Source organism: Dromaius novaehollandiae, chromosome 2, assembly GCF_036370855.1.
Source record: "Dromaius novaehollandiae isolate bDroNov1 chromosome 2, bDroNov1.hap1, whole genome shotgun sequence".
Taxonomy (NCBI): Eukaryota; Metazoa; Chordata; class Aves; order Casuariiformes; family Dromaiidae; genus Dromaius; species Dromaius novaehollandiae.
The window spans coordinates 100,999,995-101,248,506 of NC_088099.1; the positions used below are offsets into that span (position 1 = coordinate 100,999,995).

At 43.5% G+C, this 248,512-nt stretch overlaps 6 protein-coding genes and 4 long non-coding RNA genes across 27 annotated transcripts; 4 read left to right on the forward strand and 6 right to left on the reverse strand.

Annotated features, from left to right (window-relative positions):
* Positions 1 to 323: 323 nt before the first annotated feature.
* Positions 324 to 33,853, reverse strand: SYCP2L (synaptonemal complex protein 2 like). Of its 2 annotated transcripts, XM_064507051.1 has the most exons (34): positions 33,759 to 33,853; positions 32,814 to 32,951; positions 31,281 to 32,713; positions 29,910 to 29,934; positions 28,418 to 28,503; positions 28,192 to 28,280; positions 27,891 to 27,925; positions 27,034 to 27,176; positions 26,596 to 26,648; positions 26,183 to 26,228; positions 25,479 to 25,571; positions 25,330 to 25,390; positions 23,831 to 23,979; positions 23,077 to 23,137; positions 20,412 to 20,524; positions 19,888 to 19,960; positions 19,680 to 19,725; positions 18,989 to 19,034; positions 17,915 to 17,976; positions 15,819 to 15,867; positions 14,633 to 14,688; positions 13,892 to 13,949; positions 12,956 to 13,112; positions 12,069 to 12,118; positions 10,961 to 11,057; positions 9,645 to 9,730; positions 9,421 to 9,484; positions 8,017 to 8,148; positions 7,190 to 7,311; positions 6,216 to 6,310; positions 5,260 to 5,359; positions 5,102 to 5,160; positions 4,509 to 4,578; positions 324 to 2,370 (listed from the first exon to the last, which is right to left on the reverse strand). In XM_064507051.1, exons 3-34 carry the CDS (start codon positions 31,458 to 31,460, stop codon positions 2,314 to 2,316), a joined length of 2,613 nt encoding a protein of 870 aa, XP_064363121.1. In that variant the 5' UTR covers positions 31,461 to 32,713; positions 32,814 to 32,951; positions 33,759 to 33,853; the 3' UTR covers positions 324 to 2,313. The 2 variants fall into 2 exon arrangements, with proteins under 2 accessions (XP_064363121.1, XP_064363120.1); XM_064507050.1 differs by lacking the exons at positions 29,910 to 29,934; positions 31,281 to 32,713; positions 32,814 to 32,951; positions 33,759 to 33,853 and having other exon boundaries at positions 27,034 to 28,248; positions 28,418 to 28,481.
* Positions 33,854 to 35,149: 1,296 nt separating this feature from the next.
* GCM2 (glial cells missing transcription factor 2) lies at positions 35,150 to 40,426 on the forward strand. The gene is made up of 5 exons (XM_026114895.2): positions 35,150 to 35,191; positions 36,725 to 36,977; positions 37,372 to 37,484; positions 39,074 to 39,199; positions 39,422 to 40,426. Exons 1-5 carry the CDS (start codon positions 35,150 to 35,152, stop codon positions 40,301 to 40,303), a joined length of 1,416 nt encoding a protein of 471 aa, XP_025970680.1. The 3' UTR covers positions 40,304 to 40,426.
* A 12,798-nt stretch (positions 40,427 to 53,224) lies between these two features.
* Positions 53,225 to 86,315, forward strand: MAK (male germ cell associated kinase). 7 transcript variants are annotated; one of them, XM_026114872.2, is made up of 15 exons: positions 53,225 to 53,418; positions 59,000 to 59,336; positions 61,151 to 61,205; positions 62,024 to 62,145; positions 63,202 to 63,281; positions 65,098 to 65,230; positions 65,326 to 65,497; positions 69,161 to 69,328; positions 71,201 to 71,521; positions 72,726 to 72,916; positions 74,120 to 74,250; positions 75,878 to 76,009; positions 77,930 to 78,004; positions 81,333 to 81,461; positions 84,760 to 86,315. In XM_026114872.2, exons 2-15 carry the CDS (start codon positions 59,236 to 59,238, stop codon positions 84,912 to 84,914), a joined length of 1,965 nt encoding a protein of 654 aa, XP_025970657.1. In that variant the 5' UTR covers positions 53,225 to 53,418; positions 59,000 to 59,235; the 3' UTR covers positions 84,915 to 86,315. The 7 variants fall into 7 exon arrangements, with proteins under 7 accessions (XP_025970657.1, XP_025970658.1, XP_025970659.1 ...); XM_026114873.2 differs by having other exon boundaries at positions 81,351 to 81,461; XM_026114874.2 differs by lacking the exon at positions 77,930 to 78,004.
* Positions 70,578 to 75,883, reverse strand: LOC112992028 (uncharacterized). The gene is made up of 2 exons (XR_003261429.2): positions 75,151 to 75,883; positions 70,578 to 74,247 (listed from the first exon to the last, which is right to left on the reverse strand). It is a non-coding gene; the product is annotated as an uncharacterized LOC112992028 (long non-coding RNA).
* A 2,639-nt stretch (positions 86,316 to 88,954) lies between the features above and the next one.
* Positions 88,955 to 93,650, reverse strand: LOC112992056 (transmembrane protein 14C-like). Its single transcript, XM_064507054.1, has 5 exons — positions 93,432 to 93,650; positions 93,099 to 93,178; positions 92,217 to 92,314; positions 89,993 to 90,077; positions 88,955 to 89,789 (listed from the first exon to the last, which is right to left on the reverse strand). The coding sequence occupies exons 1-5, from the start codon at positions 93,633 to 93,635 to the stop codon at positions 89,732 to 89,734; spliced, it is 525 nt and encodes a 174-aa protein (XP_064363124.1). The 5' UTR covers positions 93,636 to 93,650; the 3' UTR covers positions 88,955 to 89,731.
* A 6,753-nt stretch (positions 93,651 to 100,403) lies between these two features.
* On the reverse strand, positions 100,404 to 124,436 carry GCNT2 (glucosaminyl (N-acetyl) transferase 2 (I blood group)). 2 transcript variants are annotated; one of them, XM_026114828.2, is made up of 4 exons: positions 124,313 to 124,436; positions 119,713 to 120,861; positions 104,309 to 104,401; positions 100,404 to 102,871 (listed from the first exon to the last, which is right to left on the reverse strand). In XM_026114828.2, exons 2-4 carry the CDS (start codon positions 120,632 to 120,634, stop codon positions 102,681 to 102,683), a joined length of 1,206 nt encoding a protein of 401 aa, XP_025970613.1. In that variant the 5' UTR covers positions 120,635 to 120,861; positions 124,313 to 124,436; the 3' UTR covers positions 100,404 to 102,680. The 2 variants fall into 2 exon arrangements, with proteins under 2 accessions (XP_025970613.1, XP_064363126.1); XM_064507056.1 differs by lacking the exons at positions 119,713 to 120,861; positions 124,313 to 124,436 and adding an exon at positions 110,092 to 110,960.
* Positions 124,437 to 137,965: 13,529 nt separating this feature from the next.
* LOC135327333 (uncharacterized) lies at positions 137,966 to 139,540 on the reverse strand. The gene is made up of 2 exons (XR_010387445.1): positions 139,168 to 139,540; positions 137,966 to 138,552 (listed from the first exon to the last, which is right to left on the reverse strand). It is a non-coding gene; the product is annotated as an uncharacterized LOC135327333 (long non-coding RNA).
* Positions 139,541 to 141,530: 1,990 nt separating this feature from the next.
* On the forward strand, positions 141,531 to 161,489 carry TFAP2A (transcription factor AP-2 alpha). 5 transcript variants are annotated; one of them, XM_026114862.2, is made up of 8 exons: positions 146,305 to 146,422; positions 146,876 to 147,341; positions 148,518 to 148,952; positions 151,741 to 151,792; positions 153,791 to 154,022; positions 155,227 to 155,345; positions 157,659 to 157,800; positions 159,390 to 161,489. In XM_026114862.2, exons 2-8 carry the CDS (start codon positions 147,315 to 147,317, stop codon positions 159,676 to 159,678), a joined length of 1,296 nt encoding a protein of 431 aa, XP_025970647.1. In that variant the 5' UTR covers positions 146,305 to 146,422; positions 146,876 to 147,314; the 3' UTR covers positions 159,679 to 161,489. The 5 variants fall into 5 exon arrangements, with proteins under 5 accessions (XP_025970646.1, XP_025970645.1, XP_064363127.1 ...); XM_026114861.2 differs by lacking the exons at positions 146,305 to 146,422; positions 146,876 to 147,341 and adding an exon at positions 141,531 to 141,682; XM_026114860.2 differs by lacking the exons at positions 146,305 to 146,422; positions 146,876 to 147,341 and adding an exon at positions 144,124 to 144,270.
* Positions 142,175 to 144,039, reverse strand: LOC135327542 (uncharacterized). Its single transcript, XR_010387838.1, has 2 exons — positions 143,991 to 144,039; positions 142,175 to 142,334 (listed from the first exon to the last, which is right to left on the reverse strand). It is a non-coding gene; the product is annotated as an uncharacterized LOC135327542 (long non-coding RNA).
* Positions 161,490 to 184,343: 22,854 nt separating the features above from the next.
* LOC112991992 (uncharacterized) lies at positions 184,344 to 200,310 on the forward strand. 6 transcript variants are annotated; one of them, XR_010387840.1, is made up of 5 exons: positions 184,344 to 187,577; positions 187,697 to 188,022; positions 195,303 to 195,359; positions 195,458 to 195,544; positions 195,742 to 200,310. It is a non-coding gene; the product is annotated as an uncharacterized LOC112991992 (long non-coding RNA). The 6 variants fall into 6 exon arrangements; XR_010387843.1 differs by having other exon boundaries at positions 184,344 to 186,895; positions 187,478 to 188,022; XR_010387842.1 differs by having other exon boundaries at positions 184,344 to 185,102; positions 185,190 to 188,022.
* Positions 200,311 to 248,512: the final 48,202 nt, after the last annotated feature.

Consider the following 248,512-nt stretch of genomic DNA (forward strand, 5'->3'; position numbering starts at 1 on the left):
CCAAGGAGATGACTCCTTAGACCAGAGAGGGTTGCCATGGTTCACTCTCCATTTCAAACTTCTCCTTTGGGCAAGAAGCTTGTTGGAGATGCAGATGAGCAAGACAAATCCAGTCATGGCAACATCTGCTCTGCTGTGGAGTTGACACATGCCCCAAGGACTCAGGTTATAAACATGGCCTCAGTGGCTTGGCACATTTCAGTACACAAGAAGAGCTGCTGTGTAGGAAGCTCCCCTCACTGCTTTTGTCTGCTTTACATCAAGCACCTTATTACACCTGGTTACATCTGTTGTGCTTGGTTTTTTTTTTTTTTTTTGGGGGGGGGGTGGGGGGGGAAGAAATATAGGCTGTGGTATTTGCTCAGGAGCTTTTGGAAGGCTGGTCCTAGTACTTACGGCTGGGAGCAATATATACACAAAGTGCCCTCTTACATATACTAATGTGAGCTCTGGGTTACAAGAGCAAGCAATAGAGCAGTTCAAGCCCTTACCATACTCGTAGGCACTGGGTCTCACACTATGACTCAGGTAGTAAAACCCTCAAATGGTTATCAGTTCTGGACCTGATACAGGCAGGCAATATGAAGAGATGCTCTGATCACCCAGACTGATGCCTACTTTGATTAAAGATGTTGCTGATCAGTGATAGCATAATACCACACCAATGGGACACAAAGCATGCTGAAAACTCCATTACCAGCCTGCAAAAATATACACAAGTGGCACACCTTTACCATGCATAAGCAGAGCTGGTTTTGGATATTAAAGTTTCACCTGGAGAGAGGGGGGAAAAAAAAAACAGCTGTGCTGGCTGAGTTTAACTAGATTCAAATGGCTAGTGGAAAGACTTTGAGCAGCAATGGGAAGATGCATTACAGTTAGGTCACGATGGCCAACCCTCAAAGAAATGAACACAGGTTACTGGATATGAAACTGCAGCTTCAATCTTCCATGTGTAAGTAGCAGAGAGCAGACTAACTTGTCTGGAGCTTTGGGAAAGGTGAAGATGAAGAGGTCTTTCCTTTTTAATCAACGAAGAACAAAAAAGCCTACCAGCCCTTGATGTAGATGAAGGTGGAGTCCCTTACTTGTGCCAGCTCCAGTCAGGGCTACTTAAATTATCAAGGAAAAAGCGTGATCTGCAGAAAGTGATTAAGTCATGACAACAGATTTTTTGCTGTTCTCTGTTCTGACACTACATGTCTTTGTGAGCAGAAACAGTTTCAGCTCCCCAAAAGATACTCCGGGGTGAAATAAACACTGGCAAAACTGGGCTTTTGTTATGAAAGTACATTGTGTAGAGGGAATTATTCCTTTGATTCCAACCCGCACAATAATTTGAGGTCTGTTTTGTAAGATAAGTGGATAAAAACAGAGCACTTGGAAATGTGCCATGTTCCCACAAATTCATGAAGATGCACTAGCACACAGTGAGACTGCCACAGCACTAAAGATGGTCTGTGAAGAGCAACTGTAATTCAGAGAACTCTCTTCTAACAGAGGTTGATATTAAATAGCACTGTTTATCTTCTGCTCATTTTCAAGGAACCTTTGATGCTTATCTAACCCTAATATTGTTCACTGTACTTTGAGCTCTCCTTGAAGCCACCAGTTTCAGAAACAATTTCTCCAGCTTTGCTTGCTGTTTTCTCTGTAGTGCTCCAAGTTTCTTGCCCTCCATCGCCTTCACTGCATTTTGCCACCAGGCACCCATTTGACACAAACAGGCTGATATCCAGTAGCTCCCTCTGCTTGTGCTTTGATTTCTGCAATGCAGAACAGAGCAGCTCAGATTTCAAACCAGCAGTTCCCAGGTTGCATGCACACAACCCCAGCAGCACAGCCCGCCCAAGGTACAAAGGACTCTAAGAAGTACTTTTCACAGGCTTGCAATGTACATCAACTCAGAAGACAAGGAGCTTGTTATCCTATGCAAACAATGTTTTACTTACAATCAATCACTCAATGCTTTTACAATTCATAAAGGCACTGATGGACTAGTCAAAGAAAGCTACTATGAATCAATGTGTTGGCTAAACCATGTTTAGTTTCCCACCCACCCCCCTTTTTTTTTTTTTTTTTTTTTTTTGCTGGTATTTAGTAGACCTATCTTCCAATTTGCAGGAAGGTCAAAACTGGACCACTCTGGCAGCACATAGTTTTTAACAACAAAAAAGGCTTAATGGCATTTTCCCTCCATTTTTCTTTCCCTCTAAAATATAATAACATATCCTCCACAGGACCCAAAGTTCTTCTCTCGGCCACATAAGACATTCGAATGCTGTTTAGAGCTTTTATGAATTCAGGGACTGATTAGTCAGAAGGAACAATGAACACGTTTTCTGCTGCCTTCTCCACTGGGCGTTCATACTGTAAGGGAGAAAAAGAGGTAACAAACATTTCAAAAGTTTATACAAATGCTTATGTTTTATAAGAGAAGAAACTGGAGAGAGCCTAGAAACACATTTAGATTCAGTTATTAATTCTCAACTACTGAGCCAGGCACAGGGTGCTGCAGGATGAGCAGCTCCTGTGGGATAACTGCTCCTTCCTCAGGCTTCTACACCTTCGAGGTGCGTTTCAGCAGCACCTATGGCAAGGGAAAGACCTATATCTCCGAGCAGTCCTGTGCTCATAATTCAAACTGTTTCCTATGGAAAGGCTCAGGATTCCAGCTCCAACACATAAGTGAAAGAAGCCCTTGATTTTCAGCATCTTTTCTAAAATTCCAGGCCTGATCTACACATCTTAAGTGACTGCAAACACGGCTGTTCCTTTGACACAGGGAACTTTGTTCAGCTCTTCATGCAGCACAGACATGTGACATCTCAAATCATGATAACCCACTGGTCTTATTTCAGGAATGTCATGGCCTCCAACACCATCCCATCTACATATAAAAGCTGGAAGAGCAGCAGTAGCAAAAATATGTGTGCATGTATGTGTGTTGGGGTGCAGAAGATAGAAACTAAACAATCACTGAACTCAGTTAACAGGGTATTCAGTTTAATCTATTGATTAAATGTTTAAGGCATGAGTTAAAGATTAGACTCTGAAGAGTTTAAGAGCTTATATAGAATATTTAACTGGGATCCAAGGCAAATGGATAAATTCAGCATCTAATAATAAATTTTCTGTCTACTACAGTAATGGGAATGCAGTTTTTGCTGTAGATTTTTTTTATGCATGTAAAATGAAATGATTTGGTGCTTTGATGTTCTTCCAGATTTTAGAAATCAAAGTAGGAAGCATCAAAGCTAGAAGATGACAGATCCAAAAAGCGAGCAAGACAAAGCATCCAACATGCTGCTAAATCATGGAGCTCCTAGCTGCAAGTTGTTGTGGATGCATAGCTCCAAAGGAAAAATGGACAAAGCGACAGAAGAGAACTGCATTGAGGGTCACTACCTACACAGAAAACAGACTCCAGATAAGGGAATCCAAGAGATATGAACTCAGGAAGTGATGGGAGAGTTGTCAGGAGAAGTATTACTAAATGATGGTTCTCATTCTTATCTCTTCCCTTAGGCATCTGCTTTTTGACAGCTTTCCCTAATGGTTCCCTGATTAATCCCATTCCTGAAAATATTAAAGAACCTTCTCTGTGGAAGTTGGTGCTAAATAAAAAAGAGTCAGCAAGAAAACAAAAAGTTATGGAAGACAACAAAAAGGGGATGAAAAAGGAGGGCCAGAGAAATTGCGGGGGTAAAAAGCAAAGCCCCAGCAGCTGCTCCCAAAGGCAACATACACTGCCCAGCAGAGCTCTGCTGGTCAAAATTACAGGATAAGAGAAACAGCAGATCCCATAGCAGCTGGGCTCTGCCACCCCCATCAACCTCCTCCTCCTGGTGCTGTAGATGGCCAGTTTGGCCAGGGGAGTTGAAGAAGTCCCACAGCTTGGCAGCACCTCAGATGAGGCAGGTATAGATACAGAGGTATGAGGAAAAGCACAGCCAGGAAAGTTCTCAGTCACAAGTTCTGGAAAAGCTGGCAGAAGGGCTGCAGCCTGACACACTCAGTGCACTTGTGCACCAGCATCAACTCTTACTGCAGAGGGAGACCTGTTTGGGAGCCTGGGAACCATGAACACGCCATGACCCCTTCTCCGTGGAGGGCTTCCAGCTCATGCTGCTGCTGGGTCATGAGAATATGAAAGAGAGAAATAGGAAGGGCTGAGCTGCTCCTTTCACCCCACCTTGAACAGGAGAAGGAAGGGATGGTGACACCACCACAGTCTGGGGCTTGTTTCAGAACAAACCCCACTTTCTTGATGCATTAGGACAAGAAGGTCTCATGAGGAACTGGCCCACAGATCAATGATGCAAAATGCTGCAGCAGTACAGAAAAGCCCATTGTGGTTATATTCCATCTACCAGTAGTGGACCTCAGCCAGCTGGTGAAAGATTTATCCTCCCAGGACTTCAGTTACCATCTTCTCACTTCCAATACTTATCAGTCACATCACAGCTCAGAAAGCCCACCCAAAGCTGCTGGTGCACTGCACATACCGTTGTATTCTGGATAGTTTCAACAAAACTCTTTGCTGTTTCACCCAGGGCTGAGTCAACAGACTGAATTCTGGAAGAAAGGTAAGTTTACCTAGTTTGCCTTTGGAGTATTAGTACTTACTGACGAGATTTAAGCAAATTGAGAGATTTACCAAAAAAAAGAGCCTGAGGATTCCCCTTTTTGCAGCTCAGTTGCTCTTTGCCTAGCATTTATACCAACAGTATCCCTTCTATAAGAAAGGATCTATTCATCTTCTCCCCCACAATATACAGATGCGACCAGAGGATGCATCTTGTTCCAGACCGTGGTACGGGTCCCTTGAGGTACACACTCATTCTGCACAGTTTCCCACGCAAAGAAGTCCCTCCTTGCTTCCTAGTCCCAATTCGAAACCCTAATGAGACTGGAAAGGCTCTGTTAATGAACACAGAGTAGAGATGCCATGATGGCATCAAAATACTTCAAGTATTCTTCAAGTACTCTTCTTGAATAATGCTTCATGTATACAAGTACGAGTACAATTAGTGTAACTAGTGCCCTACTTTACCGTTAGAGGACTTGTGAGTATACAAGATGGCTGGCAGACACATACCGTTGCTTTTGCTGGTTGCAGAAAGAATTCAGTTTGAGGGCCTGTGCATTCCAGAAGTCCTAAAATAATTAAACAAAAATAAAAGAAGTCCCCCAAAATCCCACCATTACTTTAGAAGGGGAACCTCCATGGACTGTCACAAGAGAAGTCATACACACCACTGCATCCTTCTCCAGGTTTGCTAAGACTTGAGTTTCCTTCTCAAGACTGGCAAGCTCTTCAACAACAATCTTTTGGAAGGTTTCCAGCTTATTCAGCCTAATGATGAAAAACAGAAACCAGTTTCACATTTTAACATGCAATAGCGCAAGGCAGCTGACAACCTTGCATTCTGCTTTCAGTACCAAACCTGCCTTTCTAGGGAAGCAAACATCTTTGTTGAACTACACCGGGAAGTTTTGTTCAAGTATTTCAGAGAGCATAAGAAGAGCTGTACCAAACTGAAGGTGTGTTTAGCTAAATATCCTTTCTCAAATAGTAGCCAGTAACCAAGGCCTAGGACAGAGTAGAGGAACAGGGTTCTCTATTATAATTGATTTTTTTATTTAGCTCCTATCATGGAAATCTGACAACCCAGGAAGGAAGAAGACCTGTTGAAGGAAGACGCCCCACCGGATCAGCGCCTGTTAAGTGCACTAGCTGACATTTATTCAATGCACATGGAAACAATCTGTAGAAATGGGCCCATAACAAAGCTTGAAACATCAACAATACCCCTTACATTTACTTCCTGTTTCCTCCCACTTCATTAAGTAAACCAAAATGTAATTTCCTTTTTACGCTCTAAAATATTTAGTAACAGAAGCTACCAAGTATAACAAGAGGATTTTTAACAAATTTGGGAACACTGATAACTACCAGAAAACAGTCTAAAGACTGCTTCATCATCCACTCTTAACTCAAGCTTACTTTGCACTAATCCATTCCACCTCCCCTTAGAAGAAAACCAGGATAAGTCACAGGAGTGGTGCTTCCGAAACTCCTACTTTGAAAGGGAAAAGAGACACACAGGAGCTATTTTGCCTTAGAGACCACAATAAGCACAGTAATTTACATATCATTCCGAAACTCATGTGGAGCTGAGGGTGTTTTCAGCAAATAGCAGCTGGCTTACCTGCACTCATGTATCTGATTTAATAAGGCCGACACATTCTTCTCAGAAGTCCTCAGCGCATTCTGCGCACAAGTCTCCATCCTTTTGTACCTGGACTAACCACAGTACATGCTGTCAGGGAAGGGCAACAGCCCAACCCAGAAACTAAAAATCTTGTTTGCAAAGTGTTTCCCTGGAACACCCCCCCCACACACACAGACTGCCTTTCAGTTTAGCTGCAACCAGTTTAAGTCAAATTTAAATTGAAGCGAGATACCTGGCCACATTAGTCACAAGAGATCTTTACATAGTCTGTGTGACGAAGTCAGGGCTAAGTCATCCCAACCAGCAAATCAATGAGCTTCACCTATATTCTGACACATCGTTAACAATTGCACAAAACCGAGTCTTTATTAGCATCACTTCAAATCAGTATTAATGCAAGCTGTGTACATTTTAATCATAACAGATTTCCGTTGTAAATGCAACCACCTCCAGCCACGATTCAAGGATTAAAGCCACACTTACTGTGAACACCTAATGCTAATTAAAAAAAAATGCTTGCACAATGCTGCTGATCCAGTATAAGTCTGCTCTGCCAGGTCTCCCCTTAGGTCCCCAGTTTAGATACGCTATCACTATGCTGGGTGATATTTCAATAAGCTTTGATCCATTCCCTCTGATGAAAGTATTTAAAGTGCCTATGCAAGTCTGAGTTTCCGACATATAAATAAGATCCACTAACAAAAAGCAAGAACCTAATTAAAACTTCATTTACATGTCATTCCTTGCCTTTCCTATAACACTTCAGAGAACATACGAGTTTTGCTGAATACCTAGAAGAGCTGCAGGCTAACAGACCGTGCAGCCAAAACTCTGCTCTTGGGCATAAAATATAGATAGAATATTTATACTAATTTCTCCTGCCAATTAAATGGTAATTTCCTTTCGTATGAGAAAACGCTGCACCCCAAATCACAAAGAGTGTACATTACCCAGAACAGTTTCTTTAGTTGGCTGGTAAAGCTTTCAAATGCAGTAATAACCCCTGAATCACTGACATCTTCGCTCAGTATCTTGGAAAAAAACATGTCATCCATTTCATCCATTTTCTGGCCTATAAGAAAGTATAATCCCAATTAGTATCTTGCTGGAGGACTTTTCAAAATATAAATACATATACTATTATAGCAAGATGTAACCAGCAACATTTGCTAAAGAGCTGGAATTTGAGGACTGTTCTTCTAGAATTCACAGGAACAAGAACGATACTGCCTCAAAAGACTTGTTAGAAAGCAGGATGGAAGAACAAACATGACACCAACCAAACATCAAGAGCAAGGTATTTACAAATAACAAGGCAATAGTGCATGAGCACACACAAACACACAGAAGCCAGGCCAAATTTCTGCTTTTTTTTCCTCCCTCTAACTATTCATTGTGAAGCAAGCCTAACCCGCTTTCTGAGTTGGCAGTGTCTTGCAGTTACTTTGTCCATTTGAACACTTTTTCTTTGATAGCTCCAGACAATCACTGTTCAGAAAGACTAGAAAATGCTATCACTGCTTAGAAGCTTGACAAGTGCATCTTGTGGTCAAGGAGCCCAAATTTCCTTGTTCACATCCCTAAGTGCATTGCTTTCAATGACAGCATCACACAAGATGCATTTTCTGCCACAATAGCGTTTTTGGAGACTATACCCTGCAAGGGGTATCTGTTTTCAGCCTTCCACATGACTATGATTTTTATCACCAAAAGAAAAAAAAACAAAAAAACATGAAGATATTTAAGTACTTCACCTTAACTGCCAGCCTAACTTTACCTGTTTTGGTCTCCTTTTCTTCCTCTATTGAATTAAAAAGTCTCCTTGGTTTATAGGAAGTGTCAGAGGACAAGTGACTTGTTTCCCAACTGGAAAGTTTAGGCCTTTTCAAGACAGTGCCAGCTAACATATCTAAGAAGAGAAAAGATGTTTCAGGACACATTGGGTTTTTTTGCATGAGGTACATGGCATTACCTACCAGCTCCTCAAGCAAAAACCGCCACAGAGCTGCCAATATAGCAGAAGAGCAGGCACCTTCACTTGAGGGTCCAGCAACACACTTTTACACGAAAGGGCACAAGACTTCCCCAGCAAGTCTCCTCCCTTGCAAGGGCAGGCCACTTCATTGCCTAGTGCCATGCCAATAGCTGGAAAGCCACCATATCTCCAACTTAAAGACAGTTTGGTCCTTGGCCTCCTCTTCTCACCAGAAGACTCTTACCTGGCTTCTTCCCCCTTGTGTTTTCCAGCCCAAGTTTCACAACCTGTTTCTGCCCAGTGATAAATTTAAAGTCATAGTGTTTTTCTTCCCCAAAATTAAGCCAAAGCATCGGTACTGTGAAGCATTCTGCAAATGCTCAGTGGTTAATAGACCTATATCTGGAACACGAATGTAGCCACCTCACAAGAAAGGGAATGCTTTTGGGTGAGCCCAGAGCTTTAGTAACTCAATGCATGGACATAATAACAACTTTAAAACAGCGTCTCTCAGAACTAGACCAGGAGCAAGAATATTAGTGTGAACACAATGCACAAGAAGCCCACTGCTGTTCGCTTTCTGTGAAGCTCAGTTGTTTCCAGTCACAAAAAGGTTATACTGCAGTTTTGAGTTAGTTTGTGCAAATTCAGTTTTCAAAAAAAAAAAAAAAAAAAAAAAAAAAAAGTCCACACTCTTAGAAGCCACTTACTTCAAAAGCCTACAGCAGTCAAAAGCACCAGTGCATATTGCCATTTACCAAATGCTTATACGATGGTCCATCTCTGTATTCTCAGATATAAAAGCAACAACTTTCACAACTTCTTTATATTTAAACTTCACTGCACTTTCAAGTCATTACGAATCAGTCTGAGGGTTTCTTCTTTCACCCATTTCACATGTTTACTCTTCGGATCACTAGTTTGTAAAATCCCACCTCTTGATAGCTAAATCCTCTGTCCCTCTGTGATCAAGGACAGGATTTAAGACTGTTAGCAATGAATTTAAGAAGGTATATAAAAATATCATACCACATACACTGCCACAATATATAAAACATAAATATGGAAGTTATTGCTTATGTCAAAATATCCTTTAAGCATTTCAGAAAGCTAAATGCCCACTTGTCTTTGAAAGAAAAAGACAGCTCAGTCAACATCCCTTTCTGCCTTTTTAACATCTCTTCCACATTATTGAGACTAATGTACCTGAGTTCTTACGCTTAAACATTTCTTCTTCTCTTGAAGATTTGCCAGATGCATTAGGAAACTTCTAAGGAGAAAGGAGAGAAAAATAAAATAAAAAGAGAGAGGTAACCCTTTCACAGCTTGTATGCAACATATCTAAGTCAGACAATGCACTGCTTCTGGTTTTTAGATGAGAAGTAGCCTGACCACAGGTTTGAAAGCATTTGAAGTACTACATATCGCACCTGTGTTGGCTTCTCTTCAATATTGGAATAGTCCTCAGCAGAGGCGCTAAATACTGGATCCCCTTCTAGCTCCGTGTGTGTTTCATCTGCATGAGAGATCATCCAAACAATGCAGGCAATAGCTTTGAAAGCTGTATTGATTAAAACACTAAAACACTGAGTTCAATTAAATACCAAGAAGAGGAAAGAAAAAAGGAAAGGAAAAGAACACGATCTTTTCTATCTCTTTACACATATAAAGGGAAAAGACTGTCTCAAACTCAACCCAAAGGCTTTTTTGACTGCCCTTTAAAAATCATTCCTTCACCTCCCATTGTTGCTGCAATATTTAAGTCTGCAATACTGCATTTAATGCTACCTCAGAAGAAAGAAACGGGAGCAGAGAAAATGGACCACTACAACATAGTTCAGAGTAGTGTAATACCCAGGAAGTCAAAAGCAAAAGAATAAACAACCTCGGAGTAAAAACCCACACTCCAGAGCAAGAAGATAGGCCACTTAATTGATGGTGAAATAGTTTTCTGTGCTACAGGCTTTTCCTAACTAAGTTATACTGCAAATCCCCAGCCCAGAGATTGACATATCATAATGTATTGGGACATACATCATAACATCACTCACAACAGGTTTGCGTAGCTTCCAACTGGCTGAGGAAGCATAGATAGTACTGTGGAAGTTTGTAATAGTGTAAGTACTATATGCATTGTCACTCACACTGCAGCTTTAGATATACTATAAAAAGATTGACTATTAACATTGCAGAAAGGAGAGAAGAATCCTTTCAACCAAACCACAGTCTGCATCTGCATTCAGTAACTGCTTTGCAATGCAAAAAGAAAATTCCAATTTCTAGTAGGCATCCCACACATTTAAAAAAAAGAGAGAGAGAGGAAAAAAAAAGAAACAAAACACACTGTAGATATTAAAGACACTAATGCTAATGCTCTGAGGGATCTTTTTGTTTCCAAGGCACCAAAACTGGAGCTTTGGGTGTGGATATCAGATTAGCCTGGCCAGGGAAGGTAGCATGGCTGTGAACAGAAGGAAGCCCCCCAGGCAGGGCACTGACAAGTCACCCTTCCCCATGAGGCTGCACGATTTAGGCACCAGATTGCACAGCCCTCACACCCCAGCTAATGGTCTGCCTTTTCAAGATACTTTATCCAGAAACATTACCCAGCTTCATAGCCATTACAAGAACTAGCACATGGCAGACTGTTTATGAAGAAGGTGTGATGGAAAAAGGCAAGTTTAAGAACAAAAATGCCACCAAAACAACTTGTCTAATACATTGAACAAGAATCAAAGAGAAATACCAGCAACTTCCACAGCAGGTAAATCATCTCCCTTGGCCTTGGCTGTGCCTTTTTTCTTCAGCGTTTCCTTCTGAGCTCTTGGCCTTGGAACTTCCAACTAAAACAAAACCAAGTCCAAGTATGAATTTTATTTAAGGATTTTTTATTGAAACATATTTTAAAAATTTTACTGAAACAGAGACTTTTGTGAAGTATGCCTAACACACATGGATGGCAGTCTCCAATGCTGAAGGAGATTTCTTCCCTGAAATTAGATGGATACCAAAATATTCCCCTTTAGCCACTGAGTTATATAGTGGACAAAATTCTTCATAAAGCCTTTTCTTCCCTTTCTTGACTAAAATGCTTAGGGGGAAAAAGCTTTTAGTACAGCTGACAGATTTTCCAAGCTTTCTGTATTCATGTGGAAATCACTTCATGGCATACAACATACAGTGCTTACCAGCTGGGCACTTGGAAAGTTTGGTATTGTTAAACTGTATTTTCCTTTGTTCAATGTATGGTCTGCTTATTTCTCCTCCCCCCAGTATAATTCATGGTTAGCTTTCTGGAAATGGAGAAGTTCAGAGCATGAGCCAGGGGACACGTAGGACTCTGACAATACAAGACCTGAAAATTGCCACCAGGACATACAGGGAAGAACATGAGGCTTCTCAAGGCACCGGCTGGCAGGACAGGCATAGAGGAGAGGGTAGGGACACAGCATGGTAGGACCGACTTGATATTTGAATAGGCTGCTCTAACTCTTTGGCAGGTATCGACAGCCAAGCTTGTGACTGTTGGAATTACACTCACATCACGTAAAGTATATGTCACACAAAGCACACCAGGTCCTGCCCAGTATGTTACAGAGATATATAAGAATCGTTTAAGCACAATTTGCTTAGGGCTCGTGCACAGTTGTTTCTATAATGTTCCCCACGTTCTCCTAAGACCTCATTTCTCCAGCATCTAGTAGACCAGTACATTCTCAACAACATTTAGTTGGTTAAAACATCCGAGAAGAAAGATAACATCAATTTATTTAATTTCAAATCATTTGTACATGTGTGCTTTGCATATGTAATGCTCTGAATTCTAAAGCACAGTAAATATTACAGGTCCTTACTTTCTTTGTCTGGTAATCGCTGCCACTACTTGCAGAAGACACTGGAAGTACTGCAAGGAGAAAAGTTTTCCTGGTTACTGACAATGTAATTGTGTGCTTTATCCACTTAAGAGTTTGCACCATGGCTGAGAGTAACTTAGTTTATTCTTGCAAATGCACAGAAAACCAAATTTAAAAACTTCACAATGTGTGCTGATCTCCAACAATTCCTTCTTACAAAGCTCCCAAATGATGCAGTACTGAGCAATACTAAGACTCACTGAGTCCAGAGCAGTTCCCCAAAAAATGCAGGCATGGCAGCTCATCTGACAGCCCCTAAGCCCCAGCCAGGGAGCGTGGGGTGGCACAGCAGTGAGAGCAAGTTTTTGCAGAACGCTGTATAAAGCATAATTTCTCCCTCACCTTTCTTTTGCTTTTTAACCCCGACGGGGACCCACCAGGAAGGCTCATCCTCCACATGAGACAGAGAGAGATCCCAACTCTTTTAGGTCACTCAAATTAGAGGCCCCAGCAGCCACTGAGTGCGGCCACCAAGGAGGCTCACTGCCAGCTCTGAGCAAGGCATGCTCTCACACTTCCCCATGGCTGGTTTTCTGAACCACTGAGAGGATGAGCATCCGTCAGAGCTTGAACAGGGAAATGGGTAGCCTTGGTCTACAGTTTGCGCAGCTGCTAAAGATTTATTCCCTGTACCAACTATGCTTCAGAAGGGATGGGAAAGCGAAGGGGGGTGGCTGCAGCTCAGCCCATCCCACTGGGATCGGGGCTCCCCCAATCTCCTCCTCAAGCCACGCAAAACCCAGCAGCAGCTATTTCCTTACCTGCCCTTTCACACCTCTGTCACACAGCATGTTGCGCACAGTGAAGTGCCTACAGACTAACCTTACCTTTTAATTTACTTCTGACCCTAGGCCTTTTTCGGGTGTAATCAACGGATCTTGGCACCGACCGCTTCTGAGAGTCAAGGATCCAGCTTTTTTCACTCTGGCCAGTGCTTGCATTTTCACTGTTACTTTCAGAGAAAAGATGTTTCCTGTAATCAGACTAAAGACATTATTAAGAGTGAGCCCTGCTCAGTCAGTCAGTTGGTTCTCTCCTTTAATCCAGGAAGCCCTCCAGCCTTTCCCCTCCCTTTACTAGCAAATTATTCCCTTTCTCCCTTCCATATCCAAAGCATTTTAAGCCACGAAATCTGCTAAAACAGCAACTAAACAGTTAACTGTCAAACCAGCAGGGTAGAAACAGTAAGAGGTGGGCACTTGCCCTTTGCCAGTGTGGTGTTTAGTGTCTTCCTTCCTCATCTCCCCCCTCCTACTGCTCTGGATAAAAGAGCTTTCAGCAGAAAAAAGGAAAAAAAACCTAAAATGCCTGAGCTGCAGCTAACTGCACAGCTAGAAAAAAAGAAACCAGACATTCACTTGCTGCTCTGGCAGCCTCAGCACCCCCCGAGCACTACTTTCAGTGACAACAAGTAGCCCATTTTCAGACTCAGGAGCGGGGACAGATGCTTTAGACAGCTCCCGGCTTGTTTTAAGTGTCATTTGCCCATTGCCACCCCATTGCCCCCAAGGAGGGCTTCCCACCAGCACTGAACATGTGTGGCCAGTTTGCACGCCAATGTCTTCACAGCCCCTTGCCAGCACATGGGTCCGCGGACGCACCAAAAACATGTGTATGGCTCAGCAGGGACCAGTGACCAGCAGAGATATGAGCCCACACTGAAAAAGCTTAAATTTTAGACTGTTTGAAGACGTTACAGCTCATCCCCACCCACATGCATGGCCACCATGCACTTTAGGGACAGTAAAGCATGCACAACCTACCTGCCTTCTCTCGAGTTTGCTCGAGTCCCGAGTCTTATTTTCGGTTTCCCGACCCCTGCTAAATAACCCATAAAGACACAAGATAAGTTAGGCTACCACAAGATCCAATAATTCATCGCAGTTGTATAGGAGGTGTTAAAAGAAAGACAGTGGTTTAGAAGAGATACAGCCGAATAGCAGCAGAAAGTGTCTTTGAGAGATCAGCAGGATGGCCAATTATTATCATGCAGTAATTAGCCACATTTTTCTTTGGTTGGTTTTTGAAAGTAATAATCCAAGAATACCCGAAGTTTAGCAACAACAACAACAAAGTCGGGCTACCTACTTAGAAGTGGCAAATCCCTGGCAGCTTTACTGTAACTAGAGATGGCAAAGGAAATGCAAAGTATCTGAGCATTTTTCAAAAGTCAAATCAACTGTATATATATGTATATAGGTGCACCTATACATATATATACACACACACACACACACGTGCATATATATGTAGGCATTTTTTGGAAATCAGGTCTTACTATTGTCAAACCAGACAAGTCATTTTTCTCTCCAGTGACTCTTATATTCTCAGATACAACTTCAGTATTGATAATATCTACAGCTACTGTGACAACTAAGCCAGGAACTATTTTATTAGAAGCATCACATAGCCTTCTTGATCCTAACTTAAAATAGCTTAACTAAGGTAATGGATTCTTAAATCTGGTCAGGAGATTCATAAATGATGTATGTACGATTCTGTACCTCTGATTTTGTGAGGAAGGTTTCCGTCCAAGGACCTTTCCTTTGGCTTCAGCAATCTAGAACAGAAGCACATCTTTTCTTAAAGTTCAGCTACCCCACAAAATAATCTACAAAATTAAAATGCATAAGGACTCAGAAGGGCTGGAAGAGGAGTGGATTACAAGCAGCCTGGCATGGAAATTCTCCTTTTTAATCGAAAGGGATTCGTTGATTGAAAGAGCATTGTAAGTGACAATTGACAAACATTTGTCTTCTTAAACAGCGCTACTTTTCCTTCCCCTTTCTTTATGAATAACGCTCAAGAGAAACCTCATTTTAGCAATGATAACACCACTAGTGCTAGCACGCTTTAGATATACTATGACACATGTAGGCAGATTATGGACAGGGCCATTTAAAGACTACTAAGCATGCCACGAAGCAGGGTTTTGTGCTGACACCCAGTGGCAGTACTGAGGACTGGGCAGTGCCCAGCTCTACAGCAGAAGTCTGGAGTGACCAGTTCAGCACCCACCATCTCTTAATTAGGAGCAATCGGTGCTTCCTACAACACCAGGGAGGAGGCTGAAAGTTGAAGGGTTTGTATGGCAGAGCCACCTTAGAAACCAGTTTTTGGCTTCCTGGGAAAGCCTGCAGTGGTCAGAGTCTCAAAGCAGGCACAGCTGTGAATTTGTTGGAGTCTCCAACAGTTTGCAAATGTCAGTCAAGCAGCGTTAACAACAAAACATTTGCGACAACCAACTTGAACCAGCAATTCCCAACATACAAAGTGTGTCTGGAAACAGATTTGGGGTCCTCTGTTTCAGCACAACATGGAGGGCGCTCAGCACTGCTCTTTCAGTATTCAGTAAAAAGAAAACAGATGTCGGCCTCCAGTTGCGAAGATATCCCACAGCCTCATTTGAGCAACAGCTCAAATTCCTATTGCAACCAGCTTTATCATACCACACCCACCACAAAATTCAAGAAGTTATCAGCATTTTTTTTTCCCGAGAAAAAAATGTCTTTATACACATTACAGAAATAAACCTCAGATTATAGGTTATTTGTTTGACTTTTGTTACAGCAACACATCCAACCTTATTGCATTTCTGCAGTAAGAAATATAGCCTGCTCCAAGCTATTGCTGTCAGCTGCTGATCCGGGACCCTAGCACAGCTCAAGACAAGTTCTGCCTCAGCTTTACCTTTTCATGGCTTGCAGAGTCCGAGTTTTCAAAGTCATAGGAATCCTTCCTGCAAGAAGGCAGCATATGTGAGACAGTGGCATACCATCATGAACAGGCAATCTACAGAACTTCACTGAGAGCACTGGGTGGGGGGGAGGGGGAATACTATTTTCAGTATTTATAAACTCTGTTATACAGCAAACACAAAGATTTTATATGCCTTTTCAGCTTAAGCTGAAAAACCAGCACCTTGAACTTGTTCCTTTCCTACTTAGTCTCTATTATTGTCTTACTTCATTCTCACACCTTATTTCAATTGTAATTCTTTATTTTCAGACAGTCAGAAGACAACCAAGTCAGCTTATGTATGATTATGTAGCAGACAAATCAGTAATAACAGAATGTGGTGGGAAGGAATCATGAATGCATTGAAAGATAACTTCAGAAGTATTTAAAAAGAAAATTCCATTTAATTCACTTCTGAAAAGTTATAGGATTCAATGGTTGCTCTCTAATCACTTCTCTATATGCAAACAGATTTTGTTTTCATGCCTTTCAAAGTTTAAAATAAAAATTATCCCAATTTCTTTCTCCAAATCCCAACTATTTTAAAAATACTACAAACTAGTGCTCAGGATACTTTATACTCTCCTTTTCTTACTAGTAGAGGAAAAATAAAGAACTAGACTCCTTTCTCATTAGTTCTCTAAAGGAAAGAAGAAATGCGCATTTTAGATGAAACACTAGAGGGAGCAGAATGATTGAGCTAAGACATCCTTCTCCATCTCTAACCTCTACTCTGCCACTCCTGCTTTACAGTGTACTTGCCGTAACTTGAGTTATTTGATCTGAAGACACAGAACTTGTAGTGATGATGTTCTACATCAATTTTTTCATTCTCATCCACAACCAATCCAAATTTAATTAAAAAAAAAAGTCAGTAGACTAAACTAAGATACCCAGGAAAACACTGAAGTATTTAAAATTCAAAGCTTTATCCCCACCAGATATGGCTGCGTCTTGCAAGATGACCTCCAACTTGCTTTGGAAAGCAACCACTATTACTTCTTCCACAGCAAGTAGCGATGGACTTCTTACTACATTAAAACAACAACCTTTAAAGGGAGAGGTGAGCCTTAGCTTTAATTTTTTGTCCTACATTTGTGTGGTTTCAGATTAAAGCCTGCATTGACAGAGGCACAGCTCCTGAAAACTGGAGTGTCTGAGCAGTACACAGGTTGTGAGACGATAGTCACGTCTGGAAGACAACACCAATGTCCTTCCCTTGCGCATGGTCCTGGTGCCTAGCATTGTCACCCCTTGCTGTCGCTGTGGCACGGTCCAGGCAACTTAAATGGACAAAGCTGCTTCAGACCACTGCCAGCAGCTGGGGTGGCTGTAATCCTTAGCATAGGGGTCACTTGCTTTCCTTCCCAGAGGGAATAAATCAAGCTGCGCACACTGCTTCACTGATAGAGAGCATAGGGAGAGCACAGGATGGGGCGTGACATGCAGGGCCAGGACAAGCTTCCAGCCCCAGGGATGGCATAAATCCCTCCAAAACTCTTGAATACCTCTGCCCGCAGCGCCACCAACTTGAAAGTGTGAGCAGACACCAGTTGGGGTAGGATAGGGCAACAGATGGAGAAAGCCCAGCCTGGAAGTCTAGGACACACAACACCAAAGGGCTGAGGCAACATCAGAACAGCTCAGATATCTGCAGCTCAAGCTGGTACTCATAGCTCTGCATGGCCACGGTCCTCTCATCCTCTGGAGAGTCAAGGAAAATAGAAAGGCTAACGGGACATAGTATCACAGAAGTAAGGGCATTTTTGGCAGACTGGAATTAGCTTCTCAAGTCTTAATCACTGTGGGGACCCAAAGGTCCCCAGTAAGACAAGTTACAAATTTTATCAAAACAACAAGCAGCTGGCTATAGCTATGGTGTTCAGACAGCTCACACTGTCAGCACTTTTTCCTTCCCCCTGCATTAAAGCTAGAAATAGTCTTAAAAAAAAAAAAAAAAAAAAAAAAAAAAAAAAAAAAAAAAAAAAAAAAAAAAAAAAAAAAAAGTGCACCAAACCCCACATGTGCTCAAGCCATCTATGTCATACCTGGCTTCAGTCTTCTGCTTGACCAAACTTGATTTTCTGTTTCTCTTTTCCCAAGCATCATCCTTCAAAAGGAGAAAGGAGTTCCTGGATCTCAAATTATGATATGCTAAGTAATGTTATTGTCCTAGAGCATGCTAAAAACAGAGATAAGGAATATCAGGAAATATTTGGTCTTTTAATCACAACCACCACCTGGCTATAACTATTTCCTGTAGCTCTTTCCTACCGCAAAGTATGGGAGTCCTGGAGCTAAAATGAGGGGAGAAGGAAGGATACAGAAGAAAGGCAGTTTAAAAGCATTGAATTCATTGTGCAGTGAGCACTGGTTATGTGGCCTTTGAACTGTCTAGGGAAAAAATCTAAACCTAGTACCTGGAAACATAAACCAAGGTATGAGTCTGATATCTGATTTTGGAGATAAGCTGAGTAGCCACCCCAAATTACATTCATTGCTTCAAGAGTGTGTGTTCTGCCCAGATTATTTTTGTACCTGAACAGAGATCTCAGGGATTTCCAAGTGCTCAAGCTGTCTAAAGAGAGAAACGCAGCTAGAGATGGCTCTCAGTTACTCATGGATAGTTTACCCAGGTTGCAAGCTCCTGTGCCAGGGGCACAGAGAGAGATTTGGCCTGGGAGAACCATCAGAGCTCAAGTCAAAAACTGAATAAATATAATTGTGTGTTTCCAAGACCTGCTTCACTTCAGGAAACAACTCTGCTCTTGCAGATTGCACCCAAGTCTTGCAACATGCAAGCTTGTCCCATACAGAGCCAGCTGGTTACCTACACACTGTATTCCTGTATCCCGAGCACAGCACAGGTTTTATACTGATCAAATTCAGCTGTGCTTGAATTACTAGCTTTGGCCACACTGGACTGCAAGTGACAATCATTACCTGTGCAGCACACTCTTGAGGCCAAACAGCTCGTTACACCAGGTACTGCATTATGTGGGCTCAGGACACCACTCACACAGGACTGGGTCAACCCAGCCCAGCCGAGTCCTGCAACATCACAAGGGTGCCTGCTTCCTGCACCAGACCCTTTCCCTCAGGCAGCCCCAAGCCACACATACCTTCAGTTTCAATTCCTCTATGGGCTCTTCTTCTAGGGGCTTCTCACTAGGGACAACCAGACACATTAGATGAACGCATTGTTAAGGGCCTTTTGTTTAAACCCCAGATAGGCAGTTTATGGAGCATGAAGAGGAAAAGAACTTGCACTGGTAAGTCTACTAGCATCAAAGTGGCAACTTAAGAGGTACATAAAGAAAGCAGCTAACAAGTAGCTCTACAGGAGCCCAATTTAGTTAACTAAAAGAACTGCCATCACACATAGCTCTGAAGAAAGGTATAACTAATGCCAAGGTGGACCCAAATTCACATGATACTACACAAAAATCTTGACCATCATTTATGAACAGCCACATATGTGGGGAGCTCTGAGTACACTGCTGAAATTAGACTCTGTAATAGAGATGCGTGTTCATCTTTTGTTTGTATTAAATCACAGACAAGAAGGAAAGGTCACACCAAGCTAGCAGCTGAGTCTGTAACCAAGCATGACCGTTCTGTAACTCCGAAATGCTGAAACATCAGGCAAACCACCTTGCAAGTCAGCGTGGCAAAATGAATTTTTTTTTTTTATTATGTAATAATCAATAATGCATGTGACTTCCAGGATTGCTTTAAAACCCTGGGGTGGGGTAAGGGGAATAAGGGGAGAGGATGGAAAGAGTTGTACCTTTTTGTCTTCAAGACACTTACCTAGGCTTAGCTTTCATCTTTGGAGATGGAGTTTTGGATTTTTTTGCTGAGGGAGACAAGGAAACTACAGCTTCACCCTCTGGAGCTATTATTACACTCTTTGTCTGCTTTCTTTGGAAGGTCCACAAAAGCAGAGCCTTTACAGAGCTTCACCCAGGTAACACTTGAGTGGGTCAGACTTAAGGAACCAAAAGGAGCTGGGCCTGACCTGGGCCTGGGTTAGCATCCTCCAAGTCAGTCTGCTGGCTCACTGTAATCATGGTGACAGAGGTAACCGTTTTCTGCTTGGAGACATGAAATCATAAACAGAGCACGCATATGATCAGTGAGAAAAGTTTATGAACATGGAGAGAGATTTTCTGTGCTGGCCTGTGGCAGCAGCTGAACCACAGGTCTTTCATTAGCTATACCTACATATATATGTATATTTATTAAAAAAAAAAGTGTGTGTATATACAAAGTGACACTGTCAGCTTCTCATCAAAAGCATCCTACCATCCCCTGATAAGAGCACATTTTTTCCCCCTTTTTAAAAACAATTTTGCAAGATTGCAGCTCTGGAAGCAAGTATCTAGGAAGCTGACTTCCCACTGATCAAGAAGGAAGATGGTGTCAGATGTGGGTACAAATTAATTTTCTGAAAGAAGTTTTTAACTATACCTATTTAAAAAAGAAGAATAGGGGGGGAAAGGGGACACAAAGCCTTTATTTCACTGTACACAAAACACTTACGGTGTCCATCAACTGCTCACTGTGCTGAGAGACTATGATGTCCGAGAGGGAGTCTGTGTTTTCAGAGTTTGAAGGATTTCTCTTCCTCTGTAGATTATTGGACTCAGGTATTACTGTGGAGCAACAAGTTTAATGAGAATATCTCTGCTGTAATTGAATATGCAGACCTTTCCACTCTTAAGCACATACATAAAAGCAAAGCAGTACAACCTAAAAGGGACAAACATCTCATGATCATATTTAATAAAACTAAAACATGAAACATCTCTAAACTACCCAGTGCAGAATTGCAACACTAAATAAATGGCATCTTGAGCCTACCACTATGAAAGCCCCTCATAGTGTGTGTGAAGATGTATAAATTTATCATCCTGTTGCTACCTCAACTCTTCACTCCAGAAGGCATGAAACAGTCATTTATGTCTGACTAAAACAAAGGACCAACGGGACCTTCCACCATCTCTGGTTCCCTGAGCTGAGTCTCAGCTGGGCACTTCAAGAGGTGTTTCACTAGAAATGCATCACCTTCTGAACCTTCGTACTCCAGGACTGCTCCGAGTAGCAGTGCAGTCTTGTGCCTCTGCGTGTGCCTCATGGATGCAGACAAAGCAGAGCTTCTCCCTTCCATACTTTCTCCTGAGCTTCCAGAATCCGGAAGACTTCCATTATAGCTTGCTTTGGGTAATAATTTGGGGAAATGGGAACTACTGAACAAGTTACTTTCTCAGATACTGAAAGCTAGAAAACATTTAGTAACTGTTTAGGGTATTACATAGAATCACAGAATAGTTGGGGTTGCAGGGGACCTCTGGAGATCACCTGATCCAAGCCACAATCTACCTTGATATTCACCGAGAGTAATCTGAAACCCACTATAAGTAGAAGGAAGGCAAAAATTTGCTTTCATCACAGATACAGAAAGAATGCTACCTAATAAGAGTGCTCTTCAACTTGTACTTCCTTATCCAAGATGGTGAATGATAGCAGCAGAGAAAAAGCTGAGTTCATTACCTTAGAAAACATGGAAAGATCTCTTAAGCAAGTTACACCACTTATCTACACTAAAACATAGTTGCATTACAAGTGTTTGCAGTCAGTGTGTATGGAGAAGCCGTAGAATTTAACATCATTATGTGCTTGTTCACATTGACTGCAGATACCACATTAATATAGGTTTACCACTGTCTGAAGTAAACCCGTTTTCTAGCAGGGAAATGTACCAGCTTTCAAACAGAAGAAGAGGCCACTGTGCAAAAGAAAGCCACCTCCCAGATAGCTTGATACTGAAGTTGAGCTAAAGAAACATTTCCCTTTTAAGACAAATTTTGATTCCATCTCTTGCTTGCTTTTTGGCCTAAAGGAGTTTTTCCTCAAACTGCGGATCACAACCTTGATAGGGTGTCCAGAACAGAATAGAGGGAAAAGGAAGAAGAAAAGGAAGAAGTCCTTCACCTCAGACTATTGCTGGACTTGGACCTTCCTTTGCCTAAGGCCCAAGCATCACACCTGTACTTCAGACTTCACGTTCCCGCAACATTCATCATATTCAGATCAAACCAGGCTCCAAGCCTGCCATGCCAGCAGCTATCTACACACTGGATTATGTTCCCCAGGCCCTGCCTGAAGCAGTACTAACTAAATTCAGCAGAAAGATACTAGAGGAAGACATCCTGTGGCAGACTATCACAGGAAGCACAGGAAAGGACAACACCATATGATCTCCTCACAAATAATTCAACGTGTCCAATCCCTCCAACTGGCAGGGGGGTAGCCAGCCAGCCGAGGGAGGCGATTCCCTACTCTATTCAGCCCCCAAAGACTGTTGTCTCTCCATCACAGATGTCCTTGAAGTGCAGCTATGTGGCCACACATCGCTCTGTCCACATGAACAGACTGGAGATGAACATTTCAGCTCCGCAACCTGCACTTCAGCAGTGGCACCAGGGCTTTCCAGGAGTTCAGCTGGCTCAGCGCACTCCAGTCCCAGTATCCCACACATCCGCTCTCATAGCATGCTGTGGAGAAGCAACAAAACTACTTCCCTACAGGAAGCCTCGGTACCAGCCATGTCACCACAGACACAACTGTTCCTTGGGGGAGGACATGGTAAGCACCAAGATGCAAGCTTTGGTCTTTCAAAGGACTAGCGCTCTTTGTGAGGCTGCTGTCACGGACACATTGGAGCAGAGCATCACCTCCGTCCCACAGCCTCCCACGAGCATCCGCGTGGCACCCCCGCACTGGGAGCAACAGAGGGGGCAAGCAAGGAGGAGGAGAGCTGCAGAGGGACACACCCGCAGTGACTGTAGCTGGAGAAACTCTACCACACACTCTTTGTATTTCAGAGGGCAGCCAGCAACCAAGATTTGCCTTTCTAGGTTAGCCAGCAGTACGCTGATCCAGTCTTCCTGAGAGGGGCTCCCTGCCTGTGCAACCCTGCAGCCGATGGCCAACCTCCCTGGGCCAGGGGGACTCGGCACGCAACACTAAAGGCAGTTAAACTTACAAGATGGGGGTAGTAGAAGACCAAGGGGTGGTTTGAGGGTTTGTTTGTTTTTGCCCTCCTGCCCCCCTGTAAGTGTGCATAATGGCAAGCTGTTGAGTGAGAGTGAAGACACTCATTTTAAATCTGAGCAAGTTAAATTCCATATAAGAATAGCATTACCTGCTTCATTCTGCCTGGCTTGCTCTCCAGCATGGATGGGCTCCTCTTCAGCCACATTTATCTGTTGGTGTGAATTAATCTCGTATGAAAACGACCTTAGAAGGGCAGAATCTTTTATCCAGTAAAGCCAGCTACTTACTAACATAACTAACAGCTCTTAGCCACCAGCCACAAATCATCAGATGCTAGTTAACCATTTGGAAATCTCTCAGCTCCTGCAAGGATAAATGAGTGCCACGGTACTGCAACTACTCTCATGTAAATTTTTCTACAAATCCCATGGACCGCGGATGAATCACAAATATAAAAAAAATGCTTGAGCAGCTTTCCTTGTGTTTTTCCATTAGCTTGCGTCAGTTTGCTCATCCAGTACAATGTAATACTTTGAGTTAACGTACAAGTTATTTACATGTCAGGTTATGCAATTAAATATCATAGGTTTTATTCTTGCTGAGTTTTTGAGTTTTTGAAGTGGAAAATAATCATGCTGACCAAATCAATTAACAAAACAGCCTCACTCTTACAGCTCCAAAACCCTAAACTTGAGTCCAATGAACTTTCTTCTAAAGCCAAGAACTCCCTCTATGTGAGGCCAAAGCTAAGAGCTTCTATATGAACAGTCACAAACCCTCAAATGGGAAATGAGCATCTAACAAACAAAGCATAGATATAAAAAAAGCACTGAATGTTTTTGGCCTAGTGTATAATAAGTAAAATATAGTTTATAAAAAAAAACCTCATACAGAGAGCTTACCATCATTTTTTCATCTCCCAGGACTTTTCTGAGCACATCTAAGATCTCAAACTTGGCACTAAAGGATATTTTGATTTTTGTTGCTTCATTTTTGTTGAGAATAGCAGGAATCTTCATGTAAATTTTAACAGTTTTTCCTCCACCCTCCTCTGATTAAAAGACAAAAAAGCAGTTAAATCTGTCTTAGAGCAACGCATTCAGTCTATTATGTCAAAACCACTTGGGTAGGTTTTTGTTTGTTTGTTTGTTTGTTTTTTAAACTTGAAGGCAATCACTTGCACACTTTGCCTGTGCATTTCCAGTTACGCTGATCACCTACTTCTTCCTCATTAGGTTTAGATGATTACACTATTCCCTAGCCCATCCATAAACTAACCCCTCAACTTGCCCTGATAAAGCGGGCCCTTAAGGTTGCAACTTATCCCCTCCGCAGCAGGTTGCAGAGCCTCCATACTGCTGCAGTCTGTAGCATGCAGATTTCCTGTACTTTCTACAACACAACCAAGTCTTTCTTCCTAGTGGTTCCACCTGTCACCACCACAGAATGCAACGTGGAAGAAAGTCACCTACATGCACAGGAGCCTCATGAAGTCCAAAAAGCGTTCATTGCTTTGCCAGCCCAGCACACATTTAATTGTTATTTTGGTGCTGTTTTCCAAACACTGAAGCCATTCCTGGGGCATCACCCAGAAAATAAATCTTCATAGGGCCCAAAACAGCTAATATGGATCTTTTCTTGCACTGCTCTGTGCAAGCCAGTGCCTCACATACTGTGTGGCCACTGCTCAGCCATCATAAGAGGCCATCAATGAACCTGTTTTCAACATAATTGTATAACAAAATGGTACAAGGAAAGCTGGTGGTTAAGATCACTCACTTGTTACTACAAAAATGGTGCCATTTCCATTAGCACGTTGATTTATACTGCATTGCATAAAACTGAACTGGTACAAGTCCTTGGAGTTACGCTCCCAAGCTGATGGTACGCCGTGGAGTTCAGCGCATTAGAAAACAACTGCCCTCAGCAGCTGTGATGCTGCAGGACACCAGCAAGTTCAGGTGAAGACAAGACAGACTTTCTTTGGGGCTACAGAGGCTGCAGTTTCTCAGGCTGAGCCAATGCAACAACTTGCTGTCACTAACTGAAGGTGCTGGTGCACTCTCACCTCCTGCCACCTTTCCACTTTCCTCCGGTGCTGCCAGTGGCCTTAATCCCACTCCTCCTCTCCACACCCTCCGTGGAGATTACCAGATCCGAGCGTCTCCACCTCGCTAACACAGCGGGCGGCTACCCCCTTTTTCTTTTTGCCAGGGCTGGTGCACTAAATGGGCCCACTGGCAGGTACCACAAGCAGAGTTGGTGCAAGGCAAACATCAAAAGCACACGGCTGGGAGAAAGGAAGCCACCAGAGCTCTTTTTGGTGATGAGACTTGAAATCAGATCATTGCATCTTGTGAAACCAGAGCCGGACAGAAGGTAATGCCAGCTGTGGTCTTACCCTTCAGGCTGTAACTACTGACTGCTTCTTTTGACAGCCTCACGGAGTCCCACAGAGCACCCTATAAAAACAAGATAACCACAACAGAAGGTTTGAGCTAGCACCAGCTGCATGAGTCTAACCCAAGGCCAACCGGGCTTTGCTCCTACCTCACTACTGTCTACGTAGAAAGTCACACTCTGACTGCCGGCATTGAAATCAATCCAGAACTCCTCCAGCTTCTCATCCGAGGGCTTCTTCACCTGGGGGTGGGCACAAGAGTCACTGCTGCCGCTTCCAGAAGAAACTCGTTTGGGAATTGCTCTATCATTCCTTATCTTCTTTACAGCATTAAGTTGCAACAAGTTTCCCCATGTATACCACATAAAAATAAAAACTGGGCTCAAACTGTGTGTTGCCCACCTACTGCTGACCCAACCACACCAGCCGAGTCAGAACGTTACTCAGTCCACAGGAAGGAAATAATTAAAGCAAATGCTTGTACGCTTGGTTCAGGGAAGACTCTGCAAAGCCTTCCGTATTCTGTTGCCTGGGAGCAACTCTTCCAGAGCAGAGTTCCCCTGACTGTTTCTTTTTAAAGATCTCTCTTCCTTTACCACGAGGAGAAGGGCTGCTTCCATCGTTTGGCTGATACAGAAGGAAAACCAGCATCATTAAGTTAGGAGCTGGATTACATAACCAAGCAAACTTTCAAGCTAGAATAGAAAGTTTTATTTGCATTCAAGAAAATTAAGTCCTTTTATGAAAAGAAAAAGGAAGGGGGGGGGGGGAGTACCCATACACCACACAGAAATTAACCATATTAATGGTGGTAACACTGTAGGGGACGTGCCACAGTGGTAAGAAATATTACCTCATTCATGTCAGCAAAAGCAGATATGCAAGGAAATGAATAGACTCTGGAAAAAAAGCAAACTTTCACATGATACATTCAATATCAGTCAGAGTCTGAATTTATGAAAGCTAAAATTCTCAATATAGGTTACTAACCTTATTGTTCAAAAAGGTTAACAACTTTCTAGAGGTAAACTAGGCTTGGAGAAGCTTACAGAAAGTGTTGTTTTAGTCATTTAGTGATGCCTTGTTTTTGTTAATTATACTTTCAAAGAATCATCACTAAAAATTAAAAAAAGTTATTCACACACATGGTGTAAATTATTTTGTGGAAAATACAACCCAAGTCAGTCTACAGCCCTAGTTTTCCCTCTGTTTCTGTTTGATAGCAGTTATAACATTATTAATTTAGATTCTTGGTTCACAGCTTACCTTCTTTCATTCCCAAGCCTTTCATTTAGTTGATTAAGAAATCTTCTGCAGTCCTTCAAGACAAGTGACATCTTATCAAAAATGAGTTTATATTTCCTTTGCAAACACTTATTTTATTGGAGGTACATCTCTACTCCAGTTATAAGCTTTTAAATAGTCAGTACGATGCCAAAGGCCTCCAAACAGGAATCACAAAAAAACACAAATACATATATACACATCTGTATGCTTTAGAAGTAGAATATCTTAGAAAGAAGACATATGCCATTTTATATTTGCTAGGTTAAAAAATCCCCCTACCATCTCCAAATAAACTTCTTGCATTTATAAAATCAGTTCTGTAGGAACTTCTCACAAGGACATCCGGGCTGAACTCAAACAACACTAGCCCCTATGCAGCCTTGTCAAGTATGTTGTTATCAAAATAAAGACCCTTACCGTCTCAAATTCTCTATCCTTGATCTCTTTGAAAGCTTCAGCAAGATAATTATCTTCAAACCAGTGGTGAACAAGGTCATCCCTCCATTTTTTTGTCATTAGCCTACAAAGTGCTTCTGAAAGGGCAACCTGAAGGTCATAGTCTACATGGTAAGCATAAGAAAAGAGTAAATATCTGCCCCACCATAACAGAGAATTGGTATTGTTACTATTAATGTACTTAAAAAAAAAATCATATTAATCAGCTACCTTCCACTTCACCTAGGAAAATAACACTGTTTTAGTGGAGGGTAACAGCCAAGTGTTTCTCCCAAAAAGCAGAAGGCATGTACTTACTTCCCCTTATTCAACAGGTTGCAGAGCACTTTTAACTATGTCACTATGGTTAAGTCATTTTTCATGTATGACAGATGATATAACTACCCAGAAAGTATTATTGCTAGGAGAGGGGAAAGGAAAAAAAAACCCGTACCCCTAAGATTTGACTTAAGAGGCAATAAAGCCCTATTGACTGCAGTTTATCTCCATCATGGTCAAGTAGTTAAGCTTTACTTTAAAATGAATGGCAAGCATACTTTTTAAGAATATACATAAAGCTGATACAACTAACTTTCTATTCATATCACAGTTGAGCTTTTCTTATTAGTTAACACTCAATACTAAATGGAAAGAATTAATAGATTGTTATATCTAACAATTTTTAATGCAGACTTAGAGCATTATCTGATTTTCCTCCCAGAGAAATCAAGTATCTAAAAGGAAGTTATTTAAATTATAATTCATCTATAACAAATAAGCAAATAAAATGATGGTAGAGAACCCTAGCTTCATACAAATAACCACTGAGCACTTCTTACCACCAACCTCCAGAATACTTTTTGCAAGATCTTTCCTGAAAGAACATAATGCAATGAGTTAAAGAGGAAATAAAACACTAAAGCAATTTTTATTAATAGACTGGATAGAAACACCCACACTTCACAATAATGATCACGTGTAAAATACAACAGCACGGCCAGGGCTTCGTCCATGCCTGCGCAATCGAGCTGCGCTGCCCAGCGGAGCAAACGTTACAACCACGGAGAGCTGGAAAGCTGGTTGCTTCCAACAGCTAAACACTGTCTTCCCTGCAGCAAGTACAGGCCGGGGAGCGCTTACGTGAGCGAGCACATCTCTTCGGACAGGGGAAACTTCTTTCTCTCCTCTCGCGGTACGCTGTCGAGTATAGAGTTAAGAGTCCTCAAAGCCTTTTTACCCCCCCACAGAGAAAGGGGACAGAACGGGAAGGAAAAGAAGTCAGGAGGATATTTTTCATGTTTTTGTTTATTTACGCACACTTGCACGTGCACACATTTGTATTTTCTTTCCCTACTACGAATCCTACCTCCTGCCGCAGGGCGCAGCAAACATTTGCTTCTGTCACAAGATGCCCTAGTTCAGGTAGAAATAAATTCACCAGCTCTTTCTTCCCTAGAGAAAGGATTTAAAAAGGTTACAGCTAGCAATGAACTGGTCCATGTATAAAAGATAGCTGAAGCAACAATATTTTGCTGTTCAAGGAGTAAAAATATCCCAGTTGTGGATTCAGTTTTAATGTGGATTCAAACTCTAACAATAGCCTAATCCTATACAGAAAGGGGAATTGGTGACTTCTCTGTAAAAATAGCTCAAAATAAATTAACTGCTGACCTGGCACCTACTTACATAGATACAGAAGGGAGAAGCTACTCACTAACCACAGTAGATAAACCAGTAACATACAGATTTTTTTAAAAAAAAGTCAGCACTCCAACAAATACAGTGCAAGCTGCCACGGTTTTAGTCAGAGCACAGCTCTGCCTCTCTGCTTCGAGCAGAATAAGCTTCAGTGACAAATACGCTTAAGTTACCTGGCACACAACATAACCCCTCCTTTTTACATGACTTGTGAACCTAGATCTCTGGCCAAAACCACAGCTCTGCACAGGTCCTCGGCTCCTCCTGGGAGCGTCCGCTCGCCTAACCTAAGTGACAGGGCTGCAGCCACAGACAAAATCCTGACTCCAGAACGAACGCGGGAGGCCGCATCCCTGCGCCGAGGCGGAGCAGCTGAGGGAGCCGCCAGCTCAGCAGCAGAGAGCGTACAGGAGTGTCCTGGGCCCATTTCAATGCCCATTAATATTTTTTTCGCAGCTTCAACAAAGCACCAGTTGCAGCAAGCAGATGCAGTCACGGCCCTTCTTACTGCATGCAGAGTCCAGGGCGAGCACCCCACCACCAGACAACGGCATCTTGGATTGCAGCAAGTACTTCAATACACACAGGCAGATCTCCAAATCAGGTTAGCTTAAGTTGTAGCTATGTTTGCTGGCAATAACTTGATGCACTTGGCTCCGTGATAGACCAGGAGTACTCACTATGCTATTCTGTGGAGGTGGTTGCCCTTAGCAAGAAAATAACATCTGAAGCCACTACAGGGAGGTGTGCAAGAGCACAGTGTCTGAAGTCCTCTCAGAAGTATCACTTACTCTGAACAACATACTTAATGGTGGCAGTGTAAATAAGGTATCACAGCTAGACATCTTTAGCATATTTAAAACAAGCAACAGAAAACAAGCAAACAAACAGAAGAAAAAAAAACAGTGCAGGGAGAAAGAGGAGGTGGGGAGCAGGAGGGGGAGAAAAAGGGGACAGAGTTCATGCAGAATTAAGAAATTGCTCCTGATGCAGAAATTCAGGCAATTCAGGGATGGGGAGATATATATATATATATATATATATTTTATTTATATATATATATATATATTTTATTTATATATATATATATATATTATATATATATATATTTTATATATATATATATATATATATATACACACACACACACACACACTGACCTTCATTGCTGCACTTGCAAATCACCTAAAGAAAAAGGTAAATGAAGTCTTCATTAACAAAACAACCCCAAATGTAACAGCAGCCAAAGTGCTTAGGTGATTACGCCCCCACCATCGCACCTCCCTGATGCTAAAATAATGAAACATTACCGTACCCAAAGCAAAGCTGGCAGTGCCACACCATACAGGTGTGTCGCACACAGTGACCCCCCTCACGCAGGTTGGCCTTAAGCAGAGAACATAAAAGGAGTGAAGCAGCCCCTTCCCCCCAGGGATTTCGGTAGCACTCGGGCAGAGTGCCCTCACATCCCTCGGAAACCCACATTGCGGCATCGTTTCATTACTTTTATTATACATGTGGGCCTATGTAAAAATACGTTCACTTTTTTCACACTACAGTACTAGACTACACACTGACATCTGAAAAAGCATTAAAGCCCCTTGAGGAGCCTTTCTTATTTTTAAAATGTCATTCTCCACAGTAAAAGCACATGGAAAAGATGGGGCTGGAAGATAAAGGAATCAAATCTGGAGGAATAAGTAATCTTTAAAACATTTTGTATCATTTCAATTTATTTAGTAGATGAACAAGAAAATTCAGTTTGCTTAAATGCTTGAACTGACGTTCTCCTAAAAATTAAACTTGAGTCATGAAATCCTGATGAGTCACAAGCATTCAAGCAGATCCTGATGCACAGACTGACACATGGTTCCACTAAGCAGATATTTCGTTGGCTGTAGGCTCACGTACACATCCCAGAAAGCTTATAGCACTACAGACAATAAGATTTCTTAACAGCTTAGAGGGAAGAAGCTAAAAGCTTTCTTCCTATTGCAAATTTACCATCACTGGGCCTCCAGCACTTATTTCAAAATGAAATCCAAAGGACAACTATAAGCTCTTGGGATCATTCTTTAAACATTAACTAGCAGTTTTGAACTATGTAGGAGCAAATACCCAGAGCCATCTCAGCAGAAGTGTTTGCACCTAAGATGCAACTCAGCCTCTGAAACACCAGAATATAGTATTTGGGTTTTTAAGCAAGGGCTTCAATACAAAAGGTTTTGTTTACAAAATGCATCAGAACCTCTTGTGTGTTTTCTTGTAAAAGCAATCACTTTGCTCGGTGTCAGAAAATGAGAAAACACTGCAGCTCTGAGCAGCCCTGCAGCTACTTCTCCCAGGTGTATCACACCTTCGCTTACGCATAGCCTCATCTGTGCCAGCTGGGCCGCACTCCAGGCTAAATCCTCAATGTCATGGGGCCTGCATAGTGTTGTTTGTTTTTTTTTGAATAGAAAATTTTTTGTGAATGGTGGCTTTCTCATACAATAAAGGCAACTCTTGTCCTCCCCCATACATGTACATACCAATGCACAGTCAAAGAAGTCTTCAAGAAGTATCATCAAAAATCTGTTTTCATTTGGGTCTATGAGGATCACAAACGCTCTTGTTCTTTCAAACCAAGACACCATGTAAAAATTGAAATAATCAGTTAAAACTGAACAAGAAGTGTTAATAATCCTAAGTATACCTTCAGCAGGCCTCATGCACACATGAGATTTTTCAATCCCTGACCTTGGCAGTGCTGTACTGTGCCGAAGGCATTACAAGGCTCAAAGGCTGCCAGTGGCAGGTGAAACCCCCAACCCCTCACCCAGGTGGCAGCTCTTCTTCCTCTGCCTCCCCAGCCCGTCCTCGTCCTCCTCCTCCACCCCACTCTCCTGGCCCCCACCGCCTCTGCTGTGACAGGTTGTGCTGGTGTCATTGCCGTGGCTGGAGCTTTCTTGAGGAGATCAATTAAAAGTCCAAGAAAGTGTAAGAGATTTGTCAAGCTTTCACATAGTCTGGTTTATGAATGTGTTATTAGACACATATTCATAAATGTTACACGAAGTGGCTCAACACACCTACAGCTCATGACAGATCTGTGCTGCCAGGAGCTCCTGTACCCCACACCCTGCTCAGGTGGGGGGACTTTATTGCTGCTCCCTGCAGGGCAGTTTTGAGCAACAGCATCCCTGGAAAAGTGCATTTACAAAGTAGTGTTAACACCTAGGACTGAGGAGTCCTTGGCACAGTGCCACTAACAGAGAGCCCCTGCTAACTGTTCCTTCCTAGGTTAATCTGAGTATTATCCATCTCAGACACAAGTGCATTTCTCTACTACAACCAATATCAACTGAAATCAGTATAGTGCCAGCGAGAAGATAAAGTACAGTTACAGGTTAAATATACTTATTGCACCAGTTATCTGATAACAGACCCTCATAAGAGTATGTTAGCTTATAAAATTGCAGAAGCATACCAAACTTCCCATGAATTTTATTACTAAAACTGTATTTTTGCTGCAGCATGTAAAATAGATTTAGAAATTTTATGTTATTTCACAGTTGGGACTCATTTAAACTCATCCTCTCCTTGCTCCCATTAGCAGCTTAAAAAACCCACGAACATGAAGTTCGATGATAAGCGTAATCATGATGTTAGCTTTTGTACTGAAGGCAATGCAAAGAAAATATTTTTTTTTCCACTAAGCTTAAGACATACATTAAAAAGAGAGCGATTTTGTTTCTGCATGGCCAAAAAGTCATACTCTAGTGCTGCTCCCTTTGAGTATTTTCCCCCTGATACAAGCAACCTTAAAATTACATTAGTAACTCAAAGACTGTATTATACTCATCTTTTGCACCAGTCCTTGCTCAATAAATAAGCTTTCCCCTTCCTGAAGGTCACTTTTAAAGTAGAGCTGAATGCACCTCAACAGCACTGAAACATTCTGGAATTCATTCTTGTCCAGCTCCTGGAAAAATATATTTTGCCACGCTTCGTTAGTGCTGTTGTCCAATACGTGTATCATCACAAGGGGGTGTTAGATGGTTACGACGAATTATGGTACTCGCCTTTCTCAATGCTTTGTCAAGCTGGTTAAAGAGAGATTCGCTGTATTTTTGGAGAGGTTCAATTTCTTTCTCTTGAAGCAGTTCGTTTATTTTCTGAAATCCCTTCCCCTTAAAAGCGTCAGTTAGAAGTGACTCGAGCTGCAGGGAGGGGAAGCAAACAAACACTAGGGCAATCACACTGGAGATTAAAATAGGTGGGCATTCGATTTGTTGCAGCACATACCAGAAAAAGCTTGTAATACTATTTTAAAAAGTGTGAGGGTTTGAAAGCTTTTTGATTGTTTGGATTTTTTCATTTGTTTTTCTGCTTTTACTTTTTTTATTATATCTGAAGGTGAAGCACTGGTCTTAAACGCAAAGAGAGACTGGTGTTTACAGGGACCTCAGACCCGAGGTATTTTAAATGATTTTGATTAAAGAAACAAACCGACAGGATCAGAGGAGTTGTTTCTAATTCTTACCCTGTCCCACAACTCCTGCAAACATTTCTTCATATTTTTCTAAGGAAAAGATGACATTTTCCGTTTTACTTAAAACCTTACAATAAACTCTTAAAAATGCTAGGTCATGCCGTTTCTATTTAAGAATATACCTTTAAAAACGTACGCTTTTAAGAAAACACACCGCCATGGCCATAACCCTTAAGTCGGTTGCTCCAGGCTATTCCTATGGTTATACTGAAAGTTGAATATATTAGTTACTCGATACCATGATAGAAATAGAACCATACACGATCACGCATCAAAAATAGCTACTTGTAAGATAAAGCTAAACCTAGGGATTTATTGAACAAATATTTACATAGTCTTCCGCTCTGGCGGCCATGGCGTCATTCACCTCTCTCTTCCATTCTTCACTTCCTTCTTCTCTTGAAAGGAAAGCGGGGGGAAAAAACACAAACAAAAAGACTTTTTCCGCTCAAAAAAGCGAAGACCGTTTACTCACCCAGTCCCTGGGAAAGGGCTGGTTTTGCTCCCGCGTTTCCCAGCCGAGCTTTCGGGGTCCCCTCCGCGCTCCCCAACCGCGGGTTTCCGCGGACCCTCCGGCGAGGCCCCGAGAAGGGGGGAGGAGACTCCGCCGCGCTGCGCCCCCCGCCCGGCCCGGCCCCCAGCGCCCCCCACTGTCTCCCCACGGCCCATGGACCCCAGCGCAGCCCCATCCCGCTGCGGGAGCTGGGAAACACCAAATCCCCCAGGAATTACAGCATCGGGGGTGCAAAAATACAAGTAACACCGCACTGGCGGCAGAAAGTCAAACCGACAGCTCCCCACTAACAACAAAAAAAACTCGCTATGCATTATGCGTCATCTTAAAGAAATTATTTAAACTTTTAAACTACCGTTACCCTTTTTTTGCAGAACTAGCAAAATAGGCAGCCCTACCTCAGGCCCAGCGGAGGCTGCAGGGGAGGATCCCGGGGTGCAGCTCCGGACCCCGCAGCAGAAAATGGTCAGAAAGGTCTCACCTGTGCGACGGCATTTAATCAGCGCCCAGGTGATACCAGTTACCACCTCGGCCGAGCAGCGCCTGTAAAAAAGGAGCCCAGGGTATCTGTGGGGGTTGTGTCCTAGTCCTAGTCTGTGTCTGCTTACCATAAACGCTCACTTTTTTTGTAGGTTGTTTTTTATTTTACAAAGCTAAAGGCATAAAGAGAGCTGCTTTTTCACTAAGGTGAAGATCTGGGAAATTTTCAGAGGGGAATAAAAGTGGGGGTGAAGCAAGTGAGATGGCCTTTGGGAAGGGGGGCTCGTTTGAACCTTGCAGGAGCTTGGGGTATTTAGCGGCTCTGTCTCCTCAACGTTATAGGTTTTTACTTTTTTCGTTCTGTTTTTAAGAGCTAAAAGCTTTTTTTTTTTTCCTTCAGAAGGCGCACCGACTGCTTTCCGACAAAAACGTTACCTGTCGTTTTCCAGTGAAAGGAAATAACACTGATCCATAAAACGATATTGACTCTCGTCTATATTTTTAACGTTGTGTCACACAGCGTGTAGGGAGAACACGCTGAAAAACATGAACTATTTAATTCGTTTATGCCTAAACCTTTAGGGGCGAGTGCATTGAGGGAACAGCGCGGTATCTGCGCGCTTCCTTCGACTCCCTCGAAGGTCTCGTCAGTCTGCAGCCAGCCTTGAACCCGGCTTTGAAAGCACGCAGCAGCGACCCGACACCGGCGGAGCCCTGAGCGGCCGCGGGGCGGTGTGGCTCAAAGCCGCGCTTTGCCCCCGGTCTCGGGAGCCGGGGCCGTCGGGGCGGGACCGTCCCCCCCTGCGCCGCGGACACGGGGGCGCGCCCCGCCGGCATAAAAACGGGAGGCGCCGCCCGCTGCCGCTCGCGGCATGAAGCTCACCTGGGATATCAACGACCCCAAGCTGCCGCAGGTACCGGCGGGGGGACCCGGGGCGGGGGGACCCGGCCCGGCGGGGGGACCCGGCCCGGCGGGGGCCGCGTCCGCGCTGCCCATCTGCGCGCTGCCCTGCCCCCAGGCTTGGCCTGAAGGCGCCCGGCTCGGTCTCTTGCTTCTACTATGCAGAAAATTTTCGTAGGATGTGAGCGTTTTAGTCCAAGGGGGGGGAGGGGGGAAATCTTACCTCTGAACGAAGCAGCGCTTTCCAGCAGGTGGAAAGTACTTCTTTTTACAGCTGCTTTCATCCTCCACGGTTTGGAGCCTCAGCCTCACTTTCTGCAAAGTTCAGCCCTTGCCTTTCAAAATCTCTCACCTTTTAAATATAATTACAGAAGTCTTAAGGCTGTCTGATAGTTCTGACAGAATAACTCGTAATAAAAATATGGATTTGGTACACAGCTTTGGCCAGCTGTGTGGGGGCTCCCAAAACAATCTTCAACGCCGCTGTTTGACCAGTTTCTTTCTCCCTTGTTCCTCTTTCAAAGAAGCGTCAAAAGCAGCATGGCTTGACTATTTTCTGCTAATATATTTCAAGCTATCTGAATACTTCATCAGTTTGTTGATGTGCCTGGTTAATACTTTGTACTGCCAATGAACATTCTGTTGACTTTTAAGTGAGCCCTAAATGCATTTTTTCTGCATCTTTTCACATCTTTTTTTCATCTTAGAGTTTATTATTTAATTATTCAGAGACCAAGCACTTACAGGATGGCTTAATTCTGTAAATGCTGACAGTTTTACTGAGTCCACTGGGATTGTTCATGTATGTACACACACACATCAAATATGTAAGTGTTATAGGGAGTTTAAAATCTCAGTTGTTCTTTCTTTGTTCTGGTAATTACGTCTTGGTAAGGAACTCCAGAAAGCCAGAGATAACATCCCAAATTGGAAATTTCTTTCTCTTAACACCCCTGGTCATGCGGAGGAGGCACACTCGCAATGGTATGTTTTGTTTTGTGTTGGTTTGGTTTTTTGGCAGAAGGCTTTTTCAAGTCTTACTAGGTGCACTAAACTGTTATTTAGCTAAAACTTCTAGTTTTCAGTCTGCAGGTGCACAACCAGGAGTATTTAATAGCAAGTACAAGCAGGGCAGCACTAAACAGTCAGTAAGTCTGGTAACAAGCTCAGTCTGCTATAGCTGGGCAACCTTGCCAAAAAAAAGGCATCGGTGACAAGGGACTGTGTTACTACCGACCATGAAGCGCAAGAGGAAAGGATCACAGCTATCTTTTGGGCCATGGAAGCTCAAAATGCCTTTCCTCTTTTGCAGAACACTTCTGAATAAGTTATTTTTTAAATAAATTTGCTTTTTTCTTCCCCCCCCCGCTATTTCTGACTTTGCTGCCCTGGAAGATCATAAAGTCTCTTCTCCCATTAAATATTTTGAAATAGGACAAAACCACCAGGTTGCACTATCCTGATAACGCTCTTTTGTCCCCGATCTCCTCCCTTGCCCCTTCTCCCGCTTGCTCCCCGGCTCCCCCGCCCTTCCTCCCCTGCGCAGGAGCCCAAGCACTTCGACAGCTTCCAGGAATGGCCCGACGGCTACGTGCGGCTCGTCTACTCCAGCGAGGAGAAGAATGCGCAGCGGCACCTCAGCGGCTGGGCCATGCGCAACACCAACAACCACAACTGCCAGATCCTCAAGAAGTCCTGCCTGGGGGTGGTGGTGTGCGCCGGCCACTGCGCGCTGCCCGGTGGCGCCCGGCTCCAACTTCGCCCCGCCATATGCGACAAGGCTCGGCAGAAGCAGCAAAGTGAGGGACACCAAAGGGGGCCGCTTCTTGCAGATGGTCCTGAATGCTAAACCGAGACCAACCTCATTTCCTTGCATGGATCCCTTGCTTGTTTCCTTTCCGAGTGTAGCAACACCGACGGAGGCATGATCTTAAAGGGCGTGATGAGTAAATTTAGCTCCAAACTTCATCAACATCTGTCTGTAAATAGCTCAGGGGAGATGGACCTACAAGCCTTTCAGTCATTAGCATTTATATCACATATCATTGCTATGCTTCGTAGTCTATATTGCATTTGAATATCATGTTTTTGTCTGAATTTTGGTGAAGGGTTGATCATGTTGCTCTTGAGCTCAGTGGTCCTTTCAGGCAACACCTTCACTTTTAACCAGTGTTAATTTATATATATTTACAGAGAAAGCCTGTCCAAACTGTAACTCAGCCCTTGAGCTGATTCCTTGCCGAGGACACAGTGGCTATCCAGTCACCAACTTCTGGAGGCTTGATGGCAAAGCGATATTTTTCCAGGTAAAAAGCACTCCCCCCCCCCCCCTTTCACTGTTTTGTATAACAGAGTGATGGAGTTCTGATCCATGAGCGGATTCCTCTGTACTACAATAATGGAAATAATAAATAAAACAATGGCACTTGCCTTCCTTTCTTAATGCGGTACTTGAGGGCTAACTGTTTTCTAATGTCATTATAAACATCTAAAACTCTCTTGATTACAGTGTACAAATACAACCTAAAGTCTGTCCTGGACCTTGACACATTTCTGACAACTGAATTAAGGACCTAATATATATATTTTCAATTAAAAAGGGAGGTGGGGGAAGAGGAAAGCCAGACTTCAACTGAGCAAGTTCAAACGTGAAAGTTCCATTTCATCTGGAACTGACCTTTGAATTTTAAGATGATTTAGAAGCTTGCCAGAAAAGAAGAACTTAAAAAGCACAATTCTGAAATCTTATGTTGGTATTTCAATTTTTAGCAGCATCAGGACAAAATTTCACAAAAAGCTTCCATTTAATGAGATTACATGCTCTGCTGGATTTTTTTTTCTTTCCTGACCAGTCTCCAGGCTCTCTATTGTCCAGTGAGTAAAAGGAAGCAAACTGGACCCATTTCTGAATCCTCACTTGTTATCAAATATTTTCTTGTTATTATTCAGGCATTGTTTTACAGAAATGCAAAATCTAGAAAAGATATTTTAATCAAAATAGGTGATAAATCCTCATTTAAAAGTCAATTTCTATTGGGGAAATGAAAGCATTTTTAAAAGCAGTGTTAATTTTCCTAGCTTGCATTAGGAGCTATACTCAAGTCCACTCACACCTGGGAAAAAGTAATGAGCACATGTAGTATACAGTATTTTATCATACCTCAGCATAGTTTCGCCTACGTGTACCCATAGATCTGTCAGTAGTAGAGCCTCTGTGGATGGCTTCAAGAAGATAGTTATCGCTTATTAGCGTAAAGAACGTTTGTCATCTGGTAGTGTCTTTAAAGCCCATTTATGCTGTTTCAGTGGTGGCTATTACAAAGCAGAAGCGAGATCTTGGACTGCGGAGAACTGACCAAATTAAATTTATAATCCTTTTTTCTTGGTTCTAATCAGCTACTCCTGAATGTCACAGAAGTAAACAACGTCTTTTCTGCGTCATCACCCAGGCTTGCAGCTCTGCAGTCACCACTGACTTCTCCCTCACTTTCTATTCCTATATGCCTGCAAGTCACTTTTTTTTTTTTTTAATTTAAATCCTCTCTGTGCTTTAGTTTCTCCTCCCAGTCTACCTTTGCTCAACCATAGTCCATGCTGTGGCAGCTACTCATTTTACTCTTATTTTACTGCATTTTTTTCTTGAATCCTATGAGTAATCTTACCTTGTTCCACTTCACGCCTGATGCTGCCTCTGAAGCCCTAGGCACAGGGTGGGACCATGGGGGATCCTAATGTAGGCACAGTAGTCCGGTGCCTAAATTAAGACAGGATGAATCCAGCTCCTGGTAATCTCAGGAGGCCTATAAAATAGTAAACAGCACAAACACTGAAGTTTAGTTACAAGCTTAGGCGTGTGTTTAGATAAGGAAGCAATTCTTTGATAATCTTAATTTAGGCTAAAGGAGTCCACGACCACCCCAGGCCAGAGAGTAAACTGGAGGCAGAAGCAAGAAGAAGTGCAGTCAAGAAGCAAGTGTCCTCTTCTCACCATTCTCAGAAAAAGAGACCTCTAAATTCAGAGGTAAGTCAAGATTCTCAGTTAATTAAAAAGATGGCATAAGCATGTACCAGGGATCACAGAGCAAAACAAAGCTTTATGCCACACTGCGTCTGTTCATTCAGCTCGTGCCCAGGTGGGTAAGGGCGGGGGGGACTGAAATAAGCAATAACGCAACTATCAAGACATGTGCCCATGCAGTACCTATTCCCAAACCTCAGAGATCTATTTTCTTGTCCTTTTCAGGCAGGAAGATACCACGACAGCAGCGGTTATATCGGTAACATGCAGGATCTGTCCTGCCTGGAAGGCCCAGAAAGGGTCAGTATCATCGCAGATACCAACTTTTCAGTTCCAGCTCAGTCTTACCCCTCACTGCAAAATGCTGATCTCTATAAAGCTTCTTATGACTCAGTCAGCTGCCAAGAGGACCAGCTATCACCATACCAAAAGTGTCCTAATCCAAGGATCTACATGCCTCGGCCCTGCAGCTACGAGTTTGGAGTTCCTGCTTTCATAAGCTCCAGTTCTTATCCAGCATTTTACAAGGACGTGACAAGTACCCCCATTGACACTGACCCCATGAACCTGAGCGGATCTCAGTGTAGCTCTATGACCGCCCATGATAAGAGCTTCGATAATACTGGTAGACATTATGGACTGAAACCAGTTTGGGGGAGAGCTGGCAGCGGAGACAGCAGTGACTATGGACAGATCCAAACCAACATGAATCATCCTTACTACAGCGGGGAGTATCCGTGCAGATACGGTAACAGCGCCTCTCCCCTAGCGCCGCCATTACAAACTGTCATCACCACCACCACCAAAGTGTCCTACCAAGCCTATAAGCCACCAGTGGTGAAATACAGTGACAACCTCTGCGATGTGAAAAATCTTCAGAGCTATACCCATGTGGCAGAAAACGTCTCAGGCACTATCTATTCAGGGATGAAGATTCAGGAAGACTTTGGGATGATAAAGTCAGCATTGCTTTACCAGCATGACCCAGCTCCTGCAAAGTCCGAGTCAGCAGAGAGCATGGAGAGCTATCGGTATGGACAACTGCCGGGGAACAGCTATGCGGAGCATGAAGGACAGGCCTTGAGGTTTGAGAGCAGTGAATATTGAATAAACGTTGCCTAAATGGCATCAGAACGACCAAATCAAACTGGAGAGTACCTGCTCGTACTGACCGTGCGCATGCTACGGCTAGAGGCTGAGGAGACATGAGGAAATGGCACATTAGGACAACTTATCCTGGCAAGGTGCCTTTTATATATAACTAACTGGGCTTCTCTTAAGTGAGAAAAGAAAAACCTACACTGCAATCTCATCCTACTTTTTGATTCCCTGTATGAAGTGCACAGATTGCCCAGTCTTTCTGTGCAAGAAGAGAAGTGTAGATATAGCACCACTGGCATCAGGAACTGCTCCTTGCAGCACCTTACTTGGAGGGGACACAACTCGGTTGCCCGGAGGCTGACTTTCCCCCCAGCCCTCCGGGCTTCGGTCTGTATTTTTGACTCCCCACAAGCACACCTGGCAGTGTCCTCTTGGAAATGAAAAGCCACCAAAACAAGAGTTCAGAAAACAAAAGTTTCAAAGATGCCCAAGCTAAATAAAGAAAATGTAAGGACTTAAATACCCAAATTTTATAACCTAATTGAACTAATTTTTCAACTGGCAGGGAAGGAAAAGAAGCAAAGGCATATTGTTTTAATTAAATATTTTGAAATCGGTCTAGTACTCTGGAAGGGAACCCATCCCTAAACAACATAGCCTAACAGTAAGGCTGTGCAGAAGGAGTATTTTAGTCATGTTGGCAGGATGTTTTATCATTGTCGTTGTTATTATTTAGTTAACGAGTATCTTTAACTTTCTGAATGTTTTAAAAAAAATTGGGGGGAAATATCTTTTTTGTATATTTTTGCTATGTTTTGAGTAACAGCATGTTACTGTATGCTCTTAATAGATATGAACTCACAGGCAAAAGCAGAACAACATGTAAACTGGCATGAGTAGCTGGCTAGTGGGCTTCGACATACAGAACCTTGTAGCCTCGTAATGCTATGATTAAACCAGCAAACAAATTTTAACTGCAAAGCACAGTGTACAAATACCTGAGTCTTAAAGTACTTATTTTTGCTCTATTTTGTTTTTCCTTTCATATTTTTACAAAAACAATGCATATGGTCTGCTTCTTGAAGTTGAGCCCCCCAGTTAAAGTCATGGACATTCAGTCAATAGCCTCCTGTTTCAGGCGTGGGTTGTTCAGCCCATTAAAAAATCAAGCCACTTGAAGCTGGAGTTTACCAAAAGACTAAGTGAATTCAGCATCAATCTTACATTGACTTTTAGTGTATTTGCTGTCTACTTCACTTGGCTCTTTTTGAACTTCTATCAGGTATTTTAGATTACAGAAAAGAACAGATTCAGGTGAGCAATATAGTTTTGCAAATTAACCCATATCCCAACCTAAGAAAACAACAAGTTACCACCCAGAAAGACTGATCCAAAGTTTTAGAGTTTAAAAAGATGCAACATGATACCTGTTTGTAGAACTGATATTTCTCATTTCTACTCCAATGCATATTGAGTCATTTGTGGTGTAGAATAAAATTTAAGAGTTATGTCCTTCTAAGTTAAAGAAAAAAAACAAAAAATGAAAAAGAAGTATGCAAGGCCAAGCAAAAGGACTATAATGTCTGGGGAGAGATTTGCAGCACATTCCAAATCATAAAGAAAATTTTAAACAAAGATGTAAGTTGCTTCATTTTATATTGATTTTTAAGAAATTAGACCACTGCAATTCAAGCTTCATGCATGTTAAGACATAGGACAAACTGGGGAGGGAGGGGGTTGCGCTGTTAATATACTGGTACAAAAATGTCATTGTAGCTGTATGCTTCAACCATTATGCCATGCTCTTGAAACACAGCCTTTTAGGTAGAACTTTGTACACCAGTTGAGGAAAATGCAGCTAATTTTGTAAAGATGCTGCTTTTTTGGTATGAAGTGGACTTATTTCTAATAAACATGACAATTGTTTAAGCAAAGTAAAAAGATACAGTAGCAATTACTTTACCACATCATCTATAGCACTAGAACAAATAAAAATGCTCTGAAGGTTATTGCAGTCTTTCTCCACTTTGTTTCCTTTCATGCATGAGTGTCACGCTTGAGATATCTGTATATCACCTTTTTAGACAAAACATTGGATGGACAAAGCCTGGTGCTGTACATGGCTTTCTTTCCAAAATGTATAAATGTAAGGGCAATTCTAGCTTCTATAACAGAAAGCTGACATTGAATGTCTCTCTGTGGGTTTATATAGTTGCAGAATTGACTTTAAAAGCATGTTTCTCAAGCAAAGCAGCATCCTGAAAAAAAGATATGCTCCCTCTGGTCCCTAAGTAAGCAGCTTCTTCCCCATTAATCATCCCATTAAAGCTTGGTTTCTGGTCCTGCCTCAAGGGCATGAGAGGACCGCCTTGTCAGCCCACATCGTGCACTGCCGCACACATCTTCACCTAACAAATTCCAGTTGTTTTGGCAAAACCACAGATGGAAAAAAGGTGCTTTCAGACCTCAGCCACCTGTGGCTCTGGCTTCACATGAACTACAAGGGCCCTATGGAGGTGAAGTGCCATCTGTCCCCATACTCAGGCTGCCCCTTATATGTAAAAAGCAGGCTCTTAACAGCAAGGTTTAAAAGCCCAAGTATTGAATGGATCCCTCCCACAGACAAGAGGCAGCTTGGTATTATTTTTAAACACATGTACTTACCAGACCTATGGTAGCAATATGTCACATACTCAACTGGTGCAACAATACGTGGACATCGCTTTGTGGTCCCATCTACTCCTTCCTGCAGTCGTCAGTGAAGAGCTCCCCTTAGGGAGGACAGACGGCTCGCAGCTTAGCACACGAGCCCACACCCTCCGTGATGTGGATTCAAAGCGCTGGTGAGAGCCTGAGCAATTCATTTAGAGTTCATTCCTCTATTGTAAGCGAGTTATCTGACAACTGTTTAAATATGCTAAATACTACAAGGTGCTCAGATACTTGGCTGTCCTGGGCCTAATGAGCTCAGAGTTGCTGATTTCATAGTTTGGGGTGTAGAGTATCTTCTTTTAAAATAGAGGCAAGTTTTCCTCTGAGCTCTGCTGGTGGAAACCAGAGCTACTCTATAGACACAGATCATGTAATAGAGCAGAATATGACTTCTGAGCCTATTCCAGGAGTTTTCTTTGTGTCTTTTGAGGAGAAGCTATCTAACAGGACTGAGCTATTCCCATGCTTGAAAATGGATCTCACTGGTTGAATGAGACTATTTAACAGGACACAAGAAGCACATCTAGAGACGCAGCAGGTCTTCTAAAGGGCTGGTTGCCTTGCTGAGATGAATTACACTTTTGGGAATGCTTATGTAGTTCCTGTCATTATCAATACAGCCACATGCAAATGAAAAGGGAAGAACCAGGGCCTTTAGTGTTGGCATATTTCCTCCTAACAGGCAGGGTGAAAAACCCTGTTAAACCCTGTCTGCTTGAGAATGAGTGAGAATAGTGTACTGTGTTGTTCCATGTCTGGATAACTGCCTCCACTTTTCTAACTACATAAAGTAAATATCCACTTACCACATGTGAGCAAAGGGAGGGTGAACCACTTACTGTTTATATACAGTGCTGTGCTTAGGATTACGCAAAACGGAGCATGCCTATCAACATAACACCTCCATGGGCTTGCAAGAGTCCACATGCAACATGAAGATCAGTGGGATGATACCAGTGTGAATAAATATAATGCAGGAACATAGCTCATTTGGATCAAACTCATTCAAACAAATAGAAACCAAATCAAGTTTACACAACCTGTATTCACTTCAACATACCTGCTGTCACTTGTAATGTGGTTTGTGAGAAGCTGGTTTCTGGTACTTAGCCTGACATGTGAGCAAAGCATCAATACCCTTAAGGAGCACAAGCAAAGAGGATTCTTTCAACAGAAAATTAGTAGTGGATCTGTTCATGGTGTTGTGTAAAACAAGTAGGAAAGCAGGTGCACAAAGATGATCTTGGAGGTCCTTTTGCAAGATTTACAAACTTCACTGCTGCTCCTGGGTCTCTTTGTTCCAACCTGTCGCCTTTCCTGCAGTTTCCTGGTTCATAGCAAGAGCAAAGCACAGCACCTCTCATGTCTTTATGACAAAATGAGGTGTTAACTGACTGGGTTGCAGTGCTGGTCCTACAACTTTGTAGCATCTTGTAGTTTGGCATTAATACTGGCAATGCTGCCTGCGACCTTTCTGTCTTCATGCATGTGAAATGTTGGGGAGGGGCACAGAAAGCACCAAAAATCAACAGAAATAAGACACTCATAACAGAATTTAGACTTACAATTGCTGTGCCTTTGTAAAACTAACATTCAAGTTATTTAAATACCAGACCCTGGCTTGTGCCAGGTCTCTTATAAGTTACTGCATTTAGACCACAAGCACTCCAGAATCAACCAAAACCACTGTTCTAGGCACTTCCCAAACAGAGAATTAAGGCAGTTGTAGCCTACTTCTCTTCATGGTCTAACCTCTCTGGAGAAGTGATCATGATTTTATAAGACAGGCATACAGGACAGGCATAAGGCCATTGAGAACACTCACATGCTCAAGCACAGCAAGCGTGACATTAGTCCTGTAGCTCTGTAAGGAAGGCAGCAAGAGGGATATCTGCGGAAATTATGTGGCAACACTAGACGAGGGCAAGTTATGTGCACATAACAAAAAGCAGGGTATGCCACAGTGCTCCAAGTCTACTGAGAGCTCATGGCTGCCTGCAGAAATGGGTACTACCTTTGGATAAATGAAAGACTCAGAACAGCTCCTGCTCCTTTGTATTTGTTAGGTATCTAATTAAGCAGAAGAAACAAGAGGAACTTCCCATGACAAATAACTAGGACAAAAAACAGACTGTCTAGCATGGGGTCAGGGTTGAGTAACGTTACAATCAAAGTTTGCTGAGTCAGTTATGAGTACGCAGCAGTTCCAAACAGCAAAGACAATCAATGAACTATCTTTGCAGTATACAAGTTTGGAAAATAACTTCAAGGTCACCTCTTGAATGCAGCTCCTTTTGCCTTGGGGTCTTTTCAAAATATCAGAAAAGCAGTGACAGAAAAGTCTTTGCTTTAACAATAAAGTGCAGCTACCAAGTGTGTTGGGCATCGATCCTACAGCACCAGTGGAAACCTCTGAGCCTGTTCATTCAAATAGGGACAGGCATGCAAGAGCAGTCTGTCCAGTTGAGATTCTAGCACTGTTTTTTACCGATTTCCCAGCACTGTCTGCCTAGAGCAATCTCTTACCATTCCACACTCTGTTTTATTGGATTTATTACAAGCAGAGTAAAAACTGCATTCATGTTTCACTTTTAGATTAATTTTGAGAACTTTTTTCTTCAAGCAGAAGGGAACGCAGGAGCACCTTTGTGAAACAGCATGTAATTCCAGGCAATCTGGCTTACCTCAGCATCAAACTCAGCAATTAAATTATTCCCACTTAATTGTGTCCCACAGAGTTGTGCGAACTCCCTGTGAGCCTCATCCTGGCCCTGACCAAGCGGGACAGCCACCACAGTGCGAGGAGGATGCTTGTGTGAGGGAGGTGGACAACAAGGGCTCCTGGGACCTGTTTTTGCTCCCTTGTCCTGCGTGGTCTCTGGGCAGAGAGTCCACCCAGCCCGAGGATGACTCCAGGGAGGCAGCAGTATGATGGGGGATGCTCTGTGCGATATCGCTAACGGACTCCCATTTTTACATTTTTGATCCTTTAGCCCTAAGCTTCCTCAGTAATAGTCAGAAACAGAAGTTAAGCTTTCTAGCTTCTGAGCCTACAATCAACCTAGGAGATATGCCACCTTGTTAAAATGAAATGTTTAACAGGTGTAGTCTAAATCCTCCTTTGCTGATGAGAACACGAAACATTCAGCTGCAAGGTCTAATGTACTAGTTAAATGGACAACCAGCCAAGGTTTAAGAGAGCACATTCTGTGAGCTAGCTTGATGAGGAACAGATGGATGAGATGGGAAAGGACTGGTTGTCTTTTTAAACAGGTGAGAAGTAGATACAGAACTTGAAGTCAAAGTATGGTGACACACTGATCATAAGTAATCTTAGGTAACTTTTTAAAAAAAAAAATCAGTTCTTGGTACATACCTTTTTTTTTCTTTTTAAGCTTGAATTCAAAATCTTGTCCTGAGTAAGGATTTGACTTTGCTTTCACACCACTGTTGATGTAAAGTAGAGGTAAGCATAGGACAGCAGAATTATATGCCCCATAAAAGCCTGAAAGAATTGACCACCACTGTCAAATTGCAAAGCATCATTTAATCATAGTCTTTAAAAGCTGTCTAAAACAGAGGGTCCTACCCTACCTATAAAGACCAACCTATGACAAAGGTGACATGAGACTTTAGCTCTTATGCTAGGCTTGCGGACACCCAGAGCCTCTTTTCCAGTCAGAAAAGCATGTCATTAACTGTAAGTATATGCTTAAACCCCATCTAGGCCAATAATGTTCAAACACATCTTTATAGGTAAATACACAATTTGCTAAATATGATCAGCTTCTGTTGAATCACTGCTGGCATTCTCCCTGCATGGACTGGGTTGGTAATGGCACCTTCTCACTTAAGTCCCACTTTTGAACTTCATTTTACCTGGGAGGCACCTCTGATGTTTTTGTTTCAATAGAGAAAATGAGCATATTCTATTTCAGAAGAAAATAATGTTGTTTTCTTGTACTTTCATTTCATCAAACTGTTAGTGAATGGTTGAATCCTTTGGATTCCAGAAAACCGATTCCCATAGCTTCGTGTTCCACACAGTTGACCTGAGGTAGAACCAATTAATCTGTCAACAGGGCTTAAACGATCATGAAGTTACCGTACCAGTTAATGACAAACAGAGAAAAAAAAAGTGCAATTAAGACAGCTTCTCATTTTAGTTCAGTTTGCCTGAGCTGTCAGTTTGGTTAAGTTATGAGTCTGAACTTCTAAAATAATTTTATGCCTTTCCCTCCATAGTGCCACCAGTAGTTACAATGTTGAAAAGTTCTCCTTTTTTTGCCCCTCACCCTCAAAAACATTAAAAAATAAGAAGTTCATATAAAACTTGAGCTCAAAAGCTTAAAATGAGACTTCACTGTCAAAATTATTCTCCAGTTCATATACTAAATCTGTAATTTTTTTAACTATGCCTTCTCTACACTCCGGGAATATTTTGCTTACAAAGCAGAGGGAAGAAGCTTCATGATTATTTTTATTATAGAAAAATATGTATTTTAGAATAGATATAGCATACAGACTCTTTCCTCCATCAATATTAGCAACAGGCATTTTAATAAATTGCTTACAATAAATAATAAAAGAAAAATGCTAGAAAAATACTCTCAGACTTCATAACAGATTTCTGGGCAAATCCTAAGGGGGCAGCAGCTGAGCATGTGGTTTCATTTTATATACAATTATCATTATTAACAATAATACTAGTAGGCGCTCTCAAGATGATCTCACGTATTATGGTGCCACCTTCAGGAAATATTTTACATGGTTCTGTTGTCTTCAGGCACAGGGTTTTTTTGGGGGGGGGTTGTTTGTTTATTTTTACAGGACTGAGCATAAGAAACCATCTTATATACTGTCACTGCTTTCCCTAATGTTTCTCACTGCCTTCCATTTTAATAATCCTGCTCTATTACTATTGTTGTTGTATGCACTGAGAAAGATAAAAATGTATTAGATTATACACTTTGCTACCTGAAGCTCCTCTGTAGGTGACCAATCATTCAGGAATTCAAAGCAACTCTAGGAAAAAAACAATTAGTGAACAACAAAACTAATGCAATCCCATTTTCAGTGGTTAACTACTGTAGGCTCTCTGATAACACAGAAAAGATATTATTTTATATTATTTGGTAGCCTTCAGCCCCAATATCATCTCTCTCCTTTTTCTGGCCATCATGAGATTTGCAGCTTTGAAACCCTCTTCCTCTTTTTCAAATTTGTTCACATTAAGCTATTAGGGAGATGGATGGACCCACGTGCGTGTACAGCACAGTATGATCTCTTCCCTAAGGTCAGGGTAAAATTCAAGCAACTTCAGCAGAAACATCAGCTTTGCCTTTGAAGGAGCTATCCTGATTTACAACAGCTAAAGACGCCCAGTCGGTTGTTCAGAGCACTTGCTGCAAAGCTTTGCAGAAGCACCCTCGCCTGCCTCGGCTGGAGCCGCTCCATCCATCAAATTTTGAGGTCCACAGAAACAAATCATTCAGTACCAACAAATGCTTCCAGTGCACATGGACAAAGTACAGTGGATGGAAAAACAGCAGGTAAAAAACTCCCCATCCTAAGTACACACTAATGAACAGGCTCCAATGAAAGTGCTGCTTCGTGTACGACGTACTTAGCGGTCAGATGGGCAACTGGAAGTACTCCCTGGCTACCATCCCAGCCTTCGCCCGTGAAACATCCCCTGGCCTGCTGCTTTATGGGCACACGAAGCTAGACATGACAGACTAAGAGAAAGCAGGCAGCTCCTCCCTCCGGTACAGAACATCTTCCTGAAAATCCCCTCTTTGTACTGAACAGCACGTACTTGCCATTAGAAACATTGCTGCTCAGAGGCAAGGAACAGACGGATGCACAGGCTGTGCTCGGGTGCAGAGGATTCAGCCAGTGTTGATGCTCGATTATCTTTTCTAGTCTTTTAAATCAGGCCGTGGCTTGTCTGGACTGCAGGACAACACTGAATTTCAGCTCTGCTTCTGAGTCTGTTTTTGCTATGGTGGCTGAAATAGGAGTGCTTGCAGTAAAATGACTGGCATCACTTCAATTTCTTTGTTTGCACCTGATTTCAAAGATATCTTCTAATTCCTTTTTTCTATGACTTTAAAGAGGTCACACTGGGAGTGCTGCCCTCATATTGCGAGCTCTCAGAAATATCTGCCTTACAGCACTAACTCAGTAATTTTTTGGAGCAACTAAATAATAAGAAGCTTCTGTAATTGTGCTGAGGAAATCAAACCAAACTGCATGGCTCTCTCTGCTTTTCACACCTGTGTCTCTGATCAGCAAAGCACTTCTGCACTTCACTACAAATTTAAATTGTTTCCACTGGGGCTGTACAATCAAAACTAGGCACTAAGGTTTAGTGGCTGGTAGGCTCAGTTTAATAAGGTGCCTTGCAGATCTGCGCTTGTAACGGAGAACCTGATGGAAATGCATATTTCGGCCTCATCTGCAGCTTGGAAAATACCTATTCTAATCCAGCTGGGTGTCCCTTATGTAATATCAGATACCTTTGCCTGACGATAGCTGTTTTGTTTCTCTTTATCTTGGCCCACGCTCCCAAGGAATTTTCCCCAATCCCTTAGATTTACTCAGCTCTTAAAGCCACACACAATGGCAACAATACCTAAATGTTTAGAAACAATAAAAGCTGCAAAATGAGCACATGCTATTTTGACCTGACTCCCCTTTGTGCAGACTCTCAGTACTGTTCCTCTTGACTGACACCAAGCTATATCACCAGCTGCAGACTTCAACTAAGTTTTCCCACTATTTCCAAGTGAACAGTCGCTTCTGTATTTTTAACAGTTTCTTAACCATGTTGTTTGGATGCACGTACACTTCTTATTGTGATGGCCCGCAAAAGCCAACTGTGGACTCCAAAACATTAGGCAAGAACCTTAATTATCCAACCTTGCAGTCACGCAGAAAAGATAATCATTGTATCCTGGGTGAATAACGTCAAAGGACAGCCTCACTCGATACACAGGTAGCGTATTTCATCCAGTCCCTCTTCCTAAGCAAGTGAAAAAGTGAAACAGCACAGGCTGGTACTTGCCGCTGTCTCAAAGGTTAAAACAAATAGCATACAAACATCTGAGCTTTCTGTTGCTAGTTTGGTAGATTTATGGATGAAAGAAAATCTAAATAATCACCTCTTGAACAAGAAAGGCTGTCACAAGAAAAGATTGCATGGCAAATCATTCAAGTGCTCGCTCTGAAAGCTTGATTTTACAGGCATAAAGCAATCACTAAAATCAACAAAAGGCCACCACCATCAGGAGGAATAAACATCTTGGATGCTGCAGCTCCACAGAAAACAGCAGCAAAAGTGTTTCCAAAGTGGTTGTTTTTCATATTGTTTTGCACCATGCTCTTTGTGCCAAAAATACTGTAAAAATGGAAAGCAGCAAGAAAAAGCTCAAAGTTGTGTTACTGTGTTTGTGAAACACTAATCTCATATTGTGCTTTATATCTACTTGATGCCATTATTTTTGTCATATGGCACGTAACATCTGAGGGCAGAATAAAATTATCTTTAATATCATATTTAAAAAAAATTTACTAGATCTTCAGCTGAGGTAAATCAGTGTGGCTGCACTGAATTCAAATTATGCTCAAAACTATACTGATCTCTGCCCTGGGAAGATCTGATTAGGTAACCCCATTCATTTGTTCAGAAAAGGACTGCCTACTCTATGTATTTATTTTAAATTTCTGACAGACCTGAGTCATACATGGAAATTAGGGTTTGGTCATTTTTTTTCCCCCTCATACTCATTTCTGCATTTTCATGGATGGGTTTGTATATGCAAAAGGTATAGGGTGACTAAGCTGTCCAACCAGGCAGTCATAACCACTTTCTTCAGTCTTTGGAAGTTCTTGTCACCTGCGAGAAGTCTGCAGATCACTTTTAGTTTTATTAGCTGTATAATTAACGAATTCTGCGTCCATCGTATTTAGAGGAAAGAGGTGTATTTTTCCGAGCTCCCTCTGGAGGCAATTCAGAGCACCGTAGTTCAGGCTTCTGCTCCAAATCATCCTCTAAGGAAGCTTTTATTCATTATAAAAATGAATAAAAATGAATACACAGCTGTAAAGGTAATTATTACTATACAAAAAGTGGAAAATGTATCCCTTAGCTGTCATACTGTGCTTGACTGGTATTGCAAATAATTTTCTTGGAGAAGAGATTGTCAGCTTGTGCTGTTATATCACTTCTTAGTTACGTAAACAGCAGGTCACAATGAAATCACAATGACCAAGCACACTGCTGCATTTAGATGCGAATTACTCCTATTTTTACTTAAATTCATTCTGGTGATAAGATTTTACATCGACCTGATTTAAATCTCACCGAAGCCGGAAAGCTGCACATAAAAAACGAAAGGAGGCTGTGGGTGCTGCAGCCGCTGCTCAGCGCACCCCTCACCAGCCCCGCCGCCCATGCGAATTCGGAGCTCGCCAGAGCCGCGGCAGAGACAAACTCCTTCCTTTGCCTCCCACAGTCCAGCTATGAAATCCAGCTAAAAAACAGCTGAAGTAGTTTTCTTTTTTTTTATGACTTCATCAATAACTTATATAATAAAATGGAAGTGCTGTATCTTACGTTTTATGCCACATGATAATCTAATGTGATGTCTGTTTATTTTGGAAAAGAGCAGAAAGATTTGTCAGGGATGTTATTAACCGACCATGAAATATGATTTTAAGCAGTAGCTATCTCTTACAGCACTGAAGCTAAGTAAGATTAGTTTTGTGGGATTAAAGGGAGTCTCAAAGCTGCTTTTTCTTTGCACATGCCCCAGGAAAGCCTTTCGGCACCTCGAAGAGGGCTGCATTTATTTATATTCAGGAACTTCTTTTTTCCTTTCAGATTGCCGAGGTTAAACTTGTGCCCTAATCTGGAGGGAACAAGGTGCAAAGAAGAGTGGAAATTGCAGGGAGCGCTTGTGCCATCTTTTGGGATTACAGAGGAGACGGTTGTTTTCTGCTGGTGTCTCATCCTACCTCCACACTTGCAAATCCCGCTCGACTCGCTTGTGTCGCTGGTGCCACTGAGGTCACCGTTTCTGCGAGCGGCAGCCGGGAAGCCCCAGCTCTTCCACCCTCCTCCTGCGAGGCACCCGCATGCGCAGAGCCCACCGGTTTCCATTGCGGCTTCCAATGCACAAAAGCGCAGCCGGACACTGAGAGGCGACCAGCTGACAGCTCCTGCTAGCTCAGCACCAGGACGGCCTCGCCGTGCCAGCGCCCAGGCCAGCGCGCAAATGCCAGCGCCGAGCCTCGGGATGCTGCCGGCTGCAGACCGCAGTGCCTTGGATATCGCATTTAGCATCCTCCTGTCCTAACATCGGCAGCGGGTAACGTGCATCTGTACGTGTACACACACATACAGGTAATTATTCAGCAATGTGCCTGATAGGAGAAGCACACTCAGTAACGGAGCAAAAATACAGGGTCCACATGATGAGCATTAACAGCTCTTCTCAAATTCGGAAGCAGACTTTTATAGAGGGATTCTTTCCAAATTCTGGTCTCTATAAACCCAACTGCTGATCTGGAAATTGCCAGAGCAGATAAGGACACCAGGTGTAAGCATCTACTGCTAAAAGGCCAAAGCCCAGTTAAAAGCACTCAGGAATAAGCCAAAATCTCCATCTGGCCAGGTGAACACATCAACTTGGCTTCTCCAAATTTTAACTATCTTTCCTGAACAGAAATGCCTTTCTCAAATTTGTGCATGCCAGCTTTCAGGATGGAAGCCAAGGGGAAAACTGCTTCAGTCTTCTCCTCGCCCCTGGGCCTCCTTCCTTGCCTTCAGAGAGGTGGTCTTCACCGCTCTGCAGACGGCCACGGTACTGCTGCAAATTTCTCACAGCCCTTGCAGAACAGAAACATGGTGGACAAACACACTGCCAGCAACCATGCACGCACCACACCTGTGCAACACCCCTGCACCGGTCCCACCGCGCCCTTGCAGGCGTTCCCCCTGCACCTATGCGCGCGCGCACACACCCTTACCGACACCTCCACGCACTCACGCCCCAGCACACACAAGCTGCATGCGTGCACGCACACCGACGCAGTGCACACTGGGCACGTTCGCTCCTTGCACGCTCCCACCCCGGCCCCTGCAAGGCACTCGCGCCCCCCTGCTGCGTCACGTGGCCACGCCCCCGGGCGCGGGGCGGGGCCAGAGGGAGACCCCGCCCAGTCGCGCGCCCCCGCGCCGTCGCCTAGACGACGAGTCGCAGCGGCCTGGCGCGCGGCGGCGGTTGGCGGCGGCCGTTGGCGGTGGGATGCGCCGGGCCGGCCGCGGGCCCGGTGGCGGCGGCGGCGGCGGTGGCGGTGGCGGTGGCGGTGGCCGCCTGGCTGGCACCGCCCGGAGCGCCGCAGTGAGTGGGCGGCCGCGCTCCCCGGGAGCGGGGCGGAGCGGGGGCGGCGGGAGGGGTCCTCGAGGCCTGACCCCCAGCGGGGCTGCGCTGCCGGGGGTGGGGGGGCGGCCTGAGGGGCCGCGCGCGCGCGTGTGTGTCCGTGTCCCCGTGTCCGTGTCCGTCCGTCCAGCGGGGGCCCTGTGCCCCCCCCCCTTTATTTTTCTTTCCTCTGCAAAGGCCCGGTGAGGGAGTCGAGCCTCACCGCTATTGCCCCTGCTGCGCCGGTAAAGCCCCTCAGCCAGGCGCGAGCGAAGCCGGAGAGGTTTTCTCACAAAAACAGCTGTCGATTGAGGCTGGAAAAGGAGCAACCCCGGTTCTGTCATCTGTCCCTGAACAGGATCACCCCTTCCCCCACCCCCGCCCTTACTCTCATCTTAGATGAACGGAGTCAGGAGTGATTTTTCTTCGTGCATACCGGACCGTAGCCTGTGATCTTAGCGATGGGTGCGAGAGCAACAGCTCTGTTTATGTCAAATGTATAGTGTGTGGGGATGTGAGTCCTGTCCCCTTTGGCTCCAGTGAGACGGGACAAGGCCTTGATGGTCTTAAGTGTTCAATATTGATGAGACGAGGCTAATTTTTATTTATGAGAACCAAGGTGAGACTTGAAGGCGAAGCAATCTTGAGTTTCACATCTTGAATAAGTGAGAGGAGACTTGTGCTCCCCTTTCCAAGGATGGCATATATTAAGGGAGGTAACTGTGCACTCGAGAGATAACAAAAAGTCATCAGATAAAACTGAATTTGTTATGGAAATGGTGCTCTACTGAGCCAAAATGGATGCTTATTCAAATTTATAGTGATCTGGAGTGGGTCTGGAGATTTTGAAAATATTGGGTATTCTCTGTTCCTTCTGAACACCCTCGGAAGCTGGAGACTTGAAAGTCCTGAAGTGCTGCTCACTGAAACCAACATTACTGTTAAATTTTTGAGGGCATTGCTAGGAAAAGTGGTGACAATGTTGCTTGCACTGAATAGCAAAAAGTTACTGCTTAGGCATGTTGGAAAAATTAGTGTAGATCATTCTGGTCTGAAACCATATCTGGATGTTAACAAAAGGAGGAAAAATATTTCCAGCAAACTGGAATCCCTGCTTTTTGATAAGCTGCATTCTGAATGCCAGTTACAAACAAGTGAAATAATGTATTAAACCTCTAAAGAAAATTTGTTTTATTTATTTAAGGCAGTATATTTGAAAGTACAAATATCCTCCATGATATTATAAACTTGCTTGTAGTAGTGAGCAGCTACTTATAAATTATTACTTATAAATAACTGTTGGTCTTTGATGAAAGTAATGGATTTGTAGTCTAAGCTTGAGAACTGGACACACCTGCCTTGGAGCCTGATTACTATCAGCTTTAGTAATATAACATAGAGTCACTACAAAGAAGGTTCTTGTAACTTTTTTTTTTTTTTAACTTTTAAAATTTGCATCAGCATCCATCACTTACTGTGCAGTTCTGCCAGGTTTGATCATTGAGAATAGTACCATGCTCGATGAACAGTTCTGGCCATTTCAGCAGTTACTGTAGACAGGTTGGTGAAATTGGGTTATAAATATTTTGCTTATCTATTTTGGGAGTCTTTATCAGGTTATATATTCTAGTTTGTATTTTAATAGAAGGGTAGTTTATTTTTCTTTAACATTCAACTATAAAACATTTTCCATGGTAATGCATTATAAATGTGCAGCAGAAAAGCAGATGTTTTTGTTATTAATTATAATATTTTAAATTGTAATTCAGATATTTAAAATCAGTTAGGATTGATACTACTGCTTACAGAAATAACACCAGTAATGTTGTAAATCTGAAAATTTTCTTAAAATATTTAATAGTTGTTCAGATTCTCTGAGTTTACACAAACTGTTAAATTCTTTCACGTTACTGCATTTCACCCTCTATTTGTCCCCTGCTTTAATCCTTCCTTAATCCTGTGTGAAGAGATTATTGGCAATATGTCACTAAGAGTATAAACAAGCTGTTGTTTACAATAGGATTTCTCTTTTCAGTTTGATAGCCTAGCCTGTGATGGCATATTTACATTCTAGAGCTGCATATAGCTTGGGAAATATTATCATACAAGCTGTATGATGGCAAAGGCCACTTCAGAGGCCTACATTACCAAGAAAAGCTAGATTGCACCCTTGTTCTCTCAAGGTTGGTACAAAAGAGAAAGCCAAATGTCAAATTTTGAATAGAGCAGACCACAGGGAAAAATTTGCTAACCTAAGCTGGGTATGTGTGGCACAAAATATAAAGCGTGCGAATGTCTGTTGTAGTGAAGTATGAATCTCTAGGGCATTTGTTTATATTCTAAATCATTATATTCTGTAATTTCAACAGAGCAAAAGAAGCCTCTGTTCCTGTTATCATAGCAGCCTGATAAAAACAGATGTTTAGCAGTTTCGTTTATTCTGATATCAGTGGATGATGGTGGTTAGTCTTGCAAAAAATCCAGTTCTGTACTTCTTGGTCAGCAAAGCTTTGCCAACCTTCAGTATTTCTTATGGACTACCACATGCCATGTCATTGCTACAAAATTGACTGTTTAGTTGTCCACAGAACTATATTAATTTTTTCAGATATTTCTAGTATGAAGGATGAATTCTCTAAATAGAATTGGAATAATAGAAAAGTGGCAATAAAATTGGAGAAGAGCCTGGAGTCAAATGTGGTACCTGAAGTCATTTTTTTCCACTGTATTTAGTTAGTTTTCAGTTGATGATGTCTCACTAAGAGTTCCCTCGTGTGCCTTTCTAAGTGACCAAGACAACCCTTTCAAGGGAGTCATCAGCAAAAATGGCCTAGTGGTTGAATGTGTCATATGTATGATGATATATAAATGTTGGTGTCAAGATACATAGTTTTCACGTCTGATTTTATGCATTTCTATAGAGCAACTTTGACATTTCCATTTGACTACTGAAGGAATGTGCTGCCACTTCTGCACTTCTGTAGTTAAGTGTTTTCATACCCTAAAAAATTACAGCATACAACAGAAGGAATAGAACAAAATATATTACAGAACAGAAAAAATGCACATGTTTATTATGGCTACAATGTATTGCATCACACAGGAATTTTAGAGGGAAGAAGCACTTTATGTGATGCTGTTTCAAGTGCCCAAACTAAAATAATAGTGAGAATTGGATGGAAGGAATAATTGTAAAAGAACCTAATTATCTTAGAATCTTAAATTAACTTAAAAGCTGATATGACTTAGGCAACAAAATCAGAAGACTTAAAGGTCAAAACCTGAGGTTTGTGTCTATGTTTATTCCAGATGCAGAGTTTTCTGTCCTGGTTACTTTAGTTTACTATGTTAGCAAAAAGTTGGTTGTGAAATGTAGATACACTTGTGAGTTCTCTAAAGTTTTTTTTTTTAAAGTATTTAACTCCAGAAGTTCAGGTTAGAGCCATCTGTTGTAGGTGTTGCAGAAAAAGACCATGCAAACCATGTTTTAATCAATGTGCAGTTGTGTTTGTTGAAGCAGATAAGTGCAGACACGCAACTCCTGTTACGTTTAATTTTAGCTTGTATTACATGGAACTGTGGTTGCCTATTCATAAAATGCACACGCAGTATATCATTGCTCATGCTAGAGATGCTGTGTTTCAAAACGTATACTAGAATACCTTCAGAGAGTGAGGTTTTTTTAGTATCACTAACAATTGGTAAGCAACAAGATATCACTAGTTAGCATGTATTTTAACTTGAAAGAAACAGTTGATTGTCTGCTTATTACTATTACAAGTAGTCTTATTGAAGAAATGACATGATTCAAAGTAGTAAAGACCAGAGGCCATGCAGGCACTTTTGGGAATAAGATATAAAGCTGATTTCTGAGAAAGCCAATGACAGAAAATGTAAAGATATGAAATTCCAATATAACATCTGGCTTGTTGTTTTATTTGGCTATGATATTTACTTCTTGTTAAATCTGCTTTGTAAGATGTTATAGAATACACTATTAAACAGTGGTCTTACTTTACTGTAGAAATTTTTTTTTATGGCTAGATAAAAAGTTCTTTATATTTTTCATTGCCAAATTGGTTGTTGTGCAGTGCAAAGATTATAAATTGAGATTGTCCACTGAGTCATTTGTTACTGGAATCTTGGCAGGTATCATAAGATTCCACCCTGGTAACAGAAGCCACAGTGAATGAGGAGGTGCGCATTACTGCTTCTCCAAAGAAGCAGCATTTCAAGTAATAACAGCCTAGAAACATCAGTGTGTTGTCTAGGCAGATGTTTCTTTTACACAGCAGACTAGCCTACTCTGTGATGTTGTGTTCACAGTAGTAAAGGGACAGCTTTATTGTTAAATTTTACCAGGTCTATAGCAGTAAACTGAGATTTGTTAGCAGCTGAATTTGAGTGCCTTAATCTATTTGGACAGTTTTACCAGCCTGTAGCTAACACTGGCATGAGGATAAGAACTACAGAGTTTTGTTTATAGCTGAATTTTGCTTCTCCAGTAGAGGTAGTTTGAGGGTGGATGTCAGTTGAGTTAAGCATTCATCCAAATGTTCAGACAGCAGGGGCAAAAAGAGAGGTAATGATGGAATTAGGTTAGCAGTAGATGACTTCTCTGTATTGAAGCATCTAGGTTATGGTGAATAAATGATGTTCTGATTGATTGTTAAATTTTCCTAGGCCTACATAAGTGGATGAATATTGTGAGTTTGCATAATTGCCTGTTTTTCAATTACCTTAGATTTTGGTGACAGATAATATTATGTATAGCCAGAGTTAGGGTTTGAGTTTGGATTAGGATTCAAATTAAAGTTTAGATAAATAGAAGATGAAGGACCAACATTTCTTAATGTGCACTCTCTTCTAGGTGAAAATTCAGATTAAGGCTTCCGGGTCAATGCATGAGCCTTATACTTATCTCTATAAGCCTTTTAAAATTTAACAATAAATTTAACTCATCAGCCATTACTATGCCTAATCCTAACTGTGGCTATAGACTAAACTTCAGAGTAAGATATGCAAATAAGTTTATACATTGGAGAAGAATGCAGGGATTTACCTTGGGGAAGATGCACTCATTCTGCTTCACCTCCCTCCCTCACTAGCTTTAAAGATAGCTAACCTGCTTGCACTGCCAATTCAAAACACAGCATTCAGACCAGCAAGCACCAGCCCTACATTTTCATTTGCATGCTGTCCAAAAACTGGTTGCTTCTGTCTGTGATCCCAAACCTCAGCGCTGCCTTTATTGCAGATTAGGAACCTACTGCTGCCTGCAAACTCAGAATGAGGAGTTCTATCAAAGGACATCAGCCTTAAACGCACCTCTTCAGTTCTAGGAAATTATGACAGTAATCGTGACTTCCGGTCCCTGCTTACTCTAATCCTAGATCAGGCACCTTCTGTGGTTTGAAGGATTTAAAGGAAATTGTTTTATTGAAGTGTTGTAGCTAGAGAATACTTAGATATCTGGGAGGTATTATTGTTAGATACAAATAGTACAGTGTCTTTTACCTAAAATATTATAAAATTACATTTTTACCTATTTTTATTTTTTAAGGTTCTATATGAGAATGAGCATGTCCTCTTCTTTCTTAAACTTTATATCTGGATCTCAGAATAGCTATAATTTGGAGCAGACCAGTGAATATCCTGCTTAATTATGGGAAGACATTCATCAATGTAAAACAGTCTGGAAGAAGAAAATTTCTTTAAGAAAATAAAAGCACAGAATCTGTTAATAAAACAGAAGGCATTTAGTATTTCCAAAGCTTTTGGCTCTCCTGGTCTTACAAAATGAACCGTTATACAACCATGAAACAACTGGGCGACGGCACCTATGGCAGTGTGTTGATGGGGAAGAGCAACGAGTCAGGAGAACTTGTGGCTATCAAAAGGTATGTGTTACTCAGTGAACATACTTGGAGAAGCTTTATGATGTTGTTGTCTACCATCTGTATACAGGAACAAAGGACAGCTTGTTTTTTTCCAAGGAAATTAATGTAACAAAATTATTTTTTCTATTAAGATGCTTAACTAAGTGATCTTGCATCAGACTTCCAGCTAGGGTATCAATAGTGAGAGACATCAGTTTGCATGAGTTACTGATGCATCCTGACTTATAAAATTACATGCTGCTTTTGTTCAGTTAGAATGTGCTTCCTTCTAAAGTGTTGTTAGGCTAATGCCAATGGAAAAGCAAAATTGAATGTACAGTTGATATGTTAGGGAGATTGTATTTTGCCATAATATTTATATGGATTGTAAAAACAGGTAAGAACCCTCTTTATAGGTAGATTGGAACACCCTGACCCCAAAAACCTTCCTACGTATTATGCAAGTGTCAGGTATTACTACAGTGATAAGTACCAGGTAATAATCTGGTCAGGTAAATAAAGGATATCGTCTCCTTGGGTCTAACAAAGTTATGTTGTGCATAATCAACAGCATTGTCGTATTTGCCTGAAAAGATTATTACAAAACAACAAAAATTGCATTAGAGGAGTGGGGCTATTACCCTTTATTCCTACAGAATTGCAAAGAAAGAGACAAAACATAAGTAGAAGTACAGAAATTACATGTTGCTGGGATTTTTTTTTCCTTTTATGGATTTACTGTGGAAAGGTAATTGGAATATAACTGACTACCTTCTGCTCTGAGAATTGCAGAGTTTTGGGTTTCTCCGTACACAGCTAGTACTGTTACCTAAAGTTAATAAAATGAATCAAGACTCAAAAAAAAAATCTGTGATTATTTTTATGACTTGTAGGCAAAAGGAACAACATTTTCTGGAGAGTATTTTTCTAGTTTTTCAATGTCATGATTTCAGGGTTTGCAATGTTTTTGTGTGATTTTAAATTTGGAGTTTTGTGGGGGGCAGTTTAGGTGGGAGATATATTTATTTTAAAAGAAAATCTCAGTTTTAAATAGAGTCACTGTAGGAGGAAGAACTTTTCAGAAACATGAAACAACAGTAAACAACATGAAATTCACAACCAAATCCCAAGGTCTGAGCAATACCTAATATCCATGTTTGTATCTATGCAAGACTTGCAAATAAATGTTACACTGGCACACATAGCGGTTAGTTTAGAGACTCTCTATATATGTATGTATGCATATTCCTTGGAAGAATAAATAAATTTTTATTCTCTATTAAATACTTTAATTAAAAAAAGGTTTATAAAAACGACTGATCAAGTCAGATGGCTAATTATAGTGTTCAGCACTTAAAATACTCCTCAGATTTCAAAAATGTAATTATTCTTGTTTTCATAAAATCTGCAACTAAGGCACAAATAGGTGATTTTTCTTGTTTATGTTTTATTTTTCTTGTTCTATGTCCACATTTTTTGCACTGTGTCATTGTTGTTTCCCTTGTAATTAAGGGCACAGTTCAAATAATACAACAGGATTTTATGTCCCTGGTGTTTATAGAAATACCTTTTAGTATCATGGTCTGTCTGGCTAATTACATCTGTTAAAATATACCTGTCTGCAGTGATTAATCACTAAACGCTTAAATTTGTAGCAAATCCAAGAGTCGAATTTGTTTTATTTATGTTATTGGTGGGTGTTATAGTATGTGTGAATTTAAGTTCAAAATACAGCTAGTGCTGCACTTGCAAAATAGCGTGTTTGGGTCTTATTTTGTTCTAAAAGCATTCTGTACTATTTACTTAAAATATTTTGTTGTGGACTTCTATTTCAGAATGAAAAGAAAGTTCTATTCATGGGATGAATGTATGAATTTGAGAGAAGTCAAGGTAAAATCATGAACATACCCCATTTAATAAAATATCTGATCAGGTTTGCATGAAGGTAAAGGGCATTTACTATGTCCAAGCATAAGCTCAAACTCGAGCACAAATTTTTGAACCAGGGTGATAGGTTCCGCAGCCACCATGGTCTGCCAGCACTCTTAGAGTAGCTCCTGAGTTGTGGAATACCCCACCATCCTCAAGCAGTGGCCATGTCCTGTAGTAAAGCCCTGTATCTTTGATAGAGGATAATAAAATTGATAACCAGCCTTTCGTTGTGTTTTAGCAGCCTGTTCTTCATTACTGGTAGCTTATTAGATGTATATCCAGTTCTCATATCCTGTATTTGGGCCATTTGTAGAAAGCACTGGGAGTTTTGGCTAGCCAAGTGATAGGACCAGGCCTGACACTTGAAAATCTGGACTTAAATTTCAAGTCATCCCATATTTCAGGCATCTTATTCTCTGTACACACAAAACTGCCTGTCAGATGAGCTGGGTATCCATAATTTAGGTTTAATTTATTGGATGTTGCACATAATCAGCATTTCCAAAGAGAAAGTGTGTAAGAGAGAATCCTTGTTCATGAGAATTTCATAACAAAAAGACCACATCTTAAAAAAAAAAAAAAGCTAGGTTTTCTTACTCAATTCTGTAAGCAAGAGCTGTTATAGCTTCAGAAGTGTTTTTCATTGTAGGGACCTATACTTTTTTTGCGTGTTACTCTTCAACTCAGCTAGAAACTTTTATAGGTAAAAATTCAGCTCTGTTACGGAGCCAAACTCACTGTCAAATTTTCTGAATCCATATTTTGCTATATTACAGTCTCTGAAGAAGCTGAATCATGCCAATGTAATAAAACTGAAAGAAGTCATCCGAGAAAATGACCACCTTTACTTTGTGTTTGAATACATGAAGGAAAATCTCTATCAATTAATGAAGGACAGGTATATTTCTTTCATAGAACAGATAGTGTGCTATGGTGTTTTATTTTGTGACTTTTATGCTATCTTGAGGAACATGTTGGAATTTCTGTTTTAGGCTCTTATTGCAGCCCCACTGATGTGAACAGGAGCTGCTGTACCTGCATACTGAGGGTAGTATTTTGCAATTGCTCAATTTGTAATACTTCTGGGAATAATACTTTGTTCAATTGTTATGTGATAGATTGCATGCCTTCAGTGTGTATTGAGCCATGAGAGAAATTCTAAATACCATTATTTTTAGCCTTCACTTTAATTTACGAAGGACTAGGTAAATTCTGTTCATACTGCTTTTGTCCATGAATTTGGTTTAAGGTTAAGGTGGTCACCTGCATGTATGTGCATGCATACTGGTGAGAAAGACATATATGGACTGCCTGATGTTGCGATCTTGGATAAACTGTACATTGCAAGGTTTGCAAAGTGGACTTTGCAATAGGACTTGCCTTGTTGTTAATAATTTTTTCTTTCCTGAATTCTTTTGCCCTTAACATTTGTTCTCTTCAGGCTTTGGCGTGTGCCTAATTTCTCAATGAGCAATGCTCTGAGCTTCACGTCCTGTGAGAGCTGCTAGCAGTACCAGCACAGTGTTACCCTGCAGCTGAGAGGCATTGCTCTCAAACAGGATTCCCTTGAGGGTAAAATTGGATAGCACACCTACCGCAGTGCTATGCCATGCAGTCTTTTCCTTGCTCTGATATTGTGCATGCCACATACATCTGGTCAAGCACGCTGCAAGCCAGACAGCTGCATCTACAAATAGGGTCATGGACCTTTCTGCAGATAAATCCCTGTGCAGCACTGAAAGAGAGTGAGATTAAGGCCTAGCAGCAAGGGAGTTTTGAGACAAGAGCTAGTTGTGTCTGTCTTGCTTTGTGCGCAAGACTTGGCCAGTCTGTTTTCATCTGTTTGTGACGTAGTGTGCAAAGTGAAGAAAAGCATATATTTTGCCTTATAGGAAAAAATACATTTATACAATTTTTTTTAATTACATGAAGTTGTTAATCTGTTTCTTCACAGAAACAAGTTGTTCCCTGAGTCAGTCATCAGAAACATTATGTATCAGATATTACAAGGGCTAGCTTTTATCCATAAACACGGTAGGTTTAATACTAGAGTTTAACTCCTTTGCATTTTTTAAAAAAGAAGGTAATGCACAGTAATAACATATGAATAAAAAATCTGGCAAAGTCTATTAATAATCTCTAATAAAAATTATTCCCATCTACTTCAAGTATAGTGCATTTTTAAATCATACCTGAAGTTTTATCTTGCTTTTTATACCATCAGATGTTCCCATTTATTTTTGAAAGCATTGGAGTTCAACATTTCAAAAATTCATAGGGTGTTTAGCACTTTTTCTCCCTTAGATGCCAGATGAATAAACAAACTAAAGAAAATGTGCATGCTGTGCTATACTGTGCATTTCTCTCTCTTTCCTACAAAAGGATCTCTTTAAGGAGCATTGATACTTTTATGGATGGCAGTTTCTCCTGTCTTAAGATATTATAGTTAATATGGTGCCATAAGTGTACAAAAACATGAAAATAATTTGCTCACTAAGAAAATCCAAACAGTCTCTCTATCAAATACAATCTGGATACAAATATTTTAAGACATGAGGGTTTTTTTTTAACAATTACAAGCACCAACAGCTCATTATAAAGAAGAGGTGCTGTGTGCTTACAACAACAACAACAAAGTTTCATAGTATTTACAAAATTTTTAATTCTCATGTTCGATATCTGTCTGTAAACTGCATTCTGAAATACTGGTATTAAGCTCCTTTATATTTAAAAAAAAGTAGTATTTTGCTCTCCTGTTCAACTCATTTATTTTGTACTTGTCTTTCTTGCCACATTTTTATCCCTAAAACTTTTCATAAGAATAAAATATTCACTGAGAATGAATATGAAACAATGGTTGCAGTGATTTCTGATTAGTTTTCATGTACTGTGGCAAGGCCTGTTGATGGGTTTGCATGAATGACCAGTTTTGTTTCCTAGTATTATCCAACACCCATAAATTGGTGTTTCATGTCTTTCTGAGCAGGATCATATACTGTTCCCTGATTATTAGCATCCTCTTTTCCCTCCTCCTTTCTGTATAAAATAGATGAGAAAATTAGAACTTAGGAAAATCTATCATTTCTAAATTACATTTGGGAAAGACAGGTATGATAAATTTGAAAGATGACATTTTACTGTAGTAATTTCAGCTGATTGTTTACAGTTGTTGTCAGTTTCTGCATGCAGAAATCAAATGCTTTGTTGTAGTGAATGAATTTCAAATTGATTTATAACAAATAGTATTTTCTAGTTAAACAGCAGAATTGATTTCCTCAGTGATTTAACCTCTAAAGATGGTTTTAAAATTAAGAACTCCATATATATAGGCGCGTAAGCCAACACTAAGCATTAAAGAAACTTTGTTCCTGCATTACTAGTATTAGCATTCCAGAGCAGAATTTTGAACTCCTTTAAATGCTTCTATGTGCAAATTGCTCTCACAATGATAAACAAACTAGCTTAAATTCTTCAAGGAATTTTATAAACCAGATAATGGCGTCAGATGCTCCAATCTCCATTATACAAAGCTGATAAAACAGTTGTAGTTTTTGTCGACGATTTCATTCCGAAATTGGTTTGTTACTTGGTACTGCTGCAATAGCTAACTCATTTTCCTTAGCATGTTAATGACAGTTTTCATTTTTTAATTTAAAAATATGTGTTAATAACTATTGGAGAGGAAAATGTGTTTTGTTTGTTGTTTTTCCATTCTCTTATTTTGAATAAAAATGGATATAAAGTTTTCCAAAACATCCCAAAGTAAGTCTTGGATGGTGCTATTAGAGCTAGCTGTTTAAGAAGTGATAACACAATTATTTGTCATTCTGTTCTGTCTGGTCTTCTATAGGATTTTTTCATAGAGATATGAAGCCTGAAAACCTTCTATGTATGGGTCCAGAACTTGTGAAAATAGCTGATTTTGGTTTGGCTAGAGAGCTAAGATCTCAGCCACCATATACAGATTATGTTTCTACCAGGTGGTAAGTGTATTATGGCATTAATACATGATCTTAAGTATTTACCTCTCACTGCTTCCCATTTTGATTTCAGCTATAATTTCTTTCCATTCCCATAGGTACCGTGCTCCTGAAGTTTTGCTAAGATCATCAATTTATAGCTCTCCTATTGATATATGGGCAGTTGGCAGCATAATGGCTGAACTATACACACTAAGACCTCTTTTCCCAGGGACAAGTGAAGTAGATGAAATCTTCAAAATTTGCCAAGTATTAGGGACTCCAAAGAAGGTAAGACTTTTGGAACACTTCACATAATAATTAAAAAAAAATCAAATGAAATAAAGTGATTAGATAATGTTGAATTTATCTCACTTTCAGAACATACATATAAATTATTATTTTAGTAAGTTTCCTGCAGACTTAAGGTTTTCTCTTGCTCCAGTATTGTATGTGCCACATTCATCTGGTCAAGTACGCTACAGGCCAGCGAGCTGCACCTACAAACCCTTCTGCAGAAAAGTCCCTGTTAAGGTTTTCTCAGCTGTATTTCTTTTTCTAAACTTCTACTGAGGCATGTAATACTAGTCTTTTGTCGTATCTTAGTGTCTGATCTATATTGTACTATTATGTGCAACCTTGCTCTCCTCTGTAATGAAAGCTAGATAAAATTGTGTAACTTAATTATCTAAAGCCACACATCTTAGGAAAAAGCCCCCAGACTTCCTAGGATTTCATTTGCCACAGCTGATTTGTTTTCCTTTCATGAAACCATAAATCTTTTAGGCTGGCACCCAGAATTTGTAGTTTGTAGAAGTTACTGTAAGTAAGACAAGTTACACTTTTCAAGTTATATTTTTTAAAGCATGAAAGGAACATTCGAGCTTGAACATAAATCTCTCATTATATATTCTTAACAATAAAAAGTAGTGGAGAAAAATGTGTAGTATTTTATAGAGAAAAATAATTATTTTCAGTTATTTCCTGAAAGGCCTAAATACTATTTCAAATCTACAAGGGAGATTTGGGTATAAAAATATGAAAATGCATAGAAAGAGCGTATCAAAATGCATAGAATTATATTTACTTCAGTTAAAAAGTTGTTTAAACAAATAGATATATGAACAAGCAAGAAAAGAATTTGTTTTATGTAACCAATGTTTTCTACAAGTAAACATGAATTGTTTTTACACCAACTAAATACACTCAGCTCTTTGAATTATGTTATACAACATTACTTGTGTTGAATAGCTGACTAATTCAAATATGAACTAATCAGAATGCAACAACTATTGAGACATACAGAAACACATGCAGATGTTTGGTAGTTTTATCTCCTTATGACAATGCTAAGGCATTCCTCAAGGAGATCACTGCTTACGAAAACTACTTAAATTTTGTGATGCGAATTACCACAACAAATACTACATTTGTTACCGGTGAAGTATTTTTCTGCATTCTGAAAAAGCACAAGCAATTATGTTGAAAGACCGTTTCTGCAGATAAAGTTTCACAAATAGTATGTTTTTCAAATGTACCTTTTCATTCGTTCCATTGTATTGTAATAAGTAATTATCGGAATTATGCCCAGAAGGTGCCTTCATTATAGTTTGCCTTCCTGTTAGTTGTCTTAAGTACGTAATACCATGCCATATTAATGACTTTGCATGTTGAGTTTTTTTAATGACTATTGTGGCAGACAACTATTTTAAGTAGTGGCTTATAACAATGTTACAGATACATTTCTGTTATCCTGTTCAAGAATTGGCAGTGATGATGCACTAAGAGTATGCTAATTTAATGAAAAAGCTAACGAGAGTCTGAAAAGGAGAGCTTAATGAAATGCATTTTCCTTAACTGAAGGTTTGCAGTGGTGAAATAATTCCAGATATATCTTTTTGAAAAATTGAAATGCATTCTTCATTTTTCAATTGTACTGCTTTCACTCTATCCCTATGCTTCACCAGTTCAACACTTAGCTGTTGCTTCTCAGATCTAAATGGTCCTTTTTTCCTTACCTCTGGCAGACAAAATGTCACCAACTCCAGTAACAGAGGGAGAGGCAGTGGAGAAGGACAGTGTCTACCTCTGTTCATTTACATGAACAAATTCTTCTCTGTGGTGGAATAGCAAGTCACCTGAAATCTTGAGATTAATTTATTTTAATCAGACTTGGTTTATAGTTATAATCAGGTTCTGTGATTACCATAGATTATGTTAACGGAGCTAAAATTGTAAGTTGTTTAAGTATATAAGATGAGTAAAGGCAATATGATGTGTTAAGACCAAATTCTCTCAAATCAATCTAACTTACTCCTTTAGCAGTGTAACAAGCTTTGTGGATAGAGAAGCAATATCATACACTGACTTCAGTAAGGCTTCTGATGCTGTCCCTCATAACATTCTCATCTGCATATTAATGTGAACATACTGTAGGATAAGTGCATAACCATTTGGAAAAACTTATTCAGAGCGTAAGTCTCCATGGTTCACGCTCAGAATGAAAGAGAGATTGCATAGGGCTCAGAGTGGTTCTGGATCTGATACAAATTTTCAGTTGTACTAAAGGCCTTCTGATGGAATAGATTTTACTTTTTAAATTGGCAGATAGCAGGCTGAGGAGGACTGTGTAGGTTAAAAGACAGGATTAGAATGCAGAATTTCTTATAAAATCAGCAATGTAGCCTTTAAAAAAACGATATAGCAGTGTGTAGAGTGCTATACTTGGGCAAGAGTAGTCAGCTGCATAAGTATCTGGGGATAACTATCCAGGTAACACTTCTGTAGAAAATGATGTAGGAGCTATAATACATTGTACACTGACAATGTTTTGTTGCAAGAAAGACAAATTCCATACCAGCATGTAAGAAACAGGAGTACAGTCTGCTGACTTACGAACTAATCTTTCTGGTCCATTTGCTACATTGTGTTCAGTTATAAGTTCTGCCTTTCAAGAAAGAAAAATTGGAGTCCAGAGAAGAGCAAAAACTTAAAAAGTCATGACCCACGAATCAAATTGTTTGGGCTTCTTTAGTCTATACAAAGGAAGACTGGAGGAAAGAAGAAGAAATGCATCTTCTAGTGCATAAAAAGGCTGCTCTAGAGAGAAAAGAAATAGTCCTTCTCAGCATCCATGGATGATAGGACCTTAGCAATGGTCTTATATTGCTACAGGAAAGATTTATGTTTTCTAATCATGAGATGAATTAAGCTCTGGAATAGACTGTTTAAAGGGGTTGTGCAGTGGCAGGAAATAAAGAGGTTTTTGAGACAAATACCAGTCAGGAAGGGACAAAGGTGTGGACTAGATGATCTCTTGAGGTCTTTCCTAATCCTGTGTTTTTGTATCCAAGTAATGCAATTATCAAGCAATTTAGGGCTTCATGCTTTACTTCTTGAGAGTTAGATGCATTAAAAAAAAAAAGTTTTCATCTAGTGGTCATGTTTTTTCCTGTTGCAGTAGTGTCTAGTTGTGATTTAATCACTGAATTTCTTAATGGTGAAATCAAGGGTACCTGTTACAGGCTGCATCATGGTTACCCAAACATGGTATACTGGATGGAAAGGCCTCACCTCTGGTATTCCCATAAAGGACATATATTGAAGTCAGCTGTTTGAGCTTATTTCAGTGGTATGTGTTACTGCTCGGGTACCGCTGCACTTTCTCCTCCTTCGGATAGGATATGTCTAAGTGCAGTATCCACATGGACAGTTCCACCTGTACCTACAGGAGAGCTTGAGGAGGACTGCCTTTGGAGACTGATGCTGCATTTATAGGTGTCATAGCAATTGCAATGAAAAACAAGAGTGTCTGTTGTCCACTATTTAGGAAGGAGCTACACAGACCAAGCGTGACTCAGGTTCCAGAAAACTTAGTTTGATCTAGTACCTCTAAGATATATAGTCTTAGTATTTTGGGGGTTTTGGTACTAATTTTTCTTTCCTTTTAAACAGAGTGACTGGCCAGAAGGATACCACCTTGCTTCTGCCATGAACTTCCACTTCCCACAATGTGTCCCTATAAACCTAAAAACTCTCATCCCAAATGCAAGCAGTGAAGCAATACAGCTTATGAGTGATATGCTGAACTGGAATCCAAAGAAAAGACCTACAGCAAGTCAGGTCTGAGCCCCTGAGTGATTAAGTATAAGACAGCATTGTCTTGCATTGTTAAGATATTTTAGATAAGGAAACAAACTGATTGTAGCAACGCTGCAGGTCAGAGAAAAGTCTTTGCATTTTGAAGGCCTGGGTGGGCGTGAGACTGAGTAGTGAGGAGAAAACGTTCTACATGTAGCTCAGTCAACTCTATAAGCTCTTAAGGTATTTCTGCAATGTTGTCTTCTATATTGGCATGTTCTGAAACTATCTTTATACAGGACAGATTAAAATCTGCAAATCTACAAGTTTCCTGAATTGTTACTGTATGTCACTTCTGCATGTTTCATTTTCCTCCCCTCTCTGTAAGAAGGGGGATATTGAAAAATAAGCTTTTTTTTAATAAAGCTGTAGATAGAAAGCAGTATGGAAGAGCTAAGGATTATTTATACTGTGAGATATAACAAACTGCACTAAGTGATAAGGGACAAACTTTGTGAAGAACTTACCTATGGGTCACAAAGGTCACAGTTTTTATCTCAGTTAATAAAAATATAAAGTATATATATTGCCAAGTACCAAAGATGTGTATGTTCTGTTGACTGTGAGTATTCATACCTAATGCAATCCTATTTAGAAGGTATAAAAGGGGACTATAGTTGGGAAATACAAAAAACATATTGAAAGGTATCATAGGCAGATGTAATGTAAGTGATTCAGAAATGGTTAAGCAGATGGTACAGAGTAGAGCAACCATTTCTCTTCACTTTTATAAAGCACTTCTGTTGTTAAAGTCACTGAGGTCTAACTGTAGTCCCGTGCTATAGATCTCTGCTTTCATAAAGGGCCATGTGGCATACTGTGTAAATAACCAGGTTTTGCTCAAGTGAGTTGTCAAGGAAGCAGCTGCAGCCGTTGTGTAATTCATAGCCAAAAGGGAGAGTTTAATGCACATCCATGGAAATGTGTACAAAGGCAGCAACTCTCAAGTGCAGCTGAGGCAAACAATCTCTTGAGAACTCTAACAAAGAGTAGGATTCTACCCAGGAAGAGTAGCATAGTGTATTATTATGATATAAGACGATTTAGTGTGTTAGCATGGTATGTCTGTATTGTGCATCTAGTGGTGGGTATGAAAAGGTCAGAGGAAAAAAAAACAAGATATGCATTGGCAAGGAAATGGACGCTGTAGTTTCCTAATAAACACCAGGAAGGCACAGCAAACACAGTGAATATGCTTCAAAGCATGTTAAACAAAACAAGAGAAAGTTGGTAATATGAAAATGAAGGAGAAATTTTAATCATTAACAAATTCTAATTGCAAAACCCAGACATTAATATTGAAAGGCAACCATCACACTTCTGTTAAAAAGAAAAGTCAGGCTGTTCATTGAGTAACAAGGAAGAATCAGGAATCACCAAAAGACAGTTAGGTTTGGAAGCGTGCAGTAAAGCCCTGAGGATTTAATATTGTAGTGGAGATTACATCTTTGGATGGAAATATGTTACTACATGAATGCAGAAATCCTCTTTAACTGAGTAAGCTATTTGTTTATTCTAAATATTTCTAGATTGGCTATTTCCATAATATATAAGCATTAGCTGTTAAGTATGCATCCCAAAAATCAAAGCCTACAAAACCTAGAAGTAAAAGAGGAAAAAAGTACATGACTGCTCTAACTTGTACAAGTGTATTCATCTTACTGAATTATACGAGAAGAGCTTAACATACAAAACTGACAGCTTTCTGTACATACTGTTTACATATGATCTCATTATGCATACATCTTGCATCTGTGCTGTAGAACTTCCTCATACGCTTCAAAAACCTGCTTAGATCCTTGATGTGGTTACTGAAATTAACTTTTTGAAGTATAATTGTATCTTCTTTTCCAGGCTTTGAAGTACCCTTACTTTCAAGTTGGCCAAGTTCTAGGACCTCCTTCACAATATTTGGAGAAGCAAACTCCTCTTAAACCAGTACAGCCAACAGAGCCAAAGCCAACTCTACCCAAACTGGAAGCTGTAGCCAAGCTAGAACTTCTGTCTTCACCTGATGTACCTGACAAAACACAGCCACAGCCCCTGTTAAAGGCTGACCACTCACCTCTCCAGCAAATTCAGTTGCCTCAGAATACAGTTAACCAACAAATATCAAAACAGCAGCAGCCACAGACACAACCATTTTTTCCAGCTCTCATTAAAAACTCATCACCAGTAAGTTGTTTTCAGTAATAGCTAATTTAGACAGGTGATTCTATTACAAGCTCTTACTATATACAACCAGTACATCCCTTGAAAATTGTCATATTCCTTATTAGAGGAATTATGAATAGATAATTAGGGATTAATTAAAAATTATAACAAAACCAGACATTTATTAAAATTTTACAGCACATCAGAAGAACAGATTGCTTGTAACAACAATGTATGCTTATGTATAATACCCTTTACTGACATATATGGTAACACGGTTTTAACAGCTATCACTTATTAACCTTTGAGAAACAATTCACAAAATATTGGTAGTATACATTAAACAAATGGAAAGCTAGAAATTCCTTTGCCTCATGCAAGAAGATACCTGAGAAAGCTTAGAGGCTTTTTTAGGACATTAGTTCTCTTACTACTGCCTATTAGTGAATAGCTACAAAGTGAGGAGCACCTGTAAATCACAGGAAACTCACCACTTCTTTTAAATTCCTGAACTTGTCAGAATTTAAAAGAAAGATTTTTAGCAAGATGCATATTAAACTTTGGTTTGAAATCTTAAGAGTATCTAAAATGTTTTTGAAATAAAAATAGAAAGGTGCCCTTCATTTGGCTTTCCACTCATGCTCACTGAACTACAATATGAAGTATGTTAAAAATAACAGATATTCAGAAGATACTGGAAAGCAAACTACAGTCGGGTGAAAGAACAGCTTTATAATCTAATTGTTTGTTTGGCAGAAAATGTTAAGGAAAGGCCTAACTGACTTCTGAAAGATAGATATACCTACTTTGGGACCATAGCAATTGGCACTCCAAACCTTGAGCATGATTGCCCTGAAGGGTCTGCACCATGCTACCCCACTCCTGACAGTTTATCTTCCACAGTCAAGAACACAGGCTCTGTAGTTCTTGTAGGTTCTGTAGCAGTAGAGCCTCAGGGCTGAATTGGACCTGCAAATAGAACATTAGCTTCACATAGATTTGGGCAATTTAAGGTTGACAATCCAGCTGAGCTACACTCAAAATACCTCTCGATGTTGTTATATGTTTTGTATCAAAATAATTCTGAGACTCAAACCAAAATACACACAAAACACAAGGGAAAAAATTCTCAAAGTTCTTCATGTGTATTCAGGAAGTGAACTAGATGTAAAATACAAAGTTTGAGAACTGAATTGAAGCTTTTTTTTTTCCTTATTTAAAACAGAAACAAGCAGCTAGTAGCACTCAAAATGGTGCAGTAGGTCTTAAAAGCTGCAGGAGACGATGGGGTCAAGCTTTGGTAAAGGCTGTGGACAGCCGGGATGACTTGGATGACACCGAATTTGGAATGTCATATTCAAAGAATCCTAGCATTGCACTGTTAAAAGAAAAGAAAAACAAGGAATGTCTTTTTAGGTAAGTCCTGTAATTATAAAATCACAATTTTCATGGTTCACAGTGTCCAGTAGATTTATGCATTGATAAAACAAATCTGCTAAAACTTAAGTCAATGAAGCTCTGCAAGGATGCAAAGAGATATATGAGCAGACCAGATTTGGGTGTGGTCGTGACATAACAACAGTAATATCCAAGCTGAATCAAATTTATTTTCAGGCACTTAAGGTTTGGGTGTTTGTCTTGTTTTTAAGAAACGTGTGTTTTACTGAAACTAAGTTAACTTCATTTCCTCTGTCACCTAAGTTAGGGAAAGTTTTGCAACACTTACCCACATTTCCATTTATTCAGTAGGCCAATTCTTAAACTACCCAGTTTTTCCAAGGGAGTCTTACTTACTTTGCACTTGTTCACAGCATGAGGTAATGAGGAACGGTGGCATATGCTGCCTCGTGTACTACTTGGATTACACAGTTTTCTCTGCCTTAATTCTTTTTTCATTGGTTTTGAAAAAAAATCTTAATGTAAACATTCTTTCTTTAAGAGATTAAGTGAAATTCATAGAAGAAAAACTGCTCAAAATGCCTTCCCCCCTTCCTTTTTGAGGAGTGATCTCACCTTTGCTTTTTTAATTCTTCTGCCTAATCTTATTTTCCCACTGAGCTCATTTAACAAAAAGACTTCTTACTATGGTGATGTGACTTGCTATTTTGCATATGTACTTGCATTATTGCTTTTTTTTTTTTTTTTTAAGTCTTTAGTTGCTTTTTATTAAAATTTTGATTTAAAGTCAAATTTTCCATTCATATGGACAGTTCCACTTTCATTCATTTCAGTAACTACCTCAATGAGATACAATCCTGCTTTTTTGATAGAATTTTCATAAATTAAAATACATCTCAAGTTTCCTCCATTTCCTATTAACTGAGGAAGAATTTAGGGTATCTGTATGAATTGGAAAAACAGTTTAAGCATTCAAAGAACACCATGAACAGTCATTAAATAGTGTTGGATAGACTTTTTTTTTTTTTTTTTTTTTTTTTTTTTTTTTTAAGTGCCAGTCAAACTCATGATGTAGGAGATTTGGCTGTTACTTTCAGGGAATAAATTGTACTGGTGAAGGCAGGATGAGAGCAGAGCACTGTACTCTTCAGGCTAGCGTCAGCTTGTGGTATTCTGAGCTGAAGTTTTTGGTTACGTTGTCTGATCATTTTGATTTTTCAGTGTGCCAGATCCAAAGGCTTCATGTTGTATCCAGTCAGGAGATGAAAACAAGGTTCCAATGCGAAATGATTCTGGAATATCAAATACATCAGCAAAACAGTACTATCTGAGACAATCAAGATATCTACCTGGTAAGGACATAAGTATGTTAAGGAAAATAAGCCATGAACAATCTACATGCAGTGCAGTTAAACTTTAGATTTCACACTGGATAATTTTACTTTTCATAACCTGGCTAATCTTTCACGTGTTGGATTAAATGTTTTGCCAGACTATACCTCACCACAACTGATGCAGAAGGTCCTGGCTATGTAGAGGTGAAAGAGAGATCAGCACTGCTTGTACAGCATAATAGTTCACAGGTGCTCTTATGATCACTAGCATATAAAACACTCTCAGCGATATGAATCTAAGATCTCTTGGACACCTCAGAGTATATTCTGATTGACCATTAGAAGGTTATCTGAGGACTGAAGAAGCTACCTATAGCCCACAGTTCTCAGTCTTGCAATATCTGGAGGCTTGGGGTTTTATTGGACTTAAAGTTCTGAAAAGCACAGTTGCTCTTTTTGGTAGGAAGTGTTTAAAAACATTGTCCACTCACACTGGTAGGAATTCATACACATGCTTCTCTTCACAAGACAGTCACTTTCCTTAGGAATAAATAGATAACGTAGTCTAAATCTGAGTGATTTTCTGAGTTGAATAACATGAAATGATATAATTGCTAGGAATAAAAATGGGAAGAGGCAGAAGGAAAAGGGAACATATCCTTCAGTTATTACTCTGTAATAAAATGATTTCCTTGGTGCCTTACTTACTATCTTTTCTTTATGTGATGGTTTGTGCAATTACAGTAAGTGTATTATGACTTCTACTGTAATGCGCATATAAGGACTTAGCTGGTTCACAGAGGAGTTCCTGATTGCCAGGCAAGGTGTTTTATTACACATTTCCCAGAATGTATCACTAATTTCCCAGGAATTCATTAGGCCAGCTGTAAGTCACTTCTTGAATGTCAGAAAGGATACCCAGAGACTCAAGAGTCTAAGTCCACAAAAAGTGTTTCTCTATCTAAAAATAACACAAAGAGAAAGTTAATGTCCATTTCTTATCTTTTTCAAAAAACATACTTCTAATGCTTCTCTCTTTTTAGTAGCTTTTTTCAAAGACAAAGGCATAGTTATAAAAAATAATATCAGCATTTAATCCAATAATAGCTCTAAGGAGCATATTTGTTATTTATCAGTATTACTCTTAGTCTGTCACCACTAGATCTGGGAGCTGCTTTCATGCTGTGTAATCCCATTAACTCTTTTAATGTTCCTAACATGCTGAGGTGACAAGAACCTCCTTGTCCTACTTCTAAACTTAACCATTGAAGAAATAGTTTATTTTCAGCTTGGAGAAGCCCAGTTTTTGATAGGTGCATTTAATCTGTGTTAACTATTTGAAAGTGAAATTATCAGTAATGAGGTTATGGTCTTATATAAACCAAATGACTATACTAAATAGACTTTAAAAGCTGTTGTCTTGAAAGCCTGAAAAAATTGCTTTTAAATAAATGTCTCCTGTTTTCATGGTTGCATTGTGAAATCTGATCAATGGGCATTGTTCTTTGATTCCTATTAATGGTGTTTACATTATACCACAAATAATTCAGTGTTTTACTTTTTTAAAAATGTCAAATTTTCATTGTTTGAATTTTTATGTTTGGAGACTGATTTTTACAGTATTTGACATAATTTATTTTTTAAGGTGTAAACCCTAAGAGTGTCTCTTTAGTAGCAGCTAGTAAAGAAGGATCTTATGGAACCTGGAACAACCGGTTGTTTTCTAAACCGCTAGGACATGTTGGAGGAGGACTGTCTTTCAACAAAAATAATACAGGTAAAGGTGTAATTAAAAACAGTCACATTGTATCACATCATACTTTATGCAGTTAATTTAGTTAAGGCCTTCTGGTTTAACTTCTACTGTCAGGCTTATCCTCTGTGCCTCCTTTTTTTTTCCCCTCTATTTTCATTACATACTCTTAAAATAACAACATTTTCAAATGTAAGCTACTTATTTTGCTTTCAGAGCATAATGAAAATACAGACTAGTTGTTCTTATAAAGCTCAGACAAGTTTTGTCCATAATCCTCTTAGACCCATTATCATATCCAGTTAATCTAAGCAACTAGTTTGACCTCATTACTGCTTGATCAGTGTGACATGGGACACTGTAAAACAGCAGTCCCACATGTGAACACAAGATATTGGGTGATAAGCTCATGTAATAAAGTTATTGCCTAACATCTTAAGTGTTTCTTTTAACAATCTACAAATCTCATCTTAAATACTTTGCTGCATGAAAAAATCCATTATTTTCAGCAAGGAACTTGCAACAAGGTGCCTTTCAGTACTACTTTGTTGTGTGAAAAACACCACTATTGCCATTTTATAGGGTTAAAATTAAGACTCAACCAAGTTAAATGGCTTACCTGAGAGTTCCCAGTAAGAAAACATCAGACTCATGACTTTAAAACACACCCACCCCTCTATCTTCTGACCACAAAACTCTTACACTCTACATAGTCCTATCACATTTGATTGAGAGGTTACCTAATTAACAGCTTAGGACCTATTGCCCAGCTGGCACAAATTGCTCCAAATGCATTAATAGCAATAAAGCACCTAGCCTAACCTGCTTGTACAAGGCAAATTTTAGGAGACTTGCTTATATGTAGATGCTGTATGCCTTTTTAACAGAACTTTAGTAGCTACACTGCACTGTCATCAAACCTGCTTTTCCCTGTAAGCTATCAATTGCTCATCTGAAACTATGTAAAAGAAATTAGGAAGTGGAAATATTATAGCACCTGTTAGAATTTTGTTGGAATTGAAGCAACTTAAGTAGTCAGGATATGTACCTCTTTAGTTTCAGAAATACAATATCTGTATGCCTGAGATTTAATTAATTTGTTCATAAAATACTCTTGAAAAGCAATGAGGCACAAAAAGACTGGGGGGCTTAGTTTCCAAATGTATGCATCAAGAGGTTAGGCATCTACCTACTGAACTGGACTGAAAAGAAAATCAGCTGAATTCTAATGGTCAAAAATCCTGCTTTTGTCCATGTGGCTTACTTGGGCTATCTGCTAAAAAGTTTAAAGAAAAAAACAACACAAAACTGATTATTTTGGATGTTTGAAAATACTTAGCATTATTTCCATCAGTATCTTAAACTGGATGTGCTGATATTTCATATAGTGGGGAGGCAACAACGTTTAAGACAGATGCCCACAAAAGCAGGATAGCTGGGGCACAAATCAGGGAAATGCAGCATGTGTAAACTATATGTATTCATTTTTCATATTAATTGGATTGAAAGTTGACACTGCTGTTTACAGTTTATTTAACTAAATTTGGGTTAAGTGCCTACATTTTTTTCCTTACCCACAACATTGTCCTAAGATGAAATAAGTTAGCAACAAATACTTCTAAACACTTTCTTATGAAGAATTACAAGGTTATGATCAGTCAACTTGGCAGATATGCCTGAGTGCTTAAACTTGTGTGATTTATGTATTTGTGTGACTACAGTGTGACTGCATTGTTGGAAAATCACATTTTGGTTCCATTATTAGAAAGGACTTTGTAAAGTAACTAGTTAGAGAATAATACTTCCCACTTGTGAAAATGTGGTAGTGAAATTCTTGCTTCATTTTTTCCTCATTTCTATTACATCATCTAGCCAGATTCTTCACCCAGTTTTTCTAAAGTAGTCTTTCTGTCTTTTTCCTCCTTTCATCTTCCTTCTCTACAGAAGAGAACTTAATTATACCAATCGAAAAACTATCATGCAAAGAAAGGTTGAATGAAAAATTAGAGGATCCAAAAGGTAATTTATAGCAATTATAGCTTGGTTCTTTGCATCTTTCATATTTATGTTTTATATTTGCTTTTTAAAATTGCACTTAAAATAGACTTAATTGCAGATTCCAGATTGTTACATACTTCATTTTCAGATGTAATACTATTTTGTCAAACCTTACTCTTTTTAATGTGACTGCTTTAGACCAAGACTCTCTGGGCTGAAGGAATTAAGACAGAGGATCTACTTAAAAATGAGTTATGCTTTAGCAACTATCTTTCAGTGACATGTAGAAGCAGGGAAACAGATGAAGTCAATCTTACTTATCTCAGGGTAAAGCAGCATGGAAAACTGGTTCCACTTCGAATTTTATTCTTTAGAGTTGTCAGCTGGATGAACTCAAGTAAAACATCCTTTATTTTTCTTTTTATACTGACAAAACTGGAACACACTTCTCTATCTGTGTTGAAACCAAATAAGATCAGTTCTTGATTTTGGCCTTTTAAAGGAAATGGGATCTTCACCATTAACTTCACTGAGCACAGAATTAAACTGTTATTGAAGAGGTGCTCTTACAGCAAAGGGAGGGGGGTCATTTCCCCCCACATGCGGACCAACTTTTGAGGACTGTCCTAAATTACACCATTGCAATCCTTTGAAATGTGAGAGAAGAAATTGAGTACATGTGCTTATTAAATTCCGTTAAAGAATATCTGAGTGTTCCAGTAAGTGACTGACTTTGTTCTGAACCCTTGGTGCTTGTTCTGTTTTAAGGGCAGAGAATATTTTATGATTGTAATTATAAGCCACAGCATATAATTGCACTGTTGCTGGATAACGGTGAAGAACTGGTTCTAAAGGAGAAGCGTATGAACCTCTGCTGAAGGACTGTTTGTTCACAATAGCATTTGTGACTTGCACCATTGACTGAATTCTGATTCTCCATCTATTACTGTTTTCTATTACTGTATTACTATTACATCTATTACTGCTGATTTCACAGTGCTGTGATTGCATTGATTTCAGTGGAGTTACAGAGTTTCTAGGCAGCCTAGTTTGTATGTAAACGCACTGTTCACTGCAAGCATTGTAAAGCTGCTGGAAAGTTTCACCTCTCCCACAGTTTCTGGCACCTCAGGTGCATAACTTCCTTTGCGATATACCTCATTGCAACCATTCATCATTTTTTCTTAACTTGCTGCTCACCTCAAATGATTTAATGACTACATCCTTTATGAAGAATCAGGTATGTGCGAGGCAGGGGCTACTGCCTTAGCTTATGCTTGCTGACATCATGGCCATCAGTATCTGCCTGTACACATGCTGCCAGACCACCCTGATGCCTGATGGGGATTCTAGTGAGAAGCCCTTCTTTTGTACAGCAGTGGTCAGAGGTAAGGAATGATTTATGGCTTGCTCTGCAATAGATTTAAAATTTTTATTTGGAGTTATTCTTTTGTTTTGTATTGACATGCCTTTTTCTCTCCCTTGTTCCTATCCAGCAAAAGATCATTCCTTCAGTTTCTTCCAGACTGTTCCTCCTGGCTGCCCTCTTCTAATTCCTGCAGAAGGGCTCGCAAAGAACATTGGACATTGATCAGTAAGAGGAGACAAAAGATGGCTGAGCAATTTTTGACAGGCAGCTTTGCTGAGCTGTAGATAAGAAGCAGGCAGAAGTAGTCTTTTTGAGATTATATTAATAGAGGTCTGCCATGTTTTTATTCTCAGACCTCAGGACTACAAGGAATACTGCTGCGCTGTCAAAGGACACCGATGAACCACTCCCAGTGAAATAATTAGGTATGAGAATTGGGGGGAAGAGGAGAATGTATGTGTGGGTATGTACATGCACAGGCAGGTGAATGAACCACTAAAACTGTGTTGTTTTTGTTCTTCAGGCACACTTCTGAAAAGGAAGAAAAAAGATTAAGAAGTTACATTTTACTGGAATACTTCATTAAAGCTGTATTTTTCATTGGGACTTTTGTGTCATTCTTTATTGTACTGGGAACTGGTGTCAGACCAGATACAGGAAAGCCACATACAGACTTAGCTGTTCTCAGGATTGATACAAGTGGCAGTCTGGGGAGACTGGCAAAACTGAGTTCAGCTGAACACGTTTTATTAATGCTTCTGAAAAGGGAGGCATAGTATGACCCAATACAGCTGTAATTAGCTGAGGAGTCATTTGGGGTTTGTAGATAACCAATTTTACAGCTTATAGATCTACTGCTTTGGGTTCTGAAATTATCACGGGGTGGGGGGGTATTTGCGTGAAGAGAAGCATTTGGGGATTGTTCTGAAGCCACTGATTTAGGAAACAGAAAAACTTTGTCAAATCAGATATTATGTGTTTTACCAAAGCGACCATTGAAACCATCTTGAATGTTATTGTGATAAAAATGCTCTATTTGCTATAGATCAAATTAAAACAGCTGCGTATGGACTTGTAGTTCACAAATTTAATACTACTGAATGTGGAACCACACCAGAGAAAACAGTTTTCTTCTGGACATTGCACCAGCACACACAGTCTAACACTCTCCCAGTGATGACTGACATAGAATAAGAAATTTGCTTGGAGCAGGAACAGTCTAAATATTGTGAAAGAACCCTCCGCCATTTGACAGTAATTTCAGTACTATTTTTGTGTGTAAATACAGGATGTTTCTTGACTTCCAAATGGGGGTGATTATGTCAACCTGCCCAAGGTAGCACTGCTGTAAATAAAAATCTGGACCAAAACCAGGTACAGTAAAATTGTACATATGGTTCAAGAGAGAGGGGATCTGAGTGTGACTTTCATAGCAGGCCTTTAACTGTGGAACTAGCAAAGTCAACTCCAAGTGGTGCTCCACTTACCACAAGAGGAGTTTGGATCTATTTTTAGATAGATATAGGCCCAAAATGTGGAGTATGAGACTACTATTTACTACTGATTTTTGAATATTGAAGTACTTGAACCAGCTTCTAGTAAAGGAATTATCTGCAAGTAAAACGTAAGATACTGCTTTCTCTATAACTCAGTATAAACCTTTTTATGAGACCTGAGTTTAATGAAAGTACACATGAAATATTTACTCTGCTTTGCTGTTTTTACGCCTTCTAAATTGCAGCATCAGATGTACTGGAGCATAAACTTAGAAGCTTTGTTAGGTGCTTTAAAGGGTCCAACTAACATACAAAGCAAGGAACAAATATATGCTGCTTCTCAACAGATAACAGCTGGAGTTTTTGAAGAACACTCCTACTTAGTAGTCTTATGGTACTGTAAATATGTTTTGAAATGACTATAAAAAGCAGGCAAGGTTTTCTGAGTGCAGCTGAAAATATTTAAACTGTGTAACATCAACAGGAAATCCTGGCTTTGTAGGTAGTGCTGCTCACAACCCACCAGGAGGATATATGCCTTCTTTTCATAAAAAAGAAGTTGGATCAGCTGGACAACGGATACAGCTGGCCCCTTTTGGTGCATCTGCCTCAGGTAAGAAACATCCCTTCACCTGTCGTACACATTTGAAGCAAATAGAGATGTTTATTTCCCACACTTCCTAAGAGATTTATTAATCATCTTTAGGGAGGTTTTCCTCAAGCTTTGTAAGTAGTTATGTCTGAGACTTTATATAACATAAGCGAATTGAATGTAGGTATCTAGAGGCAATCCTGATACCCAAAGAAGTCGTTGTTACTATTGAGAAGAGAAAATAAAGGTGGAAACTTTTTGTTATTCTAGAAGGTTTGGACTGTTTGCTAAATTGGTTTTGATTAGCCAAGGGCTAAATAGAATTGTAAAACTATAACTCCACAATTTGATAGTAAATGATCATATAGATTTGATACAAATAAAAATGCATGATTTATGTAGCTAGTAAGAATTGGTACTGTCACCAATTAATACATATGCAAATAGATTAACTCAGGTTAGAAAACCATCTTGTATTTCAGCAGATTTATAGGAACTTTCTTGACAGTAACTGTTGTGTCTTGGAGCTGTCCTGTTTTGTGAGGCCATGTTAAATATAAATAAAGCATCAGGCAGAAATCTTAATGCAATATATGAGTCCATCATCAGTATAATCTCATCTAATACAATGGAGTGATGCTGATCCATGCTTACAACAGCCCCAACAATGTCAAAAAAGGCAAAGACCTTCCTCAAGTTATTTTAGTAAATTCACAAATAACCTGTAAGCAGTAAAGTAAAATGAATTGCTCTCTTATTTAATGGCCCCATCTGGTCTACAGCTTCTGTTGAGAGTCATGTAAGATGGTTTTTCATTGTGTCTTCACCTCGCTGTGTTGGCTATGCAAGTCTGTGGATACTGAGATGACATAACTCTTCCATCCTTAAAAGGTCACAAGAGACAGTGTTTTATGAAATGAAAGTTTCAAAGTTGCTACATTCTCATTTGGTTTTTATTTTCTATAATGTAAATGACCAATTCTGAATAGCTGTGATGTAGTAATGACATGGCCATGCATTACATTAGAAAAAAATTCTTGTTTATCAGTTGAAAGCAATGTGAAATCTATTTGAATGTAACTGTTACCTTCTCTCCTCTAAGATATGTATATTCTGAGTACTTTAATACGTTTCTGATCAAGAGATTAACAAAAGTGCTTAGGTTGAAGGAGAAACTAGTTTGTCAGTAAACCCTCCAAGGACATTTGTCTAGTTATTTCAGAGGATATAGTAAGGGTCTAAATGGTGAATTGTTTAATTAAATGGCCTATGGCAGACCAGTCTGGTATGGTCCTGCTTAAGAACTTTGCTTATTTTGCTGACTTGGTATTTTCAGTTGTCTGCTCCCTCTTAAGGAAATTGCAAGTGACTTGTGAGGAGGGAAGGAAGAAAGAGGCAGCGTGCATACAAAAAATATTCATAACTTTATGCATATACTGAGCATGGGTTGATCAGAAACCCACCAGGGAAGAAGACTGGAGCTGCACTTCATTATCTTACTGACTCACTGCTGGAAGAGCAGCTCTCGTTTTGATTTGTCACAATGTGTGGATCAAAAAGTTCACAGGGGGACAAAATTTGCAGCCATCTCTAGACTGCTGTGAATAGTGAGAATGAAAAGAAATTAATTATGGTGATCCAAAGGGAAATAAAATCATTGTTAATCTGTAATTAGAAGTGAAAAATGTGTAGTAAAAGTCAGAAAGGCTGGCAGATGGAAGTCAATTAAGAGACTATTTCATGCCCCCGAGAAGAGTGAGAATCCTATTGCTTAAAACCTTCATACTGAGCCTAAAAATGGCAAATTTGCATGGCTAGAGAGATAAAGATGAAGTAAATGGCAGATTTTGTCTGATATCTGTCCTTATTTGAATAGTAACATTTTTAGGTGACCCTTTGCTTTCTATTATCCAACTGTAAATTTCTATTGTTGTTGCCTTTTACTTTCTGAAATAAGCTATGCTCTGATTTGTTTTTGCTCTCTTCGTTTGTTCTATTAAGTATTTTAATGTCAGAATTTAAATAATGTAAAGAAGTATAAAAGGTAAATTTTTCTGAGGAAAATGCTATGCTGAGTCCTGAGAAAAGTGACCTTCCTCACCCAGAGAAAGCAGACGGGAATCATTTGCTGCTGAAATATCGGGAATGCCATCTTAAAATAAAAGGGAACAATATTAGTTTCCAAAGAGATGGAACCCTCAGTAGTTTCAGTTCCTTGTGATTCCCCCTTTTTAGATGCCTTGATCCTCAACTTTGCCAAACAGATTCTATTGTTGAAAAATACCAGAAAACACAGGTGGCTTTCATAAGAAACAGAAAAATATGTAGATGCAACAGAAGAATTATGTATTTTATACAGAACACTGATTTTTAAAGAAGTGTCAGTAATCTATAATAACAGAATGCTAAACTATGAAAGTAGGAATGGAAGGGGCAAGACATACTTTAGGAATGCTAAAAAAACCAACAAGAAAAACAGTAAGGTGTTGCAGAAGTCTGGATAACAGGGATCCCAAATGACTGACTTTAAAGGCCTGGGAAAATGGAAGAATTGGTGATGAACATGAAAAAGCAACAGCTCACACTACTGGAGCAGTGCAAATACTTAAGTTATAGCAAGCCTGAGAATGTAGTGAGTACCTGAAATGCAGGAAGAGGGAAAATCTGTGTAGGAAGGCCAGGAATGCAGTAGTGCACTACTACTAATGCTTATGAGACCAGGTGGATGCCAATATAAGGAAAACAGACTGAGGACTTACGAGAGATCCTATGAAATCAAGATAGAAGTGGGAAATTGAGAGGAAGAGGACTCACCAGCAGGTATACTAGGAGCTCTCTGCTAAGCAGGAGCAGAATAAAAGGCATAAAATCTCAAAAGGAACAAGAGGATCTCCAGAAGCTGTTCTTCAGTCTAGGCTGTTTGGGTCTTACCAAGTTTATCAACATTAGCATTAAATGCTGACTTTTTTCAAATATTTGAGATGAAGAGGAAAACACCTGGTTTCTGCAGCAGTATTGTGATAAGAGATATAGACTTGTGTACATTCATGTCAGCTTTTTCACTAAATTTCAGTCTGTGTTTTCAACAGGGATTGTTGCAAAACCCATGTCCGAGAGATGAAAATTACTAATAAGTTACAGAAACTTCTGGAAACACTAACCTTATCTGAAAGCAAGTATAGGCAGCATACCAGAGACCACAGTAAATCTGTTAGCATCCTGGAGTTTCACAAGTCATCTTTAAGCTCTCATTCTTCAATCTATGAATCAGTGAAATACTTTTAAACTGTAATTGATTCTGGGTTCTTGTTCCTTTCAGATTATTCTTGGAAAACCAAAGCTGTTCGTGCTCAGTTACCAGGTACTACTTACAATTCAGCAACAAAAACCATGAATATTTTAACTCGTCCACCAGCAATTCAGCCAGTACATGGAAGAACAGACTGGGTGGCCAAATATGGAGGGCACAGATAGAGAATGTCATCCTGCAGAGATGTTACATGAGCGTCAGTCGTCCTGCACTGGGAACCCAAAATGCCTATTTGCTCTAACTTTTCCTAAGCCTATGCAATATTAGAAAATAATAAAAGACCTTGTGTTCTATTGCCCATGGAAGAAAAATATATTTCACATAATATTATTTAAAATATTGGCTGTAAGGTAGGATTTCATAAAGTATTGTATAACATATCTTGCCAAAACTACTGAGTATTTAATGCAAATATTTCATTAACATTTTTCTATATATTCACATAGTATGAGTGTACTCTTAAAAACAACTTTTATGGTTGTTTGTCCTATGCAAGTCCTCCATTGGCAACTGCTGCTTTCTTGTATGCAAACAGCAAAAAAACAGGGCTAAACTAGAGGAAGCACCAAGCTTTCAGGAGATATGCTGCTTCCTTACTACAAAGGTGAGAGTGAAAGCACAGATTAGACTTGGAGAAGAACACAACGCTGTCAAACAAGGTTTTCAGAACTCGCCTGTACCTAAGAGTTATTTAGGGTTTATAATGTGAAAATGGTTGTAGCGATTGTGAGAACTTAATCCTTCTAGTAGGAGATAAGTAATCCACAGACAAATATGACATGAGAAAGGTCTAAAAACTTGGCTGATAATGATATAGCAGTACTGGAAAATAGCTGAACAAATATTGAATGCTACACTTACCTGGCCAAGTTACAATTAAGTTTAAAAATTGCATTCTACAGTTATAATTAAATCATGTCCACATTTGGTCAAAGATCTATGGAGGTTTACATCTCCTTTGTCAAAGGAGTGTCACAGTGAAGTTTTAAAGAGCCTGAGTCACTTTAGTCTAATAGTCACTTAAATTTAAGAGTCAATGAGCCAAAAAGGCATAAATGATCAATAAACCCCTGCTTCTGAATGCCTTTATTGGGTTATCATCAAACTGAACTACAGACTTCTTATAGAAGTCCAATAAACTATGTGAGAGAAGAATTCAGGCTGCTCTTCAAAGAGGTTGCTTTCTATCTTAAAGGTCAGCTTTGGTCTCTGAAAACACACACGGACTCTTAATAATGCAATACCTCAATGTTTATATGCTCATGCAACACATTTCCTGGCTTCTACGCTAAGTCTTAAAGTAATATCCTGCAAAGGACCTTGCATTGTACAATAAAGCATATTAAGATGGATATTTTAACAGGATATTTCTGTTAATAGTTGTATTTAGAATAGATGCTTTAGGTTTATTAGTTACACTAAACCTGCCATTTAAAAGTACAAAATGAGTACACGCTTTAAAGATGTAAAGCTGTTAATGATTACTTTAAGGGTTGTAAAAAGAAGAGTGTTTGTATAGCTTTTTTAACTGCATATAAAAACCTGAGTTCTTGCTGTTGACCTAATTTGCCATAATATACGGGTTATATAATTTACTGGAAGTTGATTTAGTCTGAAACAGTTGAACCAAGAAGTCTAGTATTTTGTTATGAAAATTGCACCTAAAGAAAATGTCACTTTAATACGAGATTAGATATATAGGGATATCTGGTCAGTAACGCACTAGAGACTTTAGTTCAATTGCCATTGGTCTAGCCTTAAGTATTTTTCGTTCCCTTAGTACTAATAAACGTCCTTGTGCTATTAAATGTATCTTATTTATTTTTAGAGTATCAGTAACTGGTTATGGCAATGAAGGACAACCTCAGACTTTCTAAAACCGTCCTGATTCATAAATGCACTGGCTTTATGATTAAAAATGAAAGAAAGAAAGAAAAATCACTCTTTGGAGTACAAGATGCCAGTGACTTACTTAAGATCACAGTCTGGTCAACGAATTAAGTAATAACCTCTGTCCATTGCTTCCTAAGTCACCTAGAGCAGAAAAATAAATAGATAATAGATAGATAATATTTGTTGCATTAAATATAGCTAGAAGAAACATGCTGTCCTTACCATGTGCTGAAGGATGTTGAAATTGCTTTGACCATCCACAACCAAAACAGATGACTCATCCATAATCAAAACATGACCAATATTGAGAAGTTTTTCTTGCTAATAGCTTCAGGACTAATTATAAGAGGCTAAAAGGCTTTGTACAGATGTTTTAACTCTGATTCATTGATACATATTGGATTCTTAAAGCAGAAATGCCACCTAATGCTTAAGAAATTTAGTTTATGCTGATTATGTTCCAAGGCGGCGGGGGGGGGGGGGGGGGGGTATGTAAAACTCAAGCTTTTCTCCCCTCCCTTTGTTTGAATTTCTGCTTCTCCAGAACATAAAAGCAGTAACAAGGAGTACTAGCAGCAGTTTTTAACTTCAAACTGTTACTTTCCAAGCCACATTAGAAGTTAAAACCAGCCACAGAATAATGAGACAAACTTACAATTCATGAAACAGCAGAGCAGCTTAACCCTGATCTAAGTTTAAAACCTTATTAGTCTAATTCCTTGCTTTCCATTGCCTTTATTTCACTGAGGGACAGCTGCAGCCTAAACTTGCAAATTACTGATTTGAGACCAGTATTACACAATTTGAAAACAGCTGTATCTTGGCTGTCTTCAGTTTATTGCAGGAGGCGTGTGTATGTTTGCATCTTACTTCCACAAAAGACAACTGGTCCAAAAGCAATATGAAGAGGTAAATAAGCCACACACCAGTTAAAGAGAGGTGTCTTAAATGCTGATGTGTGTGGCTTATTAACCTTTTCAAGCTGGAGCAAACACATTGAGACACCTGGCCACCAGCATCAGGTTCAAAGCCCAGAACTGAGCATTTACAAGGATGATTTATAAACAGAACATCTGCCCTCCTGTACCGCCTCCCCCTTGTTTCTACACAGGAAGGGGAAAAAGTACACCTGAAGCTGAACTCTCCAGTTCTCTGACTGCAGCCCCCCCGCTAAGGGATTTCACTGCCTGCACTCAAGACCAGCTCTAATACTCAGCTGTTTGGCCTGGGATCAGACTGCGGCAACAGAGCAGTGGGAACCAGGGGCCTGGCTCCCTGTGCTCTGCAGCTGCAGTGACACTGAGGGCCTCACCCAAGCTGCGCTGCAGCTATGCCCGTGCCTGCCCATGTCCCTGTTAATCCAGACCCCAACCCCCTAACTTGACTTCCTGGCATGACATCAGCCCTGCATCATCACTCTGACTTGCCTGGTAAATCACTGTGCTGGTGGCTAATCCTGGCTGCCATCACCAGACTTGTTCTGCGCTTCTTGCTGGGGTACTGCAGAACTGCCTCCTTCTCAGGGGTGTCGCTGCCCTGCCTGTTTTGCTCTGACATTCAGCTCTGGGTTCACCTTTCCCAATGCAGCAACCCACTCCTGCTGCTCCCTGACAGGCACTTTTTTCCCCACCAATGTCCCAAATCATCTCTTTACCACAGACACTGGAGAAAGATACAAGGAAGGAAAAAAAGTACATCACCGTCCTGCGGAGGTGCTAGCCCACTTGTTCAGAGAACTCTGAGCAATTGAGGCTCCAGGGTCTCACTGACTTAAGGGATCGATCCCATTGCTTCTGTCTCCCAGTACAAGTCACCAAACAAGAAAGGCTGAGGAAACTGAAGCTAAGGTTCTGTGCAGAGAGGCATGTACCTAAATGAGCCTAGAAAAGGGATATGTTACCATCCACTTGTAACTCCCGGGATTATTCCTGCATGGCAGGTTTACATTTAGGATACCTTCAGGCAACAGAGGAGTTGGGGAATCGCCTGAAGACAAAGACTCAGCAACCGAGCTCACTAGTGTTTAAATAAGCTTTCACAGAGAATTTTTCAAATCTGAAATAGATTACTCATCTTGGGAAAAAAAACATTAGATTTTAATGCAACACCAGCCTGAATATATTGTCTGTATGCATTTGTTCTTTTTTCCACTCCCTCCATTCATGAAATTTTTATATTATATAGTCAGAGAATGGACACTGATATAATCTATATAATTCATGTTCACAAATACACCCAGGTACTCTGCAGGGAAAGCACCATACTATCAACCCAAATGAAAAAGAAAACATAACTGTGTGGAATGCAAAAGTTTGTAATAATCATCTGTTGGTTTATTCAGAGTAACATTTTACTTCTCATGAAATGCAAGAGCTATGCTTACAACTCAGTATTATCTAATGAAGCATATTTTGATTTCTCTTATGAATAATAGTCTGTAAAAGTCAAATGAATGACATTTAGTTGGGCACTTTTGCTCACGATTGTAAGTAACAGGTTTACATTTGTTGCATTACCGTAGAACCTTAACACCCTGCTCCATGGTTGCGTTTTATGGGCCGAAGTTCTAACAAGCAGTGCTGAAAGAATGAAGTCCTTGACTGAGAGAATTCAAACTTGATGACAGAATAAATTGTAAGATAAATGGTGGGGGAAGAGGTAATAGAATGAGCACATTTGTTAACAGTAAATATTAATGATAAATTGGCAACTTCTCTATCCTTGTTTTAGAAGTATAACAGATTTCAGAATGACAAATCCAAATGTATATTCAAAGCTTGAATCCTGCAACTGTTTGCATGCAAGTGCTGAGAGGTCTTTGCCTACAGTCAGCTGCAGGACCAGGAACTAAACTAATACTATTCCCATATTTTCTTGCTTCATAATGCAGAAGATGTTGAGACAAATACCATTTTGGACAACATAAGGGCTCTCAACTTCTGTCCTTTAAAAACACAATCCACATGCATTAAGATATGAAAAATACAATCCACAGACAGCAGTGTCTTTTCCACTTTCGCATAGTACATTCAGGCAGTTGCATTTTCAGGCTTTTCAGTCATGTATCTTCAAGTGACTTGTTGCAGACTTACGGCTTAAGAGGCTTTTCCATGATCTGTAATCCTAGCCGTCCAACCATGAATAAACTGTGGAACAAAGTATTTGTTAAAAATCCCACAAAAAACAAGAAGGAAAAAGAAAACACTGACATGATTTCATTTAGCTGAACTCCAACATAAGATGTTATTTTTCACAGAACTTATCATGTAACATTTTTAGATAAATCCACATATAAATTAAATGAAAGGCTTATTCAAAAATATGGACTAAAACAAAGACATGTGACTACCTGGCAACAGCAATTAACCCAGGCATTGCTTTTCTGGAGTTGTAAAATCTCATTCCCATAACTGTAGCCAAAGTTCCAGATGCCACTGGAAGAAGAAAAGAAGAAAGTCCAGCCACAACTATTTCAGGGAAGTACAGCAGTATAGAAATTTCAGCACTACAACAGTGTTGGACATTTAGCAGTGCCAAGAAAAAAGGTAAACACCTACAGACAGGAATGCTTCCCTCCTCTCCACAAGAAAACATATGCAAACATTTTACTTTTTTTTTCCTTTGGTTAACCAGAAGAGCTGTTACAAGCTTTACAGCAACCTTGGTAAGCATGCACCACTACTCATTAGAAATGAGTAATTCTAGTCAGAATTAAGACCACTGTCTAACCACCCACAACCTCCAATTCTCTGGGCAAGTCACCAAGACTCTCCCTCAGCTTCTCCTTATTTGCAGAACAAGAATGATTATTTAATACAGACAGCCTCAAAAGTGCCAGAAAGGTAGGATGATGTCAAAAATCATGTGGGAGCCAAATATTATCATGTTTCCAGCTTTTCTGTGACCTTTGAACTAAAAGATGGAACTAAATTAAAACTTGCATTTTGACGTTATATTTGAACACTACATTCCTATATACATTCATTCTAAAGATGTTAACATCAAACATTAAGAGCCAACAGTAAATTTGGCCTATTTGAATTTTTTAATGGCTTAATACTGCAAGTTTAGAAATACAGTAACTCCATTTGAAAATATGAATTAGCAAATAGAAAGTAATCTGAAAGATCAAAGCAATCTGAAGGATCAAGCTGAAAAAGTGAAAACATTTTAAATATGACTCCAAATTATTTAAGTCTGGAAAAAAATCCCATCAATTTCACATAAAACTTCCACGACTGTTGTTTCTTTGAAGAAGAAAAGCAGGTAGAAGTGTTGCATGCCTTTTTCCAAAACTTCAGGTTTGTTTGCATCAGCTTTGGAAACAGGGCAGAAGATATTATAAAGGGATGTCAAGGGTTTTTTTCAGACTTCTAGCCTTGCTATACTGTGACTAATCTAAAGCTGAGCTGGAGCCACAACTGCAAGTCAAAGCAGAGAAGAGGAGGAATGGATGAATAGAGAATCATACTAGTCTAGGACACCACATTGCCTTGAAGAAGTCCGCTTTGTCTACACGAACCAAATCAGGATACATGGAAGCTGCTTATCTATCTATCAACACACTGCCTGAAACCTAGTGCAGGAGATACAGCCACTCCTACTACATACCAGACCAGAAGAGAGAACTCACAAACAAACTTGGTTTCATTTTGAGCTGTGTTTTACACTAGATTTCATATTGACAAGATGGTTTGGTCCTCTGCAGTCTTTGCCAGGGATCTCATAAAGCCCTTCAGCACATTATATGATCAAGTCCTATTGGTTTTAGATAGTTTTAAATCATTGTAATACTACAGTATCACAATTCTAGTAATAGTATTATGTAGCTACGGAACTAGGAGGAACCTCAGGAGATCATCTAGGCTAACCCAGTGCCCAAAGGTAAGATCAACTGCTGACAGATACAGGTCTAACCAGTTTAAAATTAGAGTCCTGTAGTGATGGAAATTCCCTGAAGTCTAGCTAATCTCTGCCAGTGTGTCATAATACTTTCCACTGTTATTTTATCCTCATGCTTCACCTGAAGGATTTTCTGCAAGCTGAACCTACAACTTCCTGTCCCATCTGTTAGAAGCACAAAGAACAGATCACTTTCTCCTTCATATACTTAGGACTATTTCTTCCACAGTGTATGATATGCTAAAACATATACTGCTCTGCTGAGATGCCTGTAGAAACCAATATTCCATAAAACCACATACTGCTATGTCTCAATGTTCTCATTATTGCAAACATGCTTATTACATGACCATAGATTAAAAATGCTCCTTCACAACCAAACACCTTTCACATGCATTCCATGTGCCTACATTAGTTTGACATGGTGCCTACTCTGGCAGTTGAGATACATATTTCTCTCTATCTGGCTTCCAGAGAGACAAACTAGGCTTTAAAATCAGGTATCGTATTCTTATGCAAATACTTCCTCACTACGGGCAGGAGGCTCTGCCACCATTTACAAGCATTCATATAAATAAAACAGCACAAGTTGGCTAAAACACACTAGAAAAAATACTACTATTTCTATGGCTACCAGTAATGTTCAGTACCTAAGTGCCAAGCAAACTTACCAAGAGAAAGCCAAACGTTCTTTGGATCTTTGGATTGCTGGTAAGCACCTAATCCTGCTAAACCACCAAAGAGAAGACCAGCAGCTAGAGATGGGACACTACCTTGAGTAAGTGAAAGAAAAAGTGTTTACTGAAAGACCATAAACCAAAGAAAAGCACTTTCAAGTGTCACATTTACTATAAAAAAACAAAAGTCTAAAGCAAAGCAAAGATACTGCTTGTTTTTTATTAATATGATACTTAACAGCATTTAATCAAACACCACTTACAAGTAACAAGAATTTAGCGTAATTTACAGGAATCACTTTCTGCAGTGTGTCAAGATCCAAGATCGTATGCTTGGATTTCTCGTAAATGCAAACTGAACTCTGACCTTCCTGATCAGCTTACATTGGAAATAACAAGTCAAGCCTTTAGAGGGCAGAATTGAAGCTCATGAGGTCAGTCAGACAACTAAACAGTCTTCCAGAAGTGCTTAGACATCTGTAGTGAAAATGGTCATATTACGACTAGACAGAAGGGATTACTGCACTATTACATGAGACCAGAACCTGGATATTAAGTCGAAAGTGATTTGGACCTGGAACTCACTAAACTTCATCACTTTCAATGACAGCTGAATGCTTTTATTAACAGGGATAAATACAGCACTCAAAACCAGTGCTGACACTTATGCCAACTTATCTCCTTCATTTAAAAGGCATTTTTAAAAAGAATAAAAAACTGCTTTCCCTTGGGCCTTAAGAATGATTTTTACCCTAATGCTACCAGTCACTTCCACTTTTCCTTGTTGCCCAAATTTATTTTCCCTTTACCACGGGTGACAGCAGACCCCGTTACCCAAGCCAACTCACGAGACTTAGCCGGGCGTTTCTTCAGCACCTACCTGCTTTGGCGTAGCCAATTACGCCACCAGAGGCGATCAGCGCCGCGTACCCGAAACCGAGCCAGTCATAATCCATCTGCGGGCAGCAAGAACCGAAAGCAGAGCAGGCTGCTCACCCCGGCCGGATCGAAGGCCGCCGCCACCACACGCAGCGCAGCCATGCCCGCCGCCCGCCACTACCCGACAGATATCCTCCCCCTTTGCCCCCCGCGAGCCGTTAGCGGACGGCCGTTGGCGACGGGGCCCGCACGCTCTTCCCCCCCCCCCCCCCCCGCGAGCCGTTAGCGGGCGAGCCGTTGGCGGGGGGCCTCGCGCGCCCCTGCACTGACCTTGGCGGCGGGCGCCGCTCGCCCCGCGGATCCCGGCGTGCCGCTGGGCGGGCGGGCGGCGCTGCTCAGCAGGCCGAGCAGCGCCTTCCGCGGAGTTCCCCGCAGCGCCCCCCCCCGCCGCCCACACGAAAGTCCTGTTTTTCTCGCGTCAGCGAAGCGTCTCGCGGCGTCGGCTTTCGGCTTTCGGCACAGGGGGCGCCGCATGTGCGTGCGAAGAGCGGGACGCGGGAGCGAGCAGCTTGGAGAAGGATGTTAGGAAATAAAATATCTGCCGGGTTTTTCTTGAAATAAAAGTCTTCATTGATGAATCCTAATTTGTTCCCTCAAGCGATTGCAATCCTTTCACTTTAACGTTTCCTCTTTAAACATGCTGCTAATTCTTTGATCACTTGCATTTACGGGCTTGTTTCTTTATCTGTTATAGCCTTTTTTATCTCCTTAAAATTGACTAGGGAATCTGTATCTTGATCATGGTTCCTTCCACTTGTTTTTCTGATGAAGTCTTAGAGATCACGGTGGCTTGGACAGTATCAGACCCATCCTTCAGGTCAAATACGTGGCAAGGGAGAAACAGAATGGTCTTAATCACCGAAGGTATTTACTGTGGCTAACCAATCCCATCAAGCAACTTTTGGAAAGCTTGCACTGTTATGCAAATCCCAAAGCAGGGCTTATGAATTCTCTAATAAGGGTATTTATATACCTTTGCTAAGGTGTCCTCTGTGTTTGGCTGGAAATTGGATAAAGTACTCTGTGTGCCTAATCTCAAAAGCCTTGAATGCAGAGATTTTGCATAGTTATTTAATTCCCTGAAGAAAATGTAATGCCAACATTCTGATTTTATTTCATACAGCCATTTACTCAGAGTTATCCAGGGTAGCAGAGTTTGTGAGAGAGTGCAGAGAAGAAAACATGAATAAAGTTAGAACACTATCTATATAAATATAGACAGATAAGAAGGGCTGGAATAGGCCAGGAACATGGTCCCAGAGCTTAATCTGATCCATAGCAAGGGGCCACAGTACTGTATGGTCTCCCCCAGAGTTACCAGCCCAGGACCAAAAGCAAGCAGAGTGTCTGCAGACAGTGTCTCTGCGTCCAGAGCAAGACTCATTTAGGATGATCCGAAATACTACAGTTACTGGGAGCTGACTACGTACTGCAAATTCCCACTTCCCAATGCAAGTTCTAACGCAAGTCCCAGGGGAGAACTGGTTACATTTCAGTCACTTCCCAGCTTCCTAGAAGTGTGTAACACATGTTTTTCAAATCCCAAGCACAAAAAAACTCAATTCATGATAACCTTGGACAGGTTATTCTGTGTAACGCAGATAGCAGTTGTATCTGGGGTGCACAACTATATGCTTGTGGGTATGGGCTAAATGGGGGATAGCAATGTTGGAGAAAAAAGATAAACAGGAAGCCCTTGACAAACAGGGGAAAGTAACATAAAATGAGGACTCTACATACAATTTTTGGTTTTTATTTGAAAATTGAGTCTTTCTACATGCTCTGATTGCAAACTCCATTTTGATTGCATCTCTAGACCAGTTTTCTGCTGTGTTTTTAGCTATATCTTGGACTACAATTTCAAGAACTAATGGCATAAGGTCATAAAACTCTCAACAGCCTTCATTCAAGCAACATGCTCTTAGATGGAAATTGCTGCTGCTTTGGGTACACCAGTTTTTCAAGTTTGAACTTTAACAGAACAGTAGCTAGACAATAAAACACTAGTTTGGGGACTTTGCTAGGGGTCTTACCTGGTGAGTATTACCAGGGAATTACCCACAAGAGAGAAAATGGTTAATAGAAGGAAAGGTCTCAAATCAATCCATCTGATTGAAGGAGCAATACTGAGGCATACAATCAGAAACTTTCTGATTAAGGGTAGAAACAGTGAATATCAAAAGAAGGAATGTAGATTCCCTGAAGATCTTGATGACCTAAGCTGTGAATGTAGATTCCCTGAAGATCTTGATGACCTAAGCTGTGAAACTATCCTGGAACAGTACTACTGTGTTTGCCTACTGGCTTTGCTATTGCATGCCCTTGAAAAGCTGACTTGTCAATCTAAGCAGATGTTTTTTCTTTCACCTGCAGACCTGCCAGAGCTTTTAAGAGACGATAAGCAGGAATTTGCCTTTGCTACTGTCATCTCACTGCTAATCTATTGCGAAATACTGGAAGGACTTACTTGGAACTGAGACTGCGCAGCCTCAGAGATGATGAACAGGAGATCTTCTCTGAGACCTTGCAGATACAAAAGGAGCCCAAAGGAGAGGCAGGCAGAGTCTGTCTGTCTATCAGGTTGGGGATGGAGACTCCCATGAAGGTGAAAGCTGGGGGCTTATGAGTTCTGGCACCAGGAGGATGGATCTGCAGGAGGACGGGGCTCCTGCCCCACTTGCACATCTTCATCTACAGAAGGGGGTCAGTGCTGGGGTTGCAGATGAGGGACTGGGAGCTGTGTCCAGCAAAGAACCTGAGCCAGCTGAGGCAGAGCCACATAGCAGCACCAGCAGTGAAAGGGAGACTCCCTGCTGGGACAGAGGTCCTCATCTGCTGACCTGACCTGTTGTCTAGGAAGGTTTGCTGCTTGCAGAGGGCTCAGATCTGTGATGCTGTGGAGAGACTGCCAAGGTTAATCTGGCCCTCACACTATTACCCCCCACTTCTTTTTCCACGTAGGCACCAACAATACTGCTAGGGCAGACCTAGAGCATGTCAAGAGTGACTACTTGGCTCTCAGGGTGATGGTCAAGGGCCTAGGGGCCCAGGTGGTGTCTCCTCAATCCTGCCAGTGAGGAGAAAGGGCTTGAGGAGAAATGGACAGATCCTGCAGGTCAACAACTGTTTGCACAGCTGGTGTAGCAACAGGGTTTTGGCCTTATGACCACAGGACCCTCTCTGAAGATCAAGCACTGCTAGGAAGAGGCAAGATCCACCTGACCAACTGGATCTTTGCCAACCAGCTGACCAACCTGGTGAGGAGAGCTTTAAATTAGGATCAATGGAAGAGAGAAAGAATGACCAACATTCAAGTGAGGATGGCAGACAAAGGGTTCAGGGTGATGTGGACAATAGAGACCTCAAAAATGATAAAAACAAGGCTGAAGCGGGTCCACCTCAAGCATATGTACACAAGAAAGTGCCTACAGGTCAACATTATGGGGGAAGCGCTCATACCCTTTCTGGAAAATAAGTATTCTTGTGTGCCTCTCTGAAGTGCCTGTACACTAATGAACATAGCATGGGAAACAAGCAGGAGGAATCAAAGGTCCATGTGCAGTTACAGGGCTATGATCTCATTGGGATGACCAAGATATGGTGGGATAGTTCATATCACTGGGGTGCTGCAATGGATGGATACAGGCTCTTTAGGAAGGAAGACTGGGACAGCAAGGAGGGGGAGTTGCCTTTTACATGAGAGAGTAGCGGGATTGCGTGGAGCTCTGCCTGGGGACAGGTGAGGGGCCAGCTGAGATCTTATGGGTCAGGGTTAGTGGGCAGAATAATACGGGTGATGTTGTAGTGGGTATCTGCTACAGATTGCCTGATCAGGAAGAAGGAGAAGATCAGGCCTTCAGACAGATGGAAGAAGCCTCAAAATTGCAGGCCCTGGTCCTCATGGGGGGCTTTAACCACCCTGGTATCTGCTGGAAGGACAGCACAGCAGGGCATAAGCAATCCAGGAGATTTCTGGAGTGCAGTAATGACAACTTCCTAACACAGGTGATCAAGGAGCTGATGAGCAGAGCTGCTCTGCTGTACATAATACTTATACATAAGGAAGGACTGGTCAGGGATGTGCAGGTCAGGGGCAGCCTTGGCTGCAGTGACCATGAGATGGTGGAGTTCAGGATTCTTCAAGGAGGAAGCAGGGCAGAAAGCAGGATCACAATCCTGGACTTCAGGAGAGCACACACTGGCTTCTTCAGTGACCTGCTTAGAAGAATACTCTGGGATACAGCCCTGGAGGGAACATGGGTACAGGAGAGCTGGTTATTTTTTAAGGATCACCTCCTCCAAGCTCAAGAACGGTCCATGCATGAAATCAAGTGAAGGCAGCAGAAGGTCTGCTCCTGCTTGGACAAACAAGGCACTCCTGACTAAACTTGGGTGTAAAAAGGAAGTGTACAAGAGACGGAAGGAAGGACAGATGATCCACGAGAAATACAGAGACACTGTCTGGGCAGGCATGAGGTTAGGAAAGCCAAACCCCATCTGGAGTTGAATCTGGCAAGCGATGTGAAGGGCAACAAGAAAGGCTTCTACAAGTCCATCAGCAGCAAAAGGGAAGGCTAGGGAAAATGTGGGTCCACTGCAGGGATTTGGTGACAAAGGACATGGAAAAGGTGCTTAGTGCTTTCTTCATCTGGGTCTTTGCTTAGTGCTTTCTTCATCTGGGTCTTTACTGGTAAGTCCAGCCTTCAGCAATCTCAGGTCCCTGAGACCAGAGGAAAAGTCCATAGCAATGCAGACTCACCCTTGGAGGAGCAAGATCAGGTTAGGGAACATTTAAACAAACTGGACATACACAAGCCTGTGGGACCTGAGGGAATGCCCACCATGAGTGCTGAGGGGAGCTGGCTGATGTCACTGTGAGGCCACTCTCAATTAGCTTTTAAAGGTCGTGGTGATTGGGGAAGGGTCCTGAGGACTGCAAGAAAGCAAATGTCACTCCTATCTTCAAGAAAAGGAAGAAGGATGATCCAGGGAAGTACGGGCTGGTCAGCCTCACCTTGATCCCTGGGAAGGTGATGGAGCAAATTATCCTGGAAAGCATTTCCAAATATATTAAGGACACGGAGGTAACTGACAGTAGTAGTCAAGGGAAATCACGCTCAACCAACCTGACAGCTTTCTATGATGAGACGACTGGCTCAGTGGGCGAAGGGAGAGCAGCAGATGTTGCTTATCTTGAGTTTAGTAAGGCTTTCAACACTGTCTCCTGTAACATCCTCATAGACAAACTGCTGAAGTACCGGCTAAACAGGTAGACAATGAGATGGACTGAAGGCTGGCTGAACTGCCAGGCACCCAGGGTTGTGATCAGGAGCATGAAGCCCCTCTGGAAGCCAGTCATTAGTGGTGTACCTCCAGGGTCAGTACTGCGGCCACCAGTAACATCCTCATTAAAGACCTGGATGATGGGACAGAGTGCACCCTCAGCAAGTTTGCAGGTGATACAAAACTGGGAGGAGTGGGCCACTGCTCTGGGACCTGAGCTCTGTGGCAAACCAGCAGTTTGCCCCAGGTTATCTGGAAAAGAAAGCTTATATTGAATGAATGACACTGTTATCAAAACCACATTTTTAATCCTGTTTAGCTTATCAGGTCTCCACATTCTCAGCTCATTCTCTCAAGTACTGTGTTTTCGTTTCCCTTGTTTTCCTCTTCCTGCCTCCTCTGCACTTAAATCCTCAAGTTTTCTCTATCTTTTCAATTGTCCTCCTGTCCCCATGCTCTCTAATACCCCTTGCTCTTAGCTCTTATCTTCTGAAGATCTTTTCTACTGCCCTTAATAATGGGGGTGTGCACAGAATAAGAATATGGATCACATTTACAGAAGTTTTCTCTCTTTTGTGGAGACAACTTGATTTGCATTTTTGTGCCATTAGATGCACTGCAAATATTGGCAGTTTAGGCATGTATGATTTGCAATGGTGCCTGAAGCATCTAACTGGTATAGTGCTAATAACTGTCTGTAAAAGCTTATTTACTTATTTACGGGGAAATACTGAAATTACTTCCATACCATAAGTGAAGTTAAAGGGATACCCTCATATGCCAGTTTTTTTTTTCTTTTTCCTTTCTTGTCACTATAGCCACTTAACTAGTTGCCCAGCTCTTAGTTCTGGGATTACCTCTGTCACCTCCTCTTTTGGGCTGGCACAAGTACTTCTTAGTCTCTTGGTAAAGTACTGGGGAATTGATGCAGCAAAAAAAGAAGACAAGCCTGGCAGGAGTACGAACAGGAGTGCTGAGAGATGGTTCCTGTTTTAAGCTGATTTATGCAGCACTGCTGCCAGACATCAAGCCATGACCTAGACCTAACATTTTCCCTCCTTCTCCCCTTCTCTCCACAAAATCCTGCTTGTGGACCTACTGCTAGGGAATTTAATTGTAGACCTCTAGACCAGAGGCCTGCAGTAGCATTTGTACAGATGCCTGATTTTCAGTAATAGGCTCAAAATACGAGATGAACATTATAAGGTACAACTGCGTATGTTGCTTTTTTTGGATAGACTGTGCCAATTGTGTTCCTAGTAATTCTTTCATAATTGCTGTAACCTGCACAAGCTGCCTGAAATTTTTGGTTGCTGTGTACACTTTCAGTGTTTCAGGCATACACAAAACATTTACCTCCTAGGGATAAGGAATCAAGAAGCAGCAAGGGATCCAGCAAGTTTTCTAAGCAAGTCAAACTGATTTCAATGAAAAGTCTGACATGCTTGTAAATCCTTCTAGAGTGCATATTCTTTGCATGCCCAGTACCTGTCAGTGCCAAAGTGTGTCACTAAACAGAACCAAAAACTTTGTTCCACTGTTTATAATGTTTGGGGGGGGGGGGGTATAGGTTTTTTTTCCCCCTTGCCATAATTCTAGAAAACAAGGAGGTACAGGCATGGGTTAGTCAGAGAACTGCTTCCATCTAGAGGTGCACTATTGTTGCTGAGCTAATCACTGTTCTTACTATTCTGCATGGGAATCCAACCCACCTTAACTTCATTCTTACCAGCTACCTTCTGCAATTTTTCATCACCCCCTATCTTTTACTGCTATTCTAAAGTACTGCTAATACTGTTAGGTCACATTGGTTTAGATGTATTTCTTGAGCGTGGCTGCAAAAGGTTGTTCTTTCCCTTTTTCTTCCCATGTCATTTAGCAGAAAGTGATTAACTGTAATGTTCCTTCTTTAAAAGAAGAGAATGATCTGTGTGTTGCCCCCCAAAATCAGTCACACAATGAAAATAAAATAATTTATTTCCAGAAAAACATAACATGGAGTAGCATTCATCAAAAAACCTAAGTCATGGCTGGACAGAAATGTAGGTCTCTCAATAAACTGTTCAGCTTTCATGTTTTTCTGGGATCTTACTTAAACCACTTGCTTAATTCATACAGGCTTAGGGTAAAATACTCCTTTATTTCTGTGGCTTCAGATTGCCAAGCTTATTGCTCTGCTATTCGGAGATATTTTGCCATTTATTTCTATCCTGTGTTTTTTAGAGTCTGAACAATGAAATGTGATCTTATCTTGTCCATACACTGTGCTACTTTAAATATTCACATGAAACTGTGAGAACACCTTTTATGTATTTGGAATATTTCAGTTTGGGGGATATTCAGCTTGACAGAACAACGGGGGCCTGGTTTCAGCTCTGTCTTAAATTGGACACCCTAAAACTCTCTCTTTAAACAAATGACTCTCTCTGGCATACTTTTCCCTTCAGCTGCCACCATGGCAGCAAGCTACTAAAACCCTCCTCTTTTTCTCCCCCTCCACAAAAGACTGAACAGGATTTCCACTACAGTTCTGCTCTGGAGATAAATTCTCAATCCTTTTGTGCTAGAACCTACATTATCAGATGTTGACAGTGATAAATGCAGAATAAATTGACCGTAGCAGATCTTGTCCATTCAACCCCTTCCCTGGAGGTTACCAACTATGCTTTGGGACAGCTGAATATGATGCATTGTCATTTCTGAACTGTTGCAGTTTGCAATCCAGTTTGTCAGAAGCAGCTGAAATTAGCAACGGCTTAATAAAGCTGGTGGTAAATTGCTGTTTTTCAGGAGCGACTCATTGAGTCATCTTCACTTGTTCTGGAGAGAGGCAGGATAACAGCAGATACTACCCCTAGATTCAGGCATCTCAATTTATACTGCCTCAGTGCTGCTGACCAGGTCATTCAACAGTGCTGCTAAAATGCCTCATAAATACAACCTATCAGAACTACAGGAAGAAGCATTCATAGTTTTGCTTCCCTGCTTTGTTTTTCAAAAGACAATGACATATCTGTAACTTTTGCCTTCTGTTTGCCACACTAAAATATTCACGGGCACCTAATTTGCTCTATGGCATGCCTAATATGCTGAGACTTTGTATGCATTGCAGGGTTATATATATTTTTTGTATGCTTTAGAGGGTTATATGGATTTGGAAAGGAAAATCTGCTCAGATATCTGATGCCCTCCCTCTAGTGGCTATTATTGGAAGATAAAAATAGGGCTGCGATGAAGTGAACCCCAAGGTTAAGTATGTGTACTAATCATTATATTAAGATCAAAGGAAATAAATTTGGGAAGAATACTAATGCTGTATCAAAATAGGAGACAGAATTACTGAGTTAATTTCAAAGCTCAGTTACTGCTCTTTCAGGCCTGAAAATACTTATCTTGCTACTCCCTTCCCTGCTCCCTCTCTCTCCCTCTCTGTCCTCAGATATGGTGATCTAAGGACACAGGTGGACCAAAGTCTGCATGAAGAGACTTTTTTTTTGTAGTTTTTCCAGCTCTTCTAGCTGGCCAAGTAAGCCAAATACACAAACCCTTGTTTTTCAGACATGGAAGACCTGAAAGCCTATCTGATTTCCTAACCATACCCATTAGTGTAATAAAAGATGCTGTTTTGATTTATAAACCTTGTCCTGACAGATATTTAAAGAAGAGCCAGGATCTGGAAGTGCAGTGTCTTTCTTCCATTTCCAGTACTTTCCTGCAGGTTCTCTGCATCAAATATCAGTATCTTTGACAAAACAGCATCTATATATGTATAGCCACACATTGTATTCCTGCTTTTAAGATCTTACTGGTTGTGACTTGTCATCTTTTTGCTCATCAATGTGCAGTACTTGTCTTATAGGTACAAGGAATTCCAGGGACGCATGATTCTATATATGTTTATATAGAAAAAGATAACAAAGACTCTGTAGCAAGACAACAGTTGGGGCTGGAAAACACTCTGTTAAAAATGGCAAAAATGCAAACAGAGCAGCTCCTGAAGAAGCTTTACCCTAGTCTCTCTTTTTGCATTTTTCACGTTTTCGTCTCCTGGTGTTAAATGGAAGGCTAGATTTGAAGGTGGTTTAAGACAAATTGACTCAAACTACAGGTACAGGACATCCTAAAGAAACCTGTCTGGTGAGTTTATGTTTCCAGCACAGCAGAAATTAGATTTCTGCTGCTATTCTCCTGACCACTTTTATTTACATTGTAACCTGTAGCCTGCCTTTTTCTTAACTAAAAATACCAGTTTGGTTCCACCTGAATCTCACTCTGGGACAAGGTTCTCTTTCGATGTCTCAGTTCCAGACACTCCACGGTAAGTGGGTATGTTCTGAGCTCAAACTTATTCGCAAACAAACAGGAGGAGTTAAAAAGCCACTTGAGGTCACCTGTTCCATATACACAAATGTCTCTGACATAATGGCCTGCCAAGAAAAAAAAAAAAAGCAATGTCAGAATCCATTTTTTTTCCCACAGGCACCCTCTACAATCCAAATTATTCTTTTTGAAAAATGTTATCTGCAAAGCCACTATAAATAATCTCCTACACAAATACACAGGCCAGAAAGCACATTGGATGTACAACAGGAATACCAATGAACACTGGGGTGAAATCAAGAAAGTTATTTAGGAATAGATAATGAGCAAAATTTCTGAATAGACAAGGCTGTAACACAATAGACAAGGGAATTTCCTTCTGCCAGTGAAGAGAAACTGATACTTTTACTTATACAGGGTCTTCCACTGAATACTTCTGGTTGATACTGGTGCAATTTCACTAATTTCAGTGTAGTTATGCTGGTGTGAAACTGCTGTTAATTTGAGCTGACTGAAATTCTCAAAAACCTTCTCCTCAGCACAAACTGTATCATATGAATTAAAAATTCTTGAAATAAAATTTGTATCTTTAGTATTTTGGTATTCCCTTTTCCTTCCCACTTTTATATTTCACAAGTAGTAGCATATAATGTACAGATCAGTGACCACAAGCACTCCACAGAGCAGATTATATATTGCTAATGTCCTGTCATGAAGCAATATGAAAAAGGAAAACTCAAAGTTCCAACAATTTGAAATTGTAAAACAAATATTCTAAAAGTAAGTGAGTTTTTTTTCAGAAATTGTCCTACAGTGAAGTTTTAACCTCTCATTCCAATTGAGAGGAAAAATCAACTTCAGGCTGTCAGAATGGCTTTGAGAATCAAGCTCACAACCACAACTCTATTTCAGCTTACCTGAAGGTGCTCTGCTGAAAAACTCCACAGTTACCTGTTGTTTTAGGACCCGTGCAGTCACCCCCATATTAGAGGACAACCACTCATGGAAAAGAAGGCCAGAGAGCAAACAGGAACAGCACTTCCATGAGCTGTGAGTTCCTTATGTTTCTTGTCCAACTGGAGTCAATGCCAGAGCTGAGAGCTGTGCTTTGTCCGAGCTCACAAGGAAGCGTGTCGTTTACATGGCTGTTGGCTCTAGAAGTTCTGAGTCCCAGGGCTATGAACACATGGGCTATTCCCATCCCCCTACAAGAAAATTCCCCAGGGCCTACAATTGTCAGCTAGCTCTTGTGAAACTTAAGTTGCCAAATATCCTCCCTTCCCAAGGCTGATAAATTCTATAATGTTTCTGATGAAGAAGGAACTGTTCCACCTTTCTCGCTGTTTATTTTATATGGCTATTATCATTCACTGCATAAGACTATGGAGGAGATGACTTCTTTTTCATGTCTTAGCCCCTATGAAGTGCTATTTAAAGACTGTCTTACATTATGATTAGAGGCTGTAAGACTAGAGGAAAAACAGTTAACTGTTTTTGACTGTATGAACAGGATGAAGTAATGGGGAAAAAAATGTACACATTACCATGACAACCTCCATGTTTCTCTTCCATATCAATCCACTTCACAGCTTTCAGGTCACCTTCCCACAATGCATTGGGCATGGAGCCAGGGACACCTGCAATTGGGTAACAGAGAAAATAAAATAATTAGTCCTTTTAACAGTTGTGTGTTCAGTCTTATGTCTGCTCTGTGGGACCTTTCTCTGCAGAACTGGGATGAAATACCTAGTAATACACAATTCAATAGATGCCAAGTATGTTTCTGGATGCTAACTTGTTCTGAAATTTCCTAGCTGAAAGCAGCTTTCATGATATAAACAAGATGATGGTCCAAGAGACCTAAATAATTTCATTTGCGAAATAAAATCCTTCCTTTGCAACAGCCTCAGTATGATAATGCATGCATATATGATAATTCATGATGCTTTCATAACCAGGACTGCCCTCCAAGTGCTCTTTGAACACTACACAACTGACACATAATACCTTCATATAAGGTAACAGTAAATACTTTCTTTTTTAAAAAAGAAAAAGAGATCAACAGAACAAATTCAAGCATGACATGGCTGGACGGAGCTGCTGAAACTGACTCATAGCCTATAGTGTTATATAATAGTATATGTAAGTCCAGACAGATCACAAGACTTGTCCAGATCATAGGCTGGTAGGAGGGCCTGTCCTCGTCCGTAAACAATGAAGTCCTGCTATAACCAGGAAAACATCTTTTTGAAGTCATAATGGCGTAGGGAAAATGATGAACATTCAGTATTTGGTATTTGCTGAAAAGTAAACAGGTGTTGCTCATGCAATCTGTGGGCAACTATTCCGAGTCAAGGGAATTTCATTATCTTCAAATAAGGGCAGTAACTGTAACAAACCATTGCCGATTGAAAACATGACGCCAATCATGTAGATACAGCAAGGAGAATCCCTGCAACTGATCTGTACTGCAATATTGTATTCAATTCAATGAAAGAACTTTGTTGAAGCACTTCTTAAAACTGTCTTCAGAATACAGCAAAAAAGGGAAAGGCAAGTTGCATAAAATAATAAAAGCTTTCTATAAACTTACTGCTTTCAGCAGATTTTGTATTTCTTACTGGCTCAAGTAGTTGTTTGAGAACAAAATAATGGTACAGACTTTGTAACTGCCAGCTGATGTACAAAACACTTTGCTATGAAAAGCTGAAAAGCACAAACTTCTCACTGAAGCACAAACACTTGTATATAATTTATTTCCATGTTTGAAAAGACTAAATATATTTTGTTCTTTCAGGCCCAGTAAATGATTATTATGACATTGCATCTGAGTTATCAAATAGCAGAACAGAAACGTTTGGGGAGCCGACATGCATGGCAGCAGATACAAAAATGCAGAAATTATTTCTTCTTTCTCGTAATGAAGCTGAGAACAAAGAAAAAAGACCAACTTGCTCAAATGCAAAGAATTCATTTAGTGTTATCATTGGTGACTCAAGGCTTTTAACAAATGTTAAAAGCAGGAGTGAAAGCACTAACAGGTGGTGGTGATCAGGGAGGAGAGGGTTTGAATTACCGTCTGTGTTCCCCGCACACCTCGATGGCTACTGTCTGTGTTCCCCGCACACCCCGACGGCACGAGAGGCTGGAGCAGAGGGGGTAACCTGCGGCACCTCGGTTACATGCTGCCCGCTCGCAGCTGAAGCGCAGATCTTACCCTAGAGCCCCATTCTCTGAAAGCCGCTCCGTAAGGGATGCTAAAGTCTGTGAATCTCATCACTCTCTACCGTATACAAAGGCAGTGTCTACTTAATGATAACAGTGTAAGGTGTCTAACAGTAACAACAGTATTAAGTATTACTACTGTTAAATACTAATAGCCACTGGTAATAGTCTGATCATATTTAAGGCAAAGGTTAAGTTATTTTAACAGCTAAACACGTCCAAGGTGAGGGGTTTTTTTTTCTCCAGATTTTGAATATGGGTATTTAAAATCTGCTATTCCTACTTCCTCCTGTTTTCCTTTTTAGGGAAGCAATTATATGAGTGGAAAGGGAGGGAATTATGAAGCCTTTTATGAAAATATCTTTTTGCTCAAGCTTCATAATTTTTGTATTATTATCAGTCATCTGTACCAACTCTGTATATGGGAAACAAAGGAATTTTTCTTGATTTACAATGAGATTAGAAATAAGTCTTCTACAGCTTTGACAAAATGCATAATAGCATTGATTTCGAGTTGCAGGGCCTGTGCAAAGACAGGGAACACAAGTCCTTCAAAGATGTTTTAAACTAAAATTAAAGAGATATTTGAATCCCTGGTTCTGACTTCTCTCTTTCTTCAATGCCAATTAACCCTCTTTCCAGTTTTCATAATTTCATTTAAAATGTGTATACATATATTTATTTTGCTAGTAAACAAGAATTCTAACAAGGCTAATTTACTAGCAGTCCTGTAAAGCGCAATTTCAGCTGGCTACTGCAGAACACTTGCAAAGCTAGAGGTGAAAAAACAGTAACTGAAATAGTGTGATCATCCTACATTTGATGTTTTCACCAAGTTAGAGATGAAGGCAAAAGAAGATTTTATTACTATTTTTTTTCTGTTCCCTTCCTGGATGGTAACAAACACAGTACCTCTACACCTACTGTAGCCTAACAACTACTTTGCTGGTGAGCTTAGAGTGAAGCACAGTGAAGAAGAAAAGAGAAGCATAAGACACTGTATAATGACAAGGGTTTGGGTTTTTTTTTTTTTTTTGAGAAATTTGATAGAAGAAGAATTAACTAACAGACTTTTTCTGTTTGCTTGATTTGTTTTGTGTTTTTAAGTACAGCGTCTCCCTCATAAATAAGAATGGTTAGTGACAAATTACTCAGACATGACTCTTCTATGAGAGGCAAAAAGATCGTAAGATCCAACAACAGAGCCACCATAGCATTTTGCCATAAACAGAAGTATGTGGCAGCAATAATCAGAGCTTCACAATCTTCTTATTCCCCTCTCTTTGTATATTGGGCCATTATCAAATAAAATAACATTCCAAAAAGAGTGATTCCATCCTAGGGGAGATTCAAAAACTGTTACTCTTTCAGAAAAAGCATTAAGCTAAGGATAACACTTTATAAAAGACAAAAAGAGGCAGTAATGGCAGGGGATAAACAATTTAAATGGTCTGGGGCATGCATTATCACTTCAAATTAAAAACCTGTTCACAACAGATGGCAGTAAACATGGTGTGAGGAAAAACCTGGAAAATGCTGACACTATGGAAAAGCAGAAAGAAGACCGACAAAACAGGAATGACCTCAGGATATCCACAAAAACAGTGGAAGGCACTGCCTTATAGGAATACAAAATTACTGACTTCACATTATTCACCATCTCTCAAATTAAGGAAACTAGGCAATTTCATAAATTAATCACAGTAGGGAAAAATGTAGCTCAGCACTAAAAAAAACCAAAACAAAACAAAACAAAATGGATTCACCACACTTTCCTTTAAGTATTTGTTTATTCTATTAGAACTTTATTGATTGGTTTCAGATTTGGAACTTGTTCTTAAGATCTGTTTTTACAAATATGGTTGGTCTGAAAAGTTATGCTGATGGTGAAAATAAAAATTGAGGCATGAGTTGCTCCACTTTTGTTAAGCTCTGATCTAACACTCCATTGAGATTAAACATGTTTTATCACTGAAAACATGGAGGGGAAGAGCAGCCTCACGGGCAGCAGCAATACTGAATACGATGCTGTAAACTAAAATACTGACAGCATATTGTTTGGCTCCTTTTCATTTAGCACAGGTAGGGAAATGTGGCCAGTATCTCCACAGTTTAATTGTTGGTTGCTGGAGGGAAAGTAAGGTGGAAGTGAAATGCTTCTGATTGCATGTAATTACAAAACAAAATCACACAACTGGGATCACCCTTATTTGTGACAATTTATTTTTCTGATTTTCAAAGTGCCCACAGCAAAGGAAGTGATTTTCAAATACACACCAGGGGAAGAAATTAAATTAAAGGCACTACTGTGGCTGGCCTGTCTTTCCAGTCAACTGTGGCTGTCTTCATAGCCGATCAGTGCAGTTCTGATGGCTGCAAAAAACTGCTTGGAAAGCAGGCACACTCCTTTCCTCGGAGCAGTGTCTCCTGCAGACGCAATACTAAATCCTAAGCACCCTTCATTCAAAGAAAAAGGTTTGGGGGCAGGTAAAATACGCTCTGATTCAGAATCTGGATCTCATCCACAGGACAACGGCAACACAATGTGCTTCTCAGCACATGCTAAACTCTCCCTTTTGTTTTTTAATTTTTTCATTGAAATTCCAATGACAGTTGATTTGCGTGTGCTGGCTCCAAGAGGGAGCCTCTTCCCCTGCCATCTTGCGTTGCTACCAGGTATTATCAAAACATCCCTGGCTTACATTAAACAAGACACTGTGTTTGCATTTCTCTAATGTATACATAAACTGACATTCAGATGGAAATGTTACCGCATAAAAGGCTGGCTGATTTGCTTTGAACTTTCAAGTCCCACACCTGTAATTCCAGGATCAAACCAATGCATCGGTTAAAGGCCAATTGACACAGACTAGTCTTCACTAGTCTTCTGAAGCAGTCTGCACTTCCTCATATGCATCTCTATTCAGGGAAGGGGACAATTTCTTTACAATTCTATGCCACTAAACTGATCCAAGCTTTCCTCCTGCACTTCATAAGCTGGTGTACAGAAAATTATACTTCATAAATCTGCCCAAAATGGTGTACAAGTCACCTTTGGGGTGGACAGGGACAGGTCTGTAAGACCTGTTGAAATCAGTGATAACTTTTGCTGGACTTTGAGACCAGATATTTATGTTTGGGAAACATGTTGGGCTGAGCAAATGCACACCCTGTCCTCTACAAGTGAAGGTATGCAGTCCAGCAGCACTCTGTGGTGTGAGATGGATTTGGAAATGCACAAATCCCTACAGTGGCTTTTGGAGTGATAAGATAATACAACAAGCAAACGTGTGGGACTAGGCAGACAGTATGGCTAAAAAGAATGTAAATCATTCTTCATGGTAGGGATCCTGCACTTCTTTCGTTTAAGGATGCCAGAGCTAATGCAGTGGGCTCAAGGGGAGGAACGCCGTAGCCCACTATCTGGAAACGGTGCTGTGCCTTTCATTTCTGTCTCACAGCATTTCAGAAAGAGCTCTTTGTCTTTTACAACATAATCCCCCTCAAAATTAAGAGCCACAGGAAAAATAGTATGGGGATTAAAAGTGACCAGATGACAGCTGTGGCTGTTACCAACTGCTCATGTAAAGCTTGGCTCTGCAGCATCACCACCATAACAAACCCTGCCACAGATGACGCAGACCCAATCCCTGGATCTTACAGGACAGGTTACTGCTCCTAAGCAGAAAGATCTGATTTCCCTGGATTCATCACCTTGCAAAACCCAAAGCACAGGAGATCTCTGATACCTCCCTGCCACTTAAGAGATGCTATTTCCACCAGAACACAGCTTGGCCAAGCAAATAAATCTCCGGGAAGGCAAATCCAAGGAGGCTTGGTACCTCTTCCTAGATTTGCAACTACTGTTGGCCAACAAGCGCTTCACCTGCCTGGGTGTTTCTCTGTAAAACAACACAAGTGATGACAAGAGCTACAGATGGAAACACCTCCATGGGGAGGTGAGCTGTGGCAACCATGACAATCAGCCCACACCATATAATGGCCAACTGATGTCATCTAACGAGACCTCTCTCTTGCCCTCCCCAAGGTGATGGACACCCGGGATGAAGACCCCAAGCACTCTCCAGACCCTGCAGCCTACCTGGGATCCTGTTGAGGGTCACCCAGAAGTGCTCGTCGGGGCTGTAAGCGTCCTCAGACCAGGCCAATAAATCAATGGCACGCTGGTCATGGAGCACAAACTCCACAAAGGGCCGGGTGACCGCGATATATGCAGAGCCGAAGTAGATGGTGAGGTTGTGAGGCGGGGGTGCCTTGCGCACCTGGGGGCTGACCATGCCCGAGATGTTGTGCCCAGTCTGCTCTCTGTGCACGTACTTGGTGCGCGCGGTGACGTGGGCTGGCGGCAGCACCCCGGGGGTGATGTTTTTGCCTCTGAAGCCCTTGAGGAACCGGACGATTTCCCAGTTGGTCTTCAAGGGGAAGTCCTGCCCGCAGGTGTTGAGCAGGTACTGCCAGGGCACGGCGGAGGCCAGCAGGTCTCTCATGCAGTTGAGGTCGGCCCGCAGGCGGGATATGCCACCGTAGACCACCCGCTCCCTCTTGGAGGCGAGGAACGCGTTGGGGAAGCAGTCCACCAGGCGCTGCACTGCTTGCTTAAAGGCGGCCGGCGCCTTCTGGTCCACGTGGACGCAGTAGATGTTTTGGGGCATGTACACCGCCCTGAAGAGCCGCTCAAAGGTCTCGAACTCCTTGTGCAGGGTCATGATGTAGGCGAGGGGGAAGGAGACCTCCTCCACCGAGAGGGCGCGCGTGATGTAGCGGCTGCGGGCCACGTACTCGCTGCAGGACGGTCCCGTCGGCGCTGGCAGCAGCCCCCAGCCCCAGGCGAAGGGGGCCTGGCCCACCAGCAGCCCGCGGCAGGCCCGCTCCAGCTCTGCGCCCTCGGCGGTGCCACCGGCCGCCGCCGGCCGCCAGCACCCGCGCCACCCCAGCAGCACGGAGGCGCCCAGAAGCCCCACGGCCAGCAGCAGGGCCGCCCGCAGGCGCCGCATGGCTACCACCGCGCCCCGCCGCCCGCCATCTGGCCGCGGGGAGGGGAGGTGTCGCGGCCGCCCCGCGGGGCGGGGAGGGGAGGGGAAGGGCCGCGGGAGGGAAGGGAAGCGAAGGAAAGGGAAGGGCCGGACCTGCCCGGCCGCCGCGCCGCCGCCCGGGGCTGCGCCTCGCCCGACGTGGGACAGCCGCGGGGCGCCCCTCGGCCCGACATGGCGGGCGGCCGCCGGGGTGCGCGGGCGGCGCCGCCATGCCACGTGCGCGGCACCCCAACGGCCCCAACGGCCCCGCAGAGGGTGTCCCGAGGCTGCCACAGAACTGTTAAAAAACTGGAAACACGGGGTAAAAAAAAAAAGGAAATGGGAAAGTTAGGAAACAAGGGAGGTTTTCCCAGCATCACTTCCCCGAGGACCTGCATCTTCCTCTGGGGCAGCCGGGTTAGGCACTGCGGCTGTGGGAGGCTGCCAGACTTGACACTTGGTCCTCTCTGGTTATATCGGAGCAGATGCCTGCTGCTTTTTTTTTAATCCTATTTCTTGCAGAGTTCAAGATAGCTTCAAAACCAGCTGAATGTTACAGAAGAATAATCCAGGACAGATTGTACCCCCCCCCCCCCGAAAAGAAAAACGAGAATGACAAACGATTCTTTAACTTGGACTACACAAATTCCTATAAACAGGTCAAGGTATTTGCCACCTCTGGAAAAGACCTGCTTTGTACACCACGTTTTGTATTCATGAAATACTATTTCGTGCCCACCTGCAGCTGCTCTAGGAGGAGGAAGGGGACAGATGCAGGTCCGGGGACCTGGCCGTCCCCCAGCAGCTGCAGGAGCTCAGCTCCCTTCTAGCTGGTCGAGAAACCATCCTTGTGGATGCAGTGCCATGGCCAGGCTTCCTCCCCGAACCTAACGTTGTCAGTCCACCTTCTCTTTTTTAGCCCTACCCAGGTTTTCTAATAGTAATTAGGTTTATTTGGTCAGCCTATTCGATTTTACAGAGCTGCGCTAGGGAGAAATCGAATAGTTAAACCCTTGATGTGACAAAAGAGACTAAAGAGCAAAGGTGGACAGGGTGAAAATGGTAACCTCTTAACCCTGCACAGCAACGAGGGCAGTGATTTGTCAGACTGTGCTCTGGAGACAAGATGCAAGAAGCATTTATCTAAAATCCTGACTTCTCTGTTCCCTTGTTTGTCCTGCAAGACAAGTTCTCACACCTGTCCATAGCAGGGAGGTAGTGGTAGAGATATGAGGAGTCTTCAGAAGAAGAGACTTTGTTTCAAAACGAGATGGAAACAATGGAGGAAAAAACACCTCCCTTTAAAAGCACACAACGGCTCAGTTTTGTATTTTTCACCATAAATGTTCATTTCAGTGGGGGATCTGAGTGCACGAAAAGTATGGATGGGGTGCGATGGCTAACTAAAATAAACTCAATATTGGCAAGTCTTAAAGCAGACCGCAAAACCTGTAGAGAAGGAAATAAAGATCAGAGGGAAAAAAGGAAGCTTATTTAAAACTATTTATTTCAAGACAGTGGTCTGAATTAAGGCAGGACATGCTTTCTCTTTGAGCAGTCAGGCTGTTGACAATTGTAAGGGAGCTGAACTACACCTCCTTTTTTAAATCATTTGAGGAATAATAAGGAAAGGATGTCAGCTCTGGTAACTGTAGCTCCATTTAGCAATATGACTGGAAGGGCTTTTTTGAGCTTTTATTGACCCATAAGCTAACCTTAGTGTCCTTGGCAGGAAGAGGGTTGCAGTCCTGCACTGGAGGAGATGGACTCTGCAGAGCTGTTCAGGAAATACCGTTTCCCTGAGTGGGAGTGAGCTGAACCTGCAGAGACACATAAGCGTCGGGGACAATAGAGCCATTCTGTAGGAACCAGGAATATCTACGCTTGCACTCTTTCCTGCATGGTTCAACTTAGTGCCGCCCCAGCTGCACAGACTGGCTGCTGGCTACAGGGTTTGTCCCTCAACCTGTGTAACACAACTTTAGGTGTGGTTAAAAGAGTTTTCAAGTGAATTTGTGCATAGATGAAAGGAGACAACATTTTCAGGTGGCTAATTGACGTTTCCCTCTAACAAAAACAAGCGCTGTAGGTCGCTCAGTATCTCCCAGCTAGGCTAAAATCTCCTTGGTTGCATGCATGAATTCTGATAGATGTTACCTGATGCTAGAATTAAAAAAAAAAAAAAGTCTTTAAATTGCACTCATCTGCTTTTGTTCTAACAGGAGTCATGCTGTTTGAAGCCTGTTACACTAGTGCGTAATAAATGTGAAGATAAATGAGAAGAGAATCAAGCACAGGAGTGCAAGTTCACTTATTAGTTGTGGCTTTTCAAAAAACCTTCTTGAAGACATATCCTTACACCATCATCAGTAAGTAGTGTTTTTGTACAAAGCAAAAAATAGCTACTGTTGCATGAAGCAAACAACTGGTATGAAGCAAATGACTGCTCCTATTGAAAGTGGTACTTAAATTGCAATGACTGCATATTGCATAAAGACAAAAGCGTATTTTAAGTCATATCGTTTGCAGGTGAATTGTAATCTCTGAGTGGTGGATAGAGGACAAAAGTAATTTTTCAGAAAATTCTGCCGTGCGGCAGGTGTATTTGTGTTTGCCACTACTGTATTGCCACACCTTCCCTTAGGCAGGTTTTGCAAATGAGGAAGATTTTGATTATTAGATTCCAACAGCTTTGCCGTCATAACACTTGATACTGGTCACAGGAAAGTCCCTGTTTTGTATACCTTATTTGCATGAAAAGTTCTTTTTCAATCAGGATGTCTCATTAAAATAATGGGGAATATGAACAAGTATTACTTATATGAGTAATGCTGCATACATAGGTACAAAATACTTTCTTCCAGAACATACTTTATTCAACTAGCTTTGCCTTTTGGAAACATTTTAAAAAGCTGCTGTCTTTCTGTCTATCTGTCTTTTGGAGGGTGGGCACTAACCTAAGGGAAAAGAAAATTTTGGTAGGAAAGCTCAACCACAATGGTGCATATTAGTATGATGTATGCATTGCAGAAAACATTATTCTAAGAATCTGTCTACAAATGACAGTGGAATGGAGAAGTATTGAAGTAGTTGTGAGTGGAAATAATTAAGTTGCTGCAGCAAGAAGCTCAGTGCAGGCTAAGTTGTCTGAAAAAGAATCCAGGTATTTTGTACAAACAAATATCCATGTAAAAAAAAAAAGTACGGAATTGTTGAGTGTAATTTATTAATGTGCTGACAGTGCTTCTCAGAATTTCCTGGTGTTACTCTTATATCTCTGACCCACAACCAAGGGATGTGAATGAAGTGTTCCTTGAGAGTCACTAGCTCTAATTTGAATATGAAGCTACTGCTTCAGATAAACTGCAGTGAATTTTTAAGAAAGAGAACTTCCATCTGTTTTGAAAGAGTACTAGCTTAACTCACAGCATTACCAGCCACATGTCTGGTGTTATATGAGACATACTGTATGCCAACTATCTTTCTTGTCTTTTTGTCTACTGTTCAGCTCTCAGCCAAGGGCTTGCCATGAGAATGGCACAGACATAGTTCAGAAGTTTGGGGGTAGTTAAAGACTCCGCTTGCAAACAAAATTATCTGTCAGTTTGACTCCTCCCTGATTCTGCACAGAAGGAATATTCATCCTTCATCCAGCTCAGAGAGGTGAGGTGAGTCTGAATCTTTGCACTTAGATAGACACAATATACAATTATGTAACAAGCTGGACGAATATTTGGAACAGAAGGCAGAAGGCAGAATGCAAAATCATCTTCCATGGCTTTCCAATTTCCATATCAGATTAGCAGCAACAGGAGAAAGAACCTCACTCAAAGATACCAGGTTGAGGTTGCTGGTGTCCCCAGATACCTATGTTCTCAGGCAGGCTGCCTGGAGGCGCTGAGACTCTCTTCAGTCTACCCACTCAGGTCAAGGAATGGTCAGGGCTTGTGTGCTATAGCACTTGCATGGAACACTGTGGGTTGTCCAGTAGTCAACTACTGGTATTCAAGCCGATGCAAAAGTTTGTCATATTTTGTGCCAGGCATTGACCTGGCATGCTGTGTACCCAGTGTTCCTTTAGGGCTAACACGTGAGTGTGTCCAAGTGTGTGTAATACCCTCTTTATCTGTGTAGAGGGTTAGACCCACTACAGGTACAGTATTGTGAATGTCATAAAATAAATCACAAATAATTCTTTGCTCTGTAAACAAGGTGGTACCACTTCTGCAAATCATCCCAAACAGTTGTGAAACTCTGTCAGTTCCTGCTCTCTACATACCAGATTCATTTGCTTTTAAGAGCTGTTTGTCAGGTGTAAAGAATATATTCAACTAAATACATTCATTCAACTTTCCTAACTTTCACTTCATTACCTGCCACTAAAAAAATAACCATCAGGTTTTGGAAAATATTAACTGTATTATAATAAATCAAGGAAAAGCTTTTTGGATACAATTTTGGCATTGTCTTCATGATTGCTTGCTGCACTTAGGTTAAAAATACAGAGCCTAATGCAACACTACTTTGCATGATTGTGCTATCATTTCTGTCTGTGACTAGCGGATATAAAATTCTCTCTTTCTTGTGTGCATTTTATGGTCCCTTCACAGAAGCATAAAGACTGCACATTCAGTTATGCCTTTTTACAAATGGGCAAATGGTGATAGTAGGTTCTAATCAACAAGATTCATTTTATGTTCAAAGAGGTTATTTTGTCTTTCATTAACGAAAAGAAACCCAGGCTCCTGGATTTTTTTGTAGCTCAGAGTGTTCTATCTTGTAAGCTCCTAATAGCAACAGAACCTGCCAAGGCAGGACGTGTGTAAATATTAGATCCTTTTCTCAAAGCACACAAAAGAAGGGGAAGCTCCAGTGGTGTCTGGAGAGCAAAGTGAACCTCAGTGTCACTGGGAGGATTTTGCCAGCTGCACTGCACCTTTTCAGGATCAAGCTGCCCTCAGCTGTCTGCATGAAGAGCTGCAAATGTGAGAAAGCTGAATTTGCTTTCAACTGTCCCTTTGGCATGGGGGATGAAAGGGCGGGGGGGCTGACATAGGCCAGGCAGAAGTAGGTCTCTCTGGGTTGGTATCTCACAGCCTCTCCACTGGCTGGAAATTTTCACCTGCATGAGGTGAGTGTAAGTCACTCACTTGTGGCTTGCCCAGAGCAAATGTCCTTCTATGTTTCAGGGAGGAGCAGGACAGTTACTTTTGCAAGGTCCGGAGAATCTCATGTTATCACTACTTGGGAACTGAAGCACATAGAACAGTTGTGAAAGACATTATTTGCTTTAGGTCTCCAACTTCAGGCAGCAGACTCTGATTTTTCTAAGTGCTTGGCATGTTGAAGTGGTCAAAACCATAAGGATGCCAAGGTGCCTAAGCACCTCCAAAAGCGTGTCCTTACTAGCTAGCCTTAATAAAATCCTGGAGCCAAAGCAGAAATCTGCATATTAGTAAACTCCTCCCCATTCCTCTTCACATTGATTGTTTTCTGTGCACATGCAGAGGTACCAAAGAGTTGGAACTGAATTTTCTGCAACCATTCAGCCAGAGCAGGATGACACTTCCAGGCCAGATGTCAGCCTGTGTATTTCAAAAGAGGCAACAGACTTCCTTTGCTGGGAGCAAAGGCAATGGGCTTTCATATTAGGCATTTTTCTTATTGGAGCAACTGGTCTTTAAATTCACATATATTGCATGTACATATTCCCATGTAAAATTGAAGAGAGAAGTAAATAAGCAGAGCTGTACTGTGTATAGAGGACACAGAGTCCTACATCCTGTGCTGCCTTTCATGAGGTGGAATTGTAAATGATGGTTTGAGCCAGGCTAATGGCTCACTGTCACTGAAAGGAGAAGGTCTGGCTTCTGTTTCTCCTCTCCCTCCCATTTCCCTCACCCCTTTGCCCATGTCTGCATGTTTCCCCCTCTGTTTTCTTTGTACTAGGTGAAGTGCTGGTCAGACTCTGCACTGGGCCAGTTCAATTCACTGACTCAGAATAAAAGTAGATTTTTCTTTCTTCTGGGCTAGTAAATTGAAGTGACAAAGCTCTTGACACAGGGCTGGTGCATGAAAGGCAGAAGGAAGGAATGGGCAGGAGGCAGGAGAAAAATTCCCATTTTGGTGGCAATGAACTTCTAGAGCTCAGCTGTCCTCTGCAACCTCACCCTTAGTAAACAAGCAGGACTGGTGCAGAAGGGACTATGCAACCTCCCTGCAAATGAGCCTGTTCTGAAAAAGCAGCTTAATGCTATGGACAAAGCATTAGATTAGGAAGCCGGTGCCAGTGCTCTAATTCTGATTTTGCCCATAGTCCATTTTATGATGTTGGGCATATCATTTTTCTTATCTCTGCCTGCTTCCTCTTCTGTGAACTGGAAATAATAACACTGATCTCCCTTGTAAAGCATGTTGGTATCTCTGAAGGAAAAGTGCTGGTGTTACTTCTCCCACCATTTATAGTCCTGCTTAAACAATGTGTAAGTTACTAGTGGGCCAGTGTGTGTGTGTATATATATGTATGTATATATATGTACATACATATCAATGTGCACCCTGAAGAATTGTCCCCTGAGATTGCATGAATCCCAGCAGAACTTCTAGAAGCCATGCTTATGCTGTGACCGTATTTCATAAAAGTAGGAACAGTATTTTGGCTTGGAATAGGATTCAGTATAGCTACATTAAGGGATTCAGTGGCATTAACTGTGAATGTATGCCTCTGTTATGGCTCCCAGAGTCTTCTTTTTGCTCTACATGAGCACAGAGGGGAAAGATGGAGCAGTGACTGTGCTGCTAGGCTGGGACTTGGGAGCTTTGGTTCCACTAACCTGCGCTGAGGTGTTGTACGCTTCTTGTGCAACCTTGGGGAAGTGATTTAGGGCTAGTCACTTCAAGCCTAAATACTTTGTAAATACTTTCCCTTAATTTCTCTGTGTTTCTCTTCCTTATCTGAAAAATGAGTTTCAAGATTCTTCTGTCACGTAGGAATCATGTGGGAGATAAGTGGCCTAAGCTAAATACCAAAGATAAGTTAAGACTGTTATCTGAAAATCAGCTAAATGGGACTTGAAAGTCAAGAGCCTTTTGAGGGCTAAGGACATCCTGGTCTTCATTTCATGGCTCTGGGTAATAAGCTTGTTATTTTCAGATTTGGGGACCAAACAACCTTTTCTTATTATTTATCTGAACTGAGGAGATCATGGCTGTCTTCAACTACAAATATGTGTTTGGATTAGTTCTTTTGCAGTATGTTGTACATCCAAACTGGTCCTTAAATGATCTCTGTTCTTGTCTGAAGGCCTCCAACTGTTCTAACAGCTAGATCACTGGCCAATGCTATTACATCCCTTTAATATGCATGAAAAGCAAAAAGGAAGTGTCTTGGTCAAACTTGCACAGAAAGTTTTTTTGAGAACCAGAAAATGAGTCCTAAGTTAATACCTCATGCACTAAAGGGAACTTCTCGCTGCAAGGGTCACTCAGTGCTCTGGATCTGACTCAGATACATTCAGGTGAGAGTCTGGCACCCTGTGCTGTGCTTAGTAGTTTGCATTCAAAGTTCTGGACAACAGCAGCCCCTAGAGTATGTCAAAGCTGCCTGGCCACTTCTGTCACACTACTGTGAGGGAAGGGAAAAGATGGAAGAGGAAGAAAACATATTTAATGTGGAAATGTTCCATCTTTTCCAAATTTCTCTTTCAGATGCAAAGAGAACAAGCACACAAAAGTGTTACGCCAGTGTACAAAACTGGAAAGCCGACAATGATGGAAAAAAAACAATGAAATACACAGTCTGTGTAAGCCAAAGAGTGCAGTAGAACAAATGGTGCCCATCTGAAGCTCTCTGACTCTGGAGAATATATCTGGTCCCAGGTTTATTGCTTCTGAGGCAATGGACTATGATAAAATCACAGCAACCAGCCTCTTGAAAAAGTCAGCTAACTACCAACTAATAGTAGATTATGATGATGATGATGATGATGGTTACACAATAAATATCTAATTCAGTAATCATTTGCTGTTATCTTGTGCATGCCAATTGTAAAGTGTAGTTATTGCAAAGCAAGAACTTCAGTTTTCGTTCTCCACAAATTACAACAGGGGAAGGATGAAAATTGTAAAGGCAAGAGAATAAATTTGTCCTTGCTTCCATTGCTCATATCTTTACTTTGGGCTGCCATGAAACTCCAGGGACTCAGGAACAGTAAGATCCTACCTGGTGCTTTTAAAAGCAATGTGAATTGTGGAGAAGTCCTGTGCACCTTCCAATCCTTCTCGCAGTCATATGAACAAGGTAAAACTATTTAGAAACACATCTTTCTCTTTCTTCCTTCCCTTTTTTTTATTTCAGATTTTTACAGGGCTTGGAACAGCTGAAAATTCCAAAGCTTTCAATGAGAACTAAGATCCTTTGGGCTTCTGGTCAGATGCAAAGAGTTAATGCCTATACCGCATGGCACAGAATGATATCTCCCTGAATGGTCAGAAAGGTGGACACGAAAGGCAAGTAAGCTTATTTTATAGATCAACCTGGTATATAAATTATGATCTGATTCACTTTTTTTGTCTAGGCTTTATCAAAATCAGCCTGAGATATGTGTGTGCGTGTATGTGCAGGTGCACATATGTGCATGTGTGTGTGAAGCTTATGTACCTATAGAAAGCAAAAATAAAGGTGGACTTACCTGGGATCCTATTGAGGGTCACCCAGAAGTGCTCGTCAGGGCTGTAGGTGTCCTCAGACCAGGCCAGTAAATCAATGGCACGCTGGTCATGGAGCACAAACTCCACAAAGGGCCGGGTGACCGCGATGTATGCAGAGCCGAAGTAGATGGTGAGGTTGTGAGGCGGGGGCGCTTTATGTATAAACGTCCACAGCATGAAAGAAAAGAAAGGATATAGTTGTTCCCTGTGCACGTACTTGGTGCGCGCAGTGACGTGGGCTGGCGGCAGCACCCCGGGGGTGATGTTTTTGCCTCTGAAGCCCTTGAGGAACTGGACGATTTCCCAGTTGGTCTTCAAGGGGAAGTCCTGCCCGCAGGTGTTGAGCAGGTACTGCCAGGGCACGGTGGAGGCCAGCAGGTCTCTCATGCAGTTGAGGTCGGCCCGCAGGCGGGATATGCCACCGTAGACCACCCGCTCCCTCTTGGAGGCGAGGAACGCGTTGGGGAAGCAGTCCACCAGGCGCTGCACTGCTTGCTTAAAGGCGGCCGGCGCCTTCTGGTCCACGTGGACGCAGTAGATGTTTTGGGGCATGTACACCGCCCTGAAGAGCCGCTCAAAGGTCTCGAACTCCTTGTGCAGGGTCATGATGTAGGCGAGGGGGAAGGAGACCTCCTCCACCGAGAGGGCGCGGGTGATGTAGTGATTCTGCATGATGTACTCTGTGCAATTGGATTTTCTGAATGATGTTTTCAAAGTGTTTTCCTTCAGAAAGAATGCCTTATCTTCATTAAGTGCTTTACAGGCTTCTGCTAAAGCTGAACTTACTGAGAGATTAAGTATCCTAAGAGATTTTTGTGCATGCAAATTAACAGTATAGAAAACAAATGGAAGTGAAACACTGAGAATCAGAACAGCGAAGAAGCAATGTCTGAGTGTATTCATTGCTACTTGAAAAAAAATCCCACCTGAAATACTGCAAAGAGGTCAGATCAGACACCACACAACAGCTTTCATTGCTGGCTGCATTTGCTTCTTGCTGGAGAGTACATGTGTCAGTCTGATGCATAATATACAGCTGTTGTCTTTTTAATACAGCTTCTTAGTCATCATTCATGTGAAAACAGCATAAGTAGCGAATGACTTGCAGATGAAGGCTACTGCACAGCACCCTAAAGATTAAACAGACAATACATATTACTGCATTGGCAAAAAACACCCAGCGCTATGTGTTTCACAGTGGCCCTGAATTAATTTGTGGTTATGTTCTAAACTGCTCCCTTCTTCCTTTCTCTTCCTGTGTGTGCACTGTGTGACAGGAAAACTTCATATTTACATCTTGTGTAATTCTATCTTTTTGTTCACTTGATGTCTCAGGGACCTTTTTTCTGAATCATTCAAATTTTTCAGTCATTGCTGTTTTGTAATTATGAAAGGTTGGTTCAGCACACCATGCTACCACATAAGGCCAACAACACTCACCTACAAAAGGCAGAAGATTCTTTTTTGTGTCAAGTTATATCAGAGCCATCAGGTTTTTGCAGAAATATTTTCCTCATTTGTAAATATGAAATCTGTTGTTGCTGTACAGCAAAACTGTTTCTGCTAAAAGATGAGTTGTGGTGAGCTCCTGGCTTACATCCATCACAAGGAACTGGTTAGCAAAACCCACTATTTAAACTACTTAAGCTAACCTTAGGCTCCCTAATGAGATATCCTCGTTTCTAAGAATTGTGCATGCATTTGATGTAGCAACATGCTTGGTTGATGACAGACTGTGGCATGGCTTTGCCTAAAACGAAATAGTTAGTAACTCTCTCTTCCAGGAGTCAAGCTGCCTTGGACCAATGTCTGGGAGAACTGTGAGTCTGTTAATATGGATCTCCTGCCATGAGACAGCATGTTTGAGGGAGTTAAGCTTTTTCCAACATCATGTCATTTTGCCCCAACATAAAGTAACACTGAGGCAGTATCCACTGATCTGCCAATACATGTTTTTATTGGGCACTCCAGCATGCTGTAAAGCAAACAAGAGAATACTTTCATCTACATCCTGGTTCATGCAGACGAGCTACTTCAGGCAGTGGCAGGTCTGGTGCTTTTCTCCCATCCTCATCCCAAACAGTCATCAGGAGACTTGGTTCAAAAAGACTGAAGGCTGCAGGCTGTGATTCCAGCCTGTCAGCCATAATCAGAAGATGCAATGAGGAGAGAGACGCTGAACAAACTTTGTAAATATTTGTGGCCAGATGGTCTGCCAAGATGGGCAGCAGTGCAGGACACGAGACAGACCTGCCTGTCAAGATTGCCCCATGATGTTAAGCAGGAGATTCTTCAAAGACAAGCAGCTCCACACTGGGAAGAGGTGAACAGCTTCTTAGCTGACACTTTCAAAAGCTCCAGGAAAAAGATCAGCTGGGACAAATAGGGATAGCTGTGGTCACACTGGGGTCCCTGTGCAGTCTTCACAAAAACACTGTCTTCATATGGAGTACGGAGGAGGGAGGACTGCTGCGATGGAGCCAGGGGGCTGGAACGCAGGTGTGCAAAGTCCCAGGGAGTAACAGCTACTCGCCTGACACTGCCGAGAAGTGATCTGGAAAATGTTGCCAAAACCCGACAATATAGTTTGTTAAAAGAGGATTTAAAGAGATGAGCTGACAACTGAGGCAAGAGCCTTTGAAACTGCCCAAATGCTCTTTATTTTAGGTACTATGTAGACCACTGCACAGCTAGGAAGACTTTTAAGAACTTAAAATGAAAAAACAAAACTATATCCAATGAGGCTATATAGTCTTAGAAGTTTGTGTTACTAGTTTAGTCTGTAACAAATAGAAAGCTATATTCAGAAAATGATAGGCCTGTTCATTATAGGAATGAAGTGCAAAGTTCCAGTGTTAAATTCAGCTTTTCTGTGGTTTTTTTTCCATGCACAGACATTGTTGCAACATCCTTGCAGCAATCCAGACTATCCATGATCCTCTGGTTATACTGGCTTCAGAGGAGGAGGAAACTTGCTTTGTGCTACTTTTTAAACCTGATGCCTAGATTCTCTGGCATGGGTATTGTTTAAAAATCTGAAAACATACATACAAAATGATTGCTATGGAACACCAAGCTCTCAAAAATTTTTTTTTTTTTAACTACTTCCACATTGTACTGATCTTTGTGAAATAAGATCTGGTATAATCCATGCTTTGGATTATAGGCAGAAATTGGAAAAAGAGCAGGGAAACAAAGAAATAGAGTCTGCAAGTCACATGGACCACCTTAACTGGAAGGATGCTTTCTGAGGTATTAGTAGATTGTCAGTTTTACAACCTTATCTGAAGCAAAGTTCAGATGCAGCCAACTCTAGATATAAATCTGAACCATAGTGTGGCAAATGTCAGTGAAGGAACGGTAGGGTGGCAGGAGACCTCATGTTGCCCTTGTCTTCTCCTGTTGCAGGTTACACTGGACCTCAGCATGTTTTGGGTGCAAAAAAATGTTGCTGGGCAAAAGATAGTAGAAGGTCAAATTTACCATGCTATTCAACTGAGGCTATATAAGAGGGGTATAAGCTGGCTGATCAACTGTAAAATACTGTGCTGGTAGCATGAAAACTACTGCTGAATAAGGTTTGCAGTGTGGCTTCTTTTTCTTCTCCCCTGGACCTTCATTGTGACCGTTCTTGTTTTAGCATTAGAGGAGCTTTGAGTATGGCCCACATAGTGGAAACACACTCCCCAGTAAGATTAGCAATTGAAATTGAATCTTAGGAATATAGTTAGTACTTAGCAAACAGCTCCTGGCCTTAATCAATATAGGTAATTGGTTTCAATTAATTTGTTAGCTAATTAAATTAAAAGACAAGATACACAGGATTTGCACATCTAGGTTCTTATTTGGCTTTGGCCAGTAGTGACAAATGTTATCAAATGCATTTCATGTCTGCTTGGAGTGACTTGGCATTTTCTATTCCATTGTTAGGACAAAACGATATCTATCATAACATTGCTTTGCACAACCCTCATACCAAAGCTGTCAGTTTGAATTGGCACTGTTGTTACAATCACAGCAGAGGCTGCTGCACATAAACACTTTCTCCTCAATGTAGTTTTTCTGGTTAGGAAGTGTAGGTAGCCACAGTTCCACATTTTGTGCCGAAGTAAAGGATCTCCCCATCCCTCAAACCTTCATGCACCAGCTGGAGTTGGGGAGCTGGGAGGGTTGTCAGCTCAAGTCCTCTGGTTGAAGGAGGGACTGCCAAACAGGCCAGGCTGGCTGGTGGCTGGCTTTCGCTGTAATGTGCGATGAAAATGCCTTGGTCTTGTGCTGCTCTTTAATGCTGCGCAGTGTGCACAGTCTCCAGAAAACTGTTCTCTTGGAGCAGACCTGCCTGGCACTGATCTTTTCTAACATGTGCCTTACTTATATGCCCCACCTGTCTTAGAAGGTATATGATCAATATATAACGCAGGGAAAGAGAAAGCAGAGTCTTAGCACAGGAGCAGTTAAAGTTTATTCCTATATATTCTCTTCTGTCCTCCCCTTTTTCTAGTTCACAGCAGTCCCTGCCACTCCTGCAGTGCCCAGCCAGCAAAAATTTGGCTATTCAAAGAGAAGAAAATATAAACGTACCTGAAAAAGGAGCTCCCAGGCACACACACTGACACTGAACAGTCGCAATGCACCCGCACTCACAGCAAATGGGAGGAGAGATGAAATGACACATCAAGGAAAATGCTAGCTCAGCTCACGTGGTACAGTAAAATCAGCAAGTAATCCAGCCAAACAGAATCAGTGAACACATATGTCTGCACAAACAGCAGAGGCCAGACAGTCTGCTATCTCATCTGTTTTTGTTTTGCTGTGCTCTCAAGTTTCAGCCATAGAGACTCTTACATTGCAGGGAATTCATTTTGTATCTGAATTTGCAGGGGACTTTTAGATTTAAAAAAAGGCAGGAATACGTAAGCCACCTAGTCTCCAGCAGAGCACTTTTGCAAAGCAGACTTACTAATGCTCCAAAGCAGAGTACTCCCTTGCTCACTTTGCTGAATAATCCCTGTGTTTCCAACAGGGGTGTGTACTTACCTTTGTGAAAACAACTCCTCCTCAGCTGCTCAAGAGCAACAGCACTGCATGCTCTCTCTTGCTCATTTATCCTCCTATATAGAGAAAGTAGGCCATAATTAAACATGTTCTAATAGAAGGCAGGCTAGCTCTGATGGAGAAGTTGGTTTTCTTTGGTTAAATATGACTGGATTTTATAAATGATATTTGTGTAATCTAGGCACAGAGAGAGATACATTTTCTTATTGCAGGTTAACGTACATCAGTGCACAAATGTACACATGCAACTATTATTTGCACTAGAGGCGTGCCCAAAGGTACCTCACACTGGATCTTGCAAACATGTGGGCACTTGCTTAAGTTTATGAACATGAACCCCAGGGGTTTCTGCCAGGGGGTGGAGCTATGCTGCTGGTCTGGCCCGCTGCTGGGTGTTCAGATTTTGTCTTCTGCTGAGCGCTGTCCCTTAAAGATACTGTCAGAACCCACTTTCCGTTCTAGTTCGGTGGGGAAAACTTAACTTCCTGATGTATGTATCTAACAGAAAGGAAAGGAAATGTGTGGAACAGGAACCAGAGGGAGAATGTGGTGTACCACATTTTGGTACCCGAACCTTAGTGAGGTGCCAAGTCAGAGCAGTTTCTCCTCCAGCACACTCTCTGCCAGGTCCCTGAGTGGCCAAGGGCTACCATCCTGCCACATTCCTGGTTCAAGGTGCCTTTGCAGCAACAGGAGTAAAACAACCCCATCTGCAGGCTGTGAGTGACCTGCTCTGCAGAGCAAGGCCAGCCAAAAGTGTTACCTGCTGGTATGGACGTCTGAGTATGCAAGAGAGATTGGCTAAATGGATCAGTCCTTATATTTTAAATGGGTCCAGTAAGCATTTAACATTACCTTGCTCCTTATTCTAGCAATATAACTTGTCTCTAGGTGTGCAATGAGCAGAGAGCCCTGAGAGGTCTAGAAAACATGTGAGCAGTGACTGAGAGTTATGATTATTTCTTCCCCCGTCCAAAAAGAAAAGGATATCTATGGAGAATCTTAAAATGTGTAAAAAAACAAACCCAGAAACAAATCCTGATGCAGATAGGAAGGGAGAGACACTGCATTCTCTGTGTTCTCTCTGGACAGGACAATAAGTAATGGACTTAGACAGCATCAGGAGAGGTGAAGATCAGCCACAAGGGAAGCTTTGTAGTGATAAACAGTTAAATGTGGATTAGATTGTCTGAGGAGGCTGGAATTTACCCCAGTGACAGTTTAGAAGAGCAAGTTAGGCATAGCTTTGTCAGAAGTTTTGTAGGTCATCCTTGTCCAGACCTGGAGCAGCAGATGACTTAATTGATTTCCTGGGTCTCTTCCAGCTCTATTTGCTATGATTATCTGTATTATAGTATCACCTAGCTTGGCTCTAGGGGGGCTAGGGGTCCTATTACACTTAGGAACTATATTAAAATAATAGTAATAACAAAAGGACTTTGTCATCATTTAGAAATACACTTCTCATCTCTGCTGATTTCCATTACATACTTTTTGGTAAGTTCAGGATAGTCCTGGAATGCTCTGGAAAGAAAAAGGACTTGTATGATACTTTTCACTCTAAACATGCAGAAAAATTATTTCATAAATGATAGATCTGTAGCTATTCACCTATTGACATGTGTTCCACCTCTCCTGTATTTTCACATCCTAAATGCAGATGAGTTTGATGTCTGTTCCATCTCTTTGCTTAGTTTTCTTTCAGTGAATTATTAGGAACCTCCTTCAGAGAGTTGTGGTAAGTATCTTTTGTCTTTAGAGAGTCTTTCTGGGTGGGACAGAGTTTTTATTAGGTTTAGGTAAAACAAAACCAGGACTTGTCTATAAGAAGTTCTCCCACATGCCCTTACTTCTCCAAGTCTTTTTATTTTAGAAGCTGCAAATTTTCTCATACCCAGAGTATGATCTTTGAGCTTTTGTTTGTTTGTTTGTTTGTTTCTTGGGTTTCTCTGTAGTTCAGATGTTCCCACTTTGTCTTTTCCCAAGAGCTCTGTGTAAGAAGTTGGCCGAGACCCTTTTCTTTATGCCCAAACATAAAGTTCTCAAGGGTACTTGCTACACGCATTACTGACTGTTGTAAATTGGTAACACAGAGAGCTATTGATCCAAGTACCTTTGATGCTGATTCAGAAAGACAGCCATTTGGGTCCCCGTGAGTCTGGTTGAGTCTCCTTCTCACACCAGCAGTTTGTGAGGAGTGGTGAGGTGCTCCCTCGTTTGTAGGTCTCCGGAGTCTCCAAAAGCACTTTTGGATGCAAAGTTTTGCCATCGTTCTGTGCACATTTTGTACTCTAGATCTGCTAAGGAAACAGCCTGTTAGACATCTGCTGCTGTTAGAGCTCATCAGGTTCTTGCCGAGTAGTAACAAGCCACTTGGTAATATAATCTGTGACTAGTGATAAACACTGGCTGCCCACGTCTGGAGGAAGTTGGCCAGTTCTACACAGCCTCATTTTTCTTTCCAGCAGTGGAAATTCTTCCCTTTGTGGCCCAAAATATATTGTTTTTCTTAGGGTTTGGCCTAAGGTTGTCAGCTTCCATATTACCATAGATTATATGAAATTGTCTCATTCTCCCTTCAGAGGTTTTACTGTATACTACCGTCTCCTCTTTGTATAACCACCTGTCTGGGAAAAGCAAACTGTGTTGGTGATCCATCTGCCTCACATTGTATAAGCCCCAAGCTAGCATTAAAAATTGCTGTTGTCCTGCTGTGAAAACAGTCTTTTTTTTTACCTATCCTTGCCATCTATACCGATTTATCAATATCATCCTTTTCAGAATCGGTCGTGCTTCAGGCTCTATCAAGATTTCACATCTGTTTCCATGGCTTTCTGCTGATTCTCTGCTTGAGCTCCTGCTTTACACCTTTACATGTGTACACCCATCCAAAACAGCACTCAGCCAAAGCCCCCAGCTCCCAGGTACTTCAAATTCCCAAGGACCTTTCCATTTGCTTTTATTTTGTGTGGAGGCTAGTGCCTGTGTTTTGGGTTGTCATTCTCCTGTTATCCAATAACATTTTATGGCTCTTTTATGGGAAAGTCAGTGGTGAAAATCACCAGTCACCATGAGGCTGAACCCGGACACTGATGAAATTACTGAAGCTGGGACAATCTAGTCTCCCCATGTTGGGTCACTGGAAGGTTATAAAGAGGCTAGAAAACTACTGGAAATGTCCTGTCTGCACAACATTGCATTCCTCAACTGCTACAGCCAGCTACCTTTTGCCAGGCCCTTTCTTCCTGAAATGGTAAGTTTCAAGCTGGCCAAAGGTGTCTTGACTTCCCCTGTTTTCTAGTAGTCACTCAGGTCACTGGTGGCCTCAGTGATCTATCTTACCGTTTCAGTCCAAGATTTTATTACTATGTTTCCCAGTTACTATACAAGCCTGGCAGCTGGTTCACCTGACATGAGTTTTCCCTTCATGACAGGTTATTTCACAGTGCTTTCTTGGATCTTCCTTTCGTAAAGTGCCTGGATCCCGTCTTAAAATGTAATTCCACTCTGTGGTCTCTGAATTCGGAAAGTGTCTTTATCTCTTTTGTTACAGCTTGGCTCAACAGAACAGCCAGTTTCTCTGTTTGGGAACTACTTACAACTTCTTGCCTGTTGCTCATGCTGATATTGCTGCTTGGCCCAAACTCCTAGCCTGCATTTAGGTTAACTTTTGCCATACTCCTTTTTATTTGCTAAGAATGTGTGCAAAGGCCTGTCCTCCCCCACATCTTGTAGGGCAAACAGAAGAAGACAGACTGTTTCACTCCTAAATCTCAGCTAGCTCCACCTCTTCACAGGCTCTGTCCAAGAGAAGGCTGGGCAAGTTCGTGAGAGAGAGAACCGTTGTTGAATACAGAGAAACCACAGCCATCTCAGGAAGACCCTCATCTGCAAATGGTCAGAGGCTGGGAGAATGTCAGGAAAAGTACCATATAGGCTTGCCCTGCCCTTTTGCTCAGGCCTCAGCTCCTGGCAACTGCTGGGTACACAATACTGGCTGGATGTTATGACCCGGGACAGCCCTCTTAGGTTCCTGATCCCCCTCGGAGGCACACAGACAGCTGCTTTTCTCACTGTCTGGTTCTTTTTGCATACATAAAGACAGCTCCAAACACAGTCCTCTTCCAGACCATTGGTTACCAGCGGATACTAAGGTTTCTGTATGAGTTCTGCATGAGTCAGGTCTTGCTCAAAACATTACATGCAGTCTATGTCTGGGCCATGACTTCTGTTGTTTCAGTGGTGACTCAATGGTACGGGACTTTGAATTGCTCTCAGCAGTTAGCCTGAACAGACTCCAACAAGCACATCCATCCGCGAGATCTGAGACTTCTTAGGTGCCAAACTTGCTGGTTCCAACATGAGGCCTGCATATTCTCTAATCAGTGCAGCAGCTCTTGAGTTACTTGGCTTCTCTGCTAGACGGTAATGGCTGAATTTAAGCACCTCTATTCACACAGTCCCATCTCAAAAATTTCAGACAGGCCATCTCACAGTGGAAGTAAGACTTTTTCCAGGGTCATTAGCTGTGGGATCTCCAGAGTTATAGCCACATTAATCATGAATTCCCCAAGAAACTGCCCTACCCCATTAAATATACTGGCATATTTTTTAATAAGGTCACCTGCCTTGTGTCAGCTGAGATGGAGTAATTCCCACTTTCATTACCAGTTTGATCAATTTAATATCCAGCCTGCTCTGGGACTGAACGCTAGTGATGCCGCTGTGTCTACAGTATGAAATTTGTGGCATTTTACGTTCCTATTCTATTGGGTCTATAATTGCACCATATCTCTTGGATGTCCCTCTGCTTTACCTTCTTTTGCACAGGTGGGTGCTTGCTCTCTCTTTCTTCAACTAGTCATGCTATTGTCACACTGATATGTTTCTCTTGGAGGAAAGACACATAGCCAGTTGGGGGAACTATGGCTGAAGGCACTGCAAATACTCACTTTCCACCAGGAACTTACTGTTTCCATGGAGGCAGCACGAGGGTGATCTAGAGTGACTAAATCTATGATTTAGAATGATAAATTCTGCTGCGGATAACTCTGGAGAAGACTCCTTCTCTCCGCTGCATTCACAGGGAGCCCAGAGAGGAGAGCAGTTACGCTGTGCAGAAGCAAGCCACCGTGAATAGTCCCCTTACACATGGCCATTGCTTCATTTTGTGTTTGGCTGCCTTGTTTTAAGTATCATACACTCCATCCTGCTTTCAGTTTTATCAACATTTGAGGTTGTGTATCAGCTGTTTGTGGCAAAACTGTCGCAGGCCACCATAGTGCACCCAAACCATTTGTCCTTGGCATTCAGCAGCCAGCACCTTCTGTCCTGCTGTGTTGGTTTCTGCTGTGTTTCAGCAGGGCCACAACGCAGGGCTGGCAGCTATAGCAGGGCTTGTGTAGTAACCTCTGTGCTGTCAAGTCTACCCAGCTTTTGCAAAAAGAAAATAGTCCCTTTGACTCTTCTTATATAATCACTTAAACCCAAGCAAATACATTTTTTTTCAGTTATAGTCATGAAAGACAACTGTCATCATTGGCTCCTTTGCACTGAGGGGAGACCCAGCTGACTCAGAGGGCTTCTCACTGGTCAGTATAAAATGGGAAGAAGACTAAGGCATAAAGATCAAGTGGGTGAGGTATTTCAAGGCCCAGACCATATGAATGCAAATATTGCAAGTTTTCTAGGAAAAAAACCATATTTTTGCAGATTATTTTTCCCAATAATGTTCTGCACTAGCTACTTAATGCTTGAGGTTTGTGGAGGGGGACATCCTGCCTACTAAAATCTCAGAAAAAAAAAAAAATCTGTGGCAAGCAAGTGCCAGATGAATGCATTAAAGAGACCATTTTATTGTAATTCAGGTCTCCAATCTATAGGGCAATAGTAAAGCACACCTCTGACCACCAAAGCATCGTGAATTTATACCAGGAAAAAACTCGCCTCCAAATACAAGCAGGATTTCAGATCTGGTGGCAGCCATTCAGTTAGCACGCTCTCTCCTGATTACATTATAAGTTCATTGTCTCCTCCACCATATCCTGATTAACAGCAAGCTGTTGCTACACAGAGATAACTGATAGAAATGTTACAAGCTATCAATAAATAATTGAGTCCATCCAACGATTATGTTGCTGTACAAGTTTAGACTAACCTGTGCAGCAGCTTTATCATTGGATATAATAACTAAACTAGTTAAGGTTACCCCTCCTACCTGCCTTTTCACTATAGTCGGGAATTGAGACTCTCCGGTGTCATTTGTCCTCTGTGCCACTGGATGGCAATGTTGACTAAAGTATCACCAAGTTTTCATTCCTGATGGCAGAAACTTGAATAAAGAGAATAATATTCTGAAATGCTCATACGCAGACTGGTCTTCAGTGGAGTAAGAATTAGTGAGTTCATCAAAGGTGTGGCCAGTATAGTATTTTTCCATAGAAAATGAGCCCCACTGTGATATTACACTATATGATGTTATTTTAAATCTCACTGAAAATGCAGGAATGCTGAACCTCTCCACTTACACACATGGTGATTTATCAGGACCCCCTCAGATCTGGAGAACTGAATCACCAAAAAGTAGTATTTGATGCTGCTATTCTAAATGTAGAAGTGGTTACCTACAGAAATGACTAGTAGTCATGCATTGGCGTGGCTTGCTAGAAATTGCCCAATTTTATACTTAAAAATGTACTTATACTTTGTAAAAATGACTTTGTAAGCATGGCATTGCTGGGCTCGGTGACTATTCAGCAAACTCGTTTGAATGTGCATAGACAGGGCTTGCTTGAACTACTGCATCAAAGAGAAATGCTGAAATGAGTAATTTGTGAATCATGGCTTATTTTCTGTTGTTAGCTCATCTGGAATCCCATGGTGATCAAACAGCCTTTTACAATCTGTTAATACATCGCTACTCCATGTGTTTAGCAACAGCTCAGTTCCAATAAATTGTAGGTAGCCACCCATTATAAAAAGGTAGTCTTTTTGGCTGTATGTAGGCTGGCTGGGACAAACATGGAGAAGAAAATGCATGTGAAATTTCCTGCTGTTCCAAGCACTCTTTTCCATGTTTTTTCCACTCTAATTTCATACCCACTTTCTGCCTCCTTGCTTGCAGGGCACAGTCCAGCCAGAAGACACTGTCTGCGACTGTGAGTGCTCCCATTTTCCAGGAGGCATGAGGGTAGCCTCTCCAGCAGGACCTGGGCTGCTTTGCAGGGGCAGGAGTGGAAGGAGGCGCAAAAGACCCACTGTTATCAGCAGTTTAAGGTAAGGCCCTGGCTTCCAAACTACTGGCTGTCCTCAGCAATGCTGGCTGTTCCTATGCTACGCCTTCAGCTCCATGGCTGGAGAGCTTGTGGGCCAGACAAACCCAGATTCAAGATCCGATTCAGGAACTGATCTGCTTAAGTTGCTATTATTTTTTTTTTCTTTTTTTTTTTAGCTGAAACAATCCAACTCTATAGAGCAGGTCTGCTGAGGAGGAAGGTGTTGACACAATGCTGAGGAGGAAGGTGTGAATCCCTTAAAGCTGCTATTGTCACTGAGCTCTCTGCAGTGTGAAACCACAGCCTGAGGTGCTGGGCTTTGCACTGGAGGGACTGAGGTTCAGGGAAAAAAAAAAATCCCTTTTGCCAGCTCTGTTATTGGAGTGAGCGGCTGGAGATAGAAACATCTTCAACTAGCACAGCAAGCTTCACCACAACCCGTCTGTCAATGCCCTAAGCCCTGTCTGCTTATATGAGAGTTACACAGCCATAAAGACCAAATACTCTCTGCCATCAGCCACTTAGGCTTCTTCTGTCACACATAATTGTAGCTTAAAGGTATTGAATAATTGTATTCATATTGGGCCTGATCCAGCCCCCAATAATAGTCTTAATAACGCTGTTCTTAACCAGCCACGTGAATCTCTTTCAGTCCCCGATATGGACTCAGTCATGCTGTAATTCAGTAGAGAAGGCCATTTGCTGTGTGGCTAATTTAGCTTAAAAACTAAAGACAGCCTATTTATGGGACTGGTTTTTGTTATTGCTTTAATCAACAGCCTGTGAATGGGACTGAGACAGCACATGATTAATGTAGGCAGTTTGGGCTTACTGCCCTTCTGAGTTGTAGTTGCTCTGTATTCCCTCACAAGTGGGATATATCCCCTGTTTGGCTAGCGGGCCCTGTTGTAGGGGAGAAATATGGAAGCCTTTCTACACTGGAAATCCATTTCACACAGTCATGGGGTTGTTTGACCTCACATTCACCCGCTCGATAAGCTACCAGCTTTTGCAATCAACCCTGGCCTTCCAGAAGGAAAAAAAAACACATATCCCTCCCATGAAAGAAAAGCCCAAAATGGAGGTAAGCAGAAGACACTCTCTCAAGACGGAGACCGACAAGACGGGAACAACACTGCCTGGGAGCAGGGTTCCCAGGAAAACTGGGGGACGCTTTCCTCCCAGGGTGGTTCCAGGTGAGCATGGCCCTATTAAAGCAGCTCAGTTTCTTCAGTGGAGCTGAAAGATTAAGAAGTGGCTTATTCACAAGTTTTGAAATACAACCCACAGTGTGTTGCGAGACTAGGCAGGGGCTAAGACATGCCTGTATCTGTGTGCGGCTGTAAAGTGGGCAGCAGAGCAGACGTCCTTACCTTGATAGCTTGAAACTAGACAAATACCCGGATTTAAGCAGCCTCCTCATCAGAGCTATTTTTATTTTTATTTTATTTTTAATTATTTCAGCAATGAGGTTCACAGGGGGTTGTGCAGGAGCAACGTGATACTGTGTGAGAGAAGGGGAAGGGTGGAAGTGGAGCAAGAAATCAAGAGTGAGGGAGGACGTGAGGATGCCTTCCCCTTATGTGGGGAACTTGTGGCCTTAGGGGGCAGATTTACCTGTGACAAGGGAGGCTGTCATGGAAGAGCTGGTGAAAGGAGTAATAAGCAGTCCAGGTGGGAAATAAAGCAAGTGCAACCACCCACCAATAAATATATACAGAGCGGGCCTGCATTTCCTACAGCCGGGGCCATCTGTCTAATAGCAGAGAAGGGTAAGGTAGGTGTTAGAAGAGGGCCTGTTTCAGGTTAGTGAGATTAAGTGCAAAGCAGGTGATGCTGACTGTTGGGGCAAGTGATAGCCTGTCTGCATTTGCATGCCATATTTTTCCAATGACACTTTGCAGAGTGTGAGTGTTTCCTGAATAGCCCCAAATAAACACTGCCCCCCTTAAATGTGCACATCCCTTACATGTTTTGAAATAACTACTGACAGCTAGAAGAGAGGAAAAGGAGCAAGGACTTAGGAGACTTGGTTCTGCAGACACCCTTTCTATCAGGACCTCCAACAAAATAAATCAAGCCAGAACTGAGACTGGTTTGGTTTTCTTCCTTTTTCTCCAGCTGTCCCACCAAGTCACTGTATCCTTAGGCAACTCAATTCTTTCCTTTGTGTCCCAGTTATTGCCAAGATATGGGGTAAATAATGACATCTACCTCACAGAAAATATTTATAGTTCCTGTTAGGATTTTCCTACATTTTCTGCTGAATTTCCTCTGCTTCTGCCTTAGCTTTTGAAGAACACTGGGGCTTATATTGCAGTCCTGACACAGACACATATCTCCCACAAGTACCGTATTGCCCGTCCAATATTTAAGTCAGATTTCCGCCCCCCCCCCAAACTCTAAGATACTTTTAATGTATCGTTTTTATTTGTTTTCCTTAAGGCTCTTTAAAATCTGCACTCGTGTATATTGGAATATACATAGATGTAGAAAAGACTAAGAGAAATGTCATGACTCCAGGAAATGGTGCTTTAAAAATGTTCGTCACTTTGTCACAAATCTTTGGATAAAGTTGCAAGAGCTGGCAATTTTGGAGCTTAAAAGAAGATATATAAATAAGTGGTGGGAAACTGCAGAGCTCAAACTAGGCTCGAGCTAGTCTGTGTCACTGCCTGGGCAGCACTGCTCAGGCTGTCTTTAGGGTGAATATCTCACGTGTTTCAGCACAAGGTTTCTAGTGCTAGGTTAAGGTAAGGAAAAGTCCCTGACTGTTTTGCCATTGAAATCGCCAGAAAGGAGACACACAGGGGCGCCAAAGGCTTAGGAAAAGAAACCTAGGCATGATTTTTATATATATATATATATATAGCTCTTTTCTGGGAAGCCTCCTCGCCATGTGAATTCAGGCAGAGGTAAACGCTGCGCTGAAGCAGGTTATCAGCCCTGGCGTGATTTCATTTGCAAATGCACTGGGGCTTCGCAATCTTGCCTATTGTAAACAGGATAGGTGGCTGCTTGCTGCTAATAACCCTGCTGCTCTTGCAAGAGGAGTCGTAATGAGTTCCCAGAGGAGGAACCTCGTGTGCTTAGATGTGGGAGATGTTACTCCCCTGGGAGACTGATGCATCATTTTGCCCTTCTTACCCAGCACTCCCCAGCATGGCTCTAACTCTGCGCACTTTCTTTCCCTGCTCTCTCCTTGGAGTTGACCTTTAGTGCCTAGGTGTAGCTCCAGGGTTTGCCAGGCGCAGCTTTCTCTTCACTTCCCAAATGGCTCATTTGTCCTAGACCCTCAGCACTAACCCCCCCAAATGATTTCCCCTCTGGGAACTTACTGGACTGGGTCTCTACAGAGTGCTGCCTTTTTGTACAAAGATGTAAATTTGGAAAAGCTCCATTGTATCGGTATGATGATATAACTTTTTGGAAACAATTAAGTTCAGTGTCAAGTAACTGTTGCCCTCCGGAAAATGATGATCTGGTGGTCCGAATCTGTCCGGTCTCTTTGTCTGCACAAGCTCAGTCAGGGCCTGGCATGTTCTGCAACAAGGCACAAAGGTCAAAATGCTCCGCATGGGTGTTATGTAGGTGTACATCAGCCATAACCTCACTCCTCCAACCTCACTCTCAGTTCCCTTTGACACAGGGAGGAGGCTAGCCTAAGAGTGATTACATTGGCTCCTGATTGCCATTAGATTATACACATAGCGGGTTGGTCTTCCTTCAACTGCTATATGGAAAGATTACACTAGATGGTCCAGTGCATGGCCTGTTGTTTCACTTACTTCCAGGGGTTTTATTCCAGAGTTGTCAGGAAGGCAGGTAATGCTGGTATAGAACACCACATACACACAACCGAATCTACAGACTAGCCTCATAATATAGGCTGCCACGGAGAAAGCATCCTGTTCACTGTTTTGTCTTGTTTTGCTCTCTGCCAAGTGATATATCTTAGTGACAAGTTACTCTAGCCGTGCAGCATTGCTTTTAATGCCATAAAGTGTCATGGGGTGTAAGCATGTGTTAGGACAATGGTTAGAGCTAATGTTAAAAGCTAAATGCATTGCAGCTGTATGCAAGCTGGTCTAGATTAAAGACAACAGCCTTGGAAGTTTCTTGTTAAAAAAGTCACTTAGAATTTTTTTGTGCAGATTAATATTGTTATGGACATTAGAGCCTCCAACAGTCATTTTCCAGTAATACAGCTTTTTGTAATTATTTGACACATTAAAATATATGCCTTGCAGACAGCAGTTCTAATGTTAGCATAGACATATCAAAGTAGATTTTATTAAACTCTGCTATGGAGAATACAGGGTTTTGTTTTAAAAATATATCTTGGAATTATTAAGGTGTTTTATTCAATGCACTGAAGAATGAAATTCCACTTCTAATGTATTATATCGTGTTTGGGTTGCTGCAACATCAAAGTGTCCTTAGAGAGTGAAGCCAAGAGTTGCAGACGTGGGTGCCTCAGTTTAGATATCGAAGAGCACAATTAGGCACCTGCCTGAAAATGTCCTGTTTTATAGAGGTTCTGATCACCTGCTGCTTGTCTTAATATCACTTTCCTGGCTAGAGGATGCACTGTCAGCAGCAATGGGAGGAGCAGATACTGGTCTAGTGGTTAGTTCAGTCAGAAATCTTGGTTTCCTTTCCTTGATCTTCAGCAAACCAGCTGTGAGACCTTGGGGAAATCCCTTATCTTCTCCTTGCATCAGGTTACTTATCTGTAAAGTAGATAAACGAATAACACTGCACCTCTCGAGGGTTTTTTGAAGCTTATTATACAATTGTAACTGCTTTGAGAGGGAAGTCATTATAAAAACAGCAGTGTTAATGTTATAACATGAAGGAGCCCCACTCTGCTCCATGAGAATTAGTAGAGCTCTGTTATTTCCTCTAGCAGAAGCAAGGATTTGGCCTATACTTGAATGACTTGCATTTGTTTTTCTACTTGAAGAGTAGCATATAGCTAAGAGATAGCATTACAAGGGAAGCTCATTCCTGTCTGTGTGTAAATATTTAGCAGCTGAACAGGCACTATTTAGCAGAGCACAGTTTTTGCTTGGGACCTGTGCGTCCCTCCACATTGTCTAAGGACATTAGCACAGACTCATTCAAGCTGCTACAGATGAGAAGATACACAGAAATTGCTGGATCAAAATCCTCTCCATATAAGCATACACATCTAGAATTTATTTTACTGAGCAATTAAATGTTTAAGATAAATATCCCTGGGAGAGCAGGGTTGTTTGAGGTTTTATGGCATATCTCATTAAGGGCTCAGTTCTGAAATCTTAATCCAAGCAAAACTCCCCATGTGGAGGCTTAACACTGCAGCAAAACTTTGTGTTTCGTATTCAGCTTGGTAGATATGTGTGGTTGTATCAATAGATTTGAGGGCAGGCTTTAAACAGGGGAGTGAAGCAAATGAAACTTTGCCTAAAGAAGAGGAGCCCTTCCTAGAACAATTTATTTACATTAGGAATAACTCTTTGATCAGACAGGTCATGGTGAGGGGGTCTTAGATAACCCCTTTGTTTCCAAAACACACTGTTTTCTGAATTTCATCTGCTAAGTTTGTTAATGAAAAATTAAAAGTAAATAAATGTCAGATAAACCTTATTCGTAATTATTTTGGAGTGGTATGATCGGTAAAACTGCAATCTACTCCAGCTACGAGATTTTTGGCAAAATGGTTGCCTGCAGTTCAACTGCAAAAGCTTTTTTGAAGGACATGTGAGTAGTAAGAATTGTCCAGAAAATAATCTGATTTTTAAGTCCAATCGACACCTGCAATTATTTTCTTAAAATTGCCTTTTTTTTCTGTTAAACAAATGAAAGGTGCGATAAAAAAGTGACCAGATCAGAATAAATAAATAAGCACATCTTGGCCAGGTTTCTTTTTCTAAAGACAAAAGGAGGTGGCTTTAGCATGCATTTATTGTGCTTTGCAAGAGAGAAATTCCTCACAAACACTTATATTTGAGAGCAAACAACTGTTCCCTGAGTAATCAAAAAGAAAAAAAAGCAAAAAAAAAAAAAAAAAAGCACAGAGTCTTAATGCCCCAGTGTTTTACCCATAGGTCTGCTCTTTTTAGGAGTTTGTTTTCTGGTGGTGGCAATGATGGTGCCTAGCACTATCATGCTTTGGAGGAAGGGGCGCTGGGTGAGCCGGCATGTACCTGTTGCGCTTCCCTGCGACGGCCGGCATAGGAGTTTGTGCCAGGCTCATGAAAGCACAGAGCCGCCCGCAGTAGATGCCTTGCACTGGCACCGCAGCGTTTGCTCAGCTTTAACTCTATTGATTACTTCCTGGTTTTGCTTATTTAGTTGCTTTAGTGTAGTTGGTTTAGCAAATAAATATTAAAGGGGGAGACGCGGTCCACGTGCTCCTTGGGAAAACATTGCTTTTCCTCCCAAAGAGAGTTTTCATGTCGCTTCCAAAAAGCTGCACCCGGATCTCCCCTGCTCCTCCACCTGGTACTGTAAAAAAAAAAAAAAAGTATTTATAAAGAGGTAATTTGCAGACTCATGAGCCCCCTGACACCACCCTCCCTGCGCAAAAGCTCCAGCACTTCACAGCGCCGGGCCGGTGCCCTGGGGGGGTTCTAGGCTGGGGCAGCACCGGCGTGTGCAGGGGGGGAAACCTGCGGCTGGGGGGGGAGGGTCCCGCTACGGCCGGGCGCGGGTCCCCGGTGCCGAGCATCCTCCTCCTCATCCTCCTCCCCGCCCGGGCGGGCCCCGCAGCGGAGCGGCCGCGGGGAGGGCGGGCGGGCGGGGGGGCCCGCAAGGTCCCGGTCCGCCGCGGGTACCGCCGGTGATCGCCTCCCCGTGGGAAACGGGCTCGGAGCGGAATAAACTCTCGCAGAGTAAATAGCCAAGGAAAAGGCACTTCGGGCAGGCCGGTCCCGGGTGGAAGCGGACGTTTTCCTTCTCCTCTCCCACTCTCCGTTTCTGCTCTCTTTCCGCACCACCCGCAGCAGCTGGGGTGGAGGGTCCGGCCGCGGTAGGCAGCCAGGCTGCTCCGTCCCGCGGAGATAAAAGCAGTAAACACGCCCCGAAATCAGCCGAAGAAAAATCTCCTAAAAACAGACGCACCTCCTCTTCGCCGGCACCAGCCTCCCAAAACTACCCGCAGCAAAGCGGTCCGCGGGGCGGCCTGTGCCTGCGCGCCCCTGGCTCTTCTGCTGCATCCTTTCCCGTTTCTCTCCGGTTTGTTTCACTCGCTGTCTCCTGCCGTGTTTCGCCCCTCTTCTCCCCGCGGCGGGCCGGGAAGGGAGGCGGTCGCCAGCGCTGCTGGGGCCGCGACGGGGCGGGCGGCGGCACCTGCCGGTGCGGGGCGCGGGGGCCGGCGGGGCCGCGACGGGGCAGGCGGTGAGGCCGAGGCAGAGCGACGCCGTCCTGAACCTCTCCTTTTCCCCTCTAACATCGTCGCCGGGAGGCGGGACGACTCGTCCGCGCCGGGAACTGAATTTGGGGAGAGGCTGGGGGAGAGGCCGGGGAGAGACGTCTTTCCCACCGTGCCGGGGAGCAACGACGGGGCAGGAGCGGCGGCTCTGCGGGCCCCACACCCGGAGCCGCTGGTTGGGCAGAGATTTCCCCCCCTCCACGGGCACCGGCCAGCCGCTCGGCTCCCCCTCCCCCCCCCAAAAAATATATATTGAAATAAAAAAGATGGCCAAATGCGATTTATGTGACGATGAGCCGGGGGAGCCCAGCCCGGAGTGTCCGCCCCGCAGGGCGGCGCTGGGTGAGGCAGGAGAAAGAAGAGAGCAACGGGGCAGGGGGCAATGCTGAGCATCCCGGGCCTGGAGCCCACCCTGCGAGGAGGCAAACCGTCCTGGCTGGAAAGGGCTCGGTGACACGGGTGTAGCCGAAACGGTGCCACCAGCAGCGGGGTAGGGGGGCGGGCAGGGCTTCGCCCCGTCCGGTGCTGGGCTGTGGCGCACGGGCAGGGACCCGCCGTGCCCATGAGACCAACCGAAGGGGAAGGGGCTCTGCGGCGACCCCCTCCAGTTCTGCTCGAGGAGATTTCCCTGCGAAATGCGCTGCCGGGCCGAAAACCAAAAAAAGAAAGGGGGAAAAGAAAAAAAAAACTGTACATGTCTTTGTTTTAGAAAGGACTGTTTTGCCCGGAGAGGGAGGCGAGAAGAGGTGAGTGGGAGACGTTTTCCCAGCCTGATCCTCTCTGGGGATCGGCGGGGGGGGAGCCGGTGCCTGCGAGTGCGGGGGGCTCCGGGCCGGGCCGGGGGCTGGGGAGCAGCGCTGGGCCTGAGGCGGGCAGGGGGTTCCCTCGTCATCCTTTTGGCCTCAGTCCGTACGCGATTTTTCGCGTCAGAAAACAAACGGCGATAAGGGGCAATTTGGACCCCTTTGGTGCCGGAATTGCTCTGTAAGCAGGCGGGTGGGTCCTGGCCCGGGGCAACGCAGGGAAACAGGGGGAGACTCCCAACTCGGGGACCTCAGGGTGCAGCTCAGACGGGGCGGGCGGGTGTTTCAGACCCCTGCGCCCCCGCACGCCGCGGTTCCCCTCCGGGCTGCTGCGGAGAGGATCCTGCAAGCGCCAGGGTCGGGAAACCCGAGCTAAAACCCGAAGCACGGTCACCAAACGCCACGGGCAGGGGAAAGCGAGCGCCCCCGCAGCCCCCGGGCCCTGCGCTACGCCGACTCCATGCCCTGCTCCTCGACGGCCTAAAAAAGACCTAAAAAAGACACTGATCCAAGGTCAGACCCATACTCCACCCCGCCAAACCGCCCGGCTACCGCCCTGCGGGGCTGCCTCTGTCGGTCTGGGGGGGGGGTCTGCCCCCGCCGCAGCTCACCGGGGCAGAGAGGGGCTGCGGGAGCTCGGGTGCTGCCCGGGGGAAATATCACCGGGGGTGAGGAGCGATGGAGACATGGAGAAGATCCCAACGGGAGGCTACCAGAAATGGGTCACCCAAGTTTAGCGGGAGCATTTCAGTAAAGGACAAGTTCAAATCGGATTAATCCTCCTTCCCGCAAAAATAAGTAAAAAACGCCCCGGGCCGCGTTTGGGGAAGGTCGGCTTCCCTTGATCGTTTTGTTTCCCCTAGACACCCCGCCACCGCCCGGCCACTTGGAGCACCTCCATATCCCACTTGTGCTAGTTTAGCCCCCACCCCCACCCCCCCGCCCGCAGGTCTCTGGGGCTGCTGTTGTTGGGGCTCCACCATTGCTATGATCGTTGTTGTAGCTCCGGCTGCAACTTGCCGCCGAAAAAAATCGGGGCGGGGGGAGAATTTCTGGGGGGGACCCGGCCCTCCTCCTGGCCGGCCGCAGCACCCGGGCTGCCCGAGCTGCCCTGTCGGGGCGCCGGGGGGGCCGCAAGCCCAGAGCCGGGGGGTCCCGCGGGGCCGGGCCGGGCCGGGCCGCCCCCCCGGGCCGGGGCAGCGCGCAGGTAGCGCGCAGGCGCGGGCGGGAGCCGCCGGCTCGGGCGGCCAGGTGAGACGGTGCGGGCGCAGGTGAGGCAGCGCCTGCCCGCGGGGAGGGAGCCCGGCGAGCGGTCGCAGCCGCAGTCCATGACCGGCAGCGAGCGGGGCACACGCGACCCGCACCCGGGATGTCCGTTCTTGCCAAAATGGGGGACTGGCAGGTAACGCGACCCTCCTCTTCTTTTTCTCTGTTTTTGTTCGGGGGGGAGGGAGCGGAGCCGAGCCGCGGCCGGGGCTGCCGGGGGCCGCCCCTCGCCGTGGCCTCGGTGCAACAGGTCGGCGGCGGCGCGGGGGGGTGCGCTGAGCTGCGCTGGTCTCGGCGGGTCTCTGCCCCGTCGGGGCTCACAAAGGGGCATGTGTGGGCCCACGGCCCGGCCGCCGGGCGGGCCCGATCCGGGCAGCTTGAAAGCCCCGAGGGGGCAGCGGGAGCGACCGAGGAAGACGGCCTGAAACGCACGGATCGAAGGAGCTGGAGCAGCAGGAGAGCCGCGGCAGAGGCTGCAGCCCGCCCGAGGGGTCCCGCAGCGCGGGCGACCCGCCGCGACCCTCCCGCCGGCCCGGGACCCCCGGCACCGCTGCCGCCTCCCGGGTTTCGCAGCCGCGCGGGCCGCAGCGCCGAGGTTTTGCCGGCTCTTGCAGCGGGAGGCGAATGGTCCTGCTAAAACAGCCGGGTCTTTAATACCGAAAACGACTTTTTTCTCGGTACGGCCCAGTGCAAGGCGGGAGCCCACCTCCTTCTTCTCAACTTTTCAAACGCCGCAATTAAGTCTTTCTCCGGGCTGCACTGATTTTTTTAGAGTAGCACTAAGTCGTCTGCAAAGAAGGAAGAAAATACGGTGAAAAATTATGCAGTTTTACAGTAAAAGCACCCGTCCTTTTATCAGGTCGGTGTGTAGAAGTGATCAAAAGGGAGGGCTTTCTTCTTCTTCTTTTCTTTTTTTCTGTGCTGAAGTGAACTCCTATGTAATCACACTTTCGGGCTCTCTCCCTTGAAATCTATCGCCCACTTTACCTCACGCCCCTTCCCTGCTTTTGCCCGTCTCCCGGCGGGGCCGAGACCGGGCGGCCCCCGCGGGCGCGCAGGCTCCGCGGGGCGTGCTGCGCGCCGCCTCCCCGCTTTTCCCGGCCGCGTTTCTGGGAGAAACCCGGGCCCCCCCGCTACGCCTGAGTCAGCCCAGCCTGGGGCAGCGGAGGGAAAAGAGGTCCCGGGGTGGGGGGCAAAAGCGGGGCCGGGGCAGGGCCAGCCCCGAGGGGGCCGGGCCCCTCGGCAGCCGCGGGCGCCCCCTCGGGCCGTGCCGCCGCCGCCGGCCCGGCTGCCGCAGGACGGCGCGAAGCCGCGATGGTCCCGCGCGTTGTGCCCATCCCCGCCGCCTCCTGCCTCCCCCCCACTGCATTAACCAGGCTTAATCCGCCAGCTCCGTTTGAACCTCAATGGGAGCAAAAACAACAGTTTACTCTTTTGCTACTTGCAGACAAAAGCGGTGGTCGAAAAGACCATCGGGGCTGGGGAGGGGCGGGGGAGAAGAAAGACAAAAGTGGCTTTTTTGTTGGTTTTTTTGAGGCGGGGGGAAGGGGTGCAGAGGAGTCAGCAGGCCCCACAGCCCGCAGGCTTTGGGCGCCCGGCGGGAGGTGCGTGCGCGGCGCTGCCCCGCTTTGGGGTGGGAAATTTTGCCGGGGGCCGGGGAGTTGCTGCGGCCTGCGCGGGGCTCCCGCTCCCCGCCGGGCCGTCGGGCAGGCACCCTGCAACACGGGGCACCCTGCGCCCCGTCGGATTTGGGATCCCGGCGGGCCCGGGCCCTGGGGCAGCGCCAGCGGCCGGCAGGCTCGGGCCCAACGGCGGCTCTGCCCGGCTGCTTAAACCAGCGTGGGATCGGCGGGGAAAATGAGAGAAAATGCAGCCTTTCGGTGGATGGAGCGAGGCTGGGCACCTGGAAAAATGGGAAAGGAGAAGGGTGGAAAGGAAACCCTGAAGGAGGGCGGAATGAAGGCTCATTTCGCTGCGCGCCGCTGAGCAGGCGAAGCGCTCCACCTCAGCAGCAGCCGAAGTTGTGTTACGGTCATCGCTGCGTCCCTCTGTTGAAGCGCTGGCGAAAGACTTTGTGGGTCCTGCTGCGCTCCCGTTACTGCGCACCGGGTTTCGCTGGGAGGTTTGGCCGGGCGCCTTTTTGAAGAACGACAGCCGGCAAAGCCGGGGGGAGCGCGACAGCCCGCCCGGGAGGACGCTCTGCCAACGGCCCCCAAAGCTCATCCCGCGCCCGGGGGCAGCAGCAGCCCCGCTGCAGCGAGACGCCAGCTCCGCTTCCCCCTCGTTAAACCCCGCGGAAGGAGGGGGAAAAAAAACAGCGGTGGCTCGATGGCCAGCCCCAAACTGCCCGGAGCTGGAGTGAGGGGCGCCCCTGTGCCCTCCCCCGCCGGGCCGGCTCCCCCAGCGTCTCGCAGGGAGCCCCGCTGCTCGTGGGGCCTTTATACCTGTGTCGGTCGCTGCAGGTTGTTGTGCTGGAGAGCAATTGGACTGTTGTTGATATGCTAATGAGGCGATTAGGCTGTTGGTAAAGAGCTGGAAAAGGGAAAAGTTTCTGCCATTAGAGGGAGATCTCAGAGCGCGCACAGGAGCTGGGCGAAGCCGCCGCCAGCCGCACGCCGCAGAGGCACCACTTTAGCGAAAGGCAGGGAGAAAAATCCTCTCTCGCGCCAATCCATGAAAATGCTTTGGAAACTGACGGATAATATCAAGTATGAGGAATGTGAGGTAAGAGCTTTCCCGGGCCGGGGCAGAGCCGCGGCCCGCCGGCCGGCAGCGGGAAGCTGCAGCATCCGTCGCTCTCTGAATTTCGTTTGGGAAAACTTCTGCTCCTTCGCCAGGCTCCTTGGCAGTCCTGCGGCTGGAAAGGGGCTGGGGTCCTTCCCCAGGAACTTCGGGGCTTGTGGAAAGCCGACGTGGTCGGAAGTGTATGAGGACAGAAAAACGGGACGGAGGATGCAGCAGCAGCCTTCTCTATAGGTAGATCCTGTATAGATAAGGCTCTGTAGGATGCTACACTCATCCATATGGATGGATGGATAGATGGATGGATGCCTGAATGAATGGACGGATGAATGAATGAAAGGGCAAGGAGACAAAGGGAAAAGAATTATTCTTACATGCTAGGTACTCGAGGCATCCCAATGGATTGGCTCAGGACCGATGCTTAAAATCAGCATTTTGGAGGTAGCTGCCGGTTTGGTAATACCGAGCTCTGCATTTTTTTCAGGGGTCAGTTGCTGAAGTGAAATCAGGGGGTTTGGAGCGATATTCCCCCAACCTCCTAATTTTCAGGGACTCGCTGTCACGGCTTTAAGCAGTGATATTTTCACACTCTCGAAAAAATTCAAAACTACCTAATTCGGCTTTGGAGCCGTTCAGCACCGGCTGCGTGCATGAGTGTGTGTATGCACATCCATATTTTTAGAGCGAGGCGAGTGTCTATTAATCTGACAAAAAGGAAAAGAAGAAAAGAAGAGCGAAGCCCAGGACAAATGCCTAGCCTCCAGCCAACGAATGCAGTTGTCCCACGCTTCGCCAAAGTTGCCCGTGCAGCGCATTGACACCCCGCAATAAAGGCTTCCACTTTGCAAATGAATGTATTTATTCGGTCGCAGTCCGTGCGGGGAGGCACCGCAGCCTCGGCGGCAGCCTTTCCCGCACGGCTCTGGGGAGAAGGGGGGCACGTCCCCGTCCGAAACGCCGCTGCTTTTTGTGATGCCGTGAGGGTAGGAAAGGGACCGAACACTCGTCAGACTCGCCGAGGACTAAAATATTTAGTATTTTAGTCCTGGATCGAGCAGTTCGGGGTAAAGCTGTTTCCCAGTGTGGGAGCTGAGCTCTGCGATCCAGCGGCTGTCGGATGCTTCCTTTCTAGGAATGAGGTGTCGGGGTATTTTATTTATTTATTTATTTATTTTTAAGGCGGAAAAAGAAAAGCCTCAGCTGGATTTAAGGAGAAAACAGTGTTTCGACCCGTTCCTCTCCCCGGGAGCGGTGTTGAGGTGCGCACGTGTGCGTAGATGGCTTTTGTTGCCGCCTGCTAATGGGACTTTGCACCGAGGCGCCGCAGACGCGGTGCGGCGGCCGCTGCGGCGGCTGTGGTGCGTGTGTGCGGTCTGCGCCGGGCTCCTGCTTGGAGCGGGTCTGAGCTGCGCGGTGACTCGCAGGGGAAGGAAAAGCGGAGGCTTTGCCCTGACAGGGATCAGGACCTGCTTAAGAGAAGAAAAAAGGGAGTAAAAAGGCCAGCAGCCCCCTGCTCCCCCTCACGGCCCGCGGAGCCGGGGCAGCGCGGCGGCGGGCAGTGGCGGAGCGGCGCGCAGCGCGGCGGGGCCGGTGGGGGAGCCGCCGGGAGCTGCACAGCCAGTCTGACGGGTTGCGCCGCAGCCCCGGCTTGTCCGGGCCGGGAGCAGCGCTCGCCTTTTCCGCTGCCCACCCCCCCCCCCGGCGCCGCCGCCCGCCCCGCCGCCTCCCCCCCCTTTCCCCGACCCCCGCGAGGGGCGGCGAGCGCCGGCCGCTGCTGCCCGCGCGCCCCGGCCGCCTGCCCCGGGCTGCCGCCGGCTAGAGGCGGCGGCAGCAGCGGAGGAGGAGGGGTAACGAGGGACGGGGAGGCACCCAAAAAAAAAGGCCCAACTTTCCCAGCCGATTTCCGGGACGCGGAGCGCGGAGGCGCTGCGGCTCGGCGGCGCGGGCAGCCGCGGGCGCGGGGCGCTGTCGAGGCATGGACGGGGCGGCGGCGGCGGCGGGGGGCGCCCCCGCGGAGCCCACCCCGCTCAAGGGCGGCGGCGCGGCCGAGGGCGGCCAGGGCCCGGCGGGGAGCCAGCAGCCGCTCTTCTCCGTGGCGTTTGAGGCCGGCTACGCGCAGCAGCACCAGCCCGAGGTGCGCCCCGCTCCGGACCGCCGCGCTGGGGAGGGCACGGGGGGAAGGGGCCGGGGGGGAGGGGGGAACCCTCTCCCCCTCCCCTCGCCCCGCCGCCCTCTCCCGGCTCCCACCCTCTCCCTCTCTCCGGATCTCTTTCTCTTTCACTTTTGCATGCCCTGCAACCTTTTAAAATGTTGCCCCTTCCCTGTGATTCGTCAGACGCAGCGGCATGTCCCCCCTCTCGCTCTCCCTCTCCCTCTCTCTCTCTCTCTCTCTCTCTCTCTCTCCCTTTTTGTGTCTCTCTCTCCCTCTCCCCCATCCCTGATTAGATACACTGATTCTTCATTCAATGGACGTCATTTAGAACAGGCTCTGCCTTGAGTTGCCTTCTCGCTTCACGCTCGATTTCCAGCCATTCTTCCCTTATTAAGTATTCGTGTAATATTAATAGTCATGAATATCTGCTATTAGGAGTCTCCAGGAAGGCAGCAGATCTGTTATTAGGAGCTCAAGTGAAGCAGCAGCTAAGTCAAAGGAGAAAAAGAAAGAAAGAGACAGAGGAAAAAAAAAAGGATTAAGAAACAAACACACACACGCTAAAAACAAAGCCAAAAAAAGCGCAAAACAAAAAACAGCCAAAAAAAAGCAACCAACTTTGACTCCTCAAAGCTCGCCTTTGCAACCTCAGATGAAGGGCAGCAGAAATCGGTGCAAGTGCTGATGGATTATCGTGGCGCGCCCGCGGTGCAGGAGCAGCCCCGGCGCCCCGGTCCCGCCGCCCGCGCCTAGCGCCGGGCTCCGGCCGCGCTCCCGCCCGCCGCCCGCCCGCGCCCGCGGGGGCTGTGCGCACCTCCGGTCACTTTCCTCTGCTTTTTTTCTGCCCTGACTTGTTACCCCCGACTCTTCGCAGATGTTAGTACACAGTTTTTCAGCTATGGTGAGTTGCTTCACGTTTCTCGCGGAGGGGTTTGGTGCGCTGGGTGTTGCTATTGTTGTCGGCGGTGGCGGTCGGGGTTTCGCACCCTGCTTTCTCTAGAGTGCTTTTTTCCCCTCTTTCCTTCATTTTTTTTTAATTCGGTGTTTTACCTTTTTTTTTGGTCTGCTTCAAGCGAACGGCAAAAGGCTTTGCTTGGACCCTGCCGCCTAGATTTCTTAGCCTTGCCACCTGCGAATGGGATATTTTCAGCTTTCCTGCCTGCCTTTTTCGGGATCCTGCCTCCTTCCCTCTCCCCCTTCTCCCCCTCCGCGGAGGCCATGCCTTTCCCCCGCACGTACCTGCGGGCCGCTCCGCCCGGGCGCCCCTCTGCTCGCCCGCAGCTGGCCGCGCCGCGCCCGGGCGTTTGGGGTCCACTCGCCCGTCGGCGCGGCGCTGCTCCGCTTGCCGCTGCCGCCGCCGCCGCCTCCTGTTTTTTGGGAATCGCCTGCCGGCGGGCAGCGGCGCTCGGCGGGGCGGCTGCTCGGCTCCCCCCGCGGCGAAGGGGGCCGCGGCCGGGCCGTCGCCCCGCAACGTTTGCAAAACTTGCGCCGGGAGCGGCGGGTTCGTTGGAGCCCGTTTCGGCGTCTTCTGGTAACAAAATGGCAGTGGTCTCCGCTTTTCCGCGTTTTTCCCTAGGATGTGTTAGCAGTAGCCTCGGAGACGATATTTGTCTTAGTTCCGCTCGGAGCCAGCGGGAGCATTTCGGGTCGTGGTGGAACGATTATTTTAATAATGCCCGCTTTAAAATGATGATGATTTCTGTTTTTCTTTTTTTTTTTTCTGCGGGTAATACCTGCTCTTGAAATTCCGGGGCACAAACCGTGGGCACGATCTGTTGGGAATCCACGCTGTATCGTCGCGATGGTTTACGATTATAAGTAGCCCTGTTATTATTATTATTATTGCTGTTGCTATTATCAGTATTATTACTGGAAAACAAGCCTTCCTCGCAATTTCGCGTCCAAAGCGACGGGAGGCACAGCGCTGCCCGCGGCCGCCTCGGAGCGGCCGGCCGGCCGAGCGTCGCCCCGCGAGGCGAGATTTGCAAGCCGATTTCGACGAGAAACGGTTTGATTTTATCTTTTTTTTCCCCTGTCTCCCCCCTCCCTCCCCCCCTCCGCCCCCCCCCCCCCCCAGGAGCGCCACGACAGTACCAGCAACGGGACGGCGCGGCTGCCGCAGCTGGGCACCGTGGGCCAGTCGCCCTACACCAGCGCGCCGCCGCTCTCGCACACCCCCAACGCCGACTTCCAGCCGCCCTACTTCCCCCCGCCCTACCAGCCCATCTACCCCCAGTCCCAGGACCCCTACTCCCACGTCAACGACCCCTACAGCCTCAACCCCCTGCACGCCCAGCCGCAGCCGCAGCACCCGGGCTGGCCGGGCCAGAGGCAGGGCCAGGAGCCGGCGCTGCTGCACACGCACCGCGCGCTGCCGCCGCAGCTCTCGGGGCTCGACCCGCGCCGCGACTACCGGCGCCACGAGGAGCTGCTGCACGGCCCGCACGGGCTGGGCGCCGCGCTGCCCGACCTGCCGCTGCACGCCATCCCCCACGCCATCGACGACGTGCCGGTAAGCGGGGGCCAGGCCGGCCCGCCCCGCCGCGGGGGGGCCCCAAAAGAGAAAAAAAATCATTTATTTATTTATCCGTTCTGCCCGCCCACCCCCTCGGGAGCCGAGCTTCGCGGGGGGAAAGGATAGGCGAAGCCCCCACCCAGAACAATAGGCCGGTGCGGCTCTTCCCCGCCAAAACAGGAATAAATCAAATTACTGTCATCGTTAACAATATCTTTCCTCCTCAATGACAATAAGCTGTTACGATTGGAAGGATGTATAATTTCACCACAGGGCCGGGCGTTTGGGGATTTCGCGCTGCCTTGGGAAAAACATTAGTCTGAAATGCGAGATCTCATTAAATGTCCTCCCAGGAAAACGTAAAGGGGGGGAGGGTAAAAAAAGTGGGTGAAAATGGCCTAAGAAGGAAAAATCAGTTCCCTGTGATTACGGAATTGGCATAGGGGATAACGACATAGAAAGTTGTAAGAGGATACAGGCAGATCCTCTCCTTCAAAGGAATTAATTGACAAATCGGAAGAGAGGTATATTAAAATGCTGCCTGATTCCTTCAGCAGCAGTGCAAAGGGATGACCTCATAAATCATTAGCTATAGGTTATCAAATTCGAGCCAGACCTGCTCCACCCTATATTAAATTAAATGTTGGGAGCCTATTGGGTGATGCATTATTTGGGGGATCTAATTCTGTTATCAATAAATACAGTTTAAAAAATGGTTTCTAATTAAGCATGACATTAGCACATGGGCTATTTACAAAGCACGCGGGGCTATTGTTCAGTTAGGAAAGTGGCCTTATGCAATGTGATTGGAACAACTGTTTGTAATCAAAGTTCATCTTTCTGGGTTTTTCCCTGAAAATAGAATTAGAACACGCCAATAAATTTATTAAAGCCCACAGAGATCGTGCTAAGGGACTAAAGCTGCTTTACTTGCACGAGGAAAGAGGAGGAGGGAACTGTGGTATCTGGATGTGATTTCTGCCGAAATGCCATCCCAAATTACAGGATCAAATATTACAACAATATATTCGCTGACAGTTTAATGATTACAGTTTCGTGTTGCAAGGATAATGTTCAGATGAACTTACCTATTTTGGGGGGTCATTTTGAAATCTTTTGCAAATTATACTTGGGGAAAATAGAGAATTTATTACAGCCCTCATCTGGCTAAATTAGCCACAGAAAATTGCTGGTTATGTTTAGCAGTTTTGCAATAAACGCATACGTTCCCCAAAGTGGAGGATTTAGTAAGCAATTCAGATCCGTTAAAACCAGGTCGATTCTTTTAACTCGGTATATAATAACATGGAGGCAACAGCAAGAATAAACTAATTTGTTGACTGCAAGCCCCTGATTGCTGTAGGAACATGACCTAAAATGTTCTCTTGAATTCTCCCTCACTGCAATTGTGCTCAGTTGTGGTGGGCTGACTGGGGAAGCCTCCTTTACAGATAGATATTTTAAGTACGAATCGTTTAGTTTGACTTTCAAGGATCTGCGAATTAATAGCATTGCTATACTTTGTGAAAACCAAATGCCATCTGGTTCAAATCCTTAAACCAGCCCGGCCAATTTTTTTTCTTCTGTAAAACTGAATCAGCAGGATGCATTAAGAAAAGCATAAAAACAAGGGAATGTATCTTTCAAGAGTATTTATTTAGTTGTGCAAAAAGAAAAAAAATATTTGAAATAAATTTGGGTCAGGGAAAGAGTCATTTCTGAATTTTCCCGATGCTGCAACAGTTAACCTTTAATGAAAACGACCGCTAAATATTTAAGAAAATCAAGTAGATGGTGAAAATTATTTAATCATAAATATCTCCGTGGGATTTTAAACTTAACAGTCCTCCCTGTATGGAATATGTGTAGAAATAACACAAATAAAAGTATTATGCCACACTACATTTACTTTATGGGTTTAGGGTGCATGCATAAAGGGATCATATTTCCCCATATAGTTAAAACACAAGAACTGCAGCAGTAGTCATTTCTGAACATTTCTCAATTTAATTATACTTAAATCCAGAAGCACTTTAGGCAAGTTACAAATGAGAGCATTGAGTATAATAAAACCTGTAATAAAGCAACTTAGTACCATCCACCCGGAATCATTGAGATCAGGCACAATTAACAGGAGCATAAATCCAAGACAGAATGGAAAATGTTAGAATCAGTATTATTGTTGGACAAAGACTAGAGGAGGAAGTAATAGTTTTTTAAATGGTAATGCCTGCGTTTTGTAACGATTGCGAAATTTTCTATCTCAGCAGCGCTGGTGTTAATTTGTAAACACAGCCAGACATTATATTGCCTGTCAGTTTTCCGAATTAGAAAACATGATTTCATTTGACTTTCTAATCACGTTTTGACTCCGGCGCGCAAAACCCATCTGCGAGCGCGGCAGCGCAACCTGCTAGTGGACAATAGCGGGAGCGCGGGGCGCTGCGCGGCCCTTGCGCGGAGCGGCGCGGAGCGGGCAGCGCCTGCGGCGCCTCCTTTGTGCTCTGCCCCCCGCGGCCGCGGCGCCGAGCCGGCAGCGGGGCCGGGGCACGGGCTGGGCCGGGGTGGGGGGTTAAATTGGTGGGGATTTGGGCCCCCCCCCCCTTGGAGGGAGAGGAGGGGAGGCGTGCGGGACTCTCCCTCGGGGGCCCCAAAATCCCCGCCGTGGTCCCTGCCCGGGGCGAGGGAGCAGAGCGGGGTGACTGCGGTGCCCCGGGCCAGGCCGGCCCCGCTCTGCTTCGGCCGCGGCCGCACGTTTACAGCCCTGCGTGTCCTTTTGTTGCAGCACGTCGAAGACCCCGGCATTAACATCCCGGATCAGACCGTCATTAAGAAAGGTAGGTGCTCACCCCGCGCCCGCTCCGCGTGTCGCCGCCGGCGAGGGGAGGCAGCGCGCTGCGCCCCGGCCCGGCCCGGTCCCGCACGTGGCGCCGCTGCGGGGAGCCCCACCGGCACCGGCCCGGCCCGCTGGGGCTGCCGCGGCGGCGCGTTTTTGTTGCGCTCGTCGCGGAAAGGCCCGCGGCGGAGCGGCGTCGGGGCCTGAGCGCGTTAGCGGCAGCTCGGTCTCGCGGTGCGGCCGGTGCGGCCGGCTGAGCGGCGGTGTTGGATCGTTGTTGGGGACCCGGGCTGCGCGGGGAGAGCGGTGCTCCTTGCTGCCCGGGTTTTCGTGTTTAAATCGCGCTGGTGATTAGATGGGCTGCTGGAGGGAAAGGGGCGAGCCGCTGGACACTGCCGAGGCTGTTCAGATTTGCTGGCTTTGTGTGTTTGCTGAACTTGAACGCTTTGAACCTGGTCCCCGAATCGGGCAAAACATTTACGGCGCGCTTTCGTTCAAGCCTGCTTTCACCTCTTTCTGCAGAGGACTGAAGGGCTGAGAAACACTGCACGGGGTGCTTTGCAAAGGAGGTTCTTGGTGTAACGGTGGAAAGTGATTGGTTTGCGTTTGGATCCGGTGTAGCGAGCCGTTGTCGGGAGTAAAACTCATTGGGCTGAGCGCTTAGCTAGTGCTCGCTCCGGAGAGTGCCACATCCGTGCTACACTGGCAGCACTGCTGTTTGGGTGCGCTGGACACCACCAGAGCGAGATGCTGTGTAAAGCTGTTCTCCTCTCTAACCCTTATCACTGTACAGTCAGATAGCTTAAAGTTTCGTGCCCCCTCCCCCGTCGGCGAAGCCTTTGTCACGTCAAATTAGATATGCAAGGGATAAATCTTAAGAGATGCTCTTTGCAAGTCGACATGATAATTGGCTCTTTTATTAGTAATCTCAAGAGTTCGTTTAACTCCTGTTGTATCTATTAGCCTTCCCAGAGCTGTTAATGTCACAAGTGATCTATCCGAAACGCGGAGCCCCCCGCACGACTGGACGCTGCCCACCAAGAGCGGCGCGGCAGGGCGGCAGCCCGCACGGCGGCGGCGCCGTGGAGCCCGTGCGCTGCCCGTCGCCTGCCTTCTCCAGCCGCAGCCCCAGCCGGCTCTCTTCGCTTGCCCGGGGAGGGGGCAGGGAGGAGGCGCTGTTTTGGGGAGCCCAGCAGCCCCAGGGTAGCTCCAAGCACCGCCCGGTGACCGCCCTCCCCAGCCGGGGGCTGCGGTTTGGCTCATCGGGGCTGGCTGTTACCGGGGGACGTCGCGCGGGCGCATCTGCTGTGATTTTTCACGGCAAAAGTTACCCGCTGAAAACATCGCGGCACACACTGAATGACACGAGTGTCTCGGGGGGGGGGGGTTATTAGTACCCGAACGCGTATTTCAGCGTTGCCTTTTGTACTGTATTAACGTGCAGCCCGCTGCTGGCTGTGCTTCCCCGTGAGTTACCTCCCCTCCGGTTGCGAGGCACTCGGCAACCTGTGACACCGTGCCGGGCCGGCCTTCCCGGTGCCGCCCGCACAGACCCCAGACCCACATACTGCCTGCCACGGACGTGCTTTACACACTTTGCTCCTGCGGCCGCGGGACCCGGGAGTCTCGGGCAGGGCGGCTGCGCCCGGCCCGGCCCGGGCAGGGGTGCCGAGCAGCGCGGCGGCCCCTGGCGCTCAGCGCCTCGATGCGTTTTTGCCCCGGGTCGAGGGGAGCCTGCTCGCCTGCCCTCCTCCTCCTGCCCGCAAACGGAGGGGCCCCCGCGGCCCTGCCCCGCAGCCCTCCGCCCCCGTGGCCCCGCCGGCCGCCCGCCCTGCCCCGCCTCCCCCCGCCGCCCCGCCGCAGCGCGGACTCAGAGCTGCCGCAGCGGCCGCGCCCCGCGGCGCGGGGCCCGTGCCCGCCGGCGGCGGCCGCTGCCTCCTCCTGCCCCCGCTCCCCGCCCGCTCCTCACCCTCACCTCCCTGCTCCTCCCTCCCTGCAGGCCCCGTGTCCCTCTCCAAGTCTAACAACAACGCCGTCTCCTCCATCCCCATCAACAAGGACACGCTCTTCGGCGGGGTGGTGAACCCCAACGAGGTCTTCTGCTCGGTGCCGGGCCGCCTCTCGCTGCTCAGCTCCACCTCCAAGTACAAGGTCACGGTGGCGGAAGTGCAGAGACGCCTCTCGCCGCCCGAGTGCCTCAACGCCTCCCTGCTGGGCGGAGTGCTCCGGAGGTGAGGGGCGGGGGAGCGGGGCGGAGCAGCTCAGCAGGCGGGGTGGTGCCCGCCGCCGCCGCACCGGCGCGGGCGGTGGGGGGACAGCCCACGCTGCGGGGGGCGCCCTGCTCCGCTCCGCTCGCCTAACGGACGCGGCCAACCGCCGCCTCACGCGGCCAGTCAGCGACCGCCCCTCCCCCCGCAACCGCCACCCCGTGAGGGCAGCGGGAGTCCCCCCCCGCCGCGCGCGCGGGACGCAGAGGGGGCGTGGGCGGTGCTCGGCCCTCAGGGGGCGGGGCGCGCGCGGCGGCTGCGGGGGGGGCTCTGTAACCGTGGCAACGCGAGGCCTTGTCTCTTCCCCCCCCCATCTCGGCTGCCCCCGCCTCAGGCGGTGCCAGACTCCGGGAGCATGCAGGGGGCTTGGAGAGGGCGGAGAGGGTTGTCTCCCGCTCCCCCCCCCATGAGCGAATGGGTCTGATAACGACAATTAAAGAAAAAAAAAAGAAAACAAATCGAAAAGTTTCAGCTCGCTGTTCAAATGACACACGCTCTTCCCGTAGGCGTCCCTACTTCTAGTCACCTAGGGGTTATAATCTAATCCAGACAATTAAAGAGCACTTGGATAGGGAATAAAATCCAGAATTAATTAACAAAACTTTCATTTCGAAGATTTGTCTTAACCCATCTCTGTCGAAAAGTAGTAGATAAGCTATTTAGAGATTAATCTCTTTGCCGAACACCGTGAAGTTCCATAATGGCAATGCAGGCTTTCGCCCTTCCGAATTAGTCTCCTAAATAATGCAATAGCTATCGCAAGATAGCTGGTTAAAAAAGTTCCCGTTGGGGCCGTAGTGCACTGGGAGTTCAGAAATGATCATTATTGTGATGGTTATTACACGGAGGTGCAAATGACTGCGTGGACACTAAAACTTTAGAAATCTGTGCTGGTTCGTGTGTTGATTTGTACCTTAGCAAACTTAAGCGTGAGGTCAGCCAAATACCCACAGATTAGCACAGGTACATTTTATACTCAGTTTTTCTTGCAGCAGTTTTTGCTCTTCGTTTCCCCCCTACCCCAACCGTCCCCTGAAAACCTTTTCCCAATGTCCCTCCCTGGGGAACGTGCTTTTCAAGCGTATTTTGGGGTGATTTGTAGAAGGGAACTGAAATACAGCCCGGTGCCCTATTGGTCTCGTTCTAAGTGGCTTTATGTGTGAAACAGGGCGAAGTCTAAAAATGGAGGGAGATCTTTGAGAGAAAAACTGGACAAAATAGGATTAAACCTGCCAGCTGGGAGACGCAAAGCTGCTAATGTTACCTTACTCACATCGCTAGTGGAGGGTAAGTGGCTCAACCCTCTGAGAGGGTTCACTTGGAAAATGCATGTGTTATTTTTGCCTAATGGGATAAGACTTCGTGTTTTTTTTCAAGTCGGTGCTCCGTATTTGAAATTTGAAAGGCATTATTTCGTTTAATCTTTGTGCCTCAGAAAAATGTTAATTTGTGTATTTTTGCCTTTTGTTTTAACCTGAAACGAACTTAAATGAATCCTGCAGACTCAGCATTGCATTCCGCCATTTATTTGCTTTTAAGTCTTTGAACTAGATGTTTGCAGGGTCCCATCTTGCTCCCTTATTCAAGTGAGTAATCCCTGCCCAGAGTAAATCGATTTCTTTGGAAGCAGCGTAGGAAGGATCCATGAGAATGAGGGTTACAGGCGCAGACCCAAAAATGTTATGTGACTCGAAAGTTACAGGGAAGAGAAATTATAATTCCTCTGGTATAGTGCTCCTTCCACCAGTGGACAATTAAGCAGTTTTAAATGACAAAAACTGCAGCTTTTTTTTTTTTCACTTTTTTTTTGTAGTCTGACTCCCCTCCCCAACGACATAAGAGTAAGTCATTTAAGATTTCTGACATCTGCATTTGAGAAATGCGTGACCATTACTTCCTCAATTAATTTGGGAATCCTTGACCTAAGCCATGAATTAATGGTGTCCTGAAAGCCTCAAAGTTGCACCCGCTCCACCACCCTTTTGGTTCTCATTTTCAGAACATGTGTTCCCTTCATTATATCATTCTCCCCTACTTTGCTCTGGCAAGAAAAGGTGCAACTTCTTTTAACACCTTCAGGTGTCCCATGTTTTCAGAGCTCAGATGTGGGAAGCTCAAAGAGTTTGCAAACTATTTTATTTTGAAACAGTTACTTTGTCACACTTACTGGCCCAAGGTAAACCCAGGTCCACTAAATATATCCTGCTCCTTTCTCTTTGTTTTCGGTTTTTGATTTGACAGCGTTTTAGAATGATTTAGTCCGCAAAGTGCTTTTAACCTCAAGTCAGGATGCGCAGGTTAGCTTAATTTTGGCTGCGTAGACGGGAATTTGTGGCTTTTCTTTGTTTTCACTTTGTGTTCTGCTAGAAATGCTAAACATTCAAAGAAACGGGGAGAGAAGTGCTGCACAAGGCCAGGCTTCATTTTTTTAACATTCAGATTATTAGCTGTACTATATTTGTACTGCGCGAAAATTACTTTGTCTTCATGTTTTGAAGAGGCTTTGCAATTGCATCAACACACTGTAGTAAAAAATCCAGAGGGAAAAACTTGTAAAAAGTCTAGATTTGGTAGATGCCTAGCATTTATTTGTGATGTTAATGAATATGGAGAACGTTTTATGGTAATCTGTTGTTCTGTTTGGCTTTCACATACAATGGCTCTAAAAGAATGATTTTTAAAAAACAAAACAGGCCGGCCTGATCTCCAGGTAACTCGGTAATGGTGGCTAATTTTTGGGGAGATGATAGTGTAAACATTGCTTGGTCTTTGAGTCCTGTAGCGATGAGGCAGTTTCTAGAGTACTGTTATTGTTTATGATCCGCTCCATTTTATGGAAACAAGCTCACTGGACTGAGGCTTTGAAGCTCTAATTGGCGCATGCGTTCTTCCGGAGCTGGAGCTAATGGCAGGAAGCCCTGCAGTAAAAACCAACTGGTTCAGGAAATTAAAACCAAAGATTTGAAAATCAACAAAACAGGCAGACTGGGTGGAATGACCCTAAAATTCTCATGGTTAATCGTTTGGGGGTGAACATATAATTATACGCGATCAAGTTAAATTTTAAACACTTAGCTGTTTAATGCGTTTTATTTAGAAGAGCTCTAGGAGTAATTATGATCAATATTAATCATTGATGCATTGCGAAAGAATATAGAGGCATGTACTTGAGGCAAAGAAATATCTCCTGAGTAAACAGCTTGGAATGAAGTGTGTGTATGGATGGGTGTGCATACATATTTACATGTGAATATAAGCGCACATTCTGGGTGGATAGAGCATGCCTGTCTAGAAGTATCTGTTAGTCGATAGGAACTTTAGAAAAATGCGTATGTGTGATTTCACTCGTAACAATTGTCTTGAGCATACGTTTTTGCCTGGCCCTAGTCTGCAGCGAAGAATATTCTTACAAGATGAGACGTGATTAGCATTTCTTGCAGTACCTTTTTAAAAGGAAAAAATGTCCAAGTCTTTTTAGAAGAAAAATCCAAGGAGAAAATAGCTTTTTTTTTTCCTTAATGGATTTTTTTTGCCTTCGTGCTATGTATATTGATCGGATGTATGTTTCTCTCCCACTCTCACCCACGCCTCCCTCTCCAGGAGAAGCGGTACATCTAGCTAGAGATTTTGGGTACGTTTGTGAGACAGAATTTCCTGCCAAAGCAGTAGCTGAATTTCTCAACCGACAACATTCCGATCCAAACGAGCAAGTCACAAGAAAAAACATGCTTCTAGCTACAAAGTAAGACATTTACCTTTCTGGCATGTTATTCAGTTGTGAGGGGAGGGGGGCAAACCTGCGTCTGGGGCTCATATTCTTGGTGTGTGTATTTGCCACATAGTCAGTGGCTAATGGCCTTGCAAATTGTAAGGGGTGTATCTGCCCTCCTGCTATAGGAGAACTGTATAGCCCAGCTTGGTTTCCCTCATGTCAGTTTATGCAGATTACCTTGAAAGTGGGTTGTGAAAATTGTGGGTGGGTATTTAGTTAAAGAAGAAACAATAATTCTTCAAAGCAGAACATTTTCTGGGCCTTTTCACTTAGCTTACCAATTTAGATAGGAGGGGAAGGTTTCCCATTGACAGTAAAAGAAAACTGGCACATTAAACTGATTTCAATTCATTAAAATCTGCAATGGTTCTTTCTTTCTAAGCAGCTCTGTTACTTAGTGAGTGTAGGGATATTAAAAATATATTTTAAATGGCAATCTGTACGCAGTTAAAATGCTAGTGGAGTTTATCATTGGTGGGGCTGTCTAGGCTTCCAGGTGGTGCGTGGAAAGAAAATGATTGTTTTGATATGTTTGCTGGAAATTAAAAGGGTTGTTTAGTAGCCCTTAATTACCAATGGAGGTGTCACCAAAGGGCACAGTGCCAGAGGGCGCAGGCAGAAGATGGGAGCCAGTTTATGGCTGGAAGACATTAACGTGGGTTTTAGAATACAAACCGTTTCAGCAGGCCTCCAAGCTCTTGCTATAAGGTGTGTTATTCCCCCAACCATTTGAGCAGCAAGTAAATGATAAAATGTAACTTCTGCACCATGCCCTGGTATCCTTTCTTTCCACCTCCCTCTAAGGAAATTTCCAGACCTCAGTTAGCATCACCATTCCCCTCTGTGGGAAGGTCCCTTTGGATTTGGAGATATAGATGTACACATAAAAATGTTTCGGAATACACTAATTTAAAACCTCGATTCCCCTCTCCACCTTCACTCTGTCTTTCTTCCTAACACACAGGTGTATTTTAGCCTTGTGGAGGAAGAGATCTGAGTCTCTCCAGTTCCAAAAAGAGATCTTCCAAAATGCGAATAAATGCCCAAACCTCCCTCTGGTTATTGCACCCCATCTATTCTCTTCCATATTGCGGGGGGACTTTGAACTGCTTATTGATTTTGTGTCAAAATCCTGCTCAGAAGAGCTGTGTGTATGTGTGTGGGGAAAGCAGGATGAGGGTCATCTGGGTAGGCAGAAGACATGTATGCCTGTGTGTGTGTGTGTGTGTGTGTGTGTGTGTGTGTGTGTTATTTGCCAGTGTGTTGGCTGGGGCGTGATGCTGTGCACAGTTGTGTGTGCACGCGAGGTGAAGGGAAGAGGTCTGTGCGTGCCTGTCAGGTGTGAGATTTAGGGGGAAGGATGTGTGGTGGGGAGGGAGAGGTGTCGGGGGGAACGTGTGTGTGCACTCAGGGGCAGCAGTCCCCTGATCCAGGGGCTTGTGTAATCTAGCAGGGAGCATGCACAGGCTTTGCAGCTGACAGTGATGGTTCATTTCTCTCCCTCTCTCTTCCCCTGCCTCCTTCCCTCTCTCTGTCTCTCTGCTCCATTTGTGCTGCAGACAGATCTGTAAAGAGTTCACCGACCTGCTGGCTCAGGACCGATCTCCCCTGGGGAACTCGCGGCCCAACCCCATTTTGGAGCCGGGCATCCAGAGCTGCCTGACCCACTTCAACCTCATCTCACACGGCTTCGGGAGCCCAGCGGTGTGCGCTGCAGTCACCGCCCTGCAGAACTATCTCACCGAGGCGCTCAAGGCCATGGACAAAATGTACCTCAGCAACAATCCCAATAGCCACACAGACAACAGCACCAAAAGCGGCGACAAAGAGGAGAAGCACCGAAAGTGAGGATCCCCCCCACTCCTCTCCCTTCCCCCATGTAGCCACCAATCCATGCAGCTCCCTCCTCCCTCTTCCCTGCACCCAGCACCCCAGGCTACAGCAACAGAATCAGTGTCCTTCTGCCCATCCTGACTCTGCAGGACTGCTCTGCCCTCTCCCCACACCCCATCCCAGCATCCACATTTCCATTTGCTCACGTTTAACTTGCCCCCCCACCTCCCCACCGTCGTTTTACCCCAGTTTGGAGCCTAAGAGAACAGAACAGGGGGATGGAGCCAGCAAAGAAAAAAGTTCTGTCTTGAGTTTGTGAACTTTTTTTTTAAATAAAACAAAAGGAGTAAAAAAACAAAAACAAAACAAAAAAGAAAAGGACCTTTTTTCTAAAAATATATAAAAAATAAAAAACAAAAAGAAATAAATAATACTTAAAAAATTCTATGAGCTTCAACGGACTGAATCACCACCTTCCCTTACATAAACTTCGGTTAAGATTGTAGCCATATTAAAAAAGAAAAAAGCTAAAAAAGTGCAACAACAGCAGCAACAACAAACAAACAAAAGCAAAAAGGACTGATGACATTTTATCAGTATTGTGAATAAACTTGAACACAAAACACAAGCAGTTCCATGTCATATCTTCAGTTGTAGAACTTTTTCCTGTCCAAGGTAAAGCGACCAACTTGAACTTTCTATTGCAACACGATTCACGGTTATTATATAAGGGAATCAGTGTTCATGTATGTATATATTTATTTATGTGTAATTTAATGGGAATTGTAAATATGGTGAGTCTGTTTTAAGCCTTTTTTATTTATCTGGTGATCTCGTTTACCTCTTGTTTAGTGGGTTTTAAATCTTCCCCTCTAAGTTCATCATGTGGTTCATGGTACTTATTTAGATATCAGAGGTTTTTTGGGGGTTTTTCTCTGGGATTCATCATTTTTAGCCCTGTTGTAGCATGTTAAAGGCGACAATGAAGCAGCTGAACAAATAAAAAAAAAACATGAATTTTTATATATAATTAGTATGACATTTAGTTTCTCATTGAAGAAAAAATTAAGTGGTGTTGGACCCTGGCAAGATTTTTAAACATGTTAGTGGTTTTACAACCCTTATGTGTTGTGGAAAATAAAATAATAAGTTATTTTCATCCACTGTCCTCTTGAAAGCACCATCAGAGCAATAAATTAATACTGTCTTTTAAATCAAGATTTAGCTTTTCTTTCCCTTTTTTCTCTTTTTTTCTTTTCCCCTTTCTTTTGTTTTTCTCCTTTTTTCTTTTTTTCCAAAGAACTTCAAACATTTGGGACCACCTGGTATCCTGTATTTCCACTGGCCATATTGGAAGCAGTTATAGTTGTATTGTATTGAGTTGTGCCGGCAGTAGTTTCCATGCCTGTCAATGTATCATAGTCCTTTGTTGCCCAGATAAATAAATATTTGATACGCTTTATGTCGATTTTTTTATTCAGTGGCTGTCTTTACCCAGGCGTATTTTTGTTCTTGGCAGTATTTTTTATTCAGTATGGTTACAGTAATTGAGTTTAACTCTCCCTTGACAATTGCTCCTTGCAATAAGCAGCTGAACCCATTGTTTCCCTCAAGTATAATAAAAACTTACTTTCAACTTGGAGTTCAGAGCAGGGTATCATTTAGATATTCCACTGAGTCTGTATTCAGACAAATGACACAATAAAGCACAATGTATTCTTTTGGATAAAAAATTGTCTGTACTACTAACAAAATGACACACTATCTTTTCTTTAACCAAAACATAATTTTATTTTAAAAATAAAGTTTTATTTTATTTATGTTGACCTCTAGGTTTTTATTTACATTTATATATAGTGTACAGAATTATAAGCCTATAATTTTGTACATGTAGTTGTCCTAATGGAGAGTGGAGAAAAACAGAAATATTATCTATCTCAAGAAGGACATTTTAAAAAGAATGAATCATTACCGAGCAAATGCTGAAAATCAGGTGCTATGAAAAAATGATATACTGGTGAATCAGAACCGGGTGCTCCCTCCCCCTCAAAAAAAAAAAAAAGAAAGCTCCATAGTCTCTGGCCAACAAAAGCATCTCATGCTTTTGAACTTTAGTAAAATCTTGCAGGAGACAGATTATTTCTGATTGATGGTTCGTGTTTTAGTGGAACTCGCAGATTGACATTTTGAGGTGGTTGTGTCCGTTTATAAGGAACTGGAATTTTTATCTTGAGTTTCTTCCTTCTTGTGGAAAGCAGTTGTAAAATAGGGAAGATTGCTTTAAAAATAGAGTGTACATCTTGTAGGTATGCTGTAAAAACATGCGAGGATTTTGGTTTTGAATCTGTTTTCTTTGGCCCAAGGGGCAGGTGAAGTCAGAATCATGCTGGATTATATTAAATCGTAGGAGAAGAGGCTAATGTGGTTTAGAATGTAAAGGCATTTTAAAGAGATGGTCTCCTTTAAGTGTTGATGATATTTTGGTGGTGGTGGCTGATTTCTCTCTCTCTCTCTCTCTCTCTCTCTCTCTCTCTATTGCTCAGGCAGAAATTGAGGAGGTTACAAGGAGGTGTTTACAATAAAGCTGCAAAGAGAATTAACATTTGCTTATATATTTTGACGTTTGGTAGGGCTGGTGAAGCAAAGCATTAGATAAAGCCCAAGATGTTTCATTTTGCTTTGGTAATCTACTTATGGAAGGCAGTTTAAAATCAATCTTGCCAAGCAGAAAGAGAGTTGGTGGAGTCTAAATTCTATTTTCGAAAGCCAGCCAGTTTATAAAAATGGTGGATACTTTTTTTCTTATAAATTGAAAGTGGATCTTCTGAATGCAAAGCTGCAATTGTTTTTAAAACAGTTATTTATTATTTCCAAGAGAGACTGGTTAACTGTAAAGTAGATGTAACAAAATAATGAGGTGAATGAACCCTAACTGTACATATTCTTGACATAAATGAAATGCACAGTATTGTAGCAGGTGAAGTGAAGCATTGTCTATCAGGGCTGTTTTTCTTGGCTGCATCTCAGATTGTGTGTGGGATCCTAACCTCAGGCACAATAGCATTCATAAACAGCAATACATTGCTGCTCTTTCTACAGCAACACATAAATACTCATTTTTAAACGAAAACAATCTTATTAAATACTATTCATTCATATCTGGATTTACAGATGCTTGTTACTTTTTGAAACCTGTACCCAATATAATCGTTTTATACTGGGCAATATATAAAGCAGTCTTATGCTAGAACATTATAAGGTCATAATAAATAATGTTTTAAAGATATAATTAGCTACTTTATGCTAGGAGAGCACATTTTAAGTATCCTCCTGCTGCATTAGCAAGCCACCAGAAAACAAAAATGAAATGACCTTGCATAGATTTCTTTATTATTACTACTATTTCTAAGGAAGGATTTTACAGGCAATAATGGAAATTAGACTAGCTTCAGTTTAGCCTCTTCTGCTGTGACCAATATGCAGTTACTAAAATGTGCTAATTACTCCTGCATTCTTTGGATGCATTTTTAACGTTGTGATCAATGCACAGCAGTAAAATTCTAGGTCATGCTTTTATATACTAACAAAAATGTGCTGCTGTTTCCCCCCCCCCCCCCCCCAGATTGGCTGAAATTAGGGAGAGTGGCTGAATGTTAGACCACTGCTGCCATGCTATGCTAATATCCACATGTGAACCAAAATGCAGCTCAGTGCTCTTTCACCACGAATAAGGAGAACCTTCCTCTTTGTACCATAATTTACCCCACCCTCCAAAAATCGAATATTAATATAATTTGAGATTTAACTGGTGGAACAGCCATCAGGACAGCAATGCCCCGCAGCTGAAATAATATTTAAAATAAAAGGGATTTGACATTTGAGAAGTCAGTGGCTTGAAATACCCAGTTGTACTTAGCTAATTCAGTCCTTAACCTCTGGTTTCAAATAAATCAATTACAGTCGATTCCACTTCAGTTCAGAAGTGCATGAGGTTTTTAGTTAATTGAATACATTTTATTCACTTGCTAGGAGTATTCATTTATCCAAACCCTTACATTTAAAGGTGATTCTTTTATTGTCCATGATAAATTTGACTGCATAATCCGATCAACTCCTTGTTTGTTTACTCGTGCTCCACCTCATATTTAAATTCCAGGCTGTAGGTTTCCCGCTCCCCCATCGCTCCGTACATATCTCAGCCCAAACCGGATTCCCAGGAGCGGCAGCCCTTGCATTAAAAAAGTGCAGCTACAACAGCAGCCGTCATTCTGACAAGGAGCACTGTGCAGAGCCCATCCCAGCTAGCGAGGGCAAAGTGATTTAAACAGCTCGATAATCAAACACGAGCGGTTAGCGGTGTGAAAAATAGATCGGATATCTGCTTCCATCCCGTGCACCTTTCCTGGAGCAAACAGCTGTGTCGCTGCTCTGCGCTCTGCAAGTGGCAGGAGCTGTTAACTCTTGGCGCGTTTTTGGACCGTGCTCGCTGTCTGCGGGAGAAGACGTTGAACGGAGGGCATTGAAACTGTATTGCTGATCTGCTTTAAGCAGATATTGATATATGCAGTACTTTATATGTGTTGTTTGCAGAATCCTGCTGGCATTGGTTTGCTGTTCTGGAAAGGAAAGGGGTTAATTAGCGTCATTATCAATCACTAATGCTCGTCTAACGTGTCCAAAGAATAATCAAGTTAGAGGACTGCATGAAGCTAACATCTGCTTCATTCCAGCTAAAGATTTTTCGCTATATCGTTCAATTATTGGAACTCCACACCAGTTTTGGGCTGTGTCAGGGCCATAAAACAGGGTCAGATGGTTAGGAATCTAGAATGGAGGGGAAACCGCAATATAAATAACAAATGGCTTCATTATTTGAGTTACAGGTGCAAGAATGGCCGTGCAAATGATCAGCGATTACTAGAATATACTCCTCCTTTTTATCTCCGCTAAGGAGGAAAGAAGAAATCAACCAAGCCTGGTTCTTAAATCAAATGATTGTTTTGCATAGATTGCAGCCTCTCCATTTGCAATATTTGGCTTAGTAACCTCGAACTCCAAAAAATAACTAGCTTAAAGCAAGCAATTGGAAGCAGAGAAAAAGTAAAAGCTTTTCATGAGCATTTGCTAGTGGAGTTTCACTGGCTTCAGAAAGGCTTCTTTAAAATAGCCTTGCTTCTCTTGTTCTAAGTGTAGTTTCTAGATTTTCTCGTGTGGAAAAGCTTGTATTTGGGTAGGGCAAATAGAAACAGTTTATGACAGAGGGGAATATTTGTGTCCTTAAACTGTTACTCCTCCGTTCTGAAGCATGGTGTTGTAGGTGTAATGGTGACAGCTCTGTGGTCTTGTTTTCCCTCTTAGCACCAGCGTAGTCGTGCCTCTGTGGCGTTGAGTTCACCTTTGGGGTCCCAAATTAAACTAAAGGGCCAAAAATTCTTCTCTAGCGTCGTCACAATGACGTCATTAGAGCATCTTCACTGAGCAAATGCAATGTGGAAGTCAGACTAAAACTGCCAAGAGAGCTTTCTGTAGGGTAGATTTTGCAGGGCAGGTACAAGCATCCAGGGCCTGTGGCTTCCCCGTGTAAGCGCACAAGTTTCTCCCTCTCTAAACCAGGGCCCTGAGGTTACTACGAGCTCCGTCACCATTATTAATCTGTAGTCACACGGCTCATTTGTACAGACATCTTCAAACAAAGGTAAGTAGAGGCAGTGGAAAAGCATATCCTAGGTAAAGAAAAAGAGCATTGTTTTTAGAGCAAGAAGGTGAAGGCAAGACTGTTGCGTGTGACATGTCAGCCCTTTCACCGTGTTATGGCTCGAGTGTGATGTGCACACACACAAATCCTAGTTTCTGTGGGACATCTACAGCAATCCCCATGAAGATCTTCCCTGTCCAGAGATGCTCCCAAACCACATTGCTGTTGTTGCCTGTGGTATGGTTAATTCCCTCTGTAATGCTCTATTGAAAGCAGATGCAGTGGCTCTGAATAGAGAGTTGTTTTCTAGCGGGAGTGTGGCCTGTTCGGGCAAACTCAGGGATGTCGCTTTCTTCTATACGATGTTTTGGGTTATGTTGCTACCCACTTGCTGGTTGTGTAAAACTTAAGCCTTTGCCCTGCTCTGGGTGCAGCCACCCCCCTCCCCTCTGTGTAAGATCCACCCTGGTCCCCACAGTTGAGGATAAAGATGTGGAGGTGGGCAATATTTGGGGCCTGCTTTTTGGCTGCAGAGGCAAAGCATTTCTTGGAGCTCTTAGGAGGAAGGGGAGAACCCAGTTCCCTTTCTCCCTCTTTTTCTCCCTCTCTCTCCTGCTGCTGTCCTCCCTCCCTCCAGCATGTCCTGCCTTGCCCTCTCCCTTGCTAGGCCTGGCTCTCCTCAGATGCCATGGACTTTCCTCTCCTGCCATGGAGGTCATCCTTTCGCCCTGCAAGTGGGGCGGCTTGCACCATGTCTGGGGAAGACCCCTCGCACTGCTGTGCGTCTCGGCGTGCCTGCTCCGGGCAAGGGGAGCCAGGGGCCGGGCCTAGGGGAAGGCAGGGGCTGCGCCGGGGCTGGGCGCTCCTCTGTGCCAGGCCCTACGACTTCGTGGTAAACCAGTGCTGGAGGGGTACTTGGCTTCCCCTGCCTCCTGCCAGCCCTCCCTGGCTCCAGAAGCCACTTGCTCCTAGCACGGGGTGGGCCGGGGGGATGATCGGCTGGTGGGCGTCCCACCGCTACAGAGGCAGGATGCAGGCTGGTGTTTTTGGGGTGGGAGCTGGCTGGTGACTGGGTCTTCCCCCCACCCCCATGCCTCCATGTGTGTGTGCGTGAGGGAGAGAAGGAGCAAGAGCTGCCCAGCCCCTGCAGCTGTCTCACTGGGAAGCACTGGGTTTTGTGGGGAGCTGGGGCAGGGAAGAGAAAACGGGAGGTGGATGCAGCATGGAATAAAATCCGAAGGAAAAGGGCCACCACACGTTTCGCTCTGGACCTCCAGGAGAGCCTGGGCAGGGTGCCGGTGGGGACACAGGGACAGCCCCGTCCCTCTCTGTGGCTGCTTTTGGGAAGTTTCCTGGGAAGGAGCTGGGGAAAGCGGACCCTCTGAGCAGACCCAGCTGCGGCTAAGACCCTCTTGGTGCCCAGCTGTTAATTTGTTCACATTGTCGTATCACGGGAGACTTTTCATCTAGGGCTCCTCTCTTTCTGTCTGTGCGTACAGAGATGTGTATGCGGCTGTACACGGAGGGGTGCGTATGTGTTTCTATCTTTACGGGCATGTGTGTGTGTATATCTATATCCATGGGTGTGTGTATTTCTCTCTCCATCCCCGAGACTTTTGGAGAGCCTGGGAGAAGAGGGGGTGGGGTGGGCTGTCTCCCAGATAGTTGATATTCCAGGTTCAGCCTCTTTCTCCGCTCTCATTCTCTAAACCCAGCCAGGGGGAGTGTCGCCCCAGGCCGAACATATGCTTCTTTCCATTGCACTAATCCACCTTCAGCGTGGAGGAATAATTGCTCGAGTGTCCATGGCTCCTCGGTGCTTTGTCCCTCGCTGGCTCCCATCAGCTTGGCACACGCCATTTCAATCAAATCCTTTCAGAGCCCTGACTCCTTTTATCACATCCCCGCGCTGGTGAGCGGAGGGGAGGGCTGGGCGCCTGCCGCCCTGCCAGCAGCGCCGCAGGGCCAGGCTGAGCTGGGCCGCGCTGGACCAGGCCCACGGGTGCAGGATAGGGGGGCTCAGGGCACCCCGGCCCTGCTTGGCTGTCACCCCGGGGACAACAGGGCCAGTGTGCTGCACCGCGAGGAGTTTGCTCCTTCTGCAAAGGTGTCTGAGTAATTTTGTTGTCGTTGCTGCTGGAAAAAAAAAAAGGAGGAAAAAAAAGCCCTGCCGCAGGGTGGCTGGGCTGCCCTCCCCGGTGTGGTTTCGAGGGGTAGCTCCGCCAGCCGGTCTGGCCAGCAAGGCTCGCTCGCCGCAGCGGGGATGCAGGCCAGAGGGCGACTCTTGCCTCTCCGCCCCCGGCCGCTGTGCTGCTGGTGACAGGGCACGTGGGCTGGGAATGAGTGGCCGGCTGACTCCCACAGCCTCGGTGACGGAGGGAGAAGTTGGATTTTGCAGAAAAGTTGGATTTTGCAGTCTTTTATTTATTTATTTTCCTCTCTTCACCTTCAGGCAAGGGGGTCGAGGGTGCTGCGAAGGGGGAGTTAAACATTCCTCCTAGGAGGCCTGGGCTGAGAGAGTGAAAGGAGAGCAAGGCAGCACCTTTAATCGAAGGAGATAAAAAAAAAAAGGATGAAAAAAGCTCTGCATGATCTTTAGGTCTTTGCAGGACCGTTCAGCTCTTTCTCACCTCTTCTTTCTCCCCTCACGCAGCAGCCGATGGGGGCCAGGCACCCACATCTCCGCCGCATCTGGGGCCCAAGTGGAGAAATTTGTGCAGGACGGCGGGGAGAACAGGCCCGGCAAGTGTGGCACAGCTCGGGGCGCACTGACATTTTCTCCTCACACATTTTCCCTGGGTTTGACTACAACATGGGTCTTTCCTGCCGCTGAGAAAAATTGCCTTTAAAAAGAAAAAAAATTCCCCTCTCCACTAGGTTTGGATTCAACCGCAACACCCACAGAAACTGCCTTATGAAAACCAGACTTTTCTATGAAAAGACTCTTCTGGCAGCAATTAGTCTGGCTTTCTTTAACAAAATTCTTTGTAATGTCATTCAGGGGGAAAAGAATCCCAGGATAATTGTGATTACCCAATAAAAAAAATAAATAAAGTAAAATAAAAATTAAAAAAGTTAGCATATTCATCTTTGCCCTGTAAAAAAAAAGTATAAATTGCCCATTGATCGAAAACTAAAGCCCACTACAATATCTTTCAGAGGATGGTCGCTTGCTGGAGATGGGCTTGTTCGGTTCATATGCGAAGGACATAAAAGGCGTTAATATATACACGTGTTACCCGCGATTTAATGGGCTTTGCGTGGGTCTCTCAGCCCGACCTTGGCTGGACTGCGAACTGGAGGGGCGGCGTGAGCAGCGACCGGGGCGGGGGGGCCGGCTCCCGCGGGAAGCACGTTTTGGGCTCCGCCGGGCTGCGCGGCTCGGGAGCAGCGCGGCGCCGCGCTGAAAATCGCGCAGCTTTTTCAAAGCGAGCCGAAGCCGCGCGCTGCGCGGGGCGAAGGGGCTGCAAGGCCCTTGGTCCCCCCGCGGGAGCCGCGCTCGCTCCCCGCCTCCCGCCCGCCTCCGGGACAAGGAGGAGGAGGAGGAAGGCTGGGTGTAGCTGCCTACCTGGAAGCCTGTCGCGGATGCCCAGGCAAAGCCGGTCCCTCCGCCTCATCCGCAGGTTTTTGCTACTTCCCAGCTTCCCCCCCCCCCCCATGCGCTGGTGAAAGGTTGCGTGTTCCAGCCCAGAGATTCAAACGTTAAATTGCTAAACCAGAATAGTAAAGGGGGGGGGGAGGAAAAAAGGCGTGTTTATATTTCAGATCTTTTAAAAGGTCGGCTTTAATTAGGTTAAATACAAGTAGTATTGGCCCAGAAACACATACTGCAGCAAGCTCGTTACAAGCCTAATTGCGAAGCAAAAAAAAAAAAAAAAAAAAAAAAGGCAAAAAAAGCAAAAAAAAAGAAAAGTGCGTGGGGAGAGAGGAAAAACCGTCATCTTTAGGCACGAATCGCCTCCCCCGGCGAGTGCGCGGCGCGGCCGCCCGGACGCTCACCTGAGAGCCGGCCTGGCCCGGCCCGGCCCGGCGGGGCGTGCGGGTGTGTGTCCGTCTGTCTGTTTTGCGGGGGGGATGTGGGTGTGGATCTGCTCTGAACTTGCGGGGACCCCGCGGCCCCACTCACCCTCCCGACGCTCCCCCGAGCTGCTCCTCCCTCACCCCCTTGGCAACACAGCTCGGGGGAGGAAGGGGGAGCCGTGTGCCCTGAATCACAGATTTCCAAGGCTTAGAAAGAAAAAGGTAAACCTGATGTCTGGCTCAATTAATAAACATGGCAATTTCACACCCAAAAGGAGGACATTATTCCGCGGGAGCGCCGCCGGCGCCTCACAAAGGGTCACGGCGCAGCTGGGCGAGCCCAGGGTTATTATGCAGCCTGGCGATAGGGTCCCGCTCGCCACCGCGGCTCCTACCTCGGGGCGACCAGCAGCCGCCGGCGGGCTTGTGCCACCTCGTGATAAAGGACTTACCCCATGTGTAAGGAAACGGAGCAGCTTTCAGAGGAGAGGTAATCGGCTTGCAGGCGCAGCCCCAGCCCCTCGGTGCCCCCCCCAATGTTATTTATTTATTTAGCGCAGCTCCCCTCCTCCCCCCGGCCCCGCGGAGCAGGAGCTGCACGGGTGCGCGGAGGGGCAGTTGTGGCTGATGGATCTCCGGTGTCGCGAATTGGGTCCAGAAGCTGCGAGGCGACATATTAACTGCGATCCCATAATCTCTTAATCACATTACATTTTAAGTGAGCACGTGTAATTTCACCCATCAATGATTTATTTAAGCATTGGAGCACAATTACTTGCCTCAGACACAAACACTGGCTGGGGCACTATTGTTTGCTAGAAATAAAACCTCCGGGCTGAGGGGCTCCAGGCGCACTCTCCTGCAGACAGGAGCTGCTGTGGCTGACCCACCTACCCCGGCACGGCTGGGGATGCATTTCCACCCTTTCGATTCCCTTTTTAAAAAAACATCCCTGCAGAGCACCTTAGCAATATCTGGTGTTGCTGCGATGAGAAGCGCGTTTAGCTGGCTCATCCCTGAGCGCTTTCTGCAGCCCGTGCTCAGGCGACATCGCCAGAAAAGTCAATTGGAGGGTTGCTTGCTTGAGCGGGATTTATCCCTTTTACATCGTTTTGACCGAAGCAGGTATAATTTATGGGGAGACCTGATCCTCACGTATGGGTAAGGTTATACAGTCTCATTCCGGGGTCCTACGTTACTGAAGAGGTAAATGCGAATCACCTATCACCGTGCAATTTTGAAAACTAGCCCGGACATTTTACCCGTCTGATTTTCACCAAGACGGCTCCGGCGTTAAAAAAGAAAAAAAAAAAATCAAGTGATGCCCTGTGTGTCAGCATTCCCGTTCCTCCTCTCCCGTCCTTCCTAACCTCGGGCTGAGCCAGGCACTTTCTCTCCGGCTGCTCCTCCAAAGTTGCCCGCAGAAGAGCAACCACCCGCTCCTGCAGGAGGGCGGGATTCGCTCTCCTTCTTTATTTAGCCTCGATATTAACAAAAACTTAGTGGCGGCAACAAAGGCGCGGGCGGCTGGGTCTGCGGGGTGACCCGGCCTCTTCCCCCGACGTTGGCTGTAGGGGGGACCCTCCCCCGCAGGGCGCTGCGGGTGTCTGCGCTGCGGGCGGGGCTGCGCCTGCGGGGGGAGGCGGGCGCCGCTCCGCACCAGCGCCGGGGCCCGCCCGGGCGGCAGCGCTGCTAATGTTACTACTATTATTATTATTACTATTTTCACTATTACTATTATTATCCCCCCCCCCCCGCCCCCGATGTTCAAAATCGCAGTCCCTCAAAACCTCCGCCTGCGGGGAGGAGGCAGAGCCACCTCGGGCAGAGCATCCCAGAGCCGCGCAGGGCTTTTTCTTTTCTTTTCTTTTCTTTTCTTTTCTTTTCTTTTCTTTTCTTTTCTTTTCTTTTCTTTTCTTTTCTTTTCTTTTCTTTTCTTTTCTTTTCTTTTCTTTTCTTTTCTTTTCTTTTCTTTTCTTTTCTGCGAGTTAGTCGCTGCCTTCCCGAAAACGGGCTGGGCGTTTTCCAAGGTTTTGTTCTACACGTGCCGGTATTTTTATTAAATCGTCGATACCAGAGAGAGAGAAAATCTTTGACTAAAGAGAGAGAGAGAGAGAGAGAGAGAGGAATAGACCTCCTCCCCTTTCATTAGCTTTTTCGCTGGAGCTGTTCTAGTCAGGCATTTGGCAGATTTAACGTTGCAAAGGAAACAAAGAAAAAAATGTAATTACATTTTTGGAAAACAAACAGTAATTACACGATACAATCGGTATAACAGTAAGTGAAACACAGCAGCGGGAGTTGGAAACAATATTCGAGCCATGGAGATGGGATCCGTCGCTGACTCAGCGTTTTCAAATACTCCAAATTATCCTTACATCGGATTTCTGTAGCGTAGTTCAGCTGATGCCTACTGGCTTTTAAATTAAAACATTTCTCGCTGATTAGGCACCTATTAGTGTCTAAAAAAAAAGGAGGAAGCAGGTTTCCCTCGGTACAAATAATTCTGGTGGAACGGGGATATTTCACGAGCCTTGCTTTTTATTTGTACCACAGAAGAGCTGCATTTGCTGGGGAAGATCCAGCGGCTCCTTTCGCTGCTCCCCTGTTATTTATGCCCGTAGCGGGGGAGGGAGGAGGGCGCAGAGGCCCCCTCGCACGGCGATTTTTCCGGCACCTGCCACCTGGAGAAGCGGTGGCTCTGCACGCCCCGGGGCTGCGGCCGCTCACCGCGGCGCCTTGCTCCAGCGCGCATCGGCGTCGACACACGCACCCCTCCGCTCCGACCTCTGCCCCTCCTGCTTCTGCCCCACCTTCACGCAAATATTTGGGATGATCTATAGGGCGGCAGAAAAGTTGTCTGTGTGTGTGTGTGTAATTTTTTTTTGTTAATTGACTCTATTTTGTTTGAACCGGGAGCCCTTAGGATTAATTGTAATGATAGGAATGGTTAAGATGGGAAGTCTCGGGGCTGGAAGGGTCTCTCTTTAGCTCAGAAGAAAACATTAAACATCCCCCAGAAATAATCGTGCTGAACATGGGTCTTATGTGGCTGGAAAAAGTCACAGAGCTGTTGGTGTAATGTGAAGCGTACAGGAAATCTAGGTTTTATTCAGTCAAACCTTCGTTCTGCTGCCCATTAACTGCCAAGCCAAAAAAACCTAACAAACAAATAAACAAACAAACAAAAGAAAAGAAGAGAAAAGTGAAAAAAAGAAAAAGACTTCGGGTGCCCCCAAATGCTGATTACCATCACTAAGGTGGGAGCAGCCGGAGAGGAAAGTTTCGAGTAGTGCTGCTGCCTCAGCCCCGATTCTGCTCTCGGGACTCCTGAATTCCCAGGGAAACAAGCACATTAACGACGACAACAGCAAACACGAAGCTCCTCATTGCCTGCTCCTTTGAAAACAAACAGGATCTATTTTTGGCCAGGAAACTCCAGACAGAAGTGGCAACTAAAGCTTTAAACCATTTGGAAATTCCTTTATGATTTAAAGAGAGAGCCAGGGGGCTTTCATCCCTCCCCTGCTATTGGTGGCGAGGGAGGGCAACAAAAGAGGGAAAATGCATTCTCCAACTAACTGGCGAAGCGTTTCATATGCATCAAAGGGAAAGAAAGAGCTAATCCGAAAATGACCACTTTAATGTACACAAAACGGTTGCAAACCCATGGCTACAGCAGCAGAACTGAGGGGGATTTTTAACTCTCCACCACAACAAAACCTTACACTTAATGTCATAATAACAGATATTAAACAAAGGGGAATGAAAGGATCTCACGCTGGTTTTTCTGCATTCTTGCGTCTAATTAAAAATATACAGAAGGAAGACATAGTTTGGGTCAAAATGGCATGAGAGCCGCCTTGTGCCAATGAAGGGTCTACAATTATCAGCTTAGAGGCCAGATCCTGGAGGTCTTATCTGCTCTCCAGCTCCCGGGGAGCCAAGGGCTGGCGCAGGGTCGAGGGTGGGAGGGGAGCGCGCCTGGCGGGGCTCCGGGGAGGTGGGAGAGGGGGAAGCTGCAGCGGTCTCTGCTGTCCAGCGCGGCGCATTTTCCTTGCCCCAAACAACAGCGGGACCTTACAAAGGGTGGCTTAAACAAATACAGCGGATCCCCACGAGCCTTTTCAAGCCTTTTTTCTTTTTTTTTTCCTTTTTTTTTCTTTTTCTTTTTTTTTTTTTTTTGCACAGCCCATCCATTCAAAGGGAACCGCGGTGTTTACCCAGTGTCAGACTGCGACTCCGCTTTTGTCGTCGGGGCCGTGCCATCACCGACGGCAAGGGGAAGCCTGCTGCGAGCAACAAGTGCCCTGCATGATAATACCTCCCCGGGGAGAAAACACAGCGCAGAAGGGACCTTCCCCAGAACTGGAGGCCAGGAGCTGTAGCCAGACAAATTCACATGCGAGATAAGGCACATGCATGCGATTAACCAGCTGAATAAGCCACTGAGGGCAGCAGCGGATTCCCCTCCCTTGCTGCCTTTCGGCAGAAGGGCAGATGCTCATGCAGAAGGTGTGACTCAGTCTAATCCAAGGGACCGGGCTCCGTATAGACATAACCAGGTGAAACATGATGGCCTGCACTCTAGAGTGTAAGAGGTTGCTCGTAGATGAGGCTCTTCCAAGCCATGATTCATGAATGACTTGGAGACTTTGTGATTTGGCTCCTTATCAGTCTCTATAGCAATGTTTGCCTGGTATTACTGTTAATTAACATTAGGCAAACTCTGCCTGTCCCCTGGTGCATACAGAGGACAGTCTCTTTTAGTACTTGTTTATTTTATCTCCAGAAGAGTCAGAGTTGGCCAGGCACTGAGAGGACAGGTCTGCTCTGAGGAGTCACCAGCATCACGGCTCTCCATGGACCCTCTTCCATCTTGGCAGGACACTTTCCCGATGCCAGTGGGGATGTCAGGCTGCAGCCAAGGTATTCCCATCTACCAGCGTAGGTGCAGATGGGAAGTCAAAGCTTCCCTCTGTGGTGAGGAAAGGAGGCGCGGGGGAGCTGCGATTCTCCCACCCCACAGCAATCACAGGTCTCCTCAGGAGCTGAGGAAACCTGAGCTCAGTTTCTCCTTACTCCAAACCCTCCCATCTTCTCTGATGGACCAGCTCAGAGTGCCTCGAAAGTATTGTATATGTGCTTCAGTGTACAAAGAAGTAGCGCAGAACACCCCCCTGCTTTTGCTCTCTGCAGTATGTGGGTGGCCTGAGAGATCCTTATTTCTCAGGTCGTTTCCATCAGGTGCAAAGTCTTCTCATAGCCTCCCTGAACAGGCCAGGGCCTGGTTATTTGTTCCTCATCCTCAGAGGCTTCAGTGGCCCAGATCTTCCTGTCCTGGAGTCCATGTGATGGGGAGAATAAGGTTCTCCCAGCTTCCCTGGGGAGGCCTGTCCAAACTGAGGATCTTTGCAAGAGGCCCAGGAAACCTTCCTCCATAACTGTAGGGTGTCCAGCCTGAGGGTGCATGTGCAGTGCAAATATCTTTTACCAGCACAGTGACTCCTACTAACAGCTGCCTCACAGGAGCTAAAGGTTAAGTATTAATTATTACTTGTAAATCCAAGAGGTCTTCTCCAGACAACAGAACTAATACTTTTGAGATTTTTTTTTTTACTGAGTTTTTGAAGAAAAGTTGTCAAACTGAGATTTCAGCTAACATCGCTCCTTGGCCTGTAAAATCATGAAAGGAGGGAAAATATTTGAGATTTCAGGGCCTGAGCTGCATCTCTTTGCCTTCCATTTTGTTTATGATTTTGGACTGCCACCTACGCTGTAGTGTTTGAAAAATTTATGTGCTGTTTTCTGTGAACACCTGCACAGAAATCCCGCTCCCCTTTGCAGGGACCACTCACAAGACTGGAGAGAGTCTGATGCTGTAGCTCATTTTCCTCTTGCAGATGTAGGCTTGTGCTGCTTGTTCCTGGAGTGGTCTAATCAGCGTGGCAAAGTGGAGTGGCCCCAAGCACAGAGCTGGCACCTCTGGCCGGTCCACCCAGGGTGGCTGAACCCCAGTTTTTGACATCCCGGGGTGCTCCTTAGCTGGCCTCTGGGATGGTCGCTGCTCAGCATCCCTCCGGGGCTGGCTATCTCTTGTACTGGTCTGGGTGAAGCTTTATTATCAGGTCTTATGGGGGAGCAGCCCTATTTTAGGGCTTCGACACTAGGTAGGACTCTAAGCCTCCCTTGCGCCCTGAGCCAGCTTTCCCTGTGGCAGCATGGCCAGGAGATGTAGGAAGCTGTGAGGATGCCCACAGCACCCTGAAGATAGGTTTTTATGTGAAGTCCACAGCTGGGAGGACTCATTTTGGAGAAGCTGAGCTTTATTTCCTTAGTTCCCTTTGTATGAAAAGGGGCTGCATGGTGTGGTGGTGTGGATGGAGTTCTCATTAGGATAAATACATTAAAAATAGCAATGGACAGATGGATTTTGAAAGCAAAACAATTCAGGGCAGCAGCAGTTTTATATACAGTTCATTCCTTGAGAGAAGGACTTAAATAGCTATCCTATTTTAAAAGTCAGTTGGACTCTGGAGATAAAAACAACAGTAGGAATATGAATCTAATAATAAAATTAACATCACCATTATCTTAAACAAAATCTTAAGTGAGAGCCAGAAGGAGCCTGACCATCTTTCCCAGGCTAATAAAATAATCTTCTGGTCAATTTTGCTCGTGTCGGATTAACATGATCTCTAATTGACATGCCTGTTGCAGTATAATTTTGAACTGCTTTACAGTTTGTTTGTAAAAATTTTGCCCTCATGTGAGTCTTCGTTTACACAGTCTTCACTTGGAAGTGCTGATTTTCTTAACCCAAATTATACAAGATGGTTGGTTAAGCCATAAAAGTAAATGCTGGTGTATTTAGGGCCAAAATGTTTTAACATTTCACTGCTGTTGGTGTGAATTCTCACTGCATGCTCTGCATGGGCACATTTTCAGTGGGGCTGCTCATGCACCTCTCGGCCAGGCTGTGATGGGGAGGGAGGCGATGGCTGTGGGGAGACTGGGAGCTAGACAGGCCCCTGGGGGACCTGCACCCTCTTCTGCACTTTCTGTAATATGGGATAGGTGGGAGGAGATGGGATCACAGACATCACATACATGCAGAAAGCTTTTTGTTTTCTGTTTAAGGAAAAGTCCTACAATACAATTGATTAGCAAGGGCTCCTGTACTAATATCATCCCCCACATATGGGCCTGTCTGATGTGGATCGAGTTACAGGAGATAACTTACAAGTTGTTGACCCTTCAGAGAGCTGAAATGCACCGTACCCCTTCTGTAATCCACAGCTTGTTCTTTGCATTTTCTAACTGTAAGAGGTACTGCGATTAAACTCACTTGCTTGTGCCCAGCTCTTTCACACTGAGAGCAATGGGAAACAGCTAGGTGTCTCTCTGCACTTTTAGGTGCTTCAGTGCTTTAAAAATCTGATCCTTGAGTGTCGACATCCCTATCTTAAAATCAGCCTGACTGACTCGGAAGCAGTTAGAAATTTTGCCACAAATACTCACTGGCCTGTTTCTAAGCACAGGTTAGAAAATGGAGACAAAAGGGATACTTTGAGACTACGCTATTCAAGCCTGCATTTGCCAGGGGAGCATCTAATAATGCCAGATGGAGAGCTGGATCCTGCAGATAATGATACATGGGATTGTCTGCACCTGATGGCTTGCATTAGGAAAGCTGCTCTCGCGCCTCAGCATTTGGAGGTCTGGACAAAGAGGTTAAGCAGCCGAGGCATCGTATCATCCCCTCATACCCTTCGTAATAGATTCTTTTGTTCTGGTTTTACTGTTAAAATTCACGAGCAGGAAAACTCGCAAGGAAAAGAAGTAAAACCCACAACTTACAAATAATGCCAAGGTGGAAACCGAAAGTGACAGGAAACTCCCATTTTAAGCTGGGCCTGTGTCCTGGATTCACCTGGTTAGGCAAGAAAGCAACCCTGTCACTTCAGATTCCCTGCTTGCTGTTGCACTGGCAGTGTCCAGGGTGGGAATGGCTGTGTGCAACTATTGCAGTGCTTCTCCGGTGTCAGTGTCACAGCTACTCCTCAGATGGGTCATTCGTTCCCAAACTCAGTGGTCTGTACCAAACTCAGCCTCTGAAATTCAGTGTGAGTCTCTCAGGTGGAATGCTTTCTGCTGGCTTTTTCCACAGCATCCTCTGAGGGATGGGAAGACCTGTAGCTCCTCAGGCATTGCCCTTCGTCCTGTCCCTAAGTGCCTCCTGCGAGCTCCCACTAAAGGACTCTGAACACAGCTGAGCAGCGTGATACGTCTTGGCATCCCTGCCTCGGCCGCTTCAAAATGTCCTTCCCTTGTTCATAGCAATCAGGACATTGCTGATGATGGTTCAGCAATGCCTCCCGGGCAAGCGAGGGCATGATCAGGCCCTCTTCTCCAAATTTTGTTCGAGCGAGTCAGATAAGTCAGCAAAGTCAGCTTGGCAAGGGGAGGCTTGGTGAGGCAGGGGAGAGCAGCGGCTGGCAGTGTTTCTGTGCCCCTCACAGCCCTGCTTGGTGAGAGTAAACCACTTCTGGAGCCATGTGTCTGCACGTCTCCACGCTGCTGGGGTGCAGGAAGGGTTTATTCCCAACAACCAGCACCTGAGAGCCTAATACTTAGAATAAAAGTCAGCCACACATCACCATGGCTATTGTTTCCTTCCCAGTGCATCTCCCAGGAAATTAGCTGGAGAAGGATCTCACCACCAAGAAACTTCTGCTTTTTGGTTTTGCCTAAAACTGGTTGTAGGGTAGGTGACACAAATATCTGTCCTCTTTTCATTAGGTTTATCTGTATCTGTTTGTCTGTATCAGTCTAGTGGTATATACCAGTGTCCGTCTTTCTAGGATTTGAACATCTCAGGGGATGAGATTGATAGGCTGTGAATTTAGTGAATTTCATGGGTCCCTTGTCCGTAAATATAGATCTGGCATTGCACCTAGGTGCACCTTCTGCAACAGAGCAGTTACAGTAATATGGAGATATACCAGTGCATTAATAACAGTACGATGAAACGCAGAAATGACTCCTTTGCCAACTACCACAAATTGGCTACCAGTGTAAGGAAGGGGTGTTATTTTAATGGCAAACAAAGAAAAAAGTAATTTCTCTTTTCACTGTTACTTGGTGTTGCAGTTAATCCACCCATTTTCAAAATGAATTGTGTTTAGATTCAGACTTTACAATCTCTGAAGTTAAGTACAGGACAGGAAATTGTACCAAATGAAGACGGAGGGAAAAAGGAAGATGTTTTCCATAATTTACTTTTGAGGTAGCAGAAAGCACACATATCCTATCGTCTCCTAAGGAAAAGACCCTCTAGCCAGCTATTTTGCATAGTGACCGGGCAGAGTCTTTAGACAGTAAATGTCCACTAAGATATCTGATCAACTCCAGGATGGCCTAGCACGTTCCTCCTCCTCCTCCTCATCTTGTTGGAATAATACACCTCAGACACAAGAGCTGATAAACTATAGTGGTGCCAGAGCTGATGAGGACAGAAGCAATGTTCCCTGGGAAACGTATGGCCCACAAACCCCACTCAGTCGGCTTACCCCTAAATTAGTGGTTCCTGTTTGGGATTTGGGCAGTTCCTGTTATCAGGAAAAGGCCAACCAGGGAGAGGAGCAGCCTTGAATGGAGGAAGCTTGAGCTGTTGCTGTTTTGCTCTTCATCAGAGCAATTCTGGCAGGAATGAAAGCTATATTAGCACTTCGCATTTACACCACACGACATCTTCATCTTGGGCTTGCAGGACAGTCAGATAACAAGTGCTGATGCTCCTCTTTTAGTAACAGGGGAATCAAAGCACTGGGTTATTAAGCGAGTTGTTCAAGGCCAAACATCATGCCCCACTCGGAGCTGGAGAGAGACATGCAAGTCTCTTGCCTCTCAAAGCCTGATGTTTGCCACTCTTTTCTGCTGCCCTCCTGTAGAGCAGTATAGGATTTCCAGTGCATTGGGGAAAATAGACACGATATAAACATTTAGAATAAAGGGAAGATATTAATATGTTTGCCCTAGAGTACGAATTTGCAGGAAGCAAACTACAAGCTCCTTGTCATTGCTTTTTTTAGATTATTGGGTGCAAAGAAGGGTTTGGCCTGCACCCATGTATAGAATCGTTAGCAAAATTTGATCAACTAAATTCCACTAACATGCCATTATTGTGTGCTTTTATTGCTGGTATCAGGAGGGTAGACTATAGTGATAAACTCACTGTTCAGGACAGGCAGAAGTCAAATATAAGGACATTGCAAATGCAAAAGATGAGAATACAGGTTTTCCATTCAATGTTAGTTGCTACTTGATGTGTGAAACTGTAGTGTCTAAATGGCAGGGGGTTGTTTCTTTTTCTTTGTTTGCTCTTTACAGAGGTGACCAAAATGAGATAGTAGAACACTCCCTATTTTATCCCAAGATCATGCAGAAGCAAATAGCAGTAAAAATATTCATGGAAACACGTACCCACTGCAAGACTTGCATTTACTGAAATTCATCAAGCACTGCTCACACGTTTCAGACGACACAGGTCTAGTCTGGCGGTCAGTGCACACATTGCCCTTTCAAGCACTGCGGGTGAAATGTCTCCTGTGCGCTCATGTGCCTTTTCCTCAGCCCGGCGCCTGTGCACGATGTCCAGCTGTCTCTGCCTTGGCCCCCGCCTTGCCCCAGCTGTGAGCTGCTGCTCAGGGCGCCCGTGACAACCTCCCAGCCCCACATAGTTCACCCAAAACTCTTTGCAGACCACGTAAAATCCTTGATCTGCGCAAGCTTGTCTGGCTCTTTCAGGAGCAACCACCACCGCAATTCCCTAGCCCCATGTGGTGCTTGGGCCACAGTAAATGCTTTGTAAACATGGGTATGAATTAAAACGCCTGTACAACCCAGGGGAAGAGCCACCTATATTTAGTGGCTCCTTTGGCGTAGCAGGCACCTCCGTCGTGCTCCTTTCCACTGCAGCCCGCCGCACTGCCGGGGTGACTTTCCCTCAGCCGCATGCAGCGGCACGGGGCAGTGAGCCAGCCCTGGCCTCGGCTACCCCCCCCTGCAACCGCATGCTAACCCAGTGGGCTCAAGGGGAAAAAAGTCAGGGCCAAAAGTTAACTTTGCAGCATTATCATAAAAAATACACATGCACAAGGGGCTATTCTCTCTGCTGTGTTTATGTGGCTCTCCTGTTAGCGCTAATAGCAGCTACGTTTGTGTGTCTCGCAGAGGGAACAAAACTCTTAGTCAATAATGTAGTGTTAAATTCTGGGTAAGACATGAAAGTGCCAGTAAAACCAGTGCTGTAAGATTACCTCTGGCAGCTCTAACTTGTGACCAAGCTATTTTTAATATCATAAAATCTGTTGCTCCCCTCTCATGAATAGGCATACTGTATTTTGCTCTTTCAAGTCAGAACATGCTTTTGTGAATTTCTTTCTCTCTTTCTTTCCCTTTCTTGGCTATCGCAATGCTTTCCCCATCCTCTCAGGAGGACAGTAAAAGCCAGAGTTCAAGGATTCAGGGAAATTAAGACACGCATATTTTAATTCACAATACAGACACTAGCACTGTTCTTTGAAGACAGGCTGGGATTTTGATGTATACCAACAAAAACAGTGTGCCTAGGCATTGTTGTACATATGGTACCTCCAAAATGTCATGTGCTTATTGATCTGGGACTTTGGCAATACCTAAGCATACGGAGAATATAAGAACCACGAGAAAAGGTCATGGGAACAGGAAAAGGCCCTTTTAGTTCCACCTTCCTGCTTTTTCATCCTCCTCCCCCATCCCCTCCTTCTCCAGTAACAAATCTAGGTGTCTGTGGAACTCATTTACATGCTTTGCTTCCACTGCCTCCTCCAGTAATTTATTCCATATGTTTATTGCCCTTTGTGCACAATAGTCCTGCCTGTGTCCCCTATTTGCTTATAATTTTCTAATTTTTCAGGTTCTACCTCCTGTTTTCTTGAATCTGTTTACCTGTGTGTGATCTCTGTGAAATTTCTGCTTAAAGCAAAGTTAACAGCAGCCACCAATGCTACTTGAAGCCTCAGCAAATCCGTGCTCTTAAACCAATGTCTTGTTTAGAGATACTACACTGAGACTGCAGACGGGATGGGACCTACTGGGAGATCCAATTAGTACGAACCCTGCTTCAGCGAGCCAACACTCCCCTTCTTCTCTGCTGTTTTGGGAGCCACAGCTTTCTAGAATGGGCCCATAAGGAAAGGAAATATCAAGACACCTTTCAGTACATGGCCTGGTTTAACAAAATGCTGAGCTGTGCACAGCTCCAACTCCACTGAAAAATGCTAGGAGCCTGACAGTGTAATTCTGAGACCTGAGATTGTTTTCAAAAATGTTAATTATGTTGTTTTCCAGAGAACTGTAGCACCTGCCACTGCTGCAGTTCTTTTTATGCCCTGACATTTGTCAATGAATTTTCATCTAAGGGCAGTGTTTAAGCTGCATCTTATGGATCCTCCTCCTGCAGATTTTTTGCACATATTGACGGAGACCCAGCAAGCATGATCCCAGCCACAAGACTTTCAAACGCTTGGGCATCTAGATCCTTCCTGTGAATGCTGCCTGAGCAGAACTTCTAGGATTTTCTATCAAACTGGTAGTTTTGTGTTTCTACACAAAAGCCAGTGCACCCAGAAATCCTAGACAGAAATATGGGTATCCTATGCGGCACATGACACTGAGCACTCTGCAGCAAATGTAACTTTGTGGGCCTGTGTAACGCAGTTAGCAATGCACGGGCTGTCCCGGAGGCTGGCCATCAGGCAGGTGCATGGTGGAGTGCGATATAGCTCTGTGGCTCTCATACCTGGCTGTGAAATGCTTCTACATAAAGCACCTCGACTTCTGCCTTGCACCCATTCCATCTTGTTGATTCTCAAGAGAAGCTGGACAATTGAATGGCTTGAACCTGCTCATCACAGATTTCCAAAGAGGTTGCAAAGGCAAGAATGGAGAGCTGCTGCCTCCTCATACTCCCTCTTGACCCCAAAGGCAGAGCAGCTGAGCCCTGAGGGATGTTCTCGCCCAGTGAGGGGACTGTGCTTCCATAACATTTTGATTGACCGGCAGTTTGGTAGCAATGGCTGGAGGTTACCTGGCCAGAGGCCTGAAGGAGCTTGGAGGTGAAAGGAAAGCACCGCTTGGGGAAGGAGACTTGGATCCAGAAGGAACAAAAGGAGGATGAAGGAAGACAAAGCAGAGGAAGAGGTGCCTGAGGTGCCTGTGTGCATACGAGAACCACCTGTGGGAGGTGAGGGAAGTCATTCAGCTGAAATGCCAGCCCTGTGGAAGTCCAGGGGAGCCTTCTCTTTCCCTTCAGTGAAGCCAGGGTCCCAATCTTTGCTCTAAAGGGCACCATCTAAATATAAACATAGAAATTTACATCTTAATCATACACACATTTTCTCACCTGATCTGGGAATGTATTTTCCTTGCTCATCGTAATCTGGCTTCCACTGAGAATAATCTCCACAGCATTACTGTGGTTTCTGGTTCAGAGGAACACATCTGTTTAATAGTCCCATTGCCTCTGATTTGATCTTAAATCCCTGTGAGGACAAAGAATGTGTTTTAAGATTACAGAGTAAGAATTTTGCATAGGCAAAATACCTTGGGGTCAAGCTTTGCCTTCTAATACATGGTGACAGTTCCCATCAGAGGCTGCAGGAGCAACATGTGTGCCTAGGACTTACCATTTGGGAGTCCTTTTTGTTAAAAGGGGTGATGAATGTAAAAGTACATATAACAGGTGTGTAAGACCCAGGGAGGAATGTACTTTCCTGAGTAGTGGAAAGGGGAGAGGTGTGGAGAGGGCTGCATTTAACTTTTGTGAAACCAGCTGGGAAGATCCTGGCTCCAGGTTGCCTAATATGGCAAGTCTTGGCCTGGGTGGGCCCCTGCAGCCAACTGCTCCTCAGAGGTGGTTTAAGCACCTGCGAGTGATGTCTAGGCATCGTGTCCTCCATTTTCTGGAGCAGAAGGGAGCCAAGACATCCTTTTTCTCCTGAACTGTGAGGATCTCCCTTGTGCCATCCCACCCTTCTCCCGGGCCAGCGGATACTGTGCAGGGGATACTTCAGGGCATTGGGGACCACCTCATGGGACACAGCCAGGCCTGGCCACTATTCATGCTATTGGCTCTCCTCCCTGGCATTGCCACTCATCACAAATGACCACATGCTAGGGTCACCTAAACACTATGGGGAATAGGCCAAATCAGCCTTCTCTTCTCTCTTCGCCCCATGATGATAGAACAATTTAAAAAACCATGATTCAAAAAGCTACGATTACCTTCTCAGTTTCCCCACAAAGTTTTTCTGATCTGCAAAGGGAAGAAATCCAATCTACTGTTTAGAAACTTGTCTGCAAACCCACCTTGGTGATTTTTCTTTTGTTTTATTTTACATGTCAAATTGAGGCTAAGATTTTCACTCTTCTGGTTTTTAACAGTTACTGATTTTACCACGTTTGGTTTGGCAGTTAAAAAAAAATCAACAGAAGGATTACAATTCAATGGCACAACACCCTAATCCTCAGGCAAATGATTTGTCCAAGCTTAATATGAAGTACTTAGGATGTATTGTTTGATGTAAACACTAGTTCTAATAAAACGGTGCCTGAGGTACAGTTCTTCAACTTGTAATACCCTATTTGTGTTGGCCTGTACACATTGGATTTGAAACCATTATGATAAAATATATCCTCTTTAGCCTGATAAAAAAAAATAAAAATCACAGTGTAGGGCCTACTCGCAAAGGAAGGACACAGAGTGTAGCAAGGAGTCTCCCGCGCCTGCTGCGAGCGATGCAGGGATCAATGAGAGTTACACCGTGGCATTCACAGGGTATGTCTAGGGCAGAACAGCAGCTCCTTCTGATTTATTTTTCCCTTCCAAGATGCATGCAGAGCAATCTCCCCATGGAAATCAACTCTCAGCAGACTGAAGAACGAACCATGCACAGGTGTTTGGGGCTGGAGCAGGCACGGTGGGACCGAAGTGGAGATCCCTTTGCTACTGGATTGCACCCTGAAGTTTCATTCCCCGGCATGGTGCATGGAGAGCGCGTGGTGAACCGGTAACGTGCTGACTGACAGGATCTGAGGAGGACCTGGAAAAACACGTCAGTCTGAATCCAATTTTGAGTATGATGGGGAAAGTGGCTTCTCTGGCCCATAGCTTGACACCGGTGTTTTGGATCCCGTCCATTCTACATGGCTTTGCTGGAGTCACCACATCTTTTTGAAATTATCTGTCTTTGGCACCACAGAGTATAAATATGCTTTGGCATGACCAAGGATTTTACTAAAATGTTCAATTTTTAAGGATCTGTTAGGGGAACTGGACAGCTAGATGGGGGGGGCAAGGACAAGCTGGGGAGAAATACAACGCGACTTGTATCTTGGAACAATCTCTGCATGGCAAGCCGCTTAAAAGCAAGCCAGCTTAACAACAGCAGGCAAAAAATGTTTGGTATGTTACGATGTTACATTCATCTTACTGCTCCATTAATACACGAGTGACAGAAAGTCACTTCCAGCCACCTCCCCTGCTGCTTGTAGTACCTGATTCCTGTGAAAGACTTTCGCAGAAATGACAGAAAACCCACTGTTCTGATAGCATTATGGCAGAGTATGACTCACCAATTATGGAATACGTTTTCCAAGTGAGTAAATACCAGCATTTTGGGTAAGTTTTCTCCTTCTAACTGAGCTATGACTTTTCAAAAATAATGATGTCTTTGTATTAATCTTTGATGTCTTTTTCACAAAATAGGCTAACAAGCGTAATGATAAATGGCACAATGATCCCCCTGTCCTGGAAACTCTCTGCAGTGAGAGAAAAGTGATTTAAAAGATAAGAGGAGGTGAGGAAAACCCCAGGAACTTGCCCTTGTGCAGGAAGGAGGGAAAAAAATAACAAACACAGATGCTAGAGACTAAGTGTACCTATTATTAGCGTGCACTTGCATTGGCTTGCTCCCTGTCAAACAATGTAAGTGAAGGATATGTTGGTCTAGAAGATACAGAGGTGGGCTTCACAGGAGTCTGCGCTAGAAATTCCCAAATCATTAAGAAAGCTCCTTCAGCAAAGTCTGCACTTTCTCCCCGTTGCTCCTTCCCCGGGGCACTGCCTGACTGGCAGTGCAGCTCCCTCGTGGTGCCCTCCCCTCTGTGCCTATGCGCTTGGGGGTCCTGCTGTTGTCCTTGTTCCCACCGCCCTGGGGTTTGCCTTCACCAGAGCTAGCTTTGAAGTGGAGAGTTGCTTTCATACCACCTGGAGAAACCTTTACCTTTGTGATCCCAAAGCACATGGATCAGCAAACAGGACTTTTTTTTACACTGCCAAAATACATCCTCCTGGTTTGGACTTGCCTTGACCGACTGAGAAGGGACCCTGGGCATCCCAGAGGACAATGCTGAGTCAGATCAACCCTACGCGGAGGCTGGAAGGGAGTAGTTTAACACTGCAGCCAGTATGATGCCACTGGAAAGCAATTACAGTGGTTCCCAACTAAGCTTTCTATCTGCAATGCAATTTATTTAAAGCTACAGATGTTGCTTTTGCTTTAACAATGATAATTTTGCCTCATAGGGACAACATTTGGGGCTTTTCTCTCCGCCAAACTTTCCAGTATTTCTAGCATTCCACATGCAGCAATGCGCAATTGTGGCTCTTTTCCTTACCGAGCTGTTTGCTCCCTCTAGCCCTGTCGAAACTGAAAATGAGTGTTACTCCGATTCGTCTTGAGGTCTGTGTGAGGCACCACTGAGGAGGAAGAGAGGGCTCTCATTTGACACGCAGGTTTCAGGTTTGACAGAAGAGGAATGGTACCGTACACCTTGCTTTGTAACGTTTCTGTTTTCCCCAAGGAAAAACAGCAACATTTGTTGTGTAACAAGAAAACATTCAGCTTTCTTGCTCAATGTCTTGAGTTAGCTCGTGGGACAAGCTAACGAAATTGGAGCACGATCAGATATTTCAGTTGCCGTGACTCAGTATCTACTGTCGCATGCATCAGGCCGTGGGAGACTGGGTAAGTTAACTGAGACTTTGTAGAGGGCACAGAAGAAAAAAGCGACCCATTTCTTTTGGGACTCCCTTCACCTGGCCACATGTTAAAAGAGAGCTGACCCATCTTAACTAAAATGTGTTTAATGGAAACAGTTCACAAAAGCAAAGGAAAAAGAAGGGATCTTTCCCCCTGCTTAGATAGACCCTTGCTGAAGCTGAACAGATTTCTGTTAGGGAGGAGCTGGTGAGCTGAAAAATGCAAATAGCATCCCTCCTCCCCTTTCTGGAATTTTGTTTCACAATCAGCTTTCCAATGGGGGGAAAAAAAAGTGTGTATGTGAAAACTCAAGAAAGAACAGCAACAACAGAAGATGAGTTTCTACTGTTTCCCCAGAAGATATCACTCAAGTCAAGACGGGTCCCTTAATTTTGCCCTCAGTTTTCAGTTTTGCATGTTGCAGCTACTGGTAAGAACGCCTTTTTGGAGGTCCTTTCTCTGATGAGGTAGCGTTTCCAATTAGCTGTTTTTAGGAGGAATAAAGTGAGGTATTTCGGGAAGGTGACTGGGCGCCAGGATTTCTCAAGCTGTGTGGAGACACCCTCCTCCAGCTCCGGCAGGGCGACAAAACCCGTTATTGCTGCCGGCTGGGGTCACCGCACCCACGGAGGAGTGGCGCCCGAACGCTCCCAAAGCCCCTCCGGGCAAAACCCTCACGGTTAGCCCCAAAAGTCTGCCTAGGCGGTATGGGTAACCGGCAGGCGCCGGTGGCCCTGTGTTGCAATGGACGTGTGTCTGTGGCCTTAGGTCCCACTCCTGCACCTGTCACTGACTCGCCGTGATCCGGGGCAGGTTGCAATCTCGCCCTGTATCAGCTTAGTCATTTTTAAAATGAGTATAGCAATGCTTAGCCCTAAACCTGGCAGGGAATTACTCACAGAACCTGAACAGATAGCAGCTGCCTTCCACTCTAGAAGCAGGGGCTGAAATTACACCCCGCAATTATAATGTAGTTAACCTGTGACTGCGCTTTGAATTTTTTTCCTTCAAGCTAATTATTACTAAAACTGTAAAGTTAACAGCATGATCAAGTTGTTTATCACTGTCCTGAGAGGAAATCATCATTTGATTGCACACTCTTCAGAACCCAGGTACCGTGCACGCCTTATATTTACACTACCATTAAGATAACATTATTATTAATACCGCTGATTTCCCTGAAATGTTGTTGATATTAATAATGTTTAATTCAAACTCCTCTGTTCCTTAGGAGGAATCAAAGCCCATATTTATTATTAAGCTTGCAAATGTTTAATAAGCAGCCTGTCCAAGCAAAATTACAGCCTTTGCAATGAGATGGCAATAGACCACGGGATCCTTGCCGGCTTGCCGAAGTTGAGAGAAGAAAAGCTCCAGCGGGTTCAGTGAGCTTTGGATCTGGCTCCCTGCCACTGTGAAGAGCCAGGAGGGAGCACATGGACAGTGGAAACAGATGCCGGCTCCGCAGACTTGCTGCCACTGCGGTTTCGGTAGCTGTAGGTGGCTGCCAGTGTAACTTGTGCCAGGCGGTAGTGACTGACAGGTGTCATGGCAAAGGTAGGTCCAAGCGAGGGACTGCCAACGAGAAATGGGGGCTTTGTGAACGCTAACGCTAATGCATGCACGGTCTGAAGGGATGAGGGGTGGGAAGGGGGAAAGAGAAGTGCACTGTCAGAGTCTGCGGTGATTGCAGGCACCCAAAAGACCAGCCCTGGCATACGAGCACTGTGATTGAAATGCGGCTATAGTGCGCTGACAGATGTGTTCCTGCTACATGCAGTCAGCGTCATGCATTTTCACGCTCAGCAGCAAACACTGCAGCGGGAAAACTAGGATTTGGTGCTATGAATAAAAGTTTGGCTTGATCCCTTAAAATATTTCTCATGGGCTATCCTTTTAATCTGCTCTTTGACAGTTTATTTTATCTGCATAGGTATAATGCTATTCTGGACCTGCACAAATTTCTTTACAATATTTTCCTCCTGCTTGGCTTTAACCACCAGAGCATTATTGGTGGTGCTTTAAGTTCCTGAGAAGAGAGAGCTGGATGTCTTCAAGAGGGTCACACTACGAGATGTTGCTCTTCATGCAGAAATCTTACATTATGATTTATCCCTCAGATCCCCTGAGAAACGGAGTACTCTCTCTCCCGCATCCCTCAATTTTTAAACTCCTTAGTCTGCAGAGAGAGGGATCTGTTTCCAGCTAAATAATCGTCATGCCAGAAAATTATGAAAACATTAATTTTTATTATATTTTTAATTCATAATTTTCAGCCTTTCTAAATGTAATGAACTTTTCCCTGAACAACTCCATTTGAAATCTCCTGTAATTGATAAGAGATTCCCCTTCCCCCATGTCATCAGATATGAAAACGTGCTTCTCTCTTCCTTGTTGTTAAAACCTGTCTGTTCTGCTCTCTGCAGCTATTTCTTGCCCTTGCTTCCTTGTACAGAAACCAGCTTTGCTTTCACAGCCATTTTTGTTCCAAAATGCCCAGCCTGAGTGCAGCATTCAGCGCAGGGTTTATTAACAAAATGCTCCTCTCCTGCCACTGTGCTGACTCCTTGCAAACCCAGCAGTGGGCAGAATATGATCAAGGAAGGTTACATCGATAGCTGCATCTTACCAGAAAACTTCCACATAATCAACAAGATTGCAGTTAGTAGCCTTAAGTCGGAGGGCACTTTAGAAACAGTATAGTCCTCTTGCTGCCTGCTGTTGATGTGGACCAAACTGGTCTTAACTGGACTCACCCTAATGATTAGAAACATCATCGATGATTAAAAAAAAAGTATTTTTTAAATAAAAATCACAGTATTTTTTTAATGTGTGGGAAAGAGCATACCATAGTATTGTTCTCAGCCCAATTGCCCCATTTCTTTGTTTGAATAGCTTCTGTGCACCTGAACCGCTGGCAGCGCAAGGACGAGCGGTCCCACCACCGTCCCCTGGCTCGGACTGCTAAGCCGCTGCTTACATGAGCAGCCCCTCCGAATCCACAGGGCCTTGCTCATGCGAGTAGCTGCTCTTGGCATGGGCAGAAGAGGCACGAGCAAGCTGGCCTCCCGCGCATGGCCCCAGCCATCTTCGTCAGTGCCGGACTTGCAGAAAGCCAGCAGCTGGCTCAGCCTCTTTGCTCGTGTCTGCTGGTTACGTTGTGCTCATTAGGAAAATATCGGCAGCGCAGAAGTTCGGGCGATATTTGCTGCAGCTCGCTTCCTTCAAAACTCCACAGATCCGGAGCAACTCACACAAGAGAGAGGGGAGAGCCTGTGCATGCCTGCGCGAGGGGGGGGGATCAAATGCTCTGAAACAAGAAACCTCTTGCCAGGATCTCTGGCTCTGGTTTGGGCTGAGCATGCAAGCATCAGATAAAAATACCCAGCCCAGTGGCCGGAGCATGGCGCAGTGCTCTCACCCGGGGCCGCACATGCCCATGCGCGGCGGCGCGCTCCGGCAGCAGTGGAGAGGGGCTGTGTTTGATGTATGAGCCTTGGCTTGCCATTGTGAGTCACCCCTGAAGTAGCTGTAGGCAAAACAAAAATCTTTTGTGATTAATTAGAAAAAACTGGACAATTATGAATTGACTGCATGCAGCCAGTGTATGGTAATATAAATAGTAATGAAGCTGGCTGGATGTGATGAACACACTGTGTTTATGTGCGATCGCAGAAGAAAGGATCTGATTTAGGTGGTGTCAGTTTAAATAACATAATTTCTGCTCTCTGACTCTTTGTTTGGTCTTTTACCTATGATTAGATCTGAAACTTTAAAACTGAGTTTTAGTTGTCTTATCTAAATGCCTGGTTGTTCTTTTGATGTCTGCCCGAAACATATGCTTCTCTTCAATGACCATCTAAAATTATTATGTTACGATGAATGGATAAGTCTAGTAGTGCTGTAAGTGGTATGCAGTTATCGTTGCTTCTTTGTTTTTGTCAATAGCCCTTCCACAGGGTCTGACAGACTCCCTGCAAAGGGATCTGAAGATTATTTGAATTCCCCAGGTTCTCTGTAGTTTTCAGATAGGGAGAAAAAAATCTATATGCAGATCTCTAAAGCACAACGGATAATTATATTCGCTATGTTCTACATCACTCTTCATTTAGCCGCTACCTAATTAAAGAATATATCGGTGCTAAGATTACATCATGCCTAGAATTTGCCTCCGATTTCAGGGGAGCAGCACACTTTGTGTGAATAATGTTCTTTTTCATTATGTGGAAAAGCTGTGTGGGCTTTAATTTGGGGGCAATCTGCCTGTTTATCCAGATCATCTGCGCTCGCTTTTGCAGTGCGAAAACAGTAAATTGTTCCCTGTGATAATTTCTGCCCGTAAGTGGATTATCAGATTGCTCTGCAGCTAAATTACGCGACAATAATGGCCGCGGATTAAATTATAACAAAGTAAACAAAACCCCAACGCATGCATAAAGCATCCTCCTGACCCTCGCATTTTGCTCTTTGCCAGGTAATTAACTCCCCCTTATCTAGCGTTATCCATATCCATGGCTCTCGCCACCCAGCGCTCGGGCTCTCCCGTGCTCACATTGTTCCCCATTATCATGCAAGCGGCGGAGCGGCGCACTAAACCCATTGACCATTCAATCAGTGCCGGGGCTGCTGCTGATAATTAAAAGTTCCCAACCTCTTGCCCTAAGGCCAGGCTAGAGCCAGTCAGAGAGGAGCCAGCTCCGGGCTGCTCGGGGACCAATCGATCAGCTGATTAACCCTTATTACGGGCCGGGCCCGGCTGATTGCATCTCCCGCGCAGGCAGCGCCGCTCGCCGTGGGGCTCCGCGCTCGGGGCCCTGCGGTACCGGCCCCAGGCTCGCCCGCTCCTGGGGGGAAGGTGCCGCTGGAGCCGCCTTGAAGCAGCGGCGAAGCCTGCGGCCGCTCGTCTCGCAAAAATAGTACGCCTGCACGCAGGCACGGATATTTACTGCCTTGTATTTACTACCTTGTAACGCTAGCCGTTGCCGTTTAGTTTTGTCTCCCCCCCCGGAAGATTTTAATTTTAGCGTTTTTTTACCCTTGAAAATATTTCTGGGGTAAAATCGCCTCTTGTACTTTTTTGTGTTTGCCTGTCAAGCATGCGTGTATACATATAGACATGCTTTTAAAGAGGGCTTGTGGAGTAGAGAGAGTCTGTTCTTCCAACTCAAGAAATACTTAGTGGTAGTGATGTACGCACAATCTGTTTTTAATTAGCGCTACAATCCTGTAACCAAAAAAAAAAAAAAAAGAAGAAAAAAGAAAAAGAAATACACCACCATAACATGAAGGCATGGCTCTTCTGCAGTTTGCTGCACTTTTATTGCCTTTGAGGCAAACAGCAGACATATGATTGGGCAGGTGTGAGAGACAAGACAATAATAAACATTTCTTCAAGATTACTAATGATCTTTCCATAGGTGCTGTTGACAGAAGAGAAAGATAAAATGCAAAACAGAATGAAAGGCTCAGGGTGGTATTAGCTGTTCTCAGATTGTATGCATTTTGGGGAAGAGGGTTTTTTGTTGTTGTTGTTGTTTTTTTAATGCTTTGGACCCAGCCTGAATTAATGGGGCACTGATTAAAGGCTTTGAGTACCACTGCAAACCTCTGCAAATAATCACCAGAGAACTGTAGGTGTTATGCAATGAAGTGTCCCGAGACCATGCCTGGATTTCTAGGATGACACTGCTGAGCCACATTTTTTTGCTGATACGTTAGCTCTAATTTTAATTCTGAGGAACTTCTGTGGTGGCCCAGGCTACTAACACGATGTCACAGTCTCACAAGGTCTTAATCATTCACATCTTTGAGAGTTCACAGAATAGTTGCCAAAGACTTTGGCTGAAGAATCACCTTGGGCAGCCTCAGGCCATATTCCTTTTGTGTTCCAGCTGGAAGTGTAAGGGGACAAGGGCAGCAGCAGGATTAGCCACATTATCTTTTCTCTCATCTCTACCAACTCATCTGTCCTGAAAGAAAACCTGGGTCTTTATCCTGCAAATCCTCCATGCACAAAATTTTCATTGCAGTCAATGATATCTGACTTAGCGATTGATTTTCTCATTATTGTTCCCATGTCCAATAATTTCCCTGTTCAGTGGCTTCCCCCACTCGGAGGCAGTGCACATCTGCATTGCAGCCAGGAACCTGACCTCAGTGCAAGTACTGCATGTTAGTTTTTACCTAGCTAGCCCAGGTGCCAGTAGCTGCTGGGGCATGGCAGCAAGGACTTCAGCTGCCAAGTGCCATGCTCCCACTGAGTCTGGAAGGCCTCTGTAAAGCACAGGACATTCTCCTTTCATTCCTCTTCATGCACTATATTCTGACTGCAGCAGCAGCAACCCCCATACTGTTCATTCTGTTTTTCTCAGTAGACTTCTTATGCAAACGCTATTGTGTTGTGCAAGGTTTCTGGCTTGGTCCTCCAGCTTTGGGTAGCCCAAAAGGCTACTCTGCACCCCCACTGGGATGCTATGCAGCCGCTCTCCCCGCAAGACTCCAGGCTAACCCTGTCCCTGTCTGCTCTTTGTTCCCTGAACAGCTCAAACCTTCAGAAAGCTCTAGGCAGATCATTCAAAGTGATTTACAATGCACTTGGTATTTTTCTAGGTGTAGCTGCGCAGGCCTCACGTCAGTTGGTGCCTCTCACATCCATGATGTGGTTAATAGGAACAACGCTCTCCCTGATCAGTGTCTGGATCGTGCTTACCGAAGAGCGGGCCAGATCTGATTGACTGATCTTGCCTTTTCGAGGTCCTTTAAGAAAAAAAAAAAACCATTGTGTTTTGCTTTTCACTATATCCTGTGTCATGGTATAAGGATGTCCTTTAAAATAATAACAGCTGAGAGCTATATTCTCCCATTAGCAATAGGTGGTCTTTGTTGCTGTCCCTTTCGTCTGGGAATGATGTAAGCTCTTTTTCAGGCCTTGAATCATTGTGCTGCATCTTCTAGTGTCTGAACTGATGCCTTTCACCCAGCACTTGGAGGGTGCCATGTATTATATCTTTGACAGAGAGCAGCTCTGCTAAATTTGTGCCCTGAACTCCTGCGCTAAACAAGGGACGCTAAGATTATATTCTTGCCACAAGGCAGGGGCCAGTATCTGTTCACTTCAGTGACTGCCATTAAACCTCTCCTTGGGAAAGAGGAAAAAAATTTGAATGCAAATATAACAAAACAGCAACAACCTCTTCCTTCTGTCTCCTGAACAGGCACCTCAAACAAATGTAAATACAGCCTGCATAGGGAGGAGGGTGGGGGAGAAGTCCAGAAACCCCTCGATGCCAAGAGGCTGTTCAGCATCACAGGTCTTGGGTTAGTAACCACTTTCTGAGCACCTCAATGACTTTCTCATCATGTGTTCAGTTCCTTGTCTCCAGCATCTGTTCAGTAGCACCTGGCACCTGCGATGCCTCCCCCTTTTTTTTTTGTTCTTGTTGTCAGTAGCAGGGTGGGCACGTGTCACTTCTGTCAGCACAGAAGCAATGCCAGCTGCTTTTGGATGTCCTCGAGGTACAGCCAGTAGCTCCAGGTCCTCCTGCAGGCCTCCCTGTAATGTAGGCTTCTCATGCTTGACTTTGGCACAGCCAAAATAGTTGTAACTATGTCAGGTTCCCAGTTACTTACTTGCTGAAATCTCCCATTCAGATAGTAGCTATTTGGCATCCTTGGATGTTTCTCTTGCCCTGGCATTACCTACTTCTGTAACTGTACCTCAGGATTAATTGTCTTTGCTCAAGAAGCTGGCAGGATGGTGGTTTGCCTTTTTTCTGCTTGCCCCAAAATGGTGAGTCTGATAAAGTGTTGTGAGGTGTGTTATGATATTCTAGCAATGACAAATATCAATCTCTTTAATCTGCCAAGACTTTTTGTTCTTTATCATTTGCCATCTGCCAGCTTGTCTGACACTGCACAGCTCAGGCTTGGCATGTTATTCCTGACTGATATATTTAAGAGAATTGGTCAGATGAACCGCTTATAATCTATGTTATTTTTTCCTAATTTAACTGGAAATGTACATGAAGCAAACTAGGATTTGTAATTTGTTAAATCATTGCCTGGTGATATCCTGTGCAACACCTTTTCAAAACACCCCAAGATGAACCAAAGCCAAAACAAGACAGCAAGTAAGAGGCAGGCACCTTGGTGACCTTTCTGGTTTAACTCAAATAGGTATCTGCCAATCATGCACCAAAAGTTTTCAGCAATACATGTTGTTTTCACTTATTCTTTTCTTTTCTGATTCTTCTCTATTTCTTACAGAATCACTTGGTTATCTTATCTCTGGTGGGTGAACTGCTATCTACAAATGAACATCTTTAGTTCTGTTTTTATGCCTCTCAGCTGAACACTAAAGGTTATGACCAAGATTTCTGACTGTTTTAGTATGACGTGATATTCTGTGCCTTTATCTTCTGTTCACCAAGGAATGATTTTTATTTGGAGGTACCTAGACCTTGTCTGTTGGCTGTGCATCTAGAACCACGCTTTCAAAATTGAGTCAGGTTGGGTCAAGTTCTGCATTTGTCCCAGCACAGATGAAAATTGGCTTTGTTTCAAATAGGGCATGAGGAAATGCATGGCTTCACATGGGTCTTTTGGAATCACTTGCTTCCCCAAAGTTTAGCACGAGCTCATTTTGCAATTTTCTTGATAATTTGTGCAGTTTGGGCAGAATTTGATATAATGGTGTCCTTGGTATGATTTCCAGTGTTTTATGGACTTACTCATTTTTACCACGGGTTATTTCTGCCCATATTCATGAATCAAAGAGATTCATCAGCATTTCTTTTCTTTTTTTCTTTTTTCTTTTTCTTTTTTTTTTTTTTAATCAGAGTGCAGTCCTGTTGTGCATTAGGCTGTGCCTTGAGTAAAAAAGCCTCAAAAAACAGGTGAGTTTCTACTAGGCTCCTCATTACCCTCAAGATGTTTCATTAGACATGTTTCTGTGACTCTTTCCCTTAATTCTCAGAAGCTTTTCTCTTGCCAGGCATCCTAGTGGCATTCCGAACTGTCCCAAAGACATGCTCTCGATAGAGCACTTAACTGAAGGCGATTAGAGGATGGATTTGCTTAGGTATGTTAACATGTCTGTGAATCTATGGGAGACTGCCTTGTTTTGGCATCTTTCCATTTTATAATCTGTAGTTTAATTGGATCCTGTCAAATGCCTTTTCCATTGAATATGTGCTCTGTAAATGTATGGCCTAATTTAGCTTTTCTTATTATTATTCTATGAGTTCCATACTCATATTTGTTCTCTTTCTTTTATAGTATGATCATTTTCTGCATCAAATCGAAGCATCATCCAAAATCCTATCAGCTCATCTGAAACCTCCAAGACCCGAGACATCACGTTTCAGTACTTAGGCTGAAAATTCCTTGTGTTAGCGATGGTCTGTATGTTATATAGATTAGAAGAGTAGAGATCTAGTCTCTAGGTATTACTCCAATGCAAATAATTGTAATTAACAGTTTGCCCATCTCCAAAGAAAACTACTTGCTCACATACTGTATGTACCAATAAGGGAAGGGAAGAAGCAGTGGTATGTCTTTCCTATAGTAAAGCAGACTGGCTAAAAACATTTGCTTGCATCCCATAGTGGAATTTATTGCAGTTTAGGCATGGTTTCCTTCACTGTTCTTTGCTAGTTCTGGATAGAAAGATGCAAAAGGTTTAGTGTGGTCCTTTTTTGCCAGAAATTTACTTTATTTGCTCTGGGAAGAGAGCAGGAACTAATCATGCCTCCAGCCTCCTAGTGTGGGGCAGGGTTAGAGACTGTGTTTTATCACATGATGGGAGTCAGGGACTCACGATGGCCAGGGCTCATGTTATGGGAGGGAGACAAGTAGTTCAGACGACTGCTCTTTCTGGATGACATCAGTAATTGGGTCATCCAAACTTCTTGCCATGGACTCCAGCCAAAAAGAGAGAAGTGGAGCCTTGATGTTTGCAATGGAAAATAACAGGACTTCCGCTGTACCCACTGGTTTTCAAAGTATTAAGGGCTAAGGTGTGGTGTGCTCAGCATAAGGAAGGATAAAGTGAAAAGCAGTAGGGATCAGTGTGCTGGGAAGTTAGAGATGCTCTACGGTCCTGCTTCATCTCACCTTAACATCCCTTTGACTTCAACAGAATCTAAACTATTTGTACATGATCTGAGAAATCAAGGTGGGCAGAAGTGCATACAGAGTCACAGGGATCATACTGCAGTCTGGGTCTGTACTACCAGGAGTGGGAGCATTTCTCAGTCCTTTGGCCAAGTGCACTCCCTTGCCCTGTTATGCCTTCAGACTGGAAGGACGACTAGTGCTCCAATAGAAATTACTCCAGGAAGTGACTTTTCTGAATTTGTTTGTAGTTTCTATAGCACTCAGAGTTAGCATTAGGACCATGCTTTGCCAGTGCCTTCACAGAGCAACAGGCAATTGAACGCAGTCTCTGGGAGCAATCTGGATGGTGCAATTCTTATATCCACTAAGCATAGTGCATAGTGTAAAGATACAAAAGAAACTCGGATATTTTCTTCATGCTTTCTGTCTACCTATGAATAGACCCATGCTGTAGGAAGTTGAAGAGAGGGAAAAAAAAGAAAAAAAAAGTCCAAAGCAGACTTTATACATCTTGAAGAATTGGGAAAGGGATATTCCTTCCCTAATGCATCATCTTTTCTTCCCGCATCACCTTTGCTGTAGCCTCCAAGAGTAAGGAGTGTCATGGTTGAGATATTGTAAAGATTTCTCCCTTTAAGAAGACAAGGTTATGAATTAGGGCACTTCTTCTGGGCCTTGAAGAAGCTGATTCTTCTCTCTGCTCGCCCCCAATCTCCTGGTGTGCCTCTGAGTGAGTCACTTTGACATTTTTCGAGGGCAGGACACGCCTAACTCCTACTATGTGCAAAATTTATGTTCTCAAAGACCTCACTGAGCTGCCACCTATCATGGAAACAAGCACCCAAGGATGCGTTGAGGAGTATAGCTGCTGCAGGTCAGACACCTCAGTGCACACCGGTGTTACGGGGCTCTGAGCAGCTGCTGAACTTGCCCATGGGGCTGCATAATTGCAGGGGTGGCGAGCCCCCATGTCAGGCCACTGCAGCTGTGCAACCAGCAGCCTCTGCAGAGAGGGCTGAGTGATCCTCTGGGAGCCTGCTGTGCAGGCAAAGCCTTCGTTAAGGCTCATGCATACCAAGACACCAGCTTTTGGGTACCCCTCTGGTGTGTACACCTGTAGGAACAAGTTGAATCCCTGAAGGTCCAACCAGCTCAGTGTGCTGTTATTAAGCACAACCAGAAATGGCTGTTTAGGGAAGGAGTATGGGAAATGGGGCAAATCTGGAGTGAACATTCACCTGCTCTACCCTCCCCTAATCATTGCCCTGCCCATCCTTGGGGACATTGAGTAGATGCCCTGGAGCAGGGCCATGGGGCTTGTCCCACGCAGGCTGGTGGCAGCTGCGTCTGTCGTCAGCTAGTCCCATAATTTGCATGATTTGTCCACTTCATTAGAAAGTGCCAGTGCCGTGTCTGAGGGGATTTGAACTTGCCTCAAGTTTTCTCCTTTTAAGTAGACTTTAGAGTGTTGTCGGGTGTGTGTGGGGGCCTCATCTGCTTTCTGTGACATGGCTTGGGCATAAGGCGAAGGGTTGCGAGGGGTCAATCAGTGGAAAGTCCTGAAACTTCTCAATGTCGTGATGCCTAATTTCATCTGTGGGTCTAGCCAGCAGCATCTCCATGCCTTGTTCTCATTTTGCAAAATGAGATTATGGTACTCCCCTAAGCTGGCACGAGTGTCATGAAAACAAACAAAAGATTGCAAAATGTTAATATTGCAGCAATGGAATGCATTTAAATACCTCAAGGAGATGGCCTGAGTGGTGTGTATACTCTGTCATGTCATGCTTTATTTTCCCTGGAAAAAATGGAGGACTCGAACTATTGTTTACAAATTGGCCGTCAGATTATTCACTTGTGTAGTGCTGTTAAATCCAAAAGTTATACCACAGGTGGATTTGGCCCCGTATTCTTTAACGAATTTGTTAATAAGGTCTAACAGGCTGTCTGTATTTTAGAATGCTCAGTTATTAGTCAGCAAATTAAGCTTACAGCCATGTCACCCATGTGGAAAACACACAGAAAAGTATATCTAAAAGAAACCATAAAGAACGTGAAAATCAATATTGTAGGGGTAATAGCCTGTTACTGGGAAAAGCTGGCTGTTTTTTGAAAACTAATTTCTTATTGTTTGCTTATCAGCTTAAGTAAACCCAGCTAAGTTGCCTCCGGTTTGGGGTGATAACACTGAAATCCATCAGGAAAAGTAAAGCTACAATTTTTATATTATTACTCAGTTTATTCCTCCCTTTATTCTATAGAGACATTGTAGCTTCATGAGTTTCCTCTTAACCCCAGTGAGGGTAATTTTGCCAGAGGGGCAGCCTCCAAGCTAGTGAACCCACCACTGTTAGACGCTGAGTTCCCTGCAGATATTGACTCCTTCCATTCCTGGTAGTAAAGTGCCATCTGCTTCTGTGGGAACGGAGGAATTTCTGTTCCCCTAAGGAATGGGGCCTCTGTTTCCAAAAAAACCCCTGCAAATGCAGACAGAAGAAGTAGATGAGGTCATTGTCTACATGTTACCACAGGAGGGTAGATGCTGACACTTTACCTTATCCCACTGAACTTTCTTTGCGATACAGTAGATTTTTAAAGCAGTGGGCGGTGTACGCTTGCTTCTGGTAAAACAGAAGAGACCAATATGTAGGGCTTTTACTGCCTCAATATCCCAAGGAAGTCAGAGTTAGCTCCAGTGCTTAAAAGTAAAATATGGTTATGGCTCTAAAATACAAGCTACATTTAACAACCATATACTGATTTTTTTTCCCTTGTAATTTTATTTCCGTGAACATTTCTGTTTTCTTAATTAGTAGCCTTTTAAAGAGAGATTTAACATTTTCATTATCAGAGGGTTTAACTTATGAAACAGCTGTATGGAGAGAGAGGGAGAGAGAGCTGAAGACAGAGATTGAGAGAAAAAAGATAGCATCGGTGAAAGAATTTCTATCTGTATTTCAAGGGAAAAATTGTGTGCACATGTGTGCGCACACGCACACACACATGCACACACACACACTGGCCCTGACGTTATAGCTAAGACAAAATAGCTGTGGCTAAGCGGGTGACAAAACTCAGCAATTTCCAATTGCACAGTCACTCTGTAACGGGAAGAACTGTTTACCCCATGTTCCTTATTAAACTGAAGTATTTTATTTAATGAGCATGACTCATGCAAGGTGTTCCCATAAATCATCAGCTGGTTTACAAACTCAATAACTAGGCTTCCTGCTATAACTAGGCTGTGCACACCTTAAATTATTAACATGCCAGGGCCTTAAGGCAGATCTTTGATGATGATGATATAAACACTGTGAGGACAAGGTGCTCTCTCAGCAAAAGATTATTGACTCTAATTACCATTTACCACAGGAAAAAGAAAAGAAAAGACAATAAAATATGATGGAGAATTTAAATCTCAGATTTAATTTTATGAGGAGTTTTAAACCCCCAAACTTTTTGTTGTTGTTGTCTTTTTGCTGCCGCCATTGTCAGCTGCTGCTGTTGCATGATACTCTATAGTTGGCTGATCTTGAAAGCATGACAGTTGTTAAGAAGAAAAGAAACAAAAAAATAAAGCATGAGAGAATGTTCGGTTGATGTTACGTACATTCTTTGAAATGGATGGAAAAAGGCCAGAGGGAACAGAAAATGATAATACATTGGAAAGAATCCCAGCCTTAATTGTTTTCATGTATGTAATGTAATAAAAAGGTTAAAGCACTAATATGCCTGACTACAGTCATTTAGTTTGTAAACCAGAACTGCAGGTCAGCCTTTAAAAAAGGAATAGTATACTCTTATTATATGCTTCAATTTTACTGAACCCTCATTATAAGAATGTTGGAAGTAATGGTCTAGAGATTGAAATACAGTTACAGGCGAGATTTATTTTTAATTCTGTTCAGGTAAAAGAGCAGAGACAGAACTGTGTACAATGCACGCTTTATTTCTGTGAGTGCAAATTTCATTATAGAGTGGCACAGTGAGGACGCAGAAGCCAGATTCAGTATAGTCACATCCTAACAGATGAAAATAAACCTTGCATTTCACTGCAAGAGGAAATGGCTTTCGTTTTAAAGGCATGTTTACAATGTTGTTGTTTTTTCAACCTAATTTTTGAATGTGTGTTTTTATTAATGTAAACAGCAACTTCTTACATTTTTAATGATCTTTCCATGCTGTCAGATCCCAAAGGTACTTGGCAGATGGTATGATGAAGGCTCACTTTATGCCCACTGCTGAAATAACCCATTTGGGGTTGGAATAAGGCTATCATGCTGCCTCATTATAATAATGGGACCACGTCTCTAATTTTGTCAGGAAGAACCCTCTCCTTCCCAGCTTCAATGTGCCAAAACCCTCCCATTTTTGAATTTTTATTTTTTTATCCATGGGTCATTTGTTGATGGAAACAATGGTATTTCTAAGTTCACTTCTCATTTGCCCCTGCTTTGGAGTTAGTAATGGACTTTGTGTGCATTGATTCTGTAAACTATATGTGGAAATGCAACTGAGGCCAAACTCTGCACAAAACTGGAAGCAATATGTTACTATTTCTCCTCAAAAAAAAAAAAAGATTGTGACTGCGATTTTGTGTTTCCCTGAAAAACTAGCCCCTCCATCAGAACCAACAGACCACAGCTGGAGTACTGGTTCAATACTGAGTCGTAGGGAAATGTGCTGCATAGTGAGCCACTAATACCACGTTCTGCAGTATTTAGGCTTTCCTCGGAGGTCCTCTATCCAAGCTCTGATCAGTCCCACTTCTACTTAACACATGATATATGGCACAATCGGAGCCAAAGGTTGTAAGCTACAGGCACTCATTGGGTGTTTTAGTGTAGAAAGCTTTTAAGTACTGGTGCTGCTACCATCTTCCTAGAAAGAGATGCTGCTCCCGGAAATACAGATGTATTTTCTTAGGAACATCTCACTGTTGCATGAGAGAAAGATTAGCCTACAATGCATGATACCTAGCAACAGTGCGTCCTTAGGTTTGTGCCTGCCATTTCATTTGGATGCTAGTATCCTGTATACGTATCATCCTGAGAAAAGGGAGTTTAATGTGGTGCTTTCACACTCTCTGAGGTTTAGTGTCTCAATGATGAATGGGAGATTTACATGAGCAGCTCTTGTTGATGTTATTGGGAATTAGGAAAGCTTCACAGAACACATTGTATGTGAAATATATCCAATTTAAAAAAGATATAGGTGCACGAACATGTGAGAGAGATTAAAAGAGAAAGTTAACTGAAACTGTTCACACGTAATAATGTAAAAAAAAAAAATCTTTCTCCCCACAACTCCATTAACAAGCGATATGGTTGATTTTAACTATACAAGTCAGAAAATTCTGAGTTTCCATAGAAACTCCAACTCTGTTCCCCTCTGTGCATGTATTTCTACCTTATTTTTACTCGTTCACAGATCATAAATACAGTTGTATAAAATATGTGGTTCTCCAGTAATAGAAATAAAAGTTCTCCACCTGTATTGTCTCGTGATCATGCTTTGGGCCTAACATGCAACTCTGCTTTTACACGTGACCAGGTTCATTCCAACAGAGTTACTATAGAGTGAAGCTGAAATGATGGAGCAGTGAATCTGGCCCCGCCCTTGCATTTATGGTGTCGTGCAATTTACCTCACACTGGGTCACGTTGTCTGCTCATGGTGTCTTGAGAAAGTCACAAAGTGATGAAAACAGGTTTTGGAATAGGAGCTATGTCAATCAGAGATGAAAAATAACCAACTAATTATGGCCTCAAACATAAAGAAGGCAGAGCTGGCTGCTGACGGGGCTGCCAAGGTTGCTCTAAGCAGAGAAGCAGGCCTACTGAGAGCACACAGAGACATGGAAGGGCAGCAGTTTTATGAAGATTGTTGAAGAAAAGCTGATTCCCAGGTGTATTATGAGCCTCTTGTGTTAGCAGTTTATTTACACAAGGAAAGAAAGGGTGAAAGCCGGATTCCCCCAGTGCGTTGCAGGCCTGCAGCAAAGGGCCTTGCACAGGCCTGCAGAGAGAACCACAGAACTCATTTCTGAGCTTCAGTGTCTCTGCTGCACTATCCCCTTCCTGCTGCCGCAGCTCTTTTGCCCGTGTTTCTTACGTTTTGTGTTCCTGGCTGGAGTTCTCCTCTTCTCCGGCTGCGGTGGAAAGAACACATCGCCTGTTTTCCCGTGTTCTTTGGCAGCATGTCATCTACTTTCCATGTTCGGCCCTGTGCAAGTCTCTCCATACAAACACGAATCTGCCAGGTCTCCCCAAAACGTGAGAATATTACCAGTTAGGGGAGTAATGGCATCTTCAGAAGGAAAGCTATTTACAGACTAAGACCAACAATGAGAAATAGCGGTGTGGTCATGTTCTGTCTCCATTCTCCACATTTCTCTGCCTTAGCAGATGGCAGTTGTTCTTCTGAGCATTGCTGAATGGCTGCAGCCCAGAGAGGAAAATTCAAAGTCAAAAGTAAAACTCTTGTTGTGCGAAACTCCTGTGTCACGTGTGAAGGACTTTACCATGTGCAGTAAGTGTGACGTGGTTTGCATTACTCAGTGCTCGCTATGATGAAGCCTATAGATGTATCTGTACTGCTTTTAGCAGCTGCTCTGGAGTTTGGGCTGGGCAGTAAAAGCAAGTGGCTCTACACGTGCACACTGACAGTAGGGGCAGAGCTCACCTGTGAACCAGTCATCACTGTCCTGGTGAGCTGATGGGTTTGCTCTGGGTGAGATGAAATTTTGAAACAAAGTGAGATTTTTAGTTCAAATCTTAAGTGCGAGTCCTGAGCTGTCACAGCAAGGCAGGCTAGCCGTTGTCATCACCTGTGTCCATAAATAGTGTGGAATGGCTCGACTGTAGTAAATGGACACCCTGACTTATCGAGCAATCGCTTCTGCAGCAGTCAAGCCATAAGGCTCAGCCCTGTTTCAGTGAGTGTGCAAGCAAAGGCTCTCACCACGTAGTGGGTTGCATTAGGGCCAGCCCAGAAATATTCACAACCACACCAGAAAGGAAAAGCATCATAAAGACATGTCATGTTATAGGCAGAAGAAATGGCACTACCGCTAAAAGCAGCGTAACCAGGGCAGTGATAGGGGTACAGCACTCGTTTCCACTTTTACATACAAATGCGCTCCAGCACTGCTTCTTTTTCTTTCACTGGTTTATAGTTTATAACCCAGATTCATATGTACTTATTAATTCTTGGGATTTATGTTTTTTCTTTGTGTAGAGGGTGGTTGATTGCTTTTCTGTAGCTGACTGACTTGGAAAGCATGACTGTTTGAAGCTGTTGAAAGTTTTGCAACATTAGAAGACCTGGACCTAGACACAGATCATCCAGCAGAACACGTGGATATGACAGGCTCAGTTTAGCCACAGGACTGGTAACTTTACCTACAAAGGTACACATTCTCAGCACTGTCTTGAGGAAGAGGGGAGAGGTTCTGGAAAGAGCCACACACACACATCTGCACTAACATCACCATCCCATCACGATAAATAATTCCGGGAAGCATGCCTCTCTTCTGGTGGGGTAAGAAAGAGACGTGTCTCCCCAGGTTCAGATCAACAGGCTCAGCATGCGCAATGGGATGCCCTGAACTTCCAAAAGATGTGTGCATTTGTGTAACTGAGAGTCACTGAGTCTTAAGATGGCTGAGCTCAGCTCCCAGCCTGCACCTGGCAGAAGTGTTTTGGGGTTTGTGTTCTAGCTCTTTCGTTAAACACATGTAATAAGCAGTGTCATAACTTGTAATACAGGAATGTACTGGAAAGTAACAATTTTAATGGCTTTCCTCCCTTTTGCTTCCCACCTAGTTAGATGTAACAGTGTTTTTTAAACAAAAAACAAGGAAAGGGGAATTATTAGGAGTTCTGGGTACACTGTACAGCTTGACTCTGTGTGTGGGAATGATATGGAAATTTTAATCTCTACTACTAGTTTGTTGCTGCTCTGGGAGGAAGTAACAACAAAAAAGTGCTGGTAAGTACTTGTTGAAATAATGGCCCCATCAAACCAGATGTTGGCCAGCTGAGCAGTCTTTTTCTATATGTTCATGTTCCCCTTGCTAATATTTGATTTCTTTGCAAAAATTAAAACTCACTTAGTGCCTGCCTACAAACTGGCCAGCTTCCAGATTATTAGGACATTTTAACACTCATATATTTTAAACAAAAGGCTCGAGAGCATTTGTTGTAACTTTTTTAAAAGGATATTTAGGAGAATAAAACAAAAATATCCAATCACGTTGGAGCTGGCTCATGGGCAGAATCCTACAGAGGAAGAAGTGTGTGTTATACCCAGATGTGTCATGTAAATCTATGGCTGTGGGGCCATCGCCTGTGGCATCATGCTCTGAGCTGGAGGTGCTCACTGGATTAGGTGTTAAGACATCATTGAAGACTGCTGACTTGCTACCAGTCTCATTCATTAAGTCTCTTTCAGTGAAGCATGCCAAGTGGTAAACAAGTCATGATAACTTGATTTTTCAGCCATTGCCAGTGAAACCAAATCCTTATGCAGTAGCACAGAGAACATTTTTACAATGAAGACTTCACAAGTCAAAATACACTGTTTCTGTGATGCTGGATTTCCCAGAGGTAAATATTGAATGAGTCATTAAGTTCCTGTACAGCAATATATTCATGTGGATTTAAATATGTTTACAAAGTGAGCCTTTCCCTTTGTCACAATTCTCTCCCTTTATGAGAAGTTCAGAGCCCTTCTCTGACAGCAAAGCTGCTGCATCAGGGAGATGAACTCAGCAAACATGGTGCAGCGTTTCCCACTATCCTCCAGAGGTTTTAGCCTGACTGTGTCACAAAATGTGTCACCAAATAGCAAGGAAAATTCCTCCAAGGAAGTATTATTTCCTTACAGGTATTTTCTGACTGGCATTATTATGGGATCTGGGTTCTGATTCATCACATATATTTACATGAGTGTGGCTTGTCAAAGTCAATGGAGCTACAATAGTTTAACTGTGGTGCATGGCCTCTGGCCTTGGGAGACAATCCTGAGATTTTGGGATCTGATTTTTTCCCAAAGTAGAGCACCCTCTGTTCAAAATACTGTGCCTGGAGACTCTGATAGCTCCACATTTCTGGAAATTAGGCCTCTTGGTGCCTCAAGCAAATCACTGAAACGTCAAGCATTTCTCCTCAGTTCTTCTGAACATTTTGGCGTATGCATTATTGGGCCCAGACCAAAGCCTGCACTGGGAAACTGTGCTAGAAGGGGAGAGAGGCTGTATTCAGATCTCATCTTGGGTCCTACCCAAGCAATGAGCTGATCTAGTCTTTTAAAATGAGAGCGTGTTGAGCTATTCACCAATGAAACGTTCAACCCCTTAACTGCAGTAGACTTCTCGAACGTTTCTATGTGAAAGCAAACTGCCCTTGTATTCTTCATGGCTGGGGACGATGGAGTGATTGCATCGAGTCCTGATGTGATAACCCTCTGCTTCTTAGAGGCTTTGTGTATAAAGTAGCACAGATTTCATACAGCGTGTGCTTTATTTTGAGCAGACTCCACATTATAATGCAGCAGTGTAACAGAACTCCTAGTTGACAAACGCTCTGGTGTAAATGATTTAATTTACTAGCTGAAGCATGAGTCTACGTATTATTGTACTGATCAGTCATTGCATACTAAAATCACTCATCCTTAATGTAATGATTTGGTATCCCTACAGAGAATTTGAGTCATCAGAAAGTCATTAGATACAGTAAAAAATGAAAATTACTATTACACAGCAGTAAACACTATTAACTGTTAGTTAAAACAGCATTTAATTTAGCAATGCAACAGTTTACAATTTTTTGCAGTTTACTTATTTCTCATGTAATTGTGACTACAAAACTAATGATTCCTGTGCCAATAACATGACAGAACTGGGGCGGGGGGGAGGGCCTATGACTATTCAGCTCAAAGTAGAATAACTACTTATTGTTACAACACATCATGTTAACCTTTATCTTAATGGTTCAGCCGTATGAAGTAGAAACTATAACTGACTAAAGAGGAGGAAAGGAAGACCAAGATAGTTTTTTAATCTGTGTAGGCACCAAACTGTTCCTCTGTGGCAGGGATGATATGTTATTTATTCTCCTGTAAGTTTGGAAATAAATGTAAAGGAAAGTAAAATGCAATAAACTTCTGTGTTCTGTTGTGGACTTCAAACTTAGAGGGTATGCTACATGGAGGTCTTTTATGGCTGATTTACATTGCTTCTAAGAAGTAAGATAATATTCTTAGCCAAAGCGGAGGCTCCTGAACACCTTTTGATGTGAACACACATTAAAACTCATCCTCTCACTAGGCCACTGTCATTGCTCTGTCTCATTTACCCTGATGCTTTGTGACCTCTTTCACTGCGCTTCTAGTATTATGAGACAGTTGCCACTTTGCTTTCTTTGAAAAGTACCAGAAAGGTGTGAAAATTAGGAGAGAGCTGCAAATAATGACAGTTTCTGAACAACCCTCTGAACAAACATGTTTTTTGGTGGCAAAGTCGTAAATAATCCCATGTCCATGATCTGAACGTGAAATGAAGAGGTCCGGTGGCCCTGGCACTTCGATTAATCAAACGGGACATTACGAGTGAGGCAGTGGTGGATTTCACTGCTAGCGACAAAGCTTTAACAAGCATTGTTCTGTGTTTACCTGTGAAATACAAGGTTCGTGCAGGTTTAATATCCTCTTGGTGCAGCTGAAATGACTGACGCTTCCACTGTGACTGTGTCCTCTCATGCCGATAGCTAAATGTTATGACATCTCTTTAAACATGGACTACTGTACAGCGAGCGTGACTTGCCTGGACAATGTGCAATGTATGTGAAGTGTGTAATGTTTACCAGGCTTTAACTCCATATTAAGGATAGGTCTAGTATATAGGTGGGGGTGTAAGCATATATTTGCTGAGGGACATATTTGGCCTGGTGTCAGTAGCAGCGGAAAACCTGATGGGTGTTTGCTTAGCAATAAAACACTTTGAAGTATTGGCTCTGTTTTTCACACGTGGATAACTGAGGTACGGTTTATCCAGGAAAACAATATTCATGTTTCTTTAGGTTCTGGCATATTGGTCCTGACGAATCTTGCTCTCGGGGTGTAAGATGTTGCTCCTCTGCTGGGGGGTGGTAGGGCTGGTGAAAGGGATCCCGTGGCTCAGCTGGCCCTCGCTGTTCACAGCCGGCACTTGTAGCTGAAGCTGCTCACCAGAGGGGATTCATATCCATTCAACCAGCAGTTAGCTGGCCTATTTAAGGGAAGGGGAATCTGAACCCAGGTGTGATTTCTAAAGCTAGCTCTGTCAGAACCCTTTAAATCATTTTTTTAAACTAATGTAATTAACCATTTGGTGAATGTGCTTTCCTTTGGTACGCCTTAGTCCATTTCACTTTTTTTTAAGTGGAATTAAAAGGGCATTTGTACTAGCTGATCACAACTTGTATAAAATCACACTTTTAACTGATACAGTTTCCTCTTGCAGACAAGGCCCAAGATAAAGTCCTCTCCTCCCCTCCCTTCCCTTCCCCTCCCTTCCCCTCCCTTCCCTTCCCTTCCCTTTCCTTCCCTTCCCTTCCCTTCCCTTCCCTTCCCTTCCCTTCCCTTCCCTTCCCTTCCCTTCCCTTCCCTTCCCTTCCCTTCCCTTCCCTTCCCTTCCCTTCCCTTCCCTTCTCTTCCCTTCCCTTCCCTTCCTCTCTTTCATTTTCCTTCATCATATGTGAAACTTGCAGCAAACCTCTGAGTAGAAACCGTATCTCCTAAGTCCAAGCTTAATTTAACTGCAAGGCTGTGGTTCCTTTCATGTTGTTTTTCTTTTGTCATACAGTCTTGTATAAATGTCAGGGGCCAGTTTTATTTCTGCCAGTATTTCTACCAATAATCAACACAGGTTGCATAATGGACTCTCTTCTGCTGTCCGGTAATTCGGGTGAAGCTGCTGGAATAACACCAGAGGTTAATCTAATCCATCACTTTGTGAATGCGTGTATATTCTTTGTGGGGTCTGTGTTTGTATAAGCCTGGGAAGTATTGATTAGATATGTAGAGGATCAAATATATGTGCCCAGACTTCACTGATTAGATAGAATTATAAGAATTCTCTCATTTTCATATGTCTGAATGAAGAATCAGCTGGAGGGGCATTTTTTGTTGGTATCATATGAAAGTCTGGTGATACTTTTCAGTTAGCAATAATTACATTACATCTGCTGTGTACATAACAGGAAACTAATTCTTATGAAGCTACAGTACATGAATATAGATTTTGAGTTTTGTATTGTTACATTTACTAACCACATAATTGCATATTTAGTCCTATTACAGTAGATCCTGAAATGTTATGGTGCAGGGTATAATTATATCACTTACTCTTGAAGGAACCCTCAAGATATAATATAAATAATAGGATTGCAGATTCATAGAAATTAGAGATGGGAAAAGAGCCTATTAGGTCATCTGCAACCCAGTGAGAAAAATTATAAGGGCTTGCTTGAGTGTATCTTATCATAGGCATTGCCCTTCTGCTAGAATTCCCCCAGATCTCTCCAGAATTGCTTCTTGCTGGCATGGCAGAGACTGCGAACCAGCGTTTCTGCACTGGTCAATAACGATGCAGATAAACTGGCAAAAGCAAACCATTTTCCATGGGTGGTGGAAAGTCTGCCCAGAAGTCCATACAGCAGTATCTTCTCTTCATCAGAGACATCTAACCTAAGGGCTACATTGGTCACTGGCAAAAGTGGGGACAAAGGCTGTATTATATGCCCTGGGGTACTCTCTATGCAGGACCTACACAGAGGTTTATGCTGGCTACCTTGTTCAGCTTGGTATTTAGATCCTGGTCTCTCCCTCCACTTATTTAATTAGACTAGTAATTATAAAGTGGCCACAAGTATTAACAGCAGCTCATATCTGAAATAGCTATCTCCCTTTCAACCCTTTTTCTTCCATAATGCCGAGAGATATAATGAATGAAAAGAGGGCCAATGTAGGAAATGAACTAATCTAGAAGTTGTTCAGGTCTCTCCTCATTTTGGTACCTCTTTCCATCACTTTATACTCTCTCCTTTCAGGCACAGCTCACTCTGTCCTTTGTTTTCTCACCTCTCTTTACTATTCTTTTTTTTCTTTTTCTCCCTTTACTTTTCTTTCTTAGAGAGGCTGGCTCTTCTTTTTCTTCCCTCCTTCTCCCTTTCCCACCTACAGAAGAGATCAGTCTCAACAAGAGAGTGTGTGGGCAGCACTACCTTCTGAAAATGCTCACCAACAGTGCCTTTAGAAGCAAGTAAAAAGGATATAATTGTAATTGGAGTTTTATAGCTTCAGTCTGCTTCACCTTCATTAGTTCTTACCACAGATATGTGAGGGAGAAAGTATTGCCGTCATCCCTCTGCCTCTTTTCCCAATGTTCCTAGACAGGCATTTGACATCCCATAACATGTTTTTCAGCCTCGTACTATTTTCATTACCTCTGCATTGCTGGTGGGTGCTTTACTTGTGTTCTTTCCTCTCTCCGGTAGGGATGAGTGTGTGCCCCGGAGGGCCTTGTGGCACCTGACCCAGTGGAAAGCAGTCATGTAATGACACAGCACCCCCCAGGTACATCTGCCGAGCTCTATGCCTCGGGGAACTAATCCTTTCCTGGACACGCAGCCAAGAGCTCACCATGGGCCGCGCTTTGGGGCAGCATCCTGCCCTTGCGGCCGCGTCCCTGCCTTCCTCCGCATGCTCGGGCGATGGGAGGCCAGGCCATGCCTCTCCTTCCTCGTCTTTTTTTGGGTCAGAGCCTGACTGGCTATAGATCAGCGGGCCTTCGTTTGCTGCAGGGGATCTCCGCTGGGGATCTGGCCCTTTTTTATTTTATTGTGAACCAGCAGTGCAGCATTCCTGAAGTATGACTGAAATGATGAGGCAATTAATTACAAAGCTGACTTAAATGCGTGCTCAGGTTTAAACAAGTTTACATCACTAACATTCCCCTTGTAATTGTTTTTAAAGCAGCAGAACCTTTTGTAGAGCAAAAAAGTCCAGGCAGACCTGGCTGTATGGACAAGTGTAGTAGGGGCAGGGTAAATCTGGAGTAGCGAGTTAGCTCCCTGTGACAGGGCCGCACAAGGGAAGATTTTGTGTTTTTCAGTTTGACATTAGTGGTTGCACTCTAAACTGGAAAGCCAGTTCTGGGGAGGAGGAGGTCCAGTTTGGTATGACGGCCTGGATGCAGCTCCTAGGAATCCTGACAGAACGATTATCATACCCATAACTGAGAATAACTGCAAAGACACTTTGGGAAGGCTATTGCTTCCTCACGTCTGCAAAGGTGAACAGCCAGATGGCTGTGATCCTCAACTGCTTCATGGAGTCAAAAATCTTGTTACCACCAATAATAGGTGACTACATGCAAACAACAGGGAAACATGCAAGTGCCCCTAACCTGTGGTAGCCACCCACTTTAATATCACTAGCCTTTTCACTACCAAAAAAAAAAAAAAAAAAAGGGCTTGTGTGATAGAGTCGGTTAATAGTAACCTTTTTCAAAGAAGGAGCAGAGGCAAAACATACTTGCCAGATAACAGGCATTGGGAAGTACAGGAGGCATGGGAAAAGACACCTTTTGAATTACTCTGTACTTTTGGAACTAGTATCTTTTGCTGCTAGGCTTTGGCCTTTCTAACCCATGCTGGACAAGGAATGGAGGCTTGTCTTTAATTAGTGCTTCTGTGGAACCTCTACAACCATAAGTCCTTATTAGCCAGTCAAAAATGGTCAGTTCACTGAGAGCTGCATGTCTGTATCAGAGCAGAATTAGGCCCCTTTAAAAGAAAAAAAAGGAAAAATTACTTTTTGTCGACATCTGCCATTAATGGGTTTCAGAGTCAGTGTGGAATAAACAGCATAGTTTCAGATATGCAGCTGTAACAAAGAACAAGCTAGGTCCATGCCATCCATTAAGACGAGAATGCACTGTAATTCTGATTCTAGGCTGTGTTTTTATTTAAACCCTATCCGTAAATGTATCAAATAAACACTAGTGGAAACTCATTTACATTCTAAAATCTATTAATTTAATCATACTCATTATATAACTCAACCAATAAATAGCAAGTAAAGCAAGCAGAGTGAAACAACAAAATGAGCTAACCAATGTAACTTAAATAATGACAAGCACTGCAATCTATAACAAAAAATCACACAAGTTAACACTTTAACAGCACTTGCCATTTCATCCAATAAATATACAATGGGCACCAGTCTATTAAGTTTTTCATACTTGGAGTGACAAAAGTGTGGGAAAAATAAAAACAAGTCCTTACGGGCAATATTCAACCATGCATGGAAAGGCTGGATAAAATCTTCCCTTTTCTTTATCTCCTGTGGGAGGAGGAACAAGAAGAGATACTGGGTAGAGAACATTCATGGAACAGTATGTGTTTTTCCAAGGGACAGAGGGATAGCAGAACCGTGGGGCCAGGGAATGGATCCAGATGGGAGGTATCAGCACCTTGATATGGAGGATGCTGAGCTGTTGTTGTGGTCCATGAGCCTGAAAGAGTAGCTGTTTCAAAGCTTCACAGCCCCCTCTGTGTGGTGAAACATCTTCTCTGCAGTGTTTTCAAACACAAATGTACAACTGTGAGATCTCATCCCAAAGAAAGGACAGCTTAGTGTTTGGGGCACAGGATTAGACATCAGGAAATCTGGGTTTTGCTCCTTTTACCTGACAAGTCCTTGCCTGGTGAGAGATGTCACCAAGCTAAAGCTTTTTGTAGGACCTAAACGCAGTTGCAGAGCTAGTGTTTTTCGTGGTACCACTCCAGAGAGCAATGGTGACTGTAACTACATGGCAAAGCAGGGCAACTGGTACTGGCCCTCTTGGTTGCTTGGCAGTGTCTGTAGGGAGAACATGGGTCGGATAGGAATTAAAAACCTGTCATCTTTTTCCAGTTGTAGAGATTTTACGATGATGGAGTGCCTTGCACGAAAGAGAGACAGGGGTTTATAGCTAACAGTTATATATTTTTAAGGATCATACCTCTCAAATACACCAGAGACTGCTCATTCTGTCCCTGCTTCCCAAAGCGGTGGTGGCCCCTTTGGCCTCTGCAGGCATCTCCCCATCCTTAAGCAGCAGCATCTACTCCATGTGCCAGTCATAGATAAGGCATGATCCATAGTGCCTCCATGGATAGTTAGGAAAAGGACCTTTTTCCCAAGGGTTGTACAGCCCTTGGACTCTTTTCCAGGGGATTGGTCATGGTTTAGAGAATTTCTCCTTATTATATCTCTCTGAGCCTCTTATCCCAATTTCCTTCTGTCTCCCAAAATCAAACAAGTCCTGAGTGCTATGACTCCTTCTTGAGGGAGATTTGTTGTTTTGGTGAGAACCATCCACTGGACAAGTGCTTGCATAGGTCAGTTCCTGAGTGGTAAAGCCTATAAAGGAGTTCGTTTAGAAGTTTTTTGATGCCCCTGGGAAACTCTAAGTCAAGACATCCTTGCAGAGGCAGTTCCAGGCCTATGCCTCTCCCAAGCCTTTTATTTTTAGAGACTTATTTCCAAGAACAGCAGACTTCTTTCTTGGGGCCATGTTTTTGAAGTGGTCCTATCTCAGCTTCTAAGTGTGAAACTATAATAACAACAACAACAACAACAACAACTAATGATGATGATAAGAGTAATACCTTTCACTTATATGTTTCTTACTGCTATGATTTGCATTACATCAGAAATGTACAACAGGGGCACTCTGCCAAGGAGATAACCAGTGTTGACCTGAAGAAATTATGCTCCAAGACATAAGCAGGCTCCAAATAAAAATATACATGCAAAATTATACACATTCACATATATGGAGTCAATCTGATTCATCCAAAGAGATGAAAGCAGTTGGCAAACAGCAATTAACTCTTTTTCATGCAATAGATAAGCATCACCCTTCTATATGATGGATGAGCACGACAAGCTAAATGACTTGCCCAAGGTTACACAATGCATCAGGGCAGAGCTTGGAAACAATATAAAGGAGTCCTGCTTCCCTGATCTAACCTTCCTCTTCTTGACTTTCATCTGAATTTTCAGTGTACAGAAAAGGCTTTCAAAATGTGTGTGCACGTGTGCGTACACACACACACACACCTGTAAATTTAGAAGATAAAAAAACATTAAGGTTGGACTCTGACTGCATAGGGTTAGTGAACTCCCCTTGAAGATTTCTAAGTTTTTCAAGGCCTCTTAGCTTACTTAGTTTAAAAGGTTGGAGCTGATGAGCATTTGATTTTGAGTAGCAAATTTTTTATTCCAACAGAAATTAGACCTGTGTCTCTCCTGAATATAAAATGGTCAGGCTTAGTGTCACTGGATTTTGGCTTTTGGTAAAAAGCAACAGCTACTGGCGGACTGTTAAGGGATGCTTTTCTTAACAGAAGAGCGAGTGTAACTAATCTAGCTCCTTCCCTTTTTTTGGTGTCTACCTGACAGGAAAGCATTCACTCTTAATCTCATAGCAGTAAATTATACAGAGTTCTCTCACTCCCATAATGTTATCTGCTCAAAGATCTCTAGGAGTATTACACACTAATTCAGTATGACAGCACTGCTATAAAGGTATATGAGGCTTCTCCACATTTTGCAGAGGAAAAAAATTATATAAAAAGATTTCAAGGCCTGCTTGTTAGCAGCAGTGCTCTATGAATGGTACATGTGGGTGTAAACAGCCAGGTATAAATATAATTGTCCACTTCCAGGGACAAATTGGAATATGCATATGTGCCAAACGATTGTACCCAGTCGTTCTGAAATTAAAAATCATACAATTAAGTGACTTGCCCAAGATCTCAAAGGAAATCTGTGGCAGAATCTGGAAAGTGTCTCACTCTTGTACTTGAGCCACAAAACCACTCTTCCCTTTGAACCTCCAATCAGTCTTTTCTTTGATTTAAGGTTGACTGAGATGAGCTGATTAAGTTTCCGTGTATCATCTGGAAGCTTCAGAACAGGCTTGTTTTGCTAGACATTCCCATCAGCCCCCATAGTTTCAGGCCTTTTGATTATAAAATGCTTTTTACGTTAGTCTTCATGGAAACTCCCTTTTTTTTTTGTTTTAATCATTTACAAGCTGGAGCCTTGCCAATTTATGTAACATGGTCTCATCCTACTCATTATTTCATCATATTCCTGCCAGATCTTTATTAAATCTATTTCTTCCCCCCTTTAGTAAAAAAGGGATGGGTGCCTGGGAACCTGGATATGCAAAATGAGTGGGAATTGAGATCTTTTTTTCTCTGGGCTTTTCTCCCTCTTTCTTTCTGGCCTCAGAAATGTCAGTGAGAGGGGTTATCATCCCCCAGTTTTGGGAGAGCAGTGCTTGTCAAGGTTAGGTAGATTATTACCCTGTAGTGAGGGGGCGGGATCTCATACTCCTAAACCGCACAGTTCCCACTAAGAGGGAGCCAAGACACAGACATTTAGATTATATTCACAGTTCTAGCATTCACTACATTGGTAAAATTTGCTGCATACAGTAATGGAGCAGGTTGTTAACTTTCCTAAATGCCTCCCTAGCTTTTTGTACCTGCGGTTCAGGTATTCTTGGGTCTTCCATCTCCTTTCATTGCTTTGGTACCTTCCTTTTCTTTCCTTCCCATCTCATCTCTTATTTCTAAGATATATGTCTTATTAACCGAAAGAACTATATAACCTCAGTGATCTTCCACAACCCACATTTATCCCTTTGAATGTCTTCAATATAATGTCTCTAGCATGCTGCTGAGAGCTATACTCAAGAAATACTCAAGGGACATAGTGGTTCCCTTGACTTGGCCTGGCAATCCAGGGAGCGAGTGCACTGGAAGCAGACACCACTGGCAAAAGCAGCTGAATCCCACTAGTAATATTTGGCCATGGTGGTTGTCTTTTTATGAGGATTTTTTTGAAGATCTCTGCTGTCTATTTAAAAAGACCCATCTTGTGAGGAAGTGGAGCAAGTCAGTTCAGCACTGTAAGCTGTGTTGCCCATGCTTGATAAAGCCACATATTTCTTCTTTTGGGGATTTTTTAGACTCAGCCCAGGCCGTTGAGAGACTTGAATGACTCCATCCTCCAGGGAGCTATTCCCGAACCCGATGATTTCCTACTGATCATGTCCTTGAGCAGATCACGGGTCCCAGTCTGTGCTGCTAACTGGCCCATCATTCTCTCCTTTCAGAGCCAAAGGCATGTGCCTGTCAGCAGTTCTTATAACTCCCTGCTGACAACTGCTTGCACGTGACTAGCTTAGTAACCTTTCCCAAAGATTTTTCTTGGTGGTGGCCTCTGTCCGTGCGAGGTGTCTGTGTGCCCCCATGCTGGCCTTGCATGGGCATGAACTGTTTCCCTTATTCCTGGGTTGAGAGGGTTGTGAAGTATTTTGCCTATATCTTGAACCATGAGCTGTTAGTTACACTAACCTGTGATTTTCTGTGCATATGAGGCTCCCCAAAATCCTCACTGATTTTCCTAGCCTTTCATTTGGGGTAACTATCAGCTCTTCATGGTTTGAAGAGAACGGGGGCTGCCCATACTTTAAACTTCCTGCTGTGTTGAAAATATTTTAACAAGGAACTTGCACAAACTTTTGTCCCTTACTTGATGGATACTGTTTTAGTGTTTAGATGGCTTTTAGCTACTTTATTAGTTAACCGTTGACTGTACATTGTACAAAATCTTCTTGAAAAACATATTGTGTGCATTTATAGCACAGCACAGTGTTGTACTTAGGTCACTTGAAATCTGCTGTCAGTTGAGACGAAGATCTTGGATCAGTGTTTCAGGGACATCCTCCTTGGGAGCCCCCCCCCAACCCTCACACAGGGCTTGCTTTAGCACATTTCAAGTACCAACATGACTGCGCTTCAGAAGTATTTTTATGAGCCTCAGGGGTAAGTCATCTCTGGCAGAGATGATTTAGCAGTATGCCTTTGAGAAGGTGAACTCCAGCAGAGGCAGGGAAATCACCCCAAACCTCTCACAAAGGTGGTGGCAGAATATTTAACAGAGATCCTGTGAGCTGCTTCTCGCTGCCTCCAGCAGCACTAGGGGATGCACATTGGGTCTCTATAGCCCATATCATACTGGATACTTGTAGAAGCAAAACAAAATATGTTGTGTGATAGAGGTAAGTGCCTGCCACTGCCTACTCAAAGCATCAAAAAAGTGGACACTTGAACTGCGTTCAGCAGGACAGGGCAAGCTCACATTTAGCTTAAATGGCAGGCTGGCAATGTGGAGGGAGCATAAAAAAATGTGAATGTGTTACTACCAGGGAAGGGAATGGAGCCATCTCAAAGACCTGCTTCAAGGAAGTGCTTGCTGGAGGCAGGAAATGGTGCTAAAAGGCCAGTGAAAGCTGGGAACAGAACCGCAAATAAAATACAACCGGGATACCCAATGGTCTCTAATTAAACACAGGTCCATTGGCTGTAGGAAGGGGGGTGAAGGTTGGCCTGCAGTGTTGTCAGAAACTGTACTCAAATCATCTTTAAACTGATATCATTTCAGGCTTGGCTTCTGTCTCAGTTTGGAAGTGGCTCAAGAAATCTGGGAATATTTTGGGATAGCAAAGGTACTGCTACTCTTCCTCAGTTTGTTTTTCACTTGCTTTCTACCTGGCTATATGGTAATTCTTCAATTTCTGCTCCAATATTGTCTACATTCAGGGAATTCCTTGCGCATCAAATGTGAATTTCTGAAGGTATGCAGCAAATTTATATAGGGAGTAACTTTTTTAGAAGTTGTGGTTATTGCAGGCTTGTTCATTACTTTGGCTCACACCTCTTAATAACAACTTTGCCTGTAGCTTCAGCATCTTCAAAGTACTTTGCAAATATGAATCCCAGTAATGAACCATGTGATGGAAATACCTTTCAATAATGACATTGTCTGGGAGGGGGAAATCATCAAGACTGGCCTCCTGGTTTATATTTGCAAAGATGGCTTTCACCATTGGAGCTCAGCTTTTGGATGCCAAGCTCACAGGTCAACTCTTAGGCTGCACTGAGCAATCACAGGAGCCCTTGATTTTACACCAGGATGCTGGATGCAGCGTCCCATTAAGAGCACAGCCCTTTTATTAAAGTTGAACAGCCCCTAAATAAGTTGAGCAGCCCCTAAATAAGGGCATTTTATGGGCTGTATTCAAATACTTAAGTCTATATAACTTAGCCAAGATTGTGCTGAGAGTCACTTATCCTTCCTCACATGGTTTTTTATGAGGAACTGTCAGCTGGTCCCAGGGGAGGACAGGACAGGATTGGGACTGTCAGAAACTGTGACCCCTTTGGGTGGAGAGGGCAGGAGAGCCCAGGGAAGGAGCATGGCCACCGCAGCACCCTGGAAGAGGAGTGGCAGCCACGCGGAGCAAGGCGGCTTTTCATAACCGGTTCTGGAGCAGCCAATTTATCCAAGTGAATCAAATCGCTTCCAGCTCAGCCTTCAGGGAGAAGTTGTTGTCTGTGCTGTGGGACACTTTGGAGAAAGACCTTGGTACCATGCAGTTAGGCATATTTTGCCTACAGACCCAGTCTGAATCCACGACTCTGGTTCATCCTGTCCCCTTTGCTGTAGCACCCCAAAGCCTGAGCTCTCAGCACAGCCTCAGGGATGCTTGCTCTTTGTCACGTGGTAGCCTGCAAAAACAGCATCTCTTAATATTAATACAAGTGTCACATTTGGTGACACAATATTTATGTCTTTGTTTCACAATAGGGCCATAGAGGTTTGCAGTGTCTTTCAGGAGGCTCCTGATCAGGTTGTGTTTGTGAGGTGCGCTCTGCAATGGAGCAGCACTCACACAAAACCAGTATGGCAGCTGGTGCTGGGGTTTCATGGACACGTAACAGCCCAAATGCCAAAAAGACAAGGAAAAAAAATCTATTTAAGTAATTTTTTCCTCTCTATAGGAACTTAGTCTGTCAGCAGCATAAACACTTGCAATCATGCACTTCCTAGGATGCATGTGCTATCGAAAAGGGAGGTGTTAATTGCTGTGCTAATTACAACATGATTGCTTTGCACTTGTTTTGCACTTGCAGGTGATTAAATTTTTAACGAAGCATATTACTTGGCACTGTTAGCACAGTTAACACATTTCTCTCTCGCTCGCTCGCTCTCTTTTTTTTTTATGCCTTGGGAGAAGTCCTGCGCCACAGACCCTTTGCTGGCTGCGATGTGCTGTTGTGCTTGGAACAAGCCTCTGTTTAGTCTGTCAGTAGCAGTACCCCAGCTTCCTGCTCAGGAAAGAGCAGCAGCCTGTTATCATCATGCTCAGCATGATGGTGCTGGCCAGATGCGAATGCAGAACCCACCAAGGTGTTAGCTAAAAATTAGGCAAGGCTGCTGATGCCAGTCTCCCAGATTTCATTTAAAAGCTACGCCAACTCGAGCCAGCAAGGCGGCAGCAGCAGAGGGTTTTGCAGGAAGGTAGAGAAATGACAGCAAGTTCCCTGTGATTTATTTCCACTTTACTGAGCGTGTTCCCAGCTGAACCGGAGCATGGGAAACTTGCATCTGTTCCATGGGCAGGCTTGTGCCTCTTTGAAAAGGCTGCAATTACACAGCCCAGGGAGGCTGCCAGACCACAGGAAAGCTGGGCAGACTGTTCTGGTGGGTTCATTGACAAGCTTAGACTGCTTTATAGTTCTGGCTGCTTTGTTTGTGACTTCTCCACAAATGTGTTGATTCTAACACACTTGGGCTCACTTATCCCAAGAGAACAATGACTGATTTTTGATGGATATTGTCCAACTGCAGGGGTTTCATTTGACCTGCTAAGCTTTGTGGGCCTTTGCCTGTAGTGACTTCTTCCCTATCTGATCTGTTATGGCAATGGGAGCTTTCCAAGGCTCTTTGGGTCAGGCTGTATGACTGGACTAGAGGGTTACTAGTATTGTATAAAAAAAAGTGCATGATCTCTGCAAAATGGTGAGAGGCCTGGAAAGGGCTCTGTGTGAGAAGAGACCATATGAGAAGGGTGCTCACCATTTCTGTTTGGAGATGATGTAAATAAAAGAAGAGAACCTGGGAGGATAATGAGGAATAATGAAAAGATCAGAAAAGATGATCTAATTGAACCACTTTCTTAATTCATGAGCAAGAGTCACTCAATGAAGAAAAACAAAAGGGAAAAAAATTTAAAACTGATAAAGAAATACTTTTTGGACAACACTTAATTAACTCTGGGAACTTACTGCCACAGACTATCACGGAGCCTGAGAGAGTAGCAGGATTCAAAATAGACTAGACATTTGTATGGAAAATGAGAACTACGCTAGACTAAATTAAAAAAATATACAAGGGGTACAAACTCTTGTGCTTCGTGACATTAGGAAATAGTTAACTGGGGGGAATTAAGAAAAAAACCTTCTCCTGTGGGCAGATTACCCCACGATCGTTCATTACGGGGTTTCTTGCACTTCTCTCTGAGGCAGCTGGTGTTGGCCACTGGCAGAGGTGGGACACTGAAAGTGGCAGAGCAGTTGCCTGACCCAGTGTGCGGCACTTCCTTTGTTCCCCTGCAGTACGCTCTGCATCGGGGTTTGATGACTGATACTTTTGACAAATAAAGAGAAGGAAATCAAAGAGCTTACAGCAAGACTCTGTAAACGCTTCAGATTGATGTAAATCTTTGCCTCACGCACACATTCAGTGACTTGATATGAACAAAGGAAAAAGTCACTGCTAGGATTGTTTATGTAACATGAATTAAGTAGGGCCTGGGAATACCTTCAGCATGAATTAGCTAAATTTACTCAGAGTAAATGTTTGCGAACCGTTTTTAGCAGCACGTGATGAATTTTGCCACATCCAGGCACGCCAAACATACCTCAACGAGGAGAGAAATCCTGAAGGATTTGGGACAGTATGTTCGGTCCCCGGTGAGCTGGAAAATAAGGCTGAGCAGTGGCACCCAGAGCGGCAGAGAGTGCTGTGCCCTGTAGCTGATTTGTCTTTGGTGTTAAGCGTTAAAATAAAATGCAGGCTTATAACTTGTTGTGAGGTGGTAGTGTTACCATACTGTCATGACTTGGCAATTTCAGTCTAGAAGTTCATGGACACTGACCCCACAACTAAATAGATAATGTAGATAGATTTGTCCATCGGCATTAATGGGGGCAAACTGAAGTACCTAAGCTTTTCTGCTGTATAATTGTTCATATATGGCTGTTAACATAATCAGAGGACTAACAGGCCAATGTGGAATAAAAATGACAACAGGAATATGTTTTCTGCAAAGCTGGAGAGTTTGTGTTAACAATTCAGGGCAGCGACAGGGCTCTCTTTAATGTTTCATGAATTTTTTGGCCCACAAATCGCAGCCCTTCAACCTTCCCACCGTTTCGTCCATGTGGCCCTGCAGGCAGATCCGTCAGGAACAAGCAGAAGACGAACAGCAGGAGGACACCCCGCTCGCCCCGGCCCTGCTCCGGCGGAGGTGGCGTGGCTCCCTCCCGCGGGGGGCTCAAAAGCCCTGGGCTCCCCGACATGAAGTGCTGCCGGTCATAAAGTCTTTTTGGGCCACCTCACGGGATTTTTGGCCCCCAGTGCACAGCAGGTGTCCAGCTCTGACAGGTTTAGCCCCTACAGGCCCAAAGCAGGCTCTGGGGAGCAAGGCCCTGGCTGCAGAGCCTGCTGGACTCCAGTAAAAAGTGTTTAATCGCAGATGAGCTTTTGCTTGATTTTCCTGTGCCAACTTTAGGAGATGTGAATTGATATCACTTTTAACTGGCAGGTTTCATTATCTGCAATTTCATTAAGAACAATATCTGCTGAAGGACCACTGACTGTTTTTTTTATTTTTTGCTTAATGGGTTCAATTATATCTGTAGCGAACCTTGCCATTTTTCCCCCACCAAACTTCATATTCTAGTCTATTATTCACTGTCTGTCTGGCCCCCATCGTGCTTTCACTGCAGATGTCATAACGGAAAAGAGATGAACAGGCAGCTCTTACTTCCCGATAAATTAATGTGCTGTAGTCTAATCCATATCCCAAATGATAAAGTTAACAACAGTTTGCAAGCCTGTCACATAATCTAAAAAATTCAGATGGATATTTTTCCCCCTCATGTGGGAGGAAAAAGCTGTTTCTGGGATGAGCAGTTATTAATATGTTCAAGCTACAGCAGAATGTCATGAAAATGGCACAATTAATTCATCCGCTGCTTCAATCCAGTGGCGAAGCAGTTTTCTTGGGAGCAGCCCCTCCGGCACGCTACAGGCCATGGAGCGGCTCTCAGTGCTCCTGCTGCATTTCCTCCCCTGGTTTGCTGCTTCCTCCGCTTGTTCCAGCTGGGCCCGGGCTCCCCTCAGCTGTCGGCCTTCCAGGGCGGATTTCCGCGGCGCTTTTTGGGGTCAGTCACCTGTGAATCTCCCACACTCCACAGCATGTGGTTACTGTAACGCGGAAACCCGGGCTCGCTGGAGCCTAATCAAAATCTGCCTTGCTGCTCCAGAAACGCAGCCTTCTGCAGCATCAGCAACATTCGTCCATTTTTAAGAGGCAAATTAATTTGTAGACCTGAATGGTAGATATCCCTAGACCCGCTGCTGCATGATATACAGCGAGAGGTACATTTCCTGGCATCTATCTCCTGTATGATTTCACTGGGGAAAATAGTACACAGAGCTTCTCCGTGAAAACCGAGTAACTTGGATGCACAGGGTGAGGAACAGGGGCCAGATCCTTGGCTGAGGGAAACTGGATTAGCTCCTTAAAAATTCAGGGAGCTAAGCCAGTTTACACCAGCTGATGATCAGGATCTCACTGCATAAATGCCTTTGGAGGCTAAATGTGCAAAAAGCGTTGTTTGGATAAGCACCCCGAAAAAGGGGAAATTATCCTAATTTCTTGATCTGTAATTCTTGCAAGAAGAACATTTCCTGTAAGACTTTCCCTCTGTCTTTCTCCAGTCATACCAGATACAGGTGGAAAAGGCTTTTATCCTAATACTTTTCAGTGATTTTAACCACAAAGCAGGTGGGCAAAGGAATGAAAGAAAAAGGAAAGGCAATAATGAAAACTTTGCAAACTTTTTGCACTCCAAAGTGATTAGTTGAGGTACAATGGCATGGAAGGGGAATGATGGACAGAGAAATCTTCATATCAAAGCCATTGTGTATTCTTGATTTCAGTGTTTTGTTTTGTTATTCTTGCCAGTTCTACTGATTATATTTTTTTCTGGTGGTAGGAGTGGCTGACATGAGATTTAGATCTGGAGTTTGCACTGCTGGTGTTCTACTGTGGTGCTGTCTTACTTCAAAGCGCAACCCCCTTTCGAAATCTGGGCTAAACACACTTTCCAGGTGCAAATGTGTGATGGGAAAGGAGAGAGGGGAGATGTTCAGAGATGGTGGATTAACTATAGTAACCGAGCTAGTGAGCTCAGAAAACTAGAATAAACTTAGACAATAGAGTGCTGCGAGCCTTATTCAAGAAGCTGGTTGAGTAGACAGTACATTTTTGAGTGTGTTGGCTGCTGTGCTAACGAGCACAGCCTGCTGTCTAGTGTGTGGGGAGCATGGGCCAAAACTGCCTCTTTCAAGTTTGCAATAAGTTTTTCCTTCAGTGTGGGGTCGCCTTTGCCGGACGTGGGGAGGTAAGGCTTTGTGCAGGGCCTAACTTTCTCACTCCCCTTTTGGGAAGTCTGGTGTCAATGCTATTGTCATGCTCCCTGAGCATAAGTGTTACTGTCCAAAGTAGATAGAAGGTATGGGCATCTACTTGTCCCTTAAATGAAGTGCTACCCATAAATAAACAATGTTCCCCTCGCTCAGAGCAAAATGAATTCAGCAGAGGCTGAGGATGTATAAATACAGTAAATATCTTACCCATACTAGACATATACCTAAGTCTAAATCTAACACAATCAAAACCACAGGTGCTGAAAGAAACCTTTTATGGAGGTTTCCTTCTTTATGAAACATTGAAATAGGCAACCCGTTGTTCAAGAGATTAATGTTCCCTGGACAAGGACCCTGCAAGCAGCCGCTTTTCCTCTTGGATGGTTCTGATGCCAAATAGGGGAAGGCAAAGCTCATTCCCGAGGCTGACCTATTTCTGTGAAGCAGCTGCAAGCCAGGATAATAATCCACTTATCTGGTCAGAAATCCACAGGAGCACCTTACAGACAGGCAGTCTCACAAGGACCTGAGTTCAGCAGCCCATGGGTGAAAGCCAACGGCCTCCTGCGCCTTGGCTGCCCCCAACACGCAAGAGAAAGGTCTTTTCACAAAAGGTGTTGGTGTTGACTACTGATGTCTTTGCTTGAAATTTTACCTAGTGATGACTTTTGCAGAACAGCTTACAAAATACCCAGGACTGCAAAACCAACAAAAGCTAGAATATAGAGGGGAAAAACTGTCATTAAAACATCTTCAAAGCATGACATATGTTTCTACTAAGGAGTCATCCAAAGGAGCATATTCTGGTACCCTGTAGTATAAAGATAGCAATGGCTGAGGGATGAGCGGTGTCTCTACAGTCACAACTTGCAGCCTTTGCTGGGTGGAGGGTGGTGGAGCTCAGTAAAGCCTGGTGAGCAAACACTGCTCATCGGTTCCAGTAATGTTGCTAAGTCTAGTCTCATGACAAAAGCATAAAGCTGGAAGGCGAGGATCTCTGCAGCTCCATACAAGGCCACTTGACTTCTTTGATCATGGATACCACCACGCTAAGTTGCTGTCTTGGTTGGTTTCCTAACACACCTCAGATTAGGGATGCTGTGAGGGCAGTGACTTCTCTATTAATTTAAACAGGCTTCTGTCTCCCTTTTTCTTCTGAGGTCAGAGCAGGTAACAGTTCTTCCTCCTTCAAGGCCTGAACAGGAGACACTGAGAGGTGGAGACCTGAAGTTTATATGCTGCTCAAGGCCACAGTGGGTAAGCCACTCCCTGTTGACCGGTGCCAAGAAGGGGCCAGCACAGGCCTACAAAACAATCTTGATATTGTGACCACATTACTCACATCTGTTCCCACTCATTAGCAACTCTTTTCCATATCAGGATGACGTAACTCTCACCTTTCCAGTTAACCATCTCTTCAAAGAGCCTTCTAGGCAAACAGAGGTTTTCTACTGAACAGGTCTGTGCTATTTGAATACTTTTGTTGCAGCATGCCCTGGCTAAAAATTACCTTACCCCAGGGGACTCCTGTGCCTAAGGGACTATGTGTTGTGCTCAACATACCATTTGATTGCTGGTAGAGGATTAAGACTATCTCATCTTGAGCAGTCAATGACCTGTGAAGAAGAAATCAGGTGTATCTTAAAAAAACATGGAACTCCTTATCCTGGGCTTTTCAAGATCCATATTATAATTTATCCAGGACACTGTTGTAAATCTTTCTTCTCTTTTGTTTTAAAAAAAGTTAAGACAAGGTAAGAAAATGGGATGGGTCCTGGCCTTGCCCATTTTACTAAATACTTTGGATGAAAATACTCCCAAACTATCTGGGAATCATCTCACACAGTTCTTCAGCTCCATGATGAATCCTTTCAAGCACTGTAGAATACCAGGGCCTAACAGTGATGGAAAAGCACTCTTGTCTTTTTTTCTTTTTTCTTCACGCATTAGAGCATTTCTCCGTTCTGTGGAGTGGGTTGCCACACAGGCAACCTAGGTCATTAGGGTATTATGAATCCGTGGTACTCTCATTTTCTGTACTTACGTGTAACGTAGCTGTGGTGGTGTTGGGTATTTCTCTTTGTACTTGATAATCAAAAAAAAAAAAAAAAAAAAGAAAAAGGAAATTTAGCTTAAAAAAAATCCTCTGTTTCCCTCTGTATCCCTGTTTGTGGATTGTACTGTTGTTCGTTAAATCTCAATATTTAGAACAGATCTAATTGTTAGTGCTAAAGTCACAGTAAACCAAGCAGAGCTGACTGCTTCAGACAGCTGATGAATCAGCAATGGTCTAAGTTAAAAAGCTGCAAGTTGCCAGCCTGATGGCAAGATGTATGTGTAGGATCTAAAATTGATGAATGTGAGCACTTTAAATAATACAGTCATCCATTCTAAGGATTTCATGAAGATGAGCATGTTGCAAAAGAAGGGTTGCTTTGGTGTTAGCCTTTTGTATAGAAATCCTTTATGAAGGCAAAACATGATTAAACAAATAGTTGTATGAGCAACAGAAGTAATGAAGCCTGGTTTCAAGTAGCTCCTTCCTCTGTGGACACTGTGCTGGCTAAGAGACAGAGCTCATCAGCTTTTCCCTCATTTGGCACTAGTTAGTTCTTGCATCTTTCTGTCCATCTATTTTCCTAAAAAACTTATAGGGACACTTTTATTCTACCTCTCTATTAGGTTTGGCTGACCCCAGCCAACAGGTTCCAAAGTGATTGGGAGAGATGAGGGGACAGATAAGTGTAATCATGGCATGCCATGTGTCCCTAAAAAATTGTAACTGTGGACTGAATTGTGGAGTATTCCCACACTAGACTTTGTCATTGCTGTACTGTGCCATGGCTCTGCAATCTCTTGTGTCACTGCAGAGAAAACAGGGTTTTCAGAGGCAAAGAAGGCTCTGAACCTCTCACTGTCCTGTTGCTGCACGAAAAGTGAACCTGTCAGTGTATGCAGAGGGAGTTCACGAGTTTAGTGTTTCTAGGATGCTTGGCAAAGCCCCCTGTGTGGACACTAGCCAGGAGATAGGTAGCTGTTTATGTCAATTTTTCAGGAGAATCAGGTGAGATTTCCCCCTCCTTCCCCAAATATTGACCAAGAGTCATGGCGCAGATTTTACCCCCTGCGTCCATCCTGACTACCCTTTTGTCTGCAGGACAGCGCACGGCAGAGCCATTCTGTAACAAATTCACATCACGCTTCAGCAGAGGAAAAAGAAGTGGGTTTTCTTTGTTTCTTGAAGCCAATAGGAGGGGCATGCCTACATCTGAGGACAAATCCATTTTCTGAACTATCCGCAGGGTACTCCTCCAAATGCAGGAGGCTGCTGAACTACCGAGGTTCTTCATCTGCAGCACAGCCCTGGAAGAGTCTGTAGAGATCCTCTGGGGGCTCTGAAAGTTGCCTAGATTTCCCAAGATGGGAACTCAGGAAGATAAGCTGGCCTTTTAATCTTATTTTTTTAATTAAAGAGGTTGATGACATAAGCTATTCTGATTACCAGTGATGAGTTGCAGGCCAATAAAAGATTGAATTCAAATTCGAGTCCTTTATAGCTCAGACCTATCTTTCTGGTATTAGAAACAGTATGTACATTTTTATTTCTCACCTTCTTCAGGCACATAAAAACACGTGATTCTGGAACGCAGAAAATACCATATGATGAGACCACGTTGTTTCATCAGTTTGAAACTTGTGTAATCTCCAGTGATTCCAAGTGAAGTTAAAACAGACACAAAAGACCACATTTTCATTAACTTGTGACTATACACATATTTTACAATGATAGCTGAGTTTGGAAGTGGGTGCCCATCTGCATTGTAGAGGCATCTTGTTAGCAGATGTTACTTCTCTGAGAGATTGAACTTACTCTGATGACAGTACTTTTAATTTTTTACATTTGCAAGGCATGCAATAAATGTAAAGACACGGTTACTACTCTACAAGCAGCAAATTGTTTTCTATTTGAAAATAGTGTAAGGAAGACAAACTGTTATTTATACTTACCATCCAGATTTGTCTGGGGAAGGCAATATTGGGGAACTGCTTATATAAGCAGTTATTTCCTAGTTTTCTGGGGAATTCATGAATGCAAAGCATTTAGATAAAATCCCACTCTGTGTGGGTGGATTTGTTGAGCTAAGTTGTCAGATGTCTGTTAAAAGGAAATAACACCTGTATAGCAGGTTTTCACAGATGTAGTTTATGAAAATTATTAGTAAAGCATTTCTAAAACATTTCCAGCAGAATAAATAGGGTGTGAGTGATTTGTAAAATTATTATTTTGTGGCCAAAACATAGAAAGTTGTAATTTGAATTTAGCTGTATACATGGTTTTCCTTCTGACACAAACTGTGTGAGCTAGATTGTGCACAGGAAGAAAAATATTTCACGATATTTGTCTTGAAAGTTGAACATACTTAATCCTGTGAAAGTAAATAATAAAAAACCCCAGTGAAATGGAACCACTGTGGGCACTCATGACAGAAATTGGTTCTGTCTGGTTTGGGGAGCTGTTTCCACTTTGATATGTCAAGCCATACCTACTCCTTCTCCCTTTTGGATGACTACTGAAACAGTTGACAACTCTTCTTTCTTATGTCAGACCTTTTTTGCTGGGAGAAGGAGAGAAAATACAGACAACACCAGAGGCAGAAGTGGTTCAGGAGAGCTTTCTGTATCCTGCCAATCTTTCATTTCCCAAGGAAACAGGAAGATGAACAGGACGCCGAGCTGAAAACCCTTCTCTGATGAAGAGCAGCAATTGAGGATTTTCCTCATTTAAAGCTAAGCAAACCTTGTTGAAAGCTACCTTCAAACAGGTAATGCAGAGCACTGTTGGTAAAATACATACTTTAAACTCTTGAGTGACAATAACCTTTGGGGGACTTGATGGGCATGGCTCAGGAGATGCCTATTAAATCCAGTGTTGCCACCAGTCTCATATGCTCTTCTTGCTGAAGTCAAAGTTTTAATTACAGCTCCAGTTCATGAAGATGGGGTATTAGCTTAAACTCCAGAGCTTATTTTTTAACTGGGTGGGGAGGCAGGTTTCTGTTCCTTTCAGTAGTGAAGAAAGGGGCCAAAGTTGACCTGAATGCATCCTAAAGACGGAAAACCAGGAGATGAGAACAAAGAACACAAAGACCATGATTTAAAAAGAACCTTTTCATTTCTTTCTTTCTTTCCTTTTCTTTTTTTTTAAAGTCAATGCTGTGATTTTGCCCTGATTGATGAATTTGGATGCTGGAGGTTGGCAAACAGGGGTCAATCTGAATAAATATAGAAAATAAATAAATATGGCAAGCCAGGTTAATACCCAAAGCATTTGTATTCCCAGACATACGCATAAACCAGCTCCACCCCGATTAATCAGGTCTGACTGTACTGCATAATACTTGCCATTTTTTAATTAAAATTGAGAGCTCTAACTGTCCAGAGTGCTACATGTGTGTTCTCTGAAAAATTACAGCATAAGCAGAGGCCGTTTTTTTCCTACTCCTGCTACAGATTTCACACTGAACTTTAAAGGCAATTTCAGGTGCAGCAGAATATTATCCATTTTCTTTGCCTGTACTCCTAATCAGAGCAGCACGATCTGCTTCCAAAAACATTTGTTCTGAATGGCTGCTGTTTCTGAAAGCAGATGCTCTTGAAAGTGTAGCTGTCAATAGCTCCACTTACTAGTATTTTCTTACAAGGAAATATTTCACTTGAGGTTTACTTGGATTTAAATAAATGCTTATGACCATGCTGGTGAGATGTAATATTTTTGCCCATGTGCATGGAACAAATCTCTTCTCCAAGGCCCTGATTTTGCTGTTGTTCCTGCCTCTATAAATCAGGAAGATCTCTGCTCAGATGAATAGTTACACCTGGCTAAAATTGTCAGAGATGAGAATCAAATCCTTTGTTTGAAGTAGAGGCAGGCTTTTTTACAGGGAGAGAATAAACAAATACTTCATGGTTGCCTTCTTTCTGCGCTCTGCTTTTTCCCCTTTTTATTATTTGAACAAATAAGATTTTACTCATATATTACACCAAACCAATGACTCTGTCTAGCTTCCCCTAGTACACTTTATAGCAGAGAATACTCCTCTCTTGTCTTGCTGAAGCACATGTTTTCACATGATTTGCACTGATAATATAACTCCGCTGAGCAGCTTGATAGAATATATCACTCTTCACAGTCTAGCAGTCCCCCTGCTTAAATAATGGAAGTGGTAGACTCCTGGTAGGCTTGATTTTAAACATTTTAAATATATATAATGGTTTGCATACTGTGCAGTGATTTGTAAAATGTGAATGCTACAAAAACCATGGTTACCAAGCATAACATTATCTTATTTTTACTTACACAACCAGTAAAACAGCTGGAGGTCTAAAATCATGGCCTGGCATTAAATGCATTACTACATTTTAACCATGCAGGATGAGGCTGTCCTTTCAATTGGGAGATAGGAAGAGAAAGAAAGTGTAGTGATTACTGGAAAATTAACACCTCTCATTTTAATAGACTGATTATACCAACAGGCCCTAAATAGAAATCCTTCTATTGAAATGAATTGGAATTTTATCTGTTCATCTAAAGAGTGAGAAAGGAACAAGTGGCTTTGAGCTACACACATCCTAGTATCAATCTTCAGAGTAGAAATGGAGTATTTTACTAATGAAAATTATGTCTTTCGTTTAAAGACCCACCCATATGACACCATTTAATTTTTTTTATTCCTATATTTGAAAAAAGGTCTGTATCATCAGCTCTCCCCCAGTTTCCCCGTTCAAATCTTTTTAACATACAACATTTGAATCACCTTGCAATGGATTAAGCCGTAATAAACCATAAACCCAGGTCACCACACCACACCTGCAAAGTTTAGGAATAAGTCACCCCTCCTTTTGTAGTGATAGCAAGCCATATTAATAAACCTATCCAAAAGTTGTATCAAAGGAGAAAAATTTTGCTATTATGCTTGGTGCCTCAGAAATAGCAACTAAACTGTTCTTCCAAAAATATGTCGTCTTGAGACTTGTTCAGGTGCTCAGGCTCTCCTGGGATGCAGTATCTGCAGGAGCTTTTGCCTGGCTGGAGGCTGCTGGGAGAGGTGGTGCTAAAGTCTTTTGGGGCATGAGAGGGCTCTTCCCTTGCATCATTTCAATGAGACTTAAAGGAGGAAAGCAACTATTGCCTGGAAGTCTTAAGCCCCACCTTGGCATAGTTTCCTACTCATTTGATAAATCAGTTGGTCCCTCAGCTATTCATAAGCAATAATGGTTTTATTTATTTTTATGATAGACCAGTTAACTTGGATATTTAGAGATATACTTGAAGCTCTTTTGATCTGAGGCCTAATTTCCATGTCTCTTCTCTGGGAACAGGAGAGCTGGACACTTAGTCTTCATACTTTACCTCACTCCCTAAGAAAACCACCAGTGAATAGGAAGCCAGGAAGATTATAAGAGTGGCTAGTGGGACACAGCTCAAATCAGAAGTTTCCCATAGTTAACAAGACGTCCTTAAGTCGGTTCATTCATGAGAAAGGCCCAGAAAAGGACATTTCTCTTTATTTCATCTACTACCACACATTTTGGTAACCCTTGGTGGAGTATCCCCTATTTGATCCAGAAAAGCACTCCTCCAAAATCACCCCAGAGAATCCCTGAATTCCTTAGATTTCAGGAATCAGAGGACTATCAACAAAGCGAGGATGTCACTCCACACCTGATCAGTATGACTCCAATATCCGGTCAGCAGATGCAGGTGCAGAGTGAAAACCGTCAGCACTTCTCAAATCAGTCCCAAGAAGCTGCATATTCTTCTAGATAGAGCTCTTCTTGCAACTATGAGCCTATTCATGGCATGCAGAGGCTGCAGTGGGAATAAAAAACATTTGGCCAGATTCTCTGTGCACAATGAAAGTATAAAGAAGAGCGGCAATGATTTGATATGCTCCTCTCTTGCTCTACCGGTGCTGTGGAACAGTAGGTGATTCAACGAAATCTTGCGCTTGTGACGTTAGGAGACTGAAGTCTGATTCATCTGTGTGATAAAGCTCTAAACAAGGTACGGGGGGAGTAAAAAGAGTTTGATTCTTGTCTCACGACATGGGTTTTACATCGCTGGTATTACTGGCTGTGTTTACACAGGCAGTCGAGCCTGCTCTCAAACTCCACAAAGTCCATTAAAACCAGCTTTTGCATTCCTCTGCAAAGCCTCCTGGCAGGCTTGAAGGATGTGAGCTGGAAGCGCTTCCCATCTGTGGCGAGGAGGAGAGCTCTTCCTCTCTCCTAGCCTGCCGGACCAGAGGCAAGGAGAGGCAGCAAGGAGGGTTATTGTGTGTGCTGCCGGGGTATCGCGCCTGCCCTGGCTCCTCCAGCATTTCTCTGGACAACAGTGCAAGCCCATCCTCTGGCATGTGCATGGTTAGCATGTGTCTTGGACACTGACAGTCTCTACCATACGCTTCAGGGCACAGGATAGGAGCTTGGCCAGGGTAAGCTGCAGCATTTTGACTCCTGAACAGCAAAGCTGACCTACGCCAGTGGAAAATAAGCTTGTTTGGAGACGCGACAGTGCTTTTACTCATGGCACAGCTACTGCAAAGGAAAGCTTATGGTGGAGGTGGCACAGTGTCCACAAGCCAAAAATGAGTTGTTTACTTTGGAGAGGATCAGAGAAGGACACAGATTATATAACCAAAAGGAAGAATGTGACTAGTTAATAATTCCGGCCAATAACTGAGGAAAAAAATCTGTACTTTTATTCAAAGAAGAAAATGAGCATTGTAGTAAATATGCAGACAATAAAAAATATAAATCTGGTTTTTGTGTGTAAATGTGTGGTCTAACTGCAAGCTTTATGAAAGCTGTTCCAGCTCCAAATGAATGTAGCATTTCTGAAACAGTTTAAACAAATGTGATCTGTCTAAGAAAGAAAGCAATGGAAGTAGTAAACAAGCAAACATGTTGTCGACAGCCGAGTGAGAAGGATGCTGAATATGTCATTGAGGGAGGACCGAGTGTGGGATTTCTAATGTTACACCTGTACAATACTTGCGTTTGGGGGGTATAGGGATATGCTTATGGCTCACTGAGAACCTGTCAGCCCTGGACGTAGCTGTCTGACTTGCAAACCAGTCTTGTAGAGCACCTTGGCCCTCTTTCTGCACTTTCTGTCCCTTTTGAGTTTTGCACGTGCTCTAGATATCAACCGCACAGCGCCGAGGGGAAGGCTGCCCCCAGATGGTTTGAGCTCAGCCAAGTGCTACCATTCGCAATACCCCACTGACATGAGATTTGCGATTTTCCCGACTGCAGTGCCTCTGCTGCCAGCTCCTCAGCGCGGACTCAAATCCTTGGTCATGGCAACCCTTGGACTGCACTTCCTGGCTGTGCCTGAGTTTGCAAAGTGCCATTTGAGGAAGGGGACGGCAGAAAAGTGGGACAGCCCCAAGACCAGCCCTGTCCTTTTGTTGTGAAATTAGTTAATTGATTACATTAATGTGCCTGACTTATGAGCATGTGACTTTTCCATAGCCTTCACCTTTTGCCAGTGTTATTTTTGCACTTGTTTTTTTTTTTTTTTTTTTTTTTTTGAAGTGTGCCAAAGAAGAACCTCTGCTCTATTGCCTGCTGCCAGCACAGCCTTTAAGGCCTTGACCCACAACTGAAAAGCTTGTTTCAACTTAAAAAGCCCCACAGACTTTGCCAGGGGAACCTCAATAGCTTCTTTCTCTGTACCTAGTGGGGATGTGGATGTACAAACACGCTTTAAGGAGTTTAGTTTGAAGTTGAGCAGTTGGCTGTATTTAAAAGCTCTGCTCACTGCTCTGTAAATCTGAAAGATTTCATAGGTTCATTCTCCTCAAGTTTCCACAGAAGAGCTTGTAAATGCCTTGGACCAAATAGCTGTGCAGTTAATGAACTGTGCATACACAGGCACTATGTCCAGCTATGAATTCACAGTTAATAGTTTAACAAAGATGTCTGGCTTCGTATGTTTTTCATTCTTTTTCAAATAGTGCTAGGCTTGTCAATTAAATCCATCTTTAAAAAAGATTTTACCAAACATATGTACTGCTCATTGAAATTCATTTAATGTTATCTTTTCAACATGCTTTTCCAAGAAAAATAAACGACCAATATTCTATTATAATAGTAGACTTTTTTTTCCCATTGTCTCTAAGTACCGAACAGCTGACAGGATACTGTAAAGCCCTCTGGAAAAAAATTTCCTTTGGGGAGAAACCAGTATGAAAATTTTCATCCTCAAATGTATTTAAGGCTAGATTTTCAAAAGCATGTGCTTTTACCTCCATTTCTGGATTTCAACCCTAGATCCTCAAAGTAAGATTTTTTTTTAGGGATGCTGAGCAAACTTAACTCTTACCAACTCCAGCTAGAATTTTTCCTGTTTGGTACCTCTGCAAATCATGCTCTGCATTGCCAGGGGGATCAGAGAGTATTTCTTGAACAGTTTTTATTTCCAATATTTCCTCATGGTGGAAATAGGCTGAAGTGATTCTTGATGGCATATGGTCACAGATGATGCAGCTCATAAAGCCAAAAAGAGGAGCAAAATTCAGGTGGTGAAAATTCACCTCAGTGCATAAGAAAGAAAGAAGGAGGAGAGTTTGCAAGTGAAAGCTTGATTCTTTGAAAAGTAGACAGATGGTTTGCATTGACCAGCATGAATACTGTAAGCTTCAGGTGTCCCAAAATGCTGTGAAAACCAGCATTAGAAATTAGTGGCAAGTAAGATGTCTAAAGGTTTCAAGAAAACAAGGGCTTTAGCCTCTTCTGGAGGTAATTTGGGAAAACATCAAGTGTATTTTCAGGGACCATGAGCATCATTCATACCTGGAATAACATGACATTCTTGATCTTTCCCCAGGGCAAGACTTCCTTTTTTGAGAAAATCTCTTCACAGAGAATGAGAAGCTGGTTCCATTATAAAAGGCTACATGTTTGAGAGTATTCTTTTATTATTCATTTTGGATAAAATAAATGGCCCACCACCCCCCCGCCCCAGCAAAATGCAACCACCCCAAACCTGAACTCCCCCAGCATTCCTTGCTATAACTCTTAATCAAACCCTTCACTTCCCCCTAAGCAGGCAGTCCTTAATTACATTTTACAGACATCAGTGCAGCGCAAGCTGGTCAAAACAGCTGTGGGAAAGTTTCCATTTTGAAGGAAATATTACTGGTGAGAATAATTCTGTGGCCAAATGGAGTTTCCCTTCATTTGTATTAACACAGGATCTTCTCTCTGCTCTTAGTCAGCTTCCACATGTACAGTTTCCATATGTACAAATAGGCAGCATTTTTTGCTAGAAAAAATCACCTGAATTTACTAATTTATGTTCTTCTATGGGACACAGGGCAAAGTGTTTACAAAAACAGAAGTTCACAAATCTTAATTTAGACTTTTCAAAAACCTAGCAGACCTATTGACTCCCACTCAAGTCAAAGGAAGCTACTGAGTCCTGCATATTTGCAAGGCAACCACTGCTTTCAGGCTTTCCTGATCCATCCATGATACTTTTTTTTTTTTTTTTTTTTTTTTTTTTAAGTACTGCTAGTGGCTGACTTGTGGCTAGATGGGCTGATATGCTGGTTAATTTTAGTTGGTCTTGGAAACCTGTTTGACCTCAGCTCATCTACCAAGCTATAGATGACATTGGCTTGGATTTGCTGCATTATGAATCTGCCCCAGAGCACATGCATGGTACATTTGTAAACATTTTCCCAACAAACAATGCAAGGTGTGATTACCCTCTTATGCCAGCTTTACTGTGGTGATTTTTTTCTTCATTTGTGTCACTGCAAGAGAGTTTACTGCAAGACTCTAAGGGCTCAGGGTTTGTGAGAGAATGGAGAATAAATTGCTTACATTGAATCACAGGACTGTGATTGCTGAGCTAATGTTTGCAAAGCATCCTTTCATAGGGAAACAGATTTTTTGTCTTTTTGAAATCATTTTCTATAGCAGAACTGTGATATGCAAAGGAATATATTCCATAATTTGTGTTTATTAAAATTTTTGCCTTTCTTTTATGTCTCTGTTAATAAATCTTTTATTAGATGTTAATGGATGTTTTTCAAATCTCAAGGGATCCTAGACATTTTTTCAAGTAACTTAACTAAATCTCTGAGTTCTACAGTTGCTGTTTTGTTCTCACAGTGCCCACTTCTTATTGTTCTTTTTCAATTTTTATCATGTAGCATTGTAAGTACATTAAATTAGTAATGAAAAATGAAACCATAGGAGTCCACTGTATTCTAGATAATGACTGATATGTCTTCTCACTTGTCTGAGTTACATTATAGTGTCATAACTTTCCTTTATATCCAATAACATTTTTCATTATTGCACCATCCACAGCACAGAACTGTAGGGGTTTGTTCAGATTCTAACAATATTTTCCTTAAGTAAATCCATATCTAATAACAGCATTTATTTCCTCTTTCTTTTTCTTGCTTTGTAGTTGAAGATAACACACCGATTCCTCTTAGCCCTCATATTGGTTTTACAGGTGCTCAAAGATGTCATCAACAGATATTAAAGTAGATACATCAGGAAACAGAAAAGGCCAAGGTGCAGTGCTGCTCAGGGGCTACAAAAGCTTTAGCTTTGTGCCTTGGTGTCAAGGGGATTAAATGTAAATTTGACATTAAGGAGCAGATGGGGGGCTCCTTCCTTTGAACTTCGGTGTCACCAGGTGAGCCAGCTGCCCCTGGCCAGGTGCCGAAGCCTCCTGCGTGCCTGGCAGCACAGCTGCATCCCATTGCCTGCTGTCAGGTGCTGCATTTAAGGCAGAATTGGTAGCTGATCTTTGGTTACTCAGTGGTTGTTTTGTTCATGCTTTGATATAGGACCTTCCCATCCTGCTCTATGCTGTTGTGGGCTCCTGGTTCTCTTTACTTTGGATGCTTACAGCAGGATGGACTGTGGAGAGGTGGTTTCTTTGGCTGGGAGCTGCATTGGACCGTCTTGCTGTGGTGTAGAAGTTGCTTGGTTTTACTGTGCATGATCCATCTGCTGTGTGTAAAAATGCATCTGTGGCCTTGCCTTGAGACTTTACTAGGGGACTAAGCTTTGTAGTGGCTTGATGGTGCACATGTCCTCTGAATACTTCTTTCCTGAAAGCAAAAGTGGTCTGTACTGTTGAGGGCAGGGATCTGAAAACTCTTTGGTGCCCTTAAAGTTTCAGTTTTAGGAGGTGCTTCCTTCCTTGCAGCTATGCATTAAAAGCCTGTGGTAGACCATGGAGATCCCACTCGGTGGTGGGCTTGCTGGAGCTCTGAAGCCATGTGGTGAGTAATGCCCATATCTTGTGCCACATCATGATAGTTGTTTCTCTGCAGATAAAGTGTGAAAGCTCTGTATTTGCTCCTGCAGAAGTGAGTTGAAAGAACTGTAAGTGTGTGTGTGTGGGGAACCTTATGTCTTCCCCAGAATGGAAGCTGAGAAAAGATAAGTTTTTTTTTTTTAAGACTTGCAAAGTGATATAAAACAGTTAGTGGTTTGAAGGGACTGAAATAAGTCACTTGCTTAAGCTATCCAGTATAAAACACTTGTTCCTGATAATCTCTGTTCCCTCTTGACTGAATTTTGTTGTGGAGAGGAGAACCTCTAAATTGCTTTTAAAGGTGACTGTGTGGCCCAGCAATAACTGTAGCCCCTTAGGAGATTCCTCCTTTCCTAATCCCCTGTTGATGTTATGATAACTGGGGATTTTTTTTTCCCTTGGAGATAGGAGATGTGAGGCTTAATTTCTTAAAGTTTGAAAGCTATTAGACTTCAACTTCTTTTTCTAGGTGATCACTTGTTTACTAACTAGCAGCTTTGATAAAAATGCCCCTCTCCTTTTCACCAGACTTTAACTGAATCACCACCACCCCCCCAAAAAAAAAAAAAAAAAAAATCCCACTACTGCTTCAAACTGTAGTGTGGACAGTTCAAGAAGTGACGCTGTGTGCCAGATGTAACTTGTGATCTTGGTTTCCAGTCAGCAGTCTGCATATCAGCTTGGGTACTTCAAAGGCCTGGCAAGTAAACTGGAGGGATGGGAGACCCTAGATGCAACTTTTTGCCTTCACTTACTATAAAACTTGATACACATCTTATTTCTCTCCATCTGTTAATGCTCCCTGTGGCTTATTTTGCAAACAGGCTGCCAGAAGCAAAGGGAAGCTGTTGATCACTTCTACTTCAGATTGTAAAAGCTCTTGCTCCTTGGGCACAGGACACAAGGACACAACTGTAGTTTACATAAGTACCTGCCATTACTTATGGTTATGTGAAGTAGGGATGAATATCTAAACCGAGAATCAAAAGCCTCCTACACATGAATGGTTCCATTAAGAGGGAAAGAAAACAAGGCTGAGCTGTGCCAGTGAGAGCATGGATCACTTCACATCTTAGTTTGTGAAGAGCTGAAAATAAAAACAAACAGTGAAAATGTATGGTATTTCTCAAACACTCTGCTTATCAGTAGGGAAAGTAATAGTAAAAATTCCCCTTCTCTTCCCTGCATACATGCAGACCATGCACACCAAAATCTACTTAATGGCTGAAAGATGCCAGGAAAAACTTGAAGATGGCCTTAATGAAAGGGAAGGAGAAACTATTGTTTAATAGGAAGTGACTTAAACTGTCTAAACACCATGTGGACTGTGTGCTGGTGCTGTATGCCAAAAGACCAAATGGTCTGTTATGTGTCTCCTACTTCAGGCCCAGCCTGAGTGCTGCTGGATGAATGAAAAAGATGAGTTAATTATTTGAAGAGGAAACTGAGCCTGCTTCTAAAGCTTTTGTTTTTAGAATGCCTCTGCTGTCTTCAGATGGTTTGGGATCAAAACTGCTGTGCTTGGAAAATGTCTGCAGCATGTTTGCTGCAGCAGGTGTGGGTTATTTGTTTAATCTCAGAAAGGTGGCATGGGAGAGAGCCTGCCATGAAAGGCTGGCTCTTGTTCCTGGTATGAATTTGAGTTGTGGGATGCTTTTGCTGCTTACAGCTATTTCTTGCTTTCCTCACAAAGACGGATTGCTGGCATAACTGGTAAGAGTGACCCAAACCCTTTGCGGCAAATGACATCTCTGGCTCAAGTGATGCACATGTGCCTGACCTCACTCTAAGCTGGGCTGTGGCTCCCAGTGTGCTTTGTGGTAACTGCTGTATGTTCATGGATGGAAAAAGTACTGTTGTTGATGCACTTTGTTTTGAGGACATGCACACCTGAGTATCGCATACAAAGGATCTCAAACAGGATCTCTCATGACTCCATAAACAGAAATGCATGTGCAAAGCACTAATAACTTATTTTACAGTGCTAGTAGCCACAGGGTGTAGCTGAGCCTCCCCAGTCCTGGCAAAAGGTAGCATGTAGCTGAGAAGATTTTGAGGTAGTTTTCCTTATGTGATAAGTGTTCCCTTTCTTGCTGTTCTCCTCCATGACTGTCTTCCTGCCTGTCCCCAGCTGGGTGGCTTTGCTCCCCAACCTGACTGCTGCCTTCTTCCTCCTTGAATTGGCATCTTGTAAGAAACTCCACCTGAAGCTCTTTTATTGCTCTACCTCCCCTGAAGAGTGTCACCTCTTAGCTCTGATGCAGGCTTCAGCTGTGAGGAGTCTGGAATTTCTGCTTGTGGTGAGGGCCAGAAACCATCCAGACTACTAAAATTTCCAGTGCAGCCCCTCTAATAGTATTTATACACAGTAAAATTCTTCATTACAAATGAAGATTTTAATTCTAAGCTTAGCTTGATAGAATGTAATTTAAAGCCATTTAGGATAGCTTAGCCTTCAAAGCAAACTCGATTGTTTAATTAGTCATGCAAGCCACTGAACGCTACCCATAGCTCTAAAACTAATAAATACTTTAGTTCTTTTGTGTTAAGACCTGCTTGTTCTAAATTTTCAATAAAGTGCATCAAGTGTTGAGCACATCTTACTTTTTTTAATCTTCCAATGCTCAGTAAATTTTATCTGTGAATAGAAGCATACCCCAAGTGTTGCAAGACACAACTAAAACCAAATTGAACCATTTCTTGCATGCTTTAGAGGAAACAGTGGCAATAGCAGGGCTTGGGATATTTCAAGGTTTTCTTTTGTTTGTGTTTTTAGCTGTCTTCAGAAGCTTAAAAAGTCTAGACTATTTTATTTTGTTTTTTCTTTATTCTAAACTTTCTGAAACAAGGTGTGTTAAGACACAGAGTCCAGGAAACAGCTTTGTAGAATTTGCAAAGTGCAGCAGGAAGTAGTAGAGGAGTATATGCAATGCAGAAAGAAAGTTGTCTCTATTGAAGGTTTCCCTTAAGAAGGGGCTGACATGGGCAATTTCAGAGTCTGAGGGTTTAAATTTGGACCACTTCTGATGCAGGCCTCGCCAAACAGAGCTGCTGTCACTGGTTGGGGAGCTTTGACAGAGGAACTGATATCCAGGGAAACTCCCTGTGTAGACAGCAAAAGGGAAAGTTGCCTGGAAGGCACCTCATGTGCAGCTTTATTTGGTCTCTGGGGCTGCTGATCCAAGGTGCTGCTGCTCTTATTCTGCAGAGCCAGTACATAGCCAGGCCACGGTTGTCAGGCTGCTTCTTAGTTGCTTATAAATCTTTATTATCTAGGTTCTGACTGGGAACAGAAAAGTGTTGTTTGGAATGGGACCATCTCCAGCCTACAGAAAGAAGCTATGACTTTGGGGGCTGGGATGCAAACAGATTTGTGCAATATGCACATTAAGAAGGGTGGGTGTTGACTTTGGTCTGGGGTTTAGGTAGGATGTGGTGAATTACTGTCTGCAGCATAAGATTCTTCCATGACCTGATATATCAGGACAGAAGTTCCTCACTGCAACTCCAGGAATGACCAGCTTTAAAACTTCTTTCATCCAGTATCCTCTCCCCAGTAGTAATGTTTTCTCTAGATATGAGGCTGGATATCCATTGATAATTTGATGAATAAACAGAAAAAGACCAGGGAAGGAAAGACTAAGGACTAAAAGGAGAGTATGCATCTCTAGGAAATGCTTGCAGCCTTCAGTAATGGCTCTTCATGCAAAATCAAGATTACTAGACAGGGCGTTAGAAGGGCTTGATCCTTCTGCTTCCATGTGCTCTTACATTGTGGGGAAGCTTGTAAGATTTGTGTGATGCTGGGAGTGCGAAGTATCATAGTTCATGTCATGCTGAGGCAGGGTTTAGCCATTCCTGGCTGTGCCATTTAGCCTGTATCTTTTCTAAAGTGCTTGCTACTGCACAGCCAGGGTCTGGGCCATGGTTTATCTTTAAAGTAGCTTTTGTGGAGAGAAACCCCTGCTCCATCAAATTCATGGGAAATCTTCCCAGTGGCTCTAGGGCCAAGATTTCACCCATGTGATCTGTATTTTGGATTGCCTTGAATCAGCTGGTGAGATGAGAACATGATTATTTTGATGTTCAAATATTCTATAACTGGTGAATAAAGAATGAAGGCTATTTATTTTAACTGTCTTTGATTCTCTTCAATGCCTTGGATATCTCTTCTTGGTCACAGCAGTCAGCTTCTTATGGGTGATTTTTTTTTCTAGATTCTGTTGATATTTACAGAGAATTATGTTCACCACACAGGAGTAACAACAGGAAATACATTACTCTTCTCCATGAAAATCAAGCCAAAAAAAGAGCCCAATTTTATTCAAAGCAAAACACATCCTTGAGAGTGGATTTATGTAGGTGTTTGGAAGCAGTATCTTTGTTTTTCAGAATCATGATAAAACAGTAACATAGGAGACAACTGTTAGAGGTATTTTGCTTATTCCCTTTGTCCTCCTCTACTCAACTTTTTTCCATAGTGTAAAAAAAAAAAAAAATCATATTGGTCTATGGAAAAAGTGAGTATAAAAGGGCTACTGTTAGAGAAACTGATTTTATACAAAGAATAGTTCACCTGTGAGAAGCATTGTGTGCAGCCTTAACCAGCAGACTGTTTTCAGATGCAATATGTTTGCGACAGAAGCACAAAACGCCTATAGGAACAGGCATTTGTCTTGCTGGCCTTCTTGTGCAGGCTTGTTTCAGTCCAGACTTGGGCACTGCAGAAAGTTCAGGGAAGTTCCTTACTTTGGGGCGTGCAGGGCATGTCTGTACTGTGCAGTAGGTTGCCCTGTAGAGATCTTGAGGAAATGGAGGCCCGAATGGGTCAATTTATGTGGTAGAGGGCAGTGTCAACTTTACAGTGTGGGTCTGGGAGCAATACAGTCTGATTGCGCACTTCTGCACTGGAGTTAATAGACTCTCTTAGCCTAGACTTTGGGCATAAAACATAGACTTCTCAGTTTCCACAGCAAAGTCAGGAGGCACTGAGGGCCATGCCACGAGGCAGGGTTTCCAGGTGCTTTGTCAGTACCTGTAAGCCTAGATGTGAGCATATTCATCTCCAGCAGGATTTCCTGGACTCCCAGGACTGCAGGCTCCATAGCTGAGGGCTGATGAACCCTGGCACTCCTAGATTGGTCTGGGGCTTTTTAGAGCCTTCAGATTGTGAAATAAGCCCTGGTTAAATCAAGGCCTTCCTGATAAGGTTGCCCCAGGCTCTGGCAGCCCAGAATACCTGGCCCTAGGGCAGCCTTTCCATGAGGGCTCTGCCAGGACCATGCCTGTGACTTGACAGAAGTTGCTCAAACCTGTGCCATCTCATGGAAAAGGCCAGATTTGATGAGGTGAAGTTTTCTGACAAAAGCATTTGGGAAAAATCCACTGTTGTCTCTACTGCAAAGGAATAACTAGGGTTCGTGAGGCTGCTTGGTGTCTTTTGATAAGACGCTGCTATATAAGGACAAAACATTATAACATTATTGCTTGTTGATTTCCTGTCATGTGAAATGTTGGTTTCTGTGGTGAATGAGAGAAACTCTTATACATTATCACTCTTCAAGTTACTTTGCCTTAAGGCTTTGGTAATTTAACTTTGTCCCCTTTCAGTTTTTTTTTCTTAACTTGAAACCTTAAAAAAACCAACAAACAAAAAAAACCAAAAAAACCTTCCAGATCTGCCCCCACTCCCTCAGGTGATGTTCTTCTGGAGTGTAAATGCTCAATTATGCAAAGATAAGAACATGAGAAACTTTGGAAAGCAAAAAAAGGTTACCTTGATTAATGAGTAAAGCTGTGGTAATAATGGATTTTTAGTCTTGTGGCCAAACCAGAGAAGGAATGGGGGAAGGGAAATAATCTCATTGGAAGTAGCCCTCACAAAGCCAGAAGTAACATCAGGGACAGAAGAGAATTGCAGGTAGCTGGGAATCCTGTTTTTCTTGGGTCCCTCTCTTCTTCTTTCCTGTCTGTCTTGTGGCAAGAGAGGGTAAGCAATGATGCACAGGCACAAAGATGTGATGCTGTCTTTCCTCGGGCAGAGCATCCGCATCATCCCTTCTGGCTAGTAGAGGTGGATGAGATCAGAACAGTTCTTCTTCTGGAAGCTGCAACCAATTTTTTTTGTTACCAAAAGTAATGTGTATTGGTAGGATGAACTGCATGTGTGTAGCCCCAGACAAGCCATGCTGCATCTTGCCCACTGGAGATGTAAAAAGGGGAACAGGGATTATTTTGGAGCGTGCAATTTGGGAACAAAAGATGTGAGGAAGAGTTAACAGTTCTCATTAACTATTTTCTCTTCTGTGCCATCCACTATACTTTAAAAGCGTGCATTTATATGGATACACCTGTGTACCTTTTATGCAAACAGGTATGTGTGTTTAAAAACAAACAAACAAACAAAAAAAAAACAACACTGCTAGATGAGCCTGGTAGGGAAAAAGATTTTGGAAATGAAAAGCAATAATTTTGTTAGAGCAAGTTTGCTTACAGAATGTTTGTGGTTTAGAGGACACAAATCATGCACTCCTCATGCAGGTATGAGGTGCGTCCAGACACTAGTATTTTAGCTAGCACCATATATCACACTGCTTCAGGTCTGAGCAGATTAAGCATGTGGTATAATACTGGGACACTAAGGCTGAAGAATTATCATTCCAACACTGCAACAAGAATTTTTCTAGTGTTATGTGTTGTCTTTTCTTGGCAACACATGTGGTTTTACTATTTGCTGTGGTTCTCTTCCATGCTTGCCCTTCTGTCTTTTCATTTTTCTCTTTGTATTACCTATTTGATTCTGTCAGAGTGTACAAGTCTTTCCTATTATTTCTGTCTTGTAACCGTTGTCCTGTATAATCTTGTTGCTTGGTATGTTATGTCCTGGGTATCTATGTCTGGCTAGATGTCACTGCTGAAGGAGATGCAGTTGCAGAAATACTATAATGCTGCTCTTAAATGAAATGTAGCTACAAAGCATCGGGCTCCTTATGGGCAACTGCTCATTAATTTATATTATCAGGGCAGTTTTTAAAATTTTCTATTTAATTAAAATAGGCACAACTTAAACTTCCTAAACTTTATATAAGGATAATAGTCTTCTAAAGACCTCTTTATTAAGGAGGCTTGTAATAATGATACCTTTTTTTTGTGACCCGTTCAGTCACTGAAGCCTAATGACATTCAACTTAATGCGCAAGCTGTTACAAACATCGTGCATCTTTTGATGCATACCTGCCACAGACCCCCACCGTCCTCTGGTGTACTTTGTTCTGCTGTTATCCCCCTCACCAGCTTTTCATGTCTGAGAACCTCTGAGAGGAAAATTACCCTCTGACATAGTTTTAATTGATTTCTTTTTTTAAATCAGTTTCTTGAGGTGTGTCAGCCAATGACTCTCCTCTCCAGGCGAAGGACCTCGATTGTTATCACTTTACTCAATTACATATCAATGAAACTACACTTGAGTGAAGTTGATTCTGATTCTCAGGCCCCAAGAAACAAAGGTAGCTGTAACTTGTAGCAGCCTGCTGACTGTAGGGTACAGAGACTTCAGTTGTGCCATCTATTCTGCATTGGAATTTCCTTTAGATGCTGTAGTAATAGAGACCAAAGGATTGAATCTGTCCTGAAGTGTGTGGAGAAAATGTTTTTTCAGCATACTTTAAGTACTGCAGGAACTTTAGCCTTAAGTAATTCACAAGAGGATTTAGGCTCCAATGGACCAGATATTTAAGACAATTTAAATACCTACAATTTTGGAGTTTAATATCTGAATAAATTTTACCCTGTGCGTTGGCATCACTTTTGAGAATTGTTTTTTAGCTGACTTTAGAAAGCTTTGTCCTCCAGGCCCGGAGGTATTTGTTTCAGGGGTCTTGGTTTGGGCTTAGCTGAGTGCTGAGATCATTTGTTCTTTTTCTCTTCCAGTAACGAACCCAGCCCCATCTCCCTTAAAGCCCTGCCCTGAAGAACCCGATCTGTTCCATTAAATACAGTTTAGCTTTATTTGTTTGAACACTTTTTGAGTGTTAAAACACTTGTGCCTCAGACAGCTGTGCAATGGGAGCTGTATGGCTGTGGAAAGGCCTACCTGTCAGGTGACTCCGTGTTACAACTTGAAACCTGCTATTTATGTCTTGGTGAAACATGAATAATATATAGGTGTCAACACAGTTTCTTCGGATAAGCCAAGGTACAGTTTTATGTAGCTTCCCATAAAGAGCACTCACCAAGCACTCAAAAGGGGGACTATCTCTAATGGGCTTTTAATGCTTTACGTGGGAGGAACATAAATTCACAAAGGAAAAGTTTTGAAATGCTTAAAAATAATTGAACTGAAAAGCATGTGTTCAGCATTTATAGAGCTTCAAGCTGAAAAAGAACAAGCCTGTCTTGCCAAGCCTACTCTGTCCTCTGAGCTTCTTGGGAATTCAAAAATAGCACAGTGCCTCTGGAAGCACCTCTTAGCGGCAACAGAAAACCAGGCTGCAAACATTATATGGAAGGAGCTTGTCCCATTGATGTGATACAAGTGCAGTTTAGTAGTAAATGTTTTCATGTGCTCTAGTGATTTGAGGTAACGCCCTCTGAACTAATAGACAGCAATGCAATCAAAATACTCTGTTAGCTTCCTAAACTTCAGAAAGCTGTGGCTTGCGTGAATAAAGAATATCTGCAAAGCTGACGTGGCATTCAGCAATATATAATGAATTTGGAAATGTGTTTAAAGAACAGTAAATGTGGTACCACTGTGGGGCATAGCTCCCTTTCCTGGAGCAGGACAATCTCTTTGGTGGAGATGTAAAACTGAAGTCCTGACCAGAAACAATACTGGCATTGAAGGGAAGACACAGCCAGAGCAGGATCTACCTGCATTTTTATGATGTCCATTGGTTAAGGCATTTTTCACCTTATTAAACTGCTGCTGCACTTCAGCAAGTGATCAGAGATGTATGGTTTATATGTCATTTCACAAACACTGATACTGCTTGAGATATGTGGTGCCATGTGTAGTAGTAAGGTGGTTAGCTACAACTATTTAATGAATTAAGTGATAGTCACCTGAAAGTATTGAAATGATGTTAGATCAACAGTAGTACGGTGGTGAACAAGAAAGCGGATGCACTTCATTATGGTCAGTAAATTGGAGATCTTGTTGATATCGGGCCACTGGAATTCAGCTTTAGCTTTTTGGCTCATCTCATCCCAATAAAGTCTTAATTTTCTGATGCCCTTTTGTCATTTCTGATAATATCTTGAAAGCAGGGCTCACATATGGCCTGATCAGAGAAACCAGTATTACGGCTTTGATTTACCATTCTCTTGAGCACTGCGCTGTATTTCTGGCAACCTGAGGCCAAATGTAACTTTCAGTGTCTGAACTGATGGCAAGGGCCAGTGGCTGGGTTTGCCCTTGAGCATGCATCGGACCTTGCAAGTCTGAGCCCTCAATATGAGCTTTTGAATGAAGCTGACATAGGCTAGTTTCCTGGACCTTCAAGTTCAGGAAGGGGAGAGGTCTTTAGCAACAAGATGTAGATGAACCTTGTGCTGCACAGACTGAAGTAGGCAGCCCTGCTTTTACTTGTCTCCCCTCAGTTCCACTAGTGTTAAGCAGGCGTTGAATATGCATGTATAAATGTAAAGGATAAGTCAAACTGAATGCAGTGCATGGAAATGCATGTGCTAATAATGTTTCATAGCCTCGTAGTTTCCATTTAAAAGGTGAGCTCATGAAGGGACACCAAGATTTTGCCTTTAGTTTTCTGGCTTACACTACAGACGTACTATCTGAAAAAATTTGTTGGGGACTTTATAGCTAGTCTGTGAATAAATATTCCCCCTTTCCCCCCCCCCCCCCCAATCTTTTGGACTGAAAGACTGAGGGTAGATTACCTTATACGTTCTCTATAGGGGTGACATGCTGAATCTGCATTTAGTTCTCTATTTGAGATATGATAATGCTTTTTGTATTATCATTCAATCTCTTTAAAAAAAAAAAAAAAAGCTTTTTTTTTTTTTTTTTTTAGGAGTAACTCTTAGGTACCTGTGACTGCTAACTTACTATATATTAGCCCACAAAGCTGCTAATAAGTTAACTGCTTGCTTATGAAGTCCTTATTTGTTTGTATTATCTCTTGTAGCTACTTTTGGAGCCCTTAAGATCTTTAGACTCTATCATGTTACATGTAGTGATTTGTTAAGCAAGCCAGAAAATTAATTTGTAGTAAAAATATAGTCAAAATGGTCCTTTGCTCTCTGAAATGCCAGTGAAGACCTCAGTAAACAAAGTTACTTCTGAAGAGGAAATATCTAGGTACTGTGAATGCAACAGAAGCACTACCTAAATGTCAGTTATGTGGGAGGAAATATCTGTATTAATAAATTCACTAGATTGCTGCTGGCCTAGTTTGAAAAGTTCTATCTTGTACTATGGAGTTTCCTTTTGACAGTGAATTTTCCCATAACTTTTTATACATTATCACCTCAATGCCACTTGACAGTGTGATTTCATCCTGTATTTATTAATCCAGAGTACTTTAAGGCACATTTATCCCAGGTTTACACTCTGATCCAAATCTAGTAAATCAACCTGCACAACTTCAAGTGGATGTGAGTGGATCCAGTTACAGGAATTAAAATTATTCTTGATGCCAGCTTGGCCAGATCAAGGCCAATTTTACTTCTGATAAACAATGAACAGTAGAAATAACATGATAGACAAAGGTTTTATAAAGTAAATATTGAGCATTGTCACCATGTATAAATATGAATCTTGATGTACAATAGGCAGCATTGTACTGTTTTTTGCCTGTGACTAGTTAGTCCATTTGCCAATATCTGGGGTCAAATGTAAAGCTCCCTTGGAGAGTTTTACACCAGCAGTGTAGGTTAGAGCAGCCCTTTATTAGCTCTAGGTAATGCTAGTCTGGAGCAGGGAGCGGGGTCAAATAGGGCTGGCCTGCAGGACAACAGTAACCTTAAGACTTAAAGACGGTGAGAAAGGGAGCTGACCTAGAACATGACACCCCTTTTCCAGCAGGGAAGAAAAGATGGTAAAAGCTGGTTTGGACCCTAGAAGAAGTCTTTTGCTGAGAGAATTGCCTGAGGATTGCTCATCACCTGTATCTTGCTGTTCTGCAATCAGCTACGGAGGCAGGAGACCCTTCCAGGCTTGTCCCTTGCAGCAGGTTTCTCACCTTGCTGGGAGACAATGGCAGGAAGCTGTGCAGCGAGCTGGTGGCACAAGCTGGGTTTTCAGGCCCTTGCTATCTTGTGCCACTGTACCCCTTAGCTGGGATATGACAGTGCATGGGGCAGTGGGATGTGAATGTGAGCAGGGTGAGGCTGACGGGGCAGATCTGGGAGTCGGGGGCTCTTTGCTCTGTCTGAACTTTCTGGTGTCTGAGGAAAGCTGAGGCTTAAGCAAGTGGCTCCACTTAAAAACATTATCAGGAATAATGAAGGGTTGTGGAAGGAGAAATGCATTAGGGGTGAAGGAAGGGCATGAAACTGAGGTGGGAAGGCAGAAGCCAAGAGCTTTGAAACACAGGGCTCAAGAGTTTGTGTGGGGGGAAGGATAGTCAGGGACAGAGAGTCTGAGAAATACTGCTAAAAGTAAATACTTCAAGGTTGTCTGTGTGGTTTGTGTGCATGGGTACCCACTTGTACAGCACTAGTTGTCATGCACTGAAATCTGCTATTCCAATGTATAGGCCTAGTTTCCCTACTTTATACCAGATAGATCCTAGGTAAAGCTACCACATGGGAATTTCTGGGCTTCCACAGGACTTAGTGGAACTGTTAAAGTCTAATTTGACCTGGTGATGAATAAGAAAAACAACAAAATATCTTTTCAACATAATTGTTGTGCTTTGGAGGACTGGCTGGAGCAAAACACTTGAAT

Coding starts and splice junctions, on each gene's coding strand:
- SYCP2L (XM_064507051.1), bottom strand. CDS start 31,460: ATGAGGCCTGCTGAAGGTATACTTAGGATTATTAACACTTCTTGTTCA. Junction 27,926..28,191: donor GAAGAGATGTGCTCGCTCAC/GTAAGCGCTCCC, acceptor ATGTTCTTTCAG/GAAAGATCTTGCAAAAAGTA. Junction 25,572..26,182: donor CTTTTGCTGACATGAATGAG/GTAATATTTCTT, acceptor GCCCACCCCCAG/GTGAAGAAGCCCTCGGATGA.
- GCM2 (XM_026114895.2), top strand. CDS start 35,150: ATGAAGCTCACCTGGGATATCAACGACCCCAAGCTGCCGCAG. Junction 35,192..36,724: donor ACGACCCCAAGCTGCCGCAG/GTACCGGCGGGG, acceptor TCCCCTGCGCAG/GAGCCCAAGCACTTCGACAG. Junction 36,978..37,371: donor GGCTCGGCAGAAGCAGCAAA/GTGAGGGACACC, acceptor ATATATTTACAG/AGAAAGCCTGTCCAAACTGT.
- MAK (XM_026114872.2), top strand. CDS start 59,236: ATGAACCGTTATACAACCATGAAACAACTGGGCGACGGCACCTATGGC. Junction 71,522..72,725: donor TCATTAAAAACTCATCACCA/GTAAGTTGTTTT, acceptor TATTTAAAACAG/AAACAAGCAGCTAGTAGCAC. Junction 74,251..75,877: donor ACAATCAAGATATCTACCTG/GTAAGGACATAA, acceptor TTATTTTTTAAG/GTGTAAACCCTAAGAGTGTC.
- LOC112992056 (XM_064507054.1), bottom strand. CDS start 93,635: ATGCGGCGCCCCCTGTGCCGAAAGCCGAAAGCCGACGCCGCGAGACGC. Junction 93,179..93,431: donor GAGCGGCGCCCGCCGCCAAG/GTCAGTGCAGGG, acceptor TGCTGCCCGCAG/ATGGATTATGACTGGCTCGG. Junction 90,078..92,216: donor GAACGTTTGGCTTTCTCTTG/GTAAGTTTGCTT, acceptor TTCTTCTTCCAG/TGGCATCTGGAACTTTGGCT.
- GCNT2 (XM_026114828.2), bottom strand. CDS start 120,634: ATGAATACACTCAGACATTGCTTCTTCGCTGTTCTGATTCTCAGTGTT. Junction 104,402..119,712: donor GACCCTCAATAGGATCCCAG/GTAAGTCCACCT, acceptor ACCCAATTGCAG/GTGTCCCTGGCTCCATGCCC. Junction 102,872..104,308: donor GAAACATGGAGGTTGTCATG/GTAATGTGTACA, acceptor TTTTCTTGGCAG/GCCATTATGTCAGAGACATT.
- TFAP2A (XM_064507057.1), top strand. CDS start 146,264: ATGGACGGGGCGGCGGCGGCGGCGGGGGGCGCCCCCGCGGAGCCCACC. Junction 146,423..148,517: donor CGCAGCAGCACCAGCCCGAG/GTGCGCCCCGCT, acceptor CCCCCCCCCCAG/GAGCGCCACGACAGTACCAG. Junction 154,023..155,226: donor CTGGGCGGAGTGCTCCGGAG/GTGAGGGGCGGG, acceptor TGTGTGAAACAG/GGCGAAGTCTAAAAATGGAG.